This window comes from Oncorhynchus clarkii, chromosome 16 (genome assembly GCF_045791955.1).
Source record: "Oncorhynchus clarkii lewisi isolate Uvic-CL-2024 chromosome 16, UVic_Ocla_1.0, whole genome shotgun sequence".
NCBI lineage: Eukaryota > Metazoa > Chordata > Actinopteri > Salmoniformes > Salmonidae > Oncorhynchus > Oncorhynchus clarkii.
Genome location: NC_092162.1, coordinates 36,909,689 through 37,177,094, shown reverse-complemented (window position 1 = coordinate 37,177,094; position 267,406 = coordinate 36,909,689). Strand labels below are relative to the sequence as shown.

Genomic DNA, 267,406 nt, shown 5'->3' with positions numbered 1-267,406 from the left:
GTATAAATCGTTTAAAAATCCTTGTATTAAGCAAAGCAGACCATTTTCTTGTTTTTAAAATGTATTTATGGATAGCCAGGGGCACACCAACACTCAGACATCATTTTCAAACGAAGCATGTGTGTTTAGTGAGTCCGCTAGATCAGAGGCAGGGGATGGATGACCAGGGATGTTCTCTTGATACCTGCGTGAATTGGACCATTTCCTGTCTTGCTAAGTATTCAAAATGTAACGAGTACTTTTGGGTTTCAGGAAAGATGTATGGAGTAAAAAGTACATAATTTTCGTTCGAAATGTAGTGAATAAAAGTACAAGTTGTCAAAAATATAAATAGTAAAGTACAGATACCCCAAAAAACGACTTAAGTAGTACTTTTTTTCAAGTATTTTTTACTTTAAGTACTTTGCACCATTGAAAAATATACACAGGAATCTTCTCTGACTTAGAATTTTGTGTTTTTGTAATGTTGTTCAGCATCTTACGTGTGTTATTTTAATAGTACCAGACTTCATGTGGTGCTGGCATTTATCACATACCATAGTAGCTATGCTTCCTCTCCAAGTATGGGCATCAGATGGCTCCATTGCTCTCTCTGGGAAGCACTTTAAAAGGCTGACTGCTTGGCAGTGCTATGTTAAATACCTTGTAGTGAAATGCAGCACAGGCAATGCCCATTAATGTGTTTGTGTATGTGTCAGATGTTAACATTGCGTGAGCCATGACATCTATCTATCTAGACACAAACGTAATATTTGCTGACAGATTGAATCATTACATACCTTCTCTATTCTTTCATTTCCATTTCTGTCGAAGCTATAAACTCAGGGGCACTTCACTGTATAACCTTGTTTTATATGGTACTTATCACAAAATTTGTAAAAAATGTTGATACATTTTTTTAGATGTAAGTGGTAATTTCAAAACTCTTACTACAAAACTGATAACACTTGTAATTCCCTGTAACAACAGTCAATGCAATAACACTGGTTAATTTAACAGCTTTTCTAAGTGTGATAACTTTTAAAATGTTTATGTAATAAAACCGGTTAATGTAATAACTTGCTGGATAACGTAATAAACATGTTGAATGGATAATGTAATAACTTTTTCCACTTAATTTAAAACGTTATTATGTTATCAGGTGAGTAACAACATTTGTTATTAATAACCTAATTACTGCAACCAATCATATAATAACACACCAAAATCAATGTTTTGTTTATTATTTCACTCATTTTAATGCCCATACCACCCTCCACCAATTGCAATCACACACTCAAACCTATGTGTGTACTTATACACAAACACACACTCACGAGTACATATTGAAATGTACACATGTAACAGTTGTTAAAAGACTGAATTTCACCAGGTTCATATATTCATATTAGTCCAGGCAACATGTGAAAATGTAGTTTACTGTTTCATAAAAGCATGAAACTTTGTACACTTGTATAGTTTGGGGCCAATGATGTACAGTGCCTTGCGAAAGTATTCGGCCCCCTTGAACTTTGCGACCTTTTGCCACATTTCAGGCTTCAAACATAAAGATATAAAACTGTATTTTCTTGTGAAGAATCAACAACAAGTGGGACACAATCATGAAGTGGAACAATATTTATTGGATATTTCAAACTTTTTTAACAAATCAAAAACTGAAAAATTGGGCGTGCAAAATGATTCAGCCCCTTTACTTTCAGTGCAGCAAACTCTCTCCAGAAGTTCAGTGAGGATCTCTGAATGATCCAATGTTGACCTAAATGACTAATGATGATAAATATAATCCACCTGTGTGTAATCAAGTCTCTGTATAAATGCACCTGCACTGTGATAGTCTCAGAGGTCCGTTAAAAGCGCAGAGAGCATCATGAAGAACAAGGAACACACCAGGCAGGTCAGAGATACTGTTGTGAAGAAGTTTAAAGCCGGATTTGGATACAAAAAGATTTCCCAAGCTTTAAACATCCCAAGGAGCACTGTGCAAGCGATAATATTGAAATGGAAGGAGTATCAGACCACTGCAAATCTACCAAGACCTGGCCGTCCCTCTAAACTTTCAGCTCATACAAGGAGAAGACTGACCAGAGATGCAGCCAAGAGGCCCATGATCACTCTGGATGAACTGCAGAGATCTACAGCTGAGGTGGGAGACTCTGTCCATAGGACAACAATCAGTCATATATTGCACAAATCTGGCCTTTATGGAAGAGTGGCAAGAAGAAAGCCATTTCTTAAAGATATCCATAAAAAGTGTTGTTTAAAGTTTGCCACAAGCCACCTGGGAGACACACCAAACATGTGGAAGAAGGTGCTCTGGTCAGATGAAACCAAAATTGAACTTTTTGGCAACAATGCAAAATGTTATGTTTGGCGTAAAAGCAACACAGCTGAACACACCATCCCCACTGTCAAACATGGTGGTGGCAGCATCATGGTTTGGGCCTGCTTTTCTTCAGCAGGGACAGGGAAGATGGTTAAAATTGATGGGAAGATGGATGGAGCCAAATACAGGACCATTCTGGAAGAAAACCTGATGGAGTCTGCAAAAGACCAGAGACTGGGACGGAGATTTGTCTTCCAACAAGACAATGATCCAAAACATAAAGCAAAATCTACAATGGAATGGTTCAAAAATAAACATATCCAGGTGTTAGAATGGCCAAGTCAAAGTCCAGACCTGAATCCAATCGAGAATCTGTGGAAAGAACTGAAAACTGCTGTTCACAAATGCTCTCCATCCAACCTCACTGAGCTCGAGCTGTTTTGCAAGGAGGAATGGGAAAAAATTTCAGTCTCTCGATGTGCAAAACTGATAGAGACATACCCCAAGCGACTTACAGCTGTAATCGCAGCAAAAGGTGGCGCTACAAAGTATTAACTTAAGGGGGCTGAATAATTTTGCACTCCCAATTTTTCAGTTTTTGATTTGTTAAAAAAGTTTGAAATATCCAATAAATGTCGTTCCACTTCATGATGGTGTCCCACTTGTTGTTGATTCTTCACAAAAAAATACAGTTTTATATCTTTATGTTTGAAGCCTGAAATGTGGCAAAAGGTCGCAAAGTTCAAGGGGGCCGAATACTTTCGCAAGGCACTGTATATAAACCCTGCATTGCTGACGATATGCATTGGCCATTGAGAGGTTTGAAGCCACAGGTCGGCCATATTGGCACTCCCCAGTAGGAGCAGTCTTCCATAGGAATGAATGAAGTTCTACAGTACTTCAGTTTAATGTTTTCTAACTGTTAGGATCATTTTCCATCAACATACACAGAACATGGTTGCCATCTTTTCAGAATATAAGACATTAATGTTCTAGACACGTTTTGTGGGAACGTTGCAAGAACATTCATGTGTTTAGTTTTCTGAGGGTTAAGAGAATATTCAATCAATGTGTATGAGTCATCAGGATGTCACCTGATGGTCCCAAACCACTGATCCATTCACAGCTCTTAGTTTTTTGGCAGAGTTAGGAACACACACACACACACACAATGATTTTAACTTGTATATTTGACACACGTTGACATAAAAATTATTACATTGTGGATTTATACAGTAATTATTATTCAACATTTCACAACCTCTCCGTCGTCTTCTTGAAATGCACTTTGAAGAAATTCTCAGCTCTGTTAAAAGTACACTTAAGAAAAAACGATTTTATTGATCACAGTGATTCAGGAGTAACTGTAAAACTGTCAAATGTTTCACCCTGAAGAAGGCACAGTGATGCCGAAACATTGGTGTTTTACCCATTCAATTACTGAGAGTTTATATATAGAGAGAGTTTGCCACTCTCTTTATTTATTTTTCTATCTTACAGTTTATTCTCCGTTAGTCAACATCTCTACACTAAATAATTTTCTATGGGTGTGCTCCAGCTTTTTAAAAGTACACTTAAGAAAAATGATTTTTCCCTGGCTAACCAAACGTATGGCCCCTGCCAAATGCCACGCCCACAAACGTTTCTTCTCCACGATGAGTCTGGATTTGAGTCCCTCCTAGACAGCAAATACATTCTAACCATTCTGATTGTACCAGAAACCGATGGGTTGGGCCAGAGCCAGAACACATTAAATGACCATAAATGACTTCAACGATAGCAGTCTCAGACTGAAGTATGTAGCGAACAATAGAGCAGCGGGCAAGTTAAATGCCCCACCAACATTAGACCACTATACAGAAAGCCATAAAATTGGTGAATGAAAATGCAATCAATGATGGTTGATTACTCAGACTGGCAACTGACACAGGCATGGTAGTGTAGCAGAAAGATCGGAATGCTGTGAATCAAGAGATTGTGAGTTCAAATCACAGGGGAGGACATGTTGAATAATAATTAATGTATATATGAGCATGCACAATGTAATCATGTATGTCAAAACATGTCAAATATATACAGTATATAACAAAAGTGAGTACACCCCTCACATTTTTGTAAATATTTGAGTATATCTTTTCATGTGACAACAATGAAGAAATGACACTTTGCTACAATGTAAAGTAGTGAGTGTACAGCTTGTATAACAGTGTAAATTTGCTGTCCCCTCAAAATAACTCAACACACAGCCATTAATGTCTAAACCGCTGGCAACAAAAGTGAGTACACCCCTAAGTGAAAATGTCCAAATTGGGCCCAAAGTGTCAATATTTTGTGTGGCCACCAATTCACCAATTCACCAATTCAGGCCTTGATGGGCTCAGCAAAAGTAACAAGGAGTGATGTGTGGCCAATTAGTGGGCGCGGCCGAAACACACTTAACAAGATAGAGTTTTGTTGGAGTGGAGAACGGAATGTATATGTTTTTTAAAAACATTCTTAGAACATTCTCTGAACGTTATTGAAGTCTTCTTATGGTTTATATGTCATTTTTTACCGTTCTCTGAACAATCTGAGAACATAAGAAAACCTGTAGGAAATGTTATGCTGAAGTACTGTCACGACTTCCGCCGAAGTCGGTCCCTCTCCTTGTTCGTGGCGGAGGTCTTTGTGGGCTATACTCAGCCTCGTCTCAGGATGGTAAGTTGGTGGTTGAAGATATCCCTCTAGTGGTGTGGGGGCTGTGCTTTGGCAAAGTGGGTGGGGTTATATCCTTCCTGTTTGGCCCTATCCGGGGGTGTCCTCGGATGGGGCCACAGTGTCTCCTGACCCCTCCTGTCTCAGCCTCCAGTATTTATGCTGCAGTAGTTTATGTGTCGGGGGGCTAGGGTCAGTTTGTTATATCTGGAGTACTTCTCCTGTCCTATTCGGTGTCCTGTGTGAATCTAAGTGTGCGTTCTCTAATTCTCTCCTTCTCTCTTTCTCTCTCTCGGAGGACCTGAGCCCTAGGACCATGCCCTAGGAATACCTGACATGATGACTCCTTGCTGTCCCCAGTCCACCTGACTGTGCTGCTGCTCCAGTTTCAACTGTTCTGCCTTATTATTATTCGACCATGCTGGTCATTTATGAACATTTGAACATCTTGGCCATGTTCTGTTATAATCTCCACCCGGCACAGTCAGAAGAGGACTGGCCACCCCACATAGCCTGGTTCCTCTCTAGGTTTCTTCCTAGGTTTTGGCCTTTCTAGGGAGTTTTTCCTAGCCACCGTGCTTCTACACCTGCATTGCTTGCTGTTTGGGGTTTTAGGCTGGGTTTCTGTACAGCACTTTGAGATATCAGCTGATGTACGAAGGGCTATATAAATAAATTTGATTTGATTTGATTCAGGCGGCGTTCGACTGTTGACGTCACCGGTCTTCTAGCCATCGCCGATCCACCTTTCATTTTCCATTTGTTTTGTCTTGTTTTCCCGCACACCTGGTTCACATTCCCTCATCAGACTAAATGTATATTACCCTCTGTTTCCCCCATGTCTGTGTATGGAATTGTTCTTTGTGTAGGGTGTTATGCTACAGGCTGGCTTGCGCTAGGTTTGTTTCTAACCTAGGTTTGTTTGTTTTGTTTCATCCGGTTCATGTTACCATGGTTGTGCTTTGTGCTGCCTCGCCTGTGCCTTTGGGCCAGGGTGTATATTAAACCTCTCCTGTTATCACCCATCTCTGCTCTCCTGCGCCTGACTTCCCGGCAACCAGTCACTCACCCCGTTACAAGTACTGAAATTGCCACAGAAGAACATTGTTCCTGAACTTTCTTTGAACTATTTGTATTTGTATTTATTAATGATCCACGTTAGCTGCTGCCAACAACATTAAGGCAGTTATAAACAATATAAAATATTACATGACATTACAATTCATAACACTTTACCCAATACATTCAGTATGTTCCCTCAGGCCACTATTCCACTATCACATATTTCAATACAACATCCATGTGTACGTGTGTGTAGAGTGCATGTCTTATCATGTGTGTGTGTGTCTGTGCCTGTGTGTGTGTGTCTCTTCACAGTCCCTGCATTTCAATAAGGTGGATTTTTGTTCTGTTTTTTAAATCTGATTCTACTGCTTGCATCAGTTACCTGATGTGGCCATGGCTCTATGTAGTACTGTGTGTCTCCCATAGTCAGTTCTTGACTTGGGGATTGTGAAGAGACCTTTGGTGGCATGTCTTGGCATGGGTGTCCGAGCTGTGTGATAGTAGTTTAGACAGACACCTCTGTGCATTCAGAAAGTAAACACTTTTTACAAATACAAGTAGTGATGAAGTCAATCTGTCCTCCACTTTGAGCCATGAGAGATTGACATGCATATTATTAATGTTAGCTCTCCGTGTACATTAAGGGCCAGCCGAGCTGCCCTATTCTGAGCCAATTGTAATTTTCCGAGGTCCCTCTTTGTGGCACCTGACCAGAAGACTGAACAGTAGTCCAGGTGATACAAAACTAGAGGACCTGCCTTGTTGATAGCGTTGGTAAAAAGGCAGAGCAGCGTTTTATTATGGACAGATCTTCTCCCCATCTTAGCTACTGTTATATCAAGATGTTTTGACCATGACAATCCAGGGTTACTCCAAGCAGTTTCATCACCTCAACTTGCTCAATTTCCACATGATTTATTACATGATTTAGTTGAGGTTTAGGGTTTAGCGAATGATTTGTCCCGACTAAATTATTCCTTGCCACCAATTCTGAAACTAACTGCAGTTCTTTGTTAAGTGTTGCAGTGATTTCACTCTCTGTAGTAGCTGACCCATATGGTGTTGAGTCATCTGCATATATAGACCCACTGGCTTTACTCAAGGCCAGTGACATGTCATTGGTAAAGATTGAAAAACTTTCTAGTAGGCTTAGATTGAAGAGATGGCAAATAGGAGTGGTAATATTTTACATCCAAGTTGTCAGACCCCAGTGGCTTGTCATTGTTGATAGACGACAATATTGTTTTTACTTCTTCCACATACGTTACGGAATTCAAAATTACAATGCTTGTCTTTCATAATTTGATCAGTTATATTTGGATATGTAGTGTCAGCGTTTGTTGCTGGCATGTCATGCCTAAATTTGCTAATCTTGCCAATGAAATAAATCATTAGAGTAATTGGCAATATCTGTGGGTTTTGTGATGAATGAGCCATCTGATTCAATGAATGAAGGAGCTGAGTTTGCCTTTTTGCCCAAAATGTCATTTAAGGTGCTCCAAAGCTATTTACTATCATTCTTTGTCATTTATCTTTGTTTCATAGTATAGTTTCTTCTTCTTTTTACTCAGTTTATTCACAATTTATACATTTTCAGTACGTTTGCCAATTGGTTTTGCAACCAGACTTATTTTCCATTCCTTTTACCTCATCCCTCTTAACCATACCATTTCTCAGCTTCTCATCAATCCAAAGGGATTTAACCGTTTTTACAGTAACTGTCTTAATTTCTGTATGCTTACAAGTAACTGGAATAAGCAATTTCATAAATGTGTCAAGTGCAGCATCTCGTTGCTCCTCCTTACACACCACAGACTAACAAATATTATTTACATAAACAACACACGAATCACTACAAAACTTATTGTATGACCTCTTATACACTATATTAGGCCCAGCCTTTGGAACTTTGGTTTTCCTAGATATGGCTACTAAATTGTGATCACTACATCCGATGGATTTGGATACTGCTTTAAAGCAAATTTCTGCAGCATTAGTAAAGATGTGATCAATAAATGTTGATCATTTCATTCCTGTGCTGTTTGTAATTACCCTGGTAGGTTGACTGAACCAAGTTGCAGGCACTAGTAACAGTTTTAAGCTTTTTCTTGAGTAGGCAGCTTGATGACAGCTAGTCAATATTTGAATCAGCTAGAAAATATACCTCTCTGTTGATATCAAATACATTATCAAGCATTTCACAAATGTAATCCAGATACTGACTGTTAGCACTTGGTGGTCTAAAGCAGCTTCCCACCAAAATGGGCTTTAGGTGAGGCAGATGAACCTGTAGTCATATTACTTCAACAGTATCTAACATGAGATCCTCTGTAAGCTTTACAGGAATGTGGTTCTGAATATAATTGGCAACACCTCCACCTTTGGCATTTCTGTCTTTTCTGTAGATGTTAACCATGTATTGCTACCACTGTATCATCAAAGGTATTATCTAAGTGAGTTTCTGAGATTGTCAGAATATGAATGTCATATGTTACTTGCACATTATTGATTTGATGAATCTTGTTTCTTAAGCTACATATGTTCACGTGGGCTATTTTTAGCACTTTTCAGGGATGCTTGATTGTTTTCATTGTTTTACTAGGATTCTTAGCAGAAGTAGACATGCTCATGTAATTTATGTTCGTGCAGGGTGAGCTGCACACAGTGGACTTTCTACTAGGGCACACCGCCTCAGTGCTAACAGTATTACACTGGTTGATAGGCACATGATTACTGCATACAATAGCTGTAGGATCAGCAAAGGTATTCAGGGCAGTTAGAGGGACATAAATGAGGTTACTTACATTGACTTTTCCAACACTCCTGGGATAATGTACATTTGCTGGAGCAATATGACAATTCAGTGACACAATGGTAGGGATTTACTGAGTTGGACTTGGGTCAATGATAAGTCACTGTCTCAATGCAGCCATACAGTTGAAGTCGGAAGTTTACATACACCTTAGCCAAATACATTTAAACTCAGTTTTTCACAATTCCTGACATTTAATCCAAGTAAAAATTCCCTGTCTTAGGTCAGCTAGGATCACCACTTTATTTTAAGAATCTGAAATGTCAGAATAACAGTAGAGAGAATTATTTATTTCAGCTTTCATTTCTTTCATCACATTCCCAGTGGGTCAGAAGTTTACATACTGCAAACTCAATTAGTATTCGGTAGCATTGCTTTTAAATTGTTTAACTTGGGTAAAACATTTAGGGTAGCCTTCCACAAGCTTCCCACAGTAAGTTGGGTGAATTTTGGCCCATTCCTCCTGACAGAGCTGACGTAACTGAGTCAGGTTTGTATGCCTCCTTGCTCGTACACGCTTTTTCAGTTCTGCCCACAAATGTTCTATAGGATGAGGTCAGGGCTTTGTGATGGCCACTTTGTTGTCCTTAAGCCATTTTGCCACAACTTTGGAAGTATGCTTGGGGTCATTGTCCATTTGGAAGACCCATTTGCGACCAAGCTTTCTTGGTCTTCCTGACTGATGTCTTGAGATGTTGGTTCAATATATCCACATAATGTTCCTCACTCATGATTCCATCTATTTTGTGAAGTGCACCAGTCCCTCCTGCAGCAAAGCACCCCCACAACATGTTGCTGCCACCCCATGCTTCACGGTTGAGATGGTGCTCTTTGGCTTGCGAGCCTCCCCCTTTTCCCCCCAAACATAACGATGGTCATTATGGCCTTACAGTTCTATTTTTGTTTCATCAGACCAGAGGACATTTCTCCAAAAAGTATGATCTTTGTCCCCATGTGCAGTTGCAAACCGTAGTCTGGCTTTTTTATGGCAGTTTTGGAGCAGTGGCTTCTTCCTTGCTGAGTGGCCTTTCAGGTTATGTCAATATAGGACTAGTTTTACTGTGGATATAGATATTTATGTACCGGTTTCCTCCAGCATCTTCACAAGGTCCTTTGCTGTTGTTCTGGGGTTGATTTGCACTTTTCGCACCAAAGTATGTTTATCTCTAGGAGACAGAACGCGTCTCCTTCCTGAGCAGTATGACGGCTGCGTGGTCCCATGGTGTTTATACTTGCGTACTATTGTTTGTACAGAAGAACATGGTACCTTCAGGCATTTGGAAATGGCTCCCAAGGATGAACCAGATTTGTGGAGGTATACCATTTTTTTCTGAGGTCTTGGCTGATTCCTTTTGATTTTCCCATGATGTCAAGCAAAGAAGCACTGAGTTTGAACTTTGAAGTTTGAGCCTTGAAATACATCCATGGGTGCACTTCCAATTGACTCAAATTATGTCAATTAGCCTATCAGAAGCTTCTAAAGCCATGACATAATTTTCTGGAATTTTCCAAGCTGTTTAAAGGCACAATCAACTTAGTGTATGTAAACTTTTGACCCACTGGAATTGTGGGATTGTCTACTGAGTATGTCCAAATCTCCGTCAGACCATTTAATTGGTAAACTACATGGTAATGTAAAATGTGTATTTTTTAGTGATCCAATACGTAACACACGCAAAAGTATCTAGATCCTCTATGAGGCCGTGGAGTGACTCTAATTGTGGATTTAAAAGAAAACATGAATCATCAGCGAACACTGACGCCTTAGTTTTTAAGCCACGGATTTCTAGTCCCTTAATATTATTGTTTGATCTAATCTTAACAGATAACATTTCTATGGCAATAATAAATAGATATGCCGATAGTGGACAACCTTGTTTTACTCCTCTGGATAGTTTAAAACTTTCTGAGATGTAGCCATTATTGACTATTTTACACCTAGGGTTACTATACATAACTTTAACCCATGGGTAGCATTGGAATCAACATGAGCCAGCATCCCTTTGGAACGCTTTCAGCACCTTGTAGAGTCCCTTCCCAACGAATTGAGGCTGTTCTGAGGGCAAAAGGGGGTGCAACTCAATAATAGGAAAGTGTTCCTAATATTTTGTACACTACCCCCATATGAAGGGCCTTACATGTCTCAACTTCCACAGTGAATGCTTTTATTTATATGTTTTGTGGGTATGAATTGAATATTGCAAATGCATCAATAAAACATATTGCACCTATTTAATGTAACCCTTGCTGTTAATAGATTACAAAGCAGCATACAACTGACCTAAATGTTTGGAAATTATAAATTCACTTTCTCATCGGTGTCCCTCTACCGGGACGGTTGAGCTTACGTGCACTAATGTGATTAGCATGACGTTGTAAGTAACAAGAATATTTCCCAGGGCATAGACGTGTTTTATATGGGCAGAAAGCTTCAATTCTTGTTAATCTAACTGAACTGCCCAATTTACAGTAGCTATTACAGTGAAGAAATACCATACTATTGTTTGAGGAGAGTGCACAACAACAACAAAAAATGCATCACTGCAACTAGTTTGATACATACACCTCTGAAGGTAAATAATGTACTTACATAAAGTAATCTTGCTCTGATTTGTCATCCTGAGGGTCCCAGAGATAAAATGTAGCATAGATTTGTTTGATAAAATCAATTTTTAGATTCAAATGTAGGAACAGTTTGAACCCCTGCTGTCTCTGGCTCCACACCCACGCAACCCGGCCATCTAGATGTGTAAAAGTTAGTGTATAAGCTAATGAGCTATCATGTATGACATTCGTGGGAGTGTGTAAACTTACATTTTGTATTACCATGTCATTTTTGTATGTTTTCTATAGTTATGTACTTGAAAATGTATCAATTGACCAATCCGGCACATTTGGGCAGACTTGATACAAAATATTGTCCAGTATTGCAATACTTCACTGGATCAATCTGAAACTTTGCACACACACTGCAAAATCTAAATTGTGCCTAAACTGCAATATTACATTATGGTCTTTCTCTTGCGTTTCAAAGATGATGAAGAAAATAACTAATTTATTTTTGGTTTGTATTATATTTCACCAGATCTAATGTGTTATATTCTCCTACATTACATTTCAAAGTGTTTCCTTTTAAATGGTATGAAGCAGACTTGTTTACGTGCTGCTGTGCGTTTTGTTGCTAACCTTACTGTCACGTTCTGACCTTTATTTCCGTTGTTTTGTATTTATTTAGTATGGTCAGGGCGTGAGTTGGGTGGGCAGTCTATGTTTGTTTTTCTATGTTTTGGGGCATTTCTATGTTTTCGGCCTAGTATGGTTCTCAATCAGAGGCAGGTGTCATTAGTTGTCTCTGATTGAGAATCATACTTAGGTAGCCTGGGTTGCACTGTTCGTTTGTGGGTGATTGTCTATGTCAGTGGCTTGTGTCAGCACAGGTCTATTTTGTTAGCTTCACGGTCGTCATTTGTTTATTGTTTTGTATGCAGTGTCAGTATTTTCTTTATTAAAGATTTACCATGGACACTTACCACGCCGCATTTTGGTCTTCCGATCCATCTCGCCTCTCCTCTTCAGATGAAGAGGAGGACGACCGTGACACTTACTTTGCTACCTGATGGTTTATACTTTTATTTTTTAACTCTGTTTATTAAGATTTACACACACAGACAAGACAACACAAAGCAATAAGTAATATACTCAAATACAAATAAAAATACAAATAAAAAAATAGCTTTAAAGATACCATACTTTAGACAAGTTAAACACACCAGGCAGAAGGCTACAAAGGTTAAAGGGCAATCTATAGTACAGGGACAGAGCAAACACCTCACCATTGTTCCTGTAAACAGTCAAGGGATAAGGGTGAAGAAATGCAACCACTCACCGACAGTCGTTGCCACAGACCGACCATCCACTGGACCAAAAATAAAGTTTACAATGCTTTAAAATAAAAAAAATAGAATGATTATTCATGTAGGCGTGAACAAAATGTAAAAATAACTGTGAAAAACAAGCTCACACTTCAGTCTCTGCCCGGGCAAGATGTACAAGGCATCCGCGGGTCACAATCAATAAGCACATGGACCTTAATGCCCCCCCAACAAAAACACAGAGAGAAGCTCCTCCAACCCTTAAGTCACAGGGGGTCAAATACAGACTTATTTTAGTTTTAATTGGAATGCCATCAGAGGATGGACTGTTTAAAGTAAGACCGGAATGGAGCCCAAGCCTCATTAAACAGTTTGGGGTTTCCACGTGAATTGGATTACATTTTTTCTAGTTTCAGAGAGCACAACACATCTCTCACCCAATATTTATAAGATGGGGGAGCTGCCATCTTCCAGTTCTGTAGTATTAGCCGTCTAGCTAAAAGAGTTGTATAAGCAACAGTGTCCGACTGGATTCTTGATAGGTGGTTACCCATGGGCAGTACTCCAAAAAGGGCTGTATATAACAGTGTCATATATATCATATATATCAGAAAAACCTTTAATTATTCATTCCCAGAAACCTGACAGTTTATGACAGCCCCAAAACATATGCAACAGTGTGGCTGGTTCCACTTTATATCTGACACAGGTCGGATCAAAATCAGAGAATATTCTTCCATACGGATACGGTGAACCACCTTGAATTGAATGAGGCTGTGTCTAGTGCTAAAAGAGGACGAGTGCACCCTGTGCAGCACAGATTCCCAGGCGTCTTCCCCAAGTTCCTCCCCCAAATCCTTTTCCCATCGAGTCTTTAAAAGCACCAAAGAAGGGTTCGGTAAGTCATGAATGATTGCATATACATCTGAAATTGCGCCCCTAGGAAGCTTGTTCAACTCCAAAATGCTCTCTATAGCTGTATTCGCAGGCCTATGGGGAAATCCAGGTGTATTAGCTCTGACAAAGTTTCTAGTCTGGAGATAGTGGAAAAAGTGGGATTGGGGGAGATTGAACTTTTCCTGCAGCTGAGAAAAAGAGGCAAATGTATCATCAAAGAATAATTGGGCTAGCGAGGAGAGGCCTAGTGAGTGCCAAATGCCAAAAGCCCCATCATTCAAAGATGGAAGAAATAAAATGTTCTGATTGATTGGGCCTGATAGAGAAAAGCCTCGGAGGCTAAAGGCTAAACGGAACTGATTCCAAATTTTAAGAGACTGCTTTACAACTGGGTTGACACACCTTTTGCCTAGGGACACCGAGAGAGACGAGCACAACACAGAGGAAAGTGCTGCAGGTTTACACGATTCAGACTCCATCTGGACCCAGAGTGGTCTAGGGCCAGTAGGATCAGTCTGCAGCCAGTACAGAACGGCTCTGAAATTTGCAGCCCAGTAGTATGTCTGAAAGTTTGGCAGAGCTAAACCCCCCAATGACCTAGGCTTCTGTAAATGTTTTCTACCAATCCGTGGTACCTTGCCATCCCAAATAAAATGCATGAATGTTTGATCCAGTGAAATAAAAAAAGATTTTGGAATAAAAATGGGTAAACATTGAAATAAATATAAAAATTTGGGCAACACATTCATTTTAATGACATTAATCCTTCCGATAAGAGAAAGGGGTAGCGAATTCCAAAAAGTAAAAGATTGTTTCAAACTGTCTGCTAGAGCAACAAAGTTTTCCTGAAACAAATTTGAATATTTCCTTGTCACTTTAACTCCCAAGTAGGTGAATTGATCCCGGACAATCCTAAACTGAGAACTTGTAAAAGAGCACTTTAAAGCAGCCTTGTTTACCGGAAAAAGCTCACTATATTGCCTAGATTCAGCTTGTACCCTGAGATTGATCCAAACTTTTTAAGAACAGATAGGGCACGCGGCAATGAGGTATCAGGGTTGGAGATAAACAGAAGGAGATCGTCAGCATATAGCGAGACTTTCTGCTTCCAGCCCGCCCTGATTATTCCTTGAATGGCATCATTAGAGCATAGTGCAATGGCGAGAGGCTCGATTGCCAAAGCAAACAACAAGGGGGAGAGTGGACAACCCTGTCTGGATCCGCAGTGCAAGGGAAAATAGTCAGAGGACAAGTTATTAGTCCGTACCGAAGCCATGGGGGAAAAATAAAGAATCTTTATCCAATCAATGAATTTGGGGCCAAAGCCAAATCTATAAAGGGCAGCTGTTAGGTAATCACACTCAACGCGGTCAAACGCTTTTTCGGCATCAAGTGAGACCACCACCTCCGGGTCCTCCGACGCTGGGGAGTACAGTATATTCATAAGGCGCCTAATATTGAAAAATAAATGCCTATTTCTCAGAAAGCCAGTCTGGTCAGAGTGTATTACTTGGTGCAGCAAGCCTTCCATATGGATGGCTAAAAGCTTAGCTAGGATTTTGTAATCACAGTTTAAAAGCGAGATTGGGCAATAGGATCCACATTCCAGGGGGTCTTTGTTTTTCTTTAATAGTAATGAAATTGAAGCCTGATAAAGACTAGGCGGTAGCTTTGAAGTAACTTCTTCGATATAGGGGGCGCTCTTTTAATTTTGGGATGAAAAAAGTTCCCGTTTTAATTTCTTGGATATAGGGGGCGCTATTTTAATTTTTGGATGAAAAACGTCCCCGTTTTAAACAAGATATTTTGTCACGAAAAGATACTCGACTATGCATATAATTGACAGCTTTGGAAAGAAAACACTCTGACGTTTCCAAAACTGCAAAGATATTGTCTGTGAGTGCCACAGAACTGATGCTACAGGCGAAACCAAGATGAAATTTCAAACAGGAAGTGCCCCAGATTTTGAAGGCGCTGTGTTCCAATGACTCCTTATATGGCTGAGAATTGGCCACGAATGAGCTTACACTTTCTGTTGTTTCCCCAAGGTGTCTGCAGCATTGTGACGTATTTGTAGGCATATCATTGGAAGATTGACCATACATTTACCAGGTGGTCGCTTGGTGTCCTCCGTCGCAATTATTGCGTAATCTCCAGCTGCAGTACTTTTCCGTTTGCTACTGAGGAGAAACCCAACTGCCACAAATGATTTATCATCAAATAGATATGTGAAAAACACCTTGAGGATTGATTCTAAACAACGTTTGCCATGTTTCTGTCGATATTATGGAGTTAATTTGGAAAAAAGTTTGGCGTTGTAATGACTGAATTTTCGGGGTTTTTTCTTAGCCAAACGTGATGAACAAAACGGAGCGATTTCTCCTACACAAATAATATTTTTGGAAAATTGAACATTTGCTATCTAACTGAGTCTCCTCCTAGCCTTTTGTTAACAACACTGTCATCTCAGATTTTCAAAATATGCTTTTCAACCATAGCTACACAAGCATTTGTGTAAGAGCATTGATAGCTAGCATAGCATTAAGCCTAGCATTCAGCAGGCAACATTTTCACAAAAACAAGAAAAGCATTCAAATAAAATAATTTACCTTTGAAGAACTTCGGATGTTTTCAATGAGGAGACTCTCAGTTAGATAGCAAATGTTCAGTTTTTCCAAAAATATTATTTGTGTAAGAGAAATCGCTCCGTTTTGTTCATCACGTTTGGCTAAGAAAGAAACCTGAAAATTCAGTCATTACAATGGCAAACTTTTTTCCAAATTAACTCCATAATATCGACAGAAACATGGCAAACGTTGTTTAGAATCAATCCTCAAGGTGTTTTTCACATATCTATTCGATTATAAGTCATTCGTGGCAGTTGGGTTTCTCCTCTGAAGCAAATGGAAAAATGCACGCAGCTGGAGATTACGCAATAATTGCAACCGAGGACACCAAGCGAGCACCTGGTAAATGTAGTCTCTTATGGTCAATCTTCCAATGATATGCCTACAAATACGTCACAATGCTGCAGACACCTTGGGGAAACGACAGAAAGTGTAGGCTCATTCCTTGCGCATTCACAGCCATATAAGGAGACATTGGAACACAGCGCCTTCAAAATCTGGGGCATTTCCTGTTTGAAATTTAATCTTGGTTTTGCCTGTAGCATCAGTTCTGTGGCACTCACAGATAATATCTTTGCAGTTTTGGAAACGTCAGAGTGTTTTCTTTCCAAAGTTGTCAATTATATGCATAGTCGAGCATCTTTTCGTGACAAAATATCTTGTTTAAAACGGGAACGTTTTTTTATCCAAAAATTAAAAGAGCGCCCCCTATATCGAAGAAGTTAAGTAAAACCTTAATACAATTAAATTAAAATGACTGAATGCTCGTAAGGCACGCACACTAGATGATCAAAACATTAGATCACATCAAATAAGCCTGAATGGGTTCGCCAACTATACAAGACTAGCCTGTTATATCTAAACATAATTGTACCACAGGTGGGTTACTTGCTATCCACAGTTTGCAAGCAACTGTGAGCATGTTCAAGACTTCTTGATGTGACGTTGAATGTGAGCCATAGCCTCATCCGGAGATTCAAATGTGTAGTCTTTACCCTCATGAGATAAATGGGCCGGGAATCGCAGTCCATACTTCACACTTGGATGGTCCCGAAGTACTCGTTTGGCCTGTCCGAAAGCTGCGCGCTGCCTGGAAACAGTGGGGGAGTAGTCCTGGTAGATGGAGAAGCTCTGTCCTTGAAAGCTCAGAGTTGTATTGCGGGCTCGTCGGAGGATCTCCATCTTCTCATATGAAAAAAGTGCACTCGAAGAATTATGTCACGAGGCCTCTCCCCATCCTGGGGCTTTGGGCGCAGCGACCGGTGGGCTCGATCAATCAGGGGCTTTTCATCTAAGGCAAGAACATCCTTCAGCAGCCCTGAAACGAAATCCGTGGCGCGATGCATTTCCGCTGACTCTGGGACCGATACAAGTCTCAGATTATTGCGGCGAGAGAATCCCTCTAAACTCACACAGCTCTCCTTCACCTTTTTCAAATCCGCAGCTAGGCGTTTAACTTCAGCCTCCAGGGATGTAGTTAAGTCGGAGACATTAGTAGCGGAGGTCTCTAGTGCTGCAATCGTTGTAGTGTGTGACGCAGTTGTTGTTTTGAGAGATGTGATTGCTGGGACAGTCTCGTTCCGCAGGATGGTTAAATCTGCTTTTAAAGTATCAGAAACCTCCTGTATTCTGGCCTCAATCGTAGCAACCACCTCTGTTTTCATTTCAACTATCTCAGAGCGTAGTAGTTTGATGGCCTCGAGAATGTTCATTTCAGCGCCGCCAGGCCAAGCCGCACACCCGGGTACACCGCACACCCTGGCCTTATGTTTGGTCGACATGCTGACATTCGGAAGCAAAGTAGTCTTGGTTTTTACGGAAAGGACTCACCAAATTAATATTTGAAAATAAATACGGTTCTGCTGCAAAATTCACATAACCTTTAAGAATACCACGGGAGCAAACGGAAAACACGTCAGTCGCACATGGCGTCCCTCCTATCCCCCCCGGTTTATACTTTTTAATTACGGTTTATATTTTTAGTTTTTCCCTCGCTCAACTTTTTTTCATTAAACTTTTTCACTCGGGATGCTTTATCTGGACGTGGTTCGTCTTGACCTCCACCAGCCGAAGCTAAGTAGTTACATTAACATGATGCCTTCTGATTGCAGTCGCTGCACTCATAATATACAGGAGAACGATCGCCTTATGGCGAGGATAGCTGTGCTGCAAGCCCAGCTTCAGACGCAATCGTTAGGCAAGGGTCATTTCAGTGCAGGAAAGGATGAAACAGCATCTGTACCACCAGTAAGTACAGATAGTAGTATAAATCCCCTCGCACAGTCCCCGCAGCCGGACAACTTTCTCATGGTTTCTGGAGGGAAATGCTGTAGGAATGCTCAACCGGTGTCGCTCATTCAGCCAATAGAAACATTCAATCGGTTCTCCCCATTAAGCAGCGAGTCGGAGTCAGAGGCCGAGCCTTCTAAGGTCTCTACTCCTCGCGTTACGGGGTCTGAGACGCCGAAGCCTCCCACCATAAGCTCTGACAAATTGAAAACCCTAGTCATTGGCGACTCCATTACCCGCAGTATTAGACTTAAAACGAATCATCCAGCGATCATACACTTTGTACAGGGGGCAGGGCTACCGATGTTAAGGCTAATCTGAAGATGGTGCTGGCTAAATCTAAAACTTGCGAGTGTAGAGAGTATAGGAATATTGTTATCCACGTCGGCACCAACGATGTTTGGATGAAACAGTCAGAGGTCACCAAGCGCAACATAGCTTCAGTGTGTAAATCAGCTAGAAAGATGTGTCGGCATCGAGTAATTGTCTCCGGCCCCCTCCCAGTTAGGGGGAGTGATGAGCTCTACAGCAGAGTCTCAGAACTCAATCGCTGGTTAAAAACTGTTTTCTGCCCCTCCAAAAGATAGAATTTGTAGATAATTGGCCCTCTTTCTGGGACTCACACACAAACAGGACCAAGCCTGGCCTGTTGAGGACTGACAGACTCCATCCTAGCTGGAGGGGTGCTCTCATCTTATCTACTAACATAGACAGGGCTCTAACTCCCCTAGCTCCACAATGAAATAGGGTGCAGGCCAGGCAGCAGGCTGTTAGCCAGCCTGCCAGCATAGTGGAGTCTGCCACTAGCACAGTCAGTGTAGTCAGCTCAGCTATCACCATTGAGACCGTGTCTGTGCCTCGACCTGGGTTGGGCAAAACTAAACATGGCGGTGTTCGCCTTAGCAATCTCACTAGGATAAAGACCACCTCCATTCCTGTCATTATTGAAAGAGATCATGATACCTCACATCTCAAAATAGGGCTACTTAATGTTAGATCCCTTACTTCAAAGGCAATTATAGTCAATGAACTAATCACTGATCATAATCTTGATGTGATTGGCCTGACTGAAACATGGCTTAAGCCTGATGAATTTACTGTGTTAAATGAGGCCTCACCTCCTGGCTACACTAGTGACCATATCCCCCGTGCATCCCGCAAAGGCGGAGGTGTTGCTAACATTTACGATAGCAAATTTCAATTTACAAAAAAAAATGACGTTTTCGTCTTTTGAGCTTCTAGTCATGAAATCTATGCAGCCTACTCAATCACTTTTTATAGCTACTGTTTACAGGCCTCCTGGGCCATATACAGTGTTCCTCACTGAGTTCCCTGAATTCCTATCGGACCTTGTAGTCATAGCGGATAATATTCTAATCTTTGGTGACTTTAATATTCACATGGAAAAGTCCACAGACCCACTCCAAAAGGCTTTCGGAGCCATCATCGACTCAGTGGGTTTTGTCCAACATGTCTCTGGACCCACTCACTGTCACAGTCATACGCTGGACCTAGTTTTGTCCCATGGAATAAATGTTGTGGATCTTAATGTTTTTCCTCATAATCCTGGACTATCGGACCACCATTTTATTACGTTTGCAATTGCAACAAATAATCTGCTCAGACCCCAACCAAGGATCATCAAAAGTCGTGCTATAAATTCACAGACAACACAAAGATTCCTTGATGTCCTTCCAGATTCCCTCTGTCTACCCAAGGACGCCAGAGGACAAAAATCAGTTAACCACCTAACTGAGGAACTCAACTTAACCTTGCGCAATACCCTTGATGCAGTTGTACCCCTAAAAACTAAAAACATTTCTCATAAGAAACTAGCTCCCTGGTACACAGAAAATACCCGAGCTCTGAAGCAAGCTTCCAGAAAATTGGAACGGAAATGGCGCCACACCAAACTGGAAGTCTTCCGACTAGCTTGGAAAGACAGTACTGTGCAGTACCGAAGAGCCCTTACTGCTGCTCGATCATCCTATTTTTCTAACTTAATTGAGGAAAATAAGAACAATCCGAAATTCCTTTTTGATACTGTCGCAAAGCTAACTAAAAAGCAGCATTCCCCAAGAGAGGATGACTTTCACTTTAGCAGTGATAAATTCATGAACTTCTTTGAGGAAAAGATTTTGATTATTAGAAAGCAAATTACGGAATTTCTGTGTATTCCTTCAAAGCTCAGTTGTCCTGAGTCTGCACAACTCTGCCAGGACCTAGGATCAAGAGAGACGCTCAAGTGTTTTAGTACTATATCTCTTGACACAATGATGAAAATAATCATGGCCTCTAAACCTTCAAGCTGCATACTGGACCCTATTCCAACTAAACTACTGAAAGAGCTGCTTCCTGTGCTTGGCCCTCCCATGTTGAACATAATAAACGGCTCTCTATCCACCGGATGTGTACCAAACTCACTAAAAGTGGCAGTAATAAAGCCTCTCTTGAAAAAGCCAAACCTTGACCCAGAAAATATAAAAAACTATCGGCCTATATCGAATCTTCCATTCCTCTCAAAAATTTTAGAAAAGGCTGTTGCGCAACAACTCACTGCCTTCCTGAAGACAAACAATGTATACGAAATGCTTCAGTCTGGTTTTAGACCCCATCATAGCACTGAGACGGCACTTGTGAAGGTGGTAAATTACATTTTAATGGCATCGGACCGAGGCTCTGCATCTGTCCTCGTGCTCCTAGACCTTAGTGCTGCTTTTGATACCATCGATCACCAAATTCTTTTGGAGAGATTGGAAACCCAAATTGGTCTACACAGACAAGTTCTGGCCTGGTTTAGATCTTATCTGTCGGAAAGATATCAGTTTGTCTCTGTGAATGGTTTGTCCTCTGACAAATCAACTGTAAATTTCGGTGTTCCTCAAGGTTCCGTTTTAGGACCACTATTGTTTTCACTATATATTTTACCTCTTGGGGATGTCATTCGAAAACATAATGTTAACTTTCACTGCTATGCGGATGACACACAGCTGTACATTTCAATTAAACATGGTGAAGCCCCAAAATTGCCCTTGCTAGAAGAATGTGTTTCAGACATAAGGAAGTGGATGGCTGCAAACTTTCTACTTTTAAACTCGGACAAAACAGAGATGCTTGTTCTAGGTCCCAAGAAACAAAGAGATCTTCTGTTGAATCTGACAATTAATCTTAATGGTTGTACAGTCGTCTCAAATAAAACTGTGAAGGACCTCGGCGTTACTCTGGACCCTGATCTCTCTTTTGAAGAACATATCAAGACCATTTCAAGGACAGCTTTTTTCCATCTACGTAACATTGCAAAAATCAGAAACTTTCTGTCCAAAAATGATGCAGAAAAATTAATCCATGCTTTTGTCACTTCCAGTTTAGACTACTGCAATGCTCTACTTTCCGGCTACCCGGATAAAGCACTAAATAAACTTCAGTTAGTGCTAAATACGGCTGCTAGAATCCTGACTAGAACCAAAAAATTTGATCATATTACTCCAGTGCTAGCCTCTCTACACTGGCTTCCTGTCAAAGCAAGGGCTGATTTCAAGGTTTTACTGCTAACCTACAAAGCATTACATGGGCTTGCTCCTACCTATCTCTCTGATTTGGTCCTGCCGTACATACCTACACGTACGCTACGGTCACAAGACGCAGGCCTCCTAATTGTCCCTAGAATTTTTAAGCAAACAGCTGGAGGCAGGGCTTTCTCCTATAGAGCTCCATTTTTATGGAACGGTCTGCCTACCCATGTAAGAGACGCAAACTCGGTCTCAACCTTTAAGTCTCTACTGAAGACTCATCTCTTCAGTGGGTCATATGATTGAGTGTAGTCTGGCCCAGGAGTGGGAGGGTGAACGGAAAGGCTCTGGAGCAACGAACCGCCCTTGCTGTCTCTGCCTGGCCGGTTCCCCTCTTTCCACTGGGATTCTCTGCCTCTAACCCTATTACAGGGGCTGAGTCACTGGCTTTACTGGGGCTCTCTCATGCCGTCCCTGGAGGGGGTGCGTCACCTGAGTGGGTTGAGTCACTGATGTGGTCATCCTGTCTGGGTTGGCGCCCCCCCCCCCCCCCCTTGGGTTGTGCCGTGGCGGAGGTCTTTGTGGGCTATACTCAGCCTTGTCTCAGGATGGTAAGTTGGTGGTTGAAGATATCCCTCTAGTGTTGTGGGGGCTGTGCTTTGGCAAAGTGGGTGGGGTTATATCCTTCCTGTTTGGCCCTGTCCGGGGGTGTCCTCGGATGGGGCCACAGTGTCTCCTGACCCCTCCTGTCTCAGCCTCCAGTATTTATGCTGCAGTAGTTTATGTGTCGGGGGGCTAGGGTCAGTTTGTTATATCTGGAGTACTTCTCCTGTCCTATTCGGTGTCCTGTGTGAATCTAAGTGTGCGTTCTCTAATTCTCTCCTTCTCTCTTTCTCTCTCTCGGAGGACCTGAGCCCTAGGACCATGCCCCAGGACTACCTGACATGATGACTCCTTGCTGTCCCCAGTCCACCTGGCTGTGCTGCTGCTCCAGTTTCAACTGACCTGAGCCATAGGACCATGCCCCAGGAATACCTGACATGATGACTCCTTGCTGTCCCCAGTCCACCTGACTGTGCTGCTGCTCCAGTTTCAACTGTTCTGCCTTATTATTATTCGACCATGCTGGTCATTTATGAACATTTGAACATCTTGGCCATGTTCTGTTATAATCTCCACCCGGCACAGTCAGAAGAGGACTGGCCACCCCACATAGCCTGGTTCCTCTCTAGGTTTCTTCCTAGGTTTTGGCCTTTCTAGGGAGTTTTTCCTAGCCACCGTGCTTCTACACCTGCATTGCTTGCTGTTTGGGGTTTTAGGCTGGGTTTCTGTACAGCACTTTGAGATATCAGCTGATGTACGAAGGGCTATATAAATAAATTTGATTTGATTTGAAAAGAGTCGGCCCGAGAATTGAACCCTGTGGCCCCCCATAGACCAGCTGATTTGTACGGGTCCAGATTCTGCAGCTCTTTCAGAACATCTGTTATCTGGATTTGGGTAAAGGAGAAGCTGGGGAGGCTTGGGCGAGTAGCTGCGGGGGGGGGGGGGGGGGGAGCTGTTAGCTACAATAGTCATTTAAAACATTAACAATGTCTACACTGTGATTGATTAATTTGATGTTATTTAAAAAATGGACAAAAAGTGCTTTTCTTTCAAAAACGTATATATTTTCAAGCCTATAAAAAAAAAAACACTCCAGGCTTTTGTCATAGCTGTCAATTTATTGAACAAAAATGTATAATTACGGAGGGCAGTTTGTAAAAAACCCTCTGGAATAACGGGCATTCTGGGGTAGTAATTATATAATCAAAGTTCTCTGGTAATACTAGTCCTGTGAGAATAGGGCTAAAATCGGCCTGTGGTGGAAGGCCGAGCTACATCAGAAAATCGGTCTTCTCACGAAAACGTCTGTAGTGTCCGAACGCATTTGGCCAACAAAACTAATATGGAAAGGGGAGACTCTCACTATGGTGTTCTCCGTTTTGCCCTACCACCCCCACCAGTGTCACGGGACTCGTCTGAAGGTAACCCATACAAACGAACAGAAGTATGGAGGTTGTGTGCCAACAAAAATAAGGGGTTAAAGAAGTCTGCCATCTCTTAGTATTTCTAAGACACTCCTCAAAACCGTATTTGATTTATTTTTGACTGTCCTTTTTGCCATTTATGAATGCGTTATTCACTATGTGCTATAGTAGTATGTTTTTAATTATGCCTAAAGGGTTTCGAAAAATAGCTAAATGATCCATGGTATGACTATCTTAAAACAATTCCAAATGTTAGTTTAGTACCCCCCAGGTTCTGTCTCCTCCCCTTCATCTACACTGACTGAGGTGGATTTAACAGGTGACATGAGGAAGGGATCATAGTGTTCACCTGGATTCACCTGATCAGTCTGTCATGGAAAGAGCAGGTGTTCCTAATAGCCTATCAGCTCCATAAAATCCATTGAAAATGACTTTTTCATCAGTCTCCACCAAAAAATTACCAAATTAAACGTTGACTGGAAAGTAGGCCTACCTGACCTAATGATATCTTGATGATTTGTATCAAATCGGTTGCATTTGTTTTGCATACTCTGTCACATGTGCAGTACAGAAACCTGACAGAAACACTGCTTGTGTAACAAAAATACTGTGACTAAAACTTGGCTGGGACATGCTTTCAATGGTGCTCTCCAACAATATATTGGATTAGGGGGTGGGGGTACTCTGACTGGAACTCACTGTGACTGTCATTCCAAAATCATTATACTGTCACAATCATTGCTATTTGAGTCATGATTAGGGTGGCAGGTAGCCACCCGGGTTAAGAGCATTGGGCAAGTAACCAAAAGGTTGCTGGTTTGAATCTCCTAGCTGACTATGTGAAAAAATCTATGTTCCCTTGAGCAAGGCATTTAACCCTGATTTCTGCTATAAATTGCCCTGGATAAGAGTGTCTGCCAAAATACTTAAATGTAATAATACTATGCCTACCAAGTGGGTCAACCCTATTGGCATGATGCATATGGTGTTTGTCTTTCACGCCAGTGACCCGGTTTCACTTCCTTGTCCTGCTACATTGGTTTCAGAAGTGGGATGGCGGTCATCGAAAAGCACGGCTCGGACGTGCTAGGGGGCTCAGTTGTCGAAGCACAGGGATGCGCCTTGAAGTACAGAGGGTGCAGTGTAGCAAGCCTTGCTATATGAGCCATGATACAATTACCAGGAAATGGGTTAACCCTATTGGTACGATGCGTAGGGTACTTGCCTTTCACGCCAGTGACACAAGTTATATTCCTCCCCCACCATTCGCTATAATGCCAAAAGGCAAAATTCTCTTGATGTCACTAGGTGTATTACAAAGATTGCAATAATACTAAACAAGGGGTACAACTTTTAGATTTTGTATACTGAACAAAAATATAAACCCAACATGCAACAATTTTAACAGAGTTACAATTCATAAAAGGAAATCAGTCAATTGAAATAAATTAGGCCCAATCTATGGATTTCACACAACTGGGCAGGGGTGCAGCCGTGGGTGGTCCTGGAAGGGGATAGGCTTACCCACTGGGGAGCCAATTAGAATGTATTTTTCACCACAAAAGGGCATTACAGACAGAAATTCTTCCCGATTTCATCAGCTGTCCAGGTGGCTGGTCTCATACGATGATCCCGCAGGTGAAGAAGCCGGATGTGGAGGTCCTGGGCTGGTGTGGTTACAAGTGGTCTGCGATTGCGAGGCTGGGTTGGAATTCCTGACAAATTCTCTAAAACGATGTTGGAGGCAGCTTATGGTAGAGAAATAAACATGAAATTATCTGGCAACAGCTCTGGTGGACGTTCCTGCAGTCAGCATGCCCCCCCTCAAAACCTGAGACATCAGTAGCATTTTGTGGCAAAACTACACATTTTAAAGTGGACTACTTGTCCCCTGCACTAGGTGCACCTCATGCTGTTTAATCAGCTTCGTGATATGCCACACCTGTCAGGTGGCTGGATTATATTGGCAAAGGAGAAACTCACTGATAGGGATGTTAATAAATCTGTGCACATAATTTGAGAGAAACACGCTTTTTGTGCAGAAAGAACATTTCTGGGATTTATCAGCTCATGAAACCAACACTTTACATGCTGCGTTTATATTTTTTGTTCAGTGTACTTTCAAACAAAAAAAGTCAGAACTCAAAAGCCAAATCAAAATAATTTATTTTTTTGTGACATTTCATACAGTTTGAGAATTGTGTCTCAAACACTTAATTGATCCATTGTCATATTTCGTTGCCACCTCAAACCAAAAAAATAAAAATGCCAAGCATGAGAAAAAAGCTATTCCTGCAGATTTTCACAAGCCTGTCTACCTCAATGCCATTACCATATGCTTCTAAAATGATTTCACATTACTTAAACAGTAAGATTTATTTGTATTTTTTTTTAAACAAGTGCATTTATTTCATTACACTAGATCACTAGCTGCTCAAAACTCATGAAATTGAAAAAAAAAAGAAGAAAAATAAAGAAAAAGCCTTGGTGATTGTTTAAATCATTTAGAACTACATTACTAAACCCCAAGTCAATGCATCAAGTATTTCTCTCAGTTGAAATCTCAAACAATATGTCAAATGCGTGATTCTTTGCCAATGCGAGTTCACACACACAACTTTGGGGAAACCAGCCTACCAAGATTGGAAAAAGCGTTGCACAGTACGATTAAAATAAATAAAATGTAAAAAGCAAATAACGTCCAGTAAGTCCAAACTGCAAATACCCAAGTCAAATTTCGGTCTTTGTTTTAATCAAATTGGAAAACAGCAAACTCACCCTAAAAAGCACAACATCTGCAGTGGTGGACAGATACCAGTCTGACAAATGCCAGCCTCCCCTTCTCTGGAAGTTCAGCACTAGAACAAATACATTCTCCCACACACAACTCAAGTGAAGGGTTAATAATATGATATAGCATAGGCAACTACACATCTACAGGTCTAATGTTCAGTTTAACTGGGACAAAGTTTCCCCAAAGGACTACATTACCTAGCAAACCTTGACGAACGATTCAACTCTTCTGCGTCCCAAATGGCACCCTATTACCTATATAATGCAATACATTTGACCAGGGCCCTGGTCAAAATTAGTGCACTTTATAGGTAATAGGATGCCACTTGGGACACATTCCAAAGCTTTTACTCTACCAAGTCAACTAGGATCGTAGGCAGCTGGCACATAGCACATAGAAATGGTCTGATATCGTTTAACCCCTTTACTTTGCTGCCAAATGTATTATATAAGCTAGCTAAATCACTCTCAGCTAACAGCATTCAGCCTACTTCTGAATGATATTGCTATACCATCATTTATTTATATTTACAATACACAGAATGTGTTGCTAAACCTGAATATCCTGTGGAGAAAACAAGATCTTGCCAAGACCATTCCGGTCAACTCTTCAACCTAAGCACAGGCAGTCAGGTTTGACTGCATCGACCTAAGCCTGGTCTCAGATCTGTTCGTGCCCTTGCCAACACCATTGCTGTCATTGTTAAGCCAAACATGACAATTACATAAGGAGTTAGGGCAAGAGAGCCGAAACAGACTGGCACCCAGGCTACATCAACATATCTATTCCCTAGGTTTCCATAAAAATAGCCTAACTAAGCTACAATCCCATTGTGAATAGTAAGTTGTAAACAGAGAGCCTGACTGATTATCAGTATGTATGATCTGAATCCGTTAGAAGACGGGAAATCCAGACAAATCAGGAAATAAAGATAAAAATAGATTAAACAACTTCAAATAAACAGCATTGGACCAGGAGACTGCGATCTGCGAGACGGACCGCGCGCTGCGCTGCTCCTACCCAGAGTGGATTTCAGCTTTAAAAAATATATAATAATAATAATAATTCACCCTTCCTTCCGCGAACAAGAGCCTTCCAGCTCTGGGCAAAAACCACCGACAAAACTGTAGCTTGATTGTTACCGATAATTTTGTTGACCTTTATACAGATAACATAGTTGAGACAATAATTACCAAGCCTCAAATTATATATTTTTTATTTTCAATTAATAAACAGAGGATCATCTCTAACGGCCTAATTTCAGGTCATCGATTCCGATTGTAGAATGTTAGAATCACAATGAGCTGCTCGTTCATTCCATGAGAATCAGTGCAACAGCAAACTGAACTGAAGCACTCTGCCCCAATCTGTTTGCTTAGCAGCAGTCAATGCATTAACAGACATCTTAATTAATCAACCCAGCTCATCTACAGTCATTCATCCTTGCCAAACCTATGCTCAGAAGAAAAAAATAATAAGATGTCTCGTCGTCACTGCGTTGTTAGTGATATCTTTGTATGTGTACACGACATGTATGCATGTATGTTCTTTAGTGCATATGTTTCTTGTAGACCAACATCTATTCTTTAAAATCAAAAATGGTAGAGGGCCTTAATACAGGGCCCAAATGTCCCACCTCTCCTCAGAGAAGAAAATGAAACGGACCTCCAAAGAAAGCACATTGATTTTAAAATCACTGATTTTAAATTCTGTGAATACATTTGTTTACGAGGCCTAATTGAGATCTTTTTCCTTTTTAAAAATCACTGTGAAAGTTCACACTTCTTTTTTGCCCTACTTTCTCCTGGATGTCCCCAGGCTTCCATTTTCATTTCATTGTCATTTCACAAAGCTTTTTTTCCTTTCTTTGGGACAATGCTCCAGGAGGCAGACAGGAGGCGGCTACCGTTAAGATTGTTGCTTTTATATGCATTTCATTATTTATATATTTATATCCACGTATATATTTCATATTTTTGTTTGTTTTCGTTATTCATACCGGAAGTTTTACTTTGGCGATACCGGGGGGATGTTCTGCTCTTTGCCGGTGTGTCGGGGGCCTCCTTGGGGGGAGCTGCGGCAGGCTGGTTGGGGGCCCCGTCTCTGTTCACGGAACTTGAGGCCCCCGTAGCCTCCCTGTCTGGAGGGCCCGTTGCTGCGGTAGTAGCCTCCATCCCGGGAGTCCCGGTCACGATCACGGGGACGGGCCTCCTTGCACTCCCAGCCACCATCCCTGTCCTGGGCTTTGTCCAGCCGGTCTCCCCTTGGGCAGTCGCCCGAGCTGGTGGTAGAGCTGGAGCTTGGCTCCTCTACCTTATTGACACGCAGCTCACGCAGAGGCTGGGCTAGCGTGGAAGGGGAGGCTGAGGCTGGGGGGGTCGGAGGGGGGGCTCGCTGGCACACCTCGGCATAGCTAAGCTTACGGGGCTCCTGAACAAGAGCCAGAAAAAAGGAACAATGAGTTCAGAGGAACAGATGTAGATCTAAGAGTTCAGGTAGAGAATGGAAACCAATTACGTTTCATAAAATTAAGAAGCAATCCCAATGTAAAACAAAGCAATCATCTCTAAATGGCTAGATTAGAGGTACAGGATTATCTTTGGTGCCTCACCACTGATGCAGGGGTAGCGGTGGTGGCTGGGGTGCTGGGTGTAGCTGGAGTGGAGGACACTGTGCTGGGTTGAGGCTTGGGGCCAGGCATAGCTGGCGGTGTGGAGGGGACTCCGGGTGGGTTGGCTGCACAGGGAGCAGGTGTGGGTGGGGTTACTTTGGGGGCTGGGGCCTCTGCTACCCTCTCCACCTTCTCCCACTTCTTCTCCTGATGGGGTACACTACAGAAGAACAAAAAGCAGGAAGGAAAGGAAAGCCCCATTTGACCCAAAGTTAGTTTTAATGCCATTATGACTGAGGCAGACCTTTGTATGCTTCTTTGAGCTCTATTTATTGACGATTCTAGTCAATTCAGCACAACTTTATTGGCAGATCACTAATTAACAAGGCAAGTCTCTAGAATTAATCTGTGACATTAGCTTTACAGCTCATGGACTTGATGCTAGCCAGTGATCTAGCAATTTTAAATGTCTGAGTATAACAGAACTGAAACGGCAGGTCAAACCCAGAGGGCATATCACCCCCCCCAAAAAAATTATCCTACCACTGATTTCAATGGCTGCCACTTTTATAGTAGGGTGAAATCGTGCCCGATTGCAGTTCCTAGGGCTTCCACTAGAAGTCTTTAGAAAGAGTTTCAGGCTGGTTTTAGGAAAAATTTGACAGAAATTGTAGTTTTTCTAGGTGGCTCCCATTTTGGCTGTAGTGTTTCCAAGTGCGTGAATGAGAGCGTGTTCTTTGGTATTTTTCTCCAGTAAAGACAATAACGATTCTCGGTCTTAAATTTTAACGTTTATTTGAGTATTAGGGTACCTAAGGTTTGATTATAAATGTTGATTGACTTGTTATATTATATCACTATTTCTGACTTTCGTGTCACAAATCCCTTGTTGAAAATGGTTTGCTACGCATGTGTGTGCTGGGCGCTGCCCTCAGATAATCACATGATTTGCTTTCGCAGTAAAGCCTTTTTGAAGTCTGACACGGTAGCTGGATTAACAACAAATTAAGCTTTATTTTGATGTATTGCACTTGTGATTTCATGAAAGTTTAATATTTATAGTAATTTAAATTTGGCGCTCTGCAATTTCACCGGAAGTTGTTGAAATGGGACACTAGCATCCCAATGATCTGCAAGAAGTTAAGTCTCTATACACAAAGAGAGTGATATTACACTCTAACCCTCTGAATAATAATGTACAAACTTCAGCCTATTTTCCCTTACCTGGGGGCAGGTACATGGATGGGGGTTCCGTGGGGGAGTACAGCAGGTTTGGCTGCAAGCTGGGCAAGATTAGAGACACACACTGCCTCCTCATGTCCTGGGGCTGGGGTCGGGGCTGGGGCTGGTCCGGCACCCACTTCCTTGCTGGATTCCTTGTTTGCTTGTTCCGGCGTCTGTAGAGAGAGTAAGGAAAGACTGAAGTCAGCATATGAGCGAAAAAAACAACACCCAAAACTAACTTGAGATCTGCATGTAAAACTCCAGTTTGTGGTTTAAGCAAAAGTCTGAGTTGATCATATGCATCTCAAGTTAGGATTCTGCCCAAAATGAAGTGAAAGGAGTGTGGTAGTTAACCATAGGGATCCTGTCTTAACCTTGTCTCTGTTCAGTCCTCGCACCACGTCTGACATCCTGTTCTCCAGTAGGGGCTCTCCCTGTGTACTGGCTACACAGCCCGGCAGCGGGGGGAAGTTAGTAGCGGCCAGGTCAAATTTAGGGACCGGCACCTTTACCTCAGCCAGGGGTATGGGCCTCTGGGGGGAAAACAAAGAGATAACATTTACATTTTGCACCATACAAACTCAAAATGTACATAATAACAAAATAAGCTTAACAAACAAACAAAAAGACACGCAAACCAGAAAAACAAGGCAAGAGAGTTGCGTTGATAACCGGTTTGGTCCAGATTAAATCTATTATGCAAAAGCCAACTAAATCCACATAGTAACTGTCATTCGTCTTGCAACGGTACCGTAATCCGCTCATCCTCTCTCCTCCTTCTTGTGCCTCTATATGTAGTCCTTCTGTAATCAAGGACAGAAAAGGTTTTTAAAGGTGGTTCAGAAACTAGTACACAAGTGTTCTGTTATCTGACTTAACATTCTCCATCAGACCTTCAGATCTCATAATCTTAGCGCTCATCGGGACAGGTGTGGAGGATCATAGCTTAGGGGAGAGGGGGAGCGTAGGTAGAGGACGAGGAGGAGAGAAGGGAAAAGACCCAAAGCCAGTCACACTCCACAGCCTGCTTTCCCCTCCTGCGCATCAAGTTGTCATCACTAGGTCTGATGAGATGACCTGGAAGAATTCACCACTTCAAAAACAGAATGTCATTGTTCCATTAGGGGGATAATACCATCCCTGAAGACCTCACTGTGTTCTGTCATAATACTGGATCGAGATACATATATATATATATATATTAACTTTCACCCCTTTTTTGTGATATCCAAATTGGTATTTACAGTCCTGTCCCATCACTGCAGGTCCCCTATGGACTCAGAAGAGGCGAAGGTCGAAAGCCACGCGTCCTCCGAAACGCGACCCTGCCAAGCTGCACTGCTTCTTGACACACTGCTTGCTTAACCCAGAAGCACCAATGTGTCGGAGGAAACACCGTCCAGCTGGCAACCAAAGTCAGCTTGCAAGCGTCTGGCCCGCCACAAGGAGTTGCTAGATCGCGATGGAACAAGGAAATTCCGGCCGCCAAACCCTTCCCTAAACCAGACGATGCTGGGCCAAATGTGTGTTCCGGTCACGGCCGGCTGTGACACAGCCTGGGATCGAACCTGCGTCTGTAGTGACGCCTCAAGTGTTGCGATGCAGTGCCTTAAAACTGCTGCGCCAATCGGGAGGCCCCCCCGAGAGACCTTTATGAATAAAAAAAAAGGCTCACCTTCCGCGTCCAGCCATGCTGCCGTCATCGTTGAGGTCCGAGGAGGTGGAGATGAGGGGGAAGGCTGAGGTCAGGTCTGGAGGTGTCTGGGTCTGCAGAGGTCCAGGGCCAGTGGTGGGGGGCTGGGGACTCCTCATGCCAGTCAAGCTCTCCAGGGGAACAGAAGCCACTTCGCCTGGTCTCCCCACCTGAGGCTTCACGTGTGCCCTAATAAATAGGACCCAGGGTTACAGAGGCTAATCTTGGCACAACTGGGACGTGGTGGGGATACAAATAGCATGCAGCAGCTAGGCCTACATTTGATGATATATACGCCAACATGCAACTGATGTGCGAAGAAAACTAGAAGACAAATGTCAGCTGAAATTAACTTTGCAAGAGTATTACAAACACCGCACCACCCTTTGAATTCATGCATTTGTTTTTTCAAGCCCATGCTTAAAAGAACGTCAGATATCAATCTTTGAACTTGTCGGGACAGGTGCGGAGATTCCGGGTTTTGGCAGGAGGGGAGTGGTTAGGGGTGAGCACAGGAGGAGAAACAGAGAGACCCATTCCCTCCAAAGACTGTATTCCCTCTATGCACATCAATGTGTCATCAGGTCCAACCAGTGTCAGGGTTATACATGACACATGAGTACAAAAGAATAAGCCAATCATTACGTCTGCCCACTACTGATCTTAAGAAATACATGCATTTGTTAAGTGGTGGACGCATTTCTCAATTTAAAAAAATACCCTGCAAAGTTAATGTGGGAATCCGTACCAATTCGCCAGCTAAAATAAGGTAATTTCTTATTCAGGTTGAAATGGCAGTTTGCAAAGGAAAAGTTATCAGTCAATCATTTTTGGCTGACCAAATCTCCATTCCACATTACAGTATCTAGCCGTCTTATTTATACAGTCATATGAAACAGATTAGGTAACAGGAATTTCCCTCACCTCTTGGTAGCATGACTACATTAGCAAAGTACAGCTGTACTACGGAAACATTTATAATGAAACTAAGAGCTAAATGAAAATAAATAAAATGGATGGTTAGTCAGGATGAGAGAAACGGTTAAATGACAAAATGGAGAGCTAGCTAGATCACTGTGGATAGGAGCCAAGTCATAGTTAGAACTGTTATCTGAGCTATAGCCTATAAAACTGTTATTAACCAGTGGTGTCAAGTAAAACATATTTTAAAGTACTACTTAGTAAAGTACAGATATCCCAATAAACTACCTATTTGTATTTTTGCCAACTTTCACTCCACTACATACCTAAAGACAATGTACTTTTTCATTCATATACTTTTTCCCTGACACCCAAAAGCAATCATTACATTTTGACAGGAAAAATGGTCCAATTCACACACTTATCAAGAGAACATCCATGCTGCCTCTGATCTGGAGGAATCACTAAACAAACGCTTCATTTGTAAATGTTACAAATGCACACAGGCTTGCTGTGCAATTAAACTGATCCAATCCTCACAGCTCCGTTCACATACAACGTGCCGGATACATTCTTAAACAGTGTTCAATACTCAAGTGAGCTACGACACCACATTACTGAACACAACAGTAAATTGTTGGAGTATTGGAGTGCGCCCCTGGCCCACCATAAATAAAAAATACATTTTGCCATCTGGTTTGCTTAATATAAGGAATTTGAAATGGTTTATACCTTTACTTTTAATACTTAAGTACATTTTTGCAAAGCCATTTACTTTTGACACAAGTATATTTAAAACCAAATACTTAAGACTTTTACTCAAGTACTATTTTACTGGGTGTCTCACTTTAACTTGAGTAATTTTCTATTAAGCCATCTTTTCTTTCACACCACCAATTATTAACTCCTCTAAACATCTTGCAAACAGAAGCTGTCAAATGACTTCATATATGTCAATGTTAAAAGTATTAACTGAACTGTTATGCACTGGCTGTCAGAGCTAAGACCAGTTTTAGATTTAGTCATTTGGCTGTAGACTAGTATAGTAAGACATGGGATAATGCTCAACTGTTCAATCAAAATCAAATTTGATGTAGCATATTTAGCAGACGTTATTGCGGGTGTAGCAAAATGCTTGTGTTCCTAGCTCCAACAGTGTAGTAGTACCTAAACTGTTAAAAACAGCTATGAACTGACAAAGCTGTCAGTGGTATTGCAAGAGATGGGGAAGCAATGAAGCTGTTATACAGTATAATGGCTGTACCTGAAGGCATTTATTACATTCTTTCTTGAATAGAGGGGTACACTGCAGGGACAGACAGTAAGAGAACAGGTGGTGAATTCAAAACCTTACCCTGGACTGGTTCATTCAATAAGACTCATACACTATTAATATGGAAATGCAAAATCTGTGGTTTTACGTAAGGATATATGCCATTAGGCTACGGCCACAGAGACGCATGTACAAGAAATACTTCGTATTTGCATTCATCAATAGCCTGATTTTGTCAGTCAAAGGTTCAATCCAAGTAAACCATTTTCCCGACAAGCTGCATTGGTAAAAAGGCGAGACTATTGTTCATTTTTGAATGGATAATCTCAAATTGAAAAACCACTGGTTCAAGCCATAATTTCCAGACAATTTCTGTGCGGCTGTAGCCTTACTCTACGAAGAAGGAAAAAAATTTAACAAAGTATTTACCAATTTTACTATTGTTTATCCACAAACTGGCATGTATGGGTTTAAAGCATTTTCACCCACAGAAAGACAACTTGAAACCACTCACGGCACTTCAGAGAGAATACAAGATCAACGTACCGGTTTCGGTTATAGGGCCGAGTCATATTCAGGGAGTTGTTGCCAGTTTTGTAGTGTCCAGTAGAACTGAATCCATTCACAAAGCCACTGTTGGGAAATGGTGCCTGGAGATGTGGGAAAAGGAGGAAGAATACTTCATTGTCAATATTCTTAAACTGAATTTTTCCTTTTTGTATGATCAGCCCAACCCAGAGACACACACACACCGGGATTGGAAGCACATGGTCAGTCGCAGTGTAGTGCAGGAGAGTTAGTCATTACACAAGTTTCCACCTTACAAATCACATTTATACAGGTCACAGTTGAACAAGAAAAATCAATAATATTTTGTCATTCTCAATTTCATTAACCTTTTTGGGATAGGGGGCAGCATTTATTGTCAAACTGGGATTCCTTCAAAGGCAAGTGAAAATTTATGGTGTTGTTTTTAACTTTGTTGACTCCAAAATGCCGGATATTTCTCTGGCTGGTTTGGGCTCTGAGCGCCGTTCTCAGATTATGCTTTTTCCGTAGTTTTTGAAATCTGACACAGCAGTTGCATTAAGGAGAAGTCTAATCATTAATTCTGTGAATAACACTTGTATCTTTTATCAATGTTTATTATGAGTATTTCTGCAAAATCACAAATGTTTTGGAATCAAAACATTACTGCACGTAAGGTGCCAATGTAAACTGAGATTTTTGGATATAAATATGCACATTATCGAACAAAACATACATGTATTGTGTAACATGACGTCCTATGATGAAGATCAAAGGTTAGTGATTCATTTCATCTATATTTCTGCTTTTTGTGACTCCTATCTTTGTCTGGAAAAATGTTGTCTGGAAAAATGCTGTTTTTTCGACTTGGCTATGACCAAACATAATCACGTGCTTATGCTGTAAAGCATTTTTGAAACCGGACACGATGGGTAGATAAACATCTTGTTAATCTTACATTTGCTGTATTGGACTTGTTAATGTGTGAAAGTTACATATTTCTAAAAAGTATTTTTGAATTTCGCGCACTGCATTTTCAGCGGAATGTTGTCGAGGGGTTCCGCTAGCCCTAGAAAGGTTAATAGGAAGACATATCTTCTCTCATGTAGGATTTTCTCAATAAGACTACCCGAATGAAATTACAGTTGACACAATTTACGAGGATAAGGTTTATAGTCTGCTGAAACTTCCAAATAATTTGAATATTGTACATTTATACCACAATTAACACCATAAAGATAGTATATTGAGTGTTGATGTTCACCAGAGGAGTCTCGAAGTAGGGTGTAGGAGAGGGTGTCCAGGTCTGTGGTACGATGCCATAGAGAGGGTACTGCTGCTGAGGGCTATACACGTGCTGCATGTACAGGTTAGGGTTGTACTGGGACTGGGTCTGGGCAGCGTACATGCTGCTGTCCATGCTACGGTAGCCATTCTTAGCAAAGAATGTGTTGATGGCTTTTATCCTCGCCTGGAAGTTAGAAAAATCAAATCAAATTTTTAAAAACTTGTGAAATTATCCAAAATGTGGAAATGTGTCTTTGGCTTCACAATATGATTGTGAAGGGAAGAGCGATTAATAAAGGGAAGTGACAGTCTTAAATTACAAGTGATTGATTGTGTTATGTAACTCACCATGATAGGTTTTCCCTGAAATGTTTTCACCTCTTCTCTTAGATATCGGTGTGCCTGAACAGAGAGAAAGACAACAGACATGCAGAAATTCCATAGGTCTTCTCAACAAAACTGGGACTGATAAATGCTTACACCAATTAGAAGCCTGAATACTACTTTATACTCCAATCGGATCCAGCTTACCTGTTGAGCATCAGTGTCAGATTGGAATGTGATGTACCAGTTGTTGTTGTGCGCAAACTCCACACTAATCACTTTTGGACAGTTGTCATTTTTAAAGAGAGACTCCACTTCCTGAGGGGAACAAAAAAAAAAAGATACGAGTATGTGAGTTGTTGCTCAAATATAGTAAATGTGCCAGCATTTTTACATAGGAGTACTACTAGCAATTCACCTTGTCATTTACAATAATAACACTGGCTACAAATATTGTTGTAACATGATTGCATATTGGTTATAAAGTGTGTGTGTGTGTGTGTGTGTGTGTGTGTGGGGGGTTATTTTGTATTTTAGTTGTAAGAGTATTGTAACCACAGCATTAACATGGTAATATATTGGTTTTAACACAGTCATCTGACCTCTACAGGTGTTGTCTCAGGAACCTCCCTCAGGATGATGATGCAGCGTTTGTGATTAGGACGCACTTTCTCTCCTTTCTCATCCACTTGTACCATTGGAGAGGCTGTGAACAAGAACAAACATCAGGGTCACAAATTACATCGCTATCCATCTACATTACCAGTCAAAAGTTTGGATGCCTACTGATTCCAGGATTTAACTTTATTTTTGACTGTTATCTACATAGTAGAAGACAGCAACACTATGTACACACATGGACTCATGTAGTAACCAAAACAAGTGTTAAATTAAAATATTTTATATTTGAGATTCTCCTAAGTAGCCACCCTTTGCCTTGATGACACACTCTTGGCATTATCTCAATCAGCTTCATGAGGTAGTCAACTGGAATGCATTTCAATGCAATTAACTGGCCATCATGAGGACCACCAGAGGAAAGGAAGACCCAGAGTTACCTCTGCCGCAGAGGATAAGTTCATTAAAGTTCCCAGACTCAAAAAAATTGCAGCCCAAATAGAGTTCAACAGACACATCTCAACATCAACTGTTCAGAGGAGACTGCGTGAATCAGGCCTTCATGGTCAAACTGCCATGTCTTTGTGAGACGCAGAGTAGGTGAACGGATGATCTCCGCATGTGTGGTTCCCACCGTGAACCATGGAGGAGGTGTGATGTGTGTGAGTGCTTTGCTGGTGACACTGTCAGTGATTTATTTTGAATTCAAGGCACACTTAACCAGCATGGCTACCACAGCATTCTGCAGTGAAACGCAATCCCATCTGGTTTGCGCTAAGTGGGACTATGATTTGTTTTTCAACAGGACAATGACCCAACACACCTCCTGGCTGTGAAAGGCCTATTTGACCAAGGAGAGTGATGGAGTGCTGCATCAGATGACCTGGCCTCTACAATCACCTGACCTCAACCCAATTGAGATGGTTTGGGATGAGTTGGACTGCAGAGTGAAGGAAAACCAGCCAAACAAGTGCTCAGCATATGTGGGAGCTCCTTCAAGACTGTTGGGAAAGCATTCCACAAGAGTGTACAAAGATGTCATCAAGGCAAAGGGTGGCTACTTTGAGGAATCTAAAATATATTTAGACTTGTTTAACACTTTTTTGGTTACTACATGATTCTATATGTGCAAATTCACAGTTGTCTTCACTATTATTCTACAATATAGAAAATAGTAAAAATAAAAACCCTGGAATGAGTTGGTGTCCAAACTTCTGGTACTGAACATAAAGTAACTATAATTGTATGGGTTATACCACTCCATTGTCCAAAAAGTATTGCCATTGGTGCGTAACATTTAAAAAATTAAAAATAATAATCAATACCATTCAATCACAAGTCCACTTGTTCCTAGACTGGTCACAGAGCTGTTTGTGCCGTCCCACATTGACCATAGGAGTTGGCAAGAAAACACAAACAGATTTGGGACCAGGGTACATAGTTCCACAAAAGTAGCAAAAATGACAAATAAAACAACGGTATAGTTCCTTACATCGGAGTATGTCTAGAATGAGCTCCATGTCAGTAGTGAGGGCCTTGATGCTCTCCATGCTGGCAATGGTCCATATGGGGACAAACTGGTCACTGTCCATCTGGGACATCAGGTACAGGTCCTTGGACAGGTTCTCCCTAGACATCAAATGAGGGTCAAAGGTTATTATCATAAAACATACTTGGCTATCAAACATACACATTTATCCTAAAGAATTAACTTAATATATAATCACATAGCCAAAGCCCCATCAGACTATGGGTCATTCAGTAAGGCATAGTGTAGCAAAATATTTGCAACTACAAAACTAATGTTTTTTATTGGACAAGTTCAGGTACTATCTCCCAGTTACAAACATAGGAACAATTACTCACCTAGAGGTAGAAGACCTAACCTAGAACACGTGTACTAACCTTGAAAAGCAGAACTCCAGCTCTTTCTTGAGGGAGTCTCTCAGGTTCTCTGATGAGACGGGCCTTTCCTCTGTCAGCTTTGTCTCCCCTGAAAACCAACATGTGTTTCATTAGCATGTACTAAGGTAGGTCAGAAAACTCCATGAGGTCCGAAAAGACATCCGGAAGAGGTCTGCCGCAATAATGCATCTGTAAAAGTGTTATAATTTGTCAGTGAGAAACATGCAGCTTTGTGGCTATGATTGACTAATCGTAACCATCTTTATTTTATATGGTGCATTATGGGTAGTGTAGTTTAGTTAATTGTGCTACATACCTGATGTGCCGGTAGTGGTCTCAGTGGGGATGAAGCCCAGGTCTGGGGGATCCATGCCGTTCACAGTGATCTCAGCTGTGGAGGCTACCGAGGAGCTGCTATCCTCCAGGATAGTGAAACCAACACTGTACGGTTTACAACCGGGGGAGGACACAGACTCGGAATAACCTGGATGGGAGAGAGGGTACATCACGGTGTAATTTATTGTTCAATTCATCAGTTAATAGGATGTGTGATAATTGTAAGAACCTATTAGTAGCCTATTTGAAATCCCACTGCCGAAATGTCTGCACTTAAATAGAAACAGTGGAACAGGGGTCTTCATTTATTGTTAAACTCTTAACTTTGTGATAAATTGTAACATTTAGATTTTGTAAACTAATTTGGACATTGTGACTGGCTATGTCTGTTGCTGCTGTGCCACTGCACCCTCTTGGCCCCACAGTTTTATAAAGAGAGTTCTCAATAACAATAGGCCTGCAGATTTCAGTATGTGGCATTGATGTCATGTATAGTACAGCATAGGTTGTGGTATATTCCTTCTGTTGTCAGCCATAACAGCCCATCAGAGACAAGTAAGGGTTATTTCATTGATGTGGTGGATAAGATGAGCTTTCCTTACAATGTAAATGCACTTTGAGCATCTGGAAATGTGTTATGAAATATATTATGCATAGCCAATCAATGATTATAAATGACACCCGATGTACCCTCTCTCCCATCCAGGTTATTCCGAGTCTGTGTCCTCCCCCGGTTGTAAACCGTACAGTGTTGGGTATGGTGCTAGATATGTATGAAACCAAAAACATGTATGCACTCACTTCACTCTAAGGTGCATTGGCTAAAAGAGTCTAAACGGCATACATTATTATATGTTGTTAAGTGTCGTTTCTCACCCTCAGTGACATCAGCCGGGGGCCACTGTGCTCCGTCAGGAGGGACCTCAGCGGGGGCCACAGACACCTGCCACACCTTGGCATTGGGGTTCAGACCGGCGCCCTTGGAGGTGACCTTGGAACAGGGGGAGAGGAAATGCACTTAAAAGTACAGTATCATACACTTCAGGGTTGAAAAACAATAACATTTTGATTTTTTTTTATGCAATGTCAGTTTACTTTCTAAACAGACTTAATCAAAATGGAATTAATCCCAATCCTGACATACTTCTATTGTCTCCGTTTTTCATGCTGCCTGAGGAACACTCAAGTCGAAATGCGTTGCGGTAACGCGCCCTGATGTATTGTCACTCTAGGCTGATCTGCTCTATGGATTTCTGTAAATTATTTGCAAATAGTTCACTAAAAAAAATTGGTGCCATCATACTGGTCACTGTCTTTATTTCTTGCCATGTCAAATACATTGCAATTTTCTTGCCCATCCTAAAACAAGGGAATTACACTCAGCATAACATTTGTATTTTGATTGTGCACACAACCACTCAAAAGACAAAAAAATATACTTGTCTGAGCTTCTTACACTAGGTAGACTCGTTTTTGGTAAGGGTTTCCCAGACTCACTCCCGGGGCAGTGCTCCACATTTTTCTCCCAGTTTATTTTTGAATCTTTAAAACTGCCCTGTGCACTTACATTTTCCTGTGATTTAGAGATGGATATATCTATCTTCACACTGAAAAGGCCACTTGAAATGTGAGCCTGTTGTGGTGGTGAATGAATAGGCCACTTGAAATGTGAGCCTGTTGTGGTGGTGAATGAATAGGCCACTTGAAATGTGAGCCTGTTGTGGTGGTGAATGAATTTTGGCCTGCTGTAAATTAGTTTATCCACCAATAAGATAATCCCCAAACCTCTCTCAATAACATATTGTTTTCAGTTTCCCCTCCACACTCACAGTCCGAGCAAATGTATTGCTTGAAAAATTCAGTGGTGTAAAGTACTTTAGTAGTTTTTGGGAATATCTGTACTTCACTACTTATATTGCCAACTTTTACTTCACTACATTCCTAAAGAAAATATACTTTACACGCCTTACATTGTCCATGACACCCAAAAGTACTTGTTACATTTTCAATGGTTAGCAGGACAAGAAAAGTGTCAAATTCACGCACTTATCAAGAGGATATCCCTGGTCATCCCTACTTCCTCTGATCTGTCCGACTCACTAAACACAAATACTTTGTAAATATGTACGTGTGTTGGAGCTGCGTAAATAAATAAAAAAACATGAAAATGGTGCCACTTAATATAAGGAATTTGAAATGACTTATACGTTTCCGTTTGATACTAAAGTATATTTTAGCAGTTGTAGCAATTGTATTGTATTTTGATATTTAAGTATATTTTGAACCAATTTTTTTTGTATTACTTTTATTCAAGTATTATTTTACTGGGTGACTCACTTTAACTTGAGTAATTTTCTATTAAGGTATCTTTACTGTTACTCAAGTATGACAATTGGGTACTTTTCCACCACTAGAAAAATGACTCTGCTAAGAAGCCATTTGTTTCCATTTGACCATTTTAATTTAAAATATTCACAGTAAGGTACAGAAATGATTTGATATTGAGATTAAGGTCCAATGCAGAAGTTAAGTGTTCATGTAAATACCATGTTATGTGAACATGAATTGTAATTACCCTGTAATAACATTGGATAATCCCCTAATGTAAATCTGATAGAAATAGAAATGTTAAATGTATTCAGGAGAAATATTTAACAAAAAATATATTACATAAATCGTGATACAAATATATCAAACGCCTCGAAGATGTATTACATTTGTTTCCATGAGCACAACATCCACACAAAACCGAAACCAGAAAGATTCATAAACAAGTAGTTAACTAAGCTATTGGGAACCAAATTGAATTCGTGGTCGATTTTTACATTTTATTTTCAGAACAACCACTGATCGATAAATCACTATGACCAAGAAAGCCAAAGCAAGCATGGCGCGCTGTCCCCATCCACTATTTACGTTAGCCATTTTCAACAGCGAGCGTGTTGTCTACATTGTATCAAATAAAGATGCTTACCTCGAGATTAACAATTTTGTTGTACTTTGTGGGTAAACGTTTAAAACGCCAAGGATCTTCTATTGCGAACAAGAGTGAGAAGCAGAACTTGAGATACTTCACAGTAGTTATTAAAAATAATTGTAAAAAATTAAAGACTACCCATAAAGTCGATTGTTTTCGAAAAATCAACATGCGGTTCTCATTGAAGTCCACCTACATCCTTAGCAGATGGACCCACATGACATGTATCAGCACAGCGCGCGCTCTCTTCCGTACACTTTACCGCCAACCCAAACCCATAATCGCTGTTGGCAGGCAGCACCGTCAATCTCAAACACAAGCGATACACATAATGATATTTTGTTGCTGCTGCTACCCCTGCTACTGAGCCCTTAACCATTCCTGAGGATACTTGAGGCACGTGCCACTTTCTCTCGCCCCCGCCCCACGTTCTAAAATTTAATATAGGAATTCGGAAATTAGTATTCTTCACAGGAGCATCTCGTCCGGTCTAGGGAGGATCCCCAATCCCCAGTTACATGACACCATTTTAAAAGCGGGTGTGGATGGGCTTTAGAGGCTTGGCACTAATCCAAAAAGGTGTAGCTAGCGCTACATTTTAGTAATTCAGCAGACGTTCTTATCCAGAGCGACTAACAGAAGCAATTATGGTTAAGTGCCTTGCTCAAAGGCACACCGAAGGATTTTTCACCTTGTCGGCTCGGTTACTGGCCCAATGCTCTTAACTGCTAGGCTACATGCCGCCCAAGAGTTGTCAGTTACATTGACTGGATATGACAGACAAAATATGTCCAATTTAGTTTGTCAGTTACATGTGTCATTAAAGCAACAATGCCATAAATAAAAACAATACTGTGAAAACAGATATATACTACGGCCCATAGCTTGACATAAACTACAGCATAAATCAGTAAATACTTAGCTAATGAATGGCAATGCCAGCTACGTACTTAAACATTGTTACATACATATGAAGCATTTGATATTGGTCGTCATCTTGTTTCACCTTAGAGTCCACAGAGCTAGCTTTAGATCAAATAAGTAAAATCTACCACATAACGTTACCACTGAGGGGTCGTACCTAGTCACCACCTGCTACAAAATTATCCAACGTACTAGTCTAACTGTTACTCCTGGCAAGAGCAGCTGTCACATCTCAGTATACATTGTCGTTTTAAAATAATTTGATATATTAAGGAGCACACCTTACACGGTGCACAATACGTCTGACAGTCCCTTTGTCTAGCAAAGCAACTCGAATTAATCTGTAGCAACATACTTGCAGTGCTAGCTTGCTGCCTGGTTGTATCTCGTTACTGTAGCCCCAGTTTCTATATAGTCATCTGACACCGACTGTGCTGCATAGGCCGGGTATTTGCAACGCATGTTAGCTAGCTAGGTAACGTTGATTCGGCGAATTTGCTTGCTGGTTTGGCTGCATAGTTTGACAGCATCGGTGCGCCTGCCCACCGTCTCCAATCGATAGTCTACTAAAGAGCATTACAGTTGTCACTGCACATTGATTACTAGGTAAACTCCCAAATTAGCTAGCTAGGCTACTACTGCTAGTTAGGTTAGCAAATTAAATGGCTGCCAAAGTAGATTGCTGAACTAAGCTTCAGATAACGCTTGGCTAGATAGCCAACGTTAGCTGGCTAACTGAGTTACTCAAGATTATTCTGTTTGCAAAATAAGATAATGGAAAATATTGTTTGCAACGGTGATTTACCCTAGCAAACCAAATGTGTGGGCTATTGAAAGACAGCAAATAAATCATTCAGCCAAACATATGGCAACATACCTAGCTAACGTTAACTATAAATAATCTCAACCAAGTTATCGATATGAATCGGATTGATAGTTAGCAGAAATCATTGCAAATGTAGGTAATATTATAGGCCTCAGGAACCTATGACTGAGGCATGATGACCCTATTTGGAAAGGCAGTGGCAGGCAACAAATCATGGTGGTAGGAATGGGACTTAGGAGGAGATGGTGTGTTGTGTGTAGGCTAGGCGACGTTAGCTTAGCTAGTTGGGAGGAGTAGAGGCCGCTACTCACCATGCCGCCTGACCCTCCCCCGATCCCAAGTGGTGTGTCGTCCACCACACAGGTCTTCGGTCCCGGATCACCCTCCTCCTGCAGCAGCCGCGGCTCTCCGCCCTGGTCCGAACTCATCGGCCGCTCCTGGCTCACGTCTCCCCCGTCGTTTTCCTCCCAACCCCCCGGTCTGCTTGCCACCCCTAGTCTCTCAAAATACTGGTTTTACGGTCTTACAATCAGTCTGCTTATCTCGTGCTAGAAATGTTTAGCCAACACCTAAAGCTAACTAAATAGGCAGGGTTAGCAAGTAAGCTATCCTACTTAGCTAGCTAGCCGGGTTGAATCAACGTGTATGAACCAAACTCGCACGACAATATACTACAGACGAAAACTATACCAGATCATTAACTTACTTTTACCACCTTTGTCACTAATGTTTCTTCCCACACATTTTTACAAGCGTCAAAGGCGAATTCTTACCCGGGCAACCGAAGCGGACACTAGGGACACGCACCCTGCACGCACCTTTCTAAGAGCAGGCAGAAGCAGACATTAGTGAAGTCCGCCACCGTCCCAACTCACATTGCGAGTTAGAAATGACCTTAGGAACTTTCGTGGTACTTTCCGTTTCCGGTTGACAAACTTAAAAACAAACAGCTTGGTCAGGCAGGGATGTCTTAAAAAACAAACAAAAAAACAAAAAAAGCTTTCCATTTATTGTACAATAATTTCGTACGTTTGATCCAAGAAGGGCAATTACTTACCAATGCAACTGGGGTGCAGTTTTTGATAATTATTTGCTAAGAATAGCGTTTCTAAACCAGGGCTCCAACCTTGTCCATGGAGAGTTAACGTTACACCGTCCTGTACGTTTTCGCTCCAACGGTAATCTAGCGCATCTGGTTCTAATAATTAGTCTGGTGTGTTGGTTTTACAGTTGGGTGAAATTTGAGACCAAATATCCACAGGAAAATATTGTTTACCTGTCTTTTTAGGGTGCTGCTACTGAAGTTGAAATGTCTATCACCTGGCACTTGTGCAAAACCATGTAAATACCTTCTGACTTCAGTTAGTATGCATGCATTGTGTTGGCCTACACAAGTTTGCTAATGACCTAATGGCACGAGCACAAGATGGAAGTACATGCACGCAATGCATATTAACAGAAGTCAGCAGGTGTTTACATGGGTGGCAAGGCAATGAAGAGACCTTGAGAGGACCCATAATCAACAATATAATCATGATTATCGCCTTTATATCGTGTGAGTGAAAGGAAGTCACTCTGATGAAGTTCAACTTCAGTGGACAGAACTTTTAGTCGAGCCAAGCGGCATGTGGTCAAAGATGACGGATGAGAGTGAGTCAGATCCAAAGAATGCACTTTATATTGGGTTATGGCTGGGTTGTGCCGCCGGGGAACTTGGAGGTATCGTGGAAAAAGAAGATAACATCTGCTTTCTTTACGCTCTTTGAGTTTGAATCCGATGAAGCGAGCAATAACAAGGGATATGGTGTGTTGAGGAAGATTGGTGTTAAATACAGAGTGAGCTGTACTCCAGACCAAGTTCTGGAGGTGAAATGGAAGAGAATTAGGGAGAATTACCAGAGGTGGCAGGTGTGGGGAAGATATTGGAGCCTAAGCCTCACTCAAATGGATAAAGATGAATTTGGTCCAGTGGGAGTGACATTTTGGGGGAAAGTTTTTGTCAGACCCATATGGGATTTCAGGGTGGGTGGAAAAAGGAGTTGGGTGAAGGTAACCTGAAGTTGTCTTGTGACCAAGAGGGGGTGGACGCTCCGCACCACACAAATGGGGAAGAGAGATGTTACTTGCTTTGCTCCCAAGAAGAGGGCACCAATGAAAGGAATGATTACTGGGGTAGAGGTGAAGATGGAGCAGTGGAAATTCCTGGTGTCAAGCGTGGTGAAACAGATGAGGCACTCTATTTCAAATATTATTTATCACATGCTTCGTAGACAACAGGTGTAGACTAACAGTGAAATGGTTCATTACAGGTCTATTTTCAACAATGCATAGTTAAGAATAAGACAATAAATAAAATAAAACATTGAAATAATGAAACAGTGAATAACGAATAAAAATAACATGTAAAAATCTTATGGCTATATATAGGGAGTAGAAAACAACATGGCTATATACAGGTAGTACCGGTGCCGAGTCTATGTGCTGTACATAGAAATCTCCCTTTTTCAGGACCCTGTCTTTCAAAGATAATTCTTAAAAATCCAAGTAACTTCACAGATATTCATTGTAAAGGGTTTAAACACTGTTTCTAAGGGATAGGCGTCCCGTCAATGGGGCAGTTGTAAAATCATGCAGCGATGTGGAAATGTCGTTAAGACACTAACAGCTTACAGAAGGTAGGCAATTAAGGTCACAGTTATGAAAACTTAAGACACTAAAGAGGCCTTTCTACTGACTCTGAAAAACACCAAAAGAAAGACGCCCAGGGTCCCTGCTCATCTGCGTGAACGTGCCTTAGGCATGCTGCAAGGAGGCATGTGGCCAGGGCAATAAAATGCAATATCCGTACTGTGAGACGCCTAAGACAGCGGTACAGGGAGACAGGATGGACAGCTTATCGTCCTCACAGTGGCAGACCACGTGTAACACCTGCACAGGATTGGTAAATTTGAACATCACACCTGCGGGACAGGTACAGGATGGCAACAACAACTGCCTGAGTTAAACCAGGAAAGCACAATCCCTCCATCAGTGCTCAGACTGTGCGCAATTGGCTGAGAGGCTGGAATGAGGGCTTGTAGGCCTGTTGTAAGGCAGGTCCCCCCCAGACGTCCCCGGCAACAACGTCGCCTATGGGCACAAACCCACCGTTGTTGGACCAGACAGGACAGGCAAAAAGTGCTCTTCACTGATGAGTCGCGGTTTTGTCTCATCAGGGGTAATGGTCAGATTCGCGTTTATCGTCGAAGGAATGAGCTTTACACCGAGGCCTGTACTCTAGAGCGGGATCGAGGTGGAGGGTCCGTCATGGTCTGGGGCAGTGTGTCACAGCATCATTGGACTGAGCTTGTCGTCATTACAGGCAATCTCAACACTGTGCTTTACAGGAAAGACATCCTCCTCCCTCATGTGGCATCCTTCCTGCAGGCTCAACCTAGTCACATGTCTGTGGAATTTGTTCCGTTTATGTCTCAAGTTGTTGAATCTTGTTATGTTCATACAAATATTTACCCATGTTAAGTTTAATGAAAATAAACGCAGTTGACAGTGAGAGGACGTTTCTTTTTTTTGCTGAGTTTAGGTAGGGGTAAATTGACTAATAGCAGTGTATGTAGTATGTGGCATTAGTATGCATGTTATGTGGGTGTGTGTGTGCTGGGGTGTTAGTGCAGGTATGCATGAGTGTATGGTTATAGTCCAGTATATGTGTACAGAGTCAGTGCAAGAGAGTTCTTATAAATAAAATAAAGCAAGTTGCAACATTGAAATACATAAATAAACACTTTTCCATAAACAAGGTCTAAATCATGTTTGATGCACTCTGGATGTACATTTTTTTTGCAGTACTGTTTATTCTAGATGATATGAACACTGTGGACAATTTTCTGCAAGTTGCAGCTAGCTAGCTCACAGCCAGCTTGCACTCACCGTGGCACCCAGTACCGAAGCTATCCCTGAGGCCCACCTTCCGGCCTACTCAGCTGTTCACCCGAACCCCAATCATACACGGGTAGAGCCCAATACACCACCGGATCCTTGCTGTAAACTCTGGACCTTGGCACCGGATCACCGCTGCTACCGATTGACTATAGTGGCTAACGCCACTGCCACGAAGCTAGCACCAGTTATCCCTGAGCGGTTTCCTTCCTCTCCAGCAACTGAGTTAGGAAGGACACATGTATCTTTGTAGTTGTATGGTGTATTGTTACACCATCCAAAGTGTATTAATAACTTCACCATGCTCAAATGGATATTCAATGTCCGTTTTTTTAAAAAGCCATCTACCAATAGGTGTCCATCTTTGCGATGCATTGGAAAACCTTCCTGTTCTTTGTGGTTGAATCGGTGGTTGAAATTCACTGTTCGACTGAGGGGCCTTACAGACAATTGTATGTGTGGAGTACAGAGATGAGGTAGTCATTCAATAATCATGTTTAACAATATTATTGCACACAGAATGAGTCTATGCAATTTTTACTCCTGAACTTATTTAGGTGAGCCAGTGCAAGTTATTATTTGCTTATTGGCATTTACTGTAAAGGCGACCAAAACACATTACCTTCTTTGTCCTGGTCTCCTCCTGGGGATCCCAGTATTAGTAGTCTTGAGCATTGAGTCAACATCGTAGGAAAGGTAATGGTTATGAATGTAGCCCTATGGAAGATACCAATGTGACAGTAGTCAGGGGTCATGAAGAAAGTCCACACGTTTTGTCTGTGTATTGGAGGGAGGTCAAGCTTTGACAAGTTTGCACGAGAAGTGAGAACATTAGCAACTTTGGGTGTCTTTCCAATGCATAACATTACATTTTTCACAACATTCAGCTTACGAATGCCCGAAAGAGTTACCACTTTCGCGAGGTGACTGCAACTGTACTTCACTGAAGCAATAAGCATTTAACCAGTTTTTTTTTTAAAGATTAGGTTATGATTCTTACGTCTTGACAATGCATATATTTGTATTTTAGAGGAAATACATGACAATTAGTGAGCTGTAAATCATGCACAAAATAAATCAGAAGAGCCAAAATCGTAACGTGTTTGATTCTTGAAGCAGTAAATCTGGTTTCCAGATCAGGGCAGCACACACAGGGTTCACTGATTGAGAAATAAAAAAGTGCAAGGAAAAATGTTTGAGAAGATCAAAAAGAAGAGGATATGCAAGTCCAAAAAGAAGACAACAGTAAGAAAGAATGTAGCTCTTGTTTAGTTTATGAGTCAGATTATTAATTAAACCAGAAACATACATGCAAAACAGACATATTCGTGTAACATAAAAAAATTACTCTTCCCTTTCATGCACCTCTTCCTTCTCCATATGCCAGGGGTCTCCAACCTTTTCTAGCATGAGAGCTACTGTTAAATCACGTGAGCTACTCATAATTGCTTTCCTAGCTTTGAAACATGCACTCCTTTTATTTTCCCGAATTCTGTTTTCTGTGTTTTATTTTTTGTGGTTTGGGATTTATTTTTATTTAACTCAGAATTACAATTATTCATAGAGAAACAATGCAATTTTATGTTCTGAATCAATGTCAATGCTTAAATCACACCAGAATACCTACCATCTTTCGGCCTGGAAAAAAAACCAAATTCTGATTTGAGTGTAATACCACTTTAAATGCACATTTTGCGAGAGAGGAACGTGCTGGTTTAGCGATGTTTTTGCAACTGCATATGTCATACCAGTTTGCAAAACAAACGCCCACCCAATTGATACAAATAATCATGATATAATTCTGCCAGCTAAACCTGGTTTTCAGTTGACATTAAAATGATTAGGTTTGGGGTTAAGTCTGTCTACCGAGAAGACAATTGTTATTTCCGCTAACTAGTATACGAAGTGAATGATAGGCAAACGCGCACACCACACAGACATACAGGGGCAATATTGCGGGAAATGTATTGACAGATATTGTTACGTTTGGGTTTTAAGCCAGTTATGACTAACTAGGGGTAATGTCAATGTGGATTTGATAGTAGCCGGGAGCTTGGTGTGTGTGATACTTGACAGTCTGCAGAGTTCTCATTCTCAGCCCGAATCCAACCGCGATCGGCCCAGTCTTTTAGTCCTACATAATAATAAAACGCTTGATTGTATTTAAAGGCATTCATGACTCGTTTGCTGTCTAATGGCATGAATTATTGATTGATTATATTTTAGTAGGCTAAATTAAGACATAACGTGCGCTCACAGCTTGATGGATTGATTATACAAGGCTACTACGAGGTGGGTCGAGCAAAAATAATACATTATTTAGGCTATTGCTTGCTAAATGTTTCTGATCAGTGATGGATAAATAAATAAATGAACCACCACCTCCACTTGCCCAGCCAGAGATCAATTAAGCAATATACAGACATAAATTCAGTGAAACAAAACCATATTGATTTATCAGTCAAGTCACAGGCATTAGGTCGGGTGTATCACAGGCTACTACCGAGTGAAGAGCAACATACACTTGTTAGGCTACATAACAAGCTTGCAAAATGTTCTAATCAGCGAATATGAGCAAACTAGAATAAAGATTATCACTAGCACTCACCTCAATTTAATTAACATTTTAACAGTCTAATTGTTACCAAATATCCAAAATATTTGGATATCCAATCTGACATTGATTTAGCAAGAGGAGTCCCCCCACACTTGTCGCAAAAAGAGCGCAATGGGGCAGTCACAATCAAAACAGTGATGAAATGAACCCACAAGACTGACTTTAAACAATTTGGGAAGTGCATGTATTTTTCATAACTATTTGGTGGGCTGCTCCAATTGGCCTGTTGGAGAACCCGGATATAGACATACATCAGAGGCGGCTGGTGGGAGGAGCTATAGGATTGTAGTGGTTGGAATGGAAAAAAGGGAATGGGGTCAAACATGTGGTTTCCATATATTTGTGTTTGATATTGTTCCATTTATTCCATTCCAGCCATTACAATGAGCCCATCCTCCTATAGCTCCTCCCACCAGCCCTCCACTGACATACATGTAACATAGAACAATTACTCTTCCTCCTCGTGTTTCGTGGGGGGACATGCCTTCTTCATCAGTGGCGCTGGCATCGACACCCTCTTCTTGATAACATGCTCCATGTGGGCATGCTCAGATGTGTCCAGGCTGATGTTGTATTTAGCAAGGATCTTCATGATTGGCCTCAATTTCAGCCACCACGATGTTTTGGGGATGCGGTGCCTGGACAGGACAGCAGAGGGGGGTAGAGAAGCCTTAATAGGAATGTTAGGGATATTTTGGCCCTGTCCAGGAACAACCACTAGCCCTTACCTCTAGACACTCGTGGAGATCTGAGAGGATTGGATAGCAATATGGTGATAACAGGTGCTAGGGTTCATTTCTGGACAAGGCCAATATAAAAAGTGGTCCTTTGTAGCTCAGTTGGTACGGTATGGCGCTTGTAATGACACAGTAGTGGGTTAAATTCCCAGGACCACCCATATGTAAAATGGATGCACACATGACTAAGTCATTTAGGATAAAAGTGTCTGCTAAATGGCAAATATTGTATTATTATAGAATAATCAGCAACTGCCACTTTCAAGTTAAGCGTCATATATTGTATTTTTGAAAATATGTATGATTTAAAGGATCTTACACAAAGTCTGTCTGTTCCTTCAGCTCAGCAAGAGGCTGGAAGGTCAGTGCTCTCTTCTTCATGCCTAGCACACAGGCAGAGTCTGGGGTGTTAGCGAAGATACGACCTGGAGAACAGGAGAAGAAGATTAACTGTCACAGAGACAGAGATTTAAAAACAAGTATATGAACTTGTGAGGTATAAGCAGGGGTTATCTCACGTGGACAAACGCACGTAACAGAGGATGGTATCGTAGCGTCTGTCTGTCAGATTTTCTACGTCACTGATCATTTGGACAAATTACGATTTCACAGGCTTTCGAATTTTGGAAGAGAGGACATTTGGCCCATAGACTTGCCCGAAATATGCAGCGAGAGGGGGGTGGAGCTACCATCGTGCTTCAGCTCCTCATTCTAGTATATTTTCTAAGACGTCTGCCCCCAGAACTTAATCAAGCATCTGACGCAATTATGCAAGATTTTAGTTCTGGGTTTCTGAGATTAAACCAAGGGATACAACGGACACAAAATGCACTATCAATGGACACATTTATTTTTTACATCCTATCTTCTACGTATGTGTACATTACAATTGCCACTAGGACACATGGGCTAATTGGAGACATCCCACAGCCTGTCTGTCTTACCGTGTCTATAGACCTCCTTGAGTTTCTCTGTTATCCACAAAACAGCCTTGGAACCCATCTTGGTGCCAAAGTTCCGGTCGAAAGGTGTTGGGGTGCCGCCCTGGGGAGAGGGAAGGTTGTATTACTGCATCTGAAGTCGACGTGCTGTATGTTCTGGAAAAGCTATAATATTAGGGACACTCTTCTACTACTTCTAATAGGGTGCCATTTGGGGATGCGGCCTTGTCACTGTTAACAGACCTGTTGCATGTGTCCCAGAACGTTCTTGCGGCAGTCAAAGATGCCCTTGCCCTCCTCAGAGTAGAGGGCGAAGATAAAGTCTGTGGTGTAGTTGGCATTGCAGTTCTCATTCCTGACACACAGAGGAATAATCAAAAGGTGTACAGATGAGATCTAAACATGAATGTAATGTGTACACACACTGTTGAAGTGGCATGGCAGTTTTGGGTTTTGGGAAAGGTACAAGCATGGTAGATAATGATATTGAATGAAGGAGTGCTTGAATGAATCCCACCTGAGAATCAAACCTCTCTTCACATCTGTCTTCATCTTCTGCACGAGATGCTCTACGTTCATCTGTAAACCAGAGCCTGTCGGTCAGCACACCTTGGTACCATGTAAACTATATAGAGGCCAGTTTGTATCATGTATACTTTTACGTAGAGGAGAAACTTAAGCCTAGTCCTGGACTAGAAAGTATGTTCAATGAAGATTCTCCACGGACAGCGCCTCTCCAGGAATAGTGTTCATGACTAAGCTTAATCTGTGTCCGGGAAACTGTCCCAAAGATTTTCACAAGCTGACAGACTGGTGTAGACTATGTATGTGTCTAAAGCTCTCCATGTCATGATAGAGACAAAGAGAGAGAGAGAGAGAGAGAGACTGCAAGAAAGTGTGTAGCCTGCTTCAGCTCACCTCCAGGTCTCTAATACCAAATTTGTCCTCATAGATGTATGCAGCATCAGCCCCAGCAGCCAGACCTGCCATGGTAGCCAGGTAACCACAGTACCCTCCTGCGGTCTCAATGATGAACACACGACGCTTGGTGCCTGCTGCTGACTGCTTGATCCTGTCACAGGTCTGAGGGGACAGGGAACAGAGAGGAGACGGGTTAAGAGGGGGAGACTGACAGTTTTACAGCATCAGAGTATGTGAGCTGAGCGGAGCAAGGAGTGGAGCGAGGAGTGGAGCATGCCCAATTTGTCACTGGAGCGTGGAGCCTTCTCGCCCGCTCCAATTTCGCTCCAAGTAGCGCTCACTTCACGAGCTCAGGGTATGCCCATGCCAGCATTAATTCGTAGTCTACTTGTGTGCTGCTATAGCCCCTTGCTTTATCTACTGTCATGGAGTTTCGTTCATTTTTGTTCTATTTTCTGTACAATATGCCATAATAGATTTTGTCCCAATAGGCCTGGCATATTCCCACGTTCAATGAGCTTTCCGTTTTGATCGGTTTATTTTGCCTAAAAACTTTTAGGCCTACCTATAGAAAAATAAAAAATTAACTCTGCATCTCTGCCTAGTCTGGCAAGAGTGGCCAAGAGGGTGTTTATCATCCCCAGTGGCTCTGCAAGTGTTGAGAGGATACTCTCCAGGCACCATCGCACGTGCCTGAAGTCACAGACTGGCCAAACTTGTGTTTCTAAAAATGAATTCAAAAGTCATTGTCCCTACCAGCCTACAGTTGCACTCGCAAATGCTTCACAATGTTTTTCTTTGTAGGCAAGAGCCTTGAAATAATTGAAATACTATAGCCTAAATAATTCATTTTCGTTCCTTCTTAGGCTCCCTGTCTGGCTCCTGACCTATTTAGACTGTTTATATGTGGTTAATATGACATGTAGCCTATTTGAAATGGAGCGCAGGAGCTGATGAGCGGGATTTCCAACCACTCAATGCTCACATTCAGAATATGGAGGTTATGGTTTAGAGTAGACCATGTGCCCTAACTGTTATTGAGCTAGGCAATTAACATCTTTGTTTTTAATGGGACAATTTCAGGGACAGCAGCACCTCCCTGTTCCAGTTTAAAACGTTTTCACCCTACTGAACATGACCCAGGTGTTGGTGTTACTTATGGTGATGGTGTGTTCATGTATTACGGTACTGACCACAGTTATGGTGTTGATATGTTACATTTCTGATCACGGTGATGATGTATTACGGTACCGACCGAGGCGGTGGTGTTGATGTATTACGGTACCGACCGAGGCGGTGGTGTTGATGTATTACGGTACTGACCGAGGCGATGGTGTTGATGTATTACAGTACTGACCGAGGCGGTGGTGTTGATGTATTACGGTACTGACCGAGGCGATGGTGTTGATGTATTACAGTACTGACCGAGGCGATGGTGTTGATGTATTACGGTATTGACCGAGGCGGTGGTGTTGATGTATTACAGTACCGACTGAGGCGATGGTGTTGATGTATTACAGTACTGACCGAGGCGGTGGTGTTGATGTATTACAGTACTGACCGAGGCGATGGTGTTGATGTATTACGGTATTGACCGAGGCGATGGTGTTGATGTATTACAGTACTGACCGAGAAGATGGTGTTGATGTATTACAGTACTGACCGAGGCGATGGTGTTGATGTATTACGGTACTGACCGAGGCGATGGTGTTGATGTATTACAGTACTGACCGAGGCGATGGTGTTGATGTATTACGGTATTGACCGAGGCGGTGGTGTTGATGTATTACAGTACCGACCGAGGCGATGGTGTTGATGTATTACGGTACCGACCGAGGCGATGGTGTTGATGTATTACAGTACTGACCGAGGCGATGGTGTTGATGTATTACGGTATTGACCGAGGCGGTGGTGTTGATGTATTACAGTACTGACCAAGGCGATGGTGTTGATGTATTACGGTATTGACCGAGGCGATGGTGTTGATGTATTACAGTACTGACCAAGGCGATGGTGTTGATGTATTACGGTACCGACCGAGGCTATGGTGTTGATGTATTACAGTACCGACCGAGGCGATGGTGTTGATGTATTACGGTACCGACCGAGATGATGGTGTTGATGTATTACGGTACAGACCGAGGCGATGGTGTTGATGTATTACGGTACTGACCGAGGTGATGGTGTTGATGTATTACGGTACTGACCGAGGTGATGGTGTTGAGGGCTGTGTCAGCTCCGATACTGAAGTCTGAGCCGGGGACGTTGTTGGAGACAGTGGCGGGGATGACCACCATGGGAATGCACAGCTCTTCATACTTATCTCTGCCCTGCACCAGCTCAAGACCACCCATATACGCCTTGGAGAGGGGACAGGAGGAGAGAGGAGAGGAAAAAGGGGAGGGAAGAAGATGCGAGAAGAGGGAGAAGAGCAGCAGGGGTTACACTACTGAGGTACTGGGCTTGTGTGTCTTTTGTAGTTCCATGTGAGATCCCACATAGACATTACATTTACATTTTAGTCATTTATCAAATTATCTTATCCATGATGACTTACCTACTTTTAGAACATTGACTTGTGATTGTAAGACAGCCACACATTAAAGAAGACATGCATGTGATGAGATAATCTTCTGACTCTTACCTCGAACCCTCCAATAATCACCAGAGAGTGGATATTGAACTTAGCGATAGTCAAGCTGATTTCCTCAATGTACTCAGAAGGAAGGACTCTTCAAATAAAGGACGATTTAGTTAGTAGTGTGAAATATCAGCGATTTACCGTATCGCTGCCCCAAAAATGATTTTACATGTCAAAATGAGTTTTGTGTGCCCCTCAGTTCCACTCCTGCTGACAACACAAACTATTACACTGTATTCATCCTGCATCCTAATAATCATTCTGAGTAGTACCTCTTGGTGCCCAACTCAGAGCCCCCCTTTCCAGTCCAGCCTGACACTCCAGTCCAGGTGATAGGCTCAATCTGTGGAAGACAACAAAGTCAAGGGGTCAAGGGAGTGAGGTTTCCAAATTCACTGGACAAGAGTTACTGTACCAGGCAGAGGAGGCTGCTGGGAGGTGATATAGGAGGACGAGCTCATTGTAATGACTAGAATGGAATACATGGAACATGTGGTTTCCATATGTTTGATACTGTCCTCCTATAGTTCATCCTACTCATCCTACCAGCCTCTTCTGGTACCAGGCCACACTTATTCTATATTTAGATTAGAGATGACCTGGATCTGTACACACAAAGCATCCATGAGTGTTGATCTAGGATCAGTTGAGCCTTTTAGATGTTGCATGGACAAAAGGAACCTGATCCTAGATCAGCACTCCTACTCTGAGACACTTTATGAATATGGGCCCTGATAAAAAGAGGAGTTTTGGCTGAGAGGAATGGGCTCTGCCTAGTACGCAATGTGTAGTGCGTAGGGTGTACATACCTTTCCTTGAGCGAGACCCTCGAACCCGTCATGAACGGCCAACATGTTGTGTCCCTGAATGATGCCGATCCTCACTGCAGAACGCACAGCAGCATTCATACCAGCACATGGAGCACCAATGTTTACTATAGCCACGTTAATGTTGCTCTGCAGAGGAGGAGAGGAGAGGTAGAGAGGAGAGGTGACAAGAAGAGAATGGTGACACATTTCTGTCAGTGCTAGAGTCGTAACTAATTTAACTAAACTCAGGTGTTCATTATGTAGCTGTTGTTCCCCACCTTGGTATCTGGAGGGTTGATGTGGGCCAGCATCTTGTATGTGTTCCAGTTGTTTTCAAAGCTCCTGGACACGGCCAACAAAACAGTGATGTGTTAGTAGACTGTGATAAAGTTCATATGTGACATCCAAGTGAGTTTCAGCAATAGTGAAGCCATTGTAAGAGTGGTAAAAGTAGGCTAGTGTTCTTACTTTCCTCTGAGCTTGATAGCATCCTCCCATCTCTTCTCAGCCATGGCAGTAGTCACATCCTTAGTCTGGGGGTGGGGGGGAGGGGGAAGATCATTAACGCATATTTACATAGAAGTTGAATCATCTGCCATCTCAGTCCATGTCATTGTTTTTCTCTGCCATATAATAATCAAAACCCTTTAGTAGTCAATTAAATTCTTGTTGAAATGACAGCAAAAGTGCTCAGATCTATGATGAACCCATTTGAATGGCACACATACAACAGTTGATGTGGGTTAGTGACTGATACTGACCACTTGGACACACTCCATGAGGGGCAGCCTGACGGCCTGGTTACCGGACAGACTGACCACACAGGCCGGGGTCTCTGGAGTGGCCTCCAACAGGGCCATCACAGCCTCCACACCCATCCTGCTGCCCTAGGGGAGAACACACACCAGGGTTAGACACACACATCACGGTCAAACACAATCACGACACACCGTAGCTAGATACACACAAAGACACACCAACAGAGCCAGAACCACCTCCACACCCATCCTGCTGCAGTGGGGAGGAGGGAGAACACACAAACATCACACATTTAGACATGCTCATACGCACAGAGACGGAGAGAGAGAGACCTACCAGGATTCTGTCGAAGGCTGAGGGAGTGCCGCCTCTCTGCACGTGTCCCAGGACAGTGGTACGGGTGTCAAAGCCCAAATTCTTCTCCACCAGCTACAAATGTAAGAAGCACACACAAAGAGCTGTTAACAACCGTCAGTTCAACCGTATTCAACCATGACAATGCAGTAGAATCTTAGCACTTTAACTCTGAGGTATTATTTGGGAAATCGGCCCTATTGTGGGCTAAAATATGCTGACACATTGTTCTGTCAGTTTTATAGTCTTTTAAGTAATATTTCATGTGTTAATTGTGTAGCCATTGTCCCCCCTTGGTATCTGGAGGGTTGTTGTGGGCTAGCATCTTGTGTGTCTTCCAGTTGTTTTCAAAGCCATATTTTTGTGTGTTGCCTTCTTTATGCTGGATATTCAACCTCTCCCTATCCCAGGCTTTTGTCCCCACTTGCTTCAAGATATCCACCAGGGTAATTGAACTAAATAACTATAGCCCTGTAGCACTCACTTCTGTCATCATGAAGTGCTTTAAAAGGATAGTCAAGGATCATATCACCTCCACCTTACCCAACACCCTAGACCCACTACAATTTGCATACCGCCCCAACAGATCCGCGGACGACGCAATCGCCGTTGCACAGCACACTGCCCTATCCCACCTGGACAAAAGGGATACCTATGTGAGAATGCTGTTCATCGACTACAGCGCTGCCTTCAACACCATAGTGCCCTCCAAGCTCATCACTATGCTCAGGGCCCTGGGTCTGAACTCCGCCCTGTGCAACAGGGTCCTAGACTTCCTGACGTACCGACCCCAGGTGGTGAGGTGAGGCAACAACACCTATGCCACGCTGATCCTCAACACAGGGGCCCAACAGAGGTGTGTGCTCAGACCCCTCCTATACTCCCTGTTCACCCATGACTGCATGGCTTCGCACGACTCTAACTCAATCATCAAATTTGCTGACGACATTAGTGGTAGGCCTGATTACCAACGACAATGAGACAGCCTACAGGGGAGGAGGTTAGAGCCCTGGCGGAGTGGTACCAGGAAAAGCCATCCACATCGACAGGGAGCAGTGGAGAGGGTCAAAAGCTTCAAGTTCCTTGGCATGCACATCACTGAGGACCTGAACACTTTTAGTTGTTGCAGAAATTGACCCACTACGCTGTTTATTTTCTGCATCTATGTAAAAATGTTAATAAAAAATATTGTTTTACGGTTAGGAATGTTTCTTAACGTTAAAGGCTCCCAATTTCAATCAAACGTTTTAACAGTCACACACCTAGCCCTTCACAAACTTTGACAGATGCACCATTGACAGCATTCTGCCGGGCTGCAACACCGCCCTGTTACGGCAACTGCACCACCTTCAACCGCATGGCTCTCTAGAGGGTGGTGCGGTCAGCCAAATACATCACCGGGGGCACGCTGCCTGCCCAAGAAGATCATTAAGGACCTCAGCCACTCAAGCCACGGTATGTTCACTCTGCTACCACCTAGCAGACAGAGACGGTACAGGTGCAGCAGAGCCGGGACGAGAGACCAAGAAACTGCTTCTATACCAGGCCATCAGACTGTTGAACAGCCATCACTAACTGGCTACCTGCCAGACACTCAGCCCTGCACCGTGAGACTAATGCCTCATGTATAGAGTCAGTGAACGCTGCTCACCTCATATTCAGTTTATATACTGTTGTTTACTCACTGTGTATGTACAGTGCATTCGGAAAGTATCCAAACCCCTTAACTTTTTCCACATTTTGTTACGTTACAGCCTTAGTCTAAAATGGATGCAATAAAATAAAAATCCTAATTAATCTACACACAACACTCCCCAAAGATGAAAACAGATTTGACATTTTAGCTAAATGTATTAAAAATAAAAAACAGAAATACCTTATTTAGATAGGTTTTCAGACCCTTTGCTATAAGACTCGAAATTTAGCTCAGGTGCATCCAGTTTCCATTGATCATCCTTGAGATGTTTCTACTTGATTGGAGTCCACATGTGGTAAATTCAGTTGATTGGACATGATTTGGAAAGGCACACCTGTTTATAAAAGGTCCCATAGTTGACAGAACATGTCAGAGCAAAAACCAAGCCACGAGGTCAAATTAATTGCCTGTAGAGCTCCGAGACAGGATTGTGTTTTGGCACAGATCTGAGGAAGGGTACCAAAAACATTTCTGCAGCATTGAAAGGTCCCAAGAACACAGTGGCCTCCATCATTCTTAAATGGAAGAGGTTTGGAATCCCCAAGACTGGTCGCCTGGCCAAACTGAGCAATCGAGGGAGAAGAGCATTGGTCAGGGAGGTAACCAAGAACTCGGTCACTATGTCAGAGCTCCAGAGTTCCTCTGTGGAGATGGGAGAACCTTCCAGAAGGACAACCATCTCTGCAGCACTCCACCAGTCAGGCCTTTATGGTACAGTGGACAGACGGAAGCCACTCCTCGGTAAAAGGCACATGACAGCCCGCTTGGAGTTTGCCAAAATGCACCTAAAGGACTAACAGACCATGATAAACAAGATTCTCTGGTCTAATGAAACCAAGATTGAACTCTTTGGCCTGAATGCCAAGCGTCACATCTGGAGGAAACCTGGCACCATCCTTACGGTGAAGCATGGTGGTGGCAGCTTTATGCTGTGGGGATCCAGACTTGAACCTGATCGAACATCTCTGGAGTGTCATGACTCTCCTGGTCGAGGATCCAAGGCCTCAGATCAGCTTGGCAAATGAACAACAGAGAGACGGGGGGGGGGGACTTGGCCAGTTTTACGACACTTTCAAACCCTGTAGTGAATCAAGTTATAGTTATAGTTCTGGCTTTCTAGTAGCAAGATTGGAATTACTTTGTTAGAGAGAAGATTTTGTAACGTAACAAAATGTGGAAAAAGTGAAGGGGTCTGAATACTTTCCAAAGGCAAATCAAATCAAATGTATTTATAAAGCCCTTCTTACATCAACTGATATCTCAAAGTGCTGTACAGAAACCCAGCCTAAAACCCCAAACAGCAAGCAATGCAGGTGTAGAAGCACGGTGGTTAGGAAAAACTCCCTAGAAAGGCCAGAACCTAGGAAGAAACCTAGAGAGGAACCAGGCTATGAATGGTGGCCAGTCTTCTTCTGGCTGTGCCGGGTGGTCAGTTGGCTTTTCATAGCCGATCATTCAGAGTATCTCTACCGCTCCTTCTGTCTCTAGAGAGTTGAGAACAGCAGGTCTGGGACAGGTAGCACGTCCGGTGAACTGGTCAGGGTTCCATAGCCGCAGGCAGAACAGTTGAAACTGGAGCAGCAGCAACTGTTCTCATCCTAATACTATTACTGTACGTACCATTTCCTTTTCCAAATTATATACTGTCTATACACATCACGTATTTATATTCAGGATTCTCACACATGCTCACTCTAATATATCTCTGTGGATTGTTACAGTGGGGCAAAAAAGTATTTAGGCAACCACCAATTGTGCAAGTTCTCCCACTTAAAAAGATGAGGCCTTTCATCATAGGTACACTTCAGACAAAATGAGGGAAAAAAAAATCAAGAAAATCACATTGTAGGATTTTTAATTAATTAATTTGCAAATTATGGTGGAAAATAAGTATTTGGTCACCTACAAACAAGCACGATTTCTGGCTCTCACAGACCTGTAACTTCTTCTTTAAGAGGCTCCTCTGTCCTCCACTCGTTACCTGTATTAATGGCACCTGTTTGAACTTGTTATCAGTATAAAAGACACCTGTCCACAACCTCAAACAGTCACACTCCAAACTCCACTATGGCCAAGACCAAAGAGCTGTCAAAGGACACCAGAAACAAAATTGTAGACCTGCACCAGGCTGGGAAGACTGAATCTGCAATAGGTAAGCAGCTTGGTTTGAAGAAATCAACTGTGGGAGCAATTATTAGGAAATGGAAGACACACAAGACCACCGATAATCTCCCTTGATCTGGGGCTCCACGCAAGATCTCACCCTGTGGGGTCAAAATGATCACAAGAACGGTGAGCAAAAATCCCAGAACCATACGGGGGGACCTAGTGAACGACCTGCAGAGAGCTGGGACCAAAGTAACAAAGCCTACCATCAGTAACACACTACGCCGCCAGGGACTCAAATCCTGCAGTGCCAGACGTGTCCCCCTGCTTAAGCCAGTACATGTCCAGGCCCGTCTGAAGTTCGCTAGAGAGCATTTGGATGATCCAGAAGAAGATTGGGAGAATGTCATATGGTCAGATGAAACCAAAATAGAACTTTTTGGTAAAAACTCAACTCGTTGTGTTTGGAGGACAAAGAATGCTGAGTTGCATCCAAAGAACACCATACCTACTGTGAAACATGGGGATGGAAACATCATGCTTTGGGGCTGTTTTTCTGCAAAGGGACCAGGACGACTGATCCGTGTAAAGGAAAGAATGAATGGGGCCATGTATCGTGAGATTTTGAGTGAAAACCCCCTTCCATCAGCAAGGGCATTGAAGATGAAACGTGGCTGGGTCTTTCAGCATGACAATGATCCCAAACACACCGCCCGGGCAACGAAGGAGTGGCTTCGTAAGAAACATTTCAAGGTCCTGGAGTGGCCTAGCCAGTCTCCAGATCTCAACCCCATAGAAAATCTTTGGAGGGAGTTGAAAGTCCGTGTTGCCCAGCAACAGCCCCAAAACATCACTGCTCTAGAGGAGATCTGCATGGAGGAATGGGCCAAAATACCAGCAACAGTGTTTGAAAACCTTGTGAAGACTTACAGAAAACGTTTGACCTATGTCATTGCCAACAAAGGGTATATAACAAAGTATTGAGATAAACTTTTGTTATTGACCAAATACTTATTTTCCACCATAATTTGCAAATGAATTCATTAAAAATCCTACAATGTGATTTTCTGGATTTTTTTTCTAATTTTGTCTGTCATAGTTGAAGTGTACCTATGATGAAAATTACAGGCCTCTCTCATCTTTTTAAGTGGGAGAACTTGCACAATTGGTGGCTGACTAAATACTTTTTTGCGGGAATTGTATTGTATTTGCGAGACATTCTACTGCACTTTTGGAGCTAGTAACATAAGCATTTCTCTGCAGCTGTTAAAAACACCTGAAAATCTGTGTACGTGACCAATTAACTTTGATTTGAAGTAACCTTGTCCCCAGAGAGTGAGCCAGTTGGTGGATGGAGCAACGCTAAAAGAGGTCCTAAAATAACAAGCAAACAAACTCATTTCAACTGCGAGATACAGTAATATGAGGTAGAGCTTGCCTTCTTGATGTCTTCAGAGCTAATGGGGTTTCCAGCTCTGTCCATAGCTCCCTCAGCCACAATAATCACATTCAGACGAGATCCTCTGGCTCGTTGCTGTCAGAGACCAAAGACACAAGATGTCAGCCTGATGATTAGGTACCAACGATGGAAACCGATGAGTGGGATTAAAAATTCTGTTGTAATGTGGTGTGTTTAAAAAGTAATTCAATATGGATAAAGGAATCTTTCAGGTCAGAAGTCAGTCAGTCTGTGCATGTAAACCTACATCAGCCAGTCTTCTGCACAGATGTCCCTCCCATCCATCATCTGGGGGCATCTCTGGGATGAACACCCAGTCAGCACCGCAGGCCAGAGCAGTCACCAGGGCCAGGTAGCCACAGTGTCTACCCATCACCTCCAGGATGAAGGTCCTCTGGTGACTGAGGAGAACAACAGAATAACCATCTTTGTTATAAACCAGATTCAGAGGAGAAAACTGAAACAGGGTGTGTGAGCGACATAGTGCTGAGTGATTAACCAAAATGTATTTATTTTTTTGTTATTAAACAAAGACATAAAAATAAAAGTTTTTGAACACCTACTCATTCAAAAGGTTTTTCTTTATTTTTTACTATTTTCTACATTGGAGAATAATATTGAAGACAGACTGGCTGGCTGGCTGGCTGCTACTGCCTTAGCAGAGATGAGATGATGACTAACAGTACAGAGATAACGTTAGATGGATGTCTGGCTGGCTGGCTGCTACTGCCTTAGCAGAGATGAGATGATGACTAACAGTACAGAGATAACGTTAGATGGATGTCTGGCTGGCTGGCTGCTACTGCCTTAGCAGAGATGAGATGATGACTAACAGTACAGAGATAACGTTAGATGGATGTCTGGCTGGCTGGCTGCTACTGCCTTAGCAGAGATGAGATGATGACTAACAGTACAGAGATAACGTTAGATGGATGTCTGGCTGGCTGGCTGCTACTGCCTTAGCAGAGATGAGATGATGACTAACAGTACAGAGATAACGTTAGATGGATGTCTGGCTGGCTGGCTGCTACTGCCTTAGCAGAGATGAGATGATGACTAACAGTACAGAGATAACGTTAGATGGATGTCTGGCTGGCTGGCTGCTACTGCCTTAGCAGAGATGAGATGATGACTAACAGAACAGAGATAACGTTAGATGGATGTCTGGCTGGCTGGCTGCTACTGACTTAGCAGAGATGAGATGATGACTAACAGTACAGAGATAACGTTAGATGGATGTCTGGCTGGCTGGCTGCTACTGCCTTAGCAGAGATGAGATGATGACTAACAGTACAGAGATAACGTTAGATGGATGTCTGGCTGGCTGGCTGCTACTGCCTTAGCAGAGATGAGATGATGACTAACAGTACAGAGATAACGTTAGATGGATGTCTGGCTGGCTGGCTGCTACTGCCTTAGCAGAGATGAGATGATGACTAACAGTACAGAGATAACGTTAGATGGATGTCTGGCTGGCTGGCTGCTACTGCCTTAGCAGAGATGAGATGATGACTAACAGTACAGAGATAACGTTAGATGGATGTCTGGCTGGCTGGCTGCTACTGCCTTAGCAGAGATGAGATGATGACTAACAGTACAGAGATAACGTTAGATGGATGTCTGGCTGGCTGGCTGCTACTGCCTTAGCAGAGATGAGATGATGACTAACAGTACAGAGATAACGTTAGATGGATGTCTGGCTGGCTGGCTGCTACTGCCTTAGCAGAGATGAGATGATGACTAACAGTACAGAGATAACGTTAGATGGATGTCTGGCTGGCTGGCTGGCTGCTACTGCCTTAGCAGAGATGAGATGTTGACTAACAGTACAGAGATAACGTTAGATGGATGTCTGGCTGGCTGGCTGGCTGCTACTGCCTTAGCAGAGATGAGATGATGACTAACAGTACAGAGATAACGTTAGATGGATGTCTGGCTGGCTGGCTGGCTGCTACTGCCTTAGCAGAGATGAGATGATGACTAACAGTACAGAGATAACGTTAGATGGATGTCTGGCTGGCTGGCTGGCTGGCTGCTACTGCCTTAGCAGAGATGAGATGATGACTAACAGTACAGAGATAACGTTAGATGGATGTCTGGCTGGCTGGCTGCTACTGCCTTAGCAGAGATGAGATGATGACTAACAGTACAGAGATAACGTTAGATGGATGTCTGGCTGGCTGGCTGCTACTGCCTTAGCAGAGATGAGATGATGACTAACAGTACAGAGATAACGTTAGATGGATGTCTGGCTGGCTGGCTGCTACTGCCTTAGCAGAGATGAGATGATGACTAACAGTACAGAGATAACGTTAGATGGATGTCTGGCTGGCTGGCTGCTACTGCCTTAGCAGAGATGAGATGATGACTAACAGTACAGAGATAACGTTAGATGGATGTCTGGCTGGCTGGCTGCTACTGCCTTAGCAGAGATGAGATGATGACTAACAGTACAGAGATAACGTTAGATGGATGTCTGGCTGGCTGGCTGCTACTGCCTTAGCAGAGATGAGATGATGACTAACAGTACAGAGATAACGTTAGATGGATGTCTGGCTGGCTGGCTGCTACTGCCTTAGCAGAGATGAGATGATGACTAACAGTACAGAGATAACGTTAGATGGATGTCTGGCTGGCTGGCTGCTACTGCCTTAGCAGAGATGAGATGATGACTAACAGTACAGAGATAACGTTAGATGGATGTCTGGCTGGCTGGCTGCTACTGCCTTAGCAGAGATGAGATGATGACTAACAGTACAGAGATAACGTTAGATGGATGTCTGGCTGGCTGGCTGCTACTGCCTTAGCAGAGATGAGATGATGACTAACAGTACAGAGATAACGTTAGATGGATGTCTGGCTGGCTGGCTGCTACTGCCTTAGCAGAGATGAGATGATGACTAACAGTACAGAGATAACGTTAGATGGATGTCTGGCTGGCTGGCTGGCTGCTACTGCCTTAGCAGAGATGAGATGATGACTAACAGTACAGAGATAACGTTAGATGGATGTCTGGCTGGCTGGCTGGCTGCTACTGCCTTAGCAGAGATGAGATGATGACTAACAGTACAGAGATAACGTTAGATGGATGTCTGGCTGGCTGGCTGGCTGCTACTGCCTTAGCAGAGATGAGATGATGACTAACAGTACAGAGATAACGTTAGATGGATGTCTGGCTGGCTGGCTGGCTGCTACTGCCTTAGCAGAGATGAGATGATGACTAACAGTACAGAGATAACGTTAGATGGATGTCTGGCTGGCTGGCTGCTACTGCCTTAGCAGAGATGAGATGATGACTAACAGTACAGAGATAACGTTAGATGGATGTCTGGCTGGCTGGCTGCTACTGCCTTAGCAGAGATGAGATGATGACTAACAGTACAGAGATAACGTTAGATGGATGTCTGGCTGGCTGGCTGCTACTGCCTTAGCAGAGATGAGATGATGACTAACAGTACAGAGATAACGTTAGATGGATGTCTGGCTGGCTGGCTGCTACTGCCTTAGCAGAGATGAGATGATGACTAACAGTACAGAGATAACGTTAGATGGATGTCTGGCTGGCTGGCTGCTACTGCCTTAGCAGAGATGAGATGATGACTAACAGTACAGAGATAACGTTAGATGGATGTCTGGCTGGCTGGCTGCTACTGCCTTAGCAGAGATGAGATGATGACTAACAGTACAGAGATAACGTTAGATGGATGTCTGGCTGGCTGGCTGCTACTGCCTTAGCAGAGATGAGATGATGACTATAAGGAATACAAAAAATGAAGTCATCAAATAAAAAAAGTAATATACACAACTGAAATATTTCATTATTTCATAGTAATTTCCACTTTTTCTATTGATTTATACCCAATGCACCTGACAGAGACAATGGAATATTTTCTATGTTTTAGCAATTGAAAAAGATCTAAAATAATTTTGTCATTATTTCATAATGCATTTAGTGTTTGAAAAAATGATTGCAACGGAAATTGAAAACCATGATTATTTTTTAAATAATCCAACTGAAACCGAACCAACCTTTAAAAAGCACGAATCGCTCAGCACTAGATTGTGCATGCGTGTGTGTCAGGCTGCCGTTTATGGAGTGTGTCCAAGTTGTTACTTACAGTAATTAAGCCCATCAACTGTGTGTGTGTCTGCTTGTGTTGTGTGCGCACAGTTGCAAATTTGAGTGACAGTGATGACCTCTCCTCACCTCTGTGCGGTAGTGGTGATGGCATCCACCACCTCTATGATGCGGTGCAGAGCAGAGTCAGTCCCGATGGTCATGTCTGTCCCACAGAAGTCATTGTCGATAGAACCCACCATGCCTACGATGTTCAGGTGGCACGATTTCCGGGCCTCGTCATCAGTAATTTTACCTGGAGAGCAAGCATGGTAACAAAATAGTCAGTCATACACTGTCAGTCAAACACAGCAGCCGTTTCACCAATGTAACCAGACCTGGGCTTAAATAGTATACAGTTGAAGTCAGAAGTTTACATACACCACACCAAATACATTTAAACTCAGTTTTTCACAATTCCTGACATTTAATCCAAGCAAAAATTCCCTGTCTAAGGTCAGTTAGGATCCCCACTTTATTGTGAGAATGTGAAATGTCAGAATAATAGTAGAGAGAATTATTTATTTCAGCTTTTATGTCTTTCATCACATTCCCAGTGGGTCAGAAGTTTACGTGCACTCAATTAGTGTTTGGTAGCATTGCCTTTCTATTGTTTAAATTGGGTCAAATGTTTCGGGTAGCCTTCCACAAGCTTCCCACAATAAGTTGGGTGAATTTTGGCCTTTCCTCCTGACAGAGCTGGTGCAACTGAGTCAGGTTTATAGGCCTCCTTGTTCGCACACGCTTTTTCAGTTCTGCCCACACATTTTCTACAGGTTTGAGGTCAGGGCTTTGTGATGGCCACTCCAATACCTTGACTTTGTTGTCCTTAAAGCCATTTTGCCACAACTTTGGAAGTATGCTTGACTGATGTCTTGAGATGTTGCTTCAATATATCCACATCATTTTCCTACCTCATGATGCCATCTATTTTGTGAAGTGCACCAGTCCCTCCTGCAGCAAAGCACCCCCACAACATGATGCTGCCACCCCCGTGCCTCACGGTTGGGATGGTGTTTTTTGGCTTGCAAGCCTCCCCCTTTTTCCTCCAAACATAACAATGGTCATTATGGCCAAACAGTTCTATTTTTGTTTCATCAGACCAGAGGACATTTCTCCAAAAAGTACGATCTTTGTCCCCATGTGCAGTTGCAAACCGTAGTCTGGATTTTTTATGGTGGTTTTAGAGCGGCCTTTCAGGTTATGACAATATAGGACTGGTTTTACTGTGGATATAGATACTTTTGTATCTGTTTCCTCCAGCATCTTCACAAGGTCTTTTGCTGTTGTTCTGGGATTGATTTTAACTTTTCGCACCAAAGTACGTTCATCTCTAGGAGACAGAATGCGTCTCCTTCCTGACGGCTGCGTGGTCCCATGGTGTTCATACTTGCGTACTATAATTTCTACAGATGAACGTGGTACCTTCAAGTGTTTGGAAATTGCTCCCAAGGATGAACCAGGCTTATGGAGGTCTACAATTTATTTTCTGAGGTCTTGGCTGATTTCTTTTGATTTTCCCATGATGTCAAGCAAAGATGAGTTTGAAGGTAGGCCTTGAAATACATCCACAGGTACACCTTCAATTGACTCAAATTATGTCAATTAGCCTATCAGAAGCTTCTAAAGCCATGACATAATTTTCTGGAACTCTCCAAACTGTTTAAAGGCACAGTCAACTTAGTGTATGTAAACTTTTGACCCACTGAAATTGTGATACAGTGAATTATAAATTAAATAATCTGTCTGTAAACAATTGTTGGAAAAATTACTTGTGTCATGCACAAAGTAGATGTCCTAACCGACTTGCCAAAACTATAGTTTGTTCACAAATTTTTGTGGAGTGGTTGAAAAACGAGTTTTAATGACTCCAACCTAAGTGTATGTAAACTTCCGACTTCAACTCTATGTTTTCTTTCAAATACTTTCATTGTGCTTGATTGAGTTTTCCTGGCACCATGGAACCAATGGAATAGCCTAAAAAGTGCAAACTTGCCAATTTGGCACTCCAGGCAGACTCAATGAAATGCTCAAAGAATTTTGGAAGAAAACAAATACTATTTGAACCCATGTCTGGAAAACACTCAAAGTTCTTAGGGCTTTCCTATGGTTCCCGGGGTTCGGGGGCTCAGTCTTACCGGCTTTGACCAGGTCGACCAGCAGAGTGGCCCACTCCTTCCTGAACTGGTTAGCTCCAGTCAAGCTACCGTCACCCCCAATCACACACAGGTTGGTGATGCCCAGCTTGACCAGGTTCAGGGCAGCCTTCATGCGGCCCTCCCTGGCTCTGAAGTCCATGCAGCGGGCACTGCCAATGACTGTGCCACCCTGGTAGAGAGAGACTCATAGAATTAGAAGAAATAATGGACAAAGTTGTGGACTGCAATTTGGTGGAGCCTGTTAAAAATCATTGAAGACCAAGATGGCCGAAACAACAGTGTTTTTTAACTTTTCTAAACGTGATCTTTAATGATGCATATGAATCTCAACTCTAGGTCAGTTTAAGCACTGAGAATATGTCAGGCTATCATGAAAGAGAGGCAGCTCTGTAATCACACCCTGCTGGGATCTTTCCATCCAGTTTGGCCACATCCAAACTCAACTTAAACACCCTGTGTACGTGGAGGTCAGCTTGTATTACTGGAGCTGACCCCTGCTCTCCCTTAGTTACAGTAGGCATTGTCTATCCATCTATGAACACATTTGGTTGTGTGTTTGTATCCGTCTCTAATATTAAAATAAACCAGTACTCTTGGTTTCTTGTCATTCATTCATTGTAATACCCTCTCTAGACAATGACAGCTTATGACAGTTGTGTACTGTATTGGCATCAGTGCTTGTGAGTGTGTGATAACAGGACTTACCAGTTGCAGCATCATGGACACACTCTCCCAGGTGGCCAGTTTGATGTTGTCTCCTCCATCCACCAGACCCTGGTAACCCTGCACACATCATCAACACAAATACAAACTCCATTATCTTCTGAAATGGGAGACAACACCATGCTACCGCAGCCACACAACTTCTCTCTCAATGTGGGTTGTGATAGAATCCATTTTGGGGGGTATTTCTTAAAACTTCAGTCAGATAAATCACAATGGTAATCAGGATCAAATGGATAGTAGAGGCCTCTGTGGGTGATCAGCAATGATAGGCAACACATTATCGAGTGAATAAACTTGGATAACAGAACTGTGATTCTACTGTATGACTTTACCTCATGAACAAAGTAGACCTTGGCTCCGGTGTAGATACCAACTCTGACTGTGGCCCTCACGGCCGCGTTCATACCTGATAGTCACAGATAGACAGACAAACATGGGTTTACAGGATTGACTGAAGGCTTATACATGCTTATAACAAGTTATAAAGTGCAATGCACAATAACGAGCAGCTTGTCAAAGCCAAACTGTGACATACACAGGGCCACATCTCACAGTGGTTATGGCGTAAAACAACCCGTTTAACAAATGCTAACATTAAGACTAAATCAAGTTTACATTTGGATTTCAGCATCGTCATCATCAAACACATTAATATGACTTTTATAGCCCCTAAGTGGCTTGATACCCATATATCGATGCTTTATACACATATTTAATGTGTATCAAGCATTGACATATGGGTATCAAGTCCCTTGACATTTGTGTTTTGTGCTCAAGAGTATTTTGGCTACAACATCCGGCTGACACATCCAAAATGGCTCATAAACTTATTTTCAGAATTGGAATAGAGAGGTCATGTCTGTAAACAGATCTGTAGACTGTACTCTATCTTCTCTCCATGTTCAGAACACTAAAGGCCAAGATGTGTGGGTGCGTGTTGTGATTGGTCGGTTGGTAGACAAGCATGGTACGGAACCGTCTCTTGTTACAGTAGAGCAGCTGAGAGAAGAGCGTGGCCATATCCTCCATACCGTGACGTTCCACAAAAAAAGGTCAGAGGGTCTAAAATTAACACCAAATTAGAGGGGGAGACGGGCGGGGAATAGGCGGGAGATAAGTGGCTTAGAGAAAAGGTTATGGGACACATTTGGAATCATATATCTAGCAATGGTTTTCATTTTTTATTTTTTATTTAACTAGGCAAGTCAGTTAAAGAACAAATTCTTATTTACAATGATGAAACAGCTAGACAAACATCAGTCATAATAATAATGTTTAATAGCCACTACACCCTATACCTAGCCACACTGGCAATGTCTCTTGCAACAACTTAGTAGAGATCTGTCCAAATAAATATAATGTAATGGTATTTACTGGCGGGACAGCTAAGGTATTATGTGAATTTAAAGTATAAACACAGTCAGCACTACTGAAATGTAGTTATATGACATTGCCAGTAAACTACAGTCTCATTTTACTCTACTTTTATTTGTCTCTCAACAATCATGGAGTAGTACACAAATTTGAAGCATAAGTTATGCAACTTGAAGATAAGAAGTGTACTCTGCTAGGGAAAGATGCAGGTCAACAATGTTTGTGTAGATATTGCCAATTTGAGATCCTGGTCAAGTTGGGAAGTTAAGTTATCTGTATCGGGTGTCAGCCTAAAAAGTCCCGTGGCTCTAAGGGTACAGGAAAGCTATCACGCTGTACTCATCACGTTGTCCTCACTGCCCTGCCAACCACAGTAAAGATAAACCTAAAAGCTAAAGACATTCATCAACTCCTGACGCCTGGCCTCTGGGACTAAGTGATCATGAAGACACATAATTCCAGAATCTAACTGGCATAACTGATCGCTCAGTTGCCCAAATCTTCTTTGGCTGCTTTTAGCTTGCTTTGGATGTTCTTCAGAGATAACTCCAGCCCTAACTCAATAATTCAACTCGGGGTGTTGAGTTAATATAAACTGTGATGATTTGATTTCGCCTACAGAGCTGGAGGTCCTCACAGTCAAACCCAGACTATTGCAGTACTAACACTGACACACACAAAAAAAAACACACACAGTTACAGGCACACAAAACAGTTACAGGCACACACACACACTGCCTCTCTGACGTCACACATACTTCTTACCTTGGGCATCACCACCAGACGTCAGCACGGCTATAGACCGGCCGATGCCCATCTTGGTTGGATCCATACTTGTATGTGACATGGTGTCCACAGGGCTCCACACCAACTAGGTGGTGGCACTAAGGAAGGAAAGGAAACAGATAGATTGGCTGCTATGGCTGCTACCCTGTTTCTCAAGAGAGGTAAGGTCACTGGCTTTATAAGGACACTGCCCCATAGCCCTGCCCCCGAATCTCTCTCAAACACGCACACACACACACAGCCTTGTTTAACTGACCACACAATTCAGTCCCATTCAAAATCCTACTTTCCCTCACACCTAACCTATTCCTAACCCTAGCTCCTATAACCCTAACTTTTACCCTCTATAAATAACATTTGACCTTGCGAGGACTGAAAAATGTCTGTAGTTGGTCAATTTTTGTTTGTTTACTATTCTGGTCCCCACAAGTATAGTTAAACACATCCACACACACACACCTCATGACTGAACTAAATATACATCACTGTGACTGTCACCTCCTAGAGGGCACAGTAACAGAACATATGATAGAATGTAGGCTACATTTAAACATGCTTGAGGGATTCAAATGTGAACATTTAAAACTAACAAATTATAATACATTCATCTCTGAGACCAGAGACCTTGAAGGGTCCCTGTGTTCAAAAATAAATAACAAATGTGACTCTACCCACATCAGGATACTGCTAGTAGACTGCATGTCTGTTATGTTTTGGTACACCCAGCACAGATGATATGAGAAAACCATGATAACATAGAAACTGTAAGTCACCATTAAGTCAAAATTGACATCGGGACCAGGCTTATGCATATCAAAGTGACGACAATGGCCGTTGCCTAGGAGTTGGCAAGACACACAAACAGATCTGGGACCGGGATAGACAAGCCCACCTACATAAATGTGGCAATCAAAAGACACGGGCCACAGACAGTGTGCTGGGTCATCTCTACCCCCTGTCTATGTGTCCTTTAATTAACCTGCTGCTTCAGAAACAGACAGGGTACATTTCAGATAACCAGCAGTAGAGAATTGCTTACGTGATCATCATGTGTTCCTCATCCAGTATGTGTTACATATACTATAGTCTTGCTGGTCTCCACCACCCCCAGTGTCAGAGATACAGTGGCTGTGGTAAGAGATGACTTGCTTCCTGAAAACACTGTCTTTAAAGTAACTGTCCAGTGTTTCCAGATTTCTGTTAAATATGACCTATAATTAATTACAATATGCATGAAATTGTTTTCCTTCCAAAAATGTTTTAATTAAGTATGTTCAAAAGCAGCCTTTATGTGTTGGAATGGTGTGGGCGTACCCCAACGACATAATGTGTGGGCGGTATACCAGCCATTACAAATATTCATGCGAGTAGACCTCTAACAATGAACGTAGCCTTAAGATGCTTTTGGGAAACGGGGCCCAGTTTGACATACAAGTTTTTAAAAAATAGTTTGAACCCTTTTTCTCTCCAATTTATGCTTTGGCCACAAATACAAGTACAAGACGAGTCAACGACATTATGAGGATGAGTAAACATAATATACACTATTAAAAGTGAGATTTTCACTAGACAGATACTTTAATTTTAGTATGGCCCAGTATAAATTCAGGGAATGTTAAAGTTATTTGTCAATCACCCGTAGACACACATTATAAATTGTAATATGTTATGAGGTTGTGGGGCAGAAAAGTTCAGATGAAGACACACGAAATCTTTTAACATGCCAAGCCAAATACTTATGTTGTGCTTTACATGCTACTAACTGAATCAATATATGACTGCAATGTAGACTGCAATGTAGATGACGTAACATTAAATAATTGGTAAATGTGTGTCGCGTGACTACTTTACAGGTGTCTGGTGTGTGATGTCTGGAACGCGACCCTAGTCTTGCTCTTCTTCAGAAGTGATAGCACAGGCCAGGGTATTCATCTGTTATGCGGTATAGCCCAGTTAAAGGGAATGTAATACATACTCCCTTGCTAAAGGCTTCAGATTCCAGATGGCAATTTCATACACAGCGCTAGAGGCAGTTGACACATAGGGCTGGATTCAATTCAGGTTATAGCTCGATTGAAATGTAAAGGCAATGATCCCGCCTTCGTGGACTGCATTCACGGTAAAAGCAGCGTCGGCTCAATCTGAAATTACCTTTACATTTTAACGTGGCTCTTCTTGGTCGTCATTGTAAATAAGACTGGTTTAAAAAATGAAGAGACACTAGTCTGGATCTGCGAGATTGCTGTAGTTGATTGACACTGTGCATCAGAACCTAAAAAAAACTATATTTCAGTAAGTATAGGTTCCAACGGGCTTCACGACCATGTCATAATAAAACTCACAAAACATGCATAGTACGAGTTTTACACGTCCTGAAATCTACACAATCTGATTTCGGCCTCATTTCTTTAGTGTTTAACACGAAACAATGCTGACATCGATATTGACCCAGTTTTATGAAAAATTACAATCAAAATTCGAATCAAATCGACATATTCCACTCATCATTTCCGGAAGATCTTTTAATTTAAATATTTGTAACATTGATCAAGCCACAAACTCCAAATAGTGTCCAAATGGGTTCAGTAGTCTAGAAAATATCAACATTGATTTGACAATTCATTTTCTTTGTTTGATTCGAATGAAACACTTCTAATGTCACATTCTTGGATACTGTAAATACGGGCAAAAATAAAATGATTTATTTAACTTTGACAGCCATTACTGCCTTGAGTCTTCTTGGGTATAACACTACAAGGTTGGCACACATGTATTTGGGGGGTTTCTCCCATTATCTGCAGATCCTCTCAAACTCTGTCAGGTTGGATGGGGAGCATTGCTGCACAGCTATTTTCAGGTCTCTCCAGAAATGTTTTTTTATTTTACCTTTATTTAACTAGGCAAGTCAGTTAAGAACAAATTCTTATTTTCAATGACGGCCTAGGAACAGTGGGTTAACTGCCTGTTCAGGGGCAGAACCACAGATTTGTACCTTGTCAGTTCGGGGATTTGAACTTGCAACCATTCGGTTACTTGTCCAACACTCTAACCACTAGGCTACCCCGGGTTCAAGTCCGGGCTCTAGCTGGGCCATTCTAGGATATTCAGAGACTTGTCCCGAAGCCACGCCTGTGTTGTCTGGGCTGTGTGCTTAGGGTCGTATTCCTGTTGGAAGGTGAACCTCAGAGGCTGCAGAGATGGTTGTCCTTCTGGAAGGTTCTCCCATCTCCACAGAGGAACTGTCAGAGTAACCACCGGGTTCTTGGTCACCTACCTGACTGCTCAATTTGGCCGGGCAGCCAGCTCTTGGTGGTTCCAAACTTCTTCCATTTAAGAATGATGGCACCCACTGTGTTCTTGGGGACCTTCAATGCTGCATAACTTTTTTAGTACCCTTCCTCAGACCTCTGCCTGGACACAATGCTGTCTCTGAGCTCTAAGGACAATTCCTTAGTGTTGTGTGTGCCAATTCCTGTGTGCCTTTCAAATCATGTCCAATCAATTGAATTTACCCCAGGTGGACTCTAATCAAGTTGTAGAACATCTCATGGATGATCAATGGAAACAGGATGCACTTGAGCTTCATTTCAAGTCTCATAGCAAAGGGGCTGAATACTTATGTAAATAAAGGTATGTTTTTTATTTGTAGTACATTTTCCCAAAAAACAGTTTTTGCTTTGTCATTATGGGGTATTGTGTGTAGATTGATGAGAAAAAAATGGTTTAATACATTTTAGAATAAGGCTGTAACATAACAAAATGTGGGAAAAGTCAAGGGGTCTGAATACACATTAAAAATTCTGGGCAGGTCATTTTGGCTACCATGGCTATGCCCCCCCATAGGATGATAATGCCCCCATCCAGAGCATGAATGGTCACTGAAAGGTTTGTGGAACCTGTAAACCATACGCCATCTCAGTCATCAGATCTCAGCACAATTGAAAACTTCTAGGAGCTTCTGGAGTGGCATCTGAGACTGCGTTTTCCACCAGCATCAAAAACAAAATACTAAATGATAGAACTTCTCGTGGAAGAATGGTGTTGCAATCTTCTAACAGAGTTCCAGACACTTGTAGAATCTATAGTATGCCAATGTACACATTATGTTGGTGTTTCCTTTATTTTAGCAGTTACCTGTACATACATACACTCCTTCAAGTCTTTGCTTAACAATCCGTAATTTGTACAGTGTTTTATCAGTAAACAAGACCATACAAAAAAAAAAAGATTAACATTCTCAGTGCAAAAGCCATCATCTCTCCTGTAGAGGAGAGGAGCAGGGGGAGGAAAGAGCAGACGAAGGGTCCAAGATGATTGACCGAAAACTCTGAAGGGGAGAAAGGAAGGGAGGAACAGGAAAAAAGAGTTTCAATTTACTTTGAACTATCACAAAATGATCAATGATGCTCTTCTGATTATTGGACATGAACATGAATCCTCATCAATAGGTAGGAAAGTCTGAAGACGCCACCCTTCCAAGTCTTGTTCATCACTCGGCTACTGGAGGAATCTTAGAAACCGATGCTATAGATGGGCTAAATGCCTGTAGGACTAATATGTAAATTAAACAATGCTACCAAACTCACAGTGTAGTCCTGCAGATACAGGGCTGCTGCCACAGGGTTTCCACAGCGGGTCTGCATGGGCCCGGAGGAGGTGGCAATGGAGGAGCAGGGAGGGGCTGGGGAGGTGGTGTAGGTAGCCACCTCCTCATCCAGACGTAGCTCCTGCAGAGGGGGGAGGCGCCGGCGGAGCAAGGCTGCAGCAGAACTCAGAGCGCCGCTCTTTGGGATGATGATACTACCTGCAACGACACAGGCTACTGGTTAGACATTCAGAGGACCGAGGTCAGTCAATCAAATGTATTTATTAAGCACTTTTTGCATCAATGGGATAAGAACAATCAAATGTTTATCTATCAATGGATTCTGCCCACTCTACTGAGTCAGCCCAGCTACAAGGAGTATCAAAAGGTAAATTGTCTCAGCAGTCCTACCTCTGGGATGACTCAGGGGGACAAAGGCTGAGGGGTTGGCTAGCCTGGTCAAACCTGATGCTACGGCTGCAGTAGCAACCGTGGATAGAGCTTCTGGCCCAGACGAGGGTCTGACTGGATGGAGCAGGAGCTCGAGGACAGTCCCCTGTGCTGAAGCTCTGGCCCCAGGCCAACACTTCTCCAGTAGCCCACTTCGCTCCAGGGGCCCACCTCGCTCCAGAAAACTAGCCACAGGGCTTTCCTGTTCTTGTGCTGGAGCTGCTCTGAGCAGCTTCTTCCCCGTTGAGAAGAAAATAACAGATTCCCTGTGTGGGGCTTGAAAGAAGGTCTGGAGTCCTCTTCCCGTGTTATTTTGCTCTTCCTCCTCCTCCTCTTGGTCCTTGTCAGCTCGGGTCTCAGCAGGGTCTTCGTCCAGCTCCCCGTTGTCTATCCTATCCTCCTCTTGGTCCGTCTCCTTGAATAATCTCTGAACAACCTCCTGCCACAAACACACACTCAATTACTTAACTGACTCAACATTATGAAATAGACGTTAGCAACCTAATTCAGTCATGTGGTGTAGGATATATATATTCCATTAGTAAGCCTTTGTCCTCACCTCCTTGTGTGTCTCCAGATCTCGGTTGTGGCCCTGGAGGCCCCAGAGTCTAGGAGAGCATGCATAGGGGGTCCGGTGGGCAGACAGGTGCCTCCCCTGAAAAAAAGATGGCTCAGTGAGTTAGAGCATCTATGGTGCTGGCAATATCAGGATTGTCAGTTTGATTCCACCATGGGCAACATTTGCTGAGAAGATGCCACTTTAGTGTTGACAGTTCAAAATCTAAAATATTCTACATACAGACCATGGACATACGAGTGAAAGTGCACTGTAACATACTTACCATGGGCTGATGCCTGCTGTCAGGGACCCGCTGGGGTGTCCACTTCTGGCCGACTGGCATCACTGACGAGAGGGACAGACAGATAGATCATATTGACAGACGGACAGCGACAGTCTACTTCATAACACAGAGACAGAGCAGAGGGGTATCCTACGAAGCAGGTTTGAGGAGTTAGCAACTGTGGTCAACTCAAGAGTTCAAATCAGGATTAAATAAATAAATACAATTTAAAAGAAAAACGGTCATGCGGAAGTGGCTCACGTTTCAGCCAGGTACATGTCTATGGAAACTAATCCTTCAGAGCGAACCTGCTCTGGGGCTGGCTAACTAACTCTACTTACCCTGAATGCAATGACAAACGCAAGTTGAAGACCAATCAGATTCACTCCCTGTTGCAAAGATTGCATCATCATCCCCTTCATTTGAGGAAGATTCATTATTCAATATTTTATTACTCAAATGTTTTTCCGGTGCAAAAAAAAAGTTGTTAAAATATATCACATTACACATTTAGTAATGACAGAATCCATTTTAAACTTCACGCAATGTAATACAAATATCGATAGAAGTGGGGGGGGGGGAAAGGTGCTTGTGCATTGATAAGCACACCAAAGACGGCATTAACGATAAGTAATACAATGAAGATGGCACAAGAACAATCCTACTTCCCCGTCGTATTAAGGATGAAGCCTGAGCTGGAATGTGAAACTAACTGACGCTGGTTAGCTTTAGAAAACCCTCAGGAGATCCAGCTTGCTTCATAGGATACTCCTCAGAGGACCGCTAACTCTAGCAGGCTTGTAACTGTCATATAAAAGTTTTACTGTGCGTGCATTCTGTCATTACTAAATGTGATAGGAATTTTAACATTTAACACAAAAAAAAGAGAATACTCAATCAGTTGTGTTCCATAAATGAAGGGGATAATGAAGCAATCTTTGCGATAGTGAGGGAATAGGATTTAATTGGTCCTCAACTCACAGCTCACACTTCATTCAGGATAAATGTAGTTAGCCTGCCCTGGAGCAAGTTAGTCCTTAAGGATTCGTTGACATAGAAATGTATCTGGCTAAAAGGTGAGCCACATTGATGGTACCGGTTGACCAAAGATACCTCGCTAACTCCGCAAACCAGGTATGTAGTATTGTGCTCAGATCAAGTTATAAAGACAGACATAACATTTGAACATTGACATTTGTGTCATTTAGCAGACGTTCTTATCCAGAGCGACTTACAATTTGGTGCATTCCTCTTAAGAAAGCTGGGTAAAACAACCACATATTAGTCGTAGCAAATACATTTTTCCCTCAAGGCCCCTGAGTAACACAGACCCAAGAGGAGAGGGACAAACCGGTGAATATCTGGCGATAGAAACGGTAGCATATACAGTGCATTCAGGAAGTATGCAGACCTTCACTTTTTACAGGTTTTATTACTTTACAGCCTTATTCTAAAATAGATTTTTTTTAAATTCTTATCAATCTACACACAATTCCCCATAAATGACAAAGCGAAACAAGTTTGTAGAAAGCAAAGTATTTAGACCATTTACTCAGTGCTTTGTTGAAGTCTTCTTGTGTCTTCTTCTCTGCAGATCATCTCACACTCTGTTAGGTTGTATGGGAAGCAATGCTGCACAGCTATTTTCAAGTCTCCAGAAATGTTTGATCGGGTTCAAGTCCGGGCTCTGTGCGGGCCACTCTAGAACATTCAGAGACTTGTCCTGAAGCCACTCCTGCGTTATCTTGGCTGTGTGCTTAGGGTTGTTGTCCTGTTGGAAGGTAAACCGTGGCCCCAGTCTGAAGTCCTGAGCAGGTTTTCATCAAGGATCTCTCTACTTTTCTCTGTTCATCTTTCCCTCAATCCTGACTAGTCTCCCAGTTCCTGCCACTCCACTGAAAAACATTCCCACAGCATGATGCTGCCACCACCATGCTTCACCGTGGGGATGGGGACAGGTTTCCTCCAAACATAACGCTTGGCATTCAGACCAAAGATAATATTTTTTCTCATGGTCAGAGTCATTTAGGAGCCTTTTGTCAAACTCCAAGCGTGCTGTCATGTGCCTTTTACTGAGGAGTGGCTTCCATCTGGCCACTCTACCATAAAGGCCTGATTGGTAGAGTGTTGCTGAGATGGTTGTCCTTCTGGAAGGTTCTCCCATCTCCACAGAGGAAATCGGGAGCTCTGTCAGAGTGACCATAAATGTTTCCATTTAAGAATGATGGAGGACAATGTGTTCTTGGGGACCTTCTTCAATGCTGCAGAAAATGTTTTGGTACCCTTCCCAGATCTGTGCCTCGACAACAATTATGTCTCGGAGCTCTTACGGACAATTCCTTCGACCTCATGGCTTTGGTTTTTGCTCTGACATGCACTGTCGACTGTGGGACCTTATATAGACAGGTGTGTGCTTTTCCAAATAATTTCCAGTCATTTGAATTTACCTCAGGTGGACTCCAATCAAGTTGTAGAAACATCTCAAGGATGATCAATGGAAACAGGATGAACCTGTGCTCAATGTAAAGTCTCAAGAGGAAAGGGTCTGAATACTTATGTAAATAAGGCATCTGTTTTTATATTTTAATACATTTGCAAAAATGTCTAAATTGTTTTTGCTTTGTCATTGCGGGATATTGTGTGTAGATTGATGAGGAAAAGGCTGTAACGTAACAAAATGTGGAAAAAGTCTGAATACTTTCCCAATGCACTGTAACTATACTGAACAAAAATATAAAACGCAACAGGTAGTGTTGGTCCCATTTTTCATAAGCTGAAATAAAAGATCCCAGAAATGTTCCATTCCACAAAAAGCATCTTTCTCTCAAATTTTGTGCACAAAATTGTTTACATCCCTGTTAGTGAGCAATTCTCATTTGCCAAGATAATCCATCCACCTGACAGGTGTGGCATATCAAGAAGCTGATTAAACAGAAAGATCATTACACAGGTGAACCTTGTCCTGGGGACAATAAAAAGCCACTCTAAAATGTGCAGTTTTGTCACACAAGACAATGCCACAGATGTCTCTAGTTGAGGGAGCATGCAATCGGCATGCTGACTTCAGGAATGTCCAACAGAGCTGTTGCCAGAGAACTTAACCAAAAGCCGCCTCCAACGTCATTTGTAAGAATTTGGCGGTACATCCAACCAAGTGGGTGTGCCTATGCCCTGCCAGGCCCACCCATGGCTGCACCCAGACCCAGTCATGTAAAATCTATAGATTAGGGCCCACTGAATTTTACTAAATTGACTGATTTCCGTCTATGAACTGTAACTGAGTAAAATCTTTGAAATTGTTAAATGTTGCGTTTATATTTTTGTTCAGTATAACTTACCCAGAGGTCCTCCAGATGCTTCAGTGCAACTCTTTGTGACAGGTACTCTCTGAGCCTGGAAAGGTAAAGCACCACAGTGAATATTCTGTTTATATTCCTAAAGCCTCTCTATTATCATCAGTAAACTGTGGCTGACTGTTTCATGCAGCACTAAGGAGACATGACGTGAGAAATAAGGACATGAGGCAGTACTATGGCAATGACTTTTAAATCTTAATTGAAATGCATTAAAAGTTGTTGTCACCCTAACTGGAGCGGCTTTATATGCATTATCAAATCATACATTTTAAATACATTTATCGATCAAAATATTAACTCACAGTGTAGATGGAGGTTCCCCTGCCAGAGGGGCAGACAGAGGTGCGTTGTGGTGTGGCCCCCAGTATTCCCCCAGCTGTCACCCCTTCATTCTGCAGGATGCTCCTCAGGGCCGTGTGGTCTGGGGTGAACGGGACACTCCGTCCTGGACCTGGAACACAAGCACATACAAGGTTAGAGACATGTTAGTTTAACTTATTTTCTTTCTTTTAGCACTGTTTGAAGCTAGAAAGCTTCTTTACAATGAATATTTTTGCATCATGATAATGAAGCAGTAGTAAGCTATTACAGGCATTTCTACACTTTGTTCTTCAAAACGTGCTCAAAGATGGAACATGTCCAAGTAGTACTACCACTGACCTGCCGAGGCTGCAATCTTCTGGTGACTCTTCATGACAGACACTCTCTGGGGCTGCAGAGGGTAGGTGACCCCTTCATTCTGAAGGATGCTGTTGAGGGCTGAAGGCTCAGGGGAGAACTGAATAGATCTTACGGGACCTATAAACAATTCAAGCACATACAAGTGTACAGACTTGCTAGCCTATCCTAGGCCCTTAGATTGAGCTGGAGTAGGAGTTTGAATAGGCTGGCTAATTAAACAGATCAGTGCAAATTGTGTTTTTAAAGGGGTGCAACATGCAACATTTCCACACAGAAATAGCCTTCAATGTCAATGCTAAACTCAGCAAAAAAAGAAACATCCTCTCACTGTCAACTATGTTTATTTTCAGCAAACTTAACATGTGTAAATATTTGTAAGAACATAAGATTCTACAATTGAGACAAACTGAACAAGTTCCACAGACATGTGACTAACAGAAATGGAATATTGTGTCCCTGAACAAAAAAAAAAAGAGGGGGGGTGGGGGTCAAAATCCAATGATGCTGTGACACACCGCCCCAGACCATGACGGACCCTCCACCTCCAAATCGATCCCGCTCCAGAGTACAGGCCTCGGTGTAACGCTCATTCCTTTGACGATAAACGCGAATCCGACCATTCGCTCCCAGTAAGACAAAACCGCGACTCGTCAGTGAAGATACATTTTTGTCAGTCCTGTCTGGTCCAGCAACGATGGGTTTGTGCCCATAGGCAACGTTGTTGAGGTTGATGCCTGGTGAGGACCTGCATTTACAACAGGCTTACAAGCCTTCAACCCAGCCTCTCTCAGCCTATTGCGGACAGTCTGGGCACTGATGGAGGGATTATTCGTTCCTGGTGTAACTTGGGAAGCTGTTGTTGTCATCCTGTACCTGTCCCGCAGGTGTGATATTCGGGTGTACCGATCCTGTGCAGGTGTTGTTACACGTGGTCCGCCACTGTGAGGACGATCAGCTGTCCATCCTGTCTCCTTGTAGCGCTGTCTTAGGCGTCTCACTGTATGGACATTGCAATTTATTGCCCTGGCCACATTTGCAGTCCTCATGCCTCCTTGCAGCATGCCTAAGGCATGTTCACGCAGATGAGCAGGAACCCTGGTCATGTTTCTTTTGGTGTTTTTCAGAGTCAGTAGAAAGGCCTCTTTAGTGTCCTATGTTATCATAACTGTGACCTTAATTGCCCACCGTCTGTAAGCTGTTAGTGTCTTAACGACTGTTCCACAAGTGCATGTTAATTAATTGTTTATGTTTCATTGAACAAGAATGGGAAACAGTGTTTAAACCCTTTACAATGTAGATCTGTTATTTGGATTTTTACGAATTATCTTTTGAAAGACAGGGTCCTGAAAAAGAGACATTTCTTTTTTTGCTGAGTTTATATCAGCAGTACATAAACCGTTATATGCAGCTTGGAAATGTCCAGTACTACTACCACTGACCTGCAGAGGGTACAGTCTTCTGTTGAGTCTTCATGATGGACACTCTCTGGGGCTGCAGAGGAAAGATCACTTCAAGTTAGTTCACAGACTGATTTTGGACACACAAACTCAGAAAGATCATCAGTCAGTAAGTACCCTGCAGATCTGGGTTCACTTCAATTGGTATTTGTTTTCTTTCAAATACGTTGAGTGTTTGATTACTGACTATTCTATTGGTTCCATTGCGCCAGGCAACCTCAATCTAATAGAACAAAAATAAGTTGATGCTGGATAGTAAACAATGGCGGAACAGCCTTTGTGCAAACAAAATCAAGTAACTCATGTAGTGGAAAAACAAAAAAGCCTAATGTATGGTAAGAATAAAACCCACCGATGCCTTGCAGCCTCCATCAGGGTGACAAAGAATAGTGGTGGACAAACTGTTGTATAACCCAACTCTCACAAGAAGTGACTCAATTCATTAACATATGTAGTTGATAAAGCAAAAAAAGACTTGAGGATAAAAAACATTCAAGATACAAAGACAAACATGGCATAATGAGAATAGAACACCACAAAAGAAATGCAATATCATAAAAGGAAAAAAAAAAACTGTACACAAGCTCTTGCTACTAAACTAAAAAAATTTATAAACCACATATCTCTTTACAGGAAGGGAGAATAATAGTGGCTTTCGAAAGTGTTCAACCCCCTTGGCATTTTTCCTATTTTGCTGCCTTACAACCTGGAATCAAAATTGATTTTTTGGGACTTTGTATCATTTGATTTACACAACATGCCTACCGCTTTGAAGATGCAAAATATAATTATCTTGTGAAACCAACAAGACAAAAAAAAAACAGAACTTGAGCATGCATAACTATTCACCCCCCCAAGTCAATACTTTGTAGAGCCACCCTTTGCAGCAATTACAACTGCATGTCTCTTGGGGAGTGTCTCCATAAGCATGGCACATCTAACCACTGAGATTTTGCCCATTCTTTAAGGCAAAACTGCTTCAGCTCCTTCAAGTTGGATGGCTTCTGCTGGTACACAGCAATCTTTAAGTCACACCACAGATTCTCAATTGGATTGAGGTCTAGGCCATTCCAAGACATTTATATGTTTCCCCTTAAACCACCCGAGTGTTGCTTTAGCAGTATGTTTAGGGTCATTGTCCTGCTGGAAGGTGAACCTTTGTCCCAGTCTCAAATCTCAAAGACTGAAACAGGTTTCCCTCAAGAATTTCCCCGTATTTAGCACCATCCATCAATCCTGACCAGTTTCCCAGTCTCTGCCAATGAAAAACATCTCCTCAGCATGATGCTGCCACCACCATGATGCTGCCACCACCATGCTTCACTGTGGGGATGGTATTCTCGGGGTGATGAGAGGTGTTGGGTTTGTGCCAGACATAGCGCTTTCCTTGATGAGCAAAAAGCTATATTTTAGTCTCATCTGACAGATACTCCAATCTCCACTGTGAAGCTTTGCTTCTCCTTCAAGGTTATCTTTGGTCTCTTTGTTGACTCTCTGATTAATGCCCTCCATGCCTGGTCTGTGAGTTTGTGTGCGGCCCGCTCTTGGCAGGTTTGTTGTGGTGCCATATTCTTTCCATTTAAAAAAAAAAATAATGGATTGAATGGTCCTCTGTGGGATGTTCAAAGTTTCTGCAATTTTTTTATAACCCAACCCTGATCTGTACTTCTCCACAACTTTGTCCCTGACCTTTTTGGGGAACTCATTGGTCTTTATGGTGTTGCTTGCTTGGTGGTGCCCCTTGCTTAGTGGTGTTGCAGACTCGGGGGCCTTCCAGAACAAGCGTATATATACTGAGATCATGTGACAGATCATGTGACACTTAAAAAAGGTCCACCTGTGTGTAATCTAACTAATTATGTGACTTCTGAAGTTAATTGGTTGCACCAGATCCTATTTAGGGGCTTCATAGCAAAGGGGGTGAATACATAAAGAAACACAAGTGGTTTGTGCATTTTTTTGAAACAAGTACATTTTTTCATTTCACTTCAGCAATTTGAACAATTTTGTTTATGTCCATTACATGAAATCCAAATAAAAATCAATTTAAATTACAGGTTGTAATGCAACAAAATAGGAAAAACGCCAAGGGGGTGAATACTTTTGCAAAGCACTGTACATTTCTTCATTTAGACCTGGCAATACAGTGGCCCTTAGTTTAAAGATCCTGAAATTTCATATTTGAGACAATTCATTGACTACAGCTCAGCGTTCAACACCACCTCAAAGCTCATCACTAAGCTAAGGACCCTGGGACCAAACACCTCCCTCTGCAACTGGATCCTGGACTTCCTGACGGCTTCGCCCAGGTGTTAAAGTTAGTTAACAACATATTCGCCACGCTGATCATCAACACGGGGGCCTATCAGGGATGCGTGCTCAGTCCCCTCCTGTACTCCCTGTTCACTCATGACTGCACGGCCAGGCACGACTCCAACACCATCATTAAGTTTGCAGATGACACAACAGTGGTAGGCCTGATCACCGACAACCATGATAAAGCCTGAGGTCAGAGACCTAACCGTGTGGTACAAGGAAAACAACCTCTCCCTCAACATGATCAAGACAAAAGAGTTGATTGTGGACTACGTGAAAAGGAGGAGGACCGAGCACACCCACATTCTCATCGACGGGGCTGTGTGGAGCAGGTTGAGAGCTTCAAGTTCCTTGGTGTCCAAATCACCAACAAACTAACATGGTCCAAGCACACCAAGACAGTCGTAAAGAGGGCACAACAAAATATTTGGCATGGGTCCTCAGATCCTTTAACAGCTGCACCTTCGAGAGCATCCTGACGGGTTGCAACAATGCCCGATATGGCACCTGCTCGACCTCGGACCGCAAGGCACTAGAGGGTAGTGCGTACAGCCCAGAACATCACCGGGGCCAAGCTTCCTGCCATCCAGGACCTCTATACCAGGCAGTGTCAGAGGAAGGTCCTAAAAATGGTCAAATCCTCCAGCCATCCTAGTCATGGACTGTTCTCTCTGCTGCCGCACAGCAAGCGGTACCGGAGCGCCAAGTCCAAAAGGCTTCTAAACAGCTTCTACCCCAAAGCCATAAGACTCCTGAACATCTAATCAAATGCCTACCCAGACCATTTACATTTCACCAGGGTCAGGTCTCTCACCCTTCTACGCTGCTGCTACTAGAGTTCGACCGATTAATCGGAATGGCCGATTAATTAGGGCCGATTTCAAGTTTTCATAACAATCGGAAATCGGTATTTTTGGGCGCAGATTTTTTTTTTACACCTTTATTTAACTAGGCAAGTCAGTTAAGAACACATTCTTATTTTCAATGACGACCTAGGAACGTTGGGTTAACTGCCTCGTTCAGGGGCAGAAAGACAGATTTTCACCTTGTCAGCTCGGGGATTCAATCTTGCAACCTTCCAGTTAACTAGTCCAACGCAATAACGACCTGCCTCTCTCTCGTTGCACTCCACAAGGAGACTGCCTGTTACGCAAATGCAGTAAGCCAAGGTAAGTTGCTAGCTAGCATTAAATTTATCTTATAAAAAATAATCAATCATAATCACTAGTTTAACTACACATGGTTGATTCAGGGACACGTGTGGACCTGGAACCTATAAAGTTCAATCATTTGTTAACTGCAACACTACATATGTGGTGTACAAGCTGAAGTGGCCACGTGGGTGCTTTTACATAGGACGTACTAAGAGAAGGCTCAAGGACAGGGTGTCTGAACATGCCTATGCTATAAGGACTGCTAACGATAAGTATCCTAATGCTAAACATTACAGACAAGTAATGGTAGCCCAAACTCTCCCTTTTAGAGTTGCCTTTTATTGTCCCTCAGCACAAGGTGCACCTGTGTAATAATCGTGCTGTTTAATCAGCTTCTTGAAATGCCAGTTGGATGGACTATCATGGCAAGGGAGAAATGTTCACTAACAGGGATGTAAACACATTTGTGCACAACATTTGAGATAAGGGTTTTGTGCATATGGAACATTTATATATATATTTTTTTATAGTTTATATTTTTGTTCAGTATATAACCAAAGAAGCACTCCTCTCCTGTGTCTCTCAATCTAATAGAGTACCAGGTCTGCTGTGTAAAGGAACCCTAGGACAACTCACCATGTTGTTATAGGCTTTTGTAGAGGGACGGCTAGACATAGAAGCCCCAGCAGCATTGACTCCGATATTCTGCAGGATACTACGTAGGGCAAAGGGGTCAGAAGAGAAGGCCTCCACACGCCCTGGAACACACACACACACAAGGGACAATGAAACACAATTTCAAAAACTAAATATAAATCTAAAGATGACAAAAACATAGAAAATCTAGGGACAAGGGAGAGAGAAAACAAACACCATGACACTGCAGCTATATGATGAGCTCTGAACTCACCAGCGGTGCTACTTAATAACTGGCCAGGCTCGGAAAGATCTTTGATGCTGAGCGTGTCCAATTGGCCCCTGCAGGCTTCCGTACTGAGGGCAGTGGGCTTGGCTGAGGTAGTGGAGGAGTCACTGCTAAATGAGAAAGCAATGGACGAAAGACCTGAGCCAGGACCAAATGAACTGGGAGGTCTGGAAAGACCAAGCTGTCCCGATCCAGATCCGTGAAATGGATTGTCTGAAGAAGACTGTGCCTTTGGTTTCAGATGTTGAGACAAAGGCATGGAGGTGGCAGCACTGGTAGCCTGGGGCCAATGAGTCTTCCATTCTTCTCCATCGTGATGTGACAAGATGCCTGCTAGCCCTGGACCTTCTTTTCTGGCCGCCAAGTGTTGTGCGAGTGTAGGGAGTCGAGCAGCGAGATCTACTGTTGACTTTGTTCGGGCCTTGTTATGAGTTTGTGGGACGGAACTGGGTAGTTTAGCTGTCGTTGTGAGTCTTGTTTTATGGCTGGCAGCAGTGCTAAAAGTATTTTCAGGATGGGTGGTTTGAGCAACCAGCGGCCTCCTCTGGTTCGTTGCCCCCATTCGGTTGTCTCTAGGATGGGTGAAGTTGAAAGGTACAGGCTTGGTGTTTGGCTTCTTCCTCTTTGCTTTACCCTTTAGGAAAACAGATAAGGACAAAAATATAAATGACATCCCTTAGCACTGGCAGTAATGCTAGTAAGATACACATTCAGGGCCAGTTTCTCAACAAAGTTAGGGCTATTCCTGGTTAAGAAACACTTTCAATCTAGACTCCCCATCGCACATACTTTTTAATGCAGAAATGTGGCTTAATATCGGACCAGAATCAGTGATATATTTCATTTGAAGCAATGGGTTTACCATATAAATATAATTGGGTTATGCATTTAGAATCTATCTATAGTTCTTACCGCTAGAGAGTTCTCCTCCCATCTCTTGTGTGACTGGGTGAAGTCAGAGGGCGTCTGAAGGGGCAGGGATTTAGCAAGCACTGGCAGCCTGCTGATGCCCAGTGGTCTTACAGGGGGCTTAGGGTATTTGTCTGAGGTTGCTGCTGGGACCTTGTTCTCAGTCCCTCGTTTGGAATGGTGTCGTTGGGGTACAGAGGGGTGTTTGCAAGGGTGGGGTACAGACGGGTGTTTAGAACCTGGTTTGGGGTCTGCTGTCATTCTGTTGATCTTCATTCTGTTTGGACTGGAGATTGACAGTCAATGTAGACAGACATATATACTTTCCAGGCAGTGTATACAGTGTGTTTAATTCAGGTTAGCTTATCAACAGTACTTGATAAACAGTGGCCATGCATCATTAGGGAGCGGCGACTGCCAACATAAAGCACAATTGAATCGTTAGTTGTTACCGTTAGTTGTTACCTTGAATGGTTTTTCAGGATTTTGTTCTGACTATGCTGACGCAGAATCGGAGAGGAATCCATCATTGGCTCAGTCAGAGAGGTTCAACAGAATTCTGTAAATAACAAACCCTGAACCAAATGTTAGTTAACATAATTCAGCATGCTAGCTAACACAGTTGGCAAGAGCATATACTTTTTAGAGACAAAAACAGCAACCACATTGTCACATTGCTTAATTGCTTTGCTATAAGTTAGCTAGTTGAATTGTTTAATGACTCGCTTAATAGCTGTCGTATAAAGTAAATAACCCACTGAAATATTCGAATCCCTTAGAAAACACCACAAAACTTTTAACAATTTAAACGGTACTGTTGCTGCTAGCTTCAAGCGAGCTACTGAGAGAAGGGGCAGCTTGCTCTCTGGGTATCTGACCGTGACAAGAGAGAAAATCTGACTGTACTCACATGCACACTTCAAAATAGAGAATTGTTTACTTGCTTCACAAAATGTTTTCGAAAAAAATAATTAATATATCCCAGACTTTCCTCTGTTTTCAACACAAAAGAGGCATGAGAAGAAGACAAGCTCAAAACTTCCTGAACATGCTCCAGTTTGTAAAAAGCAAGTATTTTCATTGGTTAAAACAGAAAAGCTAGAAGCCAATCGTTGCGCTAGTTGTTTTCAAGAGCCATATTTCCTTTGACCAATCAGCATCAAGCGTGCAAAAACAACTCCATGGAAACGACCATGTGATCCAATGAGTCCCTCCCCACACACCCTCTGAAATGTCTTTGTCCCTGTGCCCCCTTCTGAGCTTCAAGTAGCACCCTTGGTTACATATAAATATTAGTAATCTGTATATTAGTATTCTTCTTTTCAATCTGTCATTTGTATTTGTATGTATTATGCCTTGGCAGCAGCTACTCTTCCTGTTATTCAGCAAAAATTAAGGCATTACATTTTTTTTTATATGCATTATAATTAATACATTTGATACATTATAATAAACATTTGAAACATTCAAATACATTTTACAACAGATTTCACAATACATTAAGTGTGTGCCCTCCGGTCACAACTGTGTACGTGTGTGTATAGTGTGCATGTTATGTATGTTTGTATGTGTGTATTTGTGCATGTGTGTGTGACTCTTCACAGTCCTCTCTGTTCCATAAGGTATATTGTTATAAGATTTTTAAATCTGATTTTATTACTTGCGTTTAAATCTGATTTTATTACTTTACTTGATGTGGAATAGAGCTCCATGTAGCCATGGCTCTATGTAGTACGGTGCGCCTCCCATAGTCTGTTCTGGACTTGGGGACTGTGAAGGGACCTCTGGTGGCATGTTGTGTGGGGTATGAGTGTACGAGCTGTGTGCTAGTAGTTTAAACAGACAGCTCGGTACATTCAACATGTCAATACTTACAAAAACAAGTAGTGATGAAGTCAGTCTCTCCTCTACTTTGAGCCATGAGAGATTGACAGGCATATTATTAATGTTAGCTCTACGTTTACATTAAAGGGCCAGCCATGCTGCCCTGTTTTGGGCCAGTTGTAATTATCCCAAGTCGCTCTTTTTGGCACCTGACCACACGACTGGACAGTAGTTCAGGTGCGACAAAACTAGGGCTTGTAGGACCTGCCTTGTTGATATTGTTGTTCAGAAGGCAAAGTGGCGCTTTATTACGGACAGACCTCTCCCCATCTTAGCTACTGTCGCACCAATATGTTTTGACCATAACAGTTAGTCTTGTTGTTGATCCCGCCTCAGTTTTATCCCATCACAGCCATTGAACTCTGTAGCTGTTTTAAAATTACCAATGGCCTCATGGTAACATCCCTGAGCAGTTGCATTCCTATCTTGCAGCTAAGATCAGAAGGACAACTATATTTTTTATGTGTCTGGGTGGTTTAATACATAATCCACAGCATAATTAATAACGTGAACATGCTTAAAGAGATGTTCAATGTCTGATTTGTTATTGTTAACCAATCTACCCTTCTTTATGAGGCTTTTGAAAAGGCTTTTTGTAGTTGAATCTGTGCTTGAAATGCAATACTTGACTGAGGGACCTTACAGATGCTGTAGGTATGGGGACAGAGGAAGGGTTAGTCATTCAAAAATCACGTCAACCCCTATTATTTCACACAGAGTGAGGCCATGTATCTTATTATGTGATTTGTTGAGCCACATTTTACAGATGAACTAATTTAAGCTTGCCTAAACAGAGGGGCTGAATACTTAAGCAACGATTATAGTTTGGTTATTCTTTATTTATCTTAAAAATAAAAATAAATCTTCCACTTTGACACTCCAGAGTATTTTGATGACAAAAAATGTACAATGACTTGTTTTTAATCCAACTTTGTAACACAATACAACGTGAAGAAATTCAAGGAGTCTGAATACTTTTTGCAAAGCATAATAATGGCGCAGGCTGCCGTTTTACAGGCTCCTAAGCAACTGTGCGCTTAACTCTATTTCTTGAACTGCATTGTTGGTTAAGGGCTTGTAAGTAAGCATTTCACGGTAAGGTCTTTTAGCTGTTGTATTCGGCGCATGTGACAAATACAATTTTATTTGATATGATTGTGGACCCCTACCTGCAGTGTTCTGCCCCACCAGCAGGTGGGGTAGCTGAGACTGATTGGATTGTAGTGCTGTCAGCACAGGTCCTCACGAGCCACAGTACAGGGTGTGTGTGGGTGACTGTTGGCTGTCATACATAGGGCCACGTATCAAGAGGAGGGGAGAGGAGAGAAAAAAAAGCTGTGAAAGAAGGAGAAAAACCGAACAGTTATGCTGCTGTAGACATGGACCTACGCTCAGAGCTCCTCAAGTCCATTTGGTATGGTTTCACAGCCTTGGATCTAGAGAAGAGTGGGAAAGTGTCAAAGTCTCAACTTAAGGTAAGTACCTGGTTACATTAGGGAAAGGTAGATTTTATGAGTTTTTTTTGGACTAATGCTTTGGGGCTCTTTCTTCTATCCAGGCACGCTTGCTGTCTAATGTCCGACCTCAGGAACATCATATTAATCTTCTCTTCTTAAGGTAGCTGGAGTCAGCCAACAATATATAAAGTGAACTGGATCCACAAAAATATACATTTGTTGACATTGGATGATGAGCAGAACAGGTCCTGACCCAGCAAGCACATAACGTTCTGGGAACCATATGTTTACCTTCCCACAACTTTCTGGGAATGGTGCAGGATAGTTGCTTGGCTTTAGAACATTCTTAACACATTTAAGGAACTTGACAAATAAGCGTTATTTTCTTGTTATTTCATTAATTTAACAGAACGTTTCCTAAAATGGTCACGTTTAATTTAAATTTAGTTAATGTTCACGGAACATTCTCCAACTGGTTTGACATTGGAAATATTCTCAAATAGTTCAGAGAGTGTTAAGAAACATTGTTCTTCTGTGCGAATTTCAGTGCTTCAGCATAGCGTTTCCTACATCTTTCCTCATGGTTCTATTTAAAGTCATGTTCTCACATTGTTATATACTATATTTAGTGCCTTCAGAAAGTATTCAGAAATATTGACTTTTTCTACATTTTGTTATATTACAGCCTTATTCTAAAATATCTATTTTTTTACCTCATCAATCTACACATAATACGCCATAATGACAAAGCAAGTATTTTTTGCCAATGTGGATATATAAACCCCCCCCCCTGGAAATGTCATATTTACATAAGTATTCAGACCCTTTATGCAGTACTTTGTTGATGCACCTTTGGCAGCGATTACAACATTGAATCTTCTTGGGTATGACAGCTAGAAGCTTGGCACACCTGTATTTGGGGAGTTTCTTCTATTCTTCTCTGCAGATCCTCTCAAGCTCTGTCAGGTTGGAGGGGAGGGGGAGTGTCGCTGCACAGCTATTTTCAGGTCTCTCCAGAGATGTTCGATCGGGTTAAAGTCCGGGCTCTGGCTGGGTCACTCAAGGACATTCAGATAGTAGTCCGGAAGCCTGTGTTGTCTTGGCTCTGTGCTTAGGGTTGTTGTCCTGTTGGAAAGTGAACCTTCACCCCAGTCTGAGGTCCTGAGCACTCTGGAGCAGGTTTTCATCAAGGATCTCTCTGTACTTTGCTCCATTCATCTTTCCCTCGATCCTGACTAGTCACCCAGTCCCTGCCGCTGAAAAACATCCCCACAGCATGATGCTGTCACCACCATGCTTCACTGTAGGGAAGGTGCCAGGTTTCCTCCAGACGTGACACTTGGCATTCAGGCCAAAAAGGTCAATCTTAATTTATCAGACCAGAGAATCTTGTTTCTCATGGTCTGAGAGTCCTTTAGGTGCCTTTTGGCTAACTCCAAGCGGGCTGTCACGTGCCTTCTACTGAGGAGTGGCTTTCTTCTGGCCACTACCATAAAGGCCTGATTGGTGGAGATGGTTGTCCTTCTGGCAGGTTCTCCAATCTCCACAGAGGAACTCTAGAGCTCTGTCAAAGTGACCATAAGTTCTTGGTCACCTCCCTGACCAAGGCCCTTCTACCTCGATTGATCAGTTTGGCTGGGCGGACAGCTCTAGGAAGAGTCTTGGTGGCTCCAAACTTCTTCTATTTAAGAATGATGGAGGCCACTGTGTTCTTGGGGACCTTCAATGCTGCAGAAATGTTTTGGTACCCTTCTCCAGATCTGTGCCTCGACATAATCCTGTCTCGGAGCTCTACAGACAATTCCTTCGACCTCATGGCTTGGTTTTTGCTCTTACATGCACTGCCAACTGTAGGACCTTATATAGACAAGTGTGTGCCTTTCTAAATCATATCCAGTCAATTGAATTTACCACAGGCGGACTCATATCAATGTGTAGAAACATCTCAAGGATGATCAATGGAAACCAGGAAACCTACATTTTGAGTCTCACAGCAAAGGGTCTGAATACTTATGTAAATAAGGTATTTCTGTTTTTATTTGTAATTCTTTATATCTAAAAACACGTTTTCGTTTTGTCTTTATGGGGTATTGTGTGTAGATTGATGATAGAAAAAAAACATTTAATCAATTTAAGAATAAGGCTGTAACGTAACAAATGTGGAAAAAGTCAAGGGGTCTGAATAATTTCCGAAGGCACTGTATATAAAAGTATGTGAACACCCATTAAAATAGGTTGATTCTGCTGTTTCAGCCACAACCATTTTTGACAGGTGTATAAAATTGAGAACACAGGCAGTAGAATGGCCTTACTGAAGAGCTCAGTTACTTTCAAAATGGCACCGTCATAGGATGCCACCTTTCCAACAAGTCAGTTCATCAAATTCCTGCCGTGGTCAACTGTATGTGCTGTTATTGTGAATTGGAAACATCTAGGCTCAACCACGAAGTGGTAGGCTAGACAAGCTCACAGAACGGGACTGTCGAGTGCTGAAGTGGGTAAAAATCGTCAGTCCTCAGTTGCAACACTCACTACCGAGTTCCAAAGTGCCTCTGGAAGCAATGTCAACACAACAACTGTTTGTCAGGAGCATCATGAAATGGGTTCCCATGGCCGAGTAGCCTCACACAACTAAAATCACTATGAGCAATGCCAAGCGTCAGCTGGTGTGATGTAAAGCTCAGCGCCATTTGAGCAGTGGAAATGCGTTCTCTGGAGTGATGAATCACGCTTCACCATCTGGTAGTCCTATGGACGAATTTGGGTTTGGCGGATGCCAGAAAAACACTACCCGTCTGAATGCATAGTGCCAAATGTAAAGTTTGGTGGAGGAGTAATAATTGTCTGGGGCTGTTTTTCATGGTTCGGGCTAGGCAACTTAGTTCCAGTGAAGGAAAATCTTAACGCTACAGCATACAATGACATTCTAGACAATAATGTGCTTCCAACTTTGTGGCAACAGCTTGGAGAAGGCCCTTTCCTGTTTCAGCATGACAATGCCCCTGTGCAGTGGCAGTTCTAGCTTGTATGACTCCAAGGGCGAACCCCCCCAACAACAAAAAAAGCACAATTCTGCATTAACTGTAATTTATATTAAGATTTGGAACAACACAAATAAATAATCAGAACATTTATAACTATATAAAAATATATGCAAAAATAAGTAACAAAAATAAGTAACAAAGACAAATGGAAACAAATTTGTGTTGATTTGGCACTCCAGCATCAATACATTACCCATCCCCCAACACTGTCAACCAAAAGTCAAGACTAAACCAATTCACCCTGCTGGTGTGCATACTGGTTTTATATTATTCTTAATGATTTCACAAAAACCAGAAAAAAATGCAACAATATGTCTGTGAAACTATATATTCACAGTATTATAAATTAATTGTGGTTTATTTGGTAGCATTTCGTAGTGTGACTGATTTTACTAATTGCATTAGTACTGTATAAAGTTAGAGGTGTGCTATTTGATAGATTCCCCCGCTCCCTCTACCTCAGACTTCCAGTGGGGAGACCTGAGGTCAACCTACCCCCGCCCCCCGCCCCGTCTCGTACTTCTGAGTGGATGACCTTCCCAGGCCTGCCTAGCTCACAAACTAGAATCAGGGCGCTCACTCCGACAAGGTTAATTGACCCACAGTCCCACACGGTGACAAGATATCATTGACGTGACATGCAAATGAGCGATAGAAAACTGATCACGCAAATTCATATTTTTGTTTGTTTGTGCGGGCGCCCTGTGAAGCCCCAGGCAAGATGCCGTCCCGGGCGGCTGCCCATGTCGCCTATACCTAAATCCGCCACTGCCCCCATGCACAAAGCGAGGTCCATATAGAAATGGTTTGTCGAGATCGGAGTGGAAGAACTTGACTGGCCTTTATCGAGTCCTGTCCTCAACCCCATCAAACACCTTTTGAGATGAATTGGAACGCCAACTGCGAGCCAGGTCTAATCGCCCAACATCCGTGCCCGACCTCACAAATGCTCTTGTGGCTGAATGGAAGCAAGTCCCCGCAGAAATGTTCCAACATCTAGTGGAAAGCCTTCCCTGAAGAGTGGAGGCTGTTATAGCAGTAAAGAGGTGGTTTGAGATGTTCGACAAGCAGGTGTCCACATACTTTTGGTAATGTACTGTAGATGGCTGACTCAGTGATGAAGATGTTTCCTATGGGGAGCAAAACAGTAATGATAGTGAGAGTGAACAATGTGTGCTTGTGTTTTAGAGGCAATGCGAGTGTGGAGCTGACAAGTAACAGTTTGCTCTCAGTGTTTCTATGAATAAGAGCCCTTATCACCAAGTTGTACCCAGACTGGTCCATGATGTCACCGCATACAGTGCAATTGGTACTGTGGCACTGAACATGACCAAAGAATGGAATAGAATGTGTCACACATTGTCTTCAATACTATGGTCATGTACATCTTCAGTGCTTATTGTTATTGACAAAGTAGTGCTGTAGAAAGTTGGATATATAATCATTACATTATCCTCCATCTATCCATTCGGCCCTACGTTCAGCCATGTGCTACTGGCTTTAACTACTAGAACCTTGTGACAAAGCCTATCCCGTCATACTGGTGGTGGGGCAGGCTCTAGTCTAGAGTATTGTCCAGACCAGAACCATGCAGTTAGGTTTATCGAGGCTAAGTACTCTGGTCTGGAGTATAGCCCAGTCAGTCCAGAGACCAGGGAGTCATATACCCTTTAAAAATCTACTTAGCCAAACTGAGCTGAGCTGTATCATGTTGGCTACAGTACACCGACCATCCACCATAGGTGATGGAACCGTGCTGGAAAAATGAAAAAAAAAAGAGCCAGCCAGCACAGTATGGTTCAGGTTGGAATGATATTGTGAAAGAATAATAGAGGCTTAGAAGACAGCAGGCCGCACAGGTCACATACTCTTGGTTTCGTAGTGAAAAGAGGAGGGAGGGAGAAGGAGAGGAAGACAGGATGTGATGTTTCAAAAGATGTGGGCTGGGTGCACTGACTCTAACCCTCCTTCCCTCTCAAAAAAAAGGATTGTCTCAAATTCTATTTCAATAATCCTCCAGTTATTTATTGATGCTCTCTTGAAAAACTATAAACTGCACAGGAATAGCATTGCATTTTCTCTGAGGTCTAAATGGCAGTTGAAACATTGTTGCGCGTGTGAGAACCACTCTTGAATGACATTTTTATGGGTAAATCATAGATATTGTAGCAACCCTAACCCAACACTTAGCGATCTTGTCAAAGGGTTCAGATCTCGTTGTAACGGCTAAGGTGTTGGCTTGCCAGTCGCGGGACCAGGGTTTGAGTTCTGGTCGGGGCTACCCCCCAAATTCCCTAGAATATGTAAACTAACTTTTTTAGAAGACTAAAATACTTTCATGATTCAGCTTTTATGTTTCAGTTCCTTCATAAACCGACAAAGTATTTCTCTTTTTACTGTACGCCACATCTGTCTGACAGAGACAAGTCACAGTTTTTAAAAGGATCTACCAAAGATTTAAACTTGATATGTAACTTATTTTCAATATACATTTTGCTGTATCTCATCTACAGTGCCGTGAAATTCTTTTTGATACTGATTGTTATCAGATCTTCAACCAAAACCTAATATTAGATAAAGGGAACCTGAGTTTACAAATAACAAAAAAAGGATACTTATTTAATTATCAAAGTTACGCAACACCCAATTTCCCAGTGTTTAAAAGTAATTGCCCCCTTACACTCAATAACGGGTTGTGCCACCTTTAGCTGCAATGACTGCAACCAAATGCTTCCTGTACAGTGAGGGAGAAAACTATTTGATCGCCTGCTGATTTTGTACGTTTGCCCACTGACAAAGAAATGATCAGTCTATTATTTTAATGGTAGGTTTATTTGAACAGTGAGAGACAGAATAAAAACAAAAAAATCCAGAAAAACACATCAAAACTGTTATAAAATTATGTGCATTTAATAAGGGAAATAAGTATTTGACCCCTCTGCAAAACATGACTTAGTGCTTGGTGGCAAAACCCAGACGTTTCTTGTAGTTGGCCACCAGGTTTGCACACATCTCAGAAGGGATGTTTGTCCCACTCCTCTTTGCAGATCTTCACCAAGTCATTAAGGTTTTGAGGCTGACGTTTGGCAACTCGAAACTTCAGCTCCCTCCACAGATTTTCTATGGGTTTAAGGTCAAATCAAATCAAATCAAATTTTATTTGTCACATACACATGGTTAGCAGATGTTAATGCGAGTGTAGCGAAATGCTTGTGATTCTAGTTCCGACAATGCAGTAATAACAAGTAATCTAACTAACAATTCCAAAACTACTGTCTTGTACACAGTGTAAGGGGATAAAGAATATGTACATAAGGATATATGAATGAGTGATGGTACAGAGCAGCATAGGCAAGATACAGTAATGGTATCGAGTACAGTATGTACAAATGAGATGAGTATGTAAACAAAGTGGCATAGTTTAAAGTGGCTAGTGATACATGTATTACATAAGGATACAGTCGATGATATAGAGTACAGTATATACGTATGCATATGAGATGAATAATGTAGGGTAAGTAACATTATATAAGGTAGCATTGTTTAAAGTGGCTAGTGATATATTTACATCATTTCCCATCAGTTCCCATTATTAAAGTGGCTGGAGTTGAGTCAGTGTCAGTGTGTTGGCAGCAGCCACTCAGTGTTAGTGGTGGCTGTTTAACAGTCTGATGGCCTTGAGATAGAAGCTGTTTTTCAGTCTCTCGGTCCCAGCTTTGATGCACCTGTACTGACCTCGCCTTCTGGATGATAGCGGGGTGAACAGGCAGTGGCTCGGGTGGTTGATGTCCTTGATGATCTTTATGGCCTTCCTGTGACATCGGGTGGTGTAGGTGTCCTGGAGGGCAGGTAGTTTGCCCCCGGTGATGCGTTGTGCAGACCTCACTACCCTCTGGAGAGCCTTACGGTTGTGGGCGGAGCAGTTGCCGTACCAGGCGGTGATACAGCCCGCCAGGATGCTCTCGATTGTGCATCTGTAGAAGTTTGTGAGTGCTTTTGGTGACAAGCCGAATTTCTTCAGCCTCCTGAGGTTGAAGAGGCGCTGCTGCGCCTTCTTCACGATGCTGTCTGTGTGAGTGGACCAATTCAGTTTGTCTGTGATGTGTATGCCGAGGAACTTAAAACTTGCTACCCTCTCCACTACTGTTCCATCGATGTGGATAGGGGGGTGTTCCCTCTGCTGTTTCCTGAAGTCCACAATCATCTCCTTAGTTTTGTTGACGTTGAGTGTGAGGTTATTTTCCTGACACCACACTCCGAGGGCCCTCACCTCCTCCCTGTAGGCCGTCTCGTCGTTGTTGGTAATCAAGCCTACCACTGTTGTGTCGTCCGCAAACTTGATGATTGAGTTGGAGGCGTGCGTGGCCACGCAGTCGTGGGTGAACAGGGAGTACAGGCGAGGGCTTAGAACGCACCCTTGTGGGGCCCCAGTGTTGAGGATCAGCGGGGAGGAGATGTTGTTGCCTACCCTCACCACCTGGGGGCGGCCCGTCAGGAAGTCCAGTACCCAGTTGCACAGGGCGGGGTCGAGACCCAGGGTCTCGAGCTTGATGACGAGCTTGGAGGGTACTATGGTGTTGAATGCCGAGCTGTAGTCGATGAACAGCATTCTCACATAGGTATTCCTCTTGTCCAGATGGGTTAGGGCAGTGTGCAGTGTGGTTGAGATTGCATCGTCTGTGGACCTATTTGGGCGGTAAGCAAATTGGAGTGGGTCTAGGGTGTCAGGTAGGGTGGAGGTGATATGGTCCTTGACTAGTCTCTCAAAGCACTTCATGATGACGGATGTGAGTGCTACGGGGCGGTAGTCGTTTAGCTCGGTTACCTTAGCTTTCTTGGGAACAGGAACAATGGTGGCCCTCTTGAAGCATGTGGGAACAGCAGACTGGTATAGGGATTGATTGAATATGTCCGTAAACACACCGGCCAGCTGGTCTGCGCATGCTCTGAGGGCGCGGCTGGGGATGCCGTCTGGGCCTGCAGCCTTGCGAGGGTTAACACGTTTAAATGTCTTACTCACCTCGGCTGCAGTGAAGGAGGGACCGCATGTTTTCGTTGCAGGCCGTGTCAGTGGCACTGTATTGTCCTCAAAGCGGGCAAAAAAGTTATTTAGTCTGCCTGGGAGCAAGACATCCTGGTCCGTGACTGGGCTGGATTTCTTCCTGTAGTCCGTGATTGACTGTAGACCCTGCCACATGCCTCTTGTGTCTGAGCCGTTGAATTGAGATTCTACTTTGTCTCTGTACTGGCGCTTAGCTTGTTTGATAGCCTTGCGGAGGGAATAGCTGCACTGTTTGTATTCGGTCATGTTACCAGACACCTTGCCCTGATTAAAAGCAGTGGTTCGCGCTTTCAGTTTCACACGAATGCTGCCATCAATCCACGGTTTCTGGTTAGGGAACGTTTTAATCGTTGCTATGGGAACGACATCTTCAACGCACGTTCTAATTAACTCGCACACCGAATCAGCGTATTCGTCAATGTTGTTATCTGACGCAATACGAAACATCTCCCAGTCCACGTGATGGAAGCAGTCTTGGAGTGTGGAGTCAGCTTGGTCGGACCAGCGTTGGACAGACCTCAGCGTGGGAGCCTCTTGTTTTAGTTTCTGTCTGTAGGCAGGGAACAACAAAATGGAGTCGTGGTCAGCTTTTCCGAAAGGGGGGCGGGGCAGGGCCTTATATGCGTCGCGGAAGTTAGAGTAACAATGATCCAAGGTCTTTCCACCCCTGGTTGCGCAATCGATATGCTGATAAGATTTAGGGAGTCTTGTTTTCAGATTAGCCTTGTTAAAATCCCCAGCTACAATGAATGCAGCCTCCGGATAAATTGTTTCCAGTTTGCAGAGAGTTAAATAAAGTTCGTTCAGAGCCATCGATGTGTCTGCTTGGGGGGGGGATATATACGGCTGTGATTATAATCGAAGAGAATTCTCTTGGTAGATAATGCGGTCTACATTTGATTGTGAGGAATTCTAAATCAGGTGAACAGAAGGATTTGAGTTCCTGTATGTTTCTTTCATCACACCATGTCACGTTAGTCATAAGGCATACGCCCCCGCCCCTCTTCTTACCAGAAAGATGTTTGTTTCTGTCAGCGCGATGCGTGGAGAAACCCGTTGGCTGCACCGCTTCGGATAGAGTCTCTCCAGTGAGCCATGTTTCAGTGAAGCAAAGGACGTTACAGTCTCTGATGTCCCTCTGGAATGCTACCCTTGCTCGGATTTCATCAACCTTGTTGTCAAGAGACTGGACATTGGCAAGAAGAATGCTAGGGAGTGGTGCACGGTGTGCCCGTCTCCGGAGTCTGACCAGAAGACCGCCTCGTTTCCCTCTCTTTCGGAGTCGTTTTTTGGGTCGCTGCATAGGATCCACTCCGTTGTCCTGTTTGTAAGGCAGAACACAGGATCCGCGTCGCGAAAAACATATTCTTGGTCGTACTGATGGTGAGTTGACGCTGATCTTATATTCAGTAGTTCTTCTCGACTGTATGTAATGAAACCTAAGATGACCTGGGGTACTAATGTAAGAAATAACACGTAAAAAAACAAAAAACTGCATAGTTTCCTAGGAACGCGAAGCGAGGCGGCCATCTCTGTCGGCGCCGGTCTGGAGACTGGCTAGGCCACTCCAGGACCTTAATGTGCTTCTTCTTGAGCCACTCCTTTGTTGCCTTGGCCGTGTGTTTTGGGTCATTGTCATGCTGGAATACCCATCCACGACCCATTATCAATGCCCTGGCTAAGGGAACGAGGTTCTCACCCAAGATTTGACGGTACATGGCCCGTCCATCGTCCCTTTGATGCGGTGAAGTTGTCCTGTCCCCTTAGCAGAAAAACACCCCCAAAGCATAATGTTTCCACCTCCATGTTTGACTGTGGGGACGGTGTTCCTCCTCCTCCTCCAAGCATTCCTCCTCCTCCAAACACGGCGAGTTGAGATGATGCCAAAGAGCTCCATTTTGGTCTCATCTGACCACAACACTTTCACCCAGTTGTCCTCTTAATCATTCAGATGTTCATTGGCAAACTTCAGACGGGCATGTTTATGTGCTTTCGTGAGCAGGGAGACCTTGCGGGCGCTGCAGGATTTCAGTCTTTCACGACGTAGTGTGTTACTAATTGTTTTCTTAGTGACTATGGTCCCAGCTGTCTTGAAATCATTGACAAGATCCTCCCGTGTAGTTCTGGGCTGATTCCTCACCGTTCTCATTATCATTGCAACTCCATGAGGTAAGATATTGCATGGAGCCCCAGGCCGAGGGAGATTGACAGTTCTTTTGTGTTTCTTCCATTTGCGAATAATCGCACCAACTGTTGTCACCTTCTCACCAAGCTGCTTGGCGATGGTCTTGTAGCCCATTCCAGCCTTCTGTAGGTCTACAATCTTGTCACTGACATCCCTGGAGAGCTCTTTGGTCTTGGCCATGGTGGAGAGTTTGGAATCTGATTGATTGATTGCTTCTGTGGACAGGTGTCTTTTATACAGGTAACAAACTGAGATTAGGAGCACTCCCTTTGCGTGTGCTCCTAATCTCAGCTCGTTACCTATATAAAAGACACTTGTGAGCCATAAATCTTTCTGATTGAGAGGGGGTCAAATACTTATTTCATCATTAAAATGCAAATTAATTTAACATTTTTGATATGCGTTTTTCAGATTTTTTGTTGTTGTTATTCTGTCTCTCACTGTTCAAATAAACCTACCATTAAAATTATAGACTGATAATTTCTTTGTCAGTGGGCAAACGTACAAGATCAGTCTCCATCTCATCCAAAAAGTTGACCAAAAAGCACCTGGATGATCATCTTGACTCTTGATCAGATCAGTCAAAAGTGTAACTTTTACGCCTGCCGAAAACCAAACACTGCATTCCACAGTGAGAACCTTTAACCAACAGTCAAGCATGGTGGTGGTAGTACGATGGTGATGCTTTGCTGCCTCAGGACCTGGACAACTTGCCTTAATAGAAGGAACCATGAATGTGTGTGTGTGTGTGTGTGTAAGGTGCGGAGAATCAGAGCAGGTGGTCAGTCCAGTCCAATTATTTAGCAGTCTGATGGCTTGTAGATAGATACCCACAGGCACAGAGACAGTTTCTATCAGACCTCATGCTCCGATACTGTTTGCCCGACGACAAGGGAGTGAACGGCCCTCACAACCCTGTCGTTTGTGTGTTCTAGGTCCTATCACATAACTTGTGTACGGTTCTGTCCATCCCTCACGACCCGGTGGCTCTGGAAGAACATTTCAGAGATGATGACGATGGACCGGTCTCCAGCCAGGGGTACATGCCTTACCTCAACAAATACATACTGGACAAGGTAAAGTCATGTACACAAACACACCCAAGTCACCTTACATTTTTTGCCTCAGTCGTTCCTTTTATTTTGTTTTGTGTGCCCAGATGCCACCACTTGGTTTATCCAGAAGGAAAAGAGAGCTAAAAAAAATGCTAGGTACATTTTCCTTACTCAGTGCTGTTTTATTATGCCTCACAGGTTGAAGAGGGCTGTTTTGTGAAAGAACAGGTTGATGAACTGTGCTGGACTCTCACTGCTAAGAAGAACTACAAACCGGCGAAGGACAATAAGAACGTGTTGCCAGGGAAAGATGCCTTTCATCTCTGGAGTCTGTTTAACTTTCTGTCAGAGGATAAATACCCTCTCGTTATGGTTCCTGATGAGGTGAGTTATGTATACAAAGCATGCTGGGTTCTGTAGCGTATTTATACAACAAATTCACCTAGAATACAGTGGATGGATGCTAATACATTTAGTCACTTAAAAAGGGAAAAGGTCCATCACTAACTTTCAAAACCGCTGTAACCAAATCCAAACACTCATTCTAATTGTAGTATTTAATTGTAGGGGCAGCAGGTAGCCTAGCGGTTAAGCTCGTTGGACCAATAACCGGAAGGTCTCTGGTTCAAATCGCAGACTAACGTTCGGGGGAAAAATCTGTCTGTGCCCTTGAGCAAGGCACTTAACCATAATTTATCCTGTAAGTCACTCTGGATAAGAGTGTCTGCTAAATTCCTTAAATGTAAAAATGTAGTATTTATCTGCCAAACCTCTATACAGCCTGCTCTCATAGACTAGACGTAACATAGTAAATGTAAATCAGTATGATATGTTACATTTGGTAAGGTTACTTAAGGCAAAAACAAAAGTAGGGAGGTTGGGCGTGCGTGTAACGCGAACATCTAGCAACCCAAAGTTTGAATTCGTATCTCATTATGGACAACTTTAGCAACTTTTCAACTACTTATTACTTTTGAGCTACTTTGCAACTACTTAGCATGTTAGCTAACCCTTCCCCTAACCTTAACCCTTTTAGCTAACCCTTCTTCTAACCCTTTAACCTAACTCCTAAACTTAACCCCTAACCCCTAGTCTCGCTAATGTTAGCCAGATTACTAATGTTAGCCACCTAGCCATCCAGCTAGAATTTGTAACATATTATATGTTTTGGAAATTCGTAACATATAATACGAATTGCAATTTGTAACAATTTACGTAATGGGTGATGGATATCGACAAATGAATACATAACATACAGTATCATACTAAATAGTGTCAGAATTACGTATAGAATAATACAAAATGCTCTGAGAGAGGGTTGCTAAATATAGCAAACCCGTGAGGAATGTTTATCTTCCTACTGATTGCTGTGTGTCTTTCAATACCTAAATATGGGCTTGTATGTCACTTGTAGCATGGCTTTTGGTTTCAGCCTGTAGTCTGTTTTTCACAACCGGTGTTGGCAGTATGATTGTGATAAGCCACAGATTTCAGAGCAGGGCACTACAGTGCCTCAGAGTAACAACCAGCAGTCGGGGTGGTTTCACTGAAAACAAAAGCATAGGTTACATTATCATCCAAATATTATCTTGAGTTGTGACGGACTATTAAGATAAACAAGATCGAGATTGAGACTTATTTGTGTTTTGTTTGAATTATTCAGGTGGAATACCTCCTGAAGAAGATTTGCATGGCCATGAGTGTTGAGCTCAACTGTGTGGAGCTGGAAGACTTCATCTCCCAGGATGCAGTGCGACAGAATGGTTTCACTGTCTGGTCCTTCCTGGAGATGATGAACACTGGGAAGATAACCAGAGGCATGGGCCAGGAAATCACCAGCATGGCCATAGAGGAGGTCTACAGGGAGATAGTTGCTGATGTCCTCAAAGAGGTAGGGTACTTAAAAACAACATAACAACAATACAGCATCTCTATACTGCCTACCTGCCTGTGACCTCCAATTCTGTTTCAGTGACATGTGTTGATTGTGTCAGTTCTGTGTGGGTTGACTCTGTTGCCTACAGGGGTACCTGTGGAAAAAGAGTCAGCTGAGGAGGAACTGGAAGGAGCGCTGGTTCACCCTGAGGCCGATTACCCTGGATTACTACACCAGTGAGGACCGCAAGGAGCGCCAGGGAAGCATTGCTCTGGATGGGAACTGCTGTGTGGAGGTAGGCTGGGTTTGAGGTGGGGTGGGACCTGGGGTGGGGCAGTGGGGACAGGCACAGCAGAGATGGGCCTGCTCTTTTTTGAGAATGGGTGACAGATAGGAATAACTTATTCAATCAGAGCTACAGGGTAAACACATCCCTCCCTCATATGCTTAATTTGAAATAGCTAAAAATATAAATTAATTTACAATGAATGTACAACAAATATATATATACATTGTGCTAATGTGTCACAATGAGTACTTCTCCTGTTGATCAGGTGCTGCCAGACCGGGATGGGAAGAGGTGTATGTTCTGTCTGAAAACTCTGTCCAAGACCTACGAGATGAGTGCCTCGGACACCAAGCAGAGACAGGAATGGACTGCAGGTACCACGATCAATAATTTGTTAATTGAGCATTTACATGTTGTTGACACAATTATTTAGGGATATGATGAATTACCAAGCTTATAACATCTATCATACTTATGACAAAAGTAGTGAAGGCAACGATTCCCCCTGCCCTATATGTTGGGTTGATTACTGGGTTGATTATTCAAAGTCAAGCAGTAAGCATATACTGAGTACTGACATCCTGTCCCTCCCTTCACCCCCAGCCATTCAGACAGCCATCCGTCTACACACTGAAGGGAAGACCTCTCTCCACAAGGACCTGAAGCTGAAGAGGAGGGAGCAGAGGGAGCAGCGGGAGAAGAGGCGGCTGGCCAAGGAGGAGGAGCAGCAACGTTTTCAGGCTCTGCAGGAGGAGAAGGAGCGTAAGCTGGCCGAGCTGGAGCTCCTAAAGGAGGCGCAGAGGCAGGCCCAAGTCCTCCTGGAGCAGGACGAGATGAGACGGCGCCAGCATCATGAGGAGATGCAACAGGCCCTGGAGGTGCAGCTCCGCGAGGCAAAGGAGGTGAAGACTGGGAGGGGCAGGGGTGTAGGAAGTGTACGGGGGAGGAGAGGGTGGAGGGAAGAGAGGAGTGTGGTTGCTTGGAGGAGAAAGGTGGAGGAGTGCTGATGAATGGAGAAGAGTGACGACTGCACAATGTTTACCTGTGTCGCGCAGGAGAAGGGTGGAGGTTGATTCAGACTGGAGGAGTGGGTGTTTAGATGTTCCATGCTGATGTGGGTCTCCTCTTCCAGTCACGGGCCACCATGCAGGCAGAGATGGTTCTGAAGGAGGAGGAGGCGGAGCGGCAGAGGAAGAGGATCAAGGAGCTGGAGGAGATGCAGACAAGTCTGGAGGAGGCTCTACAGCAGGAGATCAAAGCTCGGCAGGACGAAGAGGTCTTTCGATACGCACAGACTGGGTAAAGGGATACACACACACACACACACACACACACACACACACACACACACACACACACGCAGGTAGGCAGTTACCCACGCACGCACGCAACACACTCGCATACACACACACACAGGCTGAGGGCAGGGTGCTGGACACACTCAGACATTGTTTCGCTCACACTGACTCACAAACCTAGTACCCTCACTACTTTGCTTACAAGACACAGGCTCATTTTAGGGCTTGCTGTCATCGTGTGAGAAGGCACCAAGTTGGCACGTAAAAGCTGCATGTCTTTTTACAGAGCACAGTACACAGCAGAGAGACAGATGGTGTTAAGAGAAGCTGATTGCTGTTGAAGAGAGGCTGTTGCATTAGTTAGGTTCCTGAGGAAGTTGAGTTTAACAGAGGAAGTTGTCTAGCTACGATCTGTGGGATCTGTTGACACTGATAGGGTGTTCATGGTGTGTCTGTCACAATCTTACATGTAAGAATAAGCAGTGTGCTTTGATGCATTTATTCACCGACTGCTCGATGGGAAACATACAGATCCTAACCTGTTCTATTTAATTTTGTGACTGGAAATACCAAGCGCCAAGCTCTCTGCTTGTCTCAAAGATCCAAAACACTCACAGACAAGGCAACTATAGCATACAAATATGAAGTAATACGACATTAAAGGCTCATATATGCTTTTAAAAAAAAGTACATAACATTGTACAGTATATAATGAAAAGTAATGGAGATAAGCAACAGCGTTAGGGGGCGCCTATGTTTTACTGGACACTTTTTGAGAGATGATTGCGAGGTCAAGAGTTTGCATGTGTCACGTTTCTAAAAACATTAAATGTGTCTCGTCCATCTTCTTACCACACAATGCCATATCTACTGTATGTCTTCCAGTTAAAGATTTTCTATTTGTCCTATACGTTTATTGTACAGTTTGCTGTCTGAGGAGGAGGACAAGATGAAGGCCCTGATGGCGCTGCAAGAGGAGCAGGAGGAGTACATCCTGAAGACCCAGAGGGAGAAGCAGGAGCTAAGGCAAGAGATGGAGAACAAGTCCCGCGCTCTTGAGGAGGCCCAAAGGCAGCTGGAAGAGGTCAGGGCCAACCGCTACAGGGTCGACCAGGACGTTGTGGTAAGTGCAGAGATACACTATATAATATAAATACCTGTGCATAATGTTATAGTTACAGTGCCTTGCGAAAGTATTCGGCCCCCTTGAACTTTGCGACCATTTGCCACATTTCAGGCTTCAAACATAAAGATATAAAACTGTATTTTTTTGTGAAGAATCAACAACAAGTGGGACACAATCATGAAGTGGAACGACATTTATTGGATATTTCAAACTTTTTTAACAAATCAAAAACTGAAAAATTGGGCGTGCAAAATTATTCAGCCCCCTTAAGTTAATACTTTGTAGCGCCACCTTTTGCTGCGATTACAGCTGTAAGTCACTTGGGGTATGTCTCTATCAGTTTTGCACATCGAGAGACTGACATTTTTTCCCATTCCTCCTTGCAAAACAGCTCGGGCTCAGTGAGGATGGAGAGCGTTTGTGAACAGCAGTTTTCAGTTCTTTCCACAGATTCTCGATTGGATTCAGGTCTGGACTTTGACTTGGCCATTCTAACACCTGGAAATGTTTATTTTTGAACCATTCCATTGTGGATTTTGCTTTATGTTTTGGATCATTGTCTTGTTGGAAGACAAATCTCCGTCCCAGTCTCAGGTCTTTTGCAGACTCCATCAGGTTTTCTTCCAGAATGGTCCTGTATTTGGCTCCATCCATCTTCCCATCAATTTTAACCATCTTCCCTGTCCCTGCTGAAGAAAAGCAGGCCCAAACCATGATGCTGCCACCACCATGTTTGACAGTGGGGATGGTGTGTTCAGGGTGATGAGCTGTGTTGCTTTTACGCCAAACATAACGTTTTGCATTGTTGCCAAAAAGTTCAATTTTGGTTTCATCTGACCAGAGCACCTTCTTCCACATGTTTGGTGTGTCTCCCAGGTGGCTTGTGGCAAACTTTAAACAACACTTTTTATGGATATCTTTAAGAAATGGCTTTCTTCTTGCCACTCTTCCATAAAGGCCAGATTTGGGCAATATACGACTGATTGTTGTCCTATGGACAGAGTCTCCCACCTCAGCTGTAGATCTCTGCAGTTCATCCAGAGTGATCATGGGCCTCTTGGCTGCATCTCTGATCAGTCTTCTCCTTGTATGAGCTGAAAGTTTAGAGGGACGGCCAGGTCTTGGTAGATTTGCAGTGGTCTGATACTCCTTCCATTTCAATATTATCGCTTGCACAGTGCTCCTTGGGATGTTTTAAGCTTGGGAAATCTTTTTGTATCCAAATCCGGCTTTAAACTTCTTCACAACAGTATCTCGGACCTGCCTGGTGTGTTCCTTGTTCTTCATGATGCTCTCTGCGCTTTTAACGGACCTCTGAGACTATCACAGTGCAGGTGCATTTATACGGAGACTTGATTACACACAGGTGGATTGTATTTATCATCATTAGTCATTTAGGTCAACATTGGATCATTCAGAGATCCTCACTGAACTTCTGGAGAGAGTTTGCTGCACTGAAAGTAAAGGGGCTGAATCATTTTGCACGCCCAATTTTTCAGTTTTTGATTTGTTAAAAAAGTTTGAAATATCCAATAAATGTCGTTCCACTTCATGATTGTGTCCCACTTGTTGTTGATTCTTCACAAAAAAATATAGTTTTATATCTTTATGTTTGAAGCCTGAAATGTGGCAAAAGGTCGCAAAGTTCAAGGGGGCCGAATACTTTCGCAATGCACTGTATATAGCGATGAGTCAACACACCGTTAATGGTACTTCAAAACAGCCCTGGCTATTTGGGTATCACATCCCAATGGGCACAGACGTCAGTTGAACGTCTAGTTTCGATTTACATTTGGTTGAGTTGTCAACTATGGTGAATTTAACATGAAATTAAAAATATTCACCATGTCATTGGCTTTAGCTTAAAAATTGTGAGAAAAAAATACGAAATGCCCTGGTCGATCCAATTAGTTTTCCACATTGATTCAACGTGGTCACAGATTTTCTGGGTTAAAATTAGGTGGAAACAACGTTGATTCAAGTTTTTGCCAAGTGGGATGTGAGCAGGGATGGGATTGAGGGAGATAGTGAGAGAATTAAGTAAGTTTTACTGTGTTTGCGGGGGTGTTTTTAATCTGTCTTGTGTTCTTATAGGCTGCCCAGAGGAAGCTTCGCCAGGCCAGCACCAATGTCAAACACTGGAATGTTCAGATGAACCGACTGATGCGTCCTATTGGACCAGGAGGTAGGCTACGTCACACCACACCAGTGTCTTCATTGACTATAAAAAACATACACAGAAAGCTTAGGTTTGATATATTATCATGATTGAGGCGCAGAAAAAGCAAGGAGGAGTAGTCACGATCTGCAACATAAACACTGGTCGTGTCCCAAATTTTGACCGGTCAAAAATACTGCACTATAAATGGAATCGGGTGCCATTTGGGACCTGCCAAGTGCCTGCTGCTAAGTGCTCAGCCATGATTTATGCAATCAGGTCACTAGAATAAGCCTACGTTTCCTTGTGGTTTGGGTGGCTTTTAACTATGCACAAAGAGCATGTAGTGGATAAGACCTACAGTAGTAGGTGTATAGTATGCTAAAGGTCCCTCTTTCTCACGGTGGTAGCAGCTGGGGTTTGTCAAGATCATTTTAGAAGACGTCTTCCTCAAACATAGTGTAGACAAGACGCGTTCGTGCAGTTCTATTTAATTGATCTTAATCATATTTTGAACTGAAACCCCTTGGCTCTACTCATTCCACCCTTACCAGGTGACATGCCACCACTCTCCCTGCATGGCAGACACAGAATCACATGGATCTGTCTCCTATCTTTGCCAAAGTTAGACAGCTTCAAGTTAGACCAATTACATTTCAGGGGGTGACTGATATTTTAGCTGCAGACAACCCTGGTTTTCTTTGATGACATTGTTTCTTCAGTGCCATATATGTTAAAATAAATGTTTGTTGTTCTGTCTCCTGATCTCCCTCCCATGGTTCTAGAGAAGAGACCATCAGGGGGGGGCTCTTTCTCCAGCTTCCAGATCCCATCCCAGAGAGATCCAGGTCTGCGTCTGAGACAGAGGTCTGAGGAGCCAGACGAGGAAAGCAAGGAAAACGTGGACAACAGCAGCAGTGCAGGGTCGGGGTGTGAAGGAGAGAGAGTAGAGAGGCGTCTCTCTCAGGCCTCTAACGGAGACATGGACATTCCCTGAGGATCATATGGTGCTTCTCGTCAAAGCCTAACTCATCAACTGTTTATTTTGTTTGTGTTTTTTCTAATGGAAAAGCAAGGTGGAGAACCTTTTAGTATGAAATCATATTTTTAGGTCAACTTCCTGTCAATTGCTGGGTAGGATAAAGGGAAAGTAAACACACTGTTCAAATGTTCTCCCACAAACATTTTTGTAATTGTATTAACTTTTTAGTAGTTTGTATTATTCTCTCACCTTATCTCACAGTATGTTATAACAGATCTCCATGTTTTAATGAAGAATGAAAGAACCATAATGCACCACTATGAATTTTGTAGATATATTTACTAAGTAGTTTGTAACCTCGTCCCCAGGCTCAATTGAGCTGGCTGGCGGACCAGATTAAATGGTTTGGAATCTAGTTTTTGCTCGCCTCTTTGTGTGTCTCCATTAAAAGTATTATCAAACGATAACGGGTTGGGCTCGATATGCAAACAGAGAGGACTGATTTGTAGAGGGAAACTAATGCAAACTGCTTCTGTGGTCTCTATTTCCTGTTTCCGTTGTAAGTCAACAGAGATCAAGGCTCTTTCTGTGGTGCCTGCCTTACCTACATATTATGCAACGTTGACGTGGCAGTTTCTCAATGTTCGTGTCTAATTCAAGGGTATTCTCTTGCTTTTTATTTGAGTGCATCCATTGCATTATTTACACTGAGTGTACAAAATATTAGGAACACCTTCCTAATTTTCAGTTGCACTCCCTTTTGCCCTCAACAGCCTCAATTCGTCGGGGCATGGACTCTACAAGGTGTCGAAAGCGTTCCACAGGGATGCTGGCCCATGTTGAATCCAATGCTTTCCACAGTTATGTCAAGTTGACTGGATGTCCTTCGGGTGGTGGACAATTCTTGATACACACAGGAAACTGTTGAGCGTGAAAGACCCAGCAGCTTTGCAGTTCTTGACACAAACCGGCGTGCCTGGCTCCTAGTACCATACCCGGTTTAAAAGGCACTTAAATATTTTGTCTTGCCCATTCACCCTCTGAATGACAGATATACGCAATCCATGTCTCAACTATCTCAAGGCTTAGAAATCCTTCTTAGTGAGCGTTTCTCCTTTGCCAATTTTATCCATCCACCTGACCGGTGTGGCATATCAAGAAGCTGATTAAACAGCATGATCATTACACTGGTGCACCTTGTGCTGGGTACAATAAAAGGACACTTTAAAATGTGCAGGTTTTGAGGGAGCTTGCAATTGGCATGCTGACTGTTGGAATGTCCACCAGAGCTGTTGCCAGAGAATTTAATGTTAATTTCTCTACCATTAGCTGCCTTCAATGTTATTTTAGAGAATTTGGCAGGAAGTCCAACCAGCCTCAAAACTGCAGACCATGTGTAAGCAAGCCCAGGACCTCCACATCCAGCTTCTTCACCTGCGGTTTCATCTGAGGGGGTACTGAGGAGTTTTATGTCTGTAATAAAGCCCTTTTGAGGGGAAAAACTCATTCTGATTGGATGGGCCTGGCTACCCAGTGGGTGGGCCTATGCCCACCCATGGCTGCACCACTGCCCAGTCATGAAATCCATAGAGTAGGGTCAAATTAATTTATTTCAGATTTATTTATATGAATTGTAACTGTAAAATATTTGAAAATATTACATTTGTATTTTTATTCATTATAAAAAGGCCCTATAAAATCCTATCATTGCTATGTTGATGGCACTCAACTACTCTTCTTCTTCCCCCCTTCTGACACACATCTCTGCGTGCCTGGCAGACACCTCAGCTTGGATGTCAGCCCACCACCTCAAGCTCAACAAAACGGAACTGCTCTACCTCCCGGGGGAAAGCCTGCCCGCTCCAAGACATCTCCATCATGGGTGACAACTCCACGGTGTCCCCCTCCCAGAGTGCAAAGAACCTTGGCATGACCCTGGACAACACTCTGTTGTTCTCTGCAAACATCAAAGCAGTGACTCGCTCCTGCAGGTTCATGCTCAGCAACATTCGTAGAGTATGATCTTTCCTCATACAGGCAGCGGTGCAGGACCTAATCCAGGCACTTGTCATCTCCCATCCAGACTACTGGAACTCTCTGTTGGATGGGCTCCCCGCTTGTGTCATCAAACCCCTGCAACTTATCCAGAATTCCACAGCCGCCTGGTGTTCGACATTCTTCTTCTTTGGTATCATGTCGTTCACACATTTTGTTTGTGCATGCCGCCACCTACTGTAGTGTGTGTTCAATCACCTTAGATTTTGTTATACAAAAATAAAAAGGGGAAACATTTAAGAAATAATAATATGCACCACCAACTAACCCAACACCTATATATCACTATTTAATTTTTTTATCACCACCCCATTCCACTATTTTGACCCTATCTGGTCCATGCCACTTGCCTGGGAGGACGGGACACCACCACTTCACACACCCTGTAGCTCTTCTGAAGTCAAATCTCGTGTACGCAAATACTTCTCTGCAGCTGCCACCACAACATCTATTTTTTGTGATTTTCGTTCCATTTCTGTGCTACAGTTGATAACCATTGATATGAACGCTAAGAAGCCAACCTTACTAAAGCATACAGTGTATAATTCGATGGCCTATCCCTCTGTGCTGGCACAGATCCACTCCTCACATGGATCCTCTCAGGAACTCTCACCCTTGACGCATCCTCCTCTACTTTCTTCACTGCCTCAGCATACAACACATTCTGCACTACTCTGACTCTGGCCAGCTCCACCTGCCTCTCTCGCACCGGACACTTCCGATCCCCAGCAACATGGGCACCCCTACAGTTGACACACAACTTTATTAATCGAAACTACACAATCCTCCATCTCATGCACTCCTGCACTCTTCCCACATCTTTGAATCTCCCTCCTACAAACTGCTGTGACATGACCATAGACGTTGCACCTGAAACACCGCAATGGATTCGGCACAAAAGCTCTAACGGGATAACTGATATATCCTAACAAGACTTTGTCAGGTAAAAAGACTCAAAACTCAAAAAGGACAGTTTCACCACCGGGTCTGCGTTGCAGCAAACGGCAGGCATCACAAACGGCAGGAATCTTCAACTTCTCCACCTGCACACTTAACACTGCCCCAGAAATCACTCCATTCAATGATGCCCTATTCCTAAGCGCAAAGCAAGAAACAGATCTTGGCCCAAGTTGGGGGACATGGAGCGCCTGCTTAACTGCTACCAACTTCTTTCCTAGCCACCCTTAAACCGCACATGGATCCGCCAAAAGGCAAGGATTTTCACCTAAAACGACATACCCAAATCAAACTGCCTGTAGCTCAGGACCTGAAGCAAGGATATGCATATGCTTGATACCATTTGAAAGGAAACACTTTGAAGTTTGTGGAAATGTGAAATTAATGTAGGAGAATATCACACATTAAATCTGGTAAAAGATAATACAAACAAAATAAACATGCGTTTAAAAACAAAAAATTCATCTTAATATGATAATATAATATTGCAATTTAGATGATGCAGCGCGTGCACAAAGTTTCAGATAGATCCAGCAAAGCATTGCAATACTGGACAATATTTATTATCAAGTCTGCCCAAATGTGCCAAATTGGTCAATTGATTTATTTTCAAGTACATAACTAGAGAACATACAAAAATGATATGGTAACACATTAAAGTTTTACACACTCAAAGGAATGTCATACATGATGGCTCATTAGCTTATACACTAACTTTCACACATCTAAATGGCCAGGTGAACCGGGGTGAACTGTAGAACCCAGTTATAACATTTGAATATAAAAATAGATTTTATCAAACAAAACTGCTACATTTTATCTCTGGGACATTCAGGATGGCAAAATCGGAGCTAGATTACTGAACATGATTTACTTTCAGAGGTGAATGTATCAAACCAGTTGCCGTGATACATTTGTTGTTGTTGTGCACTCTCCTCAAACAATAGCATAACATTTCACTGTAATAGATACTGTAAATCGGACACTTCAGTTAGATTAACAAGAATTGAAGCTTTCTGCCCATATAAGACATGTCTATGTCCTGGAAAGTTCGCTGTTACTTACATCAAGTACATGCTAATCACATTAGCACCCGTTAGCTCAAACATCCTAGTCATGGTCTTGCACATGGCTCACTCATTTTGCACTTGACACCAATCTTCTACAACACCCCATCTGAAAAAAAGCCATCTTCCACAAATTCAAATCTCTGCTTTCCTTATTCTCTTCAATCTCTTATTCCTCTTCTCCCAACATTGCTTGCAGCCTGTCCTCCACAGTGACCACCGGTGTTCAACCTTCCAAAGTAATCCCATGTCACCCCTCTATTTTTTCACTAGCATTGACTTTGCTGATAAATATTTTGTTGAGGTAAAATGTACTTGATATGATTGTAATGTGTTGTCTCACCTGGCTATCTTAAAAGTAATGCACTAACTGTAGGTCTGCTAAATTACTAAAATGTAAAATGAGGGGAACTCAGGGTAGTCACTAGTTACCACAGCCACAAAGTCATAAACCCCGCCTATTTCTAACAATTATATTCTTAAAATTTTATTTTAAACCTAACCATAACCACACTGCTAATCTAATGCTAACCCAACCCTTAAATTAAGACTCAAAAGCACATTTTTATTTTCATGAATTTTTACGATATAGCCAATTTTGCCTTTGTGATTTTGTAACGTGAACTAATGGAAGCAGGCACTCAGAGGGCAACAGCGGTGCGCAGAGAAGGTTGACTGAGTGAGGTGTATGATTCACACTGGGCTAACAGTAGTTAGCAAGAGCTCACTGAAAAGTTTGATACAAGATGTACTTTAACCAGCCAGCTACCAGACACGGAGACTGTACTGCAAGCATACAGGACAGACTATTTGACAGTATTGACAGATGAATTGGGATTTTTTTTTACAAGTTCAGAGCTAGCTAACGTAAGCTAGCTAGCGTTCGCTAGCTGTTAGCAAACAACACCTCACAGACAGCGAATCGAATCAAGTGTTAATGGACACGTTTTGGTAACTTCACCGGTACACATTCTTTGGAAAAGCAAGCAACACCATTGAGAAAGGTAAGAATGGACTTACGGTTAGCTGCCACACTAGGCTAGCTAGTTAGCTATATTCACCAAGGCAAGAACAAGAACAGTTCAATTTATTCACTAGCTTGTCTTCTGCCTCTGGTCTGTACTCGAACTATCAGACATTGTTTATTTAGGATGATTGCTTTCACGTCACTATAGTTAAGTCTAGATTTCTTTCAATTCATGTTTGCATTTTCTGTCAATGTGATTTTTGAATGCATGTTTTGGGATATGGAATATGGATTCAATCAAATCTACCAGTCATGATTTAAACAAAAGTCTCATGATAAGCCTATATTGCTGACCTTATGAGCCTACTTGACATCAAAGCAACATTTGGTGTTGGAAGAGGCTGTATTGGGAAGAGGATTCATCAGAGATGTTTGTGATGCACTCACTCGTAAACACTTATTTGTGTGTCATGTATACTTATATTGTGCTATTTTCGACCCTGTCTGTGCCAATCAATGGTGCCAAGCCCTTTAGAGTGACTCACTCAAAGCACAGCAGCAGATTTTCTGAGAACAAGCATGACAGGTTATTAGCTAGGTGACAAGTCTGAACGAGTGTTTGAACAGTAATTTCCTACAGTTTTTGTCTACTAGACTTGTTCTATTGAGTAAGCCTGGAATTGGTTTTAAAGGAAACATTTGTTGTCTCTTCACAGAGTCAAAGAAAAGGGAATGTTTTGACAAGTGTGGCACTCAGGTTGGTTTTGCTGAAACCTCAGACTGTTACCATGGTTACCCCATTGCTATTCAGTCTGAAAGAAGTTTGCCTAAAAAAAGTCTCTACAAGTCAATGTTGATTTACATTTTTAGTTAATTTTTTATTTCACCTTTATTTAACCAGGTAGTTTAGTTGAGAACAAGTTCTCATTTGCAACTGCGACCTGGCCAAGATCAAGCGTAGCAATTCGACACATACAACAACACAGAGTTACACATGGAATAAACAAAATATACAGTCAATAATACAGTAGAACAAAAGAAAACAAAAAGTCTATATACAGTGAGTGCAAATAGGTAGATAGCTGGGCTGTTTACAGATGGGCTATGTACAGGTGCAGTGATATGTAAGCTGCTCTGACAGCTGGTGCTTAAAGCTAGTGAGGGAGATGTGAGTCTCCAGCTTCAGAGATTTTTGCAGTTCGTTCCAGTCATGGGCAGCAGAGAACTAGAAGGAAAGACGACCAAAGGAGAAATTGGCTTTGGGGGTGACCAGTGAGATATACTTGCTGGAGCTCGTGCTACGAGTGGGTGCTGCTATGGTGACCAGTGAGCTGAGATAAGGCGGGGCTTTGCCTAGCAGAGACTTGTAGATAACCTGTAGCCAGTGGGTTTGGCGACGAGTATGAAGCGAGGGCCAACCATAACCGCCATCGATAAAAGACAGTACTGTGCAGCCGTCTTCATAGACCTTGCCAAGGCTTTCGACTCTGTCAATCACCGTATTCTTATTGGCAGACTCAGTAGCCTCGGTTTTTCGGATGACTGCCTTGCCTGGTTCACCAATTACTTTGCAGACAGAGTTCAGTGTGTCAAATCGGAGGGCATGCTGTCCGGTCCTCTGGCAGTCTCTATGGGGGTGCCACAGGGTTCAATTCTCGGGCCGACTCTTTTCTCTGTATATATCAATGATGTTTCTCATGCTGCGGGCGATTCCCTGATCCACCTCTACGCAGACGACACCATTCTATATACTTCCGGCCCGTCCTTGGACACTGTGCTATCTAACCTCCAAACGAGCTTCAATGCCATACAGCACTCCTTCCGTGGCCTCCAACTGCTCTTAAACGCTAGTAAAACCAAATGCATGCTTTTCAACCGTTCGCTGCCTGCACCCGCACGCCTGACCAGCATCACCACCCTGGATGGTTCCGACCTTGAATATGTGGACATCTATAAGTACCTAGGTGTCTGGCTAGACTCTAAACTCTCCTTCCAGACCCATATCAAACATCTCCAATCGAAAATCAAATCAAGAGTCGGCTTTCTATTCCGCAACAAAGCCTCCTTCACTCACGCCGCCAAACTTACCCTAGTAAAACTGACTATCCTACCGATCCTCGACTTCGGCGATGTCATCTACAAAATTGCTTCCAACACTCTACTCAGCAAACTGGATGCAGTTTATCACAGTGCCATCCGTTTTGTCACTAAAGCACCTTATACCACCCACCACTGCGACTTGTATGCTCTAGTCGGCTGGCCCTCGCTACATATTCGTCGCCAGACCCACTGGCTCCAGCTCATCTACAAGTCCATGCTAGGTAAAGCTCCGCCTTATCTCAGTTCACTGGTTACGATGGCAACACCCATCCGTAGCACGCGCTCCAGCAGGTGTATCTCACTGATCATCCCTAAAGCCAACACCTCATTTGGCCGCCTTTCGTTCCAGTTCTCTGCTGCCTGTGATTGGAACGAATTGCAAAAATCACTGAAGTTGGAGACTTTTATCTCCCTCACCAACTTCAAACATCTGCTATCTGAGCAGCTAACCGATCGCTGCAGCTGTACATAGTCTATTGGTAAATAGCCCACCCATTTTCACCTACCTCATCCCCATACTGTTTTTATTTATTTATTTTTCTGCTCTTTTGCACACCAATATCTCTACCTTTACATAACCATCTGATCATTTATCACTCCAGTGTTAATCTGCATAATTGTAATTATTTGCCTACCTTCTCATGCCTTTTGCACACAATGTATATATAGACTCCCCTTTTTCTACTGTGTTATTGACTTGTTAATTGTTTACTCCATGTGTAACTCTGTGTTGTCTGTTCACACTGCTATGCCTTATCTTGGCCAGGTCGCAGTTGCAAATGAGAACTTGTTCTCAACTAGCCTACCTGGTTAAATAAAGGTGAAATAATAAATAAAATAAAAAAAAATTAAAAAAAAAAAAAAAAAATGAGAGCGTACAGGTCGCAATGGTGGGTAGTGTATGGGGCTTTGGTGACAAAACGGATGGCACTGTGATAGACTGCATCCAGTTTGTTGAGTAGAGTGTTGGAGGCTATTTTATACATGACATCACCGAAGTCGAGGATTGTCAGGATGGTCAGTTTTACCAGGGTATGTTTGGCAGCAGGAGTGAAGGATGCTTTGTTGCAATAAAGGAAGCCGATTCTAGATTTAATTTTGGACTGGAGATGCTTAATGTGAGTCTGGAAGGAGAGTTTACAGTCTAACCAGACAGCCAGGTATTTGTAGTTGTCCACGTATTCAGAGCCGTCCAGAGTAGTGATGCTGGACGGGTTAGCAGGTGCGGGCAGTGATCGATTGAATAGCATGCATTTAGTTTTACTTGCGTTTAAAAGCAGTTAGAGGCCACGGAAGGAGAGTTGTATGGCATTGAAGCTCGCCTGGAGGGTAGTTAACACAGTGTCCAAGGAGGGGCCAGAAGTATTCAGAATGGTGTCGTCTGCGTAGAGGTGGATCAGAGAATCACCAGCAGCAAGAGCAAAATTATATTTACACATACTTTACTGGTTGTACATGCTGTTGGTCCTTTTGGCGGTAGGAAGTGGATATTGGGTATCCACAGGAAAGTCTTGTTTACTCTGATTTTTGCTGCTCCAGTAGGTTCTGTTGCTTGCATTTTCAATCTCCTGACACATGCATGTGATGCACAATATGTAAACAATAGCTGAATGTTACCAAAAGTAGAGGACCTAAGCAAGTTAACTCGCAATCAGCTGTGAAATTTGCCAGCAGATAGTGTGGGGCAACATTTGGTCTGTGGTTCGGTTAGGCTCGGCCATATCGTGCAAGTGTTTGTCATGTATTGAAAAAAAGAAACCAGAATTTTTTATTTATTTTTTATTACCTGTTATCATGTTCAGTTAAGTTGACTGAGAATATGTTCTCATTTACAGCAACGACCTGGGGAATAGTTAGAGGAGAGGAGGGGGATGAATGAGCCAATCGTAAAAATACAAAAGATATACAGACTAGAGGTCGACCGATTATGATTTTTTTTTTTAAAGCAGATACCGATTAATCGGCCAATTTTTTATTTATTTTTTACATTTATTTGTAATAATGACAATTACAACAATACTGAATGAACACTTATTTTAACTTAATATAATACATCAATAAAATCAATTTAGCCTCAAATTGGCCAAGATAAAGCAAAGCAGTTCGACACATACAACGACACAGAGTTACACATGGAGTAAAACAAACATACAGTCAATAATACAGTATAAACAAGTCTATATACGATGTGAGCAAATGAGGTGAGATAAGGGAGGTAAAGGCAAAAAAAGGCCATGGTGGCAAAGTAAATACAATATAGCAAGTAAAACACCAGAATGGTAGATTTGCAATGGAAGAATGTGCAAAGTAGAAAAAAATAATGAATAATATAAATACATTTAAAAAATAAAATGAAACATGTTCAATTTGGTTTAAATAATGCAAAAACAAAGTGTTGGAGAAGAAAGTAAAAGTGCAATATGTGCATGTAAAAAAGGCTAACGTTTAAGTTCCTTGCTCAGAACATGAGAACATATGAAAGCTAGTGGTTCCTTTTAACAGTAGTCTTCATTATTCCCAGGTAAGAAGTTTTAGGTTGTAGTTATTATAGGAATTATAGGACAATTTCTCTCTATACGATTTGTATTTCATATACCTTTGACTATTGGATGTTCTTATACCTTATAGTATTGCCAGTGTAACAGTATAGCTTCCGTCCCTCTCCTCGCCCCTACCTGGGCTCGAACCAGGAACACATCGACAACAGCCACCCTCGAAGCAGCGTTACCCATCGCTCCACAAAGCCACGGCCCTTGCAGAGCAAGGGGAACAACACTTCCAAGTCTCAGAGCGAGTGACGTTTGAAACGCTATTAGCGCGCACCCCGCTAACTAGCTAGCCATTTCACATCGGTTACACCAGCCTAATCTCTGGAGTTGATAGGCTTGAAGTCATAAACAGCTCAATGCTTGAAGCACAGCGATGAGCTGCTGGCAAAACGCACGAAAGTGCTGTTTGAATGAATGCTAAAGAGCCCGCTGGTGCCTACCATCGCTCAGTCAGACTGCTCTATCAAATCATAGACTTAATTATAACATAATAACACACAGAAATACGAGCCTTAGGTCATTAATATGGTCGGATCCGGGAACTATCATTTCGAAAACAAGACGTTTATTCTTTCAGTGAAATACGGGACCATCTGTATTTTATCTAACGGGTGGCATCCATAAATCTAAATATTCCTGTTACATTGCACAACCTTCAATGTTATGTCATAATTCTGGCAAATTAGGCGGTCCAAACTGTTGCATATACACTGACTCTGCGTGCAATGAACGCAAGAGAAGTGACACAATTTCACCTGGTTAATATTCCTTGCTATCCTGGATTTCTTTTAGAAAGATATGCAGGTAAAAAAATATATATACTTCTGTGTATTGATTTTAAGAAAAGCATTGATGTTTAGGTACAGTCGTGCAACGATTGTGCTTTTTTTGCAAATGCGCTTTTGTTAAATCATCCCCCGTTTGGTGAAGTTGGCTGTCTTTGTTAGGAAGAAATAGTCTTCACAAAGTTTGCAACGAGCCAGGTTAGCAGGCAATATTAACTAAATATACAGGTTTAAAAATATATACTTGTGTATTGATTTTAAGAAAGGCATTGATGTTTATGTTTAGGTACACATTGGCGCAAGACAGTCCTTTTTCGCGAATACGCACCGCATCGATTACATGCAACGCAGGACACGCTAGATAACTAACTACACATGGTTGATGATATTACTAGTTTAACTAGTGTTTGTGATTGTTTTTTATAAGATAAGTTTAATGCTAGCTAGCAACTTACCTTGGCTTTTTACTGCATTCGCGTAACAGGCAGTCTCCTCGTGGAGTGCAATGTAATCAGGTGGTTAGAGCGTTGGACTAGTTAACTGTAAGATTGGTTGCAAGATTGAATCCCTGAGCTGACAAGGTAAAAATCTGTCTTTCTGCCCCTGAACAAGGCAGTTAACCCACCATTCATCTAGGCCGTCATTGAAAATAAGAATGTGTTCTTAACTGACTTGCCTAGTTAAAATAAGGATAAATAAAGGTGTAAAAAAAAAAAACAATAACAATTTCCGATTGTTATGAAAACTTGCGATTAATCGGTTAATCCGATTAATCGGTCGACCTCTAATACACAATATCAGGTAAAGTACATTGAAATTAAGTTTGTTCAACATTCTGACTTGTAATGGGACTGTTTGGGAATGCTGAGCCTACATGTTAGAGACGAGAGTGTACGTATTTTACTCTTGGATTCTTAAAGAGGCTAAGGTTGGTTATGAGACTGTTTGATTGCTGCACTAGCAGAGACATTTGAGCTCACTCTTGCTCTCTCACCCTCTCTCTAATCCTACAACAAAGAACCCCAATAACTAGGTCATGTTCATTAGGCACCAAAACAGAATAAAACAGTCTGAAACAGGGATGGCCTACCAGGATTTGTCCAATAAGTATTGCACATTTTCTGTTTCAAATGTTTAGCTACAGTTTGCCATAATAACTCTACCTGGGTTTCCTTTTGATATGAACCTAGTGATCCATTCAGTCATATGTCAAGTATATAGAGACGTAGATAAGTCTTTAAATGTTGTTGCATAATTACGCTGTTCCTTACCTTAACAGGGGAGACCATGTCAGCAACATCATGACAGACAGGGAAGAGGCGCTTTAGCACCCTGACCACAAGGTAAGGAGCCATGGATGTGTTACAGCAGCTACCTTCCCCTGAGCACCTTGAACAGGTGAATGGGGAGACTAGGACAGGCCCGCAACTCCTATGTGGCCCAAACTCTCCACATCCCCTGGACACGGCAGCTGATGATATATGGACTGCAAGGGAGGTGGAGGCAGTGGCCCCTGACTTTGGAGGGTTGACGGACCTGCAGGAGCTGGGGGTTGAGGAGGGTGAAGGCAGTGGGGCGGAGAGGCCGAGGTCCCCCATCTCGAGGGTATCATGGAATGGGACTGGCAGCCAACAGAATGGAGATAATGGAGGAGGGGAAGAGGAGGGACTGGAGAAGGACAAGACTAGCTACAGCAGACAAGACAGTCCTGCTGCTGATAACAACTATACAGGTAAAAGAGAGTAAATGAAGTACATGTCATTGGTTATATTTGAAATAATACGCTAAGTGGGATGTGATATGCTTCACTGTAATATTTTGGACTTAGAGTGAATACATCAGCAGACCAGAGCATATGGGTATGGCCTGGTCCCAGATCAGTTTGAGCTGGTAATACAAGTCTCGTACGACAATCAGATGGGTGTTGTCTCTCTGTGTGCCAGACCTGTCTCACACGTCGTCTCCCTCGCTGTCGGAGCAGCTGCGTCTGGGACGGGATGAGGCCACAGGGCCTGGTATCAACGTGGAGTGTAGGATCTGTGCTGACAAAGCTTCAGGGTTCCACTACGGTGTGCATGCCTGCGAGGGCTGCAAGGTGAGAGATTTCACAAGTCTACCAATGGGGCTTAATAATCAGAAAACAAATGTGCTTAATGTTCTTAGGTCTTAAATCCTGGAGGTTTTGTCATGGCTGCTAACAGCCTCAACCTGACCTGACCTGAGCTTAGCTTGAGTTTAGTTTGTGTCCTATGTTGCAGCATTCCAGTCCGGTAGCCCTTTCCTGCAGTCAAATGACCAAGTGGCCTCATGGGTGGAATGTTATTAATATCTTTTTTTTAAACATTATTTTAAATAACCCGTCAATCCGGTCTTTCAACGTCCCAACAGTTTTGTTTTATTTCAGTTTTCTGTGCTGTATATAAAGTGTAATATTGGGATGCAAACTTAATATTGAGTACATTTCAACTATACAGTGGGGCAAAAAAGTATTTAGTCAGCCACCAATTGTGCAAGTTCTCCCACTTAAACATTTTCATCATAGGTACACTTCAACTATGACAGACAAAATGAGAAAAAAATATCCAGAAAATCACATTGTAAGATTTTTTATGAATTTATTTGCAAATGATGGTGAAAAATAAGTATTTGGTCAATAACAAAAGTTTATCTCAATACTTTGTTATATACCCTTTGTTGGCAATGACAGAGGTCAAACGTTTTCTGTAAGTCTTCACAAGCTTTTCACACACTGTTGCTGGTATTTTGGCCCATTCCTCCATGCAGATCTCCTCTAGAGCAGTGATGTTTTGGGGCTGTTGCTGGGCAACACGGACTTTCAACTCCCTCCAAAGATTTTCTATGTGGTTGAGATCTGGAGACTGGCTAGGCCACTCCAGGACCTTGAAATGCTTCTTACGAAGCCACTCCTTCGTTGACCGTACGGTGTGTTTGGGATCATTGTCATGCTGAAAGACCCAGCCACGTTTCATCTTCAATGTCCTTACTGATGGAAGGGGGTTTTCACTCAAAATCTCACGATACATGGCCCCATTCATTCTTTCCTTTACACGGATCAGTCGTCCTGGTCCCTTTGCAGAAAAACAGCCCCAAAGCATGATGTTTCCACCCCCATGCTTCACAGTAGGTATGGTGTTCTTTGGATGCAACTCAGCATTCTTTGTCCTCCAAACACGACGAGTTGAGTTTTTACCAAAAAGTAATATTTTGGTTTCTTCTGACCATATGACATTCTCCCAATCTTCTTCTGGATCATCCAAATGCTCTCTAGCAAACTTCAGACGGGCCTGGACATGTACTGGCTTAAGCAGGGGGACACGTCTGGCACTGCAGGATTTGAGTCCCTGGGGGCGTAGTGTGTTACTGATGGTAGGCTTTGTTACTTTGATCCCAGCTCTCTGCAGGTCATTCACTAGGTCCCCCCATGTGGTTCTGGGATTTTTGCTCACCGGTCTTGTGATCATTTTGACCCCACGGGGTGAGATCTTGCGTGGAGCCCCAGATCGAGGGAGATTATCAGTGGTCTTGTATGTCTTCCATTTCCTAATAATTGCTCCCACAGTTGATTTCTTCAAACCAAGCTGCTTATCTATTGCAGATTCAGTCTTCCCAGCCTGGTGCAGGTCTACAATTTTGTTTCTTGTGTCCTTTGACAGCTCTTTGGTCTTGGCCATAGTGGAGTTTGGAGTGTGACTGTTTGAGGTTGTGGACAGGTGTCTTTTATACTGATAACAAGTTCAAACAGGTGCCATTAATACAGGTAACGAGTGGGGGACAGAGGAGCCTCTTAAAGAAGAAGTTACAGGTCTGTGAGAGCCAGAAATCTTGCTTGTTTGTAGGTGACCAAATACTTATTTTCCACCATAATTTGCAAATAAATTCATTAAAAATCCTACAATGTGATTTTCTTGATTTTTTTTCTCATTTTGTCAGTCATAGTTGAAGTGTATTTATGATGAAAATTACAGGCCTCTTTCATATTTTTAAGTGGGAGAACTTGCACAATTGGTGGCTGACTAAATACTGTTTTGCCCCACTGTATACTTTTATTTCAAAGTAGATTTGACTACCACTCTGTGTGACCCTAATTTAGCCCACTGCAGTAAAATGTTATAAACCTGCAACTCAAGTTCAATGGCCATAATGTGTGACTTGTGGTGAATGCAGTGTTATATCTGTCTTTCCTGTAATGCCTTCAATTGTAAATAAACTGAACTCGCTTGCTCCCTCTCCCTTGTGCGTGTCAATTGGTCTAGGGCTTCTTCCGGCGGACCATTCGGATGAAGCTGGAGTACGAGCGCTGTGAGAGAGCCTGTAAGATCCTGAAAAAGAACCGTAATAAGTGCCAGTACTGCCGCTTCCAGAAGTGCCTGGCCCTGGGCATGTCCCATGACGGTGAGAGGAGACCGTTAATGGGTCTTTCAGGGTCTGGAAATACTTGATCCTTTTACAGATTAAGGGCCAGTATCGCAGACGCAGATAAATCCCTGGACTGAATGGAGGATCTTAATCTGTGTTTTGAAAACGGTCCCTAAGAACTACTGATAATGTGTTTCAATATTAACAATATTAATTTATGAAACTCTTGAACCTCATTTTGGTGGGGCTATACAGTGCATTTGAAAAGTACAACCTTATTCTAAAATATATATATATTTTGAATACACCATAATGACAAAGAAAAACATGTTTTTTGAAATGTATTAAAAATAAAAACTGATATCACATTTACATAGTATTCAGACCCTTTACTCAGTACTTTGTTGAAGCAACTTTGGCAGCGATTAGCCTCGAGTATTCTTGGGTATGATGCTACAAGCTAGGCACACCAGCATTTGGGGAGATTTTCCCATTCTCTGCAGATCCTCAAGTTTTGTCAGGTTGGATGGGGAGCTTCAGAGCACAGCTATTTTTATGTCTCTCTAGAGATGATTGATCGGGTTTAAGTCCGGCCTCTGGCTGGGCCACTCAAGGACATTCAGAGACTTGTCCCGAACCCACTCCTGCGTTGTTTTGGCTGTGTGCTTAGGGTCGTTGTCCTTTTGGAAGGTGAACCTTCACCCCCAGTCTGAGGTCCTCAGCGCGCTGGAGCAGGTTTTCATCAATTATTTATTTTACTTTGCTACATTAATCTCTCTCTCTCGATCCTGACTAGTCTCCCAGTCCCTGCCGCTAAAAAACATCCCCACAGCATGATGTTGCCACCACCATGCTTCACCGTAGGGATGGTCCCAGGTTTCTAACAGATGTGATGCTTGGCATTCTGTTCAGTCTTGATTTTATATGACCAAAGAATCTTGTTACTCATGGTCTGAGAGTCATTTAGGTACCTTTTGGCTAACTCCAAGCTGGCTGTCATTTGCCTTCTACCGAGGAGTGGCTTCCGTCTGACCACTCTACCATAAAGGCCTGATTGGTGATGGTTGTTCTTCTGGAAGGTTCTCCCATCTCCACAGAGGAACTGTCAGAGTAACCACCGGGTTCTTGGTCACCTCCCTGACTAAGGCCCTTCTCCCCCGATTGCTCAGTTTGGCCGGGCGTCCAGCTCTAGGAAGAGTGTCGGTAGTTCCAAACTTCTTCCATTTAAGAATGATGGAGGCCACTGTGTTCTTGGTGACCTTCAATGCTGCAGAAATGTTTTTGTACCCTTCCCCAGATCTGTGCCTCGACACAATCCTGTGTCGGAGCTCTACAGACAACTCCTTTGACCTCATGGCTTGGTTTTTGTGCTGACATGCACTGTCAACTATGGGACCTTTTATATAGACAGGTGTGTGCCTTTTCCAAATCATGTCCAATCAATTACATTTACCACAGGTGGACTCCAATCAATTTGTAGAAACATCTCAAGGATGATCAATGGAAACAAGATGCACCTGAACTCTTATTTAGAGTCTCATAGCAAAGGGTCTGAATACTTATGCCAATAAGGTATTTCAGTTTTTATTTTTTTACAGATATTTTTTACATATTTCTAAAAACCTGTTTTTGCTTTGTCATTATGGGGTATTGTGTGTAGATTGATGAGGAAAACAATACATTTAATTTTAGAATAACAAAATGTGGGAAAAGTCAAGGGGTCTGAATACTTTCCAAATGCACTGTACAGCTTTCGATGCTAATGCTACTGTCTACCCAGTGATCTAATATGGCTGTATGCATGATGCTAAACTGTCTTTGTCTGTTTCACCTTCAATGCGAACACTACCGGTACTCTGCCTGTTCGCCCGGCAGCGATCCGGTATGGGCGTATGCCGGGGGCTGAGAAGAAGAAGCTAGTGGCTGGCCTGCTAGCGGAGGAGCTGGACCCCCACCACCTTGGTGGCTCAGACCTCAAGACCCTGGCTAAACAGGTGTACCAAGCCTACCTGAAGAACCTCATTATGACCAAGAAGAAAGCCCGCAGCATCCTCACCGGCAAGACCAGCTGCACATCGGTACGCTCACTCTTATGTAAATTTACACTGAGTGTGAACATTAGGAACATCTTCTCTTTCCGTTACAGACTGACCAGGTGAATGCTACGATGACTTATTGATGTCACCTGTTAAATCCACTTTAATCAGTGTAGATGAAGGGGAGGAGACAGGTTAAAGAATGATTTTTAAGCCTTGTGGCAATTGAGACATGGATTGTGTATGTGTGCTATTCAGAAGGTGAATGGGCAAGACAAAAGATCAAAGTGCTTTTGAACGAGGTGTGGTGGTAGGTGCCAGGTGCACCTGTTTGAGTGTGTCAAGAACTGCAACGTTGTTGGATTTTTCACGCTCAACAGTTTCCCGTGTGTATCAAGAATGGTCCACCACCCAAAGGACATCAAGCCATCTTGACACAACTGTGGGAAGCATTGGAGTCAACATGGGCCAGTATCCCTGTGGAACGCTTTCGACACCTTGTAGAGTCCATGCTCGACATTTTGAGGCTGTTTTGAGGGCAAAAGGAGGGTGCAACTGAATATTAGGAAGGTGTAACTAATATTTTGTACACTCAGTGTTGATGCCCTTGATAAAGATTAGCAAAAAAGACTATAAAATAAATAATACAAATACTGAGCTATATTGTATGCTCCAAAACATTTGGAAATTAGATTATTTTATACTAATACAATTGCTCAGTTTAAAAAAAAAAGGTGGTTGTAAAAATTATTGGCGGGTGCCTATAATTTTGACCACCATCCTTTTTTTCACCTCCCCTGGCGAGGGTAATGACAGGATTTTTCTATAATGTTTTTATGAGATTGGAGAACACATTGCGAGAGATCTTAGACCATTCCTCCATACAGAATATTTCCAGATCCTTGATATCCTTTGTCTGGACTTATGGACTGCCCTCTTCAATTCAAACCACAGGTTTTTAATGGGTCCAAAGTCCAAAGACTGAGATGGCCATTGCCAAATTATGATTTTGTGGTCAATTAATAATTTCTTTGTGGATTTTGATGTGTGCTTGGGGTTACTGTCTTGCTGGAAGATCCACTTCCAGCAAGCTCAGAGGGGTTGTTGTGAATGTTTATGGTCATAACTCACATCATTGGTTCAGCTTGGAAGGAGCACAGACAAAGGATATCAAGGATCTGGAAAGATTCTGTATGGAGGAATGGTCTAAGATCTCTCCCAATGTGTTCTCCAATCTCATAAAACATAATAGAAAAGGGCTCAGTGTCATTATCCTCACAAGGGTAGGGTGATAGAGTACTGAAAAATGGTGCCAATCATTTTAACCCTTATCTTTTGGGGTATTTTTATTTTTAGTATAAAATAATATATGCACGTAATGTAGTTGTATTTGTATTATTTATTTTATACAGTCTTTTTTGCTAATCTTTATCAACGGTGCCAATAATTTTGGACCTGACAGTGCATGGGTATTGGTTACACCTCCGGTTAAAACCTTTAGAACACACTCTCTGAGCTTGATTATGAGGAAGACTTTTCTGGTTGCACCAATGTAGATGCATATTACTAGTAACCTCCTCATAGAAAGAAAGATTTAGTGGCTGATTATTTGTAGAGCTCTTTAGTTTTTAATTAGCCTCTTATCAATCTGTTTTTCGTAATGAGTTTTAACTTGTCATTAACAATTACATATAGTTTGTTTTTTAAAGAAAAGGAAGACCAGACTGTTAAAAGATGAATGCTTTCTCTTTCTCTCCCCCGGCAGCCATTTGTGATCCATGATGTGGACACCCTGTGGCAAGCAGAGAGTGGTCTAGTGTGGAACCAGTTAATCCCGGGAGCGCCCCTCACAAAGGAGATAGGGGTACACGTGTTTTACCGCTGTCAGTGCACCACGGTGGAGACGGTACGAGAGCTAACTGAGTTCGCCAAGAACATCCCAGGGTTTGTGGATCTCTTCCTCAACGACCAGGTATGGCATGGACCACAGTCTTCTCAACAGAGCTTGCTAACGCTTGTCTTTTTTTCTTTTTTTTTAAGGGGTGGATCAGCTTTAATATTGTGGATAGATTGTTGCTTCCATCAATGTAATTGTCTGCATCATTTCCAATCCCCCATATATTTTTTGGGTAAATATATATATATATGCCTGAAGGTACCACTTTCATCTGTACAAACAATAGTACACAAGCATAAACACCATGAGACCACACAGCCGTCATGCCACTCAGGAAGGAGACGCGTTCTGTCTCCTAGAGATGAACATACTGTGGTGCGAAAAGTGCAAATCAAATCAACAACAGTAAAGGATCTTGTAGAGATGCTGGAGGAAACTGGTACAAAAGTGTATATATCCACAGTAAAACGAGTCCTATATCGACATAACCTGAAAGGCCGCTCAGCAAGGAAGAAGCCACTGCTCCAAAACCGCCATAAAAAATCTAGACTACGGTTTGCACCTGCACATGGGGACAAAGATTGTAATTTTTGGAGAGATGTCCTCTGGTCTGATGAAACTAAAATATAATTGTTTGGCCATAATGACCATCGTTATGTTTGGAGGAAAAAGGGGGAGGCTTGCAAGCCGAAGAACACCATCCCAACCATGAAGTACGGGGTGGCAGCATCATGTTGTGGGTGTGCTTTGCTGCAGGAGGGACTGGTGCACTTCACAAAATAGATGGCATCATGAGGTAGGAAAATTATGTGGATATATTGAAGCAACATCTCAAGACATCAGTAAAAGCTTGGTCGCAAATGGGTCTTCCAAATGGACAATGACCCCAAGCATACTTTGAAAGTTGTGGCAAAATGGCTTCAGGACAACAAAGTCAAGGTATTGGAGTGGCCGTCACAAACCCTGATCTCAAACCTGTAGAAAATGTGTGGGCAGAACTGAAAAAGCATGTGCGAGCAAGGAGGCCTACAAACCTGACGCAGTTACACCAGCTATGTCAGGAGGAATGGGCCAAAATTCACCCAACTTATTGTGGGAGGCTTGTGGAAGGCTACTCGAAACATTTGACCCAAGTTAAACCATTTAAAGGCAATGCTACCAAATACTCATTGAGTGTATGTAAACTTCGGACCCACTGGGAATGTGCTGAAATAAATAAAAGCTGAAATAAGTCATTCTCTCTACTATTATTCTGAAATTTCACATTCTTAAAATAAAGTGGTGTTCCTAACTGACCCAAGGCGGGGAATTTTTACTAGGATTAAATGTCAGGAATTGTGAAAAACTGAGTTTAAATGTATTTGTGTAAGGTGTATGTAAACATCCGATTTCAACTGTGCATACATACAAATTATGCTTTACAGCGAAAACAATATAAGTGTTTGTGTAAGTTTATCGATATACTAACAAACATTATGTACACCTAGCGGCAGGTAACTTGGTCACGAAAATCAGAAAAGCAATCAAAAGAATTGTTTACCTTTGATGATCTTCAGATGTTTTCACTCACGAGACTCCCAGTTAGACAGCAAATGTTCCTTTTGTTCCATAAATATATTTTTTTATATCCAAATACCTCCGTTAGTTTGATGCGTTATGCCCAGGAATCCACCGGAAATAGCGGTCACGACAACGCAGACAAAAATTCCAAATAATATCCATAATATCAACAGAAACATGGCAAACGTTTTTTATAATCAACCCTCAAGGTGTTTTTCAAATATCTATTCGATAATATATCAACCGGGACAGTTGGCTTTTCACTAGGACCGGGAGGAAAAATGGCTACCTCTCTGTTTTGCGCAAAAAATTGGTTGCAAGAATTTTGTATCATTTAAATGGGAAAATGTGAAGTTTTGAATCCGGCGTTGTTTTGCGTTATCAATTCAAAAACCATGTGCCATGGAATCTGTACATCACAAATCTCTTCCCAACTATTTTGCAATTTATTTGGCACAGCTGTCAATTTTTTGGTCCTTAAATGAAATTGATGTGACAAATAAACATATACAATTTTCTTTAACCATTTATGGTCTTTAATGCAGGGCTGACAGACAAGTTCCTTACTTTTTCCCCCTTCCATTTGCCTCTTCCATTTTTATGCGATTAGTTGGTTGTAATTTTGGGTAGAGCAGACATTTCCATATTTCTGTGTTAGCTGCACGTGTGACAACTCCACCAGTCCTATTTATGATATCATTTACAAAAATTATACCTTTTTTTGAGATCATTTATTTACTTTGGGATTTGTATACCGAGTATGTCCACATCCCTGTCAGACTGTTTTATTGGTAAACTACACAGTAATGTAGAAGCTGATTTAAAAAAAAAAAAAAAAAAAAATGTAGTAACCCAATACGTAATATTTACTTATCATAATTTGGTTTTAATCCAGAGAAATTAGCAGAAGTATCCAGATTCTCTATGAGGCTGTGGAGGGATCCAAATTGTGGATTTGAAAGAAAACAACATGAATCATCAACGTACAATGACACCTTTGTTTTTAAGCCTCGGATTTCTAATCCCTTAATATTATTGTTGGATCTAAATTTGACAGCTAAATTCGATGGCAATAATAAATAGATATGCCGATAGTGGACAACCTTGTTTTACTCCTCTTGGCAGTTTAAAACTTTCTGAGATGTAGCCATTATTTACTATTTTGTACCTAGGGTTATGAAACGTAACTTTAACACATTTTATAAGAGATTCTCCAAAATTGAAATATTATAGGCATTTATATATAAACTCCAGTCATACTTTATCAAAAGCCTTTTCAAAATCAGCTATGAAACCAGTTCTGGTTTCCCTGATATTTCATGTGTTTCCAGCACTTGTCTTATGTTATCTCCAATGTATTGTCCATGTAAAAAACCTGTCTGACTAGAATGAATAATATCTGACAAAACCTTTTTTAATTCTCTGCGCCAAGCATTTAGCTAAACATTTTGCATCACAACTCTGAAGTGTAAGAGGCCTCCAATTTTTTAAATGGACTGGATCTTTATATATACAATTTGGATCCTGTTATAGTAATAATGAAATCAGACCTTCTTGTTGTGTGTCTGATAATCTACTGTTTATATAGGAGTTGTTAAAACATGCTAATAATGGTCCTCTGAGTATATTTGGTCCTCTGGAGTTTTCCCAGTCTTAAGGCTTTAATTGCATCAAGAAGTTCCTTCTCTAATTTGGCCTTCAAATGAGTCTTTCTGTACAGATGTTCATTTTAAATTATTAATTGGGGAAAAAATATTATAATTAGCTTCGGTTAGTGGAGATGGAGGATACTGAAATGAAAACATTTTTGAAGTACTTCCTCTTTCAAAATATCATTCGGTGAATCATGCGTGACTTCACTTGTAAGAAGTTTCAATTTAAAAAAATGGTAGTATTTCTATGTTGATTTTTTTAAAATATAATTTGGTGCATTTTTTCCCCATATTCTATCCAGTTCGCTCTATTTTTATAATATATTACACTGGATCTTTCTTGAATAAGTTCCTCCAGTTCTTTTTGTTTTTCCTCATTTACTCTGTGCCTCTGGTACAGTTTTTATTGCTATCTACCTGTACTGTCAGTCCTTCAATTACCTTTGTTAATATGGACTCTTGATCTAAATTGCTTTTGTTGTATAGATGAGTACTGAATTGCATGGCCTCTAAAGGCACATTTTAAAAGTGTCCCATACAAAAAGGGGATATGTTGTACCTATGTTATGTCGGGGGGGGAAACTAAAAAAAGCAACCTTGTCTTTTCACTTATTGATTGTCAACTTAATTTCTTGTCACTCAGTGAAATGTACTGACAGTAATGTAGAAATATCTCCCATAGTTATACGATGAAATCCTCATGCATTTTCTTTTGTCAACTGTTCAAACTGCTGTTAATGGCACTTTTACTTTGGTGTTGAATTCTATTTTATCCCCTATTTACCTGCCTGCTTCCATCAGGTGACACTACTGAAGTATGGCGTCCACGAGGCCATCTTCGCCATGCTGCCCTCCCTCATGAACAAAGATGGCCTCCTGGTGGCCAACGGGAAGGGCTTTGTGACCCGGGAGTTCCTGAGGAGCCTCCGTAAACCCTTCAGTGAGATCATGGAGCCCAAGTTTGAGTTTGCTGTGAAGTTCAATGCTCTGGAGCTGGATGACAGTGACCTGGCTCTGTTTGTGGCCATTATCATCCTGTGTGGAGGTATGGTATACTTTTGTACTAGTAGTATCACAGTAACTCTGACATTAGTACTGTTCTCCCCAAATAACCCTGGCTCTAATGTTGTTCGTAGCCGCTATTATCCTGTCTGGAGTTGAGGGGGAGCTCTTTCTCATTCATCTTTCCCTCGATTCCTGGTATCCTCTCTCCTCACCTCTTTCGCAAAACACATTGGAGAATAAGATATGGTCCAATATGGTTGAGAAGGTGAGGAGATAGTATGCGTGGAGTCACGGAAAGCTTTTAGTGAGGTTGTGCTGTGAGTTGGCAGCTCTGTTGTGCTGTGAGTTGGCAGCTCTGTCACGTCTGTGGTCTACCCATCTAACTATTCTCGATCTATCTGCAGACCGCCCAGGTCTAATGAACGTGAAGCAGGTCGAACAGAGTCAGGACGGTATTCTCCAGGCCTTGGACCAGCACCTGCAGGCCAACCACCAGGACTCCCTCTACCTCTTCCCCAAGCTGCTGAACAAGATGGCCGACCTCAGACAGCTTGTCACAGAGAACGCCCTGCTGGTGCAGAAGATCAAGAAGACAGAGTCGGAGACCTCTCTGCACCCTCTACTACAGGAGATCTATAAGGACATGTACTGACGGGACTAAACCAGACTGAACATGTACTGACTGGGCTAAACCAGACTGAACTGAACTGGACTGGGACTTCTGCTAGGGCAGGATTTCTACAAGGACATGTACTCGTCTCTTTAAAAGTAGTGCACAACATAGGGAATAGGTTGTCATTTCGGACACACCCCTAGTCTGAGACCTCATTGCTCCCGCTACTGCAGGAGCTCAACAAGAACATGACTGGACACAGTGGCCTAAACCGGACCAACTCGGACTAGACTTTGTTGCATCTGCTCCTACAGGAATTGGACTAAACCAGATTTAACAGGATCAGACCGTACCTTGCTGCACTCTCTACTGTAGGAGATCTATAAAGACATTAATGTACTAGTCCTCCTCATAAGCAAAGCCACACTGTTCAATTCAATACTTTATTGTCCCCTTAGAGCAAACCCTGACTTAGCAAATAGTGTCCCCTTAGAGCAAATACTGACTGTAGTTGACAGCAATATGTTTACATAATGATGTTATGTATATATTAATGTACAATACCAATCAAATGTTTGGACACACCTACTCATTCCAGGGTTTTTCTTTATTTTTACTATTTTCTATATTGTAGAATAATAGTTTAGACATCAAAACTATGAAATAACACACATGGAATCATGTAGTAACCACAAAAAAGTGTTAATCAAATCAAAATATGTTTTAAATTTGAGATTCTTCAAAGTAGCCACCCTTTGACAGCGTTGCACACTCTTGGCATTCTCTCAAACAGCTTCATGATGGAGTCACCTGGAATACATTGCAATTAACAGGCGTGCCTTGTTAAAAGTTAATTTGTGGAAATTCTTTCCTTAATGCGTTTTAGCTAATCAGTTGTGTTGTGACAAAGTAGGAGTGGCAAGAACAGCTCAAATAAGCGAAACAACAGTCCATCATTACTTTAAGACATGAAGGTCAGTCAATCTGGAAAATTTCAAGAGCTTTGAATGTTTCTTCAAGTGCAGTCGCAAAAACCATCAAGTGCTATGATAAAACTGGTTCTCATGAGGACCGCCACAGGAAAGGAAGACCCAGAGTTACCTCTGCTGCAGAGGAGAAGTTCATTAGAGTTAACTGCACCTCAGATTGCAGACCAAATAAATGCTTTACAGAGTTCAAGTAACAGACACATCTCAACATCAACTGTTCAGACTACGTGAATCAGGCCTTCATGGCTGAATTGCTGCAAAGAAACCACTACTAAAGGATACCAATAAGAAGAATATACTTTCTTGGGGCAAGAACACGAGCAATGGACATTAGACCGGTGGAAATCTGTCCTTTTGGTTCCAAACGCCATGTCTTTGTGAGACGCGGAGTAGGTGAACGGATGAGCTCTGCATGTGTGGTTCCAACCGTGAAGCATGGAGGAGGAGGTGTGAGGGTGCTTTGCTGGTGACGCTCAGTGATTTATTTAGAATTCAGGGCCCACTTAACGAGCATGGCAACCGAAGCATTCTGCAGTGATACGCCATCGCATCTGGTTTGGGCTTAGTGGGACTATCATTTGTTTTCAACAGGACAATGACCCAAAACACACCTCCAGGCTGTGTAAGGGCTATTTGACCTAGAAGGAGAGTGGTGGAGTGCTGCATCAGATGACCTGGCCTCCACAGTCCCCCGACCTCAACCAAATTGAGATGGTTTGGGATGAGATGGATCGCAGAGTGTAGGAAAAGCAGCCAACAAGTGCACAGCATATGTGGAAACTCCTTCAAGACTGTTGGAAAAGCATTCCTCATGAAGCTGGTTGAGATAATGCCAAGAGTGCAAAGCTGTCATCATAGCAAACGGTGGCTACTTTGAAGAATATAAAATATTATTTGATTTATCGTTTCATACACTACACTTTTTTTGGTTACTACATGATTCCATGTGTTATTTCATAGTTTTGATATCTTCACTATTATTCTACAATGTAGAAAATAGTACAATTAAAGAAAAACCCATGAATGAGTAGGTGCTGCTGTAGGGATTTCGCTAATGGAGGTAACACTAACACTAATGGAGGTACGAGACCAATTATGTAGACCTCTTCTTCCAGAGTAATGTTGTGAATGGGTACTACTACCCTAATTGAGTCTGTTGCCAAAACCTGGCAAACCTTTTTTTAACAGGTTTCACTTCACATTATGAGTAAAATGTTGTCGTCTTATGAATGCATTTGGAGGTTTTCTGTTAAGGAAATTGTTTATTCAGGTTACAAAGTATTTATAAGTTCTAAAGAGACTATATAGAAGTTGCTTAACAACATGGTGCAGGTCAAAAGGAAAACGGGATGGTGCAGGTCAAAAGGAAAACGGGATGGTGCAGGTCAAAAGGAAAACGGGATGGTGCAGGTCAAAAGGAAAACGGGATGGTGCAGGTCAAAAGGAAAACGGGATGGTGCAGGTCAAAAGGAAAACGGGATGGTGCAGGTCAAAAGGAAAACGGGATGGTGCAGGTCAAAAGGAAAACGGTATGGTGCAGGTCAAAAGGAAAACGGTATGGTGCAGGTCAAATGGAAAACGGGATGGTGCAGGTCAAAAGGAAAACGGGATGGTGCAGGTCAAAAGGAAAACGGGATGGTGCAGGTCAAAAGGAAAACGGGATGGTGCAGGTCAAAAGGAAAACGGGATGGTGCAGGTCAAAAGGAAAACGGGAAACGGATGTTAATCAAAATGGATAGTGTTAGAGTTCGAAAAACTAGTTATTAACATAAACTTGAGTCTCTACCTTTCCTTGGTTATACTGTATTCAACTGAATATTGGTTAACATTTTCATACTTCTCTCAGAATTGTTTCATACACTACTGGTACTGTTAGCAGTAGAGCAATTGTTTTAGGGAATTTAATTGTAGTTAGGGAATAAAAAAAAGTTAATGAATAATGTTCACCAGAATAATGGTGGTAATTTTGTTAGATTGTACAGATGTGTGCTCTTTGGTTTATCCAAGGTACCTAAGTGGTGAGTTGTAATGTTATAATATACCTGGGTACACAAATTAAAAATATATAGATAATTATGACAACTAATGACACAAAGTCTTATGTAAGTTTTTAAGGCTGTCATCTTTCAGTGATCATCGGTTATGGACAGGTACCACTGTGAAATGTGACTACCCCCAACATGTTTTCTAAAATACTGAAGTAATATTTTCTAGATGAGTTTGGCCTTTTACTTTGAGAGGTGTGATTCTGTATCTAATCTAGATGAATGGAGAACCAGCGAAGGACCAGTCCTTAAACCTTAGTGTATTACTTACGTTACTGGTACATGTAATGTAGTGGTGCCTGCCTATCTTACCACGACTCAGGACAGACAACGTGGCTGCTTTGTGGATTAAAGATATGTCTGGCAAAATACATTTGAATGATGAGAGATGAATATCAAGACCAAAATCACACATTTGAACTCTGCATCCACTCAGGACTATAATGTACAACACTGAACAAACTACTTTTTCAAGGATTTTATGTATTCTATCTACAATTTCATTATTGTTTCTAGGTCTGCACTCTCTGGGGTTGGAGCTTTAATAAATGCAAAATAGCAAATAAAAAGTGTTTTATGTGAAGTTGTAGAACTCAACTACCTCATGAAATTGGTGACACCTATGAACGCTCTGCATATTGGAAGTACATTGTACATAAAGTGAGACTAAAATGTTTTCCAATTGCAGTATATGTAGCTAATGTATATAGTATGTATTCACAAAATTTCCCCCAAAAGTAAGTTTGTAAGTTTTATCTTTATATGGGAGTGTCCTTTTGTGGGGCCAAATTTTGTTAGAGGCACATGAGATAAATTGGGAACAATAGAATATTCTATCTCCAGTTGAAACAGTTTTTCAAGATATCAGAATGGCAAAAACTCTGTGAAGGCAACCGTTATTTTTGTGACTTCGCCCAAATAATGAACAGATACAAGTTGCAGCACTTTAATAGTTTTTGTACATGATTGTGTCTCAATTTTTGTATTTAATATGTATTTGATATACTGCTTTTTATTACAAAGGTAATCTCAAAGACTAGTACATTCCAGTAAATTATCATATTCAATATTTTAACGAGACATTTACAGTTATTGATACATTTATGCTTAATTAGGGTGGTGTTCCTATTGGTCGGATGTGATGTTTGATCATGGCTTTTTTTTGCGGATTCGATTATGCTGAGTTACAGGGTGCCGGTCTATTACCCGTGACGCGAACGGGCAAAAGCTGTGAGGAAGGAACGCCATTCTCAAATCGATCAGTGATCTGCGCTGCTTGGTCATGTCAACAAGGCAGCATGGCGCATCGTCCAGGACCATACCTCTCTTTTCCATTTAAAATGTGTTTGCAGTTTCAAACTAGTTTTCTTCGGGAAGGCAGATACATATTTTGAAAAGCTATCGATGTTGCATATGAAAACAGAATCGTACTCATTACTCACGTACGAATTACGTCACTTTTGTTTTGAGCCGACTTCGCAGTGGACATGAAGCTGCCCGATTCCTTCTCCCGGTGCAAAACACGTCTACCCGGGCCAGATTAATCGAATCCCCCATTGGTTCCTTTCCTAATTGGATAGATAGGAAAGTAACGCCCACTTTCTATTTTGCTGAAAAGTTTATAGCTAGTGTTTTTGAGGGGGGGTAATAACATCAACAAGACGCAGGCCACAAAATGGAGTCAGATATAGGGCAATCTTCGCATTTTCGTAGTGGTGTGACTTGTAGGTATGCATCCCAAAATGAACTTGTTTCATATGGCCTTGAATGCGATTTGTTTGAAAGAACTGTGTGACTAAATGCAATTCGTTTGTTCAGTACTAGGCCTACAATTCATCTTCCTCTGAAAATGTTCTGCTGCACAGGGCACTTTTTTGTTGTCGTTGGCTGCTGCACAGGTCTTGACTATTGTTTGCCGACTTGTTATATTTGAATAACATGAACAAAAGTGAAGTTGTGGTGGAGCACGAGGCATGGTGTATGTGACGTAGTATGTTAACCGCTTGTGTGCCATTTGCTGTAGTCTGGTCTTGGAAAAACAAAGACGACTTTTATTTGACAAGCAATAATGGAACAATATGGGTTTCCGTACCATGACTCTTATGAACGTCCTTCAATTAATAGAAGGATTTGCAGGTATGTTTTTTTTGGTTTGAGAACTGGGTCGGGTTTCGCAAACACAGCCCATCTATTCTGAAAAAAATGGTTTAGTCTTCGATTAACCTAACGCGCACTAGGCGTGTCTTGATCTGTTGCAATGATGTTTACATCCGGTTGTAGCGCACACAAGTTCTTGTACGACTAAAGCATAATGACTCTTAAGAGCAGTTATTGATTTGACGTTAATTGGAAATCGTTATAACTACACTTTTGAGATGTCGTTGCTATGGACTTCATTGCCTCTAGTTGCTAACTAGCTAGCTAACGCGTAACTAACATGTTCGGTTAAAAGGGTTCGAACCCCGGCCACTACACACCCACACCCGCAGTCTTGACAGGTTATTTCTTTCTTTTTTTGTATGCCGAGTCTCAAATCTACAGTGAATGTGATGGTTCCATGACATCTGTTTTACAGGCAATTCTTGAACGGTTCATGCAGATTCGGTTCGCGCTGTCATTATCTACACGAGTTGCCATCAGTGTTGCCGCCGACATCCCAAATATGCAGGTACTTCCAGAAAGGTGGATGCTGGTTTGGAGATGGCTGCAGGTGAGCCATTAAATTAATAATGACCTGACTTACTTAGACTACCTTATAAACCTTTACACTACCTACTTTCTTACCTATTTAATTATGTTTTGCCTATTCTACAGATATCTCCACGTCACTGATCCTGAGGCAGCCAGTGCGGGGTTGAGTAGGAGGGGTTCAGCACCTGTGGTTCACACCCCGTGGGTTGGCCATGCACTACCAGAACGTAGAGGATCAGAGCCATCTCTACTGCAGGCACAGGGCTTCTACAGCCAAGGACGTCGGGGCGCAGAGTCCATGCAGACCTATGTAGCACACCTCCAGCACAACTTTGGCCGTCAGAACACTGATATCACAGAAGAGGATGTAGCCGAAGGTTCATCGCAAACTTCACCGCACCGACGGGGTATGACCTCAATTGGTCCCCTTAGCTAGGTTTTACCCTGGTATCGGGGTATACTGTTGACCTGGTTCCTGATCTGTTTGTCCAGTCTTGCAAACTCAAATGTTTGGCATTACAATGATCGTAGGGGTTAGCAAGGTTGCTCAAATTGATCTGGGACTAGGATGCTGTATTGTAGTACTGTACAGAGGAATTTGACTGTATGTAAACTCAAAAAAAGAAACGTCAACTGCGTTTATTTTCAGCAAACTTAACGTGGGTAAATATTTGTATGAACATAACACGATTTGACAACAGACATAAACTGAACAAGTCCCACAGACATGTGACTAACATAACTTGAATAATGTGTCCCTGAACAAAGGGAGGGGTCAAAATTAACAGTCAGTATCTGGTGTGGCCACCAGCACTGCAGTACTTAATGCAGCATCTCCTCCTCATGGACTGCACCAGATTTGCCAGTTCTTGCTATGAGATGTTACCCCACTCTTCCACCGAGGCACCTGCAAGTTCCCAGACATTTCTGGGGGGAAAGGCCCTAGCCCCCACCCTCCGATCCAACAGGTCCCAGACATGCTCAATAGGATTGAGATCCGGGCTCTTCGCTGGCCATGGCAGGACACTGACATTCCTGTCTTGCAGGAAATCACGCACAGAACGAGCAGTATGGCTGGTGGCATTGTCATGTCAGGATGAGCCTGCAGGAAGGGTACCACATGAGGGAGGAGGATGTCTTCCCTGTAAAGCACAGCGTTGAGATTGCCTGCAATGACAGCCTCAATCCGATGGTGTTGTGACACACCACCCCAGACCATGACGGTCCCTCCACCGCCAAATCGTTCCCGCTTTAGAGAACAGGCCTCGGTATAATGCTCATTCTTTCGACAATAAACGCTAATCTGTCCATCACCCCTGGTGAGACAAAACCGCAACTCGTCAGTTTTTGCCAGTCCTGTCTGGTCCAGCGACAGGTTTGTGCCCATAGGTGACGTTTCTGGTGAGGACCTGCCGTACAACGGGCCTACCAGCCCTCAGTCCAGCCTCTCTCAGCCTATTGCGGACAGTCTGATCACTGATGGAGAGATTGTGCGTTCCTGGTGTAACTCGGGCAGTTGTTGTTGCCGACATCCTGTACTTGTTTGGCTGTACCGAACCTGTGCAGGTGTTACACGTGGTCTGCCACTGTGAGGACGATCAGCTGCCCGTCCTGTTTCCCTGTAGCGCTGTCTTAGGTGTCTCACAGTACGGACATGGCAATTTATTGCTCTGGCCACATCTGCAGTCCTCATGCCTCCTTGCAGCATGCCTAAGGCACGTTCATGCAGATGAGCAGGGACCCTGGGCATCTTTCTTTTGGTGTTTTTTAGAGTTAGTAAGAAAGGCCTCCTCTAGTGTCCTACGTTTTCATAACTGTGACCTTAATTGCCTACCTTCTGTAAGCTGTTAGTGTCTTAACGACCATTCCACAGGTGCATGTTCTTTCGTTTATGGTTCATTGAACAAGCATGGGAAACCCTTTACAATGAAGAGCTGTGAAGTTATTTGGATTTTTACAAATTATCTTTGAAAGACAGGGTCCTGGAGAAGGGACGTTTCTTGTTTTGTTGAGTTTGTGTGCGTTACAATTAAGTACTACTAATGTCCCTTTATTTGCAGCGGAGTCATCACATGCTCATGTCCCAGAGCCCCAAGCTTCAGTCCAACCGTGTCCTGAGACATCGGCCCAAACTACAGTTCCATCCAGCACACTGTCGGCTCAAGCAGGCGAATGGAGGCCTCTAGTCAATCAGCAGGTTTGTCATTGTTATGGAAATTAGGTTACTTTCTCTGCTACCTCAAGGATTTTTTTTTAATGCAATCTCAAAGTCGAGATGTAGAATATACCCAGATAGCACATGGAAAAACATGTTCTTTGTTTAAGGGATTCAAGTTTGTCCTAGATGCTTGTGCCACAGCTTGAAAGGTCACTGCTGCTGAATTGGATCATTTTCGGTGGCGCAGTTGGTTAATATATTGTCAAGCAGAGCGACCATGTGCCCTCTGCCTCGCCAACACACAAGTTCACCTACTGGTTAGGATGTTGAGCGTGGAAGTAATACTGCTAAGCAGCACAATGAAGCCTGTTACATTTGTTGTTAGCAGGAGCCTTCCTCCCTGGAGGTAGCAGCAGAGCATGGTGCCTCCTCTGCCACTGCTGCCTTCCAGACGGCCCAGGAGCATACGGAATCCTTCAACCAAAGTAAAGATGTGACCTGTGGCATCTGCATGGAGACTGTGTACGAGAAGACCAGTGCTGAGGAGAGGCGCTTTGGCATCCTGCCCAACTGCAGCCATCCTTTCTGCCTGAGCTGCATTGTCACCTGGAGGAAAACCAAAAACTTCCATGAAGAAGTTATAAAGTAAGATGGCAGGGCAGCATAGTTTATGGCAGTATTTAAAAACCTCTTTTTTTAAACGTTTTACTAAGGATGTTCTTTTTATTTTTTTACTTGCCTGGAAGGGCTAAACATTTGTCTTCTTTCCCAAAGGAGCTGCCCACAGTGCAGAGTGAAGTCCGCGTTTTACATCCCTAACAAGTACTGGGTGGAGGGACAACCAAAGGAAACCCTTATCCGTAACTTCAAAGCGAAATGCAGGTTAGCTTTTGTCATTCTGTCTAGAATTGTCAAATAGTGCTCTTTCTGGGATATTGGCTTTAAAGGAATGTGTTTCTTCCTGATTAATCAAGAATTCCTGCTATTCCTCCATTCATGTTATTGAAATGCCCCTGTCCCCTAGCCAAAATTCTGATTCTGTTGTCCTGGTCACATCCCTGTTTTTGTCCAGTAAAAGAAGATGCAGTTTCTTCATGCGTCATGGATGCTGTCCCTTCAAGACTGAGTGTCTCTATTGGCATGACCTGCCTCATGGCTACCGACCACCTCGCCGACGCAGATCAGCACATTCTGTAAATATTTGGCATCGCTTTTGCTTCACACACACATTTTAACATAGATACATGTAAACGGGAACAGACATTTGATATTGTGACCACTCAATGCATTTCTAAATTGCAGAAGTTTTTTGTTGTTGCTCTTTTCCAATAGCACCATGCGATGAGTCTGGATGACTTGGGCAGCCTACAACTTCTTGACTATGTCATTGCTATGACTCTGCTGGATGACTTGCTGGAGGATGAGGATGACGATGAGTTCCCCTTGTACCTGAGTGAATATGACGATTATGACCTATTCTGAGCACCACCCTGCTCCAAGGATTTGGTATGCAATGGTTGGTTAGGTCATCTACTCTAACCCAATTCAAGAAGACAGACATTTATTCACTCACTGTCTCTCAGAACTGAAGTCCCTATATATGCTGCATATATCTGCTCTCCTGGTGAGCAAAATAATTGTTTGAGGTATAGGCCCAGCACTTGCAGACCTGTTGCTTGAAGAACTGTACCGAAGGCTAGGATTACCACTGGTTCGCTTACTAGGATTGTTAAGCCTCCCACGCTTGATATGAACAGTCCTAACAAACCGCTAAACTTTTGGTTGGATCCAGGGCTGGTTGTTAGACAGGAAGATTGGTTCTTCTCTTGCTGTTGATGGCGTTGGTTCATTGCAAGTAGAGGCTGGGTTAATTGATTAGTTGGTCAATTGATGTGGTGCTCTGCTTTGGATTGCCCTCTGTTCCATTGGTTGGTCCTGTTTAAAAAATGTTTAAAAAAAAGTGTTACTTGCCATTTGCACCATTTAGAAAGTGAGATTTTTTTTATTTTTTAGAATGTGTAGTTTATATATTTTATGTCTAAATTGGAAGTATACTTTGCCTTGACCTAAGATATGGCGATTACTCCTATAGCATCATACAAATCTTGCCATGCCTCCGGGCAATACCTTGCCCTGCCCTGCTATTTGTCTCTTGTCTGACATACTTGAAAGTGGAGGCTGCTGAGGAGAGGACGGCTCATAATAATGTGCGGGAATGGTATCAAACATATGAAAAACCATGTTTTTGATACCATTCCAGCCATTATGAGCCATTCTCCCCTCAGCAGTCTCCACTGTACTTGAGATGCTTTACTGTACTGTTGACAGGGCATGACACTCCTGTTGACATGCTGATTGAAGACCCTAATGTCTGATTTTTATTACTTCTAACCTGTTTGTATTTGCACGCACAGAAAAGAGAATAAACATAGTTTCACAGTTTGCCTGTTTTTATTAATTGTTTTTGCTCAATCTGTCTAACCTGCTTTGGGGAATGGCCGTGTCTAACCTGCTTTGGAGAATGGCCGTGTCTAACCTGCTTTGGGGAATGGCCGTGTCTAACCTGCTTTGGGGAGTGGCCGTGTCTAACCTGCTTTGGGGAGTGGCCGTGTCTAACCTGCTTTGGGGAGTGGCCGTGTCTAACCTGCTTTGGGGAGTGGCCGTGTCTAACCTGCTTTGGGGAGTGGCCGTGTCTAACCTGCTTTGGGGAGTGGCCGTGTCTAACCTGCTTTGGGGAGTGGCCGTGTCTAACCTGCTTTGGGGAGTGGCCGTGTCTAACCTGCTTTGGGGAGTGGCCGTGTCTAACCTGCTTTGGGGAGTGGCCGTGTCTAACCTGCTTTGGGGAGTGGCCGTGTCTAACCTGCTTTGGGGAGTGGCCGTGTCTAACCTGCTTTGGGGAGTGGCCGTGTCTAACCTGCTTTGGGGAGTGGCCGTGTCTAACCTGCTTTGGGGAGTGGCCGTGTCTAACCTGCTTCGGGGAGTGGCTGTGTCTAACCTGCTTCGGGGAGTGGCCGTGTCTAACCTGCTTCGGGGAGTGGCCGTGTCTAACCTGCTTCGGGGAGTGGCCGTGTCTAACCTGCTTCGGGGAGTGGCCGTGTCTAACCTGCTTCGGGGAGTGGCCGTGTCTAACCTGCTTCGGGGAGTGGCCGTGTCTAACCTGCTTCGGGGTTTGATGACTACCACTGTATACTGTTTTGGCTTCAGTATAAATGTTGAACACACACACACACACACACACCAGTAACCAAGTTTGACTTGAAGCCAATAAAGTTTGTTTACACAAGCAGCCCAAATTTGATGTGTTGACCGATCTGATTTTGAAAAGATGTGAATTGGTAAAAACAACATCCCTATTGGGCTGCCTGTCTAAATACAGCCATTGCTGGCTTCATGTCACACTTGGTCATTGGGTTGATTGTTTGAAACTTTTCATACTAAAGCCACAATCCTATAGTGGTTGTCATCAAAACAGCTTGGTGTGGATGACTTGCACGTTTTCAAGTGTTTTGTATTGTGAAAGTGAATCACTTCGAATACATACAGTTAAATGGTTCTGTAGCTCCAGCCAGCAAGGGTTTGATGGATTCTCTCGGTTGTTGCTCTCTTCATGGGGGGGCTACCAGTGCCCTCCATGCTCTGTGGGTGTTCCAGCGACGGTCAGACCCGGACCGCTGCATCCACACTTGTCTCGACACTTTGCCGGGCAGAAATATGCCGAAACGATGGTAAATTGGAGAAATGCGGTGATAGAAAAAGTTACCAATTGTCATACTTCAGTAAAAGTAATGCCTTAACAGAAAATGACTCATGTGAAAATCACCCAATAAAATAGAGTAAAAATATTTGGTTTTAAATATACTTATGTAAAGAAAGTCAATGTATTTAGTAAAAGTACAGAATTTCAAATTCCCTATATTAAGCAAACCAGTTGGCACCATTTAAAAAATAATTCTGGACTGCCAGGGTCACAACATCACTCAGACATAATTTACAAACAAAGCGTTTGTGTTTAGTGAGTCAGCCAGATCAGAGGCAGTAGGGATGACAAGGGCTGTCCTCATAAGTGCATGAATTGGAGCTTTTCCCTGTCCTGCTAGCCATTCAAAATGTAACCAGTACTTTTGGGTGTCAGGGAAAATGTATGGAGTAAAAAGTACACTGTTTTCTTTTGGAATGTAAGTGAAGTAAAAGTAGTCAAATATTAACAGTGAAGTTCAGATATCCCCAAAAATGACTTAAGTAAAAATACACCACTGGAGAAATTACATGTCAGTTTGTTCCATTAAATCTTAATGCACATGTGAACAGCATTGAGTAGGCCTATAGCTAATATTTTCATTGTAGCTGTACACAAAACTATAGTATACTGTTTTACATTCACAACGAACAATCACCCTTAGCTATGGTCTTCTCCTCAGCAAACCAGTCGCCTTCCAACTGAGCCTTTTATCCTTCCTCCACCTCGTACTTTACAGGACCAGTGATCTCCTTCTGCTAGAATGTCTCAGGCAGGGGGAGCCTGCTCTGATTGTCCAGCTCCTGGGAGTCCCTGGCCCCTCATCACACCCCAGTGCAGAGACAGACTGAGGGGACTATGCAATCTTCTGAGGGGTGGTGTTACGGACTGCACCTCAAATCACATTGGCTGATGCCAAATATGTATATAATAATAATAATAATACATAAATAACGTTTTTCAAGGACCTGAAGTTGCTTTACAATAAAACACAAACAACCAGAGATCAAAGCAACGGCAGACTAAACAGCAGTTAGAAAAAAGACAAAACAGAGAAGGGGGTACCAGTATAAGTGAATATGTACTGTATGTCACAAATCCAATCCAATTCTATTTGTCACATGAGGATCTGAGGACCCATGCCAAATCATTCAGCCTCCTGAGGGGGAATAGGTTTTGTCATGCCCTCTTCACAACTGTCTTAGTGTGTTTGGACTATGAAAGTTTGTTGGTGATGTGGACACCAAGGAACTTGAAGCTCTCAACCTGTTCCACTACAGCCCCGTTGATGAGAATGGGGGCATGATCGGTCCTCCTATTCCTGTAGTCCACAATCATCTCCTTTGTCTGGATCACGTTGAGAGAGGTTGTTGTCCTGGCACCGTACTGCCAGGTCTCTGACCTGCTCCCTATAGGCTGTCTCGTCGTTGTCGGTGATCAGGCCTACCACTCTTGAATCATCGGCAAACTTGATGATGGTGTTGGAGTCTTGCTTGGCCTTGCAGTCATGGGTGAACAGGGAGTACAGGAGGGGACTGAGCACGCACCCCAGAGGGGCACCTGTTTTGAGGATCAGCGTGGCGGATGTGTTGTTACCTACCCTTACCACCTGGGGGCGGGCGTCAGGAAGTCCAGGACTCAGTTGCAGAGGGAGGTGTTTAGTCCCAGGGTCCTTAGCTTAGTGATGAGCTTTGAAGGGACTATGGTGTTGAACGCTGAGCTGTAGTCAATGAATAGCATTCTCAAATAGGTTTTCCTTTTGTCCAGATGAGAAAGGGCAGTGTTGAGAGCAATAGAGATTATTCTGTGGATCTATTGGGGTGGTATGCAAATTGGAGTAGGTCTAGGGTTTCTAGGATAATGGTGTTGATGTGAGCCTTGACCAGCCTTTCGAACCACAGAGACTATGGTGGTCTGCTTGAAACATGTTGGTATTACAGACAGGTTGAAAATATCAGTGAAGACACTTGCCAGTTGGTCTGCGCATCCTCGGAGTACACATCCTCTATGTTTGAGGTGCTGTCCCTCCTGTGTCAGACTACTTCTCCCATACTGTTTCCCCTGGCATGTCTTTTCCCTCTCTGAACCCGCCTCACACTGTCTAGTCACAGCTGTAACGTCGCTATAAAATCGCTACTCCAGGCCTACCTGCCTCGGTTCTCTGTCATTTTTATTAGGTACACCAATCTAGAAACGGGTCAGACCCCCTTAGCCTTCAGAACAACCTGAATTCTTTGGGGCATGGAAACATTGCTCAATTGGTATTACACCACCCAGCCTGTACCGTTGACACCAAATAGGATGGGGACATGGACTCATGCTGCTTACGCCAAATCCTGACTCTGCCACCAGCATGACGCAACAGGAACCAGGATTCGTGGGACAAGGCAATGTTTTTCCAGTACTCAGTTGTCCAGTGTGATCACGTGCCCACTGGAGCTGCTTCTTTTTGTTTTTAGCTATGAGTGGAACCCGGTGTGTTTGTCTGTTGCAATAGCACATCCGTGACAAGGACTGCCGAGTTGTGCATTCCGAGATGCCATTCTGCACACCACTGTCGTACTGCACAGTTATTGGCCTGTTTGTGGCCCGCCTGTTAGCTTGCCTGATTCTTGCCATTTTCCTTCGACCTATCATCAATGAGCTGTTTTTGATCTCAGGACTGCCGCTGACTGTGTTTTTTGTTTGTCGCTCCATTCTCGGTAAACCCTAGACACTGTCGTCCGTGAAAAGCCCAGAAGGCCAGACGTTTCTGAGATACTGGAACCTGCACGCCCGGCCCGATTTGCACATTTCAATCGAACAGTAACTGAATGCCTCGATGCCCGTTTTCCTGCTTTATATAGCAAGTCACGTCCACGTGACTCACTGTCTGTAGGAGAAAACCATTTTTGTGATTGGGGTGGTGTACCTAATAAACTATATATGTATATAGACATACAGTACCAGTCAAAACACCTACTCATTCCAGGGTTTTTCTTTATTTTTTACTAGTTTCTACATTGTAGAATAATAGTGAAGACATCAAAACTATGAAATTACACATATGGAATCATGTAGTAACCCAAAAAAGTGTTAAACAAGCTAAATCTATTTTATATTTGAGATTCTTCAAAGTCGCCATACTTTGCCTTTATGACACTTTTGCACAAAGAGAGAGGGAGAGGTGTCAGTCACTAAACCTTGAGTCCCCTGTGCTCGTGTCTGAGTCACCAATGGTCGAATCACAAGTACCTATGGCAGAAGTGCTCGAGTCCTGGTCCATGTCTCAGTCACTGGGTCCACATTAACTCAAAATAAAGTTATTTACACAGTCGGATATATTGTAGTGGCAAGAGGAATTTAGTCAATAAATTGTTTGGTATCCCTTTTCCTTTCTTTCTGTGCCGACAAATGGTCATGTTAAAAGGGCCATGTTCGTTGCAAAACGTTCTCGAATGTTGCATATAGAAATTCCATGAATGTCAGAGAGGCATGTTTACTCTACATGTCAGAGAGGCATGTTTGTTTTACATAGCATATATCTATCTGAACGTTCCTAGACATTGCATCCTACTGAACGCTCCCCAGGTTGTTAGCTATAGCCTTCCAATGCATGATAGAAAGAAAAAAACATAGCGCCTGTATTATGGGTCATATCTTTTGAACGGTAATCTCTCTAGCCGTTTTGCTACAGAACCTGGATATAAAATGCAGTGGGGAAAGTGGAAGGGTTGAGCGAGACAAAAAATTCAAGGACCGCCTACTTTTCAATACTCAAGGTAGAGAAAAACATAGCTTGACTGTTGTTTTATCATTAAACTCAATGCTGCTATTGTTTTTAATTTCGTAAAGCAACTTGTGTTTCTTAACCAGACAAAGGGTAACTAACTAGAAGGCTGGTGGTGACTGGTTAGCTACGGGTAAGCAAGAGAGTTGCCAGTGTGATGTGCATAATCGGAAGTGGAGCCAGGGTGAAGCCTGTCTGCCCAACAACATATCATACTCATTTGAGTGTCTTGGATTTACATTTACTATGTTACTATGTTACTATGTTTACTATGTTAGTCTATGAGACCAGGCTGCAATGCCCACACTCATTGCTTGCTCTCCTGTAGCTCCCCAGCTGACAGCCCTGATTGTTTGTTTTTACGTAACAACACACACACGCCTAAGCAGTGATGGTGTGAGTTGACACGCACGCGCACGCGCACGCACGCACGCACACACACACACACACACACACACTGAGCTGGTTTAGGTAGCACCTAATAGGTACTGTACTTATCCTGGTCTACTTCCCTGACTGAGGATCTCATAATAGGATTACTGACGTCCTGAGTGTAGTCCTCTGAGACTGACAGAGCGAGTGAAGAGATCAATGGAGTAAGACAGATGGTAAGGAATTCTACTCTCTTTTTTTTCTCTCAGAATGATATGCAGATATGCAGTCTTGTTCTTGCCTTCTTGATTATTTGACATGTAGTCTACTTTCTTACTTTGGCTTTGGTCCAAGGGACAGGGAGCAGTTGTCTTTGGTCCCCATTCTCCAGTAGCATCGTTCTGCTGCTATGGTGCCGATCCATGCTATGCACCCTCAGGTGAGTCAGAGCATCTCTCTTCTGGCTATACAAACCCTCTGCTAATGATTCAGACTGTACCTAATACAGTGGGCTCATATTGTCCAAGTGAGTCAGGGTTTCTATTCTTCCAGCCTGATGAGGGGACACCTAAACAAAGTGACCAGCCGACCAAGATGCTAATCGTGCTAGACAGTGAGGACAGTGAGGAAGGTATAGTACCTTAGTGTGCCCTCTCTAGCAATAACAGAGTCATTATGTCATTGTTGTTGTTGGGCGGATATCATGTGTGCAATTATCAAAGAATACTTTTTGTGAAAAAGGATGGAGTGTTTTTGTAAAAACAGCGACGTGATATGAATGATAGTTTGAGCTCTATTGGGGACCATCCTAATGTTGTATCACTGTGAAGCGCAAGGCTCTGATCTGACGTGAAGAATAACTTGGCATGTTGGTGTCTTTCATACAGAGGCCAGTTAGGAAGAATAACTTGGCATGTTGGTGTCTTTCATACAGAGGCCAGTTAGGAAGAATAACTTGACATGTTGGTGTCTTTCATACAGAGGCCAGTTAGGAAGAATAACTTGACATGTTGGTGTCTTTCATACAGAGGCCAGTTAGGAAGAATAACTTGACATGTTGGTGTCTTTCATACAGAGGCCAGTTAGGAAGAATAACTTGACATGTTGGTGTCTTTCATACAGAGGCCAGTTAGGAAGAATAACTTGACACGTTGATGTCTTTCATACAGAGGCCAGTTAGGAAGAATAACTTGACATGTTGGTGTCTTTCATACAGAGGCCAGTTAGGAAGAATAACTTGACATGTTGGTGTCTTTCATACAGAGGCCAGTTAGGAAGAATAACTTGACACGTTGATGTCTTTCATACAGAGGCCAGTTAGGAAGAATAACTTGACACGTTGATGTCTTTCATACAGAGGCCAGTTAGGAAGAATAACTTGGCATGTTGGTGTCTTTCATACAGAGGCCAGTTAGGAAGAATAACTTGGCATGTTGGTGTCTTTCATACAGAGGCCAGTTAGGAAGAATAACTTGGCATGTTGGTGTCTTTCATACAGAGGCCAGTTAGGAAGAATAACTTGACATGTTGGTGTCTTTCATACAGAGGCCAGTTAGGAAGAATAACTTGACACGTTGATGTCTTTCATACAGAGGCCAGTTAGGAAGAATAACTTGGCATGTTGGTGTCTTTCATACAGAGGCCAGTTAGGAAGAATAACTTGACATGTTGGTGTCTTTCATACAGAGGCCAGTTAGGAAGAATAACTTGACATGTTGGTGTCTTTCATACAGAGGCCAGTTAGGAAGAATAACTTGGCATGTTGGTGTCTTTCATACAGAGGCCAGTTAGGAAGAATAACTTGACATGTTGGTGTCTTTCATACAGAGGCCAGTTAGGAAGAATAACTTGACACGTTGGTGTCTTTCATACAGAGGCCAGTTAGGAAGAATAACTTGACACGTTGATGTCTTTCATACAGAGGCCAGTTAGGAAGAATAACTTGACATGTTGATGTCTTTCATACAGAGGCCAGTTAGGAAGAATAACTTGACACGTTGATGTCTTTCATACAGAGGCCAGTTAGGAAGAATAACTTGACATGTTGGTGTCTTTCATTCATAGAGTCCATTGAAGAGCAGCAGCCGGTTACGCCATGGAATGACCTGTGTATTATAGATCGCGTAGGCTTCACCAGGTGAGGTTTTATCCTCTGTGTGACTGACGATAACCATCACTATATTGGTAAGGATCAAGAACAGATCGTCTCATCCCTAATCCACTTGTTGTTAAAGTGTTCAAGTCCTGTAATTGCCCCAGATATGTGTTTGGTAATGTGTTTGGTTGTCTTGAGCTGGTTCATTGGGCATCTCTCTTTCTCTTTCTTACTCTGTGTCTCTCTCCCTCTCTCCCTCTCCATCTGTCTGTCCCTCCCTCCCTTTATCACAGTGCTAAGATGTCAGAAGAACAAGTGGAGGTAAGGCAATCCGTCAGTAGTTCTCATTAACATGATGTTATGATGCATTGCAATCATAGGGATACACCTTGTGTGGGTATTGTGCGTACTATCGGATTCCCCCAACCCCAGTCCCCCCTTATGATGTTGTATGGTAAGCCCGTAACACATTCGTTTCCCATTAAGGATCTATACAATTCTATTCTAATTTATTAGATTATTTTGTATTCTACTGTATTGTATTCTATTCTACTATATTATCTTCTATTCCGTTCTATTCCATTCTATTCTATCCAGAATGCATTCTCCCAGATTGCGCTGGCCTTTCGTAGTGACCAGTACACCCTGAAGCAGAGGCTGCAGGCAGAGGAGCATGCTAGGAACCTGGCTGAGGAGAACATCCAGCTGGAGCTGATGAGAGGCCGGGAGACACTGGAGGTATTGGAGGAGGAGGGTGGATGGGGTCACTGCAATGAAGAAAGAGAAGTATTGGACGTTTCCCCTCTAGCCTGTTCCACTCACCAATCTCTGAGACCCTTAATCATAATAAATTATGTTTGAGCCAGAGTGAAAGTGTGAGTTAGTACCTATGAGTTAGTACCTATGAGTTAATATTCATTCGAAAAAATTAGATACTATGACAAGCGTCAGCAGCACTACTGTGGGGGGGGGTAGGTATAAGGCCTACAGCATACAATGTGTGTATTGTGTATGAGGGTGTTTGTAACATAATTTTGACTTGTCTCACTGTGTTGTCAGACTCTAAAGGCTCTGTGTCTGGACAGTATACGCAGTAAGATCCTCCAGAGACTAGAGCTGTGTCTGGATATACTGGGAGGAACAGTGGAGAGAATTTCCAACACAGCAGAGGTGTTGGGAGCTGTACATCAGGTAGTCTCTCTCACACAGACATTACTGTACAGTCTATCTAGCTCAAGACTTTGATTATGGATTGGATCAGCTACACATTATACCCCAATGACTGAATCAATGGGGAAGGACACAATCATCACACTCGTCACTGATACTTTGAGACTTGAGTAGAATGAAGCTGCTATTCTTTGTGGTTCAATACATGTTTATATACTCTGCCTACACATACCGTATACATACTCAATGTAGCTGTACTCTGTATGGTAGGAGGCTCGTGTGAGTCGAGCGGTGGAGCTGATGGTGAGCCACGTTGACAACCTGAAGAGGCGTAATGAGAGAGACACAGAGCTGGACGAGACCAAGAAACTCAACAGGAAAATCCTCCGTAGGAACTACAGCGACCCTAGAGGTAAGTACCACCAGTGTAACTGTCTGGGTTCAAACTCTGATGTCTCGCACGCCACAAGACTGTGTTAGCCCGCTGAGCTAAAGCTTAGACCTAGATTTCAGGTCTAGGTTGTCGATGAGGTTACTTATCACGTAAGCATGGTTCACTGAACCATCATCGGTCTACCTGAATATGGCTTGGTATGTGATAGGCACAGATGCTGTTATCTGACTGGTGTATCTCTCGCTGCAGATGAAGAAGAGTTCAGGCAGAAGGACAATAAAACCTCTCAGCAGGTAGGAGCACTTCCCTGTCTTCATTCAGAGGATATTAAGAATTTGTTCTTAACTCACTTGCCTAGTTAAATAAAGGTAAAATAAAAATAAAATAAAAATAGATTCACTATGTGTAACATTGTGTCATAATTGTTTTTATCTTGTTTTAACCTCCAATCCCTTTCCTACCTTTCTTCCTTCCTCTCGTTCTTCTAGTTGCACATTGGTGCAAGTCGTCGAAGGGTCAGCATAGCAGTGATCAACAAACAAGCCCAGGTCTGCGCAGTTCAAGTCCTTCCTCTCCAAAGACATGCACGCACCCACGCCCACCAACTATCTGCCTATTCTTTTGCCCCAGGAAAAGAGAAAATTGGAAAGAGGGCTGCAGAAGTCATTCTCATTAGATCATGGGATAGGCAAGAAGTCACTCTCAACCCCATCTCCATCAATGGACTCCATCACAGAGTCCAACCCTTCAGTCATGGTCAAGACAGAAGAGATGGATGTTCCCTTCCTGGATGGCAGGTAATGTAGGTGTAAAGGACTTCACGCTGCTTGCTTAGCGAGTACCACTTCCTCCCGATTCAGCCCATACCTGGCGCAAACTCGGGACCTCTGCCTCACAAACACACATGAACGTCCTCCCTCAAGCATATTAGCCTGATCCCGCCACCTCAAAAGCTAGCAATGAGGTGACGCAAGCGGGACACTTCAGGCATCCCCATGTGCTACATAGGAATATACAGTATCTACATGCAAGGGTTAAAGGAAATTAGAATTTACTTCAATTATCTCGCTGTAATTTTCATTTAATTTGATTAAAATTCCAAGTCAGTCTTTGAATTCAGAGAATTCAATTCCATTCAATTCCAATGTTAGGTCAAATCCAAGAATTCAATTCCCAATTCAATATTATCCCCAACAATTCCACAAATTCAAATGTAATTCCGTCAGGCTTTCAGGCTGATCAAGTCACCGTTCAGACAGCCTAGCTATACCGGAAATGAAATATAGAAATACACGTTGAAATGATTTAAAACAAATACTATAGTCAATGTTTGATGCATTAATTCCATTACCTGGGATATGTAGACATACTAAATTCCAATTCAATTCCAAAGATGAAATGTTTCTCCACTTCATGAGTGAATTCAAGAATTTAATTGAAATTTCAAATTAAATTGGAATTGACCCTAACCCTGGCACCAACCAAAACTTTTTTGCTGATTCAAGACCACATGAAGCCCCTGATGATAACAAACAAGCAGTCGCTGCTGATGTCCAGTCACCACCTGAACCAGACCCCACACCAGTCTATACAGCACCCTGTCCCACTCTCACACACAAGCCAAACGAAGTGGACACCAAGAAAAACAGCATGAGGTACAGTATAGAATTTACACATAAATAACATTTCCTGTAGCCAATACGACACCTTATTTATATGCAAGGGGAAGTCCTCAGGACTAAATTATACTGAACAAAAATATAAACGCAACATGTAAAGTATTGGACCCATGTTAAAAGATCCCAGAAATGTTCCATACGCACAATTGTTGTGCCCAAATTTGTTTACATCCCTGTTAGTGAGCGTTTCTTCTTTGCCAAGATAATCCATACACCTGACAGATGTGGCATATCAAGAAGCTTTATATGATTAAACAGCATGATCATTAAAAACAAAGGCGACTCTCGAATGTGCAGTTTTGTCACACAACACAATACACACGTTTTGAGGGAGCGTGCAACTGGCATGCTGACTGCAGGAATGTCCATCAGAGCCGTTGCTAGTGAATTGAATGTTAATTTCTCTACCTTAAGCCACCTCCAACATCATTTTAGAGAATTTGGCAGTACGTCCAACTGGCCTCACAACCTAAGACCACGTGTATGGCGCCGTGTGGCCGATCAGTTTGCTGATATCAACCTTGTGAACAGAGTGCCCCATGGTGGCAGTGGGGCTATGGTATGGGCAGGCATAAACTACGGACAACAAACACGACGGCAATTTGAATGAACAGAAATACAGTAATGAGATCCTGTGGCCCATTGTCATGCCATTCATCTGCCGCCATCACCTTATGTTTCAGCATGATAAATACACAACCCCATGTCGCAAGGATCTGAACACAATTCCTGGAAGCTGAACATGTCCCAGTTTTTCCATGGCTTGCATACTCACCAGACATTTCAGCAATTGAGCATGTTTAGGATGTTCTGGATAGATGTGTACGACAGCCTGTTCCAGTTACCGCCAATATTCAGCAACTTTGCACAGCCGTTGAAGAGGAATGGGACAACATTCCACAGATCCCAATCAACAGCCTGATCTACTCTATGCAAAGGAGATGAGTCAAAGATACTGACTGGTTTTTCGATCCATGTCCCTACCTCAAAAAAAAAAGAAAGGTTTCTGTGACTAACAGATGCATATCCCAGTCATGTGATATCCATAGATTAGGGCTTAATGAATTTATTTCGATTTACTTTTTGACTTATATGAACTGTAACTCAGTAAAGTCTTTGAAATTGTTGCATAAAACACCGGTTCTTTGCGTCAGGGAGTGGAGCAAAACTAGATTTTATTTCACAATAGGACTCGTAAAAAGCTTAGGCCTCGATCACAACGACAGCGTCATTGCATTTTGGTTCACCAGAAGTACATTCATGAGTCAAACTGTATGCATAGACGGCTTGACAGAAATGGTAGCAGAATGTGAATGTTGAACTTTTGTTGCACATACATCCAGATGATGCTGCATCACATTTTGCCCAATGACACTTTAAGTGTGATCAAGGTGTTAGATTTTGACAATATCTTCAGGGCCTAGCGCTCAGCACAGTGTCTGCTGACAAACAAATCATAAACTCAGCAAAACAAGAAACGTCCCTTTTCCTGTCTTTCAAAGATAATTCGTAAAAATCCAAATAACTTCACAGATCTTCATTGTAAAGGGTTTAAACACTGTTTTCCATGCTTGTTCAATGAACCATAAACAATTCATTAACATGCATCTGTGGAACGGTCGTTAAGACACTAACAGCTTACAGACGGTAGGCAATTAAGGTCACAGTTATGACAACTTAGGACACTAAAGAGGCCTTTCTACTGACTCTGAAAACACCAAAAGAAAGATGCCCAGGGTTAGTCACATGTCTGTAGAACTTGTTCAGTTTATGTCTCATTTGTTGAATCTTGTTATGTTCATACAAATATTTACACGTTACGTTTGCTGAAAATAAACGCAGTTGACAGTGAGAGGATGTTTCCTTTTTTACTGAGTTTGGTTATTGCAACAATCATTGTCTGATTATTCAATAATCACGTTGAAGTCTCATAATATTCCAATATTCCGAATACTCCGATAATGTTCCAATCCTCTGGCCAACACACAATAAATACACACCAAACCAATATCGAGGAAGGCGTGCCAAGGGAGGAGAACAGCTACCAGCGAAGAGGGGCACGCCTTGCCATAGACGGTTACAATTTGGGTCACAGTAGAATTTAGATTACACCACAGCCACTGCCCCCGTCCTCCCAAGGCACACCAGCCTGTACAATCGTGAAAGGATCCCTCAAAACAAAGGGTAAAGCACAGCTTTTATAACTGGGCATGGCAGCCGTGCCATTAATTGACAATTGCCTACACCTGGCCCTGAGAGGGACAGCATTTTAACACATCAACAGTTAGACCCTGTTATACACATGTTCAGAGGTACAATAATAACACGACAATGGCGCAATAACACAACAAGGAATTGGCTAAACAAGGGCCTTTGTTGTTGTATTCTAACATGGCATGTTGTGTCTGTGAAAGTTCACCTTTGGATACTCTAATAAGGTGCAGACATAAAGGCAAGGCTGCGCTGGAGAGGACGGAGAGGAGGATAGGGAACAGAGAGAAAACTATGACACACACCGACCAATGCATCACCGGAACGTAAGTCACTTATAATCAAATCAAATCAAATTGTATTTGTCACGTGCGCCCGAATACAACAGGTATATCACTGTAGACCTTACAGTGATATACATACTTACAAGCCCTTAAAAACTTCTTTGGGATAGGGGGCAGTATTTTCACGTCCAGATGCCTGTTACTCAGGCCCAGAAGCTAGGATATGCATATGCGTGATAGTATTTGATACAAAACACTCTAACGTTTCTAAAAATGTTAAAATAATGTCTGTGAGTATAACAGAACTGATTTGGCAGGCGAAACCCCGAGCACAATCCATCCAAGGAATTTTTTGTTGTTGAGGTCATTGTGTTTTCCAATGCTTTTCTATGGGAAACCTGATTTATAAGGGCCCAGATTGCAGTTCATATGGCTTCCACTAGATGTCAACAGTCTTTAGAAATTGTTTGATGTTTTTCTTTTGAGAAATGAAGAAATAGTCCTATTCTTTCCATGTGTCCCTCAGATGGACTCAGTCTTTTGGTGTGCGTGAACAGGGGTGCGCTCCTCTTTATTTTCCTCCGGTATTGGAAACCATTTATTCCGTTTTAAATTTTATTGATTATTTACATTTTAGGGTACCTGAGGTTGGATTAGAAAAGTTGTTTGAAATGTTTGGACCAAGTTTACAAGTAACTTATTAGATACTTTGTAGCCATGTTGGGCGAGTTGGAACCGGTGTATTTCTGAAACAAACGCGCCAAATAAATTGACATTTTTGGGATATAAAGAAGGAATTTATCGAAAAAAAACGACCATTCATTGTGTCACTGAGGCATTTGTGCCTCAAAGTAAAGGCATTTATTATACCCTTATTTCTGACTTTCGTGTCACATTAGCCTGGTTGAAAAATGGTTTTCATGTTTTTGTATGCGGGGCGCTGTCCTCAGATAATCGCATGGTGTGCTTTCGCCGTAAAGCCTTTTTGAAATCTGACACAGCGGCTGGATTAACAAGAAGTTGAGCTTTATTTTGATGTACAGTGCCTTGCGAAAGTATTCGGCCCCCTTCAACTTTGCGACCTTTTGCCACATTTCAGGCTTCAAACATAAAGATATAAAACTGTATTTTTTTGTGAAGAATCAACAACAAGTGGGACACAATCATGAAGTGGAACGACATTTATTGGATATTTCAAACTTTTTTAACAAATCAAAAACTGAAAAATTGGGCGTGCAAAATTATTCAGCCCCTTTACTTTCAGTGCAGCAAACTCTCTCCAGAAGTTCAGTGAGGATCTCTGAATGATCCAATGTTGACCTAAATGACTAATGATGATAAATACAATCCACCTGTGTGTAATCAAGTCTCCGTATAAATGCAACTGCACTGTGATAGTCTCAGAGGTCCGTTAAAAGCGCAGAGAGCATCATGAAGAACAAGGAACACACCAGGCAGGTCCGAGATACTGTTGTGAAGAAGTTTAAAGCCGGATTTGGATACAAAAAGATTTCCCAAGCTTTAAACATCCCAAGGAGCACTGTGCAAGCGATAATATTGAAATGGAAGGAGTATCAGACCACTGCAAATCTACCAAGACCTGGCCGTCCCTCTAAACTTTCAGCTCATACAAGGAGAAGACTGATCAGAGATGCAGCCAAGAGGCCCATGATCACTCTGGATGAACTGCAGAGATCTACAGCTGAGGTGGGAGACTCTGTCCATAGGACAACAATCAGTCGTATATTGCACAAATCTGGCCTTTATGGAAGAGTGGCAAGAAGAAAGCCATTTCTTAAAGATATCCATAAAAAGTTTGCCACAAGCCACCTGGGAGACACACCAAACATGTGGAAGAAGGTGCTCTGGTCAGATGAAACCAAAATTGAACTTTTTGGCAACAATGCAAAACGTTATGTTTGGCGTAAAAGCAACACAGCTGAACACACCATCCCCACTGTCAAACATGGTGGTGGCAGCATCATGGTTTGGGCCTGCCTTTCTTCAGCAGGGACAGGGAATATGGTTCAAATTGATGGGAAGATGGATGGAGCCAAATACAGGACCATTCTGGAAGAAAACCTGATGGATTCTGCAAAAGACCTGAGACTGGGACGGAGATTTGTCTTCCAACAAGACAATGATCCAAAACATAAAGCAAAATCTACAATGGAATGGTTCAAAAATAAACATATCCAGGTGTTAGAATGGCCAAGTCAAAGTCCAGACCTGAATCCAATCGAGAATCTGTGGAAAGAACTGAAAACTGCTGTTCACAAATGCTCTCCATCCAACCTCACTGAGCTCGAGCTGTTTTGCAAGGAGGAATGGGAAAAAATGTCAGTCTCTCGATGTGCAAAACTGATACAGACATACCCCAAGTGACTTACAGCTGTAATCGCAGCAAAAGGTGGCGCTACAAAGTATTAACTTAAGGGGGCTGAATAATTTTGCACGCCCAATTTTTCAGTTTTTGATTTGTTAAAAAAGTTTGAAATATCCAATAAATGCCGTTCCACTTCATGATTGTGTCCCACTTGTTGTTGATTCTTCACAAAAAAATACAGTTTTATATCTTTATGTTTGAAGCCTGAAATGTGGCAAAAGGTCACAAAGTTTAAGGGGGCCGAATACTTTCGCAAGGCACTGTATTACATTTGTATTTATATGAATGTTAAATATTTATATTTCTGTAGTTTGAATTTGGCACTCTGCAATTTCACTGGAGGTTGTCAAATCTAATGGGATTCGAGCGTTAAGGGATCCCTTTTAACCATCAATGCAGTTTTAAGACAAAGTAAAAAATAGATAAGTAAAACATTATTTAAAAATGTAAGTGCAGCAGTAAAATAACAATGGCGAGGCTATATACAGGGGGTACCGGTACAAATCAAATCAAATGTATTTGTCACATACACATGGTTAGCAGATGTTAATGCGAGTGTAGCGAAATGCTTGTGCTTCTAATTCCGACAATGCAATAATAACCAACGAGTAATCTAACCTAACAATTCCAAAACTACTACCTTATACACACAAGTGTAAAGGGATAAAGAATATGTACATAAAGATATATGAATGAGTGATGGTACAGAACGGCATAGGCAAGATGCAGTAGATGGTATCGAGTATAGTAATAACATATGAGATGAGTAATATAGGGTATGTAAACAAAGTGGCATAGTTTAAAGTGGCTAGTGATACATGTATTACATAAAGATGCAGTAGATGATAGAGTACAGTATGTACATATATATATGAGATGACTAATGTAGGGTATGTAAACATTATATTAAGTAGCATTGTAAGTCAATGTGTGGGGGGGCTATACTTTGACTTTCTCTGATGTCACTACTATGGAAGTATATTGCAATTCAACATTTATTCTTCCATACCTTATTGCCATGACAGTGACACCCAGCCTCTCTTTTTAGGTGTGGCCCTATGTGCAGAGAGCGCTCCCTGGCCCCCTGGATGTGGCACTGCCGCTGGGTTGTCCTCAGTGTGTATCTGGTAGTGCTCTGCTGTGTGATACTACTGATCATCCTTTTCTGGCTCGGTCCTGAACGTCTGCTGTGAGCTGATGAGATTTAACACAAACACTTCCTGAAGGAGACAGACAAAGCACTTCCTGGTTCTGACCTGGCTTCTGATTGGTCATTGAACAGCTTCACCCAATAGACATTCCTGAAAGAATCACGTCTCAATTCTGTGATTAATCCATTTAAGTAGGACAATGTCACTGTTTTCTTTTTTGTGTGCAAACTTTCACATGGTGAGTTTTAAAATATGTTAATGATATTGTTATTATGATATTTTATATTGACTAGAAACAAATGCCTCTCCAAATGAATCTCTCTAAAAAGAAATTGCACTTTGAGAATCAGTAATATAAAGCATTTTTATTATAAATATACAAACAATATCAAAACTGATATAATCAACTGGTTAGTACCACAACAAAACCGCAAAGCAGTGAAAACATCCAACACAATCATGCTTCAAACCAACCACTTAGAAACAAAGGCCTCTTAGATTAATATAAATGAATAGTTTAACAGGTTAACATTCAGCTTATTTCGTGTTATTGTTAGTGTACTACAGCTTAAGGAGAAACAGCAACTTTCTAGCATTTTCCCTAACACTATTTTCAAAAATATGAAAAATGATGTAATAAAATTCTAGTGAGTTACGGGAAACTGCCCCCCAAAAATCTATGCCAAGACGCATTGAAGCTGTTCTAGCAGCTCGTGGTGGCCCAACATCCTATTAAGACACTATGTTGGTGTTTCCTTTATTTTGTATATTGTGCCTATACTGCTTGAGGAAAACGTGCCTGTTACTCAGGCCTAGAAGCTAGGATATGCATATGCATGATAGTATTGGATACAAAACACTCTAAAGTTTCTAAAACTGTTAAAATAATGTCTGTGAGTATAACAGAACTGATTTGGCAGTTAGAGAAAGATAGAGAAAGAAAACAGTCTAGACATTTTATTAAAGAAATAAATGATTATATTAGGAAGGCCGTAATTTAATTTGGAACCTAGGTGAACCTTGTTGTGCAAATATGTGTAACACACACAAAGAGAGTCTACAGTAAGCAGTAATCTTGAAATGTTATAGCCAGTTAAAAATGTATGAAACTTGTTATAAAAACTTAGCATATTTAACCTGTAGAAAATAATCAAATTGACTCACAATATCAACTTTCTTTTCAAAATAAAATAAATAAACTGGCAAAGCGCCTTACATAGAAATGACAAACTTTCTTTACATAAAGATGAAATAAAATACATATGTCACAAGTGGTAGAGCTAGGTGCTTATTATGGTACCCAACTACCCATGGAGCCAAGGTCGTCTTCTGCATTTTGTCAAGGACAGTTGTCCCTCACCAGGGACATACAGTATAATCTCACAGAGTCCATTGATTCAATAAATACAGACATACTCAATAGTTTAGAGAGGGTCCTTCGCTCCTCGTGTGTAGCATAGCATACTGCAGTAGGGCGACTCCCCCCTGGTTACAGCCAGAGACATATACTGTATAGATATACACATATAATTATGCACCATATGCAGTATACATGGCTGTGGTTACACCTGGCTAACGATCTCTGAGTCCTCTTCAACAAACCACTGCACTGGAGTTCCATCTGCAGCCCTCTGGAGGATCACCTTTTTGTGGGGACCCTGAAACACAACAATACATTCACATTCCTTTAGTTCTATATCTATATGTTTTAATATATACATGGGGGAGGCTAGTTATGCTAAGATCAATGTGTGTTATGCTGGTGGGTGTTAGAGGGCATTGTCACCTGCATGTAGGGCGGGAGGTGAGGGGACGTGGGGCTCTTTACTCTGAATGACCCCTGCCGCTCCAGGGAACCCGGGCGGGACTTCTGGAGCTGATTTTGGAACTGGTTCCGCTGGTGCCAGGATTTGAGCTCCTCTGACACCATCTCCCTGGGCTGCACCCGGGCGAGGTGTTTGGGGTACTCCCTCAGTGACGGGGTACGTACGAGGTGGGTGTAGGGGAGTGGGAGCTTCAGAACTCTCCTGGGGGATAACGGTGGGGGGCCCTGTCTCTCCTGCTGCCAGTGACTGTGCTGGGGCTGGGGGGCCTTGGAGGGGGAAAGGTAGAGATCCCTCCCCAGGGGACTGTCCAGGTCCTGTGGAGAAAGAGGGGAACAGTGGCCTTCCTCCGCCATTCTCCTTCTCAAACTGGGAGAGGACTGGTGCTGGTTGTTGTTCTTGTAAAATCTGTGGCTGTTGGAGCCATTGAACGCAGGGCTGGTGGGACTTTTAGCTCCGTAGTGGAAGCCGTAGGGAGGAGGGCAGAGCTTGGGGACCTCGGTGGGTGCGGGGCCCTCCCTGTCTATGTGATTGTCCCGGCTGGGGGAGCTGGTGTAAGAGGGGACAGAGTGTTCAGAGCTGCTGTCCTCAGAGCTGGACTGGTACAAGAGCTGGGGAGAGTACTGTGGAGACCGAACCAGGAACTCCGGCCGGCTGCGTGGCAACCTGGCACGCCCACGTCCTTCACTCAGGTCATGAGCGGGCTTACTTTTGGGAAGTCTGAGAAGAGGAAAATAGACAGGGGAGAAAAAAGTTAACTACTGTGATGCAATTTGTGTATGTCTCTCTCCCTATAACGTGCATTAATACAGCAACTTCATTATTACATGTATTAGTCAATGTATTTTATGAATATAATTGATGTTACTTATGAAAAATCTACAACCAAAGTCCACAACAACAGACACATAAGAAGACACAATAAAGCTAATCAACACAGTCATGTTGCTATGGTTTTGACATTCTGTGTTATGGTGTTGACGTTGTGTGTGCTGGTGATGACATTCTGCGTTATGGTGTTGACGTCCTGAAGCATTGGTTGTTTACCTGAAGGACTGTGAGTACTGTCTGCGTACGTTCAGCTCTGGAGTAGAGGGGGCACTGGAGGAGTGGGTTTGTCCATGCCTCAGAGCCAGGTTCTTAATGGAGGGGAAGTGGGAGGGCAGGACTCTACTGTCTGCAGGAAACACTGGGGTCCCTACTGGACTGCTGCTCCGAGAAAGAAGGAGATAGAGATGGGGGCAGGGCAGGAGTATAACAACTGCTAGTTCAAAAGTATATGTAGTCAAAAGCAAATCACTTTTTATGGGGTTCTGAGCAGAATAAATATTTTAGTAGTGAAGTAGGGCCTGCACAGTCAGCTGCTCCACCTTTCCCAGCTAGCAATGAGGAATCCCCCTAGTTCCGGGGGGTCGGAACTGATTGAATCGGCCCGGAATCAGGTGTTGAACTCGGCCCAGAATCAACATGAATGACTTTCCAGAATTTGCACAAGTATATCGGGCCGTTTCTGTCTACCGGAATTCATCCGACTTTGCCGGCATCTTACCAGAATCCTCCCAGAAGCGGCCTGATGCTAATTTAAATAAATGTATACAAAATATCCCAATTTAGTCATATTAAATATGACTATTATACATTTTATACATACAAATTTTACCCATCCACACATTTGTTTTTTACAACTGTCTTGTCCCTTCACTGCAACTAACGTACCAAGCTGCACTGCTTCTTGACACAATGCATGCTTAAGCTGGAAGCCAGCCGGCACCAACGTGTCAGAGGAAACACCATAACACCTGTTGACCGTGTCAGCGTGCATGTGCCTGGCCCGCCACAGGAGATGCTACAGCGCGATGGGACAAGGACATCCAGGCCGGCCAAACCCTCCCCTAACCAGGACAACCCTGGGCCAATTGAACGTCGCCTCATGGGTCTCTTGGTCGCGGCCAGCGTGGGTATCGAACCAGCATCTGTAGCAACGCAGTTTGCACTGTGATGCAGCGTCTTAGACGTCTGCGCCACTCGTGAGGTTTTTCATGCTTATCAATTGCCTTGCACAAAGTATCAAAATACTAAAATACCACTTAAATAGGACTCTTAAAAAATTTCATTTAAATGTTCCTTTTATTTTTTGATCACAGAAACAATGAGAAAACATGGAAAAATAAATAATGAAATGTTAATTATATAAAGCAGCTTGTGTAATCATCTGCCAGAGAGTAGCCACAATCGGCCCGAGCCCCAAGTAATACATTTGGGCCAGCTGATAACTCACACAGGAATCGGCCCGAGCTCAATCCCGGCATGCCAGCCATAAGTAATACTGCCGAAGGCGGCCCAAACTCGGGCCACTTGACGTCGGCCGAGTCTGACTCTCAGCCGGAATTGGACCAGATCCACTGTGCTAGCTGGATTATTAGTCCACAGGGTTTCAATCCAAAAAGGACGTGGACTCTTACCTGGACCTGCTGCTGCAGGCAGAGAGGGGTTTGTTGGGTCTTAGGTAGGGCTGGTCCAGGCTAGACTCTCTCCAGGGGGAGTTCTGGATGGGGGAGCGTTCAGGGTACTCCACACTGCAGCTGGAGACGAGGCTCTGGCCAGAGGAGTGTTGGAGACTGCCCTGGGAGGAGGAGGACTGGAGGGACAGGGAGCCCACAGAGGATTGCAGGAGAGGGTCTACAGATGCTGAGGGAGAGAGAGGGCCAGAGTCGACGTCTATGGACAGACAGAGGAGACATAATAGTAAGAGTCAGACATGATGACACTTTGGAGGTGTTGAATTGTATTGGCATTTCTACTGTGTTAGTTGATAACAACTCACCATCGTCCAAGGCCACTGCATCAGACAGGGAGCTGTCATCAGAAATGCACAGATCTGGCGACAGAAAGAGGATTTATTCAAGACTTTATTCAATTGGGGGAAGGGGTTGGGCAAATTATCAACATTGTAGCGTAATTCTTATGAAATGTACTGCTTATGTGATTCAATAACAAAACAATTGTGTATTAAAAAAAAGAGAATCCATCCATCCAACCTCCATCGGACTGAGTGAGAAATGCACCTAACCTGCCTGCAGATTGCAGAGCCCAGTGTGTCCAGATGGGGGCAGAAGTAGCAAATGCACAGCACTCACCTCTGTGTTTGGCTGAGTTATTCTTCTTGTTAATTGGTGGAGAGGAGCACTCCTTCCTGATCCTGTGCTGAAACACAGCTTCCTGTAGATCCTTGACTTTCTTCTCCTCCCTCTTGCACTGCTGCAGCCTGCTCTTCTTCTGTGGTTTAGACAGGTGATCCTCCACTGAGAGTCTACGAGCTGCCTCAACGATCTGGAGCTGCAAGGCCAGGTCAGCTTCTAGGGAGTGGAGTTCTGAATCCTGTGGAGATGGTTTTTAGCTTCGATCAAGGTCAAGAACCCAAAAAATCCCCTTTATCTCCCCAATTTCGATCGTGTCTCCTCGCTGCAACTCGGTCTCGGGAGGCGAAGGTCGAGTCATGTGTACTCAGACCAGCCAAACTGCATTTCTTAACACCTGCACGCTTAACACGGAAGCCAGCCGCACCAATGTGTCAGAGGAAACACCGTTCAACTGACGGCCGAGCAAGGTCACCCTGCAGACGACCGAGGCCCACCACAAGGGTCGCTAGAGCGCGATGAGTCAAGTAAAGCCCCCCTGGCCAAACCCTCCACTAACCCGGACGACATTGGGTCAATTGTGCGCCGCCCTATGGGACTGCCGATCACGGCCGGTTGTGACACAGCCTGGGATCAAACCCGGGTCTGTAGTGGCGCCTCTAGCACTGCGATGCAGTGCCTTAGATGGCTGCGCCACTCGGGAGGCGCAGGAAGAGCAATTATTTAACATTTTTACAAAAAACTTTGTGGAAACTGCAATACATGAACTTCGTACTGAACCTTGCAAGACATTGAGAGATGTTGCTACACCTGGCTGCATTTCAAAAGAAACAAAACCAAACTGAGTAGCCTATACTGTACCTCTCCATCCTGGTGTATGAGTCTGTCGTCCAGTTTGAAGGACGCTCCTATTCTCCTGCGAACGCGAGGGGGCTTTTCATCAGGCAGTAAAGGGTAGTCTGGCGGCAGTTTTCCTGTCAGCTCCTGTAAATAAAGCAAATCCCAAATCAAGTCGATTTGTTTGTAAACACACACTTCTTATATCTTAACCATCAACTCTAAATGTAGAAGAGGTGATTTGGAATCACGTTCTCATGATCACGTTCCCAAATATCACCTCAAACTCTGAGGATGTCCTTTTGTTCTAATGGGTAAGACGCTGTGTTGACTAGATCCCTAATTCCAGTGTGACTACTCACAGCCTCTCTGATGCAGAGTTTTTTGATTTCCAGTAGACACAGTTCAAGTTTCTCCTCCAGAACCTGATGCTTCAGCCTCATGGCCCGGGTGTGAGTGGTCAAGTCCTTGACCGGCGACGTGGGGCTGTCGGGACCTGCATCACACATAGGAGGTGATGTTAATGGAGCGTTTAAAACAGAGCACAGGCCCCCATTATAAGCATCACATGGTGCCACATTTGGAGCTTATATCACAAAATGAACGATCATTATGAATTATGTTTTTTCTACAGATGTAGGATCTTAATTTGATCACTCTGTTGCAGGATAATTTTTATGCAATTTAGGAAATGTACAATTTATAGTGTATTTGAGGTTAAAAAAGGCTTCTAAAGTTTGTAATTTCCATTTTGACATTTCAGACTGATTTTACCTTGTGAAAAATGTATCAACCTCTTCAAAAATAGTTAATTCATTATAATCCACATAATAATTCACATTTCCTGTTGTTGCAGGATTATTTTCCTGCTGTAGGAAACTGGCTCAAATTAAGATCCTACATCTGTAGCTAACCTACTAGATGCAAGATGGCGCCGACAGAGATGGTCGACTCGCTTCAAGTCCTTAGGAAACTATACTATCACTAAATTTCTAGCTCCTGAATTTATCTCTAAAGTTCAATATTTGCACATACAATTGTAAAAACAGCTTAAATATTTAGGTCTCAGCATTAATAACATGTTCAGTGCTTTCTATAAAGTTTATATCTGCACCTAGACTTAAAGTTCAGCATTGTTGATGTGTTAAGCTCCTACCAGAGTTGAGTATGATCCCACTGTCAGTGTCACTGATCTCCTCTTTATCCATCATGGCTGTTGGAAGGTCTTCTTTACAGTGTTAAAACAATACCTGTTGGAAAAGAGTTAAATAGTTTCATCAGATTGTATAAATCCTCATTATTCACACAAAAAAACATATCCAATGTTTAGATCACTCAGGAAAGTGAAAAATTGCTTCACCTAAAAAACTGTTACAAAATATTGCACAATCATCCGTTCCCACCCCTGATGCTAAATGGCTCTTTAAACACTGATTTAGTCCCCACTAGTGCTACCCCCATCTCCCTCTTCTCCCTGCTTCCATCCTCTTCTCCCCTGTTCTCCTATTACAATAGGCAGCAGCCTCCATGCTTGACTCGGCACATGTGCGAGGGGTCCAGGGGTTAATCCAAAACCGGGCGCCATGGCGACGGTCACAGGGCACAACAACATTCTCCGGGAGGGTGTGTGTGTGTTGTGTGTCGCCGTGAGGTATGTCAGAGGGTGTTTAAAGGGACGGACCCGCAAAAAGCACCCGGAAGAAAGCAGATGGCTGCAAGGCAAGGAAATTAACCCTCTCATGGACTGCACCTGTTCCCCCCTCCCAAAGTCTCACACACACAGACGCACACACACCAGCTCTCCATTCAATCGGTGTCCAGAGAAACAACCCTCAAGGGGCTTTTGAAGTGGAAGAATGTCTCAATGCTTAGCCTGTCTCTGTAGCATCAGACAGCTCACTTAAAGCCACTGGAGATTCATGATTTGGCACATCTCTGATTTCACTGACACATTCTCACACTGTAGAACACATAAAAAATGTGTATGTGTGCAACTCATGTTTATGGACTATTCAATAATCTGCCACTTTATATACTGTAGGTGGTCCTTGAAGCTAAGAGAGTCTAAAAGTGACATATAAAGCCCAGAATAGGGGACAGAATCGCAAGTTGAAAATCATGTTAGAGTTCTACAGATGTAGGATCTTAATTGGATCACTCTTTTGTTTCTGATCATTTTCCTGCACACCCGGAAATGAAAACTTGTCGTCTATTCAAGGTTTAAAAAAGCTTCTAAAGTTTGTAATTTTCACTTTAAAATGTCAGACTTGATTTGCCCTAACAAAAAATGTCCATTAATTATAATCCACATAATTTCCAGTTGCTGCAGGATTATTTTCCTGCTGTAGCAAACTGCCTCAAATGGAGATCTTACATCTGTATAGCAGGAGAGTAAGTGAAGGCTGACTCATTGACAGACGTGATTCTCATGTCATCTGACATGAGTTGGGGGGAGTTGAGGAAGTCAACTAAGGATAAGACTAGAAAAATCTATATTTAGTTTCTAGGTGAATAACTTTATTTTCATTCACGTGTCTGTCATCAGTTGTAGCTGTACCTTTCCTCTCCTCCACATTTCAGCAGATCACAAAGGACTTCTTTATGGCAGCTAACGAGATTATAAGATATCATTGACATCCCTTGTAACAGGTCAGTAGTACAAGTATGTGTAGGATGGCACCCTACTCCCTGTATAGTGCACATCCTTTGACCATAACTGGTCAAAAGTCATGCACTATCTAGGGAATAGGATACCATTTCGGACACACCAGAAGACGTTTATAACACAGGAAATAACTTCCTTCAGACCGAGCAACTATTGGGGCTGCTGATATGTATCTTCTGTATCTATGTCTAAAAACACAACTTCAGTATGTCAACGGGCAGAAGGAGCTCATGTAGCTCATGTCTCTATTCACATTCAGGTCATGTAGACTTAGCCGCTGTGTGTGACCAAGTCCAAGTAATCCACTGGTCCTATCTAGAGCAGTGATGTTTAGAGATGGGTATCAGGCCTGTTCCTGTAGGGATCATGAGAAACCCCTTGCCAGGATGTTATTGTGTTGAGTCCCACTGGCTGGGTAGGCCTATATCGGCCCATCCTCTGTCCATTAAGCAGTGTAAGTCATGTGGACTGATGCAGCTTTGAGAAAGCCAGAGCAGCACAATGAGTGAACAGCATGCTATAGTCTAGCGCTGTTGGCTGAAAACACAGAGGCAAACAAAGGCTCCATTTCCCCTGTATCCAGCCACCAGTCTGCATAATTTACTGTGGGTTCAATAACTGCTGACACCTCTGGATGGGCTGGATCCAGCTCCAGCCGAGGAGGAGTGGTGGTTTGCTTGGCCCAACAGTGAGACAACAGAGCAGGAGGAGCGGGGAAAGGAACAGAGCTGTGGCTGAGATAGGGGCCTACAGTGAGACAGTGGAAGGAAGAGGAACTCTAGCCTTGAATGACAACTGATATGAGCAGAAACAGAGCACATTCAGAGCATATGATTTTCGATTCCAGGCTAGAATACCTCCTCTCAAAGAGAGGAAATGAACAGGTCTGAGTCTGAGTGGGTGAAGTGGAGTGGAGTGAGGTAGGGGAATTTAGACTCCCTGACGCAGCCACATGAATAATATAAAACTGAGACGGCAACAGGAACACAGGAACTGGCTAATCAGACGCAGGCAGAGGCAGGGTAATGTGGTATTCTGCCCACTTACACCCCATAACTCTCCTAAGACTTTCACAATGTCTGTGGTTACCTGGAGCCTATATCTACTGAGTGGGTGGGTGGAAGAGTTGGGTTGGGATACAGCATCATTCAGGACCTTCTAGAAGTTGTAAACTTATGCCAAAACATACAACATTTCCCGTATAATTGTTGTATGTGAGCACTGACAACATAGGGTGGGGAAAGAGTGCAAAACATCAGAACAACAATGCAGAGTTAAAAAGTAAGAATGTTTTTAATAAAAATGCGCTAAATATAAAAAATAGGAAATAGTAACACAATAAAATAACAATAATGAGGCTATATACAAGGAGTACCGGTACCAAGTCAATGTGCAGGGGCACGAGGTAGTATAGGTAATTAAGGTAATACCCCAACATGTAGGTAGGGGTAAAAGTGGCAATCAGGATAGATAATAAACAGGGGTCAATGTAAATAGTCTGGGTAGCCATTTGATTTACTGTTCAGCAGTCTTATGGCTTGGGGATAGAGGTTGTTCAGGAGCCTTTTGGTCCCAGACCTGGCGCTCTGGTACCACTTGCCCTGCGGTAGCAGAGAGAACCGTATATGACTTGCGTGGTTGGTCTTTGACAATTTAGGGGCTTCCTATGACACCGCCTGGCATAGAGGTGCTGGATTGCCAGGAGCTCGGCCCCAGTGATGTACTGGGCCATACGCACTACCCTCTGTAGCGCCTTGCGGTCGGATGCCGAGCAGTCAATATGCTCTCAATGGTGCAGCTGTATAACGTTTTGAGGATTTAAGGGCCCATGCCAAATCTTTTCAGCCTCCTGATGGGGAATAGGTATTGTAGTGCCCCCTTCACTACTGTGTTGGCATGTCTGGACCATGATAGGTCTTTAGTGATGTGGTCACCGAGGAACATGAAGCTCTCGACCCGCTCTATTACAGCCTTGTCGACGTGAATGTGGCATGCTCGGACCTCCATTTCCTGTAGTCCACTATCAGCTCCTTTGTCTTGCTCACATTAAGGGAGATATTATTGTCCTGGCACCACACTGCCAAGTTTCTGTCCTCCTCCCTATAGGCTGTTTCATCGTCATTGGTGATCAGGCTGTCGTGTCATCTGCAAACTTAATGATTGTGTTGGGAATTGTGCGGGCCACGCAATCGTGGGTAAACAGGGAGTACAGGAGGGGACTAAGCACACACCCCTGAGGGGCCCTCGTGTTGAGGGCCAGCGTGGCGGATGTGTTGTTGCCTACCCTCACCCCCTGGGGGCGGCCCGTCAGGAAGTCCAGGATCCAGTTGCAGAGGGAGGTGTCCAGTCCCAGGGCCCTTCGCATAGTGATGAGCTTGGAAGGAACTATGGTGCTGAACCCTGAGCTGTAGTCAATTAACACCACTCTTACGTAGGTAGCCTTTCCCCAGGGCATTGACATCCTCATATTGACATTTAATATTGCCATAGTCTTCATACTGTATACAAGTATGATTGTTGAAAACATAGGGTGAGGACTGAGGAGGGGTGAATTTGAAAATCAACAAATCACTCCATTGGGTCAAGAATAGCCAATTAGCTCAGCATTTCCTGTAGAAGTATTGCCATTACCTTATGCTCCACCCTATAGCACATGACTTCATTGCTGTTGTCATAACAAGCTAATTACACCAGTCCTGTGAGGATGATCACAGCAAACGATGACAGCTATCTAAGGAGGGTTTCTCAGGATAGTAGCTTACGGTTACACCCATCCTCATTCCCCTCTGCTCGCTGGACCATGAAAATGAAGCATCTAACGGGAAACAGTTTGTTTATAGGAGGAGAGGATGATGGCGAGGATTCACTGTCTGTCTCCCAGACTTTCCCTGTTATCCACCATCCAATCCCATGAGCCTCTGGAAGAGTGTGTGTGTGTGTGTGTGTGTGTGTGTGTGTGTGTGTGTGTGTGTGTGCGCGTGCCTCTGGGATTCTCCTGGAATGTAGCCCACCAACACCATTGCATTACCACTGTGGTCGGGTCTAGGCTGCTGGAATTACCAACGGGGGCTAGCTACCCTAGGAAACAGTGATGGATGCCTGTGTGTGTATGTGTGTGTATGTGTACGTGCGCATGTGTGTTCAACTGAAACTAAACCAGGCCTATGTGAAGCCTGTAATTAAGATTCTCTAGGGTATGCTGATACTATGGAAGAAACCAAACGACTTTACAGTATGTCTGATTTCAGAGGCTGGTCAACAGCCAACATCCATTGAGCAAAATAGATCCATTCTGTTCTGTCTGTATATATATACAGAGGGAATGGAGAGAATGAATCAGCAGACTGATTATTGATCATCATTGATCTAAATGAAACTCCAATTCAATGCCCATCAATACTATATATAGTTAAGAACAAATTCTTATTTACAATGGCGGCCTACCCCGGGCCGAACCCGGACGACGCTGGGCCAATTGTGCGCTGGCCTATGGGACTCCCAATCAGGACAGGATGTGATACAGCCTGCATCCAAACCAGGGACTGTAGTGACGCCACTTGCATTGAGATGCAGTGCCTTAGACCGCTGCGCCACTCGGGAGGTGTCAGAACGGTGTCATCATTATTAGAGGCTTAGTTTTCCAATGGAGACAATAATAAAAGTTACAGTAATGAGCAACACATACTTTCCTGGTCCCTGGAGGTGGAGGCCATATTCTAGCCAGACACAGCACCTCTGTTGCAGACCAAAGACAATATAAATACAGAGACCTAAGCAGAGATCCTCCATTGTTCTCCAAGATCAAGACATATGGCTTTCTTGGACTCTCCGGGCCTCAAGACGAGTTAATAGTGGTCAACCCCTGTAAATGATGGTAACAGGATGTGTGACTGACTGACTTAGCTTCTTCGCCCTTTCATAGTATCTCTGGTTCTTTTCCTTTACCCTACGGGTCATTTTGTCAAATCATCTATGTGCTTGTCACAAGTAAACAATTCAACTTTGCAAGTGCTGAAGCAGAATTAACACTGAGGTGTTACAGGTCAGTGGGAGTTGTTTGACAACAATTTCAAATGGACAACATTCTTGTGTAGTGGAAATTTTTTGTTCAGACAAAAGGCTTGTTATGTGAGACCATTACATTAGCTACTTGTGTCTCCTCTTCCTGTGTTAAATAGCCTTCAACATGTGGCAGGATCTACTCATTATTGTGTCATTGAAATGACTAGTGTGTTTAGACTCGACACACTCTCGCTGAGTAATATTCCAGGACTATTGCAATTTTTTTCTGGGAAGCAATTGTTTAGCAATTGTCACGACTCACAGTTTATCAGACAAATAATAGCCATGTAAAATAACAGGATGTCTGAGAGTGACTCATCTAAAGTAAAACAAAATGTTTGATGTCTGAAATAAAGCATACTTTTCAGAGTTGAAAAAGTCCTCCTCAGTCACACAGAACTCATATAGCTGCAATATAACATCGAATTATACTTTGTATCAGTTGCCCATAGTTTATCCCTGTCTACATTGTTTCAACCAGAGTGAAATACCCTGTCACTGTAACTGTATTCTCATTTTCCCATATAACAACAATACGTTCATAAAATGTGAATGTTTTTACCTTCTAAACGCGTTGGTCCAGCAATCCTGAGGACTTCACAGCATGTCGAGTCTTTCTCAAGTCAGATGTGTGATGGGCATTGGGGGGCGGCGTTCCGTTCTCTGGTGGGACATCTGTCCTTAGATCATACCATTATCTGGAAAGAGAGAGGGTTGTCTCACTTGAGCTGTGGGTTCAGTTTCCCAAATGCAAATGAGTTGTACTTGGATCAACTGTTGTGAGTTGTGAATTTGACACACTTCTTATTTTACGTGGTATAGTTTCTTAACGATTAAAAAAATAAAAGAAATGTAACTTTATGTTGGTTAATTCCCCCTATCTACAAGGAACATTTTCAATCGAGAGCATTTTTTTCTCCAGACACGCTTTGCCCCATTGACACAGCACACGACACTCGGAGGGGGGACATTTATAGTAGAGAATGATAGCTGGAGGATAGAAAAGTTTGGGGGAGAGGCAGAGGCGAGTGCCGGTGGACAGCTGGCTGGTAGGAGTGTGATGGAGCCTGTAGCTTGAATAATAAATAGCATTAGACTTACAGCCCACTAACTTGAATGCGTGACATGCATCCAAAATTTTACAATGCTGAATTTAGACTAGTTTTCTCAGACAGGCTATTAGCCAGCCCTACAGTTTTAAATGAGTAATATAAGCATTTACTTAGTCACCCAAGGAGAATTATGGATTGTAGAATACATTTAAATTAAATAAGCAACCCATGTTTACCCCACCCCCAGACCCGCGGACATCCCTTTACTGCTTTACTACTGGGAGAGGAAGAGCATGTCGTTATAGCTACCCCTCCCCCATCCTTCCAGATGGCCAGTTTTTTTGCTCATCCCGTGATGGAATGAAAATATCAGCTAATTAAGTCCTATTGCCATGTGAAAGACTGCAGTGAGAGGGAACTGTTGAGCCCAGGAGAGCTACCCAAGTATTGAGTCTCAAAGTTGTTGTCCCTGTAGATTCTAGAACACAAGGGTTATTGAAAAAGGAATCACTGTAATCCTGGAAATCTTTATTGTCTTCTTGATAAACACATTGCTTAAAAAGAAAAGGAGCAACAAGAACAGGCAAACAATTAATTTAAACGAATAGTACTAATACCATCTGTCATTGGTGGTTTAGCTATGAGTGACAACTAATGCTTTAACGACAAAATCGAGAGTTCCAGTCACTGTCATGTGTCCAATAGTGGAGTAACCAAAAACAAAAAGTGTTTCTAGTAAAATAATACAAAATACTTAGAAAAATAATGACTCTATTCATAAAGAACAAAATATTTGTCCTAAACATACACATAATTTACAGTAGACCTATGCGCTTTCACTCACATTCTCTACATGAAACCTATTGACCAGTTCCTACATTGAAACCTATTGACCAGTTCCTACATTGAAACCTATTGACCAGTTCCTACATTGAAACCTATTGACCAGTTCCTACATTGCTTTATATTTCACACATTTTCTTATTTTATTCTTTATTTGCTTTTTTCACAAAGTATAAACAGTCCAGCAAGAGATGCATATATCAGTCCCAGTAGTAGTCTTTTTCAGTAACTTGCTGCAGTGAAGTTGACCCTCATCATATAGCTGTAGGTTATGGGGCACAGTGGAGGTTGGTGGAGGGTGAAACAGGAGGGTGGTCGCATTGTAATGGCAGAACCATTGTGGTGAGGGAGGCGTAGAAGTGCAGTCTTTGGACTCTTGGGTGTAGAAACGGGCCGCAGCCAGAGCCTTTGTGGTGGGAGGCTGCGGGGGGTGATGGGAAGGGACAGAGCATCATGTGGCCTTCATTGCCCAGACACCTGTGTGCGCCTCAGGTTGTCCTTCACGCGAACAAACTCAGGGACACCTTTCTCCTGCTCCTCTCGACGCCTGATCTCCTCCTGCTCATACTGAAACACAAAAGTAGACTCATTTCAGACACTTCATTTGACATTTTATTAATTTATCCAGAGCGACTTACAGTAGTGAGTGCATCCATTTTATAACAACTTTTTCATACTGGTGCCCAATGAGAATCGAACCCACAATCCTGGCGTTGCAAGCGCCATGCTCTACCAACTGAGTCACACTGGATTTCTTCTCAAACATGGTCATAGCCTATTTTTGTAAATACACCATTTGTTTATCCTCTTACTGTTAACTACATAGTGTGTGTGTTTCTGTGTACTACCTCCAGCAGTATCTGCTGTCTCTTGCGTAGTTCAGTCTCCAGTTCTAAAGGAGGCCGTAGAGCCAGTTCCTGCTCTCTATGCTGCTCCAGCCTCCTCTGTTCCAGGACTCGCTTCAGCTCAGGCTTCTCTCCCGGTAACAGGCCTCTAAAAGGAGGCACAACAGACAACATATTCAGACATATTCACACTACTGAGCCAAGCAGAGGTGTACTGTGCCGGCCTGGTTTGCATCCAACATAGTTGCGAGACCATGCAGGCACAGCTTGCTCTGTGCTGTGCCAAGCGGTGCCTGCACTTCTGTCTACAATGTGAAAAGAAAATATCAAAGCCAGAAGAGTACGGATCGAGTTGGGATGGTTGCGTGAAAAGGGTATGACATACACCGTCCTCAGGCCTCAGTGTATCACATGTGAACTGTAATGTCACTGTAATGTCATTACAAGTATGTATGTGCCATGCCATGAGGCAGACAGAGCCATACATATAAATGAAAATGAATACACACACACTACAACTGGGAATAAAAGCACCATCATTTAGTTACCAATATGGTTTATCCCACACACAATTACACTACATGGACAAAAGTATGTGGACAACTGCTCTTCGAACATCTCATTCCAAAATGAGGGGCATTCAAATGGAGTTGGTCCCCCCTTTGCCGCTCTAACAGCCTCCACTCTTCTGGGAAGGCTTTCCACTAGATGTTGGAACATTGCTGCGGGGACTTGCTTCCATTCAGTCACAAGAGCATTCGTGAGGTCGGGCACTGATGTTGGACGATTAGGCCTGGCTTGTAGTCGGCATTCTAATTCATCCCAAAGGTGTTCGATGGGGTTGACGTCAGGGCTCTTTGCAGGCCTGTCAAGTTCTTCCACACCGATCTCGACAAACCATTTCTAGATGTGGAAGCACAGAAGATTCTAGAATGTCATTGTATGCTGAAGCGTTTAGATTTCCCTTCACTTGAACTAAGGGGCCTAGCCTGAAACCATGAAAAACAGCCGCAGACCATTATTCCTCCTCCATCAAACCTTACAGTTGGCACTATGCATTGGGGCAAGTAGCATTCTTCTGGCATCCCAGATTCCTCCGTCGGACTACCAGATGTTGAAGTGTGATACGTCACTCCATAGAACGCGTGTCTACTGCTCCAGAGCCGATGCTTGGCATTGTGCATGGTGATCTTAGGCTTGTGTGTGGCTGCTCGGCCATGGAAACCCATTTCATGAAGCTCCCAACCAACAGTTCTTGTGCTGACATTGCTTCTAGAGGAAGTTTGGAACTCGGTAGTGAGTGTTGCAATCGAGGACGATTTTTACGCGCTACGCGCTTCAGCACTCGGCTGTCCCGTTCTGTGACCTTGTGTGGCCTACCACTTCGCAGCTGAGTCATTGTTGCTCGTAGACGTTTCCACTTCACAATAACAGCACTTACAGTTGACTGGGGCAGCTCTAGCAGGGAAGATATTTGACTAACTGACTTTTTGGAAAGGTGGCACTATGACAGTGCCACGTTGAAAGTCCCTGAGCTCTTCAGTACAGGCCATTCTTCTGCCAATGTTTGTCATGGCTGTGTGCTCGATTTTATACAACTGTCAGCAACGAGTGTGGCTGAAATAGCAGAATCCACTAATTTGGCCATGTAGTGTATCTGCACCATTAATTTTGTTTATGCATTGGCAGATGTGATCTTTCTTAAAACTTTTGAGACAAAAATTCAGAAAGTATTCAGACCCCTTGACTTTTTCCACATTTTGCTACATTACAGCCTTATTCTAAAATTGATTTAAAACATATTTTTTTTCAATCTACACACAATACCCCCATAATTACAAAGCAGTGTCGCTGCAGAGCTATTTTCAGGTCTCTCCAGAGATGTTCAATCGATTTCAAGTCCAGGCTCTGGCTGAGCCACTCAAGAACATTCAGAGACTTGTCCCGAAGATACTCCTGTGTTGTCTTGGCTGTGTGCTTAGCGTCGTTGTCCTGTTGGAAAGTGAACCTTCATCCCAGTTTGAGGTCCTGAACACTCTGGAGTAGATTTTCATCAAGGTTCTCTGTACTTTTCTCCATTCATCTTTGCCTCAATCCTGCCTAGTTTCCCTGTCCCTGCTGCTGAAAAACATCCCCACAGCATGATGCTGCCACCACCATGCTTCACCGTAGGGATGGTGCCAGGTTTCCTCCAGACGTGACGCTTGGCATTCAGGCCAAATAATTCAATCTTGGTTTCATCAGACTAGAAAATCTTGTTTTTCATGGTCTGAGAGTAATTTAGGTGCCTTTTGGCAAACTCCAAGCGGACTGCCTTTTACTGAGGAGTGGCTTCCATCTGGTCACTCTACCATAAAGGCCTGATTGGTGGAGTGCTGCAGAGATGGTTGCCCTTCTGGAAGGTTCTCCCATCTCCAATGAGGAACTCTGGAGCTCTGTCAGAGTGACCATCAGATTCTTGGTCACCTCCCTGACCAAGGCCCTTCTCCCGCGACTGCTGCGTTTTGCCGGGCGGCCAGCTCTAAAAAGAGTCTTGGTGGTTCCAAACTTCTTCAATTTAAGAACGATAGAGGCTGCTGTGTTCTTGGGGACCTTCAATTCTGCAAACATGTGCAAACACTTCCCCAGATTTTTGCCTCGACACAATCCTGTCTTGGACAATTCCTTCAACCTCATGGTTTGGTTTTTGCTCTGACATGCACCGTCAACTGTGAGACCTTATATAGACAGGTGTGTGCTTTTCCAAATCATGTTCAATCAATTGAATTTACCACAGTTGAACCCCAATCAAGTTGTAGAAACATCTCAAGGATGATCAATTGAAACAGGATGCACCTGAGCTCAATTTCGAGTCTCAGAGTGAAGGGTCTGAATACTTATGTAAATAAAAATGTCTAAAAACCTGTTTTTGCTTTGTTGTTATGGGGTATTGTGTAGATTGATGAGGGGGGGACAATTTAATCTATTTTTAGAACAACACTGTAATGCAACAAAATGTGAATAAAGGGTTTGGGGTCTGAATATTTTCCAAATGCACTGTATAATAGAACCTTTAGTCTATTTCTGTGTATATTGTAATTGTATATGTGAGTCTTTATTTCAAGTTGGTCCTTTGTAACTCAGTTGGTAGAGCATGGTGCTTGTAATGCCAGGGTAGCGGGTTTGATTCCCGTGACCACCCAATCGTAAAATGTATGCACGCATGACTGTCGCTTTAAATAAAAGTGTATGTTAAATGGCATATATTATTAACCAACCGTTTGGTGCTGAGCAGTAGTTCGCGGTGCAGGTCGTGGTGGCTGGGTGTCTCCACAGTGGAGCCATTCAGTTTCACCCTGGGCGGCTGCTGGGACTGGGTCTGAGTCCCCTCCGGGACCTCACTAAACTCTGCAGACTGCCGGGACAGGGGCTCTCGGCACACATAGTTCTCTCCAGGAGAGGAAAGGGTTCATTATTTTTCAGATGATTTGGCACAAGTCTAGCCTGATTCTTGCCAGCTCTGTTGCTGTCAGAAAATTCCATAAGGAATTGACAAGAGAGCAAAAATGGACAGGCACTCAGGTTAGCACAAGTCAACTTGTACCATCAAATCTAGATCACATAATTAATGAATTGAATCAGTACTAGGTTTTACTATAGATATACCTTTTCGGTGGTGTCGAAATCCTGGCCGCTGAGGAAGCACCTGAAAAGGTGAGGGAGAAAAGAGAGGAAATCATTAATTAACTCAAGCAGAGTATAACAAACATTGCACTGCATGTGGTCCTGTAATATGATGCAGTAGGGAACAACACAGCCACACCACATGGTACCAAGGATACGGTGTAAAACAGAGAACTGATGAAAACACTGTCAATGAGCCACATAGTGGAATCTCTTTCAACATTTGCTCCACATGCTATTTGATCACCATCTCCAGAATCTGCTATGAAACAGTAGATGTGTGTGTGTGTATTATTTTCCTATAGTGCAAAACAATATCCATCACAGAACACCTTTTAATCAAACAATATGCTATGTAATCAAGTCGTCCCTTGGTTAATCAAGCTGCTTGTTGATTGGCCCTGTGGGATCTAGGTTGTGTAATTACATAGGTGCTACAAGAGGAAGTGCCATCCCTGGCTAGGCTATTAACGCATGTCGTCTGTATTTACTCAAAGCGCTGTCGCACAGAGGGAGCCGATGGCTGACGACTGAATTATGTAACGCGTCTTATCACCCTTTCAGATCGTCAGATCTTATCAAATGTTTGGCTCCACCCTCAAAGTTGCCAAGGTTTCCCTGGCCCATTCTCAAACTCATCATCACCATAGGAGCTTTAATGTCATCGTGATAACAATGCCATGTTAACTATTTTATGGCAAAAATCAACAAAAATGAGAGATCGTGGTACATAACGATGGATGTTTCGTCCTTCTCATTATACCCTGGAGGCCGATGAAAAGAAAACACCAAGCTATTAGAACTGAACTTTTACAACTTTTTAAACCATGCCTTAATATAAAACTTGTGTAAGTCTTTATGAAGGTGAATGTATTGTAAAGTGTTACGATTGAAAGTACAGAAATGGCTACCACAGCTGGTGAGAGAGAATCAACTCATCATAACAGACTGTCCCTTCTAGTCCGCACACAGCAGAGCACATGCCTCTGCCAGCCACACCCAGTAGTTGAAATCAACTCTTGTTTGGAAGGAGGCCTCATGGATAGTATCATATTAACCAGCGGGCAGATGGCAGACTGCAGTTGTTGTGACTGGCCTTTCACTAAGACAGACAAAGTCAAAACCCATCTTGTTCCAGGCCACAGTAATGTCAACACTGAAGGTCTAGATTGTCTTGCGTGCTGGACTGATGGCTCTGCACACATAATATGTTGGAGACAAAGGAGGCTGTGGGAAGTGACTGCTATTGGTCCTGCAGCCCATCAACTACCCAGCATGCCCTATGCTGTGCCAAGTTGTGCCTGCATGTCTGTCTATTGCCGCTTTTCGACTTTAACGTCGGTGTTACAATAGTGTATATACCCTTATGTTATACTACGGAAATGGTGTTTCCATAGCTAGGGCTGACAGTGAGGACTTGTGAAGAGAAGAGTCAACCTCTGCACAATCAAAACAGTTGCTTTGTAAGGTGTTAAAGTTCTTAAAGTTCACAGTTAGCCATTGTTATGTAAATTCCAGCTGGGAAAGTATCAGTGGCCTGGCTTTTGCCCTAAGTGAGAGCATGTCTGACGGAGCTATGGCCCAGTGCGACACGGTTGCAGGTCCACGTAGATGGAACTAGAAAAGTCTGAGCCTTTTGGGTAAAACACTGGTGTAAATCCTGCATGTAAATGTGCCATATAAGACATGTCACTCTATATTAAAGACAGAATGGTGCCAAGAACTATCCTCTCTCTCGCTCCCCCTCCCTCCCTCTTGGAGCCAGGTCCCAGCAGGGTGTTGATCTGGAAATGGAGGATTAAGAGGACAAAGCCGGGGACGGAGACTGGGACAGATCCAAAGTTAAGGACTGCGTGAATGCCAGTCGCCATCCAGACCAGTCCAATCTAGTCTACTGGTCTGTTTTCTCCCAAACCATTCAGGCACCGTTGCCGAGGGGGCATATGTGTTCTGGAGTCGGGAGATTAGACCACTACATCAAACTCTGACACACATCATTCCATTTCATATCATTGTGCTAAGTCACAACAACTATGTATTCATTTCTTGAGGTGACAACCTCTTAGATTGAATTTGTATCACTATATCATTAGTTTATGGTCAAACCAGTTCAATAAGAAGTCCGTCCCTTCTTGCTAGATTCAGATGACCCATTTTTGACAGCCCACTTGGCCACCTTGTGGCCATTAGTGGTAACATTATTATTTATTGTGTTGTTTAATTTAACCTTTAACTAGACAAGGCAGTTAAGAACAAACTCTTATTTACAATGACGGCCTACCCTGGCCAAACCCTCCCCTATCCCGGATGACGCTAGGCCAATTGTCCTTCCACACACTGTCTGTAATGGTCTATTACTGACTAAATATAGACACTGTAAAGTTGTTGCTCTGCCTTGAATATAAAAACATCTCCAATCCAGAAAGCAATGTTGTCCATCCATTGGACTAATGCATAATGAACATGGAATCCAATCTTTAAAGGACATTATCAATCATCATCATCACAGATCAGATACTTTTCTGTGTTGAACAGAATCAGCTGTTAACCATAGAAATATAACATAATTATATTTCTATGGTCACCACCACCTGTGACAGGTGGCCAACAGACAACCAGACATGACCGTTGACCGTTGAGCCTCCAGACAGCAGTTCAGACAGGAGTTCAGACGATAATAAATAGACTCACTTTCTTTGTGCTGTATGACCCTTCCATGGCACGATCGCCACAGTCCCCCATTTCTATCAAGCTACAAGATCCCCCTCTCTCTTATTCAATAGTCCATTGTCAAATGCCACACACCTCGAGACAGACAAGTGTCTGCTTCTTTCTGGCTTCCGAATCCAACATAGTAGTGCGGTCGCTAAGTAGAAGACTGCCTGTAGGTTACAGTTCAATGTCTTAACCTACCAGTTGTCAACACAGTGGTAGTAGGCAACCCCTGTAATCACGTTACGCTATTCAAGATTATGGTTGCGTCCCAAATGACACCCTTATTCTCTATATAGTGCATTCCTTTTGACCAGGGCTCTTGTCAAAAGTAGTGCACTACATAAGGAATATGGCACCATTTGAGACGCAAGCTAAGCCTCACCACTAACCACAACCCCCAGGGAGTGGGACGTCAGATTAGCTAATTGCTGTGGACATCAACGCTGCTTTTAACCACTCCAAATTACAAATGTAATGTAATGCAGAATAAACAAGCGGAGTTGCTATGCTGCTTTTAAACCAAGATAACATGGCAGTCCTCTCAGCATCTTTGGGAATCTACTCCTTGACAGCTGAGCCCTTTAAATGCTGTCTAGTAAATCTGACAACATGGTCTAAGGCCTTTATGCTTTTAAGTAAATGAATTAATATATGGTTGCTATTACTGTAGGGTGTTTTCAATAAGTCTAATACTGGAATGTTACATGAACCAACAGGCCGGGGGAGTAAAAGAGTGATAGAGTATGCTTGCTTGCTTGCTACTTTAGATTATATATAGGATTAGACATTCGGTTTCCCAGACACAGATTAAGCCTAATCTTGGACTGAAAAAACATCACAAATTGAGATTCTCCATTGAAAGCGCTTTTTAGTCCAGGACCAATCTGTTAGGAAAACCATCCCTAAATGTGAATAGAGAGAGGTGGATTTTCCCACACATGGGGTGCATTTTAATAGTCTAAAGTGGCTTCCTCTTATTGTCTCCTTTCCTCACAGATCTGGAAACATCACATAGGTCCAGTTTAGCTCTTCAAATCAGTGCAGAATGCAGTTGGAAGTAGAAAAGGAAAAGATTCCACTTAGAGATGCACCATTATTGTACCAGATATGGAATAGAATGGTTTTGCAACTGGCTTTCATGTGCAAGTGTGTCTCAAAAGCCATCAGATCTTCCTACTACTCAGATACATGTAAATGTTTATCTGGTCAAACAAATACAAATGTCGTAGCTGCCTACCTTTGCTTCCAGCATTCCTTCTGTTCCTGTGATGCTGCTTGCTCGTCGATCCATTAGTCCTTCCTTTCCAGTAGCACTCAAATCGACGTATTTCGAGCTCCACTGATCAGCCTGTTTACAGAAGTCGCTCATGTATAACTACTAAACAAACGACAAGAAGCATACAGATACGTTACTGATTTTAAAAGCTTTGGCAGTAACCACAACCTGTGAAAATGGCAAACGGTATGCGACGCTTATTTCGGCATCATGAAACAAATGGAAGTACAGTTGCTTACTAACTTAGTTAGCTAACTAACTAACTTTAGCCACCAGGAAGTTCAGGTGTTGTTAGCAAGCCAACTAGCTAAAGTTAGCTAATGTGGAGACGTGGCTCACAGCACAAGCCATTAATGTCAAAAGCCCTAAATGATATTCAAACTTGCTTGAAATGCACAATTCGGTAACTTTAGCTAATTTCAAAAACTGTACAAAACAAATGTGAAATGTATACATCAATTTGCTATAATGCCTAGTATATTTCTCTGAACAGTGTATTCATTCGATGGTTTACTGGTGTTCGGCTTGCTGTTCATCTGCACGTGTGCTTACCTGAAGAAAGTGCCTCGAGTGAAGGGCTGGCTGCTGGCAGAGAAGAGAGGGGTCTGGGGGGTGTTCTTCAAAGGTATTTAATAGAAATAAGATGGTGCCTCCCAAAATAACATGCTAGAGATTGATAATTCGTCAACAGCGTTAAATCAGGCACCCCTAAACATATGCTTTCTAAAAGAGAAAGTTAAGCATGATTTCATTAAAAGTTCATGCATATCACTTGTGCATTTTGCAGACACCTCCACTGGCTTTTCTAATGAGTGTGAAATTTGATGTTTTTTACAACTTGATATCACCTTGATTGTCTTTGTTATTGGCTCAACAGCATCTGTGATTGGGACCAGACTTCACCTGACAGTGGCTCTATCCTGTGTGACCATGGCGTTCTATGTTCTCTTTCTAAAATGACCAAATAGGAGGCTGGACTGTCTAGTCTGGTCCCAGATTTGTTTGACAATGACAACAATGGATTTGGCAAGACCGCACAAACAGATCTGGGACGAGGCTACATGGACACTGCCGCTGAGCTTGGAACCTATGAACAATGTGGCGAGAAAAGAGGACGGGGCTACACGCTTTTGAAATGTGGTCTTCTGTCTGTCAACACGCCACACACCCTTCACTTTCTGAAGTGAGATGTTTATTTTATTTGGAACAGTGATGAAAAATACACTGACTGACACAGAGATCAACAACATGAGTGTCCCCCTGTGTGCAGTCAATGGTCAAAATGGGGTGGTTAATATATCTCTTTCTGTTAATTCAAATGAAGGAGTTTCGAGATTTTATGTGGGGGGTTTTTGCAAGACAAATGGTACTGGTGTAAATATATTCCAAGTGCCTGTCTTGTTGAATTTACTGCCATTTACTTGAGTGAAGAGTGAGGCTTCACCATTGTGTGACTAGTGCTGTTGGGGTTCAGGACTTTGGACTAATGTACCTACACAGGACCAATGTATAATATAGCCATTCATTTGACATGAAACATGACACTAATGATCTGAACCACATCTTAACATTTGCCAGTACTTTGTCCCTTGTTACAGTGATGCAAAGTGTATGTTTTTATAAGTGTGATTTTCTAAGATGTGGATGAGGGTGAACATGGAAACAAAGTGTTTCAAATATATCACAGTAAATAAATGCATTTTAACAATTTATAAGGTATTTATATATATATATGTACATTACCAGTCAAAAGTTTGGACAGGACAAAGCCTTTATTTGAGTTTTTATTTTTACAATTTTCTACATTGTAGAAGAATAGTGATGACATCAAAGCTATGAAATAACACATGGAATCATGAAGTTACCAAAAAAGTGTTATTTCATAGTTTTGATGTCATTACTATTATTCTTCAATGTAGAAAATAGTTCAAATACAGATTTACATTTTTTTTAAATGAAGGCTACTGTACTTGAAAAGTTCTTGACATTTTCCGGATTGACTGAACTTCATGTCTTAAGGTAATGATGGACGGTCGTTTCTCTTTGCATATTTGAACCATAATATGGACTTGGGCTATCATCTGTATACCACCCATACCCTGTCACAACACAACTGATTGGCTCAAATTAAGAAGGAAAGAAATTCCGCAAATGAACTTTTAAGAAGATACACCTGTTAATTGAAATTCATTCCAGGTGACTACCTCATGAAGCTGGCTGAGAGAATGTCAAGAGTGCAAAGCTGTCATCAAGGCAAAGGGTGGCTACTTTGAATAATCTAAAATCTATTTTGATTTGTTTAACACTTTTTTGGTTACTACATGATTCCATAAAGAAAACCCCTTGAATGAGTAGGTGTGTGCAAAATGTTGACTAGTACTCTGTATGTTGTGTGGTTTATTATAAACAAGCTAATGTAGGCCTACTCATTACAAGGCATGCCCACATTACCAGTGATGGCCACACGAGGGCACGCTATTATTTTACTCCAACCTTTTTTTCCTCCGTGTTCCTCCCATGATTCTCTGCGCTCTATAAATACAACAACGCGGTAGTACTGTCAGTTTTGTTTGAATGGTGTTATGTTTGTGCGTGTTGTGTGCCTGTGCGGCTGAATGAGTGTGTGATTGTTTTAGGTTTATAGTTCTACACAGTGGTCTGATTTGATCCGGTTGGGGTTTGACCTTGCCCCGATTCTGAAATGATAGTACCCGACATGCGAGCTCCTGAGGCAATGAGCATGAACTTCAGGGCTCTACAATAAATTGTGGTCAGAAGTGATGACTCGATCAGATATACTAGTGCCGAGGAGTTTTGTAGTTTTACCTCATTCTCCACACTGGCCAATGAGTATAACAGCGATTCTGATCTGCTATAAATTACTGCCTGAGACGATAATTTAACACTTGTAGCTTCTTAGCCAACGTTTTCTGGCTAGCTCGCAAGCCAACCCTTGTCCAGGCAAGCTAGATCACAAGTGCACAATTATTTTAGCCAGATAATGGAGTTAAGGACAAAAGTAGTGAGCGTTTATGGAGAGAAGGGAAACACGTGTGCCAGGTTAGTTTTATAACAGACATTCAGTGGCTCTACTGCTTCCTCTCCATAAAAAAAAAAAAAAAAGCCTGGGTGGCAACAAACAAACATTTGATCAATGTGCAACCAAACAAACATTTGATCAATGGGCAACCAAACAAACATTTGATCAATGGGCAACCAAACAAACATTTGATCAATGGGCAACCAAACAAACATTTGATCAATGGGCAACCAAACAAACATTTGATCAATGGGCAACCAAACAAACATTTGATCAATGGGCAACCAAACAAACATTTGATCAATGGGCAACCAAACAAACATTTTGATGTTATAAGGTTCATACTTTCACACAACTGTTGGCTTCTGTGCTGAAAATGCAACCACCACTCAACAACTATGCTGTCAAAGTTAAGGAATGCTTATATTTTAAGATGTTTCAGCGACTTGAATACTTAAATATAGTAATGATCTTGTGTAGGGGGTAGTTCACTGGAAGTTCAGTGATGTCCATCGCCCACTGAGTGAGTTGTGTGACAGTATTATTAGGTGGAGTAGAATCCCCCGTCGTGCTTCCTGGAGTATCCCCTGTTAGTAGAGGCGTTGTGATGAGATTCTGTGGAGACAAAAAAAAAAATACATCTTATCATACATTGTTAGGGAAAATGCCCTGTCTAGGCTAGTAGAGAACTGATTTCACTCATACCTGGCCAGGCCCAGGGCTTTTACAACAATTAGCTCAGAACTAGGACAACAATATTTTAGGAGTCCCAGTAGATATGGCAATGGTCAAAAAGCTCTTAAAATAACTAGTCACAAGAAGTAGCTGAGATGACGATAGATGTTCCTTTCACAGACTACCTGATTATAGATTGGATTTCAGTCCTACTCATCCTCTTCTTGCCTGCGTGTATTCGCTAAGTATTCGCTAATCAATTATTTATTGAACAAGTCATTAGGGTTGTATTGAAATCTTACCTATTGTTCCCTCAATGCTGTAGATGGAAGACTTCTGTGAGTTTAGCCATACTGTAACTTCTGTCTTGGTTTCACACAAGGGCGCTTCATGTTTTCCACGGTTCTTCAGAGTCCTCCTACAGAGTTAGTTTTACATTAGTTGAGTTAATCTCTTCCTGCAGCTTCTGTTCAGCACCCTATTCCCTATATAGTACAATACGTTTGACCAGAGCTCTCGACTACAGCAGCACCACAGTTGAGCATTCACACTCACCCATGGTCGTCAGTAAAAGTCTCCCTCTGGTATAAGGTCTGGTTCTTACTACTGAGGAACTCTTGGTGGTGGTCATAGGTTGATTTCAAATGGAAGTCTAGGCTGTCTTTAGGTGCCTTGGTTGGGAGAGAGTACAGTAATGTGATAGGTGATCGTTCTGTTTGTATGTCATTTTGTGATGTAAATTCTGAATTTCTTCAATTTCTGTAAAATGTGTGCATGAATCAGTCAAGTCAAATAAGTTTATATTGTACTAGCTAGCTGAATTTGGCTAGTACAACTTATTTTCATGTTGTCCTTTGTGTCAAGCTAATAATAGGCATAGGCCTATTATAGAGAAATAATATTAGCCTACCTGCCGGTCATGGTACCGGACATTCCTCCTAATGCTGGCTAGAGTAGCCCTGTCATTTAGACGACTCCACGGTTCGTCATTTTGAGCTATGTGAGTTGGTTTATCAAATGGCTCTTTCTGTTAATTTGGAAGGAAGAATGCATAGACTGATCAAATAGCGGAAATCATGTAGGCCTACTTAAAAGTAAAAACATATATATATATATATTTTAGGCAAAAAAAAAGAGCTAAATATCATCAGTGCTAGAGCTGCAATTTAGGCCTACCTGACATTGCCTTGCCCCAGTCAATGAGTAGTCGTTCTCAGTTTTAGGAAAAGGAAAGGGATCTCTCGTTCGTGGCATTATAAAAGCTCGAAATGTTACAATGTTGAGGATGATAAACACATGCTCTTGCCGCAGAATTGTATCCCCTTGTTTGTCGCACTAGAATGTTGACTAACTCACCATGGTTGCTAGGCGATTCATTGTGACACCTCATCCGCATATATAATTTATTAAAATATTTACCTATTCCTTATCCTTTGCAGAAATGTGAGTTTACGAAAGGTTTAGGTTTGCCAATTTTGACTAATGTAATTTATTGAAGGTATATAGCAAGCGCTATTCATTTACACAAAGACATCTCAAAGCGATGTGAAGCATCAACAAAAAAACAAGCGTTTTAAAAACAACATAATTGATAATGAGTTGATGATTAATGACTAGGATATTATTTATGGCAAACAATATTGTAATGAAAAATAAATATAAAAAAATGAGTGTACCCTGTAATATCACGTTCATGTTTCCTACTATGTAAACCCAACCAATTGCCGTGTCTTGCCAGGGGTTTCCAGTCCACTAGTTACAACAGCCACAAAGTCAAAATTGGCTATATTTCATATAAACAAAAATGTGCAAAAAACAATTGCCTAACATTTTTTGTCTAATCCCTGTTTACCAACAAATGGGGCCGAATAAAAATGCACAAGGCCTAATTTCAGTTGACAATATCGTGCACTTGTCAAAAAGGGCCGCGCTATCCGGGTTCATTGGGACGTCCAAACCTCCCATTGAGGTTGACGTTTAAAATGGTTAAGGTAAGGGTTAAGCCGTTAAGGTTAGAGTTTTATAAGGGTAAGGGTAGGGGTTTAGCATATGGACGTCCCAAGTATCCCAGATAGCACTAATCATGTCAAAAAGCACCTGTGGAGTGCGGTAATGCCTGCAAATACCCCGGAATTTTTAAATGCGAAAGATAATTGATTGTGTCAGTAAAATATACACAATCATGCTGACCATTAATTGAATAATAAAAATCTAAAAACGAGCATTTTATTTAATTATTTTTAGAGCGCTATCTAGAGAGTGAAAGCGCCTGCGCCTCATAGGTAGACTGCTAGAGGATGCTGCCAGCTGTCGTGGCATAAATTCAACCCTCCGCCCCGCATGAGTTTCACCTCCAGCGTGGAGTGGACCTGCAAGCTGTTAATTGTAGCCTACCTGCTGCTCAAGAAAGATGAAAGCTTCACACAGTTTTCTTCACCTTCTTTGGCTATTTTTTGTTAAAATTTACGCGTCCAGTGATTTGCCCATATGCAAAGAGGTAAGGAGCATGGAATGATAAATTGCCTTTTAACATAATTGTGACTAATTGACTGTATTTTCACCCATATGGCTTAACAATTACATAAAGTGCACTTCATTAGGTAACCTAAACAAAACCTATTGCATTGCTTCACATAATTTTACATTTATTTTGTATAACTCGTCTAAACTGTAACGTTTCTATTAACTAGCTGGGAATTTCTACAGAATAATTGCAAACATTTTCCTGTAGTTTTCAATGCCGTCTTTTAAAAATACATGATCCATCCTTTTATGGTCCATTATGAAAAGCATATTGACTGATCAGTTGGAGCAGAACTCATTCATATTGACATACACGTTGTCTGATGTAGCCTACGTCTCAGTTAGTAACCTCTGAATTTGACCTCCATAAATGCACTACACTGTAAACAACGAGCCATCATACGTGAAGATGATCTAGAAACCTGATCGTATTTGAAGAAGTACCCTTCACACAATTAGTATGAATATTTTATGAGTAATAGACGTTTGCTAGGCTTTATGGAAATATGATGCAAAAAGCAATGAGTTATCAGAACCATATAATTCAAAACAGTCACACATGGCTGAATGGACAGTTATAGGACATAATAAATGCAAAGCTGTTGGTATGTCTGTTAGAATTCTGATGTAATATTATGGTATTTCAAGATAGTGGGGGTCAGGTGTGTTTTTTAACTGTTGTATCACACTTTTCAGCATGGGGGGTGGTGGGAGAAGGAGTCTTGGTGGTAAGAGGTGCTGAACTGTGCCCCTAGACCTAATCAACAGCCCAACTGTTCTCTTTTTATTTTAAGCGCGGAGGTCAAATGTAATCATTTTAAAACTCTGTTGAACCATCATCAACCCCATACACACATTCACTGAGGTAGCCTATACAGAAATTAACCGTAAAAACAATAGATGCCTAATTTTCTACTTTCCTAAAGAGTTTGTCAATGTCATGTTATCTGAATTCAGTACTGCAGAGCTCCCGTACTCAACAGACAGACTGCAGGCCGGATCTGGACCAAGAACGGGGTCAATACGGACCATGGGTCCCAAATAAAAAAAATAAAAAATAAAACATTTTCAAATAAAAACATTTATTCGTCATACACACGTTTTTAGCAGATGTTATTGCGGGTGTAGGGAAATGTTTGTTTTGGGGGGCGAACTCAGTTGGGCTTCCACCCCAGTATCATATGAACACACATAAGACATGGCAAAATGTGTAGAATTGTAGGAAATTAGCATTAAAACTACAAAATGTTCTCTCTGTCAACAAGAGGGGTGGTGAACAGTTTGGGGTCGCATGGGTTGTGAGGTGGGGGTTTGTTATCACGCTGATGAATGACAATATCCATTCAGACCGTTCTTTTCCACCTAGGAAATCTCACATAGTACTTGAGTACCCCTGCTGTAGAGGCTTCTGCTAGCAGCATTTCTCTTATGGGCATGTGTTACACTGGTATGGCGTCAGTTAGTTTGGTGTTGCTTACATAGCCTTTATTAGTCATAGTCTGTGTGTGTGCAACAGTTTTCTGCCTTAAACAAGTCCTTAGTTCTCCAGTTAACAACTCTCCTGGCTGTAGTCTACTTTCTCTTCTTACTATTTGCATAACTACTGTGGTGTTTGATAATGCCTAGGCATTTCTTGTATCAATAGCGTTGTTGCTGGGGTGTGAATGGAGAGCTGATATGCACCATGCTTGCTGGTATTGGAAGTTGTCACCATATATATGACCCATACATTATTCCTTGTTTGGGTTAACAAGGTTACATAAAGACCTCATAGCACATTCTTAAGTCATACGTAACACATTCATAAGCTGTACACATTTCATGAATGCTTAGCAAAATCAGCTGGAGCAAAAACAGTTTATAGTAGAACTAACATCCCCAAGTGACTTGGCATCATGATTAGGCCCATGTAAGGACAATGTGTTCCAGGAAACCTACAGCCACCTTTACCCCAAGGTGAGAGAGCTTAGAGGCAGATTAAGTTGAAGGGACACCATGGCTGACTGATTCATCAGAATGATTTGTTTTCTGACAGTACCTGTGTGTGTGTCCCTGTGAGACCATGAGGAGACAGGGTCACAATGTCCCGTTGCCACGGTTTACTCATGTTTTTATGAACAAGGAGTATTACATTTGAGCCAGGCAGAGCACATCTTCAATTCATGAATTTTCATTTTATCCATCAACGGTTCACTTTCACTCCCTCTCCCTCTCCCACTGTCTCTCTCCTCTCTCTTTCTCTCTCTCTCTCTCTCTCTCTCTCTTCTTCTACCTCTCTGTCTCCCTCCCCCTCTCTCTCCCTCTTCTCCTCCCACTCACTCCCCTTATCTCTAAAACAAAAGCTAATGTAGCTGCACTAATAAAAAACAGAAGTGTGTTAGAGGGAACATTTGTCTGCTGGTTGTTAACTATTAATCCTACATGCTCCAGAGTGGGGGTTAGGTTTACTCTGCAAAGTGGTCTTGTTCTACAGTGCAATACTATTGAACAGAGTCCTATGGGCCCTGGTTAAAAGTAGTGCACTAGGTTGGGAATAGAGTGCCATTTGAGACGTAGCCCAGTAATTCTTCACATATATGGCCCAATGGCCTATTTAGATGCCTTGACTTTCAACCCTGTACTAGCCTTGCTTGTCAGGACTCACGGCACTCCACAGTGGCTATGAGAAGAGCCTGAGTGCCAGTCCATTTCTGCTGTCTTGCCAACCCCTTATGGAATTATCATGTCAGTGAGTGACAAGGAGTTGGAATGATAGTACAAACATACTCTATCTGGGACCAGGCTAGGAAGAGACAGTACTCTTCTGTATATTCTCAGTATGCATTTTATATTCTGCTTACTGACTCACTGCTTACATCTTCTAAGTAAAGAGTACTCCTACGATGACGTTATGATGGGAGGGCTACACCTACAGCAACCTTTGTCGAAGGAAGACTTAACGTTTCTATCACACCTATAGCAAAGTCACTTGAAACAAACAAGACATCTTATGTTGCCTGTCCTCTGTCTGTAGTTGTAATGACTTGCTAAGAGATGATTGCGATGAGTTGTTGACAGAAGGGTTGGCCTGGTCTGCAGCTTTTCCATCTTTTTCCTTGGCTACTAAATAAGTCAATAACCCCAAGGTGAGGGAGATTAAGACAACAGGTGAGGCAGCAGCCTCTTGACTGCGCAAATATTGATCCGATCCTTCTATTTGGAAAGGGGGTTGGTCTAGTTTAGAGGGAAATTTGGCTGAAGGTAATACATTATGTTGAGAAGTCATGTGTATTGGCCAGTTATACAATTTTTAAGTCAGTTAAATCAGTCAAAATGTATTATTTCACAAATTTTAGACTCTCTGAGCATGATTACAATGGTAAAATGGTCCATCAAAATGAATATGAGTTTATTTAGGAGTTGACTTGAATATACTCTGAATGGATATCTGTGAATTAGGTCATAACCTGTGTGATGTCATGTTCCAACAAGTCCCAATACACTGATCTCAAACTAGTACACTCTACCTACTTTTCAAAAACTAGTGTCACCATTAGAGGACTACCTTGTGAGCATTTCATCCATTGTTCAGGCTCTATACACAAAGTATATATAAATACCTGAGAAGTGTGAGTCTGTGTGTGTTTTTTCTTGCAGTCCGACTACCACTTTGAGTACACAGACTGCGATGTGCTGGGGTCTCGATGGAGGGTGGCGGTGCCCAACAAACCAGACACGTGCACAGGCCTCCCTGACCCTGTCAAGGGCACACAGTGTAGTGAGTACCCTACCTACCTACCTACCTACCTACCTACCTACCTACCCTACCCTACCCTACCCTACCCTACCCTACCCACCCTACCTTGCTCTACTTTCATACTATGTACTAACTATACTATATAACACCCTTCACACAATCCAATATCACAGTCATAAGTATACCCTTATTACAACTCTCTACATGCAGTACACAGTTTCAAGGTAAGTCTCAGTCTTTCTCTTGATACTTCACCTTCTCCCTCACCTCCTTTTCAAAATGTCGGAGGTAAGTGTCGGAGGTAAGTGAGGAGACCATTGGAGGACATCTTCTCCTCAGAACCTATGACGTTTTGAAGAGGCGGGGAGAGAGGATGTGAGGAGCAAATAAAGGACTATTGAGATGCACCCACAGTGTCTTCCTGGCCTGCACTAGTCTCATCCCTCTCTTCTCCCCCCCCCCCCCCCCCCCCCCAGCGTTCTCCTGCAGCGAGGGGGAGTTCCTGGACATGAGAAGCCAGGAGTGTCAGAAGTGTTCTGGTGGGACCTACTCTCTGGGGACGGGCGTGGCCTTCGATGAGTGGGACAGCATGCCGGCTGGCTTCATCTCACACGGGATGAACATGAACATAGCTGACATCTACACCAACTGCTCAAAGTCAGTATCTCTCTCTGTCTTGCTTACAGCGGGTGTGGGAAGAGAGTAGTAACTCTTCATCTCAAGCTTCGGTTATTTTATGGCCATTTACATCAGCCTGGTCCCAGATCTGTACAGCCAATTCCTGTTGGCAAGACAGTACAAACCGATCTGGGACCAGGCTACCTTTCTACACAGCCGCATACTGTTTAGTGCATTGGAAGACACCCTTATTTTGGTTACTATTTATCTCAACCTTTAGAGCTACTGTCTATTTCTAACAGTATTTGTCTCTTTTGTCTTCCGCTATAGCTCGACCTGGATACCGAAAGGCGACTACATTGCCTCGAACATAGATGAGTGCACCTCTACCTTGTCCTACGCGGTGAGCCTGAAGAAAGCAGGCACTGTGTCCTTTGAGTACTTCTACCCAGACAACACCATCTTCTTTGAATTCTATGTGAGTGTTGCATGTTCTATGTTTTAAGTGTTCTATGTGAGTGTTCCATGATGATACTCTTCATTCATTCCAATGGACAGGGCGAGGTGATGTGCTCCTCAATCGATCTCCATCATCTCCGTGCTATCTAAATGAGTAACTGTAATGAACTCAACTGTGTGTGTGTCAGGCAGCAATGTAATATTGATCTCCTCGCACTGTCTTGTCCTCCGTCCAGGTTCAGAATGACCAGTGCGAGTCCACAGACTCTGAGGGTCGCTGGATGAGGACCTCAGAGAAAGACTGGACTCCCCACAATGTGAGTCTTACTAATATAGCCCCCACATGTCCATACACTGAGCATGGTGGGGTGGGTGACCCTAATCTCAGAACCTTAAACCAAATCTTATCTGCGCGAGCTATGCTAATGTCTATTAACAAATTAAGGGGGTTTATGTATGACCCCGACGGTTTCTCTCGCTCTCTGTCTCTGTCCAGTTGAAGCTGAATCGAGGCAACAACGTGCTCTACTGGAGGACCACGTCTTTTGCACTGGTGGGCAGTGCTGTCAAACCTGTGCTGCTTCGCAACATTGCTATCTCAGGTACTATACAGCAGTCATCAATGTCATCATTTTGTATCCTGAATTGTTAGCAGATTGCCCTCCCTTGTTTATTTAGGCTTGATTATGATACCTCGGCAGGAATATTTGAATCATTAGTCAAAACATTTGAGCAATTTGTCGACCCAACACCTAGCAAACTCGTCAAGAGATTAGGATCTCTTGGTGTTACGGTTTGACAGTCGCTGGACCGAGGTTTACGTCCCGGTTGGGGCCACCGCTCAAAAGTGCTGCAATGTGAAAAACTGTAAAGCTAAGATGCACACCTCTTTTTACTCTCGTTTCTGTTAATCATTACTGATTGGTAATCGTCCTTCTCCTCCAGGGGTTGCCTATACGTCAGAGTGTTTCCATTGTAAACCTGGGACCTACAGCGCCAAGCCAGGCTCTGCTCACTGTACCCCCTGCCCTGCTGACTCCTACTCCAACAAGGGAGCCACGGTGTGCCAGCAGTGTGAAGTAGACAAATATGCAGGTATGTTTGCATTCTAGCACCAACTACGGTACCAGTCCAAAAGTTTAGACACACCTACTCATTTTTTTACAATTTTCTACATTGTAGAATAATAGTGAAGACAAAAATTATGAAATAACACATATTGAATCATGTAGTAACCAAAAACGTGTTAAACAAATAAAATATATTTTATATTTGAGATTCTTCAAATAGCCACCCTTTCCCTTGATGACAGCTTTGCACACTCTTGGCATTCTCTCAACCAGCTTCATGAGGAATGTTTTTCCAACAGTTTTGAAGGAGTTCCCACATATTCTGAGCACTTGTTGGCTGCTTTTCCTTCACTCTGCGGTCCAACTCATCCCAAAACATCTCAATGAGGTCGGGTGATTGTGGAGACCAGGTCATCTGATGCAGCACTCCCTCACTCTCCTTGGTCAAATAGCCCTTACACAGCCTGGAGGAGGGTTTGGGGTCATTGTCCTGTTGAAAAACAAATGATAGTCCCACTAAGTGCAAAACAGATGAGATGAAGTATCGCTGCAGAATGCTGTGGTAGCCATGCTGTTTAAGTGTGCCTTGAATTCTAAATAAATCACTGACAGTGTCACCAGCAAAGCACGCCCACACTATCACACCTCTTCCTCCATGCTTCACGGTGGGAACCACACATGCAGAGAATAACCCTTCACCTACTCTGCGTCTCACATAGACACGGCGGTTGGAACCAAAAATCTCAAATTTGGACTCATCAGAGCAAAGGACGGATTTCCACCGGTCTAATGTCCATTGCTCGTGTTTCTTGACCCAATCAAGTCTCTTCTTCTTATTGGTGTCCTTTAGTAGTGGTTTCTTTTCAGCAATTCGACCATGAAGGCCTGCTTGTCACGCAGTCTCCTCTGAACAGTTGATGTTGAAATGTGTCTGTTACTTGAACTCTGTGAAGCATTTATTTGGGCTGCAATCTGAGGCTGGTAACCAATGAACTTATCCTCTTGGTCTTGCTTTCCTGTGTCGGTCCTCATGAGAGCCATGTCTTGATGTCTTGAGATGTTGCTTCAATATATCCACATAATTTTACTACCTCATGATGCCATCTATTTTGTGAAGTGCACCAGTCCTGCAGCAAAGCACCCCCACAACATGATGCTGCCACCCCCGTGCTTCACGGTTGAGATGGTGTTCTTCGGCTTGCAGGCCTCCCCCTTTTTCCTCCAAACATAACGATGGTCATTATGGCCAAACAAGTTCTATTTTTGTTTCATTAGACCAGATGACATTTCTCCAAAAAGTACGATCTTTGTCCCCATGTGCAGTTGCAAACTGTAGTCTGGCTTTTTTATGGCGGTTTTGGAGCAGTGGCATCTTCCTTGCTGAGCGGCCTTTCAGGTTTTGTCGATATAGGACTCGTTTTACTGTGGAAATAGATACTTTTGTACCTGTTTCCTCCAACATCATCACAAGGTCCTTTGCTGTTCTGGGATTGATTTGCACTTTTCGCACCAAAGTACGTTTATCTCTAGGAGACAGAACGCGTCTCCTTCCTGAGCAGCGTGACGGCTGCGTGGTCCCATGGTGTTTATACTTGCGTACTATTGTTTGTACAGATGAACGTGGTACCTTCAGGTGTTTGGAAATTGCTCCCAAGGATGAACCAGACTTGTGGAGGTCTACAATTATTTTTCTGAAGTCTTGGCTGATTTCTTTTGATTTTCCAATGATGTCAAGCAAAGAGGCACTGAGTTTGAAGGTAGGCTTTGAAATACATCCACAGGTACACCTCCAATTGACTCAAATGATGTCAATTAGCCTATCAGAAGCTTCTCAAGCCATGACCTCATTTTCTGGAATTTTCCAAGCTGTTAAAAGACACAGTCAACTTTGTGCATGTAAACTTCTGACTTACTGGAATTGTGATACAGTGAATTATAAGTGAAATAATGTCTGTCTGTAAACAATTGTTGGAAAAATTACTTGTGTCATGCACAAAGTCCTAACCGACTTTCCAAAACTATAGTTTGTTAACAAGAAATTTGTGGAGTGGTTGAAAAATTATTTTAATGACTCCAACCTAAGTGTAAGTAAACTAGATATTTCTCCCTGTTACAACCGCTTGAATAGTGGATTGCTCATTTGCAAGTCACCACACACATTTGTAATTTATGCAAATATACTGTATATGCTCTTGGTTCAGTTAAATGCACAGGCTGTGTGGTTGGTTGACTTAGTCTAAGTGTGTATGGTATCTCTGGATCTTAATGGTGGTTGTGTTTTTCTCCTGCCTCCTGGCGGTTTTCCCCTGGGTCGTGTTCAGTAGGGTACACCGTCACAAAATGTTTAGCAACAGAACACAAAAATCTGTTTTGTTATTGGACAAGTTCATGCACTACCACTCTGTTTCGAAATGTGACTGAACACAACCTACTGAACACAACCTTGGTTTCCTTGTTCAAACTCTTCTTCCAGAGGCCGGATCAGGGAGCTGCAAGCGGAGGCCTGCATGTACCACCAGTGACTACTTCTACACACACACCCCATGTGACTCCAAAGGACAGGTAATACTATGGGAAAAGTAAATGAGAAAGTAAATGAAGCTGACTGACAATGCTGTTCTTATGTGAGCAGTCAGTTGGTTTTTCATGGCTCAGGTCACTGCAGTGACCACCAGCTGGAGTTGGTATCAGCTTTCCTTACATATTAATTTCCTGTTTAGCCCTGACAGGTTCTATTCAACCAGTATGTGCTCAGTCATGATGATTATCCATAATGTAGCATATATACAGTACCAGTCAAAAGTTTGGACACACCTTCTCATTCCAGGGTTTTTCTTTATTTGTAAGATGTTCTAAATTGTAGAATAAGAGTGAAGACATCAAAACTAGGAAATAGCACATATGGAATCATGTAGTAACCAAAAAAGTGTTAAAAAAAAATCAAAATTTGTTTTATATTTGAGATTCTTCAAAGTAGCCACCCTTTGCCTTGATGACAGCTTTGCACAGTCTTGGCATTCTCTCAACCAGCTTCATGAGGTAGTCACCTGGAATGCATTTCAATTAACAGGTGTGCCTTGTTAAAAGTGAATTTGTGGAATTTCTTTCCTTAATGCGTTTGAACCAATCAGTTGTGTTGTGACAAGGTATGGGAGGTATACAGAAGATAGCCCTATTTGGTAAAAGACCAAGTCCATATTATGGCAAGAACAGCTCAAATAAGCAAAGATAAACGACAGTCCATCATTACTTTAAGACATGGTCAGTCAATCCTGAAAATGTCAAGAACTTTGAAAGTTTCTTCAATTGCAGTCACAAAAACCGTCAAGCGCTATGATGAAACTGGCTCTCATGAGGACCGCCACAGGAATGGAAGACACAGAGTTACCTCTGCTGCAGAGGATAAGTTCATTAGAGTTACCAGCCTCAGAAATCAGCAATTAACTGCACCTCAGATTGCAGCCCAAATAAATGCTTCACGGAGTTCAAGTAACAGACACATCTCAACATCAACTGTTCGGAGGAGACTGCTTCAAGGTCGATTTGTTGCAAAGAAACCGTGACTAAAGGACACCAATAAGAAGGAAAGACTTGCTTGGTCCAAGGAACATGAGCAATGGACATTAGACCAGTGGAAAGCTGTCCTTTGGTCTTCTGAGTCCAAATTTGAGATTTTTGGTTCCAACCGCTGCCTTTGTGAGAGGCAGACTAGGTGAACGGATGATTTCTGCATGTGTGTTTCCCACTGTGAAGCATGGAGGAGGAGGAGGTGTGATGCTGTGGGAGTGCTTTACTGGTGACACGGGCAGTGATTTATTTCGAATTCAAGGCACACTTAATGGCTACCACAGCATTCTGCAGCGGTACGCCATCCCATTTATTTTTCAATAGGACTATGACCCAAAACACATCTCAAGGCTGTGTAAGGGCTATTTGACCAAGAAGGAGAGTGATGGAGTGCTGCATCAGATGATCTGGCCTCCACAATCACCCGACCTCAACCCAATTAAGATGGTTTGGGACGAGTTGGACCGCAGAGTGAAGGAAAAGCAGCTAACAAGTGCTCAGCATATGTGGGAATTCCTTCAAGACTCTTGGAAAAGAATTCCAGCTCATGAAGCTGGTTGAGAGAATGCCAAGAGTGTGCAAAGCTGTTATCAAGGGTGGCTACTTTGAAGAATCTTAAATATAAAATATATTTTGATTTGTTCACCACCTTTTTGGTTACTACATGATTCCATATGTGTTATTTCATCGTTTTTATGTCTTCACTATTATTCTACAATGTAGAAAATAGTAAAAATAAAGAAAAACCCTTGAATGAGTAGGTGTGTTCAAACTTTTGACTGGTACTGTACATTGATGTGATATGTGGTTATTTTACCTCACTTAGTTGATTACACCTATTATACATGAATAAGAGTGTCTGCTAAATTACTAAAATGTAAATGTAATTCATAACTCTTGCTGTGTTTCTTAGACCCAGCTGATGTACAAGTGGATCGAGCCAAAGATCTGTAGTGAGATTGTTGAAGGGACCTTGGATAACAGTACTGGAGGAGCGGTGAAGCTACCAGCCTCTGGACAGATGGAGACCTGCCCTCCCTGTAACCCTGGCTTCTCTGTCACCAACACCTCAGGCTGCGAACCCTGTCCTCACGGATCCTACTCCAATGGAACAGGTGGGAAAACTCCTCTTCAACGATTGATGAAATGTATTAACGGAAATAGACATTATTGTGCTATGTTTTGTGCTAGGTGCTAACTTACGCCAATGTTTTTATGCTGTCTGATCTTTTGTCACATTAATTATTTACTTAATCCTCATTGTCCCTTTGGGACATAAGACCACTTTGGCACAAATGTAAACCCATTTTAACTGTAGCTCTCAATCCCACATGTCCATATCCAGCCTGTGCTGATTGCTTGAGGGCCGCTGGTGGGCAACAAACCCTCTACGGTCTCTTTATCCAAAACTCTCTATCCATACTCTATGTGCAGCCTGTGCAGAGTGTCCTGTCGGAACAGAGCCGGTGGTGGGCTTTGAGTACAAGTGGTGGAACAAGATGCCCGACAACATGAGGAGCTCTGTCTACAGCCGGGAGTACAGCGACTCAGCCAGGAGCACGGGCAAGGGACTCTAATACATTTTTCGCTCTACTGAGGCAAACCAAGCCAAGTTGTAATGGGCTGGCCTAGTTATGAATAAGCAATAGTTACAGTGGACTCAGGAGCACTGGTACATATGTAAAGGACTCAAATACCCTTTTTACACTGTCACGCTGACCCGAACCGCACTGTGGTGATTTTGGTGTGTAACCAGGACAGCTGGTACAGCTCTGCTTGGCTCGGTTTGGCTAAATTCAGCAGTGTGAATAAGGCCTACTTTTGAATGAGCAGTCATACAGTAATTGACTTGATCCTGAGTGTTGCATTGGACGTGATGTGCACTCTCTGTTGGTGGTCTGTGAAGTTATTGATTGTTGATCTGTTGTCGTGACTGACAGGATGGGAGGTGGCAGGAGAGTACATCTACACCACCCAAGGGGATCTGGACTCTGACTACATGATGCTCTCACTCACTGTCCCTGGATACAGGTAGGGCTCACAGGGTCAATCTGTGGAAGTTACAACAAAACACCCGAATGAAACTGCTTATGAATGGGTTATGCATGAATTATGAATGTGTTATAAAGTCCTTTATATAGGTACCCTTCTAAAAAAAAAGGGTTACCCTTGAATTGAACATATTTGCATAATTACTGTATGTGTAATGTTACAGTATATGTGTTGTACAGTAGGTGTCATGTATTGATGCGGCTGTAGTAAAAAAATACAAATTGTAAATAGAAGTTACCTTAAGTATTTTCTGTCTCCCTAGGTTGCCTCACTCGGTGGCTAAAGATGATGAGAGGAGTGAACTGTCGCGGATCTCCTTTGTCTTTGAGACCCAGTGCACCGCTGATTGTACCCTCTACTTTATGGCGGTGGGAGAGAATATCTAATGCCACACTTCATGCAACAATTTAAAGTATTTGTAGTCACATAGTACATTTTGGTTCATCCGTATTCAAGACCTACAGAGTTGTAACATTGATGTAAACAAAAATACATATGCTGTGGCCCCGTATGGAAAATGGATGAAATATAAGGGTTCTTCTTGTTCTTTTCCCAGGGTTACAGTGAGAGGACCAATGACATGGTGGAGCACTGGAGTGGCACAACCAGGAAACAGTCCTACTCCTACCTAGTGAAGAGCAACAGCACCGTCAGCTTTACCTGGGGCTTCCAACGCACCCAAGCCTACAGTGAGGTGAGATAGATGGACACAGACACACTCACACTCAACACACTTAGATCCATGGACATTTCAGCCGTTTCATTGCCGAGCTTTCCATCACAGAAAGTGGACCTTCACCTGAGGGTCAACACGCCCCATGTCTTCCGAAACACTAACACATCTCTGCCGACAATGCATGACTCAACTCCACAAAAACATTTCAGCCCCTTATGAAGGAGTGATGTGTGTATGACTAGTGTGCCATAGCCTTCCATACTCTGTGAGTACTGTCCCTAACTTCTCCTCAGGTGAGGCAGTACAGCAGTGACTTTGCCAAGATGTACACTGTCCAAATCACCAACGTGGTGGGTGGTGTGGCCTCTCAGTGTCGCCACTGTGCCTTGGGCTCCGGGTCGGCCTCAGAATGCGTCCCCTGCCCTCCAGCCCACTACATGGTCAATGGGACAGGCGTGTGTAAGAGCTGCCCTCCCAACACCTTCATCAGGGCTGATCAGACTGTAGGGGAGGCAGCCTGTATCCACTGTGGACCCAATACGCACAGCAACAAGGTGAGGAAAGGGATCGACGACGAACTGAAGAACTGTTGTATTCGTGCATTGATCAGATAACGTAGGCCTGCGCGTAAAGGTTTATAGCTGGGAACGGAACACAAATCAAAGTACTAATAAAGATCAATGCATCATTGTTGCATTTTTAAAGCCTGTGTTACACAATACTTATTTATTGTGTTTTGAAGGTGTGCCCATGATAATGCATTTCATTGTTTCCCCGATAATGGTAATACATTTGTGTCCATGATAATGTATGGTAATAATGTTTCTCCCCCCATCCCCTCACAGGCCCACTCAGCCTGTGTTAGCGACTGTAGACTGGACCTGCAGTCCATTGGCGGAGGAGAGGTCCTCCAATATGACTTCACCCCCCTGGCTAACATCACCAGCTTCCAGAGCAGCCCACGCTTCACCAGTAAAGGCCTCCGATACTTCCACCAGTTCAGGGTCGGCCTCTGTGGAGAAGAAGTACGGACTGATGGATGCATATAGTTATATTTAGAATACACCTTTGGTCAAAATGATTTTCCTCGCTTCCTTGCATCCTCTCTTCACACCTGATCAAAATGTCAGAGGAGAGCAAAGATCTTATCTTTCTATCTCCTCGAATGCTCTTCTCGCTTCCCTCTGACGCAAGGAAATAGGACGCAAGGAATGAAGAAAAATACCTTTGAGATTTACCCCTTGAAAACAGTAACGATGGTTACACAGAAACTCACATTAATGGTGATTCTCTGTTGTGACCCATGTAGGGCAGAGAGGTGGCGGTGTGCGTGGACAACGTGACAGAGAGCAGGAAGGAGGTCAGAGGCTACGCCTGTCAGTCCACTGTGGTGCCCTCTGAGGTCAGAGGTCAGAGTGTGGTGTCATCCCAACCCTTCACTATCGGTGACACACTCATTGGTAAGAGATCAAGCTTTACTCCATGGTGCATCCCTCTCAAATAGCAATGGATACACACCAAAAATCACCTAGCTGGTAAAGGGGCTTGGGGACAGCTTTGCATGAAGCCAAGCATGCACATTAAATGACTATTGTCCATTTTCTTTGTTGGGTAACTTTACCAACTGATCATGATCAACAGGGTGGTGTATAGAAAACGCTGTCACCATTGCTGTGTCGATGTTTCTCCTCTCTTTCTATAACATGTTCTGTTTCTGTCTGAAGGGGTTACCTCTGACACATCTCTGGATAGCATTGCCTCCCTTGAGAGCTCTTTCATTACCAAGTCCAACCTGCCTGATGTCATTTTCTACTACAGGTATAATCATCAATCTGGGTTTTCAAATAAAACAAATCTGTTAGTGTTCCAGAGGTGTTGTATACTTTCAAGCCAGTACTTTTGAAATGTTAATGCAGAGACATTCTAGGTGTTCTAATGGTGGCTATTTTGTTGTTCTACAATAGAGTACTGTCCCAACTCATATAACCTCTCTTTATCTGCCACTGGACTCTGTATTTAGAAGTCATATTATGTCCACCACAGGTCCAGTGAAACAACACAGGCATGTAAAAAGGGAAGGACGACTACCATCAGACTGAGATGTGATCCTACAGTGGCAGGAAAGGACCAGATTACACTCCCAAGGTATGGACTACTGTACATGATGAACTGACTGAAGGAAGCTATAGGGACTTTCAAAATGTGGCTGAACTGACAGACACGCTGATATTTGTACCGAGAGTGACTTCCTGTGGAATAATGGTGGAACTACAACTACTACACCACCTCAAATAAAGACTTGCTATTACAGCTTAGCCTTGACCCCAGCTGTACTGTGTGATGTCTGGCAGACTACAGTGTGCTAAACTCTCCCAAACCCGAATAAGAGCAGAGCGCCAACAGTTGCTAGGCGAATTTTAACATTTGATTCGGTCTTTGTTGTCCTGTCCAGTAAATGTTCAGAGGGGACGTGTGACGGTTGCTCCTTCCATTTCCTATGGCGGTCTCTGTATGCCTGTCCACTCTGTACAGAGAGCCACTACAGAGAGATAGTCAGCGCCTGCATTCAGGGAATACAGGTAAGATAGTACATTATTACAGAGTCCTGCTTTCTTACACTCTTCTCTTCTGGCTTTGGAGCATACGGCTACAAAAAGCTTCTACATCATGCCAGACAGTCCTTTGCAGCTTTTTGATTCTTAACTAGGCATGTTGTCTAATGTAGACTTGCGATAACACTATCAAAACAGCCAAATTGTACCAATGTGTGTATGTGTTTGTGTGTCTCTCTCTCGCTCTCTCTTTCAGAGAACCACCTACGTGTGGCAGCAGCCCCTGCAGTGCACTGGTGGTGTGTCCCTTCCTGCCCAGACGGTCAGTGCCTGTGTGACCCTGGACTTCTGGCTGAAGGTCGGAGTGTCCACAGGGACGGTCGCTGCCATACTGCTCATCAGCATCAGCTGCTACTTCTGGAAGAGAACTCGCAAGTAAGATACAGTCTGTCTATGTGTGTGTGTTGTGTACACCTGTACATGCATGTGAGGAGTGACAGGAGTCTATTTGTGTGTGTGTGTGTATTCGTGCACCAGTGACGGTGTGTGGTTTTTCTCCCCTCCACATGCAGGCTGGAATATAAGTACTCCAAGCTGATGATGACTGCTGGAGATAAGGAGTGTGAGCTGCCTGCTGCAGACAGCTGTGCCATCATGGAGGGGGAAGATGCAGAAGACGACCTCATCTACCTCACCAAGAAATCCTTCTTCACGAAAATCAAGTCCTTCTCCAGAGAGGTGAGGCCAAAAAGGTGGTGATGTGATGTTTTTTAATTTTTTTAAACAGGAGTCCTCCTTATACAGGGAACTGGACACAATATCTATATCACTGTATGTGGTTTGTATACATATTTTGCATTGCAAAGATGTTTTTGTTATAAAATGCCTGACCTGTGTCTGTAATCCTGTAACTCAAAACTCCAAGAGACATTGAAATTGCAATGGAAAGTAGTATATAACTTAGTTACTATCTTATCCATGAATGTTTTGATCACTCTAAAATGAGAACACCTGTATTTGATGCGTTTCCACAGAGATCGTCAGATGGATTTGACTCTGTTCCCCTGAAGTCATCATCAGGTTTGGAGATGGAGATGAGCTAGAGCGAGGATTCCCAAATGTTTTTTTATGCCGCAGCGCCCTAAAAATTATAAGGCTCTAGTGGACCCCCCCCAGTTTGGAAACCCCTGAGCTAGAAGAGTACCTGAAACCTCCTTCAACCTCTGGATAAAGGAACACATATGGGATGTAATAATTATTCATTGAGTTGAAATGTAAAGAGCGTTGCAGATTGAAATGTATTAAATAGAGCTGACGATTTCCTGGACCCCATTCTACCTGTTCTACACAATTAGGGTTGCAAAATTCCCAGGCTTTCCAGAAATCCCAGGTGGAAGATTCTTGGAATCAGGAGGGAATAAGCAGGAAATCTGGGATTCCTCCAAACAGGATTCCTGGAAAACTTGGGATTTCTGGAAAATATGGGGAAAGTTACCAGAATTCTGCAACCCTATACACAATACATTTCTATTGGAACGTTCTGCAATGTTGCACCATCCTGAACAGTATGAATGTTGCTCCCCTCACTGCATAGCACCAATGGACAAGAAGCATATATTCTAAACCAAACAGAAAGGAATGAATGGAACAGCCGGAACATGATGGAAGTCTTTATAAGTTCACAGAGAGATGAACAGAGCAAACCTTTTGTTCAGAAACACTCAATTTAAACCCTCAACATCTCTGGGATGTTGCAAGGACTAGATAATGAGAATATGTTTTTCATCTGAAGTTATGTGTTTGGTCATATCAAAACAAATGCTTGTTTCCAGGAGGAGAATGCATTTCTAATGAAATCGTGTTGGTGTTTTGGTGCTAATATGGACCGATTTGTTGCTCTGCTAATAGCAATACAGTTTGCAGCCATGTAGTGGGTACCTGATATTTTATGGTGAGATTTATTTTCCACAATATTTTAGATATATTTTCACGAAACATGTGAACCTGTGCTTTTGTGCTTTTGTTGAATTAATTATGTCTTACAGTAACGTGTGCATTTTCATTATTAAAGGCCATTATGGGTCATACAACATCTTTAAAATATATATATTTAAAAATAAATCCAACTGTCTGTTGCCAAAATTATTTGGTGAAAAGCATTACTGTATTTTATTTCTACTCCACTACTGGGGTATAGTTTTATTTGATTTGGAAATAGAGCCATTTACTTAATGTTTGATACATGTTTCATTTATTGAATCTTGAAAGTAATTTTCTTAGCATTAAATTCACTGTTTGTCTATGCTCTTAAATAAACTTATAAAAAAGGTTCTGTGAAAAAAAGACGTTTGTCCAAAGACATTACAGTATGAAGATATGCAGAAACTCCATCTCCCCGATAACGCGTGTAAGCGATGTCATGGCGACGTTGGATAGCTAAGCTCGTGCGCAGAAACACGTCACCGTCTAACGGTCTCGCGCCGAACTACGCATGTGTAGGCCGTCAAATCAACGGCACTTTTTTCCATACAAAAATTATGTGTCAGTTTATAACTTTCAGAGGTTGGAGTAATAAAATGCTCCACTACTTAAGGCATTGGCTCGAATCTAGGTTGTGCCTTTAGATTTTGAGAAAAGTAACAACTAAGGAATCATTTTTCACTTCTCAAACCCCAAACTAGTCCGCTTGGTTTGTTTCATAAGCGTTCCCGGAAGTCTCGTAATGTTGAGCCTCTGGGGTTAGAAACTCTGTGGTTTGTCCTTTGAGCGACTAGAAGGATTTGGATCTCATTTCGCGACATTTTGTTGTTGCAGCATAGGAGCACGGGCGCGCTGGGTATGTAACACAGTGAAATCCCGGGAGCCTGAACGCACATCGGAGTAGAAACGCTTTCTCACCGTAATTTAAATAATTGTGCACCTTGCTACGAACGAACATTACATCCAGCATCTACTGAAGTTGATAGAGTTCCCGAGCGTTTTCTTAAACAAGCTAGTACAGTAGTTAGCGAACTCACGTTAGTTGCATGAGTCTAGTTGACACCTTTAACCAACAAAAAGCAGAAGTCACAACTTGCAGTTTGAGGGTTGTTCTGCAGGAATGTCGCTGAAAGAAAGACCCACGTTTTATCGGCAGGAGGTGAACAAGACGATTTGGGAGGTACCAGAACGCTACCAGACGTTGTCTCCAGTCGGGTCCGGGGCCTACGGATCAGTTTGGTAATTTACACGGTTTTTGTCCAATGTTTGCGCAGAGCTAGCTATTCAGTTCTACGAGGCCTGCATAGACGCCAAAGTTAGCACGCCAGCTAGGTAGTTACATTCAGAATAGAACGCTGCGCGACCATGGGCCCTTTCTATTCTCGAACTGTGTCAGCGAGAGCGGGCGGGCATGCGAACTTGCCCCAACCAGTGTGTGTTCACACAATAGAATAACATTAGTCAGACGCACCATTCGTTTATGTTGCGGCATGACATGTCTCCAGCCACGTTTACTAGCTAACTGTTACGTGCACGATTTAAATGTGTCCAGCTACTTTTATAGGTTAACGTTACAATGTCATCTGAATAGCAACATCCATTTGAAAGGTATTCAAGTATTGAAAATATGATACAAATTGATAGCCACAAAGAGTTGGAAACTAACCGTTATTGTTGCCATCTTAATTAACATCCCAAATGTTTTCTTTCTGATGTGTACCGAGAGTTTCTGTTGTGTTCTATTCTACTTCATCCAATTGGTTGGGAAATGCATTTAGAGACAAAGTTTTCAGTTTTGTAGTGGATCTCGTTGTAGCTTAAGTGGCTAATTTACATCTATTGTTAAACCTCCACACAGTGATGCCACTTATTCTGTGTGAGATGGTGACTCATGTGCCCAGAATAGGTCAAACCAAACTACTTTAAGCGGGATATATCGTTAATTGATTTACTGTCTTGACTAGGTGCATATCGTACTCCAGATATCTGACAACTACGTTTCCGTTAATGGGCGTTGCAGGTTACCTTATACAAAACGCTGCATAGATGTCTCAACTATAACCTGGTCTTGGCAATGCTGTCTAAATTCTTGATTTTGGCAAAAGGGCATCTTATAAATGTCCATTGCAGGTGGGTCTACAAAAACCAGAGGAAGCTATGTAAGATATTAAATCAATGTTTTGTATCTAGTGAGAAATGCCTCTTGCGTGTGTGTAGTACATCATACAATGCAACCAAAAAAGATCTGTCATCTACTTATTCACGTGGCAGTGTGCATAGAAACGACTAGTTTCTGCAAAGATGTGGGAAATGCTAGATCTGCAGCAGCTAAAATGGGAGGCACCACCTCTAGCGATATGAAACATAACTACAAAATATTTGAAATCTTTCTTTGGTTTTTGTAGAAGGACCTGCAACTGGACACTGACATTTTTATAAGATTCCCTTTTCCCCAAATCGAGAATGGAGATGGTATCACCAAGAGCAGGCTAGTTGAGACATCTATGCAGCGTTTTGTATAAGCTAACCTGTAACGCCAAGTCATTTAAACATTGTTTTCACATATCTGGCATACAATCTGTAGTTCTCTTGCTCCTTAGATATTGAGGAAAGGAGATGGTGTCTGTCTGTCTAAACTTTTCTTTTTAGATGAGAAAATGTTCTATTTAATCTTTATTTAACTAGGCAAGTCAGCTATGAACAAATTATTATTTACAAAAATGGCCTACCAAAAGGCCAATATAAATATAGGACAAAACACACAACACTACAAAAAGAGAGACCTAAGACAACAACATAACAAGGCAGCAGCACATGACGACACAGCATGGTAGCAACAAAACATAACAACATGGTACAAACATTATTGGGCACAGACAACAGCACAAAGGACAAGATGGTAGAGACAACAATACATTGCACAAAGCAGCCCCAACTGTCAGTAAGCGTGTCCATGATTGGGTCTTTGAATGAAGAGACTGAGATAAAACTGTCCAGTTTGAGTGTTTGTTGCAGCTCATTCCAGTCGCTAGCTGCAGCGAATTGAAGAGGAGCGACCCAGGGATGTGTGTGCTTTGGGGACCTATAACAGAATGTGATTGGCAGAACGGGTGTTGTATGTGAAGGATGAGGGCTGCAGTAGATATCTCAGATAGGAGGGTGTGAGGCCTAAGAGGCTTTTCTAAATAAGCATCAACCAGTGGGTCTTATGATGGGTGACAGATGACCAGTTTACAGTGGAGTATAGAGTGCAGTGATGTGTCCTATAAGGAGCATTGTCTCCATAAACTAGCATGGGTTGGATGGTCATCTGAATCAGGGTTAGTTTGGCAGCTGGGGTGAAAGAGGGGCGATTGCGATAGAGGAAACCAAGTCTAGATTTAACTTTAGCCTGCAGTTTTGATATGTGCTGAGAGAAAGACAGTGTACCATCTAGCCATACTCCCAAGTACTTGTACGAGGTGACTACCTCAAGCTCTAAACCGTAAGAGGTAATAATCACACCTGTGGGGAGAGGGACATTCTTCTTACCAAACCACGTGACCTTTGTTTTGGAGGTGTTCAAAACAAGGTTAAGGGTAGAGAAAGCTTGTTGGACACTAAGAAAGCTTTGTTGTTTAACACAACATCTGGGGAGGGGCCAGCTGAGTATAAGACTGTATCATCTGCATATAAATGGATGAGAGTGCTTCCTACTGCCTGAGCTATGTTGTTGATGTAAATTGAGAAGTGTGGGGCCTAGGACCGAGCCTTGGGGTACTCCCTTGGTGACGGACAGTGGCTGAGACAGCAGATTTTCTGACATTATACATTACTCTTTGAGAGAGGTAGTTAGCAAACCAGGCCAAAGACCCCTCAGAGACACCAATACTCCTTAGCCGGCCACAAGAATGGAATGGTCTACCATATCAAAAGCTTTGGCCAAGTCAATAAAAATGGCAGCATAATATTGCTTAGAATAAAGGGCAATGGTGATGTGTGTGTGTGTGTGTGTGTCTCTAGACTTTTGACCTCTGTTTTGACATCTGTTTTAATATTTGAATTCCATTTTACTGAAGTGCAAGCCTGTTCTCAGATCTGTTTGTGCTTATGCCTACTCCGTTGTCAAACAAAGCATTGGCGTGACAATTCCATAAGGCGTTGGCAAGAGAGAACAAACAGACTGGGACCCAGTCTTGTGAAGTACTGGTAGGCATATGTTGTTTACTTGAAGAACAATTTACGTACTATGACTGTGGTTGTCCCACCTAGCCATCTTAAGATGATTGCACATACTGTAACTCGCTCTAGATACGAGTGTCTGCTAAATGACTCAAATGTAAATGACGACATGTCTGTGTTGAGGTTTATTTTACCTTGGTAGGGCCAGGTGAGCCCATGGCATTAGGTCTAATCTTCTAAATTACTAAACTAATGTTGGCCTAGTTTGCTTATTTTACACAAATAATGGTTCCTGTATTACTGCTGCTGCAGCATAATCCATCAAGGATAATTTATTCAAATTTCCTTTACTTTTAAAATGGGCCTAGTAGTAACCAGTATTACCTCCCAGAACCTGCTATGGCATTAGTATCATCTGCTGGATTGTTGTTGTCTAAGTTAACATCTGGTTGTTGTTTCTGTTGTGCTCCCCACAGCAGGTTGCGGAGCACAACAGCAACACTGTGCTGCTGCTAGGCAGAAAGGATTAACTGTTGACGGTCGGATTAGTGCTGTTGGGTTAAAAAAAAAAAAGTGCCCCGGATATCCGATCAAGGGACATTTTTATATTGCATAACATTTTTGCTTCTGTTTATTCATAACAATTTCCTCCTGTTATGTGGGCACCATAGCTCGCATACATACAACTTTATCTAAATGTTTTGCTTGTTGCGGCACTGGGACTCCTGACCTCCTTGGCCACAAGCGTTTGTGCACCTCTGCTTTGTACTATTAAATGTGTACAGCAGCTGACTAGCTTGGGTGCCAGTCTGTTAATGCCCTCTTGCCAACTTCTTATGGAATTGTCAATGGCAGCTATGGAGTTGGCAAGAGAGCACATAAGAACGCACATATCCAATATAGCAGCTGACCACTCATGACTGGTTAGCAGAAATTCAAAGGAAGAGGAAGTGAGAGGTAGGCTTCCCTCCCCCAGTATGTCTTTCAGCCAGGGTGAATCTCTAAAGTCTTTGGGTCGTCCCTCTCCTCGCCTCCTCAAGATGTCAGAGGAAGAAAGTAGAGCATTGGAGGAGAAGATCCAAGGTGATTGTCTCCAATGTATTCCTCACTTCCCTCTTGACTTTTTTGGAAAGCAGTGAGGAGAGATCTACGCCACAAGGAATCGAGGGAAAGACTACTGAGATCTCCCCCGGGGAGAGACGTTCGTCCCCCCAGCCTGTCAGCCATTTTAACGGAACGGCTGTTTTCTCTTTCTGGTAACGTATTAAGAAGGGGGCAAAGAGAAGGTACATCAGGACACTTGGAAACACCTATTGAGATATCCCCAGAGATGCTCCTTCTTCCCCAGCCTGTCAGCCAGACTCGCCATGGCCTGACAGCTGTGTTCCAGATTGTGTCCCAAATGTCACCAGTTACCCTTCATAGTGCACTACTAACCATGGACCCTGCTGATTTCTTCTTTTTTTTGCCATTTGGGATGCTGCCTTAGTCTGAGGGATGACATTTTCTGTTTAGCTGATGTCAGTTTTTCCTTCTTACGTCAGCACCTCTTACATCACTTTATCTGGTTTCATGCAAACTCAGCCTTTTAGTGAGCCATTTTAAGTGTGTTTTTCCTGTGTCTTCTTGGAAAATGACAACCTGGCTGCAACAAATTGTTTTAGGCTATAGCCTATATGTCTAAAGCAGGGCTGTTAAATTCTGTTCCTGGAGGCCTGAAATCTGTTTTTTGTTTTTACCTGGTAGTTAATTGCACTCACTTGATGTCCCAGGTCTGAATTAGTCCCTGATTGGAATGAGATGATGAAAAACAGAACTGTTTTGGCACTCCAGGACTGGAATTAAATAACCCTGGTCTAATGCCTACAGGAGAAGAGGCGTTATGTTTTGTCACATGCTACTGATCGGTAATTTCAAATATAGCATATTATCAGTAAGGATTGTATTTATTTTCAGATGCAACATTTGGGCGTGATGAATAGTATCTTATCCTATTGTTGTAGCCTAGTTGTTGCAGTAACTTAAACCCCTATCACGTCTCCTCCAGCTCGTCGTATGATGAGAAGACCGGTCTGAAGATCGCAGTGAAGAAGCTCTCCCGGCCATTCCAGTCCATTATCCACGCCAAGAGGACCTACAGAGAGCTACGTCTGCTCAAGCACATGAAACATGAGAACGTGAGTTTCATCTCTCTTAACTTCTTATGGGCCGGTGGGACGGTAGCGTCCCACCTGGCCAACATCCGGTGAAATTGCAGAGCGTGAAATTCAAACTACAGAATTGTGATTTTATGAAAGTAAAATATTTATAAGTGTAATACATCAAAATAAAGCTTAACTTCTTGTTAATCCAGCCGCTGTGTCAGATTTCAAAAAGGCTTTACGGGAAAGCACACCATGCGATTATCTGAGGATAGCGCCCCGCATTCAAAAGCATGAAAAACATATTTCAATCAGGCAGGTGCGCCACGAAAGTCAGAAACGGCGATATAATAAATGCCTTACCTTTGATCTTCTTTTGTTGGCCCTCCAAAAGGTCCCAGATACATCACAAATGGTCCTTTTGGTCGATAATGTCCTTTATATCCATAAAAACTCAGTTTAGCTGGTGCGCTTCAGTCAATAATCTACCCAGTTTCCCTCCATCAAAATGCATACAAAATTAATCCCAAACATTACTAATACGTTTTTCCAAACAAGTCAAACAACGTTTATAATCAAACCTTAGGTACCCTAATACGTAAATAAATTATAACATTTAAGACGGAGAATCGTTATTGTCTTTACCGGAGAAAAATACCAAAGAACGCGCTCTCTTCCACGTGCTTAGAAACACTAGAGCCAAAATGGGAGCCACCTAGAAAAACTAACATTTTTGGCTAATTTTTCCAAAAACAAGCATGAAACTCTTTCTAAAGACTGACATCTAGTGGAAGCCCTAGGAACTGCAATCTGGGAGAATTTTACATTATAATAAAAGTGACACCCATTGAAAACAGTGGTAGGCTGAATTTTTTTTGCGGGGGGTTATGGTTTGTCCTCAGGGTTTCGCCTGCCATATCAGTTCTGTTATACGCACAGACATAATTTTAACAGTTTTAGAAACTTTAGTGTTTTCTATCCAAATCTACCAATTATATGCATATCCTAGTTTCTGGGCCGGAGTAACAGGCAGTTTACTTTGGGCGCGCTTTTCATCTGGACGGGAAAATACTTAAAATACTACCAAGAGGTTAAAAGCTACAGAACTGTTTTGTGTTGCTGCTGCGATAAGTCTAGGAATATGTTGGTTAAAGTATTCCTCTGCTCTAGTTCCACTTCCCTCTCTTTGTCTTTGCTCCTCTCTCTGGAGCTCAGTCCTCTCTCTCTCTCTCTTAAAAGCGGCAGAAGTATGTTGGCTATATTAATCATAGTATGCAACTGTGCTGCTGACTGAGATCTCAACTGTAGGAATTTGTTGGCTGAAGTATTCCACTGCTCTAGTTCCAAGTATTCCAATGCTCTACTCTGCTGAAACCAATTCATTGTGGAGTCATGAAATAATTTGGGAGAGCTGATACAATCCTCCTTACTTGTTGCGTTGGCCTCTGTGTTTCAGGTGATCGGCCTTCTAGATGTCTTCACACCTGCTACTAGTCTGGAGGAGTTCAATGACGTGTGAGTTGAATTGAAACTCTTAAGGCCTACCGATTTCTTTTATCTACTGTATGTTCCTTTATTATCCCTTCATAACCTTCATTCACTCAGCCAATGCCTATTGACAGAGGATCAGTGCCTCACTTGAAACACAATGAGTACACAAAGTGCCTTTCTTTTCCCAGCAAAAGAGGGTAAACAAAGCCTGCTCTGCCTAGGAAACACCAGGGGTACCTGTGGTACTATTTTCAGTAGTACTACCCTTCCCAACCTTGGAAATAGTTACTCACTGGGTGCCTTGGCTTCAGGCATTTACTGTTTGTTGGTGTTGAAAGTCAGTGAGAAGAGGAAGTGGACAGATTGTTCAGTGAGTCAGTGCTGGCCGACTGCCTCATGTTTGTGTACTATGTGTGTGTACTGTGTGTGGGTGCCTGGCTGAGTGAGTGTCACACACAAGCCTAGACCTGTTGTTGCCTCTGCTGAAGGAAAATGTGCAGGAAAGGCCTCTCGTTCCTACACTTCCTACTATTTACTAAGCTTGGCTCGACAATGAGAGCAATGGAGTTGGGAAGAACACAAATTGATCTGGGCCAGGCTAGCTCTCTGGCAGCTCCACCATCAGAAGAGGCAACTGAAGTGTGCTCTCAGTCGCCCCACTGTCCCAGATAGATTAACAACCCGGTTCCACAGAGAGGGGAGAGAGAAAGAACAAGAGATGTTAAACAATGGCAGGGTTGCAGTGGAAGAAGTTCCTCTTACACATAATAATAAATATTAGGGCTGTCCCGACTTAAAAAAAAATGAATTAAAAAAACAGTTATTGGTCGACCGATAGTGGTCTGTTCTTTAGACTAATTGATTGGTCAAAATGTTAAAACATGTTTCCATGTATGCATATAATTTTACTATCACACAATGTGTTTTAATATAATCAACTATACATGCATTTTGATGCTTTAAGGGCACTATTTGATGAAATAAGACACAAATGACTCAAGGGAGCCAGAGATGGAGAAAAAATCCTTAACCTGTTTCATTTAATTGATGATGACCACGATTTTGAGATTCAAAGATGTTAATCAAAATTCTATTCAAATCTAAATGAAAATGATACAAACCTTAAATAACTGCCATTGACAACTATGTAAAAATAGCCTGTAAAGCCTACAAATAAAAACAAAGCAGCCTTCAGGTAGAAAATATCCTGATTTAAAAATATATATATATATATATATTTAAATCCTATAACCCACTTTGGGTGTGCATGGCTTGTCTGCAACTAACTTGGAACATTGTATCAATTGTCAACTTGGGTCCAACTGGAAGCTCACACTAGCAACATTGTATAAAATATTCTGGACCCTTAGTTTCCTATGCCAGTGAGCTCAGGACAGAGACAGCTGTAGGCTATTTGTGCAAGGGATAAGAAGTAATCAGGTGTTTTATGATGTTTGCAGTGGATCAGAGCAATAAATTTTTCCCTTTCACGCTGAGGGGTTTTCAAAAGGGAGAGAGCTGGAAAGATTTTTCAAATACATTGAGGAACTATTGTCATTAACAATGGATGTAAAAACAGACTTTATTTGTTTGCTGTTAAGGATCTGCCATGCTGATCCTCAACATGGGGGCCCCTCGGGTGCATGCTCAGTCCCCTCCTGTACTCCTTGTTCACTCGTGACTGCACGGTCAAGCATGACTCCCAACACCATCATTAAGTTTGGCGATGACAACAGTGGTAGGCCTGATCACCAATGACGGTGTGACAGCCTGTAGGGGGGAGGTCAGAGACCTGACTGTGTGGTGCAAAGACAACAACCTCTCCCTCACCGTGATCAAGACAAATGATTGTGGACGACAGGAAAAGGAGGACCGAGCATGCCCCCATTCTGTAGTGGAGCAGGTTGAGAGCTTCAAGTTCCTTGGTGTCCACATCACCAACAATCTAACATGGTCCAAGCACACCAAGACAGTCATGAAGAGGGCACGGCAAAACCTATTCCCCCTCAGGAGACTGAAAAGATTTGGCATGGGTTCTCAGATCCTCAAAAAGTTCTACAGCTGCACCATCGAGAGCATCTTGATGGGTTGCATCACTGCCTGGTATGGCAACTGCTCGGCCTCCGACTGCAAGGCACTACAGAGGGTGGTGCGTACGGCCCAGTACATCACCAGGGCCAAGCTTTCTGCCATCCAAGACCTCTATACCAGGCGGTGTTAGAGGAAGGCCCTAAAAGTTGTCCAATATTCCAGCCACTCTAGTCATAGACCGTCCTCTCTGCTACCGCACGGCAAGTGGTACTGGAGCGCCAAGTCTAGGTTCAAGAGACTTCTAAACAGCTTCTACCTCCCCCAAGCCATAAAACCCCTCAACATCTAATCAAATGGCTACCCATACTATTTGAAAAATTCCCCATCCGTCTACACACAAGACCCCATAATGACAAAGCAAAAATAAGGTTTTTAGAAATTGTTGCAAATGTGCTTTAAAAATATACACCTTATTTGCATAAGTATTCCGACTCTTTGCTATGAGACTCAATTGAGCTCAGGTGCATCCTGTTTCCATTGATCATTCTTGAAAAGTTTCTACAAATTGATTGGAGTCCACCTGTGGTAAATAATTTTTTGGGGACATGATTTGGAAAGGCACACATCGGTCTATACAAGGTCCCACAGTTGACAGTGCACGTCAGAGCAAAAACCAAGCCATGAGGTCGAAGGAATTGTCCATAGAGGTCCGAAACATGATTGTGTCGAGGCACAGATCTGGGTAAGGGTACCACATTTTTTTTGCAGCATTGAAGGTCCCCAAGAACATACTGGCCTCCATTTTTAAATGGAAGAAGTTTGGAACTACCAAGACTCTTCCTAGAGCTGGCCGCCCGGCAAAACTGAGGAATCCGGGGAGAAGGGTCAGGGTGGTGACCAAGAACCCGATAGTCACTCTGACAGACCTCCAGAGTTCCTCCGTGGAGATGGGAGAACCTTCCAGAAGGACAAACATCTCTGCAGGACTCCACCAGTCAGGCCAGATGGAAGCTACCCCTCAGTTAAAGGCACATGACAGCCAGCTTGGGGTTTGCCAAAAGGCACCTAAAGGTCTTTCAGGCCATGAGAAACAATATTCTCTGGTCTGATGAAACCAAGATTGAACTCTTTGGCCTGAAAGCAAAGTGTCACATCTGGAGGAAACGTGGCCCCATCCATACGGTGAAGCGTGGTGGTTGCAACAACATGCTGTGGGGATGTTTTCAGAAGCAGTGTCTGGGAGACTAGTCAGGATTGAGGGAAAGATGAATATAGCAAAGTACAGAGAGAGCCTTGATAAAAACCTGCTCAGGACCTCAGACTGGGGCGGAGGTTCAGCTTCCAATAGGACAACAACCCTAAGCACACAGCCAAGACAACACAGGAGTGGATTAGGGACAAACCTCAATGTCCTTGAGTGGCCCAGCCAGAGCCCGGACTTGAACCCGATCGAACGTCTCTGGAGAGACCTGAAAATAGCTGTGCAGCGACGCTCCCATCCAAACTGACAGAACTAGAGGATCTGTAAAGAAGGGGAGAAACTCCACAAATACAGTTGTGCCAAGCTTGTAGCGTCATACCCAAGAAGACTCGAGGCTATAATGGTTGCCAAAGGTGCTTCAACAAAGTACTGAGTAGAGGGTCGGAATACTTATGTAAATGTGATCTTACTTTTTTAATAAACTTTTTATCAATCCATTTTAGAATAAGGCTGTAATGTAACATAATGTGAATAAAGTTGAGGGGTCTCAATACTTTGAATTCACTGCATATATTTGATATTGCTTGACTAAAAACAATCTGTTAGTCGCCTAATCAGGATCTTGGCTATTTTCTTCTCATGCATAGCTGTGTACACAGCACACATGCCTGCAGGACAGAGGAGCACAGGGAGGGGTTTTCTAACTGCTGTTCATAAAAAACCCAGTATGCAGGTACTGTAGCTGTGATTTCCCCTACCCCAGCTCCAAAAATGTGACTCAAAGGACTGTTCATAGCTCCTCTTTTACCCCTAGATAGATAGATAGATGGAGGGAGAGCAGGGGAGGGGGGAAGATACAGTGGGAAAGTTCCATGGATTAACAGGGATGAAAGCTCACTATTTATATACCTAATTTTCCAGGCCTCAACATGAACCCTTCAGCTGGAGTCGTCTCCCCCCCCTTCCCCCCTTCCCTCTCCCTGTTTGTGCCTTTGATCTCAGTCATGTTGAAGTAGCTTGGTCTCCGATCAGTCTTTGCCAACAGTTGGCTAATATAGGAGGAGGGCACTAAGGAAAAGTCCAGTTTAACCAGGGAGTTATTTTAAGATGTTCCTCCTGTGTGGAACAGTGCAGCATTCATCTATCAGTGGAACAGCAAACTAGCAAGACCAGAGTGAAGCCTCCGTGCTCCTCGTATGTTTTGGCTCAGATTTTTTTCCCTCCAGAAGTGCTTACCACTATTTGGAGCTGTTTAAACGACTATGGGATTAGATTTGAATTACAAAAATAAGTGGACTTAATGGACGTGTGTGTTTAATGACATTATTTGTGGATGGCTTGCCCAGCTGGGGCTTCCAGAGGAAAGGAGTGTGTGTGGGGAAGGGGACGAGGAGATGGAACAGCTACTCAACCAGTATCAGCTGACTCCAAGGAGACATATGGGAGAACATTGACATGGTGGTAAATCCCTTGATGTATAGACCACAAGACAAAAACTGATGGGGTTGGCTTAACTTGTAAGCTGTATTTCGTCTGCAAATGTTTATTGAAAACAAGTTGTTCCCAATAAGCACATCTCTCAAATACATTGTTACAGTTGAAGAGAAGTAGCAGGAGCGCTTCAGGCATTCCACAACAACTAAAGTTGCTCTTAGAGGGGAATTGTAATTGAAACGGAAAAATTATAACCACAAATGGGTGGCCATAAGGCACTCGTGGGTTTCAAAGTTAAAATGCCTTTAATGTCAGACCTGATGAAAGGCGTAAGCCGATGCGCGTTGGTGTATTTCAGTGTCTTAGCCCATACATGAATGGTTTTTAAACTTTCAAACCCACTGGACTTGGATTGTTTATGCCACTTCGCACCAATTTGTGGTTATTTTTCCTTTTGCTTTTCAGCATTGCTACAGTTGTCGGTTCGCTAGCTAGCTACTTTTGGCCATATTAGCATTGATGTGACGTGTCAAAACGAGATGGTATCAAGAACAACATACAACTGGCTGAAATATGTAAATATGGAACCGTGAGAAACAGATGCATGTCGTATACAGTGGAGTAGTTTTGTTTGAGCTCCTGTCTGGTTCTGATTGGCAGGTACCTGGTGACCCACCTGATGGGGGCAGACCTCAACAACATAGTCAAGTGTCAGAAACTCACAGACGATCACGTGCAGTTCCTCATATACCAGATCCTCCGGGGATTAAAGGTGAAACGCACAGACACATACAGATCCTCTGGGGGTTAAAGGTGAAACCGCACACTTCGACTTTTTTAATCATGCTTCAAGTAACTCAAAATAACTGAAAGTAACTGCCATTCACAGTATTGTGTACATCCCAGTGTTGTGTACATTCCCAGCAGACAAACGTATAGAATTTAAGTCATAGTTATGTCATTTAAACCAGTTGCTGGTCATACCAATGTCATTTTACCCAGTTTCGCCTGTTGTGATGTACCTCGGAACCACAGACCTCTCAGTTTAAACTTGTGGTTTGTGTCTCCTAATTATTGATGTAATCTAATGCCTTTGCTCTTCTTTCCCTCTCTCTGTCTCCTCAGTATATCCACTCAGCAGATATCATTCACAGAGTAAGTCTCCTCCCTTTTTAATTCAGTCCGCTCTGCTATGATTGAGCCCACAATGAAAAAGTCCTTCTCTGTGACTGACGCTGTGTCTTGTTAATTAATATAATATTATGAAATATATGCCATTTAGTTGACTCTTGTATCCAAAGAAACTTAGTCATACGTGCATACATTTTACGTACAGGTGGTCCCGGGAATCGAACCCACTATCCTGCCGTTGCAAGGGCCGTGGTTTACATTAGCGCATGTCCGGGGCAAGTAAAAAGGTATATAGTTGGACAAGTAGAATATATAGTTGGACAAGTAGAATATATAGTTGGACAAGTAGAATATATAGTTGGACAAGTATAATATATAGTTGGACAAGTAGAATAAGGATTGAAGTAAATAGAAATACAATCACAATATCAAACAATTAATCCGATCAGATTTTTATTAGTTTCCCCCGCATGCGATGTACTGTTCTCAATCTCTGCAGAGCGCATCGGAGTATTGACACGCGCCGCTTTGGCTGGCGCAAAATATATTGTAATAATGCTGTTCTGTAGTCCTATATAATTGTTTTAAAACGTTTTTTATTTTTTTATTACCTAAGCTGTTAATGAGCTATGCATTTTATTTATCGCACGCACGCACACACAGCCCAGTTGAAGCGGAATATCAACTATTGGGCATCGAGCGTGCAACTCCTCATACAGCTTTGATTGCTGCGTGTAAAAAACATGTTATAATAAGCCCAGTCACCGCGCAAACATTCCTAAGGAAAAGGCCACAGTCACGGTTTTGATGGCAATTATTGAAAAGAGCGGGATTCCAGCTTTCCAGTGCTGTACAATTTATTTCTCAACTGCATAATTGGCAGCGTTTTAGTCTGTCTGGTATGACGATTTAAAACAAAAATAGTTACGCGTGAAACTCGTCCATTCGATTGCGTAAACGGTAGGCCCATATTCACTGTAAAATTCACACAAGTAAACTGACTTTATAAAAACACAGTAAAAATGTATAATTTGAGTGTCAGTGGGAGTTTTTCTTTTATACATTCAACAAGCGACTAGATGATATTTTAAAGTCTGATCTAGCTAATGATTAGCCAACAATGCAGATGAGCAACCACATTCTGCAACCATGTTTTTTAGATTCATTTGGGATCCCCTCGCTTCAGCCATGTAGCCACTAGGCTGCGTCAGACGATAATGCTTATTGCTAAAATAGCACACCAGCCTGATAATATGGACGATGTATCAATATGTTTTTGAGCTCATTTCTGTAGGGGAATATTACATTTGAAACGGTTTTGTATGTTAATTAGACTGTATGTCATCAACAAGGGGGAGGATTTTATTTTAGCTTTCCTAAAAATCAGTGAAAATATAAGACTTGATGGTTGGTTATAATATAAGGTTCTTGCCTACTGCAAATGAAACATGAAATCACCCGAGATTGAAATTCCGCGTGCATAACTTGCTTTCCTGTGATCTTGGCCCGGGGCAGTAGTTTTTTAAATGTATTTATTTATTATTTATTCTTCTTTTTTTTACCCCTTTTTCTCCCCAATTTCGTGGTATCCAATTGTTGTAGTAGCTACTATCTTGTCTCATCGCTACAACTCCCGTACGGGCTCGGGAGAGACGAAGGTTGAAAGTCATGCGTCCTCCGATACACAACCCAACCAGCCGTACTGCGCGCATCCAACCCGGAAGCCAGCCGCACCAATGTGTCGGAGGCTACACCGTGCACCTGGCAACCTTGGTTAGCGCGCACTGCACCCGGCCCGCCACAGGAGTCACTGGTGCGCGATGAGACAAGGACATCCCTACCGACCAAGCCCTCCCTAACCCGGACGACGCTAGGCCAATTGTGCGTCGCCCCACGGACCTCCCGGTTACGACAGAACCCAGGGACTCTGATGGCACAGCTGGCGCTGCAGTACAGGGCCCTTAACCCTTAACCACTGCGCCACCCGGGAGGCACCGGGGCAGTAGTTTTGACTTGGTACTGGCCTGGTGTGCCACTGGCAAATGTACCTGAATGTCAAGCCCTGCTGTCAATGGATCTCTTCTGAAACTTGAATATTTTTAGCCTTACAGGGTTAAAGATAAACATGTCTTAGTTAGGTACCTTGCTTTGTTTGATGTGTCTTACCTTAGCCATTTGATCCCGGATTCATTGAACGAGGGAATTATTTTATAAAGACAAAGCATTTTGTTGGTATTTGTAACGTTGCAATATTTTACATCCTCCAGGAGAGCTACTGGGTGTGCAGGCTTTTATCTGAACCCAGCTCTAACACACTACATTGTAAAAAGTCAGCTGCTCAACATGACCTTGATAAGCTGACTCGGGTGTTTCAGTAGGGCCTTGCATTGTACAACACAATTATCAGTCACCTTGTTGGCCCATGGTGTTAGAGACCATTTTATTTTTGGACAAGTGACTTCAGCTTTCAGACAAGTAAAAAAAATCCATCATGCTTGTCAGGAGGTACAGTTTATAAACCAGTTTTAATTCAAGACTTTGCTGCTTGCTTCGCTTTCACGTAGAGGATTCGGGCCCAGGCTCACTCCTTAAGCAAACACTCTAAATAGCAGAGGAATTAAAACCATAAACAGGACCTCTGATTTTGATCATGACTGAGTCGGTGATTCAGGGCTGCTGTTTTAGAAAGAACTGATCTGAGAATAATATTAGAGTAGATCAATTAGAGATTTATTAGTCTTGAAGAAGCACTGTAGACGCTCTGCAGAAGCACTTCTACAGATCATGTGGGTTTGGTTTTAGCGAATCTAGACTCAATTGAGAAAGCCCTTTCAGATCTGGCCTGTAATAATACGTCTTATCTCTCATCACTCTTTAGGACCTGAAACCCAGCAACTTGGCTGTGAATGAGGACTGTGAGCTGAAGGTAAGTGAGTTTATTATAGGTCCGCTCATTCAAACTGGGTTCATCCTAAATAGTCCAGACAAGACTTTCAGTATGCCTGAGGGGAGTAACCAAGCACTCCCTGATGTAACATTGGGGGTGACGTTTTCTGCAAGGAGAGAACAGTGTGTGCCTTCTGTGTAGTTTCCTCAGGGTAACCATCTTGCCAGGACCACATGGTTTCGTTTTGTCTGTCCTCCTCAGATCCTGGACTTTGGGCTGGCGCGGCACACGGACGACGAGATGACGGGTTACGTTGCCACACGCTGGTACCGGGCACCAGAGATCATGCTGAACTGGATGCACTACAACATGACAGGTACAGTCGGTAGAGCCTCTGAGTGGTTTAGACAGCCTGCATCTGCTCACTGCAGACACGTTTACCAGTTACACATTTAGGTTACAAATTGTTGATGTACTTGTGGTCCTGGGCCAACGTTCCTGTCATGTGGATGTCATAATAGCAGAACACTGTAAATGGACATACTGAACATCTTTCTCCTCCTATATGTTATAGTAGACATTTGTTATTACTTTATCTGTGATATGAACATAATGATCACCTATATGTTACAGTGGATATTTGGTCTGTGGGATGCATCATGGCTGAACTCCTCACTGGCAGAACGCTGTTTCCCGGTACTGACCGTATCCTTTCATTGCCCTTACTTCAGTTACCCTACTATGGGTCTAATATGAGTACCTATGCCGAAGCCCACTCCATTCGTGAGTATGCCTGGCCTACCCATGCAACCACTGTTTCTGTCACTGACACAGTGTTAGTGGTTGGTGGTAAGATTCCCACACAATAATATGTCCTTGCTGAATCACATCGGATAGGACCAGAGTACACACAGAATCATGCCGCTGTGATTGTTTGACACATGCATTTCGAACAGCTTTTTGCAGGTCCAGACAGTAGCAGAAGATTGCTGACAGTGCGTGTCCTAAACTGTGTTCTAAGCTAAAGCTCTTCTATGTTCCTAACTTGCTCTGCACAACTAATCCCTCTATGGTGCCTCAGGTGCTTCCTCTCCTTTCAGCTCTGTTCTGCCGCTCTCCCTGCAGCATGTATTGTAGAGGGTCTCCTAGTTCGGCAGTTTCTGTGGCCACACTAATTTCTACCTCTCCGAACTTGGTCTCTAAAACTCTTCAGTTTTCTCTGGCGTCCAAGCCTCCTTCCATTGTCTGTTAGATGCCAGCCACCTCCTCTTCTTTAACACAGTAACCCTAGAAAAGTCTGGCCTCGAAGCACCCACCTTGGAGCAAATGACGAGTCTTTTAAACATCAACGTTCGAACAGCCTAATAAATATGTTTCATATATGCTATCAGCAAAAATATTCCTTTGGTTCTACTTCATACCTTTCAGACCGTCAGTACGGTTGACAGTATGGATTATATCCCGCACGCTCCACGCAGGTCGAGTAATAATAACAGCACAGTCACGCTGGTGATGTGACGCCATGGGAGGACAGGCCCCAGAGGTTCATATTAAATCGTAGGTCAGACCACACACTGTCTATAAATTTTTTTCTCGCAAAGTTAGCTTAGCGGTATTGCGCAAGTTGACTGAGCTGCTGTTCAGTTTTTTTGGATCTTCTTAGGTCCCGGTAGGGTAAGCTAAACTCGGTGTGATTTGTGTGTATTGTCAGTCTGTTACCAACAGAAATACGCGCCCTCTAAAGCTGTGTGACAGCTCTCCCCCACCTATCCCTTTTATCGGAGGATATCGTGCTTCCTTGTCTTGTACTGACTTAGCCCACCAGCTATTGTGTGTTGGCCATTATACTCCAGTGCTAACCGTGTCAAGATATCCTCAATTACCATGCTCGTTATCGAGGCCACCGGGCACTATTCGTCCCTCGACTATTTAATGGGTCACTTTCCCTAGATAATCGCGTCTCATAACGGTTCAGCCCTGTGGTTGTAGCTCTGCTCACCAGAAATTATTTTGCGGTTGCTGTACAGCTCTCTACTAGTGATGCACCGATATGACATTTTTGACCGATAACCGATGTTTACATTTTTTGCGGCCTTTTAAAAATTCTAGTACAGTTAAATAGTTAACACACAAATGGACGCAGCGGTCTAAGGCACTACAGTCCCTGGTTCGAATCCAGACTGTATCACATCTGGCCGTGATTGGAGTCCCATAGGGCAACGCACAGTTGGCCCTGCCACGTCCAGGTTAGGCCGGTGTAGGCTGTCATTGTAAATAAGAATTTGTTCTTAACTGACTTGCCTAGTTAAATAAAGGTTACACACACACCACACTGACCAAAAAGTTATTTTGTTGGCATTTACGTATGTCCCCATTATCAGTAAAACATAATCAAAACCTATTTCTTTCACTTACTTGCTGTGCTGTTTCGTTCTTCATTTGTTCAGTCATTTCATTCTCAACCAGGATTTCATCATACATGTCAAGCAGTGAAGTTTCAGCTCCGTCTGTCCGTGACTTCTCTTCCTCTGTGCGCACTGTCACTGTGTCCGTTTCCATCTTGTCCGGCTGTGTCTGTAACATTTCACATAAACCATGTTTCTTGTCTGCGTCGAAGTAGCGGTTCTTGTACGTAGCAACTAGCATGGCGGCGACACAGTAAAGAGAGAGTGCCCCCGAATCGCTTGTTCACATCCTGTCTCGGCTGTTTTGTTGAGCAGGTGTTTCAATGCCATGACAGAGGGTATCACATCTGCTGCAGGCACAGTTGATGAGCTTATTTCGATTCAGTTGTTTGAATGGAACTAGCTAGTGTGTTCATGTTTCAAACATGTTCTCAAATTCCTTTGAAATGGCAGCAGCGGTATGACAACCAGCACATTCCTGAGCATGCAATACGACTTCCCTCAGTACAAAATCCTCGTCGACCCACTCTGCTGTCAACTCATGGGGCTGACATCGCTGGTCCAAATGTCAGTTGTGAAGCTAATAGCAGTGACGCTATTACTGTGTAACTCCGGAAGGGCAACATCTGAAAAATAGCACACTTGGTGGTGTGTACCAGTGCTCGACCCATCGGCGAAAGCCAACATCACCCACGACAGAGAACGGTTGATTGTCAAGGGAAATGAATTCCATTATCTTGGCGTTAATGGATTTCGCCTTTGAGTTGTCTCGCTGAAGTTTTCTTTTGCACATCGGTGTTAAACTAGACATCGGGTCGATGTTGGCATTTTTAGCTAATATCGTCCGATTCCGATATGTTCACCGATATGTCGTGCATCCCTACTCTCTACCTTTACTGTGTATTGTGGTAGCTGGTGTAATAGTCTCTGGTTACTGTTCAATTAGTTCATTCTGCGCTGTGAGACTACCACATCACCATGATGCTGGGTATGCATGGGTGCTGCTCTTGTGGCTCTGAACTTCAAGTAGAAGATGGTCATGACCTGTGCTCCGCCTGCCTAGGCATTGGCCACCTGCAAGAGGCCCTCTCTGACCTCTGCATTAACTGCACCATCCTGCCTGTGAAGGTGAGAGCCTGCACCCTCAGCCAGGAGATTTACATCTCTCCTGGAGAAGGGTGCGATCACGAGTAAAACCATCAGAACAGCAAGATAGCTTTTACTGAACCTGTTTCCTGGTTCTGAAGAAAAGAGGCTTCACTAACAGGCTGGGGAGCAGTGTGGCAACGCAGGTCTGTACGGGGCGAGTGGTGCCCCCGCTGGTTGAAAGAGCATACCAACGTGCTAGTACTTCAAATAGTTTACCTCGCCCTGAAACACTTTCTGCCTGTTCTCAAACACAAACATGTCCTAATACGATCAGACAATACAAGCCATTCATCTCCCAGGTAAGGTGAACGAGGTGGCGGATTCCTTGTCACAACAGAAACTGGCCCTGGGGGAATGGCGACTTCACCCACGAGTAGTGAAGATGATATGGCAGCGGTTTGGAACAGCACATGTGGACCTGTTGGCCTCAGAGCAAACTTCCCACTGCTCCATCTACGAAGGAAGACAAACGACCTAGGTGTGACCTTATGGCCCAATCCAGACTTTTTGCCTAAGGTTTTATCACCCCATATCAACCAAGCCATTGAGCTGGCGGCCTAGTGCCCCCTCCTTTCCAGAATGCGAAGGAGGAGTGAGCAAATCTCCTGTGTCCAATCCGTTCCCTCAAACGCTATATGCAAGCCTCTGAGCGCCACAGGAAGTCAGACCAGGACTGCGTTTCAAGCTCAAAATACACACCCTCCTCCACTTACCCTCGCCTTATGCCCTTGGAGGAATCCCCGTGGCCATCTTTGTAGTTGGTCCAAATGATTTGCCAAGCAAGGGAAGTTTGCAACGTGAGACCCTCAGCCCTCGTTTTTGATATAGTTTGCAAGTGTACAATTGATTGTACATCCGCTAAGAAAAGTCAGCTAAACTTAAAACCAACATTTAATATGGAGAAGTCAACAAACAAATGTAAATAAGATAGAAATTGTGCTACTAATGCACATGACAGCTCAAACGCGTATCATAAAAGTAGTGATGTTATCTTTTGGAAACCTTAACTTGCGCACACAGCTTTCCCTGACATCACGCTTATACATTGTCATTTTCCATTTACCTGATGGCTAACATGCGTTACTACCATACCCTGTTCAAAGGCACTTAAATATTTTGTCTTGCCCATTCACCCTCTGAATGGCACACATACACAATCCATTTCTCAATTGTCTCAAGGCTTAAAAATTCTTATTTAACCCGTCTCCTCCCCTTTATCTACAATGATTGAAGTGGATTTAACAAGTGACATCAATAAGGGATCATAGCTTTCACCTGGTCAGTCGGTCATGGGAACGAGCAGGTGTCCTTAATGTTTTGTACAGTCAGTGTAGTTTATACAAGTATGTTACATTTGATTTATTCAATGTCCCAGGGTGGTTTTTGTGACTGTTCTTGGTTCCGTTGTGCCAGGCTAGCTCAATCAAGCACAGCTCAGTTATTTTTAAGACAACAAATACTGACCTGTCTTCAGGTCAGTAGTTCTTGCCGGTTCCTCTCCCCTTCCAGCTCCTGTTGTTCCTTTACACGTGGTACCTGTTAGACATTGATCAGTTGAAGCTAATAATGCTGCTCGTCGGGATGCCAGAGCCTGAGCTCTTGATGAAAATCTCTTCAGAGTCTGTGAGTTATACACACAGTTACTATACTGCAAGGTCATTTGTTGCTTAATTTGCAAACATTTGATTTTTTTATTTATTTTATGTATGAAGTGTGTTCTTATAATCTTCAACAACACCAACTACCATTTTTAAAGCATGCTATGTTTGTTCTCATCCTCTCAAATCTTTCTTTGTGAGATGGGGTCAAATGCAAGACCCGTTTGGATTTGAATACTGATTCTTCACTTGCATAAATGAACATACTATGTTCAAAGTTCGGGTTTTACTGCTATGATTGATTAACTTGTCTTTTTCCTGACTAATTGAAAATATTCTCTTCTCTACCATAACCTGAAGCATGTTACCAATCTGCCTTACACACACCTATACAATCTTACCCTCTTTTTTGATTTTCTTACCTTCCCCTCCAAAGATGGGACTATTACCTTATTGCAGAGCCTCTTAGGAGTTGAGCCATACCATATAACTCCTATAGGAAACTGTGTTAGACCGCTGAGCTAAAGCCTAGGCCAGAGAGCCAGGCCTTAGCTCAGGGAGCAAACGCAAGTCTTCAGGTCTTCTATTGACTGGGAGACTGTTAGCCCGCTGAGCTAAAGCCTAGGCCAGAGAGCCAGACATTAGCTTGGGGAGCAAATGCAAGTATTCAGGTCTCCTATTGACTGGGAGACTTAGCCCACTGAGCTAAAGCCTAGGCTATGCATTAGCTTGGGGTGCTAACGTGAGTCTTCAGGTCTCCCACTGACTAGCTGCTTGTTAATGTCTCTGCTATACTGCTGTCTGTACTGATACCCTTGACCCATACTTGATAGATATAAACCAGCTTCAGCAGATAATGCGTCTGACAGGAACGCCCCCAGCCTCTCTAATAAGCAGGATGCCCAGCCACGAGGTGAGCAGGACCAAATTATTCAATACATTCTCTATGGGGCCAACCCAGGATTCAAACCTGGGTCCTTGAACCTGCACGCCACAAGACTGTTAGCTCCGGGATTGGGGTAAATTCAAAGGCATTTCAGGAAGTAAACTGAAAATTGCAATCTGTGTTGACCGAATTGACCCCAACCCTGATTAGACCAAACCACCTCCCTTACATCTAGCCGAGAGCAGAGCCACATGCCCAGGGCCACAATATTATAACCTCCTAAGAGGATATTTCCCTCCATATTATAAGGAAGTAGACAAACATACAATACATGTTGCATTTGATCATTTGGAGTCACCACTTCTTCTTTTTTTGAGTTGAAGGTTTCTATTTTCTACTACCCACACGCCTTTACTATAACCACTGAGTGGTTGCTGCACGTGAATGCAAGTCCAGCAGCAACTACTCTCTTGCCTCGTAATGTTTGGTTTGCCAAAAGAGTGTTATTAAGCATAAATATACCTAACATTGCATACTAACAAACATTTTGCCTGAGCCAGAATTCGATTGAATTGAAACACTCAACTGACGAGTGGTAAGGGAAGAAGGACCTGAAAATAGCAGAATTGCAGTTCCTCTTTTTGAAGTTGGATCTGATTGAGTATATTGTAGCTACTTTACATAGTGCTACATAAGTACTGCAACCAAATAAATAAACACTACTCGGTTATAAAACTCTTTCTTCTCCTACTGCTTTCTCTCAAATCTGCAATTAAACCCTTTTTTGCTTATAATTAATCCATACTTGCCAATGTTGTCATGATCAAGTGACTGGACCAACATGGTTCTGAATAAATCTACTCACATTTCTTCTGATGAGGGCCTCTCTAATCCTTGTTCTCGTCCCAAATAGCACCCTATTCCCAGGGAATAGGGTGCTATTTCGGACATGCCTGATATGGTACCAACTAGTGCTAATCATAATTATTACTTTCTGAATATAAAATTAGTGGCCACTTTCCCAAACCAAGATTAAGACAACTTGATCATGATTTTTTTGCCCAGAATAAGTAGCATTAATCTGGGTTGGGAAACGGGTCCTATTAACCAAAAATAAAGGTGGGCATCTTGTGGCTCCCTATTCCCTACATAGTGCACTACTTTTGACCAGAGCCCCATGGGACCTGGTCAAAAATAGTGGATTATATAGGTAATGGGGTGCCATTTGAGATGAAGCTGTGTTTGGGTTCAATCACCCTTAGTGTAGTTGCCAACAACCGGATCCATCCAGTTTTAAGCTATCTTCAACCTAGCTTCCTTTTCTGCTGAAAACTGGATGTGGGAACTATGCTCAGGTGTGTATTTTACTCTTGGTACGCTAGGTTAGGGTTCTATTGACCTCTTCCTTCCGATCTCTTCACACCCGTTGGTTGACAGGCCAGGAACTACATCAACTCCTTGCCACAGATGCCCAAGAGGAATTTTTCTGACGTGTTCATCGGTGCCAACCCACAAGGTAATGTTGGAATTATGATCCTACACTCAAAACACTTGGTCACATGTAAGTTAGACCTGAAGATGTAATCAATTTGTGATGATAATGAAAGGAGTCACCACCTGATGACCTCTATTCAAAAAGCATCTTACAATCTTTATTCAGTATTATCGAAAAGGCAAAACTGGTCCTGTACCAGCAATCCTTCACTGAGACTTTGAATATAACAGCATTCCTACACTTCCTCTAGTCTGGCTGACATCCAGCTCTTAAAGTCTTCCTGACCTGAGACGCTGTATCGACTGCTTTGATGTGTCAGCACGAAACGTTGATAATGAAGGGGCTGTACCTTCAGACTTCAAGGCGGCACTCTATTACGCTGGTTGGATATCACTGTTTTGAATGAAACAAATCATAATCTACTGTTTTACATAGGACTGCGCAAGCCCTTCCGCTTCCAGTCGGCCCTTCCGGGATAAGCAAACACAGCTAGCTAACGCAAAGCTTCGAAGTAGGAAAACATTTTCAAAATGTTATAACAACCCTTCTACACTAAAACAAATGACATTAGAGAACTGCAACCTGGAGTTTTGGCTCAGGTACAGCAAACTAGCTCAAATTATATTGCGATAATGTTAAAACGGTACTATATATATATATATATATATATATATATATATATATATATATATATATATATATATATATATATATATATATATATATATATATACATACATACATACATACATACATACATACATACATACATACATACATACATACATACATACATACATACATACATACATACATACATACATACATACATACATACATACATACATACATACATACATACATACATACATACATACATACATACAGTGCCTTGCAAAAGTATTCGGCCCCCTTGAACTTTGCGACCTTTTGCCACATTTCAGGCTTCAAACATAAAGATATAAAACTGTATTTTTTTGTGAAGAATCAACAACAAGTGGGACACAATCATGAAGTGGAACGACATTTATTGGATATTTCAAACTTTTTTAACAAATCAAAAACTGAGGTCTCAGGTCTTTTGCAGACTCCATCAGGTTTTCTTCCAGAATGGTCCTGTATTTGGCTCCATCCATCTTCCCATCAATTTTAACCATCTTCCCTGTCCCTGCTGAAGAAAAGCAGGCCCAAACCATAATGCTGCCACCACCATGTTTGACAGTGGGGATGATGTGTTCAGCTGTGTTGCTTTTACGCCAAACATAACGTTTTGCATTGTTGCCAAAAAGTTCAATTTTGGTTTCATCTGACCAGAGCACCTTCTTCCACATGTTTGGTGTGTCTCCCAGGTGGCTTGTGGCAAACTTTAAACGACACTTTTTATGGATATCTTTAAGAAATGGCTTTCTTCTTGCCACTCTTCCATAAAGGCCAGATTTGTGCAATATACAACTGATTGTTGTTCTATGGACAGAGTCTCCCACCTCAGCTGTAGATCTCTGCAGTTCATCCAGAGTGATCATGGGCCTCTTGGCTGCATCTCTGATCAGTCTTCTCCTTGTGTGAGCTGAAAGTTTAGAGGGACGGCCAGGTCTTGGTAGATTTGCAGTGGTCTGATACTCCTTCCATTTCAATATTATCGCTTGCACAGTGCTCCTTGGGATGTTTAAAGCTTGGGAAGTCTTTTTGTATCCAAATCCGGCTTTAAACTTCTTCACAACAGTATCTCGGACCTGCCTGGTGTGTTCCTTGTTCTTCATGATGCTCTCTGCGCTTTTAACGGACCTCTGAGACTATCACAGTGCAGGTGCATTTATACGGAGACTTGATTACACACAGGTGGATTGTATTTATCATCATTAGTCATTTAGGTCACCATTGGATCATTCAGAGATCCTCACTGAACTTCTGGAGAGAGTTTGCTGCACTGAAAGTAAAGGGGCTGAATAATTTTGCACGCCCAATTTTTCAGTTTTTGATTTGTTAAAAAAGTTTTAAATATCCAATAAATGTCGTTCCACTTCATGATTGTGTCCCACTTGTTGTTGATTCTTCACAAAAAATACAGTTTTATATCTTTATGTTTGAAGCCTGAAATGTGGCAAAAGGTCGCAAAGTTCAAGGGGGCCGAATACTTTCGCAAGGCACTGTATATTAGTCAAAAATATTATCCCTATATGTAACTAGTGATGGGAAAAAAATTATCACTATTAGCTAGTATCGCTAACATTAGCTAGCTTGCTATCAACGTGAAATCAGTTAGCTAATCAAATGTTTGTTTTAATAATACATAAACTAGTTATCTATTTATAGGCTTTACATTACCTTACCCCACTGAAGTTATTCATTTTTCTTCTTGGATGTCGTCCTCTGTTGACATACTAGGGCAATGATGTGAATCACCCATGTATTCTTGGGTGTAACGGTTCACCAAACCCACATTTCGGCACATATTGTGGTTTTGGTTTAAAGCAATGTTTAGCATTCTCAATGTTCCTCGCATTTTCTGTTGTGCCAGGATTGTTATCTTGGGCCTCAAGTTTCCACTCTGATGCATAACCATGTGTGAGGTGGGAATTTACCAGCAAATACCAGTTGGATCAATTCATGTAATTTGCATGGATTGCTTTTTCGAAATTATGTTTTGTTGCATTTAACTGCAGAAAATGCTGTTAAAGGTAATTTCCTTAGTGACAACAGAGGCATGTGGGAGCAATTTCCTCAGGATGATAGACGAGTTGCCCGCTAGTAATTACTAGTTGGAGGGCCATTCTAGTGGATTTTTCATTCAATGCCAGATGGGCACTTGTGACTCATAAAGGGGGTGTGTCTGTAGCATGGTACTTCTCCCACTCTGGTGTGATGTGATGGGCTGTCACTGTTACATAAGCGCAATACAGGGTGCATTTTTTGGGCCTGGTCAGAATCAGCTGCTTGAATGCAGTGGGGAGAAAGTTAATTTGCTTTTCTGTCTTGCTCCGGTATGCGGGGTGATGTCGGCGTAAATGTGTCAACATATTTGTGTTGGCAGCTGCATAAGCTATTCTCGTTGGCTGTGGTGACATACTGTTAACATTTTATCCTTAAACACTCTGTCCATTGCCGTTGTAATCTACTGGGAAACCAGAATGTTCCCAAACTGGAGATTTTAAACAATGATGGAGGATCGACGAGTTGTGTGTTCCGAGATGCTGTTCTGGGCACCACTGTTGTACTGCGCTGTTATTTTCCTATTTGTGGCCCGCCTGTTAGCTTGCATGATACTATTTGTGGCCCGCCTGTTAGCTTGCATGATACTATTTGTGGCCCGCCTGTTAGCTTGCATGATACTATTTGTGGCCCGCCTGTTAGCTTGCATGATACTATTTGTGGCCCGCCTGTTAGCTTGCATGATACTTGCCATTCTCCTTGAACTGTTTTTGCACACTAGACTTCCACTGATTGGACACTGTCGTGTGTGAAAAGTCCTCATCGTTCTACACACAATACCCCATAATGACAAAGCAAAAACAAGTTTTTAGAGATTTTTGCAAGTGTATAAAAAATTAAGAGCTGAAATATCACATTTACATAAGTATTCAGACCCTCTACTCAGTACTATGTTGAAGCACCTTTGGCAACTATTACAGTCAAATCAAATCAAATTTTATTTGTCACATACACATGGTTAGCAGATGTTAATGCGAGTGTAGCGAAATGCTTGTGCTTCTAGTTCCGACAATGCAGTAATAACCAAGTAATCTAGCTAACAATTCCAAAACTACTACCTTATAGACACAAGTGTAAGGGGATAAAGAATATGTACATAAAGATATATGAATGAGTGATGGTACAGAGCGGCATAGGCAAGATACAGTAGATGGTATTGAGTACAGTATATACATATGAGATGAGTATGTAAACAAAGTGGCATAGTTAAAGTGGCTAGTGATACATGTATTACATAAAGATGCAGTAGATGATATAGAGTACAGTATATATGTATACATATGAGATGAATAATGTAGGGTATGTAAACATTATATTAGGTATCTTTGTTTAAAGTGGCTAGTGATATATTTTACATAATTTCCCATCAATTCCCATTATTAAAGTGGCTGGAGTTGAGTCAGTGTGTTGGCAGCAGCCACTCAATGTTAGTGGTGGCTGTTTAACAGTCTGATGGCCTTGAGATAGAAGCGGTTTTTCAGTCTCTCGGTCCCAGCTTTGATGCACTGACCTCACCTTCTGGATGATAGCGGGTGAACAGGCAGTGGCTCGGGTGGTTGTTGTCCTTGATGATCTTTATGGCCTGTGACATCGGGTGGTGTAGGTGTCCTGGAGGGCAGGTAGTTTGCCCCCGGTGATGCGTTGTGCAGACCTCACTACCCTCTGGAGAGTCTTCTTGGGTATAACGCTACAAGCTTGGCACACCTGTATTTGGGGAGTTTCTCCCATTCTTTGCAGATCCTCAAGCTCTGTCAGGTTGGATGTGGAGCGTTACTGCACAGCTATTTTCAGGTCTTTCCAGAGATGTTCGATCGATCGGGTTCAAGTCCAGGCTCTGGCTGGGCCACTCAAGGACATTCAGAGACTTGTCCCGAAGCCACTCCTGCGTGGTGTCTTGGCTGTGTGCTTAGTGTTGTTGTCCTGTTGGAAGGGGACTCTTTGCCCCAGTCTGAGGTCCTGAGCGTTATGGAGCAGGTTTTCATCAAGGATCTCTCTGTATTTTGCTCTGTTAATCTTTCCCTCGATCCTGACAAGTCTCCCTGCCTCTGAAAAACATCCCCACAGCATGCTTCACCGTTGGGATGGTGCCACATTTCCTCCAGATGTGACGCTTGACATTCAGGCCAAAGAGTTCGATCTTGGTTCCATTAAACCGGGAAATCATGTTTCTCATGGTCTGAGAGTCTTTAGGTGCCTTTTGGGGAAAACTCCAAGTGGGCTGTCATGTGCCTTTTACAGAGGAGTGTCTTCTGTCTGGCCACTCTACCATAAAGACCTGATTGGTGGAGTGCTGCAGAGATGGTTGTCTTTCTGGAATGTTCTACCATCTTCACAGAGGAACTCTGGAGCTCTGTCGGTGACCATCAGGTTCTTGGTCACCTCCCTGACCAAGTCCATTCTCTCCCGATTGCTCAGTGTGGCCCGGTGGCCAGCTTTAGGACGAGTCTTGGCGGTTCCAAACTACTTCCATTTAAGAATGATGGAGGCCACTGTGTTCTTGGTGACCTTCAATGCTGCAGAAATGTTTTGGTACCCTTCCTCAGATCTGTGCCTCGACACAATCCTGTTTGGTAGCTCTACGGACAATTCATTCGACCTCATGGCTTGGTTTTTGCTCTGACATGCACTGTCAACTGTGGGACCTTATTATATAGACAGGGTGTGCCTTTCCAAATGATGTCCAATCAATTGAATTTACCAGAGGTGGACTCCAATGAAGTTGTAGAAACATCTCAAGGATGTTAAAAGGAAACAAGATGCACCTGAGCTCAATTTGAGTCTCATGGAAAAGGGTCTATATACTTATGTAAATAAGGTATTTATTTTTGTAAACCTATTCGCTTTGTTATTATGGGGTATGGTGTAGATGGATGAGGAAAACATTAATTTGATCAATTTTAGAATAAGGTTATAACGTAACAATGTGGGAAAAGTCAAGTGGTCTGAATACTTTCCGAATGTACTGTACATACACTATATAGAATCTAACATTTCACAACAATACACACATCTAAAAGTTTTAAAAAATGGAATTAAGAAATATATAAATATTAGGATGAGCGATGTCCGGATGGCATTGACTAAAATACAATATACGTTGTCGTGACTTTACTTTCATTAATCTGATGGCTGTTGTTTGTCTAATCAACTAAATTTGTTTAATTGTTACCTGATTTAAAAATTTTCGAGGGGGAAAAAGAGACACCTATCGTTGATACATTTTTAGAAACTGTTCTCACAGTAGTCATATACTTTGCACACGAACCGCCGCCCGTTTGAAGTAAAATCATGAAAGTATTTACTTGTGAATGCCTTCGTTCACCGTTTTATCTCTGTCGGAACCAGCCCTCCTTAGGAAGGGTGATGGGTTGGCCTTTCAGCGGCACGCTTGTAAGGCTCCGATTGTCCAAAAGGAGTCCTGACCCCCCCCCCGTCTGTTGTACACTCTGGAAGATGCTCCTTGGAAGATAGGCTAGCCAGCCGTGTCGATGGTTACCACTGGGTGATGAGAGTAACGTACTACACTGATTTGAGAAGAGTAGTACAGAGGACCCACTTATATATTTGCTTTTCTAGATACTTAGGACAGCTAATCAGCTGTACCAGTAATTGACTGAGAGGTGAGCTTCTCGCCTCTTCCTCGTGTTGATATTCATATTTCAGACCACTTTAGACATGGGCTGCAGCTCCCCGTCTTTCCTGGTCTGGGAGGTGAGTTTATTTTCTTCACCTCGTGTTGAGGTTCAAAATTCCAACCATTTCAAACGTGTAGCTACTGCTTCACGTTTTTCTGGTCTCATGTTAATTTCTTTACCAATACTTTTATGCACTCTGAGAGACAAGGACGGTTCCATCAGGCTTACCTCAGTGTGGCTCCCTACTGTGCAGAGTTTATAAGATAAATTATTTTATGGCTCCTAAAAATAGTTTTTCATATTTCATATACAATGTTAAGGACGGCAACTTCGTACATGTAGTGTAAACTTTTCAATTTACATTATTTCCTTTTTAACCTTTTTAATGATGACATCACAAAATTACCACCTATATGACATTAGTTTTCTATAGATCATCTCTGGCCATTCCCCACGTTCTTATGTTAGAAATGTTGTTCCAGTATTTGCTTTAGAAACCGTTTCGGCGGGAAGACTCTCTGTGTAGACAAAGGAACATTCCTTTGGTTAATACTGGAAAGGGAGACCCTAGATTTCCTCTCCTTTAATTTACGATAGGGTGTGAGCGGTCAACCCGGCTGCAGCTCCCTCCTCTCCTCTTCTGTGGGTGAGAGAAGGGCTGGTTACTGTCGTCCATTGCCAAGCTCATCTGACCCATTGGATCCTCAGGACAGTCATGACAATATGAAATGAGTAAAGCAGTATGTAAACATTATTAAAGTGACTGGTGTTCCATTATTAAAGTGACCAGTGATTCCATGTCATTAAAGATTTTTCTTTTACATTTTCACTTTGAAGACACTATCTATGAGTGGCGATGGCCCCTAGTAAAGTAGCCGGTCGACATGGGCTACAAGGGATGCCTTCTCAACATGGGTTATGTTTAACTCTGTCACTCAAATAATGTGGCCCGATGCCACTTTTGAACATCATGTGCTCATATATAGTAATCTCATCTTCTTTCACCAAGGAACACACTTCTCTAAGCTTGCTGAAACTCCCCTGAAAGGTTTTCATTTTGAGCCCTAACCTCTACAGAAAGATATTGTTAGCGCTGACTCATAAAAGGCTATAAATTCTAAATTCCCATTCTCATTCAGAATAAATGTATAATTGGTAACAATATAAAGATTTTGAAGCACATTTGATTACTATGCTAGTTCTTGTATAAGAAAATGTTGTGAGGTTCCCATAGTTTAATCCAATAAAAGTACTTTTTGTAGTGTCTCTTTGGCAGTTATGCTTCCTGTCACCCAGTCATTCATGATGCAGTTCCATCACTTTATTTAGAATATTCGATGTCTTATAGGCCTATTATGCGAACAGTTCATGCAAGCAAACCCTTCTTATTCATTACATTTGTTCAAATGCAAAACGTTCAATCATTCACTGGTGCGTCATTATCATTTACATTCCCACATTACGTGTATTCATCGCAGTGCCATTCTATACCGTATAAGTACAGTTCTTGGTCATTGTACATACCATATGTAGGTCATATGGACTTCATCCACAACAATTCCAACGGTTTTGGAGTTCTATTGGACTGAGGCCAAAATATATCTCCCTGTCTTCCCCAACCAGCTCTCTGGACTTTCGAAGACAAGGTCGCATGCACCATTCCATATCACATTCTTGTCTTCCTCCACAACCAATGCTCTGAGACCCAGGGCTTCTGCCTCGTGGATTTGGTCCTCCATCCACCACAGCCTTTTAAGCGGGGAAACGACTGTCAGAATTGGAGGCTGTTTTCCTAGGTTCTTGAAGACTAGAACTAGCTAGCTAGCGCTGGTAAATGAGGCTTTCCCCCTTGGCAAGACTGCCAATACATCCCCCCCCTTGCACAAATGCAAACATTTTAAAGTTGCTCCTATAAGATCACTAAATTGGCTGTTACTGTGGCAGTGCCGTCTCAATCTCCTTGTAAGAAGGTGCCATCAGTTTTTAGTTAGCTACCTAACTTTAGCTTGGCTTGTTTACCTTTAGTGGGGGTGTTGCAAATTGACGAGGAAGCGTGGGGAACGTTGAGCATGCAAATGGTGTGCATATGAGAACCAATCAAAAAGTTACTTGGTAGTGAGTGGAAACGCCAACCCGGATGCTTCACATTTATACATCCGGTGAAATATCTGGCTCGTTGTTCTATCGGTGTCCTTATGCTCTCCATTCATGGTCTGTCTGTAAAAAACACATTTCTAGCAGAGGGCAGCCCATGCCTGTCACTGATCCTAATCTGAACTGACCATATTGATGTTGTTCTGCTGCCTGTAGCTGTGGACCTGCTGGAGAAGATGTTGGTTCTGGACACAGATAAGAGGATAACGGCTGCTGAGGCTCTGGCCCACCCCTACTTCTCCCAGTACCACGACCCTGATGACGAGCCTGAGGCTGACCCCTACGACCAGAGCTTTGAGAGCCGTGAGCTGGAGATCGAGGAATGGAAACGTATGTAGAATTAAATGTACAGGAATCATTATGAGATTATTAGAGGTCATACATGCTCAGCAAGTGCATTGCAAAGGCATCACAATGCATTCATTATACCTGAATGCTTTCAAGGATAATTTAGCTTTTTTAGGACGATATGTTTCATGTAAATGGAATGTTATAGAAGGGTACAGACACATTTTTTGCGATTTCACTTGTTTTTGAGAAAAGTACCCCAACCAGCGATTCATTTCTTTGTTGTGCGGTATGGGGCTCTAAAAAACATGAACAAAGGCTCCAAAAGCACCCAAGTACCTCCTTTTAGAAACAAAAGCTCTCTGTATAATGATGCAGATCTTAAGATGTTGTGTACATGAAATTGTCGTTCTAAACTTTATCCACCACATTGTTTCATTTTGTTGTGGAATAAGTTCGGAATGACACAATTTCATATGTACAACATATTAACATCTGCATCACTATACAGAGTGTTTCTGTTTCTAAAAGGATGTATTTGGGTGTTTTTGGAGCATTTGTTCATGTTTTTTTTCAGAGCTTACTTACTGCATGACGAGGAAATTAATCACTGTTGCAGTAAGTTTCTCAACAACAAGTTAAATCTCAAAAGGTGTCTGGACCCTTCTATAACATTCTATTTACATACGTTTTTGTTTAGGTTTGGTTGTAAAAAAGCAAACTTCTCCTTTTTAAGAACACTGTTACAAAATGTTTTGTCCATCTTGCAAAATGTATTTTTATCTGCTCTGTTCCCAACACACAGACGGAACAGAAACACCCACAACACACATTTATCTCTTCTCTCTCGTCTCCTCACAGGGTTGACCTATGAGGCAGTGTGCGATTTTGAGCCACCTATCTTTGATGGAGACAACATGGAATCGTGATTGGATGATGTGATTTCTACAAGCCCCTCCCCCTCAGCCCCTACAACTTTATATCACTTTGAGGTTCCCGCTTATCATACGACCTTTGGGAAAACAATGTCATCCGAGTGCCTACAAACATTTGTCTTTTGTTATATTTCTTAAGCTGGCGCTCTCTCTCCCCCCATTCTGACTTGTAAATGTGTTGCAAGGGAAAAATAACTAAAATGGCCTGGTCCCAGATCTGTGTTGTGGCATGACACGGCCATGGGAGTTGGCTATTCAGCACAAACAGATCTTGGAACATGCAAAAACTAAAATGTAGGAAAGGAGATTTTCAAGGACTGAATATCTGTATTTACTACAATTGTATTTTCAAGGCAGAAACAGAGGCAAGCAACAACCAACCACTAATACCATTATTTGTCCATTGCTGGAAAATGTCATGCTTCTGTTATTATTCTGTCTATATGTATGTTTTAAACGGCACCCTATTTACTATATAGGTTTCATCCCCCATTTGGGATGAAACCTATATTTCAACTACACTGATCAAAAATATAAATGCAACATACAACAATTTGAAAGATTTTACTGAGTTACAGATCATATAACGAAATCAGTCAATTGAAATTAATTTGTTAGGTTATCTATGGATTTCGCATGACTGGGAATACAGATATGCATCTGTTAGTCACTTACTTTTGTATATATAGTGTATGCGGACACACCCGGTGCTGACAGGTGTATAAAATCAAGCACACAGCCATGCAATCTCCATAGACAAACATTGGCAGTAGAATGGCTTTAGTGAAGGGCTCAGTGACTTTCAACGTGACGGTGTCACCTTTCCAACAAGTCAGTTAGTAATATTTCTGCCCTACTAGAGCATCCCCGGTACAACTGTAGGGGCTGTTATTGTGAAGTGGAAACGTCTAGGAGCAACAACGGCTCAGCTGCGAAGTGGTAGGCCACACAAGCTCACAGAATGGGACCACTAAGTGCTGTAGTGCGTAAAAAACGTCTGTCCTTGGTTGCAGGACAGACAAGTTCCAAACTGTGTTTGGAAGCAACGTAGGCACAAGAACTGTTCGTCAGGAGCTTCATGAAATGGGTTTCTGAGGCCGAGCAGCCACACACAACCCGAAGATCACCATGAGCAATGCCAAGCGTCGGCTGGAGTGGTGTAAGCTCGCCACCATTGGACTCTGGAGCAGTGGAAACACATTCTCTGGAGTGATGAATCACGCTTCACCTGGCAGTCTGACGAACAAATCTGGGTTTGGCGAATGCCAGCATTAACGCTAGCTGCCCCAATGCATAGTGCCAACTATAAAGTTTGGAGGAGGAGGAATAATGGTCGAGGTCGGATTTTCATGGTTCGGGCCCCTTAGTTCCAGTGAAGTGAAATATAGCATACAATGACATTCTAGACGATTCTGTGCTTCCAACTTTGTGGCAACAGTTCGGGGAAGTCCTTTCCTGTTTCAGCGTGACAATGCCCCCGTGCACAAAGCAAGGTCCATACAGAAATGGTTTGTTGATCAGTGTGGAAGAACTTGACTGGCCTGCACAGAGCCCTGACCTCAACCCGACCGACCACCTTTGGGATTAATTGAAACACCAACTATGAACCAGGCCTAATCGCTCGCATCAGTGCCCGACCTTAATAATGCTCTTGTGGCTGAATGGAAGCATATCCCTGCAGAAATGCTCCAACATCTAGTGGAAAGCCTTCCCAGAAGAGGGAAGGCTGTTATAGCAGCAAAGGGGGGACCAACTCCATATTAATGCCAATGATTTTAGAATGATATATTTGTTATATATAAATATATTCCACATTTGCCTGTGTGTCCACATACTTTTGGTAATGTAGTGTGGGGGCGTGGGTCAGAACCAGTCAGTATCCGGTGTGACCTCCCTTTGCCTGCAGTGCGAACACATCTCCTTCGCATAGAATTGATCACGTTCTTGATTTTGGCCTGTGAAATATTGTCTCACTCAATGGTTGTGCGAAGTTGCTTGATATTGGCGGAACTGGAACACGCTGTCCATACACGTTAATTCAGAACATACCTAACATGCTCAATGGGTGACATGTTTGAGTATGCAGGCCATGGAAGAACGGAGACATTTTCAGCCTCCAGGAATTGTGTACAGATCCTTGTGGCATGGGGCCGTGCATTATGCTGAAACGAGGTGATGGCGGCAGATGAATGGCACGACAATGGGCCAGATCATCGTCACGGTATACCTGCATTCCAATTGCCATTGATAAAATGCTATTGGGTTTGTTGTCTGTAGTTTATGCCTGCCCATACCATAACCCCACCGGCACCATGGGACACTTGTTCACAACGTTGACATCAGCAAACCGCTCGCCCACACTATGCCATACACGTGGTCTGCGGTTGTGAGGCGGGTTGGACGCACTGCCAAATTCTCTAAAACGAAGGAGTGGCTTATGGTAGAGAAATTAACATTCAATTCTCTGGCAACAGCTCTGGTGGATATTCCTGCAGGATTCATGCCAATTGCACACTCCCTCAACTTGAGACATGTGGCAATGTGTTGTGACAAAGCGGCTTATTTTAGAGAGAGTGGCCTTTTGTCTCCAGCACCTGTGTAATGATCATGCGGTTTAGTCAACTTCTCTATATGCCACACCTGTCAGGTGGATGGATTATCTCGACAAAGGAGAAATGCTCACTACCAGGGATATAAACAAATTTGTTCACACAATTTGAGAGAAATATGCCTTTTGTGCGTATAGAACATTTGGGGGATCTTTTTCAGCTCATGAAACATGGACCAACACTTTTTACATGTTGCGTTTATATTTTAGTTCAGTGTAGTTTTTTTATATTCCTCCTTCAGAAGTTTGTGATATTATTTTGAGACTTCTATGGCTTATCACTGTGACATTCAAAAGAAATGAGATGCTGAATTAAACGTCCAGAAAAATATAGCTGTGTACTATATGATTGAATCATTTAATAGTGTATATCAATTGAAATGTGGAATACAGACTGTCAGTCTCGCAATGCCAATCGTAGCATTAGTGTCACAGATTTACAGGCGCTTCAGAAATCCGCTTTACTGTATCAGACAGGCTGGGTCTCATGGCACCTTAATACCTAAATATAGTGTAGGACTTTTAGTTTTATTAAACCAGGTATGTTGACTGAGAACACATTCTCATTTACAGCAACGACCTGGGGAAAAGTTTTCAAGGGGATGAATGAGCCAATTGGAAACTGGAAATAGTTGGTGACCATGATGGTAAGAGTGCCAGATTGGGAATTTAGCCAGGACACCAGGGTTAACACTCTTACCATAAGTGCCATTGGATCTTTAGTGTCCACAGAGTCAGGACACCTGTTCAACATCAGTTCCAAAAGATGACACCTTACTCAGGGTAATGTCCCTAGTCACACACACAATTTTTAGACCAAAGGAAAGAGTGCCTCCTACTGGCCCTCCAACACCACTTGGTCTTCCATTCAGGGACCGATCAGGACCAAACCTGCTTAGCTCTAGAGTCAAGCCAGCAGTGGGATGCAGGGTGTTATGCTGCAGGGCACATAAGGTTTTGGTCAAAAGTAGTGCACTATATAGTGAACAGGGTGCCATTTGAGACTCAGGTAGGGATTTTCTTCTATTATTCAACGTTGTTATGAGCTTTAGGAAATGTTTTAGCTGTGAGGAAAAATAGCTTTAGATCTACCACATTGCAGATGAATCTCCATCCCCCACTCCCTATAGTCTTACAACTCTTCAGTCAGTGCGACTTTTGGTTAAATGCCAGCAGCCAGACCATAAGATGTTTACTACCATTTTAATGCTCAAACCCTAAAATCATTATTCAGTTAATTTAATACCCAAATGATTCAATTCTATCATTTACTATTTTTGTTAAATTTTTGAATTTTAAAGTGGCTTCCTCGTGTCCTTTCTGCACTGAGGTGAAGGAGCTACATAGATAAAAGCGAAAGCCTGGTATGGGTCCACCATATTGCTTTCTCCTGTTCTCAACAGAACAGTACAGACAGATGAGGGAAGTTACTGTTGGTCATTGATGTAGCCCCAGTCTGCCTAAATAAAATGGCCCTGGAAATCTAGCCTGTTGAACCAGATTGATTGCTGGACTCCATTGAACACAGAATTCAGTCTGGTTTAACCAGGCTAAGGATTCTGAATACCACTTTAAATATTTACACTTTGAAACCAGATGGAGTTCCTTTGAGCCACTGTAGGTCATTTAATGTGCCAAATAATGTGGCATTAATTAAACCAGGAAAAGGTGTTTGTGGGTACAAAATCTATCTAATGTATGTACATATCTTTTCTATTTTAATTTTTCATCTTCATTACTTATTTTCTGTGGTTTGTTAGTGAATTAAATTCAACCAATCGTCATTATCAGCATGTTCATCATTTTACATGAGTGATTTTTGAATACGTGTGTGTTTACAGGAGTTTGAAGTGTCATGCTTAAAGCCACAAGAGAAATATTAAATTCATGTCAAAAATAAATTAGTGAATTTCTTAGCTATATTTATACTTTGTTGATGTGGTATTTATAAACTGGAGAGGGATACTGTTGTTTATTTCAGCCAAGCCCCATAGAATACGTATCTAACAGTCTTAACAGCAAAGCAACTATTAGAATCATTAATGCCTTTGTTAATAAAGACAGTATTTTTCAGAGCGCAAGAGTCCGTTTTTTTTTTTCTTTGTTTCCTCAAGTCTATATAGTACATAGCATCTCCCGGTGACCTGGACAAATGTCTAATATTGCAGTGGATGTATCTGGTGTGATCTGGCTGGTATCACAGCTTAACAACACTGAGCATCATCAAATTAGCAGCCTTTAATAGTCCACAAGGGGTCACACTTCACAAAGGATTGGGTCTTTACAAAGATATTAAAATAATGGTTTTGAAAGACCAGTTCTTATTGGCTTTTGGCTGATTTGTTTTATGATGTGTGACACATTAAGGATTATATTTACAGGCATATGCCATAAAGATGGCACAGTATGGGATGGCTGCTGTTTTATGGGCTCTTAATCAACTATGCTATTTTGTTAGTTTTTCAGCATTTTTTTGTAACTTATTTTGTATATAATGTTGCTGCTACTGTCTCCTATGACCGAAAAGAGCTCCTGGAAATCAGAACAGTGATTTCTCACCTTGAACTGGATGAAGAATTTCTCTTTAATGAGTCGTGCGAGAGGGATTTACTCCAGACACCCGAATAGACCCTCATCCCCGTCATTCACAGGAGAAAAAGAACGACTGCGCAATCTCGCTCTCCGCAGCCGATGTAAGACCTTTTAAACAGGTCAACATTCACAAGACCGCAGGGCAGGACGGATTACCAGAACGTGCACTCTGAGCATGCGCTGACCAACTGTCAAGTGTCTTCACTGATATTTTCAATCTCTCCCTGTCTGAGTCTGTAATACCAACATGTTTCAAGCAGACCACCATAGTCACTGTGCCCAAGAACACTAAGGTAACCTGCCTAAATGACTACCGGCCCGTAGCACTTATGTCTGTAGCCATGAAGTGCTTTCAAAGGCTGGTCATGGCTCACATCAACACGATTATCCCAAAAACCCTAGACCCACTCCAATTTGCATACCGCCCCAACAGATTCATAGATGATGCAATCTCTATTGCACACCACACTGCCCTTTCACACCTGGACAAAAGGAACATCTATGTGAGAATGCTATTAATTGACTACAGCTCAGTGTTCAACACCATAGTGCCCTTAAAAGCTCATCACATTGACTTTGTACTGGTACACCCTGGTACACCCTTGCTATTGTTATTTTACTGCTGCTCTTTAATTATTTGTTACTTTTTTATGGGTCTTCCAAATGGACAATGACCCCAAGCATACTTCCAAAGTTGTGGCGAAATTGCTTAAGGACAACAAAGAGTGGTCATTGGAGTGGCCATCATAAACCCTGACCCCAATCCTATAGAAAATGTGTATGAAGAACTGAAAAAGCCTGTGCGAGCAAAGAGGCCTACGAACCTGACTCAGTTACATCAGCTCTGTCAGGAGGAACTTATTGTGGGAAGCTTGTGGAAGGCTACCTGAAATGTTTGACCCATGTTAAACAATTTAAAGGCAATGCTACCAAATACTAATTGAGTGCATGCAAACTTCTGACCCTCTGGGAATGTGATGAAAGAAATAAAAGCTGAAATAAATCATTCTCTCTACTATTATTCTGACATTTCACATTCTTAAAATAAAGTGGTGACCCTAACTGACCTAAGAGACGGAATTTTTACTATTATTAAATGTTAGGAATTGTGAAAAACTGAGTTTAAATGTAGTTGGCCAAGGTGTATGTAAACTTCCGACTTCAACTGTACCTACCTCATCCCCATATTTTTGTTTGTTTTTCTGCTCTTTTGCACACCAGTATTTCTACTTGCACATCCTCATCTGTGCATAGATCACTCCAGTGTAAATTTCTAAATTGTAATTTCTTTGCCACTATTGGCCTTTTTTATTGCCTTGCCTCCTTCATTTGCACACATTATAAAGATTGTTCTATAGTGTTATTGACTGTACATTTGTCTATCCCATGTGTAACTCTGTGTTGTTGTTTTTGTCGCACTGCTTTGCTTTATCTTGGCCAGGTCGCAGTTGTAAATGAGAACTTGTTCTCAACTGGCCTACCTGGTTAAATAAAGGGGAAATAAATAAAAAAACATGTTTGGCCAACTCCCTGGCCAAAATGGCTGACATTTATCCCATCATAAGAAGGTTCATGTCCGTTCTAGTATTCAAATTCTTAATTCTATGGTGGCCACTTTCAGGGAGCCACTAATCCCCCCCCCCCCCCCCCCCCCCCATTGTATATTTTTTATTTTGGGGGTTGGGGGCTACCAAATCCTGTCCCCCCCTTGCGTGTTTGTGTGGTAGGCCAGTGGGCTACTCCCCTCTCAGATAATCACTTTTTTTTCATAAATTGAGAGTGACGTACAGAAGATAATCTTACTTCTATCCTGACTGATTTAGTTCAGTGTTTAAAGTCCAGTGGTTTTACAGATTCAAACCGTCCTCTTAAAACACAGGCAAAAAAGGTTTCCCTCTCTGTCAACATGCTGTGCAATATTGTGTTACAATTTCCCAAAAACAGTGCCTTCAGAAAGCATTCACACCCCTTGACTTATTCCATGTTTTGTTGTGTCTCAGCCTAAACTCAAAATGGATGAAAAAGATTTTTTTCTCTCACCCATCTACGTACACACAATAACGACAAAGTGAAAACATGTTTTTAGAAATCTTTGCAAATGTTTTGAAAAAATAAATACAGATATCTAATTTACCTAAGTATTCACACCCCTGAGTCAATACTTTGTAGAAGCAACCTTGGTAGCAATTACAGCTGTGAGTCTTTCTGGGTAAGTATCTTAAGAGCTTTTCACACCTGGATTGTGCAACATTTGCCCTTTATTATTTTCAAACTTCTTCAAGCTCTGTCAAATTGGTTATTGATCATTGCTAGACAACCATTTTCAGGTCTTGCCATATATTTTTGAAAAGATTTATAAAAACTGTGACTCGGCACTCATGAACATTCACTGTCTTGCTGAAAGGTGAATTAATCTCCCAGTGTCTGGTGGAAAGCAGACTGAACCAGGTTTTCCTCGAGGATGTTGCATGTGCTTAGCTCCATTTGTTTATTTTTCATTGTGAAAACTCTCATCTTTAACAATTAGAAGCATACCCATAACATGATGCAGTCATCACTATGCTTGAAAATATGCGGAGTGGTACTCCGTAATCTGTTGCATTTTACTCCTGCGCTTATTTAGGCTTGCAATAACAAAGGGGTTGAATATTTATTGACTAAAGATAATTCAGCTTTTAAATTTGAATGAATACAAAAAATATATAAAAAACAGAATTCAACTTTGACATTATGGAGTACTGTGTTTAGGCCAGTAACAAAAATAGTTGAAATGTAATCCACTTTAAATTCAGGCTGTAAAAACAACATTTGGAAAACGTCAAGGGGTGTGAATACTTTCTCAAGGCACTGTAACTGCAGTATTTCTCTATTACAGACCACCAAGGAGCTGACAGTGCAGTTCATAACCCATTAGTGTGAACTTGTATGACTGAAAAAGGGTTTATTAATAAACTCAGCAAAAAATAAACGTCCTCTCATTGTCATCTGTGTTTATTTTCAGCAAACTTAACATGTGTAAATATTTGTATGATCATAAGATTCAACAACTGAGACAAAAACTGAACAAGTTCCACAGACATGTGACTAACAGAAATTGAACAATGTGTCCCTGAACAGAGGGGTAATCAAAATCAAAACTAACAGTCAGTATCTGGTGTGGCCACCAGATGCATTAAGTACTGCAGTGCATCTCCAAATTTGCCAGTTCATGCTGTGAGATGTTACCCCACTCTTCCACCAAGGCACCTGCAAGGTCCTGGACATTTCTGGGGGGAATGGCCCTAACCCTCACCCAACAGGTCCGAGACGTGCTCAATGGGATTGAGATCCGGGCTCTTCGCCGGCCATGGCAGAACACTGACATTCCTGTCTTGCAGGAAATCACGCACAGAACGTGCAGTATGGCTGGTGGCATTGTCATGCTGGAGGGTCATGTCAGGATAAGCCTACGGGAAGGGTAACACATGAGGGAGGAGGATGTCTTCCTTGTAACGCACATTGCAGGCAATGACAACAAGCTCAGTCCGATGATGCTGTGACACATCGCCCCAGACCATGACGGACCCTCCACCTTCGATTCCACTCCAGAGTACAGGCCTCGGTGTAACACTCATTCCTTCTACGATAAACGCAAATCCGACCATCACCCCTGGTGAGACAAAACCGTGACTTGTCAGTGAAGAGCACTTTTTTCAAGTCCTGTCTGGTCCAGCGACGGTGGGTTTGTGCCCATAAGCAACGTTGTTGCCGGTGCCTCCTTGCCCGTCCAACATTTGCCCGACCAACTCCTTCTAATGTGACTATCCCCGATGCTTTTCTCTCTTTTTGCCCTGCCCCGCTACAAAGTTTCTCCCTGCAGGCAGTCACTGAGTCCGAGGTGCTAAAGGAGCTCCTTAAACTTGACCCCCAACAAACATCTGGGTCAGATGGTTTAGACCCTTTCATCTTTAAGGCTGCTGGCCCAATCTCCAACCTTTTTAACCTGTCTCTCCTTTCTGGGGAGGTTCCCATTGCTTAAAAGGCAGCCACGGTTTGTCCTTTATTGAAAGGGGGAGATCAAGCTGATCCTAACTGTTATAGGCCTTTTTCTATTTTGCCCTATTTATCAAAAGTGTTGGATAAACGTGTCAATAATCAACTGACTGACTTTCTTGATGTTTATAGTATTCTCTCTGGTATGCAATCAGGTTTCCACTCAGGTTATGGATGTGTCACTGAAACCTTAAAGGTCCTCAATGATGACACTATTTCCCTTGATTCTAAGCAATATTGTGCTGCTATTTTTTATTGACTTCGCCAAAGCTTTTGATACGGTAGACCATTGGTGTCTCTGAGGGGTCTTTGGCCTGGTTTGCTACCTCTACTTCTATGAAAGAGTGCAGTGTATAAAGTCAGAAAATCTGCTGTCTCAGACACTGTCTGTCACCAAGGGAGTACCCCAAGGCTCGATCCTATGCCCCACGCTCTTCTCAATTTACGTCAACAAGATAGCTCAGGCAGTAGGAAGCTCTCTCATCAATTTATATGCAGATGATACAGTCTTATATTCAGCTGGCCCCTCCCTGGATGATGTGTTAAATGCTTTACAACAAAGCTTTCTTAGTGTCCAACAAGCTTTCTCTACCCTTAACCTTGTTCTGAACACCTCCAAAACAAAGGTCATGTGGTTTGGTAAGAAGAATGTCCCTCTCCCCACAGGTGTGATTATTACCTCTTACGGTTTAGAGCTTGAGGTAGTCACCTCGTACAAGTACTTGGGAGTATGGCTGTCCATCTCTCAGCACGGTACACTGTCCATCTCTCAGCACATATCAAAACTGCAGGCTAAAGTTAAATCTAGACTTGGTTTCCTCTATTGTAATCGCCCCTCTTTCAACCCAGCTGCCAAACTAACCCTGATTCAGATGTCCATCCTACCCATGCTAGATTACGGAGACGTAATTTATAGATCGGCAGGTAAGGGTGCTATCGAGCGGCTAGATGTTCTTTACCATTCAGCCATCAGATTTGCCACCAATGCTCCTTATAGGACACATCACTGCGCTCTTCTTGATCAGGTTTGCACACACTGCAGCAGGGACCTTCTCCAGATCCTTCAGGTTTCGGGGCTGTCGCTGGACAATACGGACTTTCAGCTCCCTCCAAAGATTTTCTATTGGGTTCAGGTCTGGAGACTGGCTAGGCCACTCCAGGACCTTGAGATGCTTCTTACGGAGCCACTCCTTAGTTGCCCTGGCTGTGTGTTTTGGGTCGTTGTCATGCTGGAAGACCCAGCCACGACCCATCTTTAATGCTCTTACTGAGGGAAGGAGGTTGTTGGCCAAGATCTCGCGATACATGGCCCCATCCATCCTCCCCTCAATACAGTGCAGTCGTCCTGTCCCCTTTGCAGAAAAGCATCACCAAATAATTATGTTTCCACCTCCTTGATTCACGGTTGGGATGGTGTTCTTGGGGTTGTACTCATCCTTCTTCTTCCTCCAAACACGGCGAGTGGAGTTTAGACTGATGTGTCTCATCTGACCACATGACCTTCTCCCATTCCTCCTCTGGATCATCCAGATGGTCATTGGCAAACTTCAGACCTGCCTGGACATGCGCTGGCTTGAGCGGGGGAACCTTGCGTGCGCTCCATGACGGCGTAATGTGTTACCAATGGTTTTCTTTGAGACTGTGGTCCCAGCTCTCTTCAGGTCATTGACCAGGTCCTGTCGTGTAGTTCTGGGCTGATCCCTCACCTTCCTCATGATCATTGATGCCCCACGAGGTGAGATCTTGCATGGAGCCCCAGACCGAGGGTGATTGACCGTCATCTTGAACTTCTTCCATTTTCTAATAATTGCGCCAACAGTTGTTGCCTTCTCACCAAGCTGCTTGCCTATTGTCCTGTAGCCCATCCCAGCCTTGAGCATTCAATCTTCAACGAAGTACGGAGGGCCTTACTGAAAATTGGTTCTATTTCTTCGCCGTCAAAATTTGATGGCTTTAAACGGTAAGAGGAGTAGAGTGCCCACATTTTCTCCATGTAAGTCTATGGCATATTTATGCCATTGAAAGCTAATTTAAATATTGTTGTATTTTATTTACTTTATTGAACCTTTTATTTAACTAGGCAAGTCAGTTAAGAACAAATTCTTATTTACAATGACGGTCTACTCCAGCCAAACCCGGACGACGCTTTGCCAATTGTGCGCCGCCCTATGGGACTCCCAATCACGGCCAGATATGATACAGCCTGGATTCAAACCAGGCCTCTTGCACTGAGTTGCAGTGCCTTAGACCACTGCACAACTCGGAAGCCCGAGTAGTTCAAAAAGTATAAATGTGATCAATAATGAGTCCATCCGCATGCTTTAAAGTTGGTTTCGTGTTAATAGCTAAGCTATAGAGCGGGATAACTTAATCTAATAATAATAAGACTAAGAAATCTAGAGTGGCCTTGCCTTGGGCCTTACCATAAAGAGGGATAGAGGACTCTAGTGCCCAAAAGCCCATTTTAGCATTGGCAGCGCCATTAAGGACTTTTTTAGGTAGTCAACTGGGTGGGACTTCCTATGTGTTCAGGAAGGATAACATAATTCCATCCAGGTCATCAGGAGGGATCATACAATGAATTATACTTGTGAGAAAACATTCCATAACTGCAGGTGGCATTAAATTGCCAACCTTGGCTTTATACCTGTTCAAACAACATAATCCAGGTGGCAGAATGCACCCTTTCGGTTTGTTCAGCAACTCATAGAAGTAGTAGAAGAAGAAAATTGACTACTTCAAAATGGAGATGGCCTCAATGGTGCTGCCGTGCGCTCACAGACACCATCATGGGACAGATCCAAAAAGATGAATCTATCATTCTTACCAGGAGCATTACCATAGGTTTGACTTCACTAGCCAGTTCACTCTTCTACCACTAGAGAGCCCATATTTCTCTGGGGAAGATGAGCTGTAGGTAGGGTAGAGGCTTTTTTCACTCTCTCTCCAAAACTGTCTGTGTGTACCAATGTATTTTTGGTTTTCTCTCTAGTACTCTAAGTCCAGTGTGGATGAGGTGTTTCATTCCCCCTCCCTGACCTACTAGTTCCTGCCCAGTCCCACCTCCTCTCTGTTGTCCCTGTCCTTCAGAGCCCGCTACTCACTCCTGGACAGTCCACCACTGACCTCACAGAGTCAATGGCAGGCAGCTTCTAGTTATATTTTTAATCATTTGTAAAAACCATTCTAATATAAAGAATTAATTTCTTGAATTAAGAAATCTTCTGATTTAGATCGTGTTTGTGTATAATTCATATTTCAATTAGCTTAAATTATCTTTTAAAGGTATATTTGACATATTTAGACTATGGTCAAACTATGCTTGCGCTCTCCGCTTATGAGTCATAAAAGGACACTTTAATGATAGCCCTATGCCTTAGCATTGATGTGGTACAGTAGAGAGTTCCCAAAACATGTGCGCAAGCCCAATGCTATCATTAAAGTAAACCTCAGGAAGTTTCCCAGACCTCCAGCATGTGGAACTACTCCCCACTGGCAGCACTACCATCAGTCCATCTATAACACACCAATTAGGTAGTCAGAGATGGGTGTGTAATTGTGCACCGTAGGTACAGCTGTGGAGCTGTGGAAGACACCAGCATACTTTTTATTGTGTTGTTAGGCACTTTGAAGTTAAGAAACATAATAATGAGAAAGATGAATGTTTGTTTACGGACATTTTAGTGTTTTCCCCCTGTAGTATCAGATCTGCTACTGAGGCAGTAGTTGCCTCAAATTGCTGAGTCCACCCCAGAGTTGATCAAATCAGAGGATTGATTGCATCAACTCACTTAGATAATTCCTTTGACGATACAGCAGTAGCAATATAAGGATGTAACATCTATAGAAGAGACAGGAATGCGTATGATGGAGCTGTTGCTGTATGTTCAGAGCCATATTCCTGTAAAGCTTAGAGAAGACCTCATGTCTAATGTTGTTGAAGTGTTGTGGTTGCAAGTTCACCGGCCTCATCTAAAGCCTTTTCTTTTGGGGTGTTGCTATGGGCCACCAAGTGCTAACAGTCAGTATCTGGGTAGCCTCTGCTGAGTGCCTCACAACCAGATGTTCTGGTTTTCGGGGAAATGGAGACAGAGCCTGTGACATTACTTCCAGTTTTGGACGTTAACAAGGCAACAAGGGTGAACAGTGCAGAGGAGAACCTCCCATGACAGTTTTTTTCCCTTCTCGTCAAGACCAGTATGTAGGGGATCTAGTTTCAGGCATTTATTTTATGCCTGCTACATTTGGTTAGTATCTGGATAATTTGAGTGAAATGCCTGATAATGGGTGTCTAAGAGAGAGGTCTATTTTCTGGGTGACCTGAATATAGACTGTTTTTCATCAAGCTGTCCACTCAAGAAAAAGCTTCAAACTGTAACCAGTGCCTGTAATCTGGCTCAAGTTATCAGTCAACCTACCAGAGTGTTCATTCACATGTATTGATTACATTTTGCCTAATGCTGCAGAACTTTGTTCTACAGCTGTATCCATACCCATTGTATGTAGTGTCCATAATATAGTGGCTTTATCCAGAAAAGCCAAAGATCCAAAGGTTGGGCCTAAAATAGTGCATAAGATATCATACAAAATGTTTTGTAATAATTCCTATGTTGAAGATGTAAAAAAGATTTGTTGGTCTGATGTGCGTAATGAGGAGCATCCAGAAGCTGCACTAAATGCATTCATGAAATTGTTTCTTCCAGTTATTGATAAGCATGCACCTATTAAGAAACTGACTGTTAGAACTGTTGAGGCTCTGTGTATGGATGAAGTATTGAAAAATGTTATGGTTGAGAGAGATGAAGCAAAATGAGTGGCTAATAAGTCTGGCTGCACAGCTGATTGGCAAACTTACTGTAAATTGAACAATTGGGACTAAACTGAACAAAAATAAGAATAAACTGTATTATATTATAAACTAAGATAAATTAAATAAAGTATGATGGGAAAAAAGCTTTGGAGTACATTAAATGAAATTATCGACAAAGACATTCAAATCCATCTTTCACTGAATCAGAAGGCTTGTTCATCACAAAACCTTCTGATATTGCCAATTATTTGAATGACTATTTTTGGCAAAGTAAGCAAACTCAGACATGAAATGCCAACAACAAACTGTGAGCCGTCATATTCATACATAAAATACCAAGTAATAAAATAAAAACTTTGTCATTTTGAATGATGTGAAGTTAGTGTGGTAGAGGTGGAAAATTGATTGTTGTCCATCAATAATGAGAAACCACCTGATATTGGCAACTTAGATGGAAAGCTACTGAGGATGGGAGCAGACTATATTGCCACTTCTGTTTGTCATAGTATCTTTAATCTGAGCCTGGAGAAAAGTGTTTGTCCTTTGACCTGGAGGGAAGTCATTCCGCTGTCCAAGAATGGTAAAGCACCCTTTACTGGTTCTAACAGCCGACCAATCAGCATGCTGCCGGCACTAAATACATTTTTGGAAACAATTGTGTTTGACCAGATACAATGCTATTTCACTGTGAACAAATTAACACCTGACTTTCAGCATACTTACAGAGAAGGGCACTCAAAATGTACTGCACAGACACAAATGACTGATGATTGGCTGAAATTGATAATACGAAGATGGTGGACGCTATATTGTTAGACTTTAGTGTAACCTTTGATATTATTGACCATAATCTGTGATTGGAACAACTTTACTTCCTCTACGATATCATGGGTTGATAGCTATCTATCCAATAGAACACAGAGTCTTCTGTAATGCAAGATTATCTAATGTAAAACAGGTAAAGTGTGTTATTCCGCAAGACACCTGTCTTGGTCCTTTACTGTTCTCTATTTTTATTACTGATCTACCACTAGCCTTAAACAAAGCGTGAGTGTCAATGTATGCAGATGATTCAACATCAGCAACCACAGCCAAGGAAATCACTGTAACCCTAAACAGAGAGTTACAGTCAGTTTTGGAATGGGTGGCTAGTAATAAACTAGTCCTGTACATATCTAAAACTAAAATGATTGTATTTTGAATGATGTCTTTCATTAGATTGTACGTTGTTGTGGTCAAGGCATGTTGAGTCAATGATTGTAAAGATTGGGTTAGGGCTGTCTGTGATAAAGAGTTGCTCTGCTTTTTTGACACCACACTCCACAAAGCAAGTTCTGCAGGCTCTAGTTTTATCTGATCTTGATTATTGTTCAGTCATATGGTCAAGTGCTGCAAAGAAAGACCTAGTTAAGCTGCAGCTGGCCCAGAACAGAGCGGCATGTCTTGCTCTTCATTGTAATCAGAGGACTAATATTAATAGTATGCATGCCAGTGTCTCTTGGCTAAGAGTTAAGGAAAAACTGACTGCATCCCTTCTTGTTTTTATAAGAAGCATTGTGTTGGAAATTCCAAATTGTCTGTAATCAAATAATATGCACTTCTGACAAACATACATTTTATTTTATTTATTTATTTCACCTTTATTTAACCAGGTAGGCAAGTTGAGAACAAGTTCTCATTTACAATTGCGACCTGGCCAAGATAAAGCAAAGCAGTTCGACACATACAACAACACAGAGTTACACATGGAGTAAAACAAACATACAGTCAATAATACAGTAGAAAAGTAAGTCTATATACAATGTGAGAAAATGAGGTGAGAAGGGAGGTAAAGGCAACAAAAAAAGGCCATGGTGGCGAAGTAAATACAATACAGCAAGTAAAACACTGGAATGGTAGATTTGCTGTGGAAGAATGTGCAAAGTAGAAATAAAAATAATGGGGTGCAAAGGAGCAAAATAAATATATATACAGTAGGGGGAGAGGTAGTTGTTTGGGCTAAATTATAGATGGCTATGTACAGGTGCAGTAATCTGTGAGCTGCTCTGACAGCTGGTGCTTAAAGCTAGTGAGGGAGATAAGTGTTTCCAGTTTCAGAGATTTTTGTAGTTCGTTCCAGTCATTGGCAGCAAAGAACTGGAAGGAGAGGCGGCCAAAGGAAGAATTGGTTTTGGGGTGACCAGAGAGATATACCTGCTTGAGCGCGTGCTACCAGTGGGTGCTGCTATGGTGACCAGCGAGCTGAGATAAGGGGGGACTTTACCTAGCAGGGTCTTGTAGATGACCTGGAGCCAGTGGGTTTGGCGACGAGTATGAAGCGAGGGCCAGCCAACAAGAGCGTACAGGTCGCAGTGGTGGGTAGTATTTGGGGCTTTGGTGGCAAAATGGATGGCACTCTGATAGACTGCATCCTATTTATTGAGTAGGGTATTGTAGGCTATTTTGTAAATGACATCGCTGAAGTCGAGGATTGGTAGAATGGTCAGTTTTACAAGGGTATGTTTGGCAGCATGAGTGAAGGATGCTTTGTTGCGAAATAGGAAGCCAATTCTAGATTTAACTTTGGATTGGAGATGTTTGATGTGAGTCTGGAAGGAGAGTTTACAGTCTAACCAGACACCTAGGTATTTGTAGTTGTCGGTCAGAACCGTCCAGAGTAGTGATGTTGGACGGGTGGGCAGGTGCAGGCAGCGATCGGTTGAAGAGCATGCATTTATTTTTACTAGTAATTAAGAGCAATTGGAGGCCACGGAAGGAGAGTTGTATGGCATTGAAGCTCGTCTGGAGGGTTGTTAACACAGTGTCCAAACAAGTGCCAGAAGTATACAGAATGGTGTCGTCTGCGTAGAGGTGGATCAGAGACTCACCAGCAGCAAGAGCGACATCAGTGATGGGCACGCCCAATTTTTCAGTTTTTGATTTGTTAAAAAAGTTTGAAATATCCAATAAATGTCGTTCCACTTCATGATTGTGTCCCACTTGTTGTTGATTCTTCACAAAAAACACAGTTTTATATCTTTATGTTTGAAGCCTGAAATGTGGCAAAAGGTCGCAAAGTTCAAGGGGGGCGAATACTTTCGCAAGGCACTGTATACAGAGAAGAGAGTCGGTCCAAGAATTGAGCCCTGTGGCACCCCCATAGAGTCTGCCAGAGGCCCGGACAACAGGCCCTCCGATTTGACACACTGAACTCTATCAGAGAAGTAGTTGGTGAACAAGGCGAGGCAATCATTTGAGAAACCAAGGCTATCGAGTCTGCCGATGAGGATGCAGTGATTGACAGAGTCGAAAGCCTTGGCCAGGTCAATGAATACGGCTGCACAGTATTGTTTCTTATTGATGGCGGTTAAGATATCGTTTAGGACCTTGAGCGTGGCTGAGGTGCACCCATGACCAGCTCTGAAACCAGATTGCATAGCGGAGAAGGTACAGTGGGATCTGTTTGTTGACTTGGCTTTCGAAGACATTAGAAAGGCAGGGTAGGATAGATATAGGTCTGTACCAGTTTGGGTCAAGAGTGTCCCCCCCTTTGAAGAGGGGGATGACCGCAGCTGATTTCCAATCTTTGGGAATCTCAGACGACACGAAAGAGAGGTTGAACAGGCTAGTAATAGGGGTTGCAACAATTTCGGCAGATAATTTTAGAAAGAAAGGGTCCAGATTGTCTAGCCCGGCTGATTTGTAGGGGTCCAGAATTTGCAGCTCTTTCAGAACATCAGCTGACTGGATTTGGGAGAAGGAGAAATGGGGAAGGCTTGGGCGAGTTGCTGTGGGGGGTGCAGTGCTGTTGACCGGGGTAGGGGTAGCCAGGTGGAAAGCATGGCCAGCTGTAGAAAAATGCTTATTGAAATTCTCAATTATCGTGGATTCATCGGTGGTGACAGTGTTTCCTATCCTCAGTGCAGTGGTTAGCTGGGAGGAGGTGTTCTTATTCTCCATTGATTTTACAATGTCCCAGAACTTTTTTGAGTTTGTGTTGCAGGAAGCACAACGCCTCTTCCCTAGCTGACCTAAGTATGTGTATGTAAAGTAATATGTTTTTCCTAAGTTTTGTCAGTACAAGAGCTTGGATCTATATACAATTCTAAATCCTAAACAGAATCCTGGGAGATCCAATCAAATAGAGATGGCTGCTGCATGGAGCGTCCAATCAGAGTGCGTTAGAGACCGCTGCCAGTCCGAAAGAGGAATAACCTCCCACATTCCTCCAGCCACCAGTCACGGTACTGACTAATGATCATTAAACAAAACTATTCCTTAATGAGGGAGTATTGTGTAATCAGATGTGTCAGATTTCTCACACTCCATGTTAAATTCTTTTGGCACTGTTAGATCCTAGTCTTAGGGGCATTGGCCTGTGTGTGGAGCAGAGTTGAGGTAATGTTTGGCCTGACCACAGCTGATATCTCCACCGCCAGCAGTTGCAGTGGAGTACATTGTGCTGATATTTGTGTCATCCACATCACTATCCCTGACTTCCCCAGACCCAACGTGAAGATTGCTGCCTGCTGTCTTCTGTTTCAAGGCTGTCCATCAACATATGCCCTAAAGGTTTAATTGCGAAACTGAAATGCTAACAATACAGTCCTTGTTTTGTCCCACAGCTTTTCCCAGACCACCATCTCCTTCTGCTCCAGGAGCTGCAGAAGCCAGTCGGCAGCCTTCTGAATCTCCCCGGTCCCGGCCACACAGGTCAAATCAACACCCTGGTCCTTTGTTATGGTTATTATACTCTACACACAGTCATTGAACGTGTTGCTAATCATTGACATTATGTTCAATGTTTATGGCAGGTATTGTGTTTTGAGATTGGTCTTCACAAATCAGCAAAATGCTTGAGTGCTAGCTCCCTCAACACTGCAGTACAATAACCAAAACCAATGATAAAGAGTCAAAACAAAAACAACAAGTAATAGAAGAGGTAGTATGCATAGTAATATCCTGAAATGTACAAAATAGGATATATAGTATAAATAATGAATGTGCTATGTCAAGTATGACTGTATTTACACATATAAAGAGGGTAATGTCTTGGTTGCGCAGTTGAATACATAATATATAATAGAACAGCAGTGTTGACTGTGTGTGTGTGTGTGTGTGTGTGTGTGTGTGTGTGTGTGTGTGTGTGTGTGTGTGTGTGTGTGTGTGTGTGTGTGTGTGTGTGTGTGTGTGTGTGTGTGTGTGTGTGTGTGTGTGTGTGTGTGTAAGGGTTGGATGTATGGAGAGGAAGTGCAAATAGTCTCTATGGTACAGGTCTGTGCAGGGAGACAGCTAGGGTAAGCTGTTCAGCAGTCTCAAGGCCTGGTGGTAGAAGCTACCGCTTGCCAGATGGTAACAGTGACATTACTATCATCTGGTCAGGTTCCTCAGAAAGTTAGGCAGCCAGTGGTGTCTCGTCCCCGTACCTCACCAGGGACAGGAAGAGGGAGGCGGACCGCTGTTGTCTCTAAAGCCCCATCTATACCTGCTGCTAACATGCATCCTTCGTCCTGATCTTGTCCTGATCTTGCCCCTTCACACTTATAAGATTTAATCAAAAATCAGTTCCCAATGTGTCTTATAATTGTCTACACCTGACAAAAAAAATGTGTTCACAATCAGAATGTGGACAAGATCAGGACAAAGGTATAAACAGGGCATTAGAGCAGTTCCAGAGAGAGCTCATCTGACCGCAAGCAGCCCTCCCAGGGGCCTCAGAGGAGGGACAGCTCTCATAGCCCACCTGCAGCCAAAGGTTAAAAGGTCAAGGCACAGTATATACAGCACAGCCAATAATTATTCTAAAATTACATGAGTTGGTAGTCTGATATGCTAGCTGGGTGTACATTATCAAAGGTAATGTATGTATGTAGTTCTGTCCCTTGAGCTGTTCTTGTCTAATGGTGTTCAGTATTATGTCATTCTGTATTATGTTTCATGTTTTGTGTGGACCCCAGGAAGAGTAGCTGCTGCTTTTGCAACAGCTAATGGGGATCCTAATAAAATACCAAATACCCAAAAAATGTTTTAGAGATTGTGGAGTTAAATACAGTTAAATATATTCAGTCAAAACATTCATATTTACAATTGAAAACTGAAACATGAATAGTCCCACCAGTGGAGTACACCTGGGGATGTACTTGGGACTTGTATGCATGATATGTTTAGTTCAGCGATTACTTTGCATCAGTAAATGCTTAACAGCAGAGAGGGAAAATGAGTCATCCTTTCCATGGTGTTGCTAATGGTCAATAAAACAATTTTCACACTCCAGTAATCTATCCATGGTTTACACTATAGAATGACTAATCACACTAGACAAGTGCTTCAGCTGTAACATTGAAACAAAATACCAAACATAGTGTATTTATATGTGATGATATATGAGATTTGTTTTCTGTATTCCTACAGCATGCAGACGATTTCTCTGTCCTAGATGTGGAGTCAGAGGATGTCAAAGCTCAGGACTATTTCTCAAGAACTGCCAGATACCTATATTTTTTTCAGACTCATTTTTGTTGTTGTTTTTAAAGCGACTTTGAAATTCTACTTATACTGAAAACTGCTAAGTAAAATCAATCTATTATTATTATTATTACTACACTGACTGTAAAGGGGTTGCCATGAATTTGACAGTTTTTTACAGGCAGCTCAGTGGCAAGAAAAATGTGGTATTTCATATTACAGTACACCTATATAAATATGGTATCAAAACTGTGTAATGACTGTGTATTAATGACACACGGTACAATACCATAGAATTGACTGTATTATACTGTAAAGGAGGGGTTTGTATTTCACAGTATTTTACTGCACAAGGAATTGGTACAAGCAGGTAGACTGTTTATGTCATGTACTGTCATGTTGTCTTGTCTCTGTCCTTTCCCTTCACCCTGTCTCCCTCTGCTGGTCGTGTTAGGTTACCTTTTCTCCCCCTCTTTCCCCCAGCTGTGCCTTGTCTCCTACTAACCACCTCGTCACCCCTTTTCCCACCTGTTCCCTTTTTCCCTCTGATTAGGTCCCTATATCTCTCTCTGTTTCTGCTCCTGTCCTTGTCGGATTCTTGTTTGTTTGTGTCAGTCATGCCTGAACCAGACTGTCGTCATGTTTGCTGTAACCTTGTCCTGTCCTGTCGGAATCTGCCGGTCCATCTGAGCCTACCTATGTTTGGTAATTAAAGAAGCTCTGTTTAAGTTGATTCGCTTTTGGGTCCTCATTCACGCACCGTAACAGAAGAATCCGACCAAGAATGGACCCAGCGACTTCGGATCCTCTCCACTCAGCCGTCGAGATCCAGGGAGCGATGCTAGGCAGACACAAGCAGGAATTGTCTGCTGCTCGACATGCCGTTGAGACCCTGGCCACCCAAGTCTCCAACCTCACAGAACAGGTTCACCATCTCCGCCTCGATCCACCGGCCACTTCCAGGGCTTTCGAATCTCCGGAGCCCAGAATCAATAACCCGCCGTGTTACTCTGGGGAGCCCACTGAATGCCGCTCGTTCCTCACCCAGTGTGATATTGTGTTTTCTCTCCAGCCCAACACTTACTCCAGGAGCACTGCTCGTGTCGCCTACGTCATATCTCTCCTTATTGGACGGGCTCGTGAGTGGGGCACGGCAATCTGGGAGGCAAGGGCTGAGTGTACTAACCAGTATCAAGACTTTAAGGAGGAGATGATACGGGTTTTTGATCGATCTGTTTTTGGGGAGGAGGCTTCCAGGGCCCTGTCTTCCCTATGTCAAGGCAATCGATCCATAACAGACTACTCTATTGAGTTTCGCACTCTTGCTGTCTCCAGTGGCTGGAACGAGCCGGCCTTGCTCGCTCGTCTTCTGGAGGGTTTCCGCGCAGAGGTAAAGGATGAGATTCTCTCCCGGGAGGTTCCTTCCAGCGTGGATTCCTTGATTGAACTCGCTATTCGCATTGAGCGACGGGTTGATCTTCGTCACCGAGCTCGTGGAAAGGAGCTCGCGCTCTCCGTCGCCTCCCTCTCCGCATCACTACCATCTTCCTCTGCCGGCTCGGGTGCTGAGTCCATGCAGCTGGGAGGTATCCGCATCTCGACTGAGGAGAGGGAACGGAGAATCACCAACCGCCTCTGTCTCTATTGCGGTTCCGCTGGTCATTTTGTCACTTCATGTCCAGTAAAAGGCCAGAGCTCGTCAGTAAGCGGAGGGCTACTGGTGAGCGCTACTACTCCTGTCTCTCCTTCAAGATCCTGCACTACCTTGTCGGTCCATCTACGCTGGACCGGTTCGTCAGCTTCCTGCAGTGCCTTAATAGACTCTGGGGCGGAGGGCTGTTTTATGGACGAGACCTGGGCTCGGGAACATGACATTCCTCTCAGACAGTTAAAGGAGCCCACGGCCTTGTTCGCCCTGGATGGTAGTCCTCTCCCCAGGATTCAGCGTGAGACGCTACCTTTAACCCTCACTGTTTCTGGTAATCATAGTGAAACCATTTCTTTTTTAATTTTTCGTTCACCTTTTACACCTGTTGTTTTGGGCCATCCCTGGCTAGTTTGTCATAATCCTTCCATTAATTGGTCTAGTAATTCTATCCTCTCCTGGAACGTCTCTTGTCATGTGAAATGTTTAATGTCTGCTATCCCTCCTGTTTCCTCTGTCTCTTCTTCACAGGAGGAGCCTGGTGATTTGACAGGGGTGCCGGAGGAATATCACGATCTGCGCACGGTGTTCAGTCGGTCCAGGGCCACCTCTCTTCCTCCACACCGGTCGTATGATTGTAGTATTGATCTCCTTCCGGGAACCACCCCCCCCCGGGGTAGACTATACTCTCTGTCGGCTCCCGAACGTAAGGCTCTCGAAGATTATTTGTCTGTAGCTCTTGACGCCGGTACCATAGTCCCCTCCTCCTCTCCCGCCGGAGCGGGGTTTTTTTTTGTCAAGAAGAAGGACGGGTCTCTGCGCCCCTGCATAGATTATCGAGGGCTGAATGACATAACAGTGAAGAATCGTTATCCGCTTCCTCTTATGTCTTCAGCCTTCGAGATCCTGCAGGGAGCCAGGTTTTTCACTAAGTTGGACCTTCGTAACGCTTACCATCTCGTGCGCATCAGGGAGGGGGACGAGTGGAAGACGGCGTTTAACACTCCGTTAGGGCACTTTGAATACCGGGTTCTTCCTTTCGGCCTCGCTAACGCTCCAGCTGTCTTTCAGGCATTAGTCAATGATGTCCTGAGAGACATGCTGAACATCTTTGTTTTCGTTTACCTTGACGATATCCTGATTTTTTCACCGTCACTCCAGATTCATGTTCAGCACGTTCGACGTGTCCTCCAGCGCCTTTTAGAGAATTGTCTTTTTGTGAAGGCTGAGAAGTGCACTTTTCATGCCTCCTCCGTCACATTTCTCGGTTCTGTTATTTCCGCTGAAGGCATTAAGATGGATCCCGCTAAGGTCCAAGCTGTCATTGATTGGCCCGTCCCTAAGTCACGCGTCGAGCTGCAGCGCTTTCTCGGCTTCGCGAACTTCTATCGTCGTTTCATCCGTAATTTCGGTCAGGTGGCAGCTCCTCTCACAGCCCTTACTTCTGCCAAGACGTGCTTTAAGTGGTCCGTTTCCGCCCAGGGAGCTTTTGATCTCCTCAAGAATCGTTTTACATCCGCTCCTATCCTTGTTACACCTGACGTCTCTAGACAGTTCGTTGTCGAGGTTGACGCGTCAGAGGTGGGAGTGGGAGCCATCCTTTCTCAGCGCTCCCTCTCTGACGACAAGGTCCACCCATGCGCGTATTTTTCTCATCGCCTGTCGCCGTCGGAACGTAACTATGATGTGGGTAACCGCGAACTGCTCGCCATCCGGTTAGCCCTAGGCGAATGGCGACAGTGGTTGGAGGGGGCGACCGTTCCTTTTGTCGTTTGGACTGACCATAGGAACCTTGAGTACATCCGTTCTGCCAAACGACTTAATGCGCGTCAGGCGCGTTGGGCGCTGTTTTTCGCTCGTTTCGAGTTCGTGATTTCTTATCGTCCGGGCTCTAAGAACACCAAGCCTGATGCTTTGTCTCGTCTCTTCAGTTCTTCAGTAGCCTCCACTGACCCCGAGGGGATTCTCCCTGAGGGGCGTGTTGTCGGGTTGACTGTCTGGGGAATTGAGAGGCAGGTAAAGCAAGCACTCACTCAGACTCCGTCGCCGCGCGCTTGTCCTAGGAACCTTCTTTTCGTTCCCGTTCCTACTCGTCTGGCCGTTCTTCAGTGGGCTCACTCTGCCAAGTTAGCCGGCCACCCTGGCGTTCGGGGTACGCTTGCTTCCATTCGCCAGCGTTTCTGGTGGCCCACCCGGGAGCATGACACGCGTCGTTTCGTGGCTGCTTGTTCGGTCTGCGCGCAGACTAAGTCCGGTAACTCTCCTCCTGCCGGCCGTCTCAGGCCGCTTCCTATTCCCTCTCGACCGTGGTCTCACATCGCCTTAGATTTTGTCACCGGACTGCCTTCGTCAGCGGGGAAGACTGTTATTCTTACGGTTGTCGATAGGTTCTCTAAGGCGGCTCATTTCATTCCCCTTGCTAAGCTTCCTTCTGCTAAAGAGACGGCACAAATCATCATCGAGAATGTTTTCAGAATTCATGGCCTTCCGTCAGACGTCGTTTCGGACAGAGGTCCGCAATTCACGTCTCAATTTTGGAGGGAGTTTTGCCGTTTGATTGGGGCTTCCGTCAGTCTCTCTTCCGGCTTTCACCCCCAGTCTAACGGTCAAGCAGAACGGGCCAATCAGACTATTGGTCGCATCTTACGCAGTCTTTCTTTTCGCAACCCTGCGTCTTGGTCAGAACAGCTCCCCTGGGCAGAATACGCCCACAACTCGCTTCCTTCGTCTGCGACCGGGCTATCTCCTTTTCAGAGTAGCCTCGGGTACCAGCCTCCGTTGTTCTCATCTCAGTTCGCCGAGTCCAGCGTCCCCTCCGCTCAGGCTTTTGTCCAACGTTGCGAGCGCACCTGGAAGAGGGTCAGGTCTGCACTTTGCCGTTATAGGGCGCAGACTGTGAGAGCTGCTAATAAGCGTAGAACTAAGAGCCCTAGATATTGTCGTGGTCAGAGAGTTTGGCTCTCCACTCAGAACCTTCCCCTTAAGACGGCTTCTCGCAAGTTGACCCCGCGGTTCATTGGTCCATTCCGTATCTCTCAGGTCATTAATCCTGTCGCAGTGCGACTTCTTCTTCCGCGATATCTTCGTCGCGTCCACCCGGTCTTCCATGTCTCCTGTGTTAAGCCCGTTCTTCGCGCCCCCGCTCGTCTTCCCCCCCCCCCCCCCCCCCATCCTTGTCGAGGGCGCACCTATCTACAGGGTCCGTAAAATCTTGGACATGCGTCCTCGGGGCCGTGGTCATCAGTACCTAGTTGACTGGGAGGGGTACGGTCCTGAGGAGAGGAGTTGGGTTCCCTCTCGGGACGTGCTGGACCGTGCGCTGATTGATGATTTCCTCCGT

The 267,406-nt window shown here is 42.8% G+C and overlaps 13 protein-coding genes across 20 annotated transcripts; 7 read left to right on the top strand and 6 right to left on the bottom strand.

Annotated features, from left to right (window-relative positions):
* Nucleotides 1–28,743: 28,743 nt before the first annotated feature.
* On the bottom strand, nucleotides 28,744–45,244 carry LOC139368377 (La ribonucleoprotein 4Aa). Of its 2 annotated transcripts, XM_071107164.1 has the most exons (17): nucleotides 44,671–45,244; nucleotides 40,509–40,623; nucleotides 39,613–39,780; nucleotides 39,297–39,384; nucleotides 38,884–39,020; nucleotides 37,376–37,479; nucleotides 36,981–37,091; nucleotides 36,798–36,851; nucleotides 36,427–36,633; nucleotides 35,181–35,284; nucleotides 34,626–34,667; nucleotides 32,423–32,629; nucleotides 31,499–31,550; nucleotides 31,122–31,280; nucleotides 30,748–30,920; nucleotides 29,524–29,743; nucleotides 28,744–29,342 (listed from the first exon to the last, which is right to left on the bottom strand). In XM_071107164.1, the coding sequence occupies exons 1-17, from the start codon at nucleotides 44,785–44,787 to the stop codon at nucleotides 28,920–28,922; spliced, it is 2,481 nt and encodes an 826-aa protein (XP_070963265.1). In that variant the 5' UTR covers nucleotides 44,788–45,244; the 3' UTR covers nucleotides 28,744–28,919. The 2 variants fall into 2 exon arrangements, with proteins under 2 accessions (XP_070963265.1, XP_070963266.1); XM_071107165.1 differs by lacking the exon at nucleotides 34,626–34,667 and having other exon boundaries at nucleotides 44,671–45,232.
* A 4,307-nt stretch (nucleotides 45,245–49,551) lies between these two features.
* On the bottom strand, nucleotides 49,552–72,965 carry LOC139368376 (phosphofructokinase, muscle a). 2 transcript variants are annotated; one of them, XM_071107163.1, is made up of 22 exons: nucleotides 72,477–72,965; nucleotides 70,670–70,743; nucleotides 70,317–70,394; nucleotides 69,591–69,780; nucleotides 67,543–67,708; nucleotides 63,583–63,736; nucleotides 63,315–63,410; nucleotides 58,057–58,149; nucleotides 57,723–57,848; nucleotides 57,430–57,494; nucleotides 57,240–57,303; nucleotides 56,962–57,108; nucleotides 56,425–56,495; nucleotides 56,156–56,243; nucleotides 55,719–55,871; nucleotides 53,509–53,673; nucleotides 53,108–53,169; nucleotides 52,834–52,945; nucleotides 52,594–52,693; nucleotides 51,969–52,074; nucleotides 51,393–51,550; nucleotides 49,552–51,187 (listed from the first exon to the last, which is right to left on the bottom strand). In XM_071107163.1, the coding sequence occupies exons 1-22, from the start codon at nucleotides 72,556–72,558 to the stop codon at nucleotides 51,165–51,167; spliced, it is 2,373 nt and encodes a 790-aa protein (XP_070963264.1). In that variant the 5' UTR covers nucleotides 72,559–72,965; the 3' UTR covers nucleotides 49,552–51,164. The 2 variants fall into 2 exon arrangements, with proteins under 2 accessions (XP_070963264.1, XP_070963263.1); XM_071107162.1 differs by having other exon boundaries at nucleotides 51,074–51,550.
* Nucleotides 72,966–76,118: 3,153 nt separating this feature from the next.
* On the bottom strand, nucleotides 76,119–90,234 carry LOC139368375 (uncharacterized). Its single transcript, XM_071107160.1, has 14 exons — nucleotides 90,083–90,234; nucleotides 89,638–89,747; nucleotides 89,176–89,458; nucleotides 88,249–88,897; nucleotides 87,975–88,096; nucleotides 83,851–83,902; nucleotides 82,391–82,528; nucleotides 82,033–82,181; nucleotides 81,713–81,767; nucleotides 78,375–78,436; nucleotides 78,092–78,187; nucleotides 77,494–77,971; nucleotides 77,084–77,301; nucleotides 76,119–76,824 (listed from the first exon to the last, which is right to left on the bottom strand). The coding sequence occupies exons 2-14, from the start codon at nucleotides 89,700–89,702 to the stop codon at nucleotides 76,750–76,752; spliced, it is 2,442 nt and encodes an 813-aa protein (XP_070963261.1). The 5' UTR covers nucleotides 89,703–89,747; nucleotides 90,083–90,234; the 3' UTR covers nucleotides 76,119–76,749.
* A 2,145-nt stretch (nucleotides 90,235–92,379) lies between these two features.
* On the top strand, nucleotides 92,380–112,003 carry LOC139367584 (differentially expressed in FDCP 6 homolog). Its single transcript, XM_071105842.1, has 11 exons — nucleotides 92,380–92,531; nucleotides 103,740–103,880; nucleotides 104,058–104,243; nucleotides 105,523–105,750; nucleotides 105,884–106,030; nucleotides 106,290–106,398; nucleotides 106,628–106,926; nucleotides 107,157–107,323; nucleotides 108,247–108,445; nucleotides 110,543–110,633; nucleotides 111,392–112,003. Exons 1-11 carry the CDS (start codon nucleotides 92,436–92,438, stop codon nucleotides 111,601–111,603), a joined length of 1,875 nt encoding a protein of 624 aa, XP_070961943.1. The 5' UTR covers nucleotides 92,380–92,435; the 3' UTR covers nucleotides 111,604–112,003.
* Nucleotides 112,004–116,310: 4,307 nt separating this feature from the next.
* LOC139368374 (peroxisome proliferator-activated receptor delta b) lies at nucleotides 116,311–137,666 on the top strand. Its single transcript, XM_071107159.1, has 8 exons — nucleotides 116,311–116,671; nucleotides 123,348–123,800; nucleotides 124,012–124,163; nucleotides 126,343–126,481; nucleotides 128,321–128,523; nucleotides 130,247–130,453; nucleotides 134,392–134,635; nucleotides 135,000–137,666. The coding sequence occupies exons 2-8, from the start codon at nucleotides 123,422–123,424 to the stop codon at nucleotides 135,245–135,247; spliced, it is 1,572 nt and encodes a 523-aa protein (XP_070963260.1). The 5' UTR covers nucleotides 116,311–116,671; nucleotides 123,348–123,421; the 3' UTR covers nucleotides 135,248–137,666.
* Nucleotides 137,667–139,881: 2,215 nt separating this feature from the next.
* LOC139368372 (makorin, ring finger protein, 4) lies at nucleotides 139,882–145,533 on the top strand. 3 transcript variants are annotated; one of them, XM_071107158.1, is made up of 8 exons: nucleotides 139,882–139,970; nucleotides 140,818–140,952; nucleotides 141,057–141,340; nucleotides 142,994–143,130; nucleotides 143,477–143,736; nucleotides 143,866–143,973; nucleotides 144,164–144,284; nucleotides 144,424–145,533. In XM_071107158.1, exons 1-8 carry the CDS (start codon nucleotides 139,918–139,920, stop codon nucleotides 144,571–144,573), a joined length of 1,248 nt encoding a protein of 415 aa, XP_070963259.1. In that variant the 5' UTR covers nucleotides 139,882–139,917; the 3' UTR covers nucleotides 144,574–145,533. The 3 variants fall into 3 exon arrangements, with proteins under 3 accessions (XP_070963259.1, XP_070963257.1, XP_070963258.1); XM_071107156.1 differs by lacking the exon at nucleotides 139,882–139,970 and adding an exon at nucleotides 140,259–140,378; XM_071107157.1 differs by lacking the exon at nucleotides 139,882–139,970 and adding an exon at nucleotides 140,289–140,378 and having other exon boundaries at nucleotides 143,480–143,736.
* A 5,622-nt stretch (nucleotides 145,534–151,155) lies between these two features.
* Nucleotides 151,156–162,497, top strand: LOC139368371 (inositol 1,4,5-triphosphate receptor associated 2). The gene is made up of 14 exons (XM_071107155.1): nucleotides 151,156–151,204; nucleotides 151,323–151,407; nucleotides 151,521–151,599; nucleotides 153,033–153,105; nucleotides 153,357–153,384; nucleotides 153,661–153,801; nucleotides 154,123–154,254; nucleotides 154,504–154,645; nucleotides 154,877–154,920; nucleotides 155,116–155,175; nucleotides 155,258–155,424; nucleotides 156,133–156,282; nucleotides 158,745–158,843; nucleotides 162,236–162,497. Exons 2-14 carry the CDS (start codon nucleotides 151,378–151,380, stop codon nucleotides 162,378–162,380), a joined length of 1,290 nt encoding a protein of 429 aa, XP_070963256.1. The 5' UTR covers nucleotides 151,156–151,204; nucleotides 151,323–151,377; the 3' UTR covers nucleotides 162,381–162,497.
* A 193-nt stretch (nucleotides 162,498–162,690) lies between these two features.
* Nucleotides 162,691–175,498, bottom strand: LOC139368370 (innate immunity activator a). Its single transcript, XM_071107154.1, has 10 exons — nucleotides 175,425–175,498; nucleotides 169,292–169,385; nucleotides 168,498–168,631; nucleotides 168,160–168,282; nucleotides 167,299–167,539; nucleotides 166,986–167,039; nucleotides 166,624–166,879; nucleotides 165,209–165,370; nucleotides 164,125–164,881; nucleotides 162,691–163,996 (listed from the first exon to the last, which is right to left on the bottom strand). Exons 2-10 carry the CDS (start codon nucleotides 169,344–169,346, stop codon nucleotides 163,901–163,903), a joined length of 1,878 nt encoding a protein of 625 aa, XP_070963255.1. The 5' UTR covers nucleotides 169,347–169,385; nucleotides 175,425–175,498; the 3' UTR covers nucleotides 162,691–163,900.
* A 923-nt stretch (nucleotides 175,499–176,421) lies between these two features.
* On the bottom strand, nucleotides 176,422–185,349 carry LOC139368368 (protein FAM107B). Of its 2 annotated transcripts, XR_011626953.1 has the most exons (6): nucleotides 185,218–185,349; nucleotides 181,248–181,287; nucleotides 180,860–181,031; nucleotides 177,606–177,750; nucleotides 176,853–177,324; nucleotides 176,422–176,800 (listed from the first exon to the last, which is right to left on the bottom strand). XR_011626953.1 is itself a non-coding variant. In XM_071107152.1 (5 exons), exons 1-5 carry the CDS (start codon nucleotides 184,005–184,007, stop codon nucleotides 177,220–177,222), a joined length of 513 nt encoding a protein of 170 aa, XP_070963253.1. In that variant the 5' UTR covers nucleotides 184,008–184,095; the 3' UTR covers nucleotides 177,084–177,219. The 2 variants fall into 2 exon arrangements, 1 of the variants encoding a protein (XP_070963253.1); XM_071107152.1 differs by lacking the exons at nucleotides 176,422–176,800; nucleotides 185,218–185,349 and adding an exon at nucleotides 183,957–184,095 and having other exon boundaries at nucleotides 177,084–177,324.
* LOC139368369 (protein kish-B-like) lies at nucleotides 185,310–186,964 on the top strand. The gene is made up of 3 exons (XM_071107153.1): nucleotides 185,310–185,442; nucleotides 185,750–185,881; nucleotides 186,134–186,964. The coding sequence occupies exons 1-3, from the start codon at nucleotides 185,433–185,435 to the stop codon at nucleotides 186,214–186,216; spliced, it is 225 nt and encodes a 74-aa protein (XP_070963254.1). The 5' UTR covers nucleotides 185,310–185,432; the 3' UTR covers nucleotides 186,217–186,964.
* Nucleotides 186,965–188,622: 1,658 nt separating this feature from the next.
* Nucleotides 188,623–190,225, bottom strand: LOC139367583 (cilia and flagella associated protein 276). Its single transcript, XM_071105841.1, has 5 exons — nucleotides 190,148–190,225; nucleotides 189,882–189,998; nucleotides 189,527–189,642; nucleotides 189,274–189,389; nucleotides 188,623–188,911 (listed from the first exon to the last, which is right to left on the bottom strand). Exons 1-5 carry the CDS (start codon nucleotides 190,223–190,225, stop codon nucleotides 188,841–188,843), a joined length of 498 nt encoding a protein of 165 aa, XP_070961942.1. The 3' UTR covers nucleotides 188,623–188,840.
* A 1,092-nt stretch (nucleotides 190,226–191,317) lies between these two features.
* Nucleotides 191,318–208,551, top strand: LOC139368366 (endosome-lysosome associated apoptosis and autophagy regulator 1). The gene is made up of 22 exons (XM_071107147.1): nucleotides 191,318–191,468; nucleotides 195,131–195,251; nucleotides 195,707–195,887; nucleotides 196,179–196,326; nucleotides 196,544–196,624; nucleotides 196,804–196,909; nucleotides 197,253–197,402; nucleotides 199,851–199,939; nucleotides 201,858–202,059; nucleotides 202,379–202,507; nucleotides 202,885–202,975; nucleotides 203,259–203,364; nucleotides 203,553–203,690; nucleotides 203,966–204,226; nucleotides 204,518–204,697; nucleotides 204,982–205,132; nucleotides 205,397–205,490; nucleotides 205,716–205,817; nucleotides 206,125–206,251; nucleotides 206,481–206,659; nucleotides 206,797–206,962; nucleotides 207,259–208,551. The coding sequence occupies exons 1-22, from the start codon at nucleotides 191,382–191,384 to the stop codon at nucleotides 207,325–207,327; spliced, it is 2,958 nt and encodes a 985-aa protein (XP_070963248.1). The 5' UTR covers nucleotides 191,318–191,381; the 3' UTR covers nucleotides 207,328–208,551.
* A 423-nt stretch (nucleotides 208,552–208,974) lies between these two features.
* Nucleotides 208,975–246,619, top strand: LOC139368367 (mitogen-activated protein kinase 14A). Of its 3 annotated transcripts, none has more exons than XM_071107148.1 (12): nucleotides 208,975–209,443; nucleotides 214,413–214,542; nucleotides 215,963–216,021; nucleotides 221,324–221,435; nucleotides 221,789–221,818; nucleotides 224,673–224,720; nucleotides 224,943–225,057; nucleotides 225,315–225,386; nucleotides 230,667–230,746; nucleotides 232,157–232,235; nucleotides 240,869–241,042; nucleotides 241,862–246,619. In XM_071107148.1, the coding sequence occupies exons 1-12, from the start codon at nucleotides 209,325–209,327 to the stop codon at nucleotides 241,927–241,929; spliced, it is 1,086 nt and encodes a 361-aa protein (XP_070963249.1). In that variant the 5' UTR covers nucleotides 208,975–209,324; the 3' UTR covers nucleotides 241,930–246,619. The 3 variants fall into 3 exon arrangements, with proteins under 3 accessions (XP_070963249.1, XP_070963251.1, XP_070963252.1); XM_071107150.1 differs by lacking the exon at nucleotides 230,667–230,746 and adding an exon at nucleotides 229,779–229,858; XM_071107151.1 differs by lacking the exon at nucleotides 241,862–246,619 and having other exon boundaries at nucleotides 209,079–209,443; nucleotides 240,869–241,050.
* The last annotated feature ends 20,787 nt before the right edge of the window (nucleotides 246,620–267,406 follow it).

Bases quoted from the DNA above. Each gene is read 5' to 3' on its own strand.
- LOC139368374 (XM_071107159.1), top strand. From the start codon at position 123,422: ATGGATGTGTTACAGCAGCTACCTTCCCCTGAGCACCTTGAACAGGTG. The intron at 124,164-126,342 runs GTGAGAGATTTC...CAATTGGTCTAG, and splicing joins ATGCCTGCGAGGGCTGCAAG to GGCTTCTTCCGGCGGACCAT. The intron at 128,524-130,246 runs GTACGCTCACTC...CTCCCCCGGCAG, and splicing joins GCAAGACCAGCTGCACATCG to CCATTTGTGATCCATGATGT.
- LOC139368368 (XM_071107152.1), bottom strand. From the start codon at position 184,007: ATGGGGGACTGTGGCGATCGTGCCATGGAAGGGTCATACAGCACAAAG. The intron at 181,032-181,247 runs GTATATCTATAG...CCTCTCCTGGAG, and splicing joins ATTTCGACACCACCGAAAAG to AGAACTATGTGTGCCGAGAG. The intron at 177,751-180,859 runs GTTGGTTAATAA...GCCTCCTTTTAG, and splicing joins CTACTGCTCAGCACCAAACG to AGGCCTGTTACCGGGAGAGA.
- LOC139367584 (XM_071105842.1), top strand. From the start codon at position 92,436: ATGGACCTACGCTCAGAGCTCCTCAAGTCCATTTGGTATGGTTTCACA. The intron at 104,244-105,522 runs GTGAGTTATGTA...TGAATTATTCAG, and splicing joins TCGTTATGGTTCCTGATGAG to GTGGAATACCTCCTGAAGAA. The intron at 108,446-110,542 runs GTAAGTGCAGAG...GTGTTCTTATAG, and splicing joins GGGTCGACCAGGACGTTGTG to GCTGCCCAGAGGAAGCTTCG.
- LOC139368377 (XM_071107164.1), bottom strand. From the start codon at position 44,787: ATGAGTTCGGACCAGGGCGGAGAGCCGCGGCTGCTGCAGGAGGAGGGT. The intron at 31,551-32,422 runs GTGAGCCTTTTT...CCTTGATTACAG, and splicing joins AGCATGGCTGGACGCGGAAG to AAGGACTACATATAGAGGCA. The intron at 29,744-30,747 runs GTAAGGGAAAAT...GTTCTTCTGTAG, and splicing joins ATCCATGTACCTGCCCCCAG to TGTACCCCATCAGGAGAAGA.
- LOC139368371 (XM_071107155.1), top strand. From the start codon at position 151,378: ATGGTGCCGATCCATGCTATGCACCCTCAG. The intron at 155,425-156,132 runs GTAATGTAGGTG...TGCTGATTCAAG, and splicing joins GTTCCCTTCCTGGATGGCAG to ACCACATGAAGCCCCTGATG. The intron at 158,844-162,235 runs GTAAGTCACTTA...CTCTCTTTTTAG, and splicing joins GACCAATGCATCACCGGAAC to GTGTGGCCCTATGTGCAGAG.
- LOC139368370 (XM_071107154.1), bottom strand. From the start codon at position 169,346: ATGATGGATAAAGAGGAGATCAGTGACACTGACAGTGGGATCATACTC. The intron at 166,880-166,985 runs GTGAGTTGTTAT...GTCTGTCCATAG, and splicing joins TGCAGTGGCCTTGGACGATG to ACGTCGACTCTGGCCCTCTC. The intron at 164,882-165,208 runs GTAAACAACCAA...TCCTCTTCTCAG, and splicing joins CAGTACTCACAGTCCTTCAG to ACTTCCCAAAAGTAAGCCCG.
- LOC139368366 (XM_071107147.1), top strand. From the start codon at position 191,382: ATGAAAGCTTCACACAGTTTTCTTCACCTTCTTTGGCTATTTTTTGTT. The intron at 206,252-206,480 runs GTAAGATAGTAC...TCTCTCTTTCAG, and splicing joins CCTGCATTCAGGGAATACAG to AGAACCACCTACGTGTGGCA. The intron at 206,963-207,258 runs GTGAGGCCAAAA...GCGTTTCCACAG, and splicing joins TCAAGTCCTTCTCCAGAGAG to AGATCGTCAGATGGATTTGA.
- LOC139368367 (XM_071107148.1), top strand. From the start codon at position 209,325: ATGTCGCTGAAAGAAAGACCCACGTTTTATCGGCAGGAGGTGAACAAG. The intron at 221,436-221,788 runs GTGAAACGCACA...CTGTCTCCTCAG, and splicing joins AGATCCTCCGGGGATTAAAG to TATATCCACTCAGCAGATAT. The intron at 225,058-225,314 runs GTACAGTCGGTA...TATATGTTACAG, and splicing joins GATGCACTACAACATGACAG to TGGATATTTGGTCTGTGGGA.
- LOC139368369 (XM_071107153.1), top strand. The intron at 185,882-186,133 runs GTATTTAATAGA...TTGGCTCAACAG, and splicing joins CTGGGGGGTGTTCTTCAAAG to CATCTGTGATTGGGACCAGA.
- LOC139367583 (XM_071105841.1), bottom strand. From the start codon at position 190,225: ATGCCACGAACGAGAGATCCCTTTCCTTTTCCTAAAACTGAGAACGAC. The intron at 189,999-190,147 runs GTAGGCCTAAAT...CCAAATTAACAG, and splicing joins CTGGGGCAAGGCAATGTCAG to AAAGAGCCATTTGATAAACC. The intron at 188,912-189,273 runs GTAAGATTTCAA...TTGTCTCCACAG, and splicing joins CAGCATTGAGGGAACAATAG to AATCTCATCACAACGCCTCT.
- LOC139368375 (XM_071107160.1), bottom strand. From the start codon at position 89,702: ATGATGGATTCCTCTCCGATTCTGCGTCAGCATAGTCAGAACAAAATC. The intron at 88,898-89,175 runs GTAAGAACTATA...GTTTTCCTAAAG, and splicing joins GGGAGGAGAACTCTCTAGCG to GGTAAAGCAAAGAGGAAGAA. The intron at 78,188-78,374 runs GTAAGTATGTTA...TCTTTTTTTCAG, and splicing joins ACAGCAGGCATCAGCCCATG to GGGAGGCACCTGTCTGCCCA.
- LOC139368372 (XM_071107156.1), top strand. From the start codon at position 140,311: ATGGAACAATATGGGTTTCCGTACCATGACTCTTATGAACGTCCTTCA. The intron at 140,379-140,817 runs GTATGTTTTTTT...TCTGTTTTACAG, and splicing joins ATTAATAGAAGGATTTGCAG to GCAATTCTTGAACGGTTCAT. The intron at 143,737-143,865 runs GTAAGATGGCAG...TCTTTCCCAAAG, and splicing joins TTCCATGAAGAAGTTATAAA to GAGCTGCCCACAGTGCAGAG.
- LOC139368376 (XM_071107162.1), bottom strand. From the start codon at position 72,558: ATGTCACATACAAGTATGGATCCAACCAAGATGGGCATCGGCCGGTCT. The intron at 57,495-57,722 runs GTCAGTATCAGT...CCCCACCCCCAG, and splicing joins TCATGGAGTGTGTCCAAGTG to ACTAAGGATGTGACTACTGC. The intron at 51,551-51,968 runs GTAAGATCCTTT...TGTCCTGTCCAG, and splicing joins AAGGAACAGACAGACTTTGT to GCACCGCATCCCCAAAACAT.